Source organism: Haemorhous mexicanus, chromosome 3, assembly GCF_027477595.1.
Source record: "Haemorhous mexicanus isolate bHaeMex1 chromosome 3, bHaeMex1.pri, whole genome shotgun sequence".
In the NCBI taxonomy this organism is placed as follows: domain Eukaryota; kingdom Metazoa; phylum Chordata; class Aves; order Passeriformes; family Fringillidae; genus Haemorhous; species Haemorhous mexicanus.
In genome coordinates this window covers 8,859,696-9,062,770 of record NC_082343.1, presented here as the reverse complement: position 1 = coordinate 9,062,770, position 203,075 = coordinate 8,859,696, and the positions used below count along the sequence as shown (strand labels likewise).

The 203,075-nt window shown below is 47.6% G+C and overlaps 4 protein-coding genes across 9 annotated transcripts; 2 read left to right on the top strand and 2 right to left on the bottom strand.

The window, feature by feature from the left end:
- Positions 1-3,962: 3,962 nt before the first annotated feature.
- On the bottom strand, positions 3,963-99,125 carry GALNT14 (polypeptide N-acetylgalactosaminyltransferase 14). Its single transcript, XM_059840729.1, has 15 exons — positions 98,872-99,125; positions 65,650-65,819; positions 45,881-45,979; positions 37,202-37,269; positions 34,660-34,725; positions 32,678-32,799; positions 28,205-28,292; positions 27,489-27,573; positions 26,033-26,136; positions 21,794-21,920; positions 19,141-19,233; positions 17,296-17,379; positions 16,076-16,220; positions 8,410-8,529; positions 3,963-7,088 (listed from the first exon to the last, which is right to left on the bottom strand). Exons 1-15 carry the CDS (start codon positions 98,998-99,000, stop codon positions 6,930-6,932), a joined length of 1,659 nt encoding a protein of 552 aa, XP_059696712.1. The 5' UTR covers positions 99,001-99,125; the 3' UTR covers positions 3,963-6,929.
- Positions 99,126-103,745: 4,620 nt separating this feature from the next.
- Positions 103,746-141,680, bottom strand: CAPN14 (calpain 14). 6 transcript variants are annotated; one of them, XM_059840724.1, is made up of 23 exons: positions 141,598-141,680; positions 138,718-138,896; positions 137,578-137,934; positions 135,351-135,420; positions 134,309-134,427; positions 133,565-133,701; positions 132,270-132,444; positions 131,495-131,560; positions 130,070-130,155; positions 128,727-128,801; positions 127,919-128,082; positions 127,063-127,226; positions 126,305-126,316; positions 123,766-123,971; positions 123,188-123,224; positions 122,291-122,353; positions 120,677-120,734; positions 118,886-118,950; positions 118,377-118,445; positions 118,182-118,260; positions 116,963-117,079; positions 116,207-116,262; positions 103,746-103,836 (listed from the first exon to the last, which is right to left on the bottom strand). In XM_059840724.1, the coding sequence occupies exons 3-23, from the start codon at positions 137,806-137,808 to the stop codon at positions 103,765-103,767; spliced, it is 2,121 nt and encodes a 706-aa protein (XP_059696707.1). In that variant the 5' UTR covers positions 137,809-137,934; positions 138,718-138,896; positions 141,598-141,680; the 3' UTR covers positions 103,746-103,764. The 6 variants fall into 6 exon arrangements, 5 of the variants coding, with proteins under 5 accessions (XP_059696707.1, XP_059696706.1, XP_059696711.1 ...); XM_059840727.1 differs by lacking the exon at positions 103,746-103,836 and adding an exon at positions 115,772-115,931; XM_059840723.1 differs by lacking the exons at positions 103,746-103,836; positions 116,207-116,262 and adding an exon at positions 113,393-115,931.
- A 4,247-nt stretch (positions 141,681-145,927) lies between these two features.
- EHD3 (EH domain containing 3) lies at positions 145,928-175,935 on the top strand. Its single transcript, XM_059840722.1, has 6 exons — positions 145,928-146,441; positions 153,007-153,183; positions 157,940-158,037; positions 171,039-171,451; positions 172,449-172,613; positions 173,926-175,935. The coding sequence occupies exons 1-6, from the start codon at positions 146,215-146,217 to the stop codon at positions 174,451-174,453; spliced, it is 1,608 nt and encodes a 535-aa protein (XP_059696705.1). The 5' UTR covers positions 145,928-146,214; the 3' UTR covers positions 174,454-175,935.
- Positions 175,936-197,277: 21,342 nt separating this feature from the next.
- On the top strand, positions 197,278-200,875 carry LOC132324533 (carbohydrate sulfotransferase 8-like). Its single transcript, XM_059840721.1, has 2 exons — positions 197,278-197,434; positions 198,894-200,875. The coding sequence occupies exons 1-2, from the start codon at positions 197,335-197,337 to the stop codon at positions 199,706-199,708; spliced, it is 915 nt and encodes a 304-aa protein (XP_059696704.1). The 5' UTR covers positions 197,278-197,334; the 3' UTR covers positions 199,709-200,875.
- The last annotated feature ends 2,200 nt before the right edge of the window (positions 200,876-203,075 follow it).

Below are 203,075 nucleotides of genomic sequence, written 5' to 3'. Positions count from 1 at the left end.
CCTCAAAGGAGATAAAGCTGCCTCACTTGCCTGGGTTATATGCTCAGTCTTAACACCTCCAGGCCTCCCTAGTGTCTGTAATGTGATTGGGAAATAGGATACACCTGTCCTGAATTAGAGGCAATGGGTTTATCTCATTTCAGAGCCAGCTCACGGATGGGTGGAGATCAGATCAGCTGTGAGAAATTCCTTTTATTGTGCGACTTGTTACTCGCAGCAGGGTGAAAACGTCTTCTAAGGTGATCTCGTGCACTCTGAGGGATATCTTCTTATCTCTAATGTAGTTTATACAAACCAAATTGGTTTTTGCTTCCAACAGCTTTCCCTAGAAGAAAATCAATTTGAAGGTGCGACGACTGCGATCCTTCACGCTGAGGATCCACTGCAAACACACCAGTGCATGCTCTGGCAGCACACAGCTGCAGAGACAGCACAAGCAACGCCTCTTGTCAACACATGGGCCCTGTCCAAACCAAGGCTTCATGTCCAGAGCACTGAATAATCCACTGCCACTCCAATCACAGTTCCATTAACAGAAGTGAAAGTATGTTGTAACCAGATAAGCAAATTCCTTTTAACCCCTTCAGCGTTCTGGGGCAGCCATTTCAAGCAGTGGATCAGTTATCAGTCAAAATAAATCCCCCCTGGAAGTGCAGGGTGCTGATCTGAGATCCACCCAGACTCTCTGCACCCATAGGTGCAGCTGTTTTCATGCCCAAATCATTTGAATTGTCCTTGGTTACTCCCCAACATCCACGTCTTGTAAACCCATCCACCCCATCAGCTGCAGTGCCAGCCAGTGCTTCCCACCACTGCCAAACCTCCAGGAAACCTCTCCACCTTGCCTTCTGCACAGCCCCTCCCAGATCTACTTCCCAAGGATGAGTAAGGAGGTGATAGCAGCCTCACTATGAGGATTGGAAGTGCTTCTCCCTTGTTTTTCTGCTGCTGGTGAGATGATCCTTGCTGCACGTCCTTGCTGTCAGCGGCCTCAGGCAGCTGGAGTCCAGTAAAATTTGTAAAAGCCATCTAAATTGTGTGGGCTTAGGCCAGAAGGGCCAGAGCTGATGTTAGTAACACCCTTGGATCTCCTTGTGACCACATGTAGGCTTTGGGTCTGACCCTGCATTTAGAGAAAACAACAATCTCTGCTACATAGCACAGGCTGGGTGTCCATGGGGATAATACAGGAATTGTCAGCAGGATCAGAATTCATGAAAACTGCTCAAAGTCCTTGTAACACTGCTTCTTCTGAAAACATGTCAAATGACAGAACACCATCACAGCACCAGGATGCCAGTCTCCATTGGAAGAGGCTCACACAACTGCTCCAAAGCTGTGAAAAGGAGGCAGGGTTTTTGTCTGCCTGCTGCAGAGACACAGACACGTGGATCCATCAGGTGTGTCCGTGGCCAGAGTTAGTCAGGACCACAAAGTCCATGCTGAACCCCTGGCAGGAGCACAGTTTGGGCCACAGGAGCAGTGCAGAGTCTTGTGTTCTTTCAGAAAACTGCAGACTGGAGGGACTTTGTTCAGGGGCTGTGTTATAAACCTGTCCCCATGGTGCAACTTTGAGTCACTAGGGCTCTTCAAAATGACCCTAAATAGATTCCTACTGACTTGCAGACTCCTAAGCCTTTCACCCTGGGAACAGCCCTAATTTTGCAATGTCATTCTTTTATTACACCTATCAGGTTACATACAAACTTTCAGTGCTCCTTCTCCTTTTTTTTCACTTTGGTTGGTTGGATGGCTGGTTGGTTTTACAACTGAATTTAACCCTCTGCAGTAGCAATACCTTGCCTGGACACTTTTTCATGTAAGTCAAAGGAAAATGAGAGACATCACTTATTGTGATGGACAGCTGATAGATAATTATTACATGTGTGCTTATGCAAAACCCAGACTTGGCTTCTTTTGTACATCACACAGAACCAGTTTGGGTTTTTTTAGTGCCGAAGCAGTATCAGGGAAAACAAAGCAGCCCCCAGCTCCACAAAAGCAGCATTCTTACCTGTAAATTTATGTGTTGCTCTTTGTCAGCTTTGTGCTAAAATGCAGCTCCATTCGAAACTTAATTAGACTCAGTTGGAGAGGCAGTAGCTTGCAACAGGTTTTTATTCTTACAGGGTTCTGAAGGCACTTCCAGGGAGAAACAGAAGAGTGGACATTGGGAAAACATCCATAAATCTGGAAAAATGCCACTGGATTTCAGCATGTAAGTCTCAACATAAGCTGGACACCCATGCCACAGGCTTCCTTTAACTCTGCAGCCATGTAAAGCAGCTGCACATTAAAACTGGGGCTGGACTGATCATTCAAAATTAATTTATCCAGAACATAAATGAGCGGCAGAAGTTTCTTCTGTTGCTTGTGTGAAACCTCCTTGACTCTGCTTCCTTTATCCCTTCTACAAACAATACTAACCCCCAGCTTTTCACTGAAGCTTTTCAAATCTGAAATGTGAGCAGTGCAGATCGCACTGCAGAGCTGTGACCAGAGCCTGAGCCACAAGGAACAGCAGCCTGTCACACCACAGACCCTGGTTTGCTTAGGGCATTTGGGTGGGCTGACCTCTACTCCCTCCCTCCCTGCCCAACAGGATGGGAGAAAGACTCTGAAGAGCAAAAGGGAGAAACACTTGTGAGTCAAGATAAAGACAGTCATGAAGGGAAATGAAATGAAATGAAACATCCCCAAAAACAACCAAGTGATGCAAAGGCAGTCAGCCACCACTTGCAGCCTGATGCCCAGCCAGGAGAGACCTCCTGTGGCAGAACTCCCCCCAGTTTTACCTCTGAGTGTCACATCATATGGCATGAGACGTGTCTTTGGTCAGTCTGGGGGAGCTGTCCCAGCTGTCCCCCCTCCCACCCCCAGCCCCAGCCTGCTCACAGGGGCAGCAGAGTGAGAGATGGAGAAGACCTTGATACTGTGCAGGCACAGCAATAACTAAAACATTGTTGTGTGTTATCAACACTGTTTTGGTCACGGGACCTTACAGGCTGTTATAAAGAAAATGAACTCCATCTGAACTTTTTTACCTGTACAGGCAGATAAAAAGGGACTGGAGACTGCCAGCCCAGTACTGCTGGTCTTGCATGCAACAAAAAATAATCCTTGGCTTTTTCTCTCTTCAAGACACCTGGTCTTCACTAAACTTTTGGGGAACTGTGGCAGGGAAATGAAGTAAGCCATCCCAAGCCACTCCTAGAAGCAGAAGGGATTAGCAGTCAGGGGCTGTGCTTGTCTTGAACCACCACCAGTTCTCCAGTCTTCATCCACCAGCCCCTTTAGCTGTTGCATTGCTGGGTAAACGAAGATCTTTGAGTTCAGTTTCCACCTCTTTACCAGTAAACCCCACCTTGACATGTTGTCACCTGAGGCTCCGTGCACAGACGATTTGTGTTGTTACCTTATGGTACTGCACTGGTGCAGAGAGAAGATGAGCATGGGACACCTAGAAATCACACAAGCAGCAATGTAAGGACTGCAAGATTTCTCCAGCCCAACTAAAATCAGACAGATTTGTTCTCATGGGAACATGGATCTCCTTTGATATGGAGGGGATGTGCTTTTTTTTACCTTATCTGGTGTGTTTTGGGGTTTTTTTTCAGATAGCATTAGCTGGCTCTTTAAAAGCCAGTAGTGGTTCCAGCCTTGAGTTTCCTGCTCTGAATCTAAATTTCCCAAGGCACAAGAAGTGACTTACCTGGAGATCATAAAGGCTGTCACAAAGCTCAACAGCCAGGATTAGAATCATATTTTCTGCTTTATCTTATGTTCTTTCAAGTCAGTGCAGTGCAAAATGTTACCAAAAAGCATTACTAGCAAATGATGCTGGGGCTTAAGCAGCACTGGCCTGGGAGCCCATCTAGATCCCAATCAGTCACATTGTACCTGTTCACAGCATGGCAATCATTTGTCCAGGCATTGAAAAAACACAAAGCGAGAAAAGTTCATCTGTTTTCAGTGTATTTTAATAAATGAAAGAAACCTGAAGGTGCGAGTTGGATTTCAGCAGCAAGTTAACCTTTTCCCTGACACCATGCCAGTCTCTCTGCAGGGGTGTTAGGCAGATTTGCTAAATGCCATACTGGGGTTAACTCTGGAGACTGCCAGACCATGGCCAGCTTTATATAAAGCTCCCCAGGAGTCAGGCTGATACTCTCAGGCTTCTCTGAAAACACTGCTGATCCATAGGGATAATCTCATTTCCTGGACCATGAAATAAGCTGTAGCCTAAGGGTTACAGCTGATGGCTGTGTGAGACACAATCACCAGCTTGACAAGTGCTGCTGCTCCCCAGGTCTGTGAGGTATGTGGTGGCTTTTGGGCTTGCAAGAGACTTAGCTGCACCTGGCTGCTGCTCTCTGGTAAGGGACACCATGCCTGATGCCCCCCTCTCCACTGCCCTGGACAGGTTCACAGTGATCACTGAACACAGGTTTTGGAATAGGAGGGGTTTGCTATAGCATTTGTGTTTCCCAAAAGGCAAGAGAGCTGCAAAGCTGGTCAAACAACTCCTTCCTAGAGCACATCCCTGCAGGTCCCATGGGTCCATGTGCCCAAGCACACACATATGTGTAGTGAGGTAGCTGGTTCTGCTAAGGCAAAGAGCAGTTTAGAGAGCTTTGGCTGTCAGGAGAACAGAGATTTCCAGCTCTGGTGGAAAACAGTAAAGCTAGATAGGTCTGAGGTCCTGCTCAGAGTGTACCTGCCAGATGCTGAGCTTCAAAACCCGTGCCAAGCTGTTCAGCAATCTGAATTTTCAGAGTTGAATTGCCAGCTGCTGGGCAGTTCCAGACTTTGGGCACAGTACAGGTGTGAACGTGTTGAGCTTCAAGCTCTTGGGAGCTGCCTTCCCTTGTAAACACTAGACAGGGAATTACCACTCCCTGCCTGTCATCACCATTGTGAGAAGCACATGTGATATGTCCCTGTTCAATTAAAAAGAAGCCCAAGGTCACTGCCCTCCTTTGAGAAGCGGGTCCATTCCATTTGAAGAGCTCCCCTTTGTTTCCTGGCAGAGTGGTGGCACAGAAACAATGCCACCTCCCACCACGAAATGACAGCTTGCTCCAGCCCTCTCAGAACAGAAGCCCTTGAGGCTGGCACCAAGGGAGCCTGATGAGGTTAGTAATCACTGCAGCACATGAAAAGCATTTTGCACCTCGACCTTTTGCACATAAAGAGCTATACTAGTTTTGCTTCTAAAGCCGTGAGGATTCATACACATGGCTTTCTCCCAGCACTGAGGGAGGAGAAACTGAGGCAGTAAAATCCTGAAAGCCAGCAATTTATTCAAGAAGGGATGCTGAGAGCACTTGAAGGCTTAAAGCTTATGGTATTTCACCTGCAGTTTGCAGCACAGGAAACAAAGGATAGGATTTTCACTAAATCCTAGCATTTTCAGACAGAAATGATGTATTTTTTTTTTCAAGTCACATTGACAGTCCTGTGGAAGTTCTCTTTGAGAGTTGTTACTACACAAGAGCTGTGTGCACAGCTCTTGCTGTTACCTGTTACCTGTGGCTGTAGTGACAGCTGCCCTGAAAGACAGGCTGGAAAGGACCTTCTGTTCCTAAGACCCCTCCTGAGGTTGTCTGTCCTACTCTCCCCTCAGGCAGTCACCCCACTTCCACACAGAGGCAGCACCTGCATGATCTCTGGTAAAAGACATCTCCAAAAGCTGAGGAAATAATAATATAAATAAAGGAAATAATAATATAAATAAAGGAAATAATTTCTGCCTGGTCTGGCTATGCTAAGTGACTTGGAGACAGAGGTACATCGTGACCCAGGCTACCCTGCCCACTGGTGTGAATGGGGAATCCCAAACCTTTTCTTCAGTACTTGACATTGTGGGCTACAAGGTAACTGGGAAGCAAACCCAGGTAATTTCCCTCTTCCATTCTTGGAGCAGTCTCTAATTTTAATTAAAAATTAAACCTTCACCGTTCCATCAGCAGCAGCATTTTATGGGAGTCCCTTCATCTGTAGTTTGGAAATCGGGAAACAGAAATATGACACAATTACCTTCAATTAGAAAAATATTACTTTTATGGAAGAAAAGTGAAAATTTGATTTAGTCCAGATCTGAAGCCGAGCAGTGAGAGACACACAGCAAAATTTTAGGGGAGTTTTCAGTGTCCTATGGCCTTCAGAGAAGAGAAATAATCACGTTACTGCCTTTCCTCCCAGCTTGACAGAAATGTATATCCTTTAATCTCACGCAGTGAATCCTCTGTTTGCTTGGGCTTTGGAGATTCAACAAGCACCGTGTGCAGTTAGCACAGAGCAGGATTCCCCCATCACTGGCTGCTCTGATCCTGGCCACAGACATCAAGGACTGCTCTGCCTCTGGGTACACAACAGGGACGTGGATCAGGTACCAATTCAAGTGTGCAACACAGCTCCCCCCATGCCGTCTGCAGAAGACAGAAACATTCACAGCAAAGTGCAAAAATAATTCAGTGTCTTCCACTTGATCCATGGCGATGTTTCTGAGCATCCCTTGGCACATCCCAACTTGTGCACCCACCTCAACCCCCAAGAGCTACTGAGGTACTTGTTTTGCTCAGCCCAAGTCTCCTTTAGGCATTAAAGGCTCTTCTACCTGCATTTCCAGGGAGATTAATCAACTCTGTGGATGCTGAGGTCCTGTGCAGCCCATTGCAGGAGCCCCAGTATCCCTCTAAAACACTTCAGGCTTGTTTTTCTGCCATCCCTCCTCCTTGACCATCACCAGGCCAATACCAGCTGCACGCCTGACGGTCAACATCCGCTGTTCCACCTGGAGTGCAGTGTCCCATTTTTATTTGAATGCTTCTCCTCCTGTCCCACAGCACACAGGGTTTGGATCCGAGCCCCACCCGGTGCCGTCTCAGCCGCGCGTGGCCACGTCCCGGCGCCCGTCCTCCAGCAGGTCAAGACATCAGCATGTCCCAGCGCTGGCTCATGGCTGTGCTCTCACAGGGGTTGATGACCAGCTCTCTGACGCTCTCGTGGGTGTCCCCAAAGGTCTCAGTGTCCAAGCAGAAGCGTGAAGCTATGTGCTCGATGTGTGACCCCACCTTGCCCCAGCGCTGCGGGGAGACACGACAGGAGAAACAGGTGAACGAGCTTCCTGCCCACCGTGCTTCTAGTGCACTGTTCCAGTGTCACAACATGTTTTATGAAAAATCCTTTCCCTAGGATTTTCCTCCTGAGAAGCTGAGAGGCCTCAGGAACAAAATGTAAACAATTCTTATCTGCTGCTGTGGAATGCGACAGGTGGATCTGGGATTGGTTTCATCTGGTTGTTTCTAATTAATGGCCAATCCCAGTCCAGCTGTCCAGACTGTCTCAGTCAGAGACAAGCCTTTGTTATTGATTCCTTTTCTATTCTTAGCTAGCCTTCTGATGAAATGCTTTCTTCTATTCTTTTAGTATAGTTTTTAATATAATATATATAATAAAATAATAAATCAAGCCTTCTGAACATAGAGTCAACTTTCTCGTCTCTTCCCTCATCCTGGGACCCCTGCAGCATCAAGGGGACAGCTGGCATCAAGCCCTTGTGGCCTGAGGCTGTCAAGTACAAGGTCCCCAAACCCACACTGTCACTGTGATATTTTCTAAAAAATCCCTTTGCCAGGATTTCTTCTCCTGGGAAGATGAGAAGCCTCAGCTTCTCCATGTTGTGCTCCTCTGGAATACAATTTGGAGAACTGTTTACCCAGTATGTGAATTGTTTTTAATTAATGGTCAACCCCAGCCCAGCTGTGTCAGACTCTCTGAGTCTGTCACAGGTTTTTATTATTCATTCTTGTCTAGCCTTCTGATGTCTCCTTTCTCTTTCTTTAGTATAATTTTAGTAGATAATTTAAATATATAATTATAATATCTTAAAATAATAAATCAGCCTTCTGAGAACTTGCAGTCAGATTCTCATCTCTCACCTCGTCCTGGGGACCCTCACAACACCACAGCACACAGCAAGCAGAGCTCACGCTGAGCATTTCTCCCATCAGGAGCACACTCATTTAACTCGGCCTCTGCCTGGCTTCAGGGAGATAATATATTACTAACAGCTTTTTCCCCAGGTCACTGGTTCAAATGCCAGCTCAGTGATTAACTGCAGGGAAATGTTAGCATCTGCTGCCTGACTGGCAGCCCATGTGAACTAAATTGCCAGTTTGGGTTTGACTTCTGCATTGAAGTATCCAGATCACCACCCTCACTAATAGACATCCTTATCAACACACTCATTTAAGAGGCAAAGGGCTGAACAGGCCAGAGTCTGAACTCCCAAATTGACTGTGCTTCCCAGATGAAGTCAGAGCACAGGCCATTTAATGTGCAGTAATACTGCGATGAAAGAAAGGGAACTTCAAAGAAAATGGGGGATCAGTGAAAAGGGCTCACCTGCTTGTTGTCACCTTCTTTACAAGGTGACAGCAGCACCTGGGAACCAGGGAAGAGGGTGTACACAGACAAACAGAGCTGCTGCTGGCGGACGTGGTGGTTGTATGTGTACGTCCATTCCTGCACAGAGGAAGAAAAAGAAAGGTGGTGAGAGAGCAGTGTTGATTCTTGCTATTCTTTTACCTGGAAAACAAACACTTGGGCTTGGATCCTGCCCCTTACAAAATCAAGCACAAACCTCACTGACTTCAAGAGGCATCAGGAGAAGTCATTGGGATGTTTCAATCCCCTCAAGACCGCAGTTGTCATTGAGGGACTGCAGGTACCACAGAAAAGCTTCTGGAAGAACATGTTTCATGAGACCAAAGATTCCACATAGCCAGAACTGGGCTGTGGTTGGAGAACAAAAGCATGGGAAATAAAACAGAAGAGAGGCAGGAACACTACCAACCACACAATGTGCAATCCTATTTTTTCAGGGAAGAGCAGCAGAGACGCTTTGCAGCTGTCAGTGGGAGACAAGAAGTGGTACATAGCAAATGTCTGCAACTCCTGGGGTTCTGTTCCCAAATATCACAAAAATAAGAGGAAAAGCTCTGCTTTCTATCAAGGCGCTGGGACCGAATTTCAAAGGTTTGCTGTACTTGTTGGCTAAACCATTGCCACTCTCATTCCACTGGGCTGTCTGGGAGGTTTTTTTCTTTTGCTGCTTTTTCATGTTCACCATCGTTTTATCAGCTTGTCAGCCCCAGAAATAAACTTCGGAGGAGCAGAGACTCTTTGAGCTGTGTGATGCTTACCAAACAACAGGAGATCTCTGGGATTACCATCTTTTTCACCAGTGGATGTTTTTGGGAGAAGAAGAGGAGCAGCTGATAGACTGATGAGGATTTGCAAATGTACTGGACAAAGCACCATGGATGCAGAGACACACTGCTTAGCCCAGGAGCGTTTCACAGAAGTTTACTCCAGCTGAACATTTTCTATCACTCACCTCTGCTCATATTACCCAAGAGCCTCCTCCTGAGAGGACCCCAGCCAAGGGATGTCTGTCTCCCTGTTCTTTGTGTGTGTGCACAAGCAGACAAGAGCTGGTTTGGCTGATGGGAAACCCCACAAGCCATGCCTTTACATAACCCTGGAGAGGGACTTCTGGACCAGGTGTTCTGCTTGTAACTTTCTGTGAGCATCAACTTTGAAATTAGAAAGAGCAGGGCTGGAAGGGTTTTCTGAGGGCTCCCATCCAGGGTGCAAAGCAAGATCAGCTCCTGCTGTGTAAATGGCTCTGAGCAGCAGCAGTGGGAGCAGATGGAAAGCAGGTTTCTGAGCTGTGGCAGGGCAGGTGAGCAGAGCTGGAGGATCAACAGCAGGCTGGCTTCACTGTCAGAGTGCAAGAACCCTGCCAGAGACAGCAAGGCCAGGGAGCACAAGGGTTCCCACAAGAGACCCCAGGAGCCATGGCAGATACTTTAGCAGAGTACAGACTGTGAAAACTCCAAACCTGCTGGGAAGGAAAAGGTGCAAAGAGAAGCAGAACAGTTGGGAGCTCAGCTATGGAGAAGCCAGAGCTCCATGAGAAGTGATGTGAGCAGCAGTGTGGGCAGTGGAGGGGAAGGCAGTGCTCAAACATATGGCTGTTAGGCTGGGGCTGGAAAAATGGGGCTCCTGGGAGAATTCAAACCTTTCTGAGTGCTGGAGGGGAATGTGAAGAATGGCTGCCCTGCTCTCAGAGCTGGGATGCCTGCAGTGCCCCTGACTTTGAATGGTGGAGGTTTTGGGTTGCATTAGCATGAGTTATTAGAGCAGGGACATGCTTCTGGTCCTTTGGTATTTGTCACAGTCAGCAGCTCTAACTCCTCTCCTCAGCTTCAAAACAGACAGCTACAGGCATTTAACTCCTGGGAATATAAATCCCACTTTCATTCAGGTTCTTAGCCACCTGGAAGGCAAAACAGGCTTTTGCACAGCAGACCCAGCTCCACAAGGACTTCACACTGTGATCCTCATACTCTGTGCTTCCCAGCTCACTATTCCCCACCAGCTCATGGAAATCAAACCTGGCTTTCTGAACAGCCTGCCCACAGGCTCCTCAGCAAGAGCTGCCCAGGATCTGGGTACATAACAAGCATTCATTTTCAAAGCTGTAATCCACACCCTTCTGGCAACCACTTTTCTTTGTCACATGGAGCAGGGTATACCTGATCCCACAGGGAACACGTCCCAGACATCCCAACCACGCAGGCTGTCAGCTGCTGTGTAAACCACCAGCCTGGGAAATCAGGTGCCAAATTACTCCAGCATCTGTGAAGAACCAAACCCTACAGGGCAAGCTCCAACATCTGTTCTTGGCACCCACGCTGCTACAAGCTGCTCTGAAAACCTGCTTTACATTTTTAACCAATTGCTGGTCATTTTAGCTCAGGACAGCGCTGAAGCTGCACCCCTGAGGCTCCTCAGCAGCAGCCAGTTAATGCTGTAACTTGAGTATATGTTGAACTCTCCAACTAACCCAGGCCATGGGACTTTTTTGTTTGTTTGTTTTGACTTCTTAACCTTCTTGCTTCACTGAGGTTATCTCACGGAAGACTGCTCCTACCAGAGGTTCTCCATTATTTTTTTCCACACCAGGCTATGTTCAAACCTTCAGAATATTCACATCCTCTCAAGGGAGAGCCATCCTCTCATCCAGCAGTGGACCATGGGATAGGAAGGGTGGGGAGAACCATTTTCCCTAAGCTGTTGTTCATCATAACAAGTGAGGGCTCCAGAGCTGGATGTTCCACATCCAGCAGCAGTTCCACAGCTGACACTGGATCCTACCCTCCTGCCCCCAGGCTGTCCTTACACTGTCTTTATCTCAGCTGACAGATTTTCACACAGCTCATCTATCTCGGCAGAATGGCTTTTTATGGAAGCCAGCCCTGTTGAAAATGTTTTATCCAGCTCTAATCATGTCTTCTTCCCTTTCAGCCCTAGATGAAAGCCAAAGAAAATTATGCAGAAAATGAAGAAATGTGAAGGGGAAGGAGGAGGGAAGTCAGTTGAACAGCACAGAATCCATGAAGGACTTTGAGTTAAAATACATGCCCATGGCCACACACATTTTTATCTTACCCCTTCTCTTCCCTTATTTTTATGAGTTGGGATTATTTTTTTTTTTCCTTTTTCCATGAGGAACTGCTTTATCTCCTAATCCCTGGCACACTGACGTGGCCAGCACAGCAGAGGTTGTGGTGGATGGGGCAGCCCATGGTACTCCTAAGGAGCCCTGCAAGGAGCTAACCTGGCTTCAGAGCTGCAGACTTGCCTGAGGAGATGCCATCAGGGTTTAGAGCTGACCCAGAACCAAGGAAAAACAGACCTATGAGGTAAAACAAGATTTCCTGCCTTTTCAAAGGCAAAGATGGAGGGGTGGTGGAGCCAGGGGGAAGAGGGAGGACTTGGTGAAGAGAGCATCACCAGCTGCACAGCACAACCAGCAACCCCCTTCCTCCAAAGCCTCAGATAACACCAACCCCCCATCTGGGGCTTGTGACTGTTTCTCAAGGCTTTAGCATCATCTGAGCTGGCACCTGTCACTGTTACTCAGCGTTATTGTGATCTGAAGAAGTTATTTTCCAGAGTGACTTTTGGCTTGGCATAGCCTGGCTGGCAGATGGAGGAAGGAGCCCCTCAGCCCGGGAAGGAGCAGTGCCACAGGAGCCCCGCGTTCCGTGACAGCGAGGCCTGTGCTGCCCAGAGAGAGGTCAGCCCTGCCCTAAAGCAGGGGCAGGAGCAAGAGGAAAGTTTCTCTGAAGAAGGTGGAACAATCTAATTATCCAATTATCTTCTTAAAATCCCAGGGAAGGACTTCCCAAGGCACGTGACTGCACGAGGCACCGAAGGATACCCAAGTGCTGCCCTCATCAAAGACCCTGGGATACAACTGGCACTTCCACACATCTCAGGAGAGGGAAAGCAAAGTCCAGGTGCCCAGGACTGCTACCCTGCTCTTCTAAAGTTCTTCTAAACCTTCTGATGATTACATTTTTGTAATGGAGTTTCTCACGCACTTTACGTGTAAATAATGATTGGTTTGCATTCCTTTCTGGAAGAGGAGAGAATTGATGGACTGCTGGTTTCACCAGTGTAGTTAGAGAGGCGGCAATTTCATCCTCCAATCCACAGTCACTGTTAGAATTCTATAAATATAGAGGTGCCTTGTTTTGCCTTGGACACCTCAGCGTGCGAGTGTTCATTTCATGTTGTACTGTGGCACAGGACAAGCTGGGTGCAGAGATGACACTGCTGCCCCCCTGCTCTGCTCACTCAGCCTGGCCCCCACAGCTCCAGCCAGCCTTCAGCTGGGGCAGGTCATGCCCATGGAGGAGAGGAACGAAGGCTTTTGAGGGGAGGAGGGTCAGAAGAGAATGTTTATGGTTGAGATATCTCAGGAGGATCATAGTTTGGGCAGATGCTAAATGCTCCTCAAAAAAAGGGCGGATCTAGTCAGCACACACAGGACCTCAAGCCAACTGGGATGAGCAGCAAAGCCTCACCAGGCAGGTCATCACACTGCCTTTCCTTCCCAAGAAGAGTCAAGGTCCTGCCACTCAAATGCAATGGCAGCCACTCAGCTGCAAAGCCCAGCTATTTTGGGGTGCAGGCCCAGGAAATGGATGCTGCAGCCTTTCCTCTGCTTCCTTGCTTGTCTAAAAGAGGCCTGAGCTTTACATTCCTCTTGCAGCAACTGCTTACACATGTGTTATATCCAGGTCAAAGCATCTTCAGAGTTTTTATCTGAAGCATGTCAGGTTTCCTGAAGCTGCTAATGACTTAAATAAATCCCAGTCAGATGTCTTTTCCAAACTCTATGAACTAATACCAACTGACATTGGTTTGAAAAAAAAAAAAAACCCAACTACTCACATCTTCATTAGATAGATGAGGACAAAATTATGATCAATTATTTTCCCTCAGATGCATTTCTCACGTGAAAAACTAAATCAATCTGTTCATTTAGCAATTAAGATGCAACAAGGCATGGAGTGCTCCAGTGGGCAGGAGCTGAGGCAGAGCCTGGGGATGGGCACTGCACAAACATCTCTGCCTGTCACTAACTCAGGAGCCCCCTGACAGCCACCCTGAGCTCCTCACCCACCTCAAGACACCTCTGAGAGCCACCTCAGGGGACAGAGCCCACCCTGACAGCTGCCAAGCCTTCTGGAGAGGAAAGAAAGGGCCAGGTGGATCCCCAGGATGAGGAGACAGAGCTCTCCTACACAAAAATGAGCGTTCTTCTTGTGCCTCAGTGCCCCTTTCAGTAATTCAGGACCAACACCAGACACCACCAGGGAGGTTCTCTGACACCTGCTAAGGGTGTAAGACTGATTTCACCACTGATTTCACTGATTTCTGCATCAATTTACCCCAACTATGGATGTAGCCAGAGTTCTCAGAACACCCTTCCCCTACACTACAGTTAGGAAAACCTAAAATAAAGAGCAGTTGATTGCCATCTGACAGCTCCTGTGCCTCTCTCCTCAAACCATGACAGCCCAGATCTTCTCACACCCAGTCTCAAGACTTCATGCATATAATGTTGGTAAAGGGCTGGGGCAGCCCAGCAGGCAGACAGCTACAGAAAGGCAATCAAAGCAACCAAATTATTGCTACTATAATAGTGATAATAAAGAATTTGGACAGCCAGGATATTTTCACGGTACTTACTGAATGCCAAGGAAGCACAGCTTTGATTTAGCTAAGCCTGTTTTTCACAAAATGAAGCTTAGGGTAAACAAGACGTGACTTCAGTGTGTTAAAAGTGAAGATTATTGCTCCATTCTGGTATATCAAATGCAAAACCAAGTAGCATTCAGGACTGCTGCATAATCAATCCTACACAGCCTGGTAACTGTAACACCCACGTCATCCACAAGTTCAGGTGGTCTTGTGGCAACTGAGTCATTAAAATACAAGTTTCTATTCACAATAAAAGTTGAAATATCCTGCTTTAATCTGAACTATTCTCCATGGGTGCAAGTAACAAAGAACTATCCTAGAAAGACAGAGAAAGATAAAAAGGAAAGGCTTTTCTCTGTTCCTGCTGTGTACTGAGTGCAGTCATTCTGCAATCTGTTTGTAGTGCATTTTTCTGTTCCTTTGCAAAGTTAGTCCTGGATGTGCACAAGAAACAGAGTTGCCATCCAGTGGGAAGTGTTGACCTATTGCAAACTGCTGCAGAATCAGAACAGGAAGATGAAAAGTTCGCGGCGTGAAAAATTCTGAAAATTTACTGCACAGAAATGTCAAAACAAAATGTGTTTGGAAGGAATGAAACAATCCAACTTGTTGGCATGACATTTCTCATTTTAAAATACCACATCAAATTGGTATTTCAGAAAGACCAATACCATTTCATTTTGAAACACTAACTTGCAGCAGCATTTTTCATTCTGATTTTCCCAGAGTTTTTTTTTTTTTAGAACAGCGGATTCATTGGAAGTTGCTATTGTTAGAACACTTTTCCTTTCTTCTGCAGAGCTAGCCCTGAAAAACATGATGACCTGCTCTCATCAGCTTGCTGTTTGTGTGAAAAGTCCATGCAGCAGTGGAAGAAAAAAACCCAACAATTCTGGAACATGGAAACCAGTGAAACTGTAAGAAGTGTTACTGTATGGCACTTGCAATTATATTAACTACATTTTCTGAACTGAACTAATATTCAAGTAGTCATTGTTGATTTTGCCATGCTGTGAAGCAGATATTAATTTCCTGCCTACAGACAAGCATGCAACTGCATTTGAAAGAGATGCACATAATGACATGCTTTGTTTGCACACACAGATCAGGGGTATTTTAAGCAGTCTCCCCAAGCTGGGCTTTTTATATCCACAGCTACCTGGTTTGAATATGTAACCATGAGAGTTAAGGATGTACAGCAAAGAGGAAGCATGCATACCACACCATCTTCTACTGAATTATTTCATGGCAACCATGGAAAAGCAAGGGATTGTTATCCTCCCTGTTTTATAGAAGGGAACACAGAACTTATTGACATGCCCAAAATTGCAAAGGTGAGTTTTGAAGCTGTTTGTATCTTCAGGGTCTTGCTCCAGAAACTCTGCTGCAAGGCACATGGGCCTGCTTTTGGCTCTAAAATCTCCCAGGCTGTGCAGTTGAGAACATCAATTCATACAGCTTTTTCTCATCTCAGTGAGACTGAAAAAACTGAGATCATCCTCATTAAATCCTCGCTAGTTTAATGGGCAATCCAATACTGAGAGAATGCAGACTATGAAGTTACAAATGCCACTGCAACTCAGTCCATTCTGAGAGAAAAAGGGCTGAGAGATGAGAGGAAGTTATAATTCTCTTTGCCTTTGATCTGTGCAGATGAGCAGCACATGCTGTTCCTGGGCAGTGGGAAATGCTCAGCATAGGCTCCCATAAAGATGAGTGGGACGTGCTGTCCTGTGGCTCCTGCACCAGTCCCTGCTGCTGCCCAGGGCCTCCACCAAGGTCAGGTGGAGCTGCCAGGGCTTAATGACAGGTTGCCTAAGGAAAGACACTGGCAGAATAGGTAAATCTTCCAACAGAGCTTTAGCAACCTTAAGAATTATCATCTTGAAGCTGCCCCCACGGCTTCTTCCCATCCAGCACCACAGGGATACACAACACACCTTACCTGTGCCTTTGGCACTGTGCCCTTGGTGCTGTTACAAGGATTTAGGCTCAGGATGGGGAACTCTTGGTCTTCAGACTTGTGTGACTCCAGGCAGCTCTGCCTTTGCCTGATGATCCCAGTCTGATAGAGCGATTCCTCAGGAATCCTGTGGGAACAGCATGAAAATGACATCGTACTGCCCCATGCACAACTGCCCCACGCACAGGGAGGCTCTCTGGGGTAAGGCTGCACCATTTCACCTCCAGAAAATGAGGGGTAGCAAGGTCTACCACAACACTGAAGCACTGAGAGCAGCACATGGACAGGGACGCTGCGGAAGCAGCGCTCAGAGATGGATGGCTGACCTTTATAAGAGGAAAAAATAAATAACTGCACCAGGCAAACAGAGGAGCCAGGAGCAGGCTGTGAGCAGCCCTCAGCTTACAGGAGAAGGGAACTTTATAACAAACTGTCACAGAGCCCTGGCATTGCCTGAGAATGCTGCTGTGCAATGCCACCCATGGCAAAAAAAAAAAAAGAAAATGGCTATAAATCATAATTTTCACACAGTGATTCTGCACTCAGCTATTGCACCAGCAGGTCTCTGAAGGTATCTCTAGAACTTTACTATTCTTTCTGAGGATGGCTCCTGATAGGGACCAGGGGAATGCAATGGTTTCTGGAGTAAATTGGTAGCTAAAAGATATCTGTGCAAAAGCAACAACATTTATCAAAGCATTGGGCTAGGAGCAAGGCAGAGCCATGTGAATACAGGTCATAAAATCCTAGGGTGAATGGTTTCACAACAGAGAAGCCTTGAGTGCCACAGAACAGTGTGAAAGGACAGGAAATTAGGTGCTTGTTTAAGGAGGAGTCATTAAGTACTGAAACACCCCAGCAGAAGCTACTGTGAATCTTCTGCCTTGGGCTACTTTTGTAAGGAAAACTCTCTTATTTGCCTACACAACCTGTTCCACAGCACAGGCAGGAGGATACCTAATGAATTCCTGAGAGCAAATGGGAACAACTGATGCTTTGTCCCTCACCAGCCCTGCAGCAAAGAGCTTGGAGGAAGCAGATATCACAGAATGTCACTCTGTGAGCAAGCTGTGCCACACAAAATTCCCTCTGCCCTTCTGTGAAGCCCAAGGGAGGGGGTGCCCGTGTCTCTGGGGGGCAGGAGGGAGGGATGGAGCATCCCACTGGCCTGCTGGATGCAGGTGGAGATGGCACATCCGTACCGAAGCTCGGGATAAACGTTTTCCAGGTACCACTTGAAGCTGTGGCATTTCAACTTCTTCCTCAGCTCCACTCTGCTCTGGATGCTGTGGGAAGAAAATATCACAGAGATACAGGAAATGGTGAAGGTGAGACCCAGCACACAAGAAAGGAAGATGAGAGAAACCCATCAGAAATGCACAGACAGCACATGCAAGAGCATCAGCAGCTCTGGTTTCTCTCTGTATGAGTTTGAGCAGTTGTTTTGATCTCTGTCTCTTTGGAGGTCTCACTTGGTAAAATGGCATGATGACATATTGTCAATTTAACAAGGAGTCTGGAGCTGAGAAAGTTCATGGAAGAGCACAGTCATTTAAAAATTATTAGTAAAAAACGTATGCTACTATGCAATAACCCTTACCTGAACATATTAGGAAATTAAAATCTGCTATTTGGTATTCTAAGCTACTCTTGGTTTGCAGGACTACAGGAGGCCTTGATTTGCATGAGCACCTAAACAGGCTGGTAAGCCAGCAGAAGTTAATCACACAGTCAAACACTTTTTTTCTTTTATTAATCAGGACAAAATTTCTGCTGAGGGACCAGGCTGTACAGTGACATCTTCAAAACTCCAGCTCCTCCCTGGGCCAGCCTCTACCTGTGGAGCTGTTATGAGCTGGCTTTTATGGAATAGCCAGAAGCCTCCAGTACCTCCTTTTCACATAGGTCAACTTCTCTATACCCTAAGCAGAGGACAGAGCTGCTGCTTCATTCTGTGCTGATGGATGGGAGGAGGATATTAATTCAGAGGAAACAGGGGAGTCTCCAGGACTTCTAATTATTTGTCCTGGACATTGAAGAGTGATCACAAGGAATTCAAGTTTAGACACAGAACCCCCTGGAGTCTGAAGGAAACTTTCTAAGGCAAAGAAGAGCATGTGAAAATGAGAAATGCAACACAAATATTTACAGTCCTCCTGACAGGGAGGCATTTCTGACTCCTCACAGAATGAATGGCAAACTCCCTGCACACAAACGCTTGCTGCATTCCAATAAAGCATCAGCAGGCCAAAAACTTGATGATTTTCCTGCCTGTCAGTTGCCACCAACACTTCTGGACTCTCCCCATCAAACTCCACTCTGGGATTAGAAGTAGTTCTGATGTGTTTGGTTTTAGAGTTCTATGTAATGCCAAGGACAGGACAGAGGCAGAGGGGGTTTTCCCACCTGGGTTTGGTTCACTCACTGGAATAAACCAGCACAGCATTCAAACTGGCACTTTATCCACCTCACTGCTGCAGCATGTGCCTATCATCAGTATTTTACTGTCACTACAGAAGTGATGTGGCCACATTTCTCTTCACAGAGAAAAGCAAGGCACAATTCTTCCCAAGAATATTTCCGGGATTCACATTCTCTGAACATCAGAGAAAGGAAAAACAATTCTTATCATTTTGTGTTTGTGCAAAAGGAGAATGCAACATGGGGGCTGTTTACCCAAAGTGATGGTGTTTTGTTTCCTTGGCCTGTCAGGGCCACGTGTGTGTGTGTCTGTGTGTGTGTTGGGACTGCTGGGTGACAGTCACGAGATTCTGTGCAGTGTGAGCAGAATTGAGTGCTTGTCAGATTCAGCTGAGATGTAATGTAACACAGTGTAATATAGTATAGAATAATATAGTCTAATAAAGTAATTAATTAGCCTTCTGATATTGATGGAGTCCTCCTCATCATTCCTCCTTCGTCAGAGCCCTCTCAGCACAGCTATAAAGCAACGCAGGTGGGTTTCCACAGCAGGGACGTCTCTGTGAGCACCCACTGCAGCAGGCAGGGCACAGGCAGGGCACAGGCAGCAGAGGAAGGATCCTTACTTCCCAAAAGGCCTCCCCTGGGCTGCAGGCCGGGCAGCATAGTAGTACTGCTTGAACTCGTCCATCCACACCTCGGCCGTGCGCTTGGTGTTCCTGGGGAAGGCAAGGGGGCACGCTGAAACCAAGGGGACAACTTCCACAATGCACCAACGGATCCATCTGCCCTCCTGCCACCCTCAGCTTCACCCAAGCCCCCTCTGAGTCAGCCCATCCCTCACTACTACAGAAGGTACTCCTTCCTTCCCTTTACTCCAAACACATCAGGCCAAATGACGCTTGGATGAAGATTTCACCATTTCAAACTCAGCTGGATGCTTTGCATCCACCAGACCCAGAACTGAAGGTTGTCTCAAGCATCATCTCCAAGGCAGGAGTGCCTGGGGTTTTATTTAGTGCATGGGATGGAGCTCTGAAAAGTCTGCCAAAGATCTGCAAATATTTCCTTTGTTTCAATCCTGAATGGACTCCGCTGCTTTGCACTCCTGGATTTCACTGAGGCAAACCTCAGCATTCAAAACTTACAGAGAAAGTGGGCCCATCACAGTGCTGCAGCACGAATGCCACCCTGCCACATCAGCCAGGTGTCTGCAGAAGGTTTCTGAACCTCAGCAAATCTTCTGTTGGCTTCAGATGGCTCTAACTCCTCTTGCAAATGGATTTCCTGCTCCATGCCCATCTGCTTGTCCCTGCCCAGACCAGGGGAGTCCTCCAGTCTCCTGCTCCAAGGCAGGCCAGTGCCTCCAAGCTACTGCTGCCACACCACTAAGCTGCAGGTGCTGTGGGCAGGCTCTGGATCCAGCCAAGTCCCAGGTGCCCTGAAAAGGATTATTCTGCACATGAAGCCAGCACTGCACTGGAGCCTGAGCTGTCTCTCACACTGAAGTAGGGGCTCTGTGGAAAAGCAATCAGTATCTGGCAGAAAGGTGGAGATATTTTTTGCTAACACCTCTATTTAAACAGAAGTGCTAGAGAGCATCAGGTTGCCAGGAGCTGCTTCTCCTCTCAGTCTATACACTGTAACATTAAGGCTGATAGATACCCTAAGGTTAATAACATCCCAGCTCCTGATGCCTACAGGTACATTTCTCCAGATGGATTCTCAGTTCCTTGCTGATTCATGGGCTTCCCCTTCTCTCTCTCTAAAGCAATAGTCTAAGTGCTCTTGCTCAAGAGATGACTAAATCAGTGTCTACATCTGTACCTAACCTTGCCCAGCGTGCAGGGCTCCTTTGTTCGGCTTCCTGATCTCATTTGAGTTTACAAGAAACACGGGGATAAGTGCCAAGGCTCACACCCAGGCATGACACAGCCATCCCCCAAGTCCCCAGGGGCTGTGCCTGGCAGGGAGTCACAAGAGCTGTACCCATTCAAGCTCCCCTTGCTCCTCCTGCAGGTGATGCAATGCAGGTGCCACCTTTTCACTCAGGTTTGCAGCCACTCTGACAGGGGAGGTTTGGCCACATCCCCTCTGAAGTAGTCCTGCTTCACTACTGAAAGCAAGAGCCCTCCCAGAGATTCTCAAATTTGTGCTCTGCTCCTTGATGATGCCCTGTGCCTGTGACAGCCACCCCCTTCCTGCTCCAGCCTCTGTGTGGCTGGACATCACCTGTGATTTTCCACAGGTGTTAGTGAGAGGTGTCATTTGCACTCCCCCTTGTCTCAAGCAGAGGCTGAGGAAGCTGCAGAGAGCCTGGGTCAGCAGGAATCCTGTGGCAGATACCTGGGTCTTCACAAATGCTGCTTTTTGACAGTGGGGAGCCCACACTAAAAGGAAAGCCTGCTGTGTAAGCACTCACAGCTGCAGGTTAGCTCAGAAACAACCCTGCACTTACTGTAAGTGCCCCCAGTGCTTTTCTCTGTCATTCACTTCAGCAACAACGTTCAGCCTCACTCTCTAAAAATGGAGGAAATCCTTCCTGACCTCACTAGCTGCTCTGATCATCCTTCCCATGCCTATTCCCACTTCTGGATTTTCTCCTTCTTTGCCTGATGTTTCCAGGATCTTAGCTCATTTCAGGCAGCCCTTTCAGTACCTGATTCAGCCTGTGTTGCTGTGTGTGAGGAGAGGTACCCTTCAGCTGGTATGCCCTGGCAGTCCCTTTGGTCTGTTCCAGCCAGGTGCAGCCCACTGCTGCCTCTGCTCAGGAGAGAGCACCAGCCTGGAGTCAGAACCACCCTTTCCAGCAACATGTGTGGCTCCCATCCCAGAGAGGCACTGGGAACGAAATTTTCTGGTTCAGCTGAGCCACACTGAGCCCTCAGCTAAGGTCACTGGCTACTGACAGACGTTGCTGGCAGCCTCACTTCAGGTCATTACAAATGTGTTCTGATGACCTCGAGGTCTAAACCATTTGATGTCCCAGCAGCCAGCTCTCAGGGATGTGCTGGGGCCATCCCTGCATTTCTGTGCTGATGAAAGCTACCACATAAATGTCCTATTTCTGTCATATTCTCAACACTGGAGAAATCCTATGGGACAGTTGTATTGACTTACATTTTCTTCAGCTCAAGAAATTCCTGCCCAAGGATATTTCAAAGTTTCCCTAACAAACTTTCCTGCCTGTCTTCTCTGCTCCCCCTCTCTCTACAAGGCTAATTCACAAAAAAAAAAAACCAAAAAAAACAAAACAAAAAAAAAGTACAAACCACTTACTTGATGTATGTATTGGCATTTCCCTCTGGAAAGACATAGGGATGTTTCTTCCTAAAAACGTGCCCAACACGACTGCAGGGGATGATTTCCAGGCTCCCTCCACACATCCACACACGGAAAGAGATTTCTGTAAGAGAAGCAGCTTCAGCACTTTGTCTTTCTGTCCTAGAGCAGTCTGAATCCTGGTGTTAGCTCTTACTTCATCCTCTGCAACATTAAACTGGGGTAAATCAATTACCAGACTGGCTTTCCTAGGCACAACGGCCTTAAAAGCACATTTCAAAGCTTCTTTGGAAGCTGTTTGAAGTCAGTGCACTTGAAACCTGCCTCCAGCACAGCAGGTGCAATCACAATGGTCTCAATGTGAGACTGTAAGCAGGTCCCTTTTCACACACTGCAGAATCCTCTCACCGGTTCTGTGCCTCCCTTATTACTTCTGCACTGCCTCTTTCAGAGTCACTTCCCTCCAAAGGGCTCTCAAGTTCACCAGGAGAAGCTATGAATTCTCTCCATTAATGACTACAACTGTCATTATCTTTATGAATCCACCACTGACTCTGCAAAGCGGACAGAGAGCTGTGCATCCATTGCCCGTCCCAAAATGGACAGGAGCTCACCCTGCAATCAAGTAAGGCACACACCTTCACACAAGTGGTGGGAGGGATTATCCCAAAAATCTGGATAAGCTGTCAGTATGGGAAAGGTTTCCCAGTCATTCCAAGCCACTCTATGGCTGGCCCACAGGGTCCTTCTCAAGGAACATGAGCCTGTGGCACAATTGACACCAGAAGTTATAAAGCTCTTGGCAGGGAGCTGGACGAGGTAGGAAGGGTAAGCAGCATGGCTGATCTAATGGGTCCATCTGGTCCTGATGTTTATGAAGCTATGAATCTGTAGCTCTATTGTCAGACAGAACCGGCGTGGAAAAGAAATGAAATTAAAATGAAAAGGCTTCTGCAGTGCTCTGAATGCTATTTTATCATCTGTTGACAGTGCAGAGCTATATGTAGCATGTATCTACTGCAAAACTAGTAATTCCTTTTCACACACACCCCCCTATTTAACTAGAGAATTAAGACAGGAGAACACCCATTGCCTTTGCCAACTTGTGCTCCCAGCAGTCCCCTCACATATGCCAGCTCAAGGATGACTTGTCCCCAGGTCGGATGCTGGCAAGACAAGCACCTGTGGCAGGAACTGGGCAGTGCCAACAGGACTCCTCCTCCTCCAAGGGCAGGCACTGCTGGCTTACAAAGCTTCCATCCCTTCAAGAACAGCTGACAACTTCAGGGAGCAAAGGCCAATTGGAGCCTGAACCTCCAAAGCCCTCTGAGCACATAGGACTCAGCCCTGAGCTGCTGCAGAGGTGGGAGCCAGGTTCATGTTGCTCCCATCCCACTCCCAGCACACCCGCCTGCTCCTGAGCTGATGGAAAGGGAAGGCTGACACAGCTGCAAAGCCTTCTTGCCTGCATCCAAAATTCAAGGCTTTGATCCCATCCCCAACAGCTGGCCCTGGCAGCAGGGACAAGCAATGGCAGGGGTGGGAAAGCACAGCAGGGAGCAGTATTCCTTCCCAGAAACTCCCTCCCCTTCCCTTCACTGCCGTGTTTACATGCAAGAGCTGCCAACAGCAGCTGGAGCCCCACCACTTTCCCCAGTGCTGGGTATTAAGAGGCCAATAAAACGTGCCCTTGTGCCATGTCCTGGTGCTATATTGGGAGCAAGCTTAATCACAGCTGCAGGGAAATGAGCTTATGGCAGGATGTGCCCACTCTGAGCTGCTGCTCTCAGTTCTCCTGGCACGTGGCTGCTGCTGTCACTTGTCTGTGTGTCACAGCACTGGCCACTCTGCTGCCACTGCTGGGTCAGTCATAAGGGCACCCAGTACAAGGGGACAACCAGCTGAGCAGCTGTGGAGCACAGCGTGGTCACTGCAAGCTGCCTTCCCCTCCTCTGGCCCTTCTGCTCGGCCTGGGAGAAGAGCAGCTCCATGAAAGACTCGCACCATTCACTCCTTGCCTGGTTTTTTCAAAGCCTAGTGAAGAGGTCATCTCTGTGTATTGTGAGCTGGAATGAGGACACAGCACACAGGAGATGCTGAGGAGTCTGAGCTCTCTGCTTCAGGCTAGTTGCACCCTGCAGAGCCTGCTCCAGGTACAGCAGAAACAATAAAAGCACACATTTCCACGGGGAGGGATCACCCATGGAGCCATCCATGGCAGGTAACAAACAAGATCTCCAGACAGCGCCCCAAGGGAAGGCAAACTGAAGCACCAACTAAAGCATGGCACAGGGTCAGCTCAGAGGAGCCAGGGGAGCAAGAACCAACAGTGTGTTTCCCTTGATCCTCAAGAGATGCTGCCAGTGCACATGGCCCCTCCAAGTGACCCCCAGGAGGGGGTGTGAGCAGTACATGTTGGGGTGTGTGGACTTGGCCTTCATTCAGCAAAATACCTCAAGTCCTTCTTGCCATTGTTCATCTACAGGGAATTCAGTAAATTTGAGATGCAAAACACCTTTGGTGTCCTCCTTCAAAGGCAAACATGCTCACTTTTGCTCTGCCTGATGGGACACTCTGCCCTCGACTGCTGCACCTGCAGGAGGTGGAGCTGTGAGCCAGGCATGCTTCTGCTCCCAGGAAAATGGGCAAGATGGGATCTGCCCTGCTGCTATGCAGACCTGAACTTAGTTGTCACAATGTTAACCTTGATTTTGCTTTCCTCTGTCACACAAGGCCGTGGTACCCCTGCACCGCTGCCAGTGCATGTTTGGTCAGGACCAGCCTTCTGGGGCATAGCACCAGTAAGGGAAACCCCTGCTCTGCAGGATGGGTCATAACCAGGCATAAGGAGCACAGTGCCTGCTGTTACAGGGCATGGGACAAGCTGCCAGGATGGAGCTTCTCCCAGGAGCAGGCTGTCCTGTCACTGTTCATTTCCCAGGAGCAGCTCCTGCTGGCTGCTGTCAGAGACAAATGACGAGCACAGACAGACAGCAGGTCAGGCACAGCATGGCAGCTCCTCTCCTGCTCTTCTCCTGTCTAGTTCCCTTCTTGAATGCTTTGTTTGGGCTACTGATCCAGCAGGGGAGGTGGGAGGGCTGCCACTCCCCTCCCAGGTTTCCTCACAGCCACCCCACTCAAATACTTTGGGTCACTTCAAAGGCAAGACAGAGAAAAAGCATGAAAGAGTGAGATTCCTACTGCATAACAAGATAGAAATAAATAAAATATATCTAGAGGGACAAGGCATGTGAAGGAAACACCAGTGCCAGGCAGTGGATGGATTACTGCAAGGCAGCAGCATCTGCTCCCTTGGATGACTGACAGCATCAGTGTGTGTGTTGAGACACAAGAGCCTCCCTTCCTGGCCAGCCCCACTCCCCAGAGGTGCAAGCTATTAAAGCCAGGCTCTGATCTGTCTGCCTGACATCGAGTGCCTCCCCCTTCTTTCCTGGGTACAGCCTGTTGTTCTGAGCCACAGCATCACTGCAGCTTCAAAGGGAGAACAGCACGGCCCGATCCAGCTCTGCTGGACAAGGGGACAAGGGACAGGCTGGTACCTCTTTCATGTGCCCTCTCAAGTGTGCTTGCAGGAGATTTCTTTATGTCCATCTTGTCCCACGATAAGAGCCAGAGGTGACAGAATTTAGGTGAGCTCAACCCTTTTTTTTTTTTCTTTTGGTGCAGGAAAAGTGACAGTATCAGAGAGAGCTGGGCAGCTCCCAGCCACCCAGGGATACAGGAATGGAGAAGCAGCCCTGGTACTCTGCCACCTGTTTGCTGCATGCTGATGGAGCTACAGTTTTGTGTACTCTGCCAACTCAAGGAGGGGCTGATATCTCACTTCATAGCTTGGAAATGCTGTCATTAACGGATTAAGACAAATTCTTTGCTCTATTAAGAAGGAAATAAGACCAGGAAGGAATAGAAGGGTGCATGTAGTGTTCTCTCATCTGTTGGTAACACCAAAGCTGAAAACTGTGTGGTTGAAGGTATTTACCTACAGGAAATCAAAGCAGCATGGAAGGCAGGCAGTCCCAAGTGCCAACAATTGCTCACTTCCCATCATTCGTGGTTGCTGGATCTCACTCTCCTGAGACCACAACCTATGAATGTAAATGAGGGAAACTACCCAGAACATTCAAAGTGAAGTCTGGAATGACCTTGTATCCATCCAGCATGACTCAGAAAGGGAAGCCAATACAGCAAGGCACAGGAGGATGAAGAACAACTCACCAAAGTTCTCTCCACCCCAGATGTCCATGGCACTGTCATACTTCCCCAGGTGGTTGAACCAGGCCTTGTCAATCACAAACAGCCCCCCAGCAATGATGGGTGTCCTGAAGAATGCACAAGGAGAAGAGGACACACTCTCAAGCACTGCTGCAGCACCTGGATGCACAGAAGAAGCCCTTCCCTTTGCCTTCTCTTCCACGACCAGGACATCACCTTCTCACCAAAAAAAGGACGTAACACCCCAAAATGCATCTGAGCCTTTCTTTCAGCCACCTTGGTGTTCTGCTGCCAATCATAAATTGCCTGGCACTTAATGACTGGCTAATGCACCCGTCAGCACAACTCCTACAAGCCCAAAGTTGACAGCCCTGATTGTAGGCTTCAGCATCAAAAATGCACTTAGCACTTGGGGGTTATTCACTCAGACGGGCTTTTTTGCCTGGAGCCAGCCTATTAAGAGCATCATTCCAGCGGGGAGAGGAAGGCAGAGCCAATTCAGAAGGGCTTTTTAAAAGCCATCACTAGCTGTGTGATCTTTATTTCAAACCAGGGTTATTTTTTTTTCTTTGGATTAGCTAAGGAAACTGCACAGAGAAGGCCTGTGGAGGAGGGGAGGGCAGACCAGAAGATAGCTTGAGGAGACTTGCTGCTTGCTGGCACAAGTCCCATCTCCATTCAGTTGGAGACAGTGTGGATGCCTCAGTAGAGGCCTGGGAGGAACTGGGGTGATTGCTGTGCCCAGGCTAATCTCCACAGTGCCCTACACTGCAGAGTGATCAGGAAAGCAAGGCCAGCCTTTGGGAAGCCAGTGAGAGCTCCTGTTAACAGCAGCATCCTAAGGAGAAGCAGTGCTCTTCTCCCCTGGGAGCCTTCTGAGGCCCTGAGCTTCCCCAACTCCAAGCCTCACATCTGGCTGGGGCTGCAGACACCAGCACCAGGCTTGCTGCCAGCAGAGATTTCCAGCAGAATGAAGGACTCCTCCAACCCGTGGCATGAGGACAGATGCTCCAGTTCGGCTTTGCTCCTTCCCCTGCACATGCCCATTTCTGAGGAGTCTTCAGCGAGGTGCAGAAGAGAGGTGCTGATCTGGGAAGGCTGGACTAGACACCAAGTTTATCATGAGGACACTGCCTTATACTTATGTGGTAGCTGAACTGAGAGAAGCAGTTTGCTACAGCACTGGGCTTTTCCCCTAACCATAATCCTTAGCACTACCAAAACCCCAGAAACCACAAACACACCCCTTCCATCTTTGTGGCATTCCAAGACTCCAGCACTGGAAGGTGAAGCTGCACTGGCAAAACCCAGGCTAGCCAGGAACTTGCTAGAGGTACTAAAAGTTCAGAGCTGTCCTGGAAGAGATTGCACACTGCTATGGAGCATGGGGACACACATGAGGTCACATGAGAAGCCTGTCCTGCATTACTTGGGTGCTTCCTTCCCCCTCCTGACTTACTTGATGGGCTCGGTGGGATCAAGTCGTTTGGCTTTCTGCTCCGGGGAAAGCTGCTCCCATTTGAAATGCAGACTCCAGTCAAAACCTAAAAGCAGAGTAGAGAAGTGCCATGGGGAAATTAGAAATTGACATGGATTAGGAGGCAATGAAGGCTGCAGAAGCTGTGTTTGATGGAACACTTTCCCCACTTTCAAATGACTTCAGCCACAGAGATGCAGCTCTTGAGAGGAAAGTCCAATGCCTAACACATTTCACTACATATGAACAAGAAACAGCACATTGCATTGCAATTTCAAAGTCAAGTGCTCCAAAGGCAGGAAAAGTCAGAATTAAAGCTGCTGCTGAAACCTAGTCCCCCTGTGCACGCTCTGATGGATACTGTGTGCTCCAAATAGCACAGGCATACTAATAAGCACTACACTTGCATCCTCCAGTTGTTGCCTAGACATCTCCCATCTCCTCCTGCCACTTCCAGTGCTGCCCAGGTTGGCTTTGATGTGACCCTTCTTTCCTGCTTGACCACCTCATCCCCTGTAGCAAGCACAGTGCTCACACCACACCCACCTGTGTGTGGAGCAGCCTGAGAGCAGCAGCACTGAGCAGCGTTCAGGTGCTTTTTTGTGAGGCAGCAGCAGACAGAGGTGTGGTGCAAAGGCCAGTGCACATTGCCAGCATGGAATGGATGCCCACAGGACATGCACAAAGCTTGGACTCACCTCCTCTGAGGTCTGAGGAAGCTGCCACATAGGCAAAGGTGTCCAGGTTGATGATGTCAATAACGGGACTGACCACCCGGGTGGGATCCTGCAAAGAAGAAGCAAAAACACCCAAACACCCGTGACTTCAGATGACACCATTCAAACTGGGCAAGGGGCTCCAAACTCCTGGAGACACCAAGTGCCTGCAAACATTGGTGTCATTCAGTTTTGCCTGGGACAAGTGTCCCTCACTGCCTCCTCCTCCTCAGAGTGTGCCTGTACTTGGCAGACAGCTGGGCTGGATGCAAAGCTCCTTCTGCCTTTTACAAATTCACCAAAATATTCCCCTTTCACCTCCCTTAAATACTTTTAACTGGATTTCAGAAGTCAAGTGACAAACAGGCAATTGAAATGACAGAGGAAAAACACAGCCAAATAGCTTAAATATGGGTATTTTTTTAAATGCACCAACTATGGCAGTACAGTTAGTTTTGCCAAAGTGGTGAAAGGGTTAAAAAAGAAAGACCTGATTTATTCAAAATAGTTGGTGGTGATTTAATTAACATCTTGTTATGGGCAAAGAGATTATACAAACAGTTATGAACAAAAATATCTACAGGAGGAAGAGACTCTGACAGCTTTGACTGGTCTCTTATCTCCCTTTTTCTTTTCAAAAATCCCAAACTCCAATTATAGCTCAAACTTCAAGGTTTTACCCTCACCAGATCAAATTGTTTTTCACAGCTATACAAAGCAAAGCATCTGAGCACACTCGGGCTTGCTCTCTCACTGGGGAAAGACTTTGTTTTAGAAATTAGTCCTGACAAAGAAGTATTCAAATGCATCTGTAAGAAGAATCAACCAAAGGCCATGAGCTGGGAGCTGGACCAGAGCTGATTTTCCAGTTGAGCATGACAAACACTTGGTATTTCCATAACAGGGTCAAGCCAGGGGTCTCACCATCACTTTCTGTGAGTCAAACATCTCACTGAAAGGGCAAGGTCTGCTGCACCTTTGTACTGCACAGGGAAACACAAGCCACATCCAAGCAGGGTGAGCCTTCCAAACCCTCCAAATCTATCCTGGCTGCTGCACAGTGCCCCCCAGCCTGCCACAGCTCAGCACAGCCAAGCATCCTTTAATTGCCTGAGGCTAGGGGGAAGGTTTCAAGCAAAGCACCTGCTTTGTGTGCTGAGCAGTGCAGGGAAAGGATTGCATCCACTCATTTAAAACCTGCTCCTCAAGCATCTTACTGGGGAGCACTTCTAGCTAGCTGACACCCACCCCCAGCTTCAATTCCACTCTGCTCACTGCACTCCACAACTTCTTGTAAGAAAATCCCCTTCACATCTGGGCTGAGAGCACTACTGCAAGATGCTAACCTTGAGCAGTGCTGTCTTCTCCCTGCCTCACTTTCCCTGCCATGTCCTGGGAACATATATATTTGCTCAGCTTTCATGAAGGTCTCTCTGACCCTCAAAAGAAAAGCACGGTATGCTCAAGAGCACAGCGCTGTTGCTATGATTTATTTTGGGCTGAGCACCAGATCTTATTATAGGCAGCTTCATCCTTCTGGTTTTTTTTTTTTTTTTTTTTTTTGCTACCCACCCATACCAGGGCATGTTAATATTAACAACACCCAAACCTTCAATTCTCTCTCACAAACCTGAGAATTCATTTCTGCAATGCCCTTCTCAAACACAACAATGTATGGATCTAAACCAACAGGAAAAAACTCTGAAAATGCTCCTGAAGATAACAGATATATTTCAGCCTTGGAGAAGAGCAGAGTGGCTCTCAGCTTCTACATCCTGACCTTGTAATGGACAACATAAAGGGCCACAGTTGCTCCTCTGGCCCCATAGCAGGATTAGGCAAAGATTAGGCAGGCTGCCCTTCATGGGTCTCCTTTTTCCCAGGAAAGCACCAGACTGGGGGTATTTGAGCTGGGAGTGGGGGGGGTCACCGTTCACTGGTTCATCCCAGTGCCATGTGCAAATCCAGTTTTGGGATGAGCTTGTTGAGCCACACAGCAAAAATACCTCGGGATGGATAATTACATGTTTAGAAAAGTTACTTGGTTGAAATGCACCATTAATGACTTTAGAGATATTTGTTCCATAAGCAAAAATAAGAGCCCAGGCCCACACTCTCAGCCACGTGTTTGCAAACATGCTGGTGAGAGACACTGACCATCACTGCTGCTCCCTGAGACAGGCACCCTCCCAGGCACAGGGCTGAGATCCTCCAGACCCTCTCTCTTTCCCCCACACTCCATCACTTGCTCTTCCTGCTTGTTTCCAAATCCACATGCTGGTTATGTGCTGCCCACCCCCACCAGTGGTGGTGAGGGGAGGGAAACCATCAGCTGCCGGAAAATCTCGAGGTGGAGCTTGTGGGGCACCTCCACCTGGGTTCACAGTGGCACACGAGCTCTGGCACTTCCCACCATAGAAAGGGGCAGGAATAGCTGCTCTGGCTGAGAAAAGAAGAGAAGCAAAGAGTGGGGTGGCTGGGCTGTGGTGGCAAAAGTGATGGCTGTGCCTTGAGGCACTTACTGCTCATTTGCTTAGAACTTGAAGCACATCAGCTCAAAACAGGCTGTTCCTGGGAGCACGAGAGTGAGAAAATGCTCCTCCTAGGCAGCTGATCCTCATGGAGCAGTTGGCCAGGGAGCCCATCTCTAGGGCACAGCCTGAAGGTGGCAGCAGTAACATTTCATACACTTCACTGATCAATACCTTAACCCTGCTGGCAAGGATGCCTACGGTGGGCCTAGGAAGAAGGAGACTGAGTACTCTGCCCTTATCCTGCAGCTTTTGTGAGCAGTTAAAAAGCAGGCATGCAGGACCCCTCTGGCTTTGCAGGTTCCTCAACACTCTTTGTAGTACATCTCCCCTGCTGCCTGAGGCTGCAAGATACTGGGCAAGGTCAGGGCAGCATGAGCAGCACTGCAAGCTTACAGGCCGCCTTACTTCCAGCTGGGGAAAGATTCAATCCAGAAGAGTTTACAGAGGTGATGTGTGTGTTTGATGCTGCGTTCAGACCTCAAGGCACTGGAACCCCTATGGTGATGCTGCACATGGCACTCACATTAACCTATCCCGTGGATGCTGGACTTGGGGCACTGTCCTGGAGCTGCGTGGGAAAGCAGATCTGCCAACCCCCTTCCTGCTGCCTTCACTGCCCTTCTCCTGACAAAACACATCAAAAGCTCTGCCTGGGAAAGAGGCAATTGCTCTGGATACTCCTTACTGAAGTACAAGCAGGGCTTTGGCACAAAGCAAGGAATGCCTGCCTTTAGAAAGCCCAGAGGAACAAGTGATGCTGTAAAGCTTAGTAGTAAATCCCACCCTGGACAAGCAAGCCATGAGGCTCCAGTGGGATATCACAGCATGTGCTCTCATAACTCTACCAGAGCCAAGATCAATGATATCAACAGCCCATTTCCATCACATTTCCATCTCTCAGCAGCTCTGTGGCCCAGCTTGCAAACTGAGGCTGGGACCTCTCCAGTGCTGGCTGGGCTATGAGTGCCAGCAGCACCGACTGCCCTCGCCCACGTGCAGGGACCTGACCTGGTGCTGTGCTCCCCTGCCCCTGGTCCCATTGCTGACACACAGAGGGGATGCACAGCCCAGCCATCACAGCTGTCACATCTGCAGGTGTGAAAAGCAGGATGCCTTAGGTGAGGGGCACTGTGAACACCAGCCAGGCAGTTTTTTCCATGACCCACCACCTCAGCGTCCCCTTGCTCCTCACCTGCCCTTATGTCAATGCAAGTCAGGAGTTATAAAATTGCTGAGTAATTAACAGTGGCCACCAGGAGCCAGAGGTGTAGCAGAGGTGCAGCAAGGGTGAAGGGAAAGGATGGTGCATCCACACCCTGGCTGATGGTGCATCAATCCCTGCACTCTGCTGCCAGCAGGTCATGGGCACAGAGCTCCCCTGACTCGAGTGACAAGGCCAGCAGCCTCTGTGTGCACGTCTGGCAGGAGAGTCGCCGCCAGAGAAAGGCAAATGTCATTGTCTGCTCCGAAATCAGCAGAATTTAAATCCTATTAAATCAATTTATTAGCGCTTAATTTGCATGAAATTAAATTCGGCCCCTATTCAAGGAGCCGTCACTCCCTTAAATCATCATCACTGAGCATTTTACATGAACCTAATTAAAATCTCTGCTGGAGCACTGCCCACGTATTCCCCTATCACCACTCAACCTGTGCTTGCCAGTTAGAGTCCCACTGCCCCAGGAGACACCTTGTCCCACCCACCCACATCTCCCCGAGTCACACAGACACACCCCACCTGCCTGCTGGTGGAGGAAGACCAGAAAAGGCCACTTTGTACCCCAAAAGGCCTCTCTGTACCCCGTACTTGGATGCTTGCATGCAGCTGGTTGTGGTTGGATGGTCACACCCACTGGGAGGAAGAGGAGGGGGACATTGGGATGCATCCCCTGAAGGTGACTGGTCTCTCAGGAGCACTCACCTCCTTGATCCTCTGCAGCAGAGGGAGCAGCCAGTCCTTATTCACCTCGCAGTGACTGTCCAGGAAGGTCAGGACAGCTGCTTTTGCCACGTCTGCCCCTCGGATTCGGGATCGGATCAGACCTGTTCAGGGACACACCGTGTCAGCTGCTCCCCACAAGGCTGGGTAACATCCCAGCCTCCTCCACTCGTGCTTCTCCTGGCTTCTAACCTGCCTAAATCCCACCCAGATAAAGCGAGGCCCAGGTTCATTGTCTCCTTTCCGGTGCTGCAAGGTGATGCCAAGCATTTCCAAAGATCCCCAAAGAATTAAATGGCTCCACCAAGGTTACTGATTTATGGCATTTATGCCAATATGTAGTTTGCACAATTAATTCTGCTGTCACCTTCTGGGACAAAACATGACTCAAAATGCTCTCATGTCCCTCTGCAGGCAAAAAATCTATCACAGATGTGAGGCAGTGGGGAATGGGACAGAGAAGTTGAGGGTGGGAACACCTTGTAAGAGAATTAAGCTTTTCTCAGACTACAAATTCTTCCTGCTGCAATCCCTTCTGTGTCCCAGTGATCCCCAGATCTCTCTCCCACCCTGAGGGCACTGCTGATCTGCAGCTCAACGGGAACACATTTTCCATCAAGGAAAGAGGGTTGGCTTTTCAAGGTGCTAGACTTATCAGGGTCATGATGGTGAATTTGGAATTATTTGGAGATTGGAATGGATTGCTGCACACATCCAACAAGAGGAGAAACAGGTGACACAAGGGGAGCAGAACTTCTTTAAGAAGGAGAAACAATACAAGGGGACATATGGGAAGATAAAGAGAGATAGGATTTCAGGGAGCAGCCACACCTCAGGTTCATGCAGGAGGTCACTGACTTTCATACTAAAATTCCCTAGGGGAAAGGGGTTAAGCAACAGCCTCTGAGGTGGAGAGGGAACACATGAACAAAGCCTGGAGCATCCAGAATTTGCCAAGGTCTCCTCCTGCAATGCAGACTTGTGCCTGTGTCCCTCTCTGTGACTCCTAAGATCTTGTGCCTAGGTATGCTCTTCTTCATCCACCCCTGCTCCTCCCAAATCCTGGCAGCCCCTGGGGGATACAGTTTAAGTGATGTACTCAGCAAGGTAAGGTTAAGTTCCCACACTGTGATTGATTTATAGAGCACCAATAACTGCAGGTCCCTCAAGTGCTGGAGATGAGCACACACGTGCCCCCATAAGAGAGGGGAGAAAGGTGAGAAGGAGGTGCAGGTCTATGAAGATCTCTCTTAATCTCCTGCCAAAGCAAGAATGTCTCTTACACCCATGGGGCCTGATGTCACCCTGTCACCAGGCCTGCAGAGCTGAAACCCTCTGCAGAAAGAATCCACAGAGAAAAGAACCTTTTCCACTCCTCAGTCTCCTCAACCCAACACTGACCTAGATGCACACCTTGGATTTGAAGCACCAAAAAACTCCTTTGTTTTTAGTTATCCTAATACTGCAAACCAAGATTTGAAACACACATTCAGGCTATTGGGAATGGGGAGATGTCTCCAAAGGCTGCCAGCAGCAGTCCAGTAGGACATGCATTCATCCTCCATATAGCCCTTCTTAATCTCTCAAATATAATTAATTATAAAAAGAAAAAAAAAAAATCCCACAGAAGCAGCAGGAGCAGATCTTCTCTTTTTCATTAGAGCTAACATCTTTACAAATAAGACCCGGGGCTTTGTTTTGCCTGTTCTAATTTTCTGGCTAATAAGCTACAGCTGAGCCTCACTGGAAATCTTAACAGCCCCATCTTTTTCGGTGAGAGAGGGGAGATCCATTTCAAATCCCAGCTCTTTATCACATTTTCTTTAATCAGGGTCCCCCTTATTCCCAGGAGCCACTGACCTCCTTGCTGACCACTGTCTGGAGGAGGTTCCCCATGGCCCCATGACTGTCCCACCTCCCAGAACCTGTGTTTCCCACGTGGGCAGTGGGCAGGCAGCTCTTACCTTCCCGCCGGCCGTTCCGCAAGCACTTCACCTTGGGCAGCTGGCCCAGCAAGCGGCAGTCATCAGCTGGGGACACACAAAGGGAGGACACGTCACCCCCACAGTGGCTCTGGCAGCAGAAATGGGGACTCCTAGGAGAGACTGGGAGCAGGGAGAGGACCCTGTCCTGTTTGATGGTTTGTTAGGGCAACGGCACTGCTGGGTCACGACAGCCTTACCCCTCAGCTCCTGAAGCATAAATTTGGCCTGGCAGAGCAGCAGTTTTCATAGAACTAGTGTAAATTCAGCAGATTTACACTGAGAGCAGCTGAATTATGCTCTAAAATCAGCATAGAAAAGTTGTGGTTCAGGTCAGAATCTAAATTTCTGCACATTAATGCAAATGACTATTTTTGGTAGCTGCAAAGCAACGCGCAAGCTGTTGATGCGTGTCTGCCTGGCGGGGCAGGAGCTTCCTGTGGTGGCCTGGAGCCTTCAGCAAGGAGAAAGGGACGCTCAAAGAGAGCCCTGTGGAGCAGCTGGGGGCTCCTCACGCCCTGGGCAGGAGCTCCATGGGGCAGAAAGGCCTGACAGCCACCTACACCTGAGCTAGGGAGGTCCTGCAACCTTACACGCAACCCTAGGATCCGTCCTCACCCAGATTTCACCCAGTAAAGGGGAGGATGTCAGGTGTACCCATCACAGCCCCCTCCACCTCCACACACCCACACTATGGCCTCCACATCCCATTCATGGCTCTCAGCCCTCTGCCTCTTCTTCCTCAGCACTACAAACACAGAGGTGAGTGCCCCATCCCCTCTGCCCAACCCCTGAGCCCACACACTCCCCTGAGCACCTTCACCCCCTCCAGAAATCTCTGTCAGCAAGAGACCACTGTACCCACACCCCTAACAATTCAGGGGCAGAGCTGGAACAGGGGAGCAGAAGTGGCAGGGCTTGGCTGTGGACTCACAGTGAAAATCTGCTGGGGATAGTGGGAACTCAAGTGCTGAAGAACTGCATCCCAGTGAATAACAGGTCAGCAGGCAGAGGGAGGTGAGAAATGAGACACAACTGGGCATGAGATAAAAGCACTAATTGCTTGGGGTGGGTTGCAGGGAAAAAACTGACCATGTGTGTGTAGTGCATTATGCAAATGCATGTATTTTATGTAAATGCATGCAGAGCAGATGCCAGCAGGCTCAGACTATCACAGCAAAGATGTCAGATAGCTGAGAAGTGCTGAGTAGCTGAGGGGCTGCCCGAAGTTACACAGGAAACAGGCTCCCCTCTGGTGCCCTGGGATGAGTTAAAACCCAGCCCTGCTCCATCTCCCTTGGCATGCTGGGACGGGGGAGCTGTGCTCCTACAAACCTGCCTCCTCCCAGGAAAGCAAGTGCTTTGCCTATTTAGCCAAATACCTGCCATTTACTTCCTCCACCCTCCAAAAATCCTGCTCTGCTGTTCTGCAGGGCAGCTCCAGTCCCTGCACCTGCTCCTCTTCCCCATCACAGCCATTCTGCCAGATCCCAGACTTGCCCAGCCTGCCTGCCCCGTGTGCTGGAGCTGCTCCAGGGCTCACCATAGTCACAGCAGCTCCTTCTCCTAGCTTCAGCAACTCCCTAGGAAGGTGTCAGTGCCAAGAAGTGGGTCTTGTGTGAAATCTGTCCCTAATGCTCTCCGAGGCAGTGCCTATTTATAACATCCAAGAGCAAAGCCCAGATACGTTTCTTAAAAGAAACCTATCTGGCTTTGTTTTCACGTTTCCAAGTAAACAGCTTTATTTTGCAGCTCCTTGAAACATAAGTGCCACAGACCACTCAGCCAGTTTATCATCCTTTTTATGCCTGAGACAGTGTTTTTGAGCACTTAGATCTTCAACTTTCCCATCGAACTAGGCAAGGTCTTTAGCAGGGGTGGTTCCCTGGGAGCCCCTGGGGCTTCAGCTCTCTTCTACTGGAGACCAGAGCTATTGATTTCCCTTGAGTCACACTATTAACTGGGAGGGAACAGCAGGAGGATGTGGGCTGTTTGTGTGGTGTACAATGCTATTTATGGTGCACCTCAGAAATGGGAAAACCCATGCAGGGAGTCCTCTTTCCATGGGTGAAAAAGAAGGCAAAAAAAAAAAAAAAAAATCAAGAGTTGCTGACAGCCTACACAAATGTATGCAGAACGTACACACAGGGTCAAGAGGGTCAGACTGTCATTGTCCTGTGGAATTCCAGTGGTGCCAACCCAGAACTGCTCCTGGCTGCAGCTGAAAGCCAGATCAAACACACCACGGGATACAGCCGTGTAAGGATTGGATTCACATCTGCTGGGCATAAAAACGATTTGCCAAGCGCTTTTCTTGCATTATTTTCGTGAGAAGAGGTTGGATCATCTGGAATTTGAATTCTACACATGGCGATGCAAACCCAGCAGAGCGGGGTTTGCTCTTCACAGCTACAGAGCTTTAAATTTCCTTCCACTCCAGCAAACTCTCCCCTGTCTCAGTGCTAATCCCAGTCTCTCCCAGGCTTTTGGGCCCTTTGCTTTTAACAGGGAAAGGGTCACTTACGGTCATCACTGAAGTCATCCACGAGTATGATTTCATGGACGAGGTGCACTGGGGTGCGGTTCAGCACGCTAAGGAATGAAGAGAGAAAATCCATGACAGTGCTTGACCAACTTAACAACCCAGCAAATGGAGTGGAAAAGCCAAGGAACTGACCCCTTGCCAAAGCACAGAAGACCAGGCTTGGATTTCCAGAAAGGATATACTAGATAAGAACCCAAAACCCACCCCCCAGTCATCTACAGGGCCTGGCTATCACCTCCCTGTAGCTGATCTTGGAGCTAAGTGCTCTGTATTCCTAGGAAAAATAGCTGAGATTCACCCTTCTCACCTTTGTGAGCAAAGCAGAGCCCCAGATAAAGTCAGGAAAATCTGGCTTTTTTTTTTTTTTCCCCCCAAATTGCACCAAGATTCCTAACTGGACTAACAGCAAAGCTGCCGTCACCTCTCCACCTCCTCTGGGGCTAATGATATGGTGTCCAGCCACAGCAGGGCCAACACAGAGAAAATTACCCAGCTCAAACCCATCTTTACACAGCTCACAGCTGTGGCAGGACAACTCCTGTTTTTATCCACGAGCTGATTGTGTTGCAGAGGCTGCTGAGAGGATAAGAGCAGGGCTGGAGCCCACCCAGGTAATGAAAGAGAGGCTGGAGGATGTGGTTCACAGCTCCCTCCGTGTAGACAGACACTGAAACATGGCTCAGAGCTACTATCTTCCCTTAATTAAGCCAGCAAAGGTTATTATTGTCATTATTAAAAAATCAAGACCTGTTCTTTCCCTTTCTCTCATGGTGCAGAGGTCATGGATTGGTTGCACTGGCTCCAGCAATCTCATCTCCAAATAAACAGCAGTGCAGCAGTCACCCTGACATGTAGGACGTGGAGTTGCAGTTGCTATTACACTTGCTTAAAATCCTGCCCCAGCAAAGGGTCAAGGCTGTCTGCTTGAAGCAGAAGCCCCAGAGCATCCCAAAAGCCTCCTAAGTGCTTGAGTTGGGCTTTGATAATGCCAGTTAGATTGTACACGCTTTCACAACATTTGGACTTCTTTGCCTTCATCCTGAGCATGGTTCCTTTTCCACAAAGCATTTAAAACCCCCCAAATTTCAGATCTTCACACCTCCCACTGGCACAGGAGGGCAGTCACCCAACCACCTAACAATCTTGCAGCCCCTGACCCCCCGCCAGATCCTTATAAACAGGTTCTCTCAGCCTCTCAAGCTCCCAAAACTCTTGCAAAAAAAAGCACCTGGAAGTCTGGAAAAACCACATCCCTGGCCCAGACCACAGTAAGGAGAGCTACAAAGGGCAGAAGCCCCAGAGAACTTGGGAGCCACCCAACCAGCTGGCAAAAAATGCAGCCCACCCCACCCAGGGGGTTCCCCTTTGCCAGGTGCCTTCTGCCTGCACTGGTGCACTCCTCCCTCCCCTCCAGGTGCTGCAATTACAACCCTGCAGAGAGAAACAGTTGAATCAGTTTCTCTTTTTTTTTGGAAGGCATACAGGACATCCCAAGGCAGATGCATGACATAGAATCAGAGAATGGTTTCAGTTGGAAGGGAGATCATCCAGTTCCAATCCCAGTGCCACAGGGAAGGGACAGCTTCCACTAGACCAGGGTGCTCAATGCCCCATCCCACCTGGTCTTGAACACTTCAAGTAAATGGGCACGTACAACTTCTCTGAGCAACTCACAGGAAAGAATTTCTTCCATATGTAATCAATCCTTACTCCATGCTGTTTGGTTTTTTCCCCTGGGTGAAATCCTCTGAAAAGAAGGAGGTTTCCTATCAGACCAGAGTAGGTAAGCCTAGCACCTCCCTTGTGCAGCTCCTCAAAAATCACTTCCAAGAATTACTTCCTCTGGAAAGACAATCCCTGCCTCTTCCAGTTTCAGGATCTTGGCAAAAGCCATTCTTTCCCCCCCACTTCAGATGCCTTGCATGCCAAGGTTTGAAGGAAGAGAAAGTCACTGTCCCCTAAGCAAGAGCCTGGAGCTGCTGTGGCCACCCTGACACTTTGGCTTGTAGCAAGCAGAGTTAAACACCTCTCCAACACCCACAGCCTGAATGAAGAACTGGGAAAAAGTGGCTCAGCGCCCCTCCTCCCACTGGGGCACACAGAACAATTTAGATGTGCTGTTTCCACCTGTCAAGTGTTTTTTAATTATTGTTATTAATAGGCTTGTTATTTTTTAGAAATCCCCGTACGCCAGAGCTGAGTTCAGCAAATTACCGTAGCCGAGCATCAGTAGACAGAGACAGGAGAGCAATATCATGCTCAGTGGAATATTTAACAAGTGTTGATTGCCTGGAAACCTAACTCTGTGCAACCTGCAGGAAAGAAGCAGGCTTGTAAAAAAGCCAGCAAAATAAATAAATAACCCACCGAGAGCGGGAGGGGAGGAGGCAGCAGGAAACTTGGAACATTCAAGGCCTGCCTCTGCCTGGTCTCCCCCGTAGATCTGGCTGCCACAAATGCAGTGCAGGGCTTAACTCTGTGGGAAGGGGGCTGCTAAGAGGCTGATTCTGCTGCTTTTGCTGGTACCTGCCATTAGAACTCAACCAAAGCACTGGGCTGTGTGGGCTCAGGCCTGGGCTCTAAGCAGTACTCAGTGCCTTAGAGGATCTCCTGTCAGAGAACATCTTAGGGAAGAAAATGGACCACTTCCATTCCAATGGACCACTTCATTTCCAATGGACCACTTCATTTCCAATGGACCACTTCCATTCCAATGGACCATTTCAAAGGTCCTGGGCTGGGGAGAGGCACAGCCCAGTCCCAGCTCAGCTGCAGGTTCCCTCTATCCCCAGATTTGCTGTTAACTCTGTGCCTGGGCTTGCCACCCCATAAATCAGGGGAGATGACCCCTGAATGCCAACAGTGGCCATCTGTGGCACTGACCAGAACAAGGGGGAAAGGCCAGCACGCTGATCCATGAGGGAAGGACGTCTCCAAGGTCTCCTCCATGAACTGTCACCCTTCCATGGGGTTAGTGACAGACAGCACTGTGGGTGGCACAGCACCCCCTCACCTGTACCACCACAGCCCCCTCCCAGCAAATCCCTTGTGGGACTCACTCACCACACAACACTTTTCCCAAATTCGAGTGAACAACTCAGGCTGGTGAGGGCAGTCCAGAGGCTCTATGGGACCTGCTGTCCCCTGCTGTCAGCACACTTTCAGCTCATTTTTGCCCCTGCAAGTCAGAGCACACACCCCAGCAAGCCCCAAAACTGCGGCTAAGCCAGGGGTCACTTGATGCAGGCACAGAGAGATGCCCAGCAAAGCCAAATTTGTGTCTCCACTGCATTTTCTGCCTGGTGCTCTATTAACCACATAATACCACGTGATGCTGTGAGCACACAATATAAGCACCCCTCCTGCAGTGCTCCTCAGGGAGGATGGGAAAAAGAGGCATCAAATCCTCCACATTTTCAACATTACATTTTTGGTTTAGTTTTTTTTTTTTTTTTCAGATAGACCATAAAAGCACTTTTAAAAATTCAAAGCCTGCTTTTCTATTACTTGTGCCTCTGCTCAGCTTTGATTTTTTTTTTTAATACTTTCCCTTCTTTATGTCTGTGCATGGCTTTTTTTCTCCTTTTATATGGGAAAAATCAGAAGACAATATTACAGTGCTTTGAAGTCCCTCAGTTATTATAGATTTTCTTTCCCTGAAATCAAACATAGGTAGATATATACTGCAGTGATGGACATATTTGAACAAATCAAAACAGTTTTTAAGTTCTGCTGTGCTAAAGATCACAACATTTTCTCCCTTAAATTGCCAAAAGACCTGTTACCATCAAAATAAAAGCTCATGCCTCCAATCCAGAAAGCGTTTACTCACCCTAATAAGAACAGGTTTGCTGCTGAATTCTCTTTTGACAATGCTGAAACTTTCTTTGTTCCAATTTATTTACCTCATGCAGACACAGCCATGGAGAATTTCACCTTAAATTTTCATTGTAAGGTCCCTCTTCCATCCTCCTCAAGAATTTGTTGGGATCCTTTTCCACCTACCCAGAGATAAGCACCGGATCCAGCAATTTCATCTCCAAATAAATACCAGTGCAAAAGTCACCCAGACTTTGTAAGAAATGGAAAATGTTTCCAGGAAGGAATTTTGACCTTCTGGCCAAGTCGGGGTGGTTTTGGTCATCACCCAGTTGCTATAGGCAGGTGACTGTGGACACCCATCCTTGAGAACTCATGAACCTGTTAATTCTCTCCATGGCAACATATTAGGACTTGTTGGGAGGGGAAAAAAACACCTTTGGGAGGATAATGAAGTATGAAAAGGGCCAAGGGTCACAATTATCGAAATCAGACAGAGTATGGAGAGAAAATACCCACCAAAATGAACTGCTTCAACAACCCCAAATGGCTAATTATGTAGGAAGAAAGACATCACACCAAGAATAACCATAATGAGCTTTGATTACACTGCAGCTTTTGCATTTTATTCTTTCAAATACCCACCAAGCTCTTTGAAATTCAAGAGTTCTCTTATGTTAACATCAAAAGGTAAGAGCGCACGGAGGGCTGTGTACTCAGTCACCGCGAGAGATGATTAGCAAATTAAGAGGAAAAAAAAGTCCAGGGTTTAAGCAAAAAGCAGAAAAGAAAAGAAGAAATGAAAAAAATAGTCAGCACAAAGTGCTAATTATACAGTTTCTGTGCAACACCTGGCTTGTTTTTGCTTCTTTAATCAGGCTCATTTCAGTTATGGCACAGACTCCATATGGTGCCTAAGCAAGGAGGCTCTGTCACCTCCCTGTCTCAGATGTGTCTGGATGCAGACAAGGCAGTGGCACGAGGGGTAGGTGAGAGGTGTTGGCTGCCCAGGACACCACTTCTTTCACCTATGAACACTGGAAAATGAAAGGCATGCTATTCACTCTGCTAATTAATGATCTAAATATTTGATGTGGTATTCACAGCGCTTGCATCAGGACTCCTGCCAAAGGATGTGTTTTGGTTTGTCAGCAAGAGGTAAATAATTTAAGTTTTCTTATTCCTGCCCTGAGCTCCCCAGCTGCAAGTTTGAAGAATAAATAAATAAAAACCACTCAGCAGAGTAAATGGGACCGTCTCACCGTCTGCCCAGCAGGTCATCCACATGACAGGATTAGGATTCCCTTGCTAAATCCAGGCTAGTATAGGATGAAAAGACAGGAAAGAAGAAATTGTTGTTTTGCTGGGGTTTTACTTTTTATTTTAAATGCCTCTGTATTACTTATTTTCCTCCTTGCTCCTGCCTTCCCACCTTGGGTTTACTCACACGGTCCCATCTCATGCACTGTTGGAGACTCTCACCATTTTTAGGCACTGAGCCCTGGAGCCTGAAATACGTGGAACTGAACCACAGAGGGACAAGGAACTTGTTAAAAAGTCAGTGGTTGAAACAACCCAATGAGACTTTCTGCATAGTAAAAAAAACCTTTAAACTCTCCAGAGTTACTTTGCTATTGACTGTTTCCTCCTTTCTGTCCTCTTCTCCTCTTTTCTATTTCCCTTCTCATGACACCCATCCCCTACTCCTTGGACAGCTGTACATATTCACAAGCACAGTTGCACATGCATTTATAAATGCTAACCTCACCACTTCCAGAGATGTGAACCTTCAAAAAATTTACTTTTCCTTTTTTTTTCCCCCCCTCCACTGCTTTACTTCCAGCTGGCAAATGGTCAGAGAAAAGATCATGAAACTTTTAAGTAAATTCATTATTCAACACAATCCAGCAGCTTCTCTCAATAACTCTGACAACGCAAAATGTCCGTAAATGAATCGTCCCAAGCGCTCCCAACGTGACCTGAGCAAGGGGTGCCATGGAGGCCACGTGTTGCTGCTTCCTACCAAGAGCCTGAAACACACTGAGCCTGCAGCACAGCTCAGCCTCAGCACTCTGGGAGCACTGAGGCTCTCAAGCATCCAGGAAAACTGCAGGAATAGCAAAACCTCCCCTGCTCAGAAGGGACGTGGTGACTTCTGCAAGAGGCATTCCCTCCCCTGCTGCCTTCAGCAGCACTTCCCTCTGCCACTCCTCTGTGTTTACAAAGGGAGTGCCCCTTTTGCAGGGACAGTGCCCCATCACCCATGGCTTTGGACAAGGCAAGAAATGTCCCTCTGTCCTATTTCTTGCTCCTGACAGGGAGATTAACATTGAGAATCGCAATTAACATGAGAACATTGATTCTGCAATGAGGCTGGAAAATCCAACATACTGGAACTCAGGAAACCAGGTCTGCAACTCAGAGTCTTCCACCAGCTACAGAAAAATCACCTCTCTGTTCCTCAGCCTGTCCATCTGTCACCTGGGTTATACCACTGTAGACATGTACTAGGGAGAACAGGGTAGAAGAGGTGCCAAATTTACCCACCACAATGCTAAAAGCAGTTGGCCAAAAAAGGCACAAAGCACTCTCAGGAGGACAGAGTTTGTTTTGAATGGCCAAGGAAAATGATCCAGCCACTGTGGGATGGAGTCATCTGGAAGATCTAATTAAACTGAGTATTTGGTGAGCAAGAGAGAGAAAGCCCCAAGCAGTCAGAAGGCACAGCAAATTAACCCACAGAGGCTAAAGAGGCAGATGAGCCCTCAGATGGGTCCAAAAAGAGGCAGGGAGGTGGCAATATGTGCACAGCCACATCTAGAGAGAACAGAGCAGGAGCCACATCACCAGCCTGCCACCAAGGATTAGTATCCCTAGGCTTGGCTGCACCAAAGCAAGCCTCTAGGCACTGCCTCCAGGAGGAAATTGGTGAACCCTGATGCCAAAAGGCCACCTCCAAAAATAGGGATCAGAAAAAAGAGGGTCAGCCCAGGAGAGCTCAGGACCTTGGCCCAGGGACAAGAAGAGGAGATGGGGACCCCAGGCTGTCATCTCAGTTCCTCACTGCCTGGGCTTGCCTCTGGGGTGCAGCTCAGTGGGGCTCTGGAACTGCGGGGGGATGAAGCTACAAGAAAGAGGGCTCAGAAGGGTCCCCAGAGCTGGGAAAACCTCCCCACAGATTAAACATGAGCACTGGAATTGCGAGGGCCCATAAGAGAGAAGGAGCAGGGCAAAGGGGCAAAGCTGTGGTGAAAATCACACATGATCAGGTAAGGAAGGCAGTAAAGCCAATTAATGCAGTCAAGCAAATTGAAAAAAGAGGAACAAGGAAGAAAGTCTTTCTATGCTGGAAATAATAAACTGCAAAGGACAATCACCTTGAGGAAGAAGAAAAAATTCAATGTGCCTGTATTTCTAACCATGCCACCACTGCAATGAACAGTTCTCTATCGAAGCCCAATATGGGGGATCTAGGCCTAAGAGCTGTACCATGAGTCCAACATGTCTCATGTGACAACATCACTCATGACCACACCTGGCAGGACAGACAGGTGCTGAGTTATGGGGAGAAATGAGGTTAAAATCCATCCCTGCACTTCACATGTTATAAGCCCCCTATACCTCAGGAACTAGAGAACTGCACTTGCCACCTCTGTTACAAATACAACTGGTCCTGAGAATGGCAAACTTATGCAAGGCACTGTAAAGATGAAAGGCAAGGTCCAGGACTGAGGAGGTGGCACACAGCACCAAGCATCAGTGTCACTCAAAATCCACACACGCCAGGGAGAGAAAGCAGTGACAGATTACTGAGTGTGAAGCAGGGAGACAGGATTGGGCATGAAACCATAAAGCAGAGCAGGAATTCAATTTCAGGACTGTCAAACTCACTTGTGGCCTTGGATACGCTCACCTGAAGAAGGATGCTGAGAGAAAAGCTCAGCAAAGACATGACAGTGAACAGGGCACAGCTGAAGCCTCCCCCTAACCAGCAACCCCAGTCTGACCAGCACCAGCCAAGGGGTCCCTGGGGGTGCCAGGATGCTGTTTAAAAGCCAAGACTTGCAGCAGGGCACAGACCTTCACTAAGCACACATGAGATGCAGCTGCAAAGCAGCTGGCACAGAGCACAGCACACCCAGGCTTGCTACAGAGCAACCCACCAGCCCAGACCTGGACACAACCTTCCCACAGGAGAACCTGCAGATTCAAGGCACACATTGGGTTTAAACACAGATTTCAAAAGCCTGCAGCGAAAATGAAGCCTTCAGTCTATCCACGACAGCAAAACACAGCCAAGAACAAACTGACAAATGAAGGAATGGCCACATGCCCAGAGTGCTCCACCGTGTCGCTGCAGGAGTACAGAAACCATCCCTGAAAATCCAGTCTGCATGTGTGTCATTAGGGCTTCTCAATTAGCAAGCCCTTCTGGCACTGGATGGGGCCCTGGAGAAGCTCGTGGAGCAGCACTGGAGCAGATATCTGTAGGATGATAGCTGTCCCTAGAGAGCTGGGCCAAAATACAGCTGAGCACTCCCACCCAGCTGGATATAAAAGCTCTTAGCCCAGACTCTGTCTAATCTGCTGATGAGCCCTCAAGAGTTTCCCATGCTAGACCCTGCAAAGGGAGCATGGCTCCTCACTTTCTTGAGCATCCCACTGTAAAACCTGCTTCTCAGGGAGCAGCTTTCAGGCTAATTTCTCTCAGTCTCTATTTGAGACCACAGCTGGCACGTCTGGTCCTGTGGCTGTGGTGAGGGCAAACAGATTCTGCCTTTATTTGTGATGACCACTGGCCCAGGGACCCTCTTTTAAGAGATCCCCAGGAGCCCTTACCTGCGGATTGTCCTTAGCAGGGTGGACCTGGCCTCGTTGTGGAAGGTGATGACCACGCTGGTGGGTGGGAGGTCCTGGCTGTAGTGCAAAGTTGTACACCTGGGGAGGGAGAAAGCAGAAAAGGCTGTTCAGGTGTCTGGAATTCAAAGTCAGAGCTCACTTCACCAACACAGGCAGCACAGTCCAACAGTCAATGGTCTCCAGCCATTATTACAAAGAAATAAATAAGACTTTTTCTGTGTGAATCATTTCTAGAGGAGTCCAGGAGCTGCCAAGTAAGCCACTGAGGATTAAAGCAGCCAAGAACTGAACTGTCATTAATGGGAAGGGATGAGAAGGGAGGCACACAGCTTCTAGACCTTTCCTCTAACCAGTGCTTCCCAGCTACCCACCAGGGCTTCTCTCATCCCCCTGGCTCATGGCACCACCAGAGGTAAGAGCATCCCTGCAGTTCCATCTCCCATCCACCTCACTCTCAGCCTCCTAAGGAAGCAATTCCCACTAGCCAGACACAAGGTAAGCCAAGCCCTGTTTCTAAATTGATTGTTTCCTTATTAATTCTGCCTTAATTGCATAACCAGACTACAGGGAAGATTGGGATTTCAAACTTTCCAAGCCAGCCTTCAGAAGGTGAAAACCCACAGCTGCAGCCACAGTCCCTGCTGCCTCCTTCCCAGGAGGAAATGTCACAGACTCTGTAATTACTTTGACCTTTAGCTGATTAAATTTGTGGCTTTTATAGACTGACACCAATATATTCCCAGCTCAGAAAATCCAGATACCCCTTACATCCATGCTGCCCTTTCCAGGGCCCTGTCAGTCCCTTAAGATGGTCTTGAGATGACACAACGGTAGCTCTCCATCACAGCCATCCTGTCCCTTGCCATCCACATGCCACTTGTCTGCTCTTGTATCACTGCCCAGGTGCTACCACTACCATCCTCAAAGGCAGCAGGAAAGAGCACTGAGCAACCACTCTTCCAACAAACCATCAGCTTGCTCCCCCAAAAGTTCTGGACCACAGAACCTGCAAGGTGAAGTAAAAACAGATGGAAAAATTAATTTGGATATGGAGAGGGGAAAGCACGGAAGAGCAGCCAGATATTGCTGGTTTATGCTATTCAGAACAGCATGTTGCACCTCTCAAATGCCAAAATGCTCCAGATACTATTTTTAACGAGGTTTTCCATGTTTTAATTTTGAAATTGTATTTCTGATTATTACCAAAGTGAACAAGAGTGCACAATAGGAGAAACAATTCCAAAGATAAGGAAAAAATGGTATCTTGGGTGGGACAAAGTATTTGAAAGCTCACGCTAAATTAGTTGCTGTTTTCTCTCACTGTTTCACTCAAAACCTTCTCCAAATCCTGCTTGAACTTGACCAAAAGCAGGTTTCTCATTACTCCCCTGTACTTTCAGCACAGTCATCCACACCAGAAATTCACCTTCAAGCCAATTCTAATTCTGGGTCCATCCCCAAAGGACGCCGGAGCCGCGCAGCTATTCCATATGCAGGAGAAAGTTCAGCAACACTGCCCTGTGCGACAACACCCTCATCCATCAAAACTGCATCTCAGGGATGCTGGGAACAGAGGGTTTCTGAATTATGAAACAGCACTGGGTCATGCCCTGAGCTGCTTCTCTGGGTCACTGTGGGCCCCTGCAGCACCCAGCGTCCCGCTCCATCCCAAGCTGCTGCTGCTCAGCTCGGCCACGCTCAGGCTCAGCTCCTGTTTGCTCTGCGGAGCTGCAGGGACAGACGATGGCAGCTGCTCTCCCTGAGCTATTTATACACGGCTCCCAGATGCCTGTCCTTCCACCCACTTCCAGCAGGGCTCTGTGGAGCCAACAAGGGAAGCTATTTCTGGCAAAGAACGAGCGAGAGTGGAAAATACAAAGTCATCAATACTTTACTTACGCTATTACAACAGCCCAGGAGCTGGTAAAGAAAGCAGGAGCTGGGAGTGTCTGTGCCTCCCACGGGTGGGAGTGCTGGGGCTGCTGCAGGCTGGCTCAGGCTCCTCCTGAGCAACAACCTGCTTCTAAAACTCCAGATGTTGACACACCAGACTGGCCCAACCAGGCAATGTGCATGTGGGAGAAGCTGGAATGTCACACATGGGCACCTCCAGAGCTGCAATTCACCTCTGGCTCGTGTCTAGTGAGGCTTGTCACATCCCAAGGACAGGAATGATGCTGCTAAGGACCTTCAGCCTCGCTTTGCCTCTGTGACCAGCAGTACACCACAGCTGGGACTTGCCTCTCCAAAAACTGCCTGCAAAGGGTGAGACAGAGCTGCTGTACCTTCCTCACAGGGCTCCTCCTCCTGGGTGCTTTATGGCTCTGACTCTCTCCTTGTCCAGGATTTTACCCCTGGGTTCTTCTTTCAGGAGGCCTCCCAAAGTTTCCTCCACTTGGTCCCTTTTTCCCTGCCCCCCTCCTCCCCCAGTGTAACTGCAGCTAAACATCCTGGGTCCCCAGAAGGCAGATTTCAGTTTAAGTTGTTGACTACAAGTGTCTTTTTTTGGCACTTACTTGGGTAATAAAAACCACAGCTTGGAAAAGCATTAAATCCAGCATGTCCAGAATTATTTTGTGTGACAATTACATCTGGGGTAATTTCAATTTAATACCTCACTGCAAGTGAAAATTGCAGCATGCAGCCCTAAAATTGCTGTAATAATGAAAATAAACCTGCTAAAAGCTGTCTGTGCTACCTCAGGCTGTCACTGGATAAACGTTTTGTGCTGCTGATGGTATTTCATAGGTCACCCAATTGCCAACAAAAAAACAGAACAAAACCAAAACCAACACCCACAACACTTTCAGGAAACCAATGAAAGTTTGAGGATTTTTTTTAGATTGTTAAAAAACAAAGGAAAGAAAAAAGGGGAAAAAAAAGTAGTAACTGCACTGCCTGTATTTGCAGTGTGTTGAAACTGGCTAAAACCATTTAAAGTTTGATGCTTTGAAACCTTGCAGCAGGACTGGAGAGCAATCCTAGCAGAGCAAGTGCAAGCAGGAAAGCTGCCAGGCTGCTCTGCAGGCTCCCAGCATCTGGGTGGGGTGAAAGAAGACAGAAGCCAAGCTGGCCTGCCCTAAAAACCCCAGGGAGAGCATCCAGATGGAGAACAATTCTTATTTCCTCATGCAAGAAGCCAAACTTCATTTGATGGGAAGAGTCACTTTTTGACTGAATTTTTTTTTCCATTAAAAATGGAAATAATTTCACAACTAGGAAGTTCTGAAAGGGGTAGTCTGGCTACAAACACCTTAGGAATCACTTGGAAAACCCCAGCCTGGACTGGTTGCCTGTCATACTTCCTCCAGGTTGGCCAGAGCAGCACATCTGTCTCCACATTCCCAATGTGTTGTTAACTGCTCAGGAATAAATTATGCAGTGCCTGTTTGCGGAGACATGGAGCAGACAGTCAGAGCCCTGCACTCACTGCAGGAATAGCAAAGCTCTCCTGCAAAGTCCCAAACTCTGGACACTCCAGCATTGCCCCCAAAGTCCCTTTCTCAAGATATTTTTCTTGAGTTTCTTCAGCCCTTGTGCTGCTGGTGAGCAGAGGGGTATCACAAGCTGCTGGCCTCCACACACAGCTGCCCCTACCTCCTTAGAGATCCTCCTGACAGGGCAGCACACGCCCATTCCCAGGGAACCTGAACCCATCTTACATTTAAAAATGGCAAACTGCACTCTCAGTGCCCCTCACCAAACCAAAGCCCACCTTGCCACCACAGCTGCACAGCACAATGGTAAAGATTAACAGTGTGAACAGAGACAGACTTGATGCCATTATTTCTAACTTTCATATTTTTTAGATTCTGTACTGCCTTGGTGTGTGACTCTGAACTTCATGTAAAGTGTCAGCAAACTCTCTTCACAGTTTAGTTAGACAAAACAAACTTTTTCCAGCCTGAGAACCAAGGACACCATTGCAGCTTTAGGCTCAAGAAGTACAAACAACAGCAAACTGAGGAGAGCAATCTGGGAGGATGTGAGTTCATAACCTGAAGCTCTAATTGGACAATTGACGCCAAGATGTAAATGGGCCAAAACTTATAAAAGTGTGAAAACATGTGACCAGTCATCCATCTTGCACCCATCTTGGGTAGAGCCTCAGCCAGGCTCTTGTACTGCCCAAGGTGTATCCTTTGAAGGCCTTTTAATAAATAACTACTTTATTTCTTTAACTCTGTCTAGCCTCTGTTCCAGATCAGCCTCTGTAGGCATCAGACCCTGTTTCACAGCCTCTTCTGGTGCCCCCAGGCTCATCCAACATCACATGTCCACAGCGCAGTGCTGTGTCCCTCAAAACCCACCTCTTACATTCACCCTCTCCTGTGCCTCATTAAATTCCCTCAATAAATGATCATCCTCATCCCACTCCCCTAGATTCCCCCTGCCAGGCTTCTGCTCATTCCTCTGCTCTACTTCAACAGCCATCACTTGCCAACAGCTCTGCTCTGAATTTTTAACGTTTTCCATGAAGTCCAAACTCTCCCTCAACACAGCTCACCACTTCCAAAGCACTCTCTGCGTATTTATTTCAAACAGCAGCTGCATCAGGCAGAGCCACACCATCCTTCACCTCCCTGCTGGCTCCTCTCTTCTCCTTGGAAACACATGGGAGAACACAGTCTCGTCACCACGCATCCAAAACAAGGGTATTTGGGTTTGTCTGCATTCTGCTGCCACAGGGCTCTCACATCAGCCCAGAGCACAGGGACCTGCCATCACCAACAGGATGGGCTCACACCAGCCCTGATGGACAAACCACGCTGATTTCAGATGACATTCCCCAAGGAGTGAAAAATTACTCCCATGGAGGAAAGTGAAAATTGTGGCCGTGGTGAGAAAGGAGGCCACTACTCACCACAGGCAAGGAAAGAGTTGTCAGTGGAAAGGAAAAGATTAGAACCCCAGCTGTCCTGGCCAATAGCAAACATTGCTAAACAGGCTCTGCACACCTGCAGGGATGGATGGCAGGACATGCAGGCACCTTGGTCACACCTCTCAGGACAACCTCTCAGGGTGGCACACACAATGGTGGAAAACTTTTGTGCCTAAGCCCTGTCTTTGAGCTGAAACAAAATTCATAAATCATAAAAACATAGAATGTTTTTATGTTGGGTTGGAAGGGACCTTAGGGATCATCTAGTTGCAACTCCCTGCCTTGGGCAGGGACACCTTGCACTAGATCACGATTCTCTTAAATCCCATGCAACACTTGTACACCTCCAAGGATCTGACATTCCACAGCTTCTCCTGGCAACCTACTCCAGTGCCTCACTGCCCTCACAGTAAAGAATTTCTTCCCAATAACTAACCTAGGAGACTTCCATGAAAATACTCTAAAAATTGGAACCCTGGATATGGTTTGATATAGAGCTATAAAACAATGTATGTGCCAGCTCCTATAGAATCTAGGAAGTTCATAGAGCTTACTGCTGGGCAGGACTGTGCACCACCTCACCTGACCTCTGGGCAACACAGCCTCTGGCATTTCTCCCAGTTATTTCTGCATTTTGCAGTTATCCATGCATTAAGTCCAGTGACTTGTGCCTGACTGCAAAGTACCTTTCAAAAAATCATTACTTGACCTCCAGAGATGGAAAATCCAAGAAGTGCTGCTCACGCCACAGTCAACGCATCAGTCTCATACAAGAGTATAAATGGGACACAACAATTCAGAATTTGCTTGACCAGAGCACAGAGAGGGGTCAAGTGATCTCCATGGCATTTACCTCCCATCAATGCCCTTGCTTCTTGGCTCTCCCCAAGCCACCCCTCCTGCATGTTGCCTCAAAGTATTTTTTCATTCAGCTTTGAGAGACCTTCAAAATGCTCCTTTGCATTCCCAAGCTATGCCAGCATCTCCTGCTCCTTTCTCTGGGTATGCTTTGCCCCTCCTCAGCCAGGCAGAAGCTGCCAAACAGAGGGCTGGCCATGGTCTGTGCATCTCCAGCAGCACCACGGCACCCAGGGCCTCTCCAGGGCACAGCTGTGAGACAACTGCTGGCACATCCTGCACGTGGGGTCAGTTTTGGCACAAAGACCCACTGAGAGAGCTCTGGGATTCCTTCTGGTGCTGCCTCTAAGCTCCACCAGAACACACCACAATCTGAGCGTGGACGTGGCGGCTCAGAGCACGGGTCTGACTTTCGCTGCACAACAGGAAAAGCAGCGGCGGCAGGAATTGCCACCAGCTCCAGACCCTCTGGTCTTGGAGGTCCTCCTTGGGCTGGCCATGGCTGTGGGTAGGTTGGTGCTACTGAAACACCAGAGCAAAGGCCTAGAGCAAAGAGAGGCTGAAATCACAACTGGGAGGCTCAGCAGTCCGGAAAGCAGCCGTGCCAGAAGGAAAGAAGAAAGGACGCGGAGTCAGATGTCAGCTGGCAGTGCCACATGACTGCAGGGAATGCCAACTCAAGTTTGGCTTGCCAAAGTCAAAAAATACCCTTGAGAAAGGTCCGTAGGATTTCTCTGTGCTGGACTGGCATGTGCCTCAGGTTTGCATTCCCAAAAAGGGGCTGAAAAATCCCTAGGGAGGCATGCAACAGACACAGTCAGACTGGGAGAAACAGTGGTGATGCAAAGAGAGGAATCCCTGGTTGAGCAGATGACTTCAGGGTGCACAAGGGCTGCTGCAAGAGAAAGGAGGCACATCTGCAACAAATACTCACTGGTGGTTAGCACCAGAGCTAACAAGGAATTATTCAGCAGGCTTGAACGAGATGTAATTTGATAAAATTGTAAAGAAAGCCCTCAGGAAAAATCTGCTGGGGCTGTGAACCAGCTCTGGCTCTAGATTAGATATCCAGAGGAACCTGTCCAAGTCTGCACCTTCCCCACAAAAATACTAGAAAATGCACAAAGGAGTAGAGTCCTGCAAATTGGTGCAACTTAACCACGGGCTGACCTGAGATCAGTCTCCTTGGGTTGACCAAGAAATACATTTTTCTACACAGCTTCTGGAACCTGAGGCAGTGCTGGATTTGGCTAGCATGCAATTAATATTTCCTCTAATTCGCTGCCTCTTTCAGTCTCTTTCTTTCTTCTCCCAGCAAGATAGATATCTGAAAAATTAATCAAACGACTAAATTTGAAGAAAAGGGGAAATGCAGGAAGGCAAAAATAACCTTCTGTGCACATGATGTGCTGCTGCCTGTGAACCTCAAAACTGATGAGAAGATGCATTTATAATTCATTAAAAATTTGCTGGGGTTTTGTCTTCAGAAAAGGAGAGGGGAAAAGAAAGAGAATTTACTACGAAGGAAGGAAAGAATAGCATGGCTGCCTTTAAAAACTAGTTAAACCAGATTGTGTGTCTTGATTTTCAAAGCAGCTCATGAATAATTCAGACTTCTAGGGCCCTCCACACAGACTCAGGGTCTGTCTTGTTTCTTGACTCCTTCCACCCTTCCTTCCTCAGAACTGAGGCAAAAAGAAAAATAGAGCCAACAAAAGTAAAAAGAAGAAAGCAAAACCAGTACAATTCAATAGAATTTTAAACTGATGCCAGTTTTACTGGAATACCAGAGCTGATGGCAAAGTTTTTCACTTGGTGAAAGTAAAAGCAAAATCTGGTACCTTGCACCTTCATGGAAAACCTCCAATCCTTTATTAAAGATCTTGAGAAGCCAGGAAAACCTGAAATTACATTTCAGATGGTGGGAACCCTGGATGTAAAGATGCCTTAGGGAGGATGCATTCTGACCAGAGAGCTTCCTGGCATCGAGTGGCAAATCAAAGCAGAGAAAGTCCCCATCCTCACAACAGCTCTGTAGTCACAGCTGGGGAAGCACAAACCCCGCTCCACACTGTGACAAAAACACTTCCAACATGTAGGGATCTGCGGTGCTCAAAGCAGAAATCCACCCAAATGGCCCCAAAATAAAATGCCCTTTTGCTGCAGCTGATGGAGTAGGAATTTAAGGTGCTGGCTAGAAGAAAAAAACAAACAAGAGCTTGATGGAAGAAACTGTCTCATGGCCTAAATTATCAACAGGAGTGAGTCTTGGAGAATTAGTTCCATTATTTACTAATACTTGAGTTTGATTTCAGCCTACATAAACATATTAGGTCAATAGAAATAGCGAGACAAGCACAAGAGTTAAACAACTTCATTCTGTCAGAATTACTGGGAGCAAGTTATCAAAGTAATCGATGGCACATAATAACTATAAGACAAGTTGTCAATATGTTACAGCAGTCAAAGGCAGAGGATGGTTCTAGCAGAGGGTGATCAATGGCACCCTGGGAATGCTGACTGAAGCACTTGGTGATGAAGGGATGGCCACCACAAAATCATTACTGGGCTCTGGTGTGGTTCAGCTAAGTGCACCCACTGAAGGCCACTGAGACAGGCAAGGATTTCTCTTCCCTATAAAAACCCCAGGATCCTTTCAGTCCATTGCAGGGAAGGAGGCACCTGGAGTTTAAAAAGGAAATCCTGCGCCCCCATGGAAGGACTGATGTCACTGTCATATTTTCTGAAAGATCCCTTCATCAGGATTTCTTCTCCTGGGAAGCTGAGAAACCTCAGAGAAAAATGAAAACAATAATTATCTGATTGCTTCTCCTGTGTTTTGCTGCTTTGGAATGTGGTTTGGACATTGTTTACGAACTGGTCATTGTTTCATTGGTTTCATGTGAATTGTTTTGACTTAATGACCAATCACAGTCAGGTGGTGTCAGACTCAGAAGAGAGTCACAAATTTTTAATTATTATCTTTTAGCTTTCTGCCTGTATTCTTTCTCTATTCTTTAGTATAGTTTTAGTACAGCATTCTTTAATATAACACAGTATCATAAAATAATAAATCAGCCTTTTAAGAACATGGAGTCAGACTCATCATTTCCTCCCTATGACGGGGACTCCAGAAAATACCACAGACTGATGTTGGCACAGCCACCCCGAGGGCCAGGGCTGGGTCTGCAGTCGGTCCTGGTGTGTCAGAGACCCCCACCCCTCCCTCCATCCCCTGGGAAGAAGCCTCTCCCTGGTGCAGTGACTGCTCCCACCAGCGGTTCCTGCGCCCGCCAACGCACGTTGCAGCATCACTTCCACTCCAGCACATCGTTTGTTCCTCAGGAGCCCAATGTGTACTTTTCATCTGATACTCAAAATCACTTGCTTTTAAATACAGCTTGTCATTTTTAGATGACTAAAGTGTCAAAAACATTTGAGATCTAAATGAAATTTTTCCCTTTTCAGGATGAGAAAAACAGATCTCTTTGGCTTTAAGTTTTCCTGCCTTTTTACTTTCAGATTCACCAACAGCTTTGCTTTTGGCTTACCCTGAAATTGCCATCTCCTGGCTTTTCTTTCTCTTAAATAACCAAAGAACAGAAACACTGTTATTCACTCAGCTCTACTGAGCCCTAGCTACCCATGTAGCCCCCAAACTCAAGCTCCAGAGATGTGGCACTGACAACACAGACACAGCCCAGGTGTAGGCAGCGAGGTGGATCCCACCACCCACTCTGTCTCTGTTTCCAGCTCCAGGCTCTTGAACAAAAGCAGCAGTGCCTGTACCCAGGCATTGCTCACCTTGAAATGGAGCAGTTTGTCCTCAGGGTGCAGTGACTGGCAGGTCACTGTCTTTTATTAAATTCCCAGCTCTCACTCCTCCACTCCTCTGTGTCACCCATCGTGACAGGGACAGGCAGAAAGACCATTGCTCCACAGACAGATATCTGGGGAACGAGCTTTTATCTCTGGGTGAATGTGTCACAAAAGTGGAGCTAATTAACTGGGGCTCTGTTTTTGAAAAAGGTTAATATTTTATCAAATGTCTTCTGTCTTGAGGAATAATTAGCTCTGGCAGTAGTAGCTCTGCCATTTCCCAAGGGAATGAGCAAGAGGCTGGAGAGAGACACATGGTATTGATGGATAGACAGCAGCTCAACTCTGGGCTAACAGTGCATCTCACCAGCAGTTACTCCTCAACACAAACCAACCTGCCACAGGATATTAACAGAGGCAAACCTTCAAAGGCTGTACACATTTTTCTGGTCCATTCCATGCCCTCTGGTGCAGGGATGCTTAAAAAAAACGAAGGCACTGTGTCTCAGCCAAGAGCACTGACACTGAAGCACCAGCCCTAGTCCCTTCTCCCCAGGCACTCTCTTCCCTTATTGCTCCAGCACCCCAGTCTGCACAACAAAAGGGAAATCCCATGGGCTCTCCTGATCCTTCCATCCCAAAACCAAACCTGTTCTCATAGGGGAACTAGCAGCTGAAGTAAATTCCCATAGGGACTGCACAGAAGGAGGCTCCCCCAGTGCCTGCACAGAAGTCCTCAGTACAGTGCACAACATCTCTCCACAGGGCTGGGATGCAGGCAGGGAAAATGGAGGGACTGAAAAAGGAGGAGGGAAGGGTCATTTCAAATTGACCCAGAACTGGTTTGAGCGTGCATTTTTCTTGACAAAATGCAGTGGACGGGTGAGTGGGGAATTTCCAAAATGAAATCAAAACTGTCTCATAGGGGAACAAAGCCAAAACGACTTAGGGGAAAGAAATACATCACTTTGTGGAGGGGGGAGGGAGGGGAGAGGGAAGTTCTCAGCTTTTTTTCCCCTCTCTGAAACCGCAATTTTTGGCAAGGAGCACAAAATAAAGGTATTCTTCAGGGAAGGAACAGCTGGGATGGAAGCTGTGCATGCTCCCCTGTGAGCTCCTCGGATTCTCTCTGGGAGGATGCCTGTCCTGTGCAGATGCTTTTCCCACCCAGCAAGGCACCGAGGGGCTGGGAGGAAGGACAACTTGGATAAACAAAACTCAGCAGTAAGAAATTTAGTATTGTACCAGGATATTTGCTGGAACAGTCCAGTCATCCCCACTGCCTGCAGCCAGACTCGAAGACACCGAGTCCCTAGAGACTCCCCCAGTACCCACCCTGACAATCCCCTTTGGCCTGCAGACATCTTTTAGCCAAGAATACAGCTCAGGAATAGTTTCTGCTCGCTGTGCAGACAAGTGCCATAACTCACACTCCTTGCACTGCCCATTCAGATGGAAGTAGCTTTGCCCTCCAGAAAAAAAATGAGTAACACAACCACTTAACTGGCACATCCTCCTGCATCCCAAACACCTGCCTATACACTTCCATCAGCTCCTCAGAGAGACCAGCTCACTCCCAGCTCAGCTGTTTCTCAAGTTACCCTCATCCTTCTCATGCAAGAAAAAGAGGGGATGAATAGCACTGAAAATCCACCACTGCAGAATAAGTGTTGTCACATCTGCCACCTCCCTACAGCAGACACAATCAAAACACAACCAACCCTGCTCCTGGAGAAACACCAGCCACCCCCAGGCCCAGCATTCCTTCCCAGAACCATTTTTAATGAAAGCTCCTCAGCCTGCCTTTTCTCTAGGCAGCCCCTCAAGATACAAAACTGCAGCATCTCACCTCACCTCAGCTCCTGCCCCTTGGTGACAGCCAACATCCAGAGCCCATGACTCCAGGGCACGATTCCCAACCTGGGATCAGTTGAGCTGTGCTCCAAAAGCCTGAGGGGAGCCACCATACAGCCAGGGTGAGGAAGACACAGCACCTCTGAAACCAAGAGGGTGGCAGGAGCTTGTTTTCCTGGGATGCAGTTAGGCTGGTGGTGACAATGACCCTGTGTCCCTGCCAAGGAGGCAATGCTGAGTGACCCAAGCCAGCATCTCTAGCTCCAGGGATTAGGCAGGGCTTGGAGGGCACAGAGCAGTACCACAGGCTGCCTCAGGCACCTGGGTTTGGATTGGGATCTCAGTGCCTGAAAGTCTCTCTCCTTTCCATGGAACTTTGTGCAAGTCCCACAGGGTGGTTTGGGTGTCCATGATGCCCAGGAAGCACACCAACTCCCTGGAGAGGCACAGGAGGATCCAACGTGGGCAATGGCAAAAGCCCTGTCACATCCAAGGAGGGAAGAACAGGCTCTTCAGGACAAGTGAATGTTGGGATGATGTTCTAGCCAGGAATGCTGAACAAGGAGAGATCCCAGCTCAGACATGGGCAGCCATCCCCAGGGAATGTAACTTCTCTCAGTGCTCAAACCCACAATAATCCCATTTCACGCAGACCCTACTCTTTCTTCTCCTACCACATTCGAAAAAACCCCAAACCCAGAAGGCTTCAAAAGAAGACAGTATGTAGAAAGATATTTGAAAAAAGATCACTGCATTCATCTGTTTTTGTCCCCTGAAACCACCAGTCCCTGCCTCAGAACCCATCAGGTCAGCTGAGCCCTCCACCTCCACCAGAAAAAACGTGGGGCAGCAAATGTCACAGACACTGGGGTGGCCACAGGTACTCCCAGTGTGGGGACTTGGACACTCCCCAGCTATTTCCCAGGATTGTGCATGTCCAGCTCAGTTTGCAGTTGGTGAATCCCGAGAGAGACCCATCACACTTCAGCAGAAGGTGCAGCTATCAGGAAGAGGCACCTCAGTGCAGGTACTCCCACACCTGTACCTGACACCAACTCCAGCAGAAGCAGGAAAACACAAAACACTGGATTTCTGCAGGCCTAAAACAGTCCAGTGAATATTTTTGTCCACTTTCAAGCAACATAATGGAATGGAGACTCCATGGGATTTTTGTCTTTGAACAAGTTTTCCCAAGCCTGTCTCAACCCCACTGTTGGCAAAGGCTTGCAATGTTAATCCAGAGAAGATCCATGAGCGTGGTAGTTAAGTGAATCACCCCAAAGTGATGAACACCAAAAGAGGAGATGACAGCACCTCAAGCAACTTCAAAGTTGTTTCACAAACACAGGTAGCTGGGGGAAAGAACTACAAATTCCATGTGCTGCAAGCAGGGTCTTCAAATTACATCAGCTTTTACAAAATGCTGGGGCAAGCCTGAGAGGCAGGAGTCTCAGTGGGCTCATTGCTTTTTGCATTGAGACAAACCTGGGCTGATTACAGAGCCGACTCAACTTGGAGCAGGAGGCTGGATCAGAGACCTCCTGTGGTCTCTTCCAGCCCAAATTATTCAATGATTTTATGAAATGCCAGTTTCTGATTAATAGCTGTCTTGCTTTCCTTGCTTAGCTGCCAAGAATTGCCAGTCTCAATACTCCTTGTTCTCTGTGCTACCTGAAAACAATTTCTCTGTGTTTTGATCACACAATGGTTCCTCAAACCCCGCTGCAGTTTCAAGTCCAAATTCACCCACAAGACCAAGTGCAAATGCCACCATGTGAGGTGAGCACTCCACACAAGCATGAAAGTTTCAAATTTAGGCCACGAAAGCCATCTGATCAAGGGCAGAACCAAGACTTTGACCAATGCAGGCAGTTCTAGTTTATCCCAAAGGGAAAAGCCAGCCCCTACTCTACTTAAAGGATGGTTCTCATATATTCATCCTGAGAGATCTCAGCCTAGGGAGATGATGGAAAAACACAGTGCTGAGAGCTAGCCTCTTGGGGTCTGGTGTCCAAGGGAAAAAAGTAATAATGTAGTTTCTTAATGGAAATACTTTTGTGTAAAATGTGTTTTCTACCACTGATTTGTGTACCTGCTCACCTGCAGGGTTGTGCTCTGCTCTTGCTGTCACTAGAAATAAGGAGACCAAGACTAAAGGCAGGGGTATCCCAGATCTTCTCTTACCCAGCTCTTTCAGCCCCAAAATGCTTTGCAGGCAAAAGATCTGGACAGACCTCACACATACAGGATTTTGCCTAAATGTGATAAATCTTATTTTGCAATGAAATGACAAATATCCTGGCTCTGCCCAGAAAACAGAGTAACAGCTGGAATAATAAATCAAACGACAGAAAAGCTCCTCAGGACACTGCTGACAGCCACCCAGCAGCTGATAAAGAGCCCCAAAGGCAAGAAGAAACCAGGACCCTCTCACACCCAGCCACCCCAAGCTCACACAAGGTGCTGCCACCCTTCTCACCTCAGGGCATCAGGCAGTTCTCATGGGGGAGCCCCCACACAAGAGGGTACAGGACAGAGCAAAGCCAGCAGCACAGACACCTGGCCACACCAGGACACCTGCAGCTTTCACCACTGCCACAACCAGAGATGTGGCAGCATCTGAGCACTCCCTCTCCCCATCCTCCTCACCTGGCTCCCTCCTTCAGCCAACCTCATGGGAAGGGGTCCATCCATCTGCCCTGCACTCAAGGCTCCTCTGCTCACACCTGCCCCACCACCCCTCTGCCCCAAGCAGATGCACCCAGCAGCACCAGGCACAGGGAGACCACAAGCACATGCACCCCTGCCCACACCACCTCTTGCCCTGCTCCACCACACAGCACACCCCGAGCCAGCAACTCACGAGACACTGCTTGAATAAGCACATTTTAAAAATAATAATCCCTCAGGACTTAGTCTGCTTTACACAGGAAAGTGGATTAGCCCAGCTACAGTCCACAGGCCAAAGTAAGAAACGTATGGAGTCAGCAAAGTGAAAGATAACAGGAGACCTCAAAAATCTGTAGGTTTGGTTTTGCTCTCAACTGTGCAAGGTTCCTACAAACCCTCCCTCAAATTCAAAGTGGGTTTGGTCACCTGCTAGGGACCCTAGGGACTTACCTGCTTCTGCAGGTCTAATGTTCAGGTACCACTGAGGCCAGCAGAGCAGAGCCCCACTCTGTCCTGCCTGGGCTCTTCCATAGGTGTTGGTCTCCAGACATTAGGCTCCTCCTTTGGGGACTCTCAAGAAACCAGGCAAAAAAAGGTAAAATGCTTAAAATTCCTATGTGAGGCAAAACCCACATTTCTGGCTGCTGAGACCCAGTATCCACCTCAAGGACAACCTCAAAGTGGTTTTGGTCTGGTGGGAGTTGAAGCTGGAAGAAGACAAGGCAATGTGAGAAGTCCAAGGGCATCATAAACATGCCAAACCAAAGGCAATGCTGCCAGCTTTTCTCCCCTTCAACTCCTCATTCCCAAGAAGACATCACCACATTCTCAGTGCTCGCCACCCCTGGGTGGCAATCATCAACTCACCCCAAAACAGAGCCACTCCTGGGTGGCAATCATCAACTCACCCCAAAACAGAGCCACTCCTGGGTGGCAATCATCAACTCACCCCAAAACAGAGCTACTCCAGGGTGGCAATCATCAACTCACCCCAAAACAGAGCCACTCCAAAGCCTGCACCTGCCACAGCTGCCCTCTTGCCATCTGCACAGGGATGCCAACATGCGCTCCCATGGGCCAGCCGTGTCCAAGAGGGACACAGGGAAGGGCAGAGAGCCATGCTTAGCCCCAGCATGGGGGTATACAGGTACCACAGCCAGCAGAGGTGACCCTCAGGAATACCTGTTCTTCCCAGTCACCCCCACACTCAGCACAGCCAGGTATTTTTGCCTACCCCAACCACAGCTGCTCCACCACAACGTGAAATGTGCAAGCTCTGCACCCTTGGGATGCAAGCTGAAATTAATGGGTCAAAACAGCACTGCAGTGTGTAATGCTCCTGCTTGAGGGCTGAAATCCTGGCATTTCTGGACCTTGAGAATACAAGACAGCAGCTCTCTGTCTTAGGGAAACTTCACAGGCATCACACATCCCTCCAAAAACAGACCATATGAGCAGAGCAACCAGTGCTAAGCTGCCTTCCTACCCAGGGGACTCTCTCCAGCTGGCTTAGCACAGGGATTTCAGAGAAGAAACCTGGAAGAAATCATAAGAGTGTGCTGTTGTCCTCAAAGAGAATAGGACTATAACACTATAACAGCAGAGCTCTTCTAGGGGGCACAAGACGGCAGGACCTGTCTTCTGGGCTGCCAGGATGCTCTCACCTTCAGCAGGCAAGGCAACACCTGATCTTCATGCCTGCTGCATCCCTCGTGTTTCAATCACAACTTGATCTTAGCAGCTGCTTTCTCTATCTCAGACATACACAAACACACCCCTAAGCAGCTGTAAAATTAAACTTCAGTTGGATAGGTAGGACCTCTTGTAAAGCACTTGAGACTCAGGGAAGGAGGGAATTTCAAAAATGCAGTCTCGTACTAGAATTTGAATCCATCCTTGGCCTTCTTGTTTTATCAGCTCTTGAGACAGCACTACTAAACATGTATCAGCACTGCTGAAGTGAGAAGCAAAACAAACAGGAAAACAGACACTGGGAGATGCCTGAAGCTGGCTGACGTGATTTCCAATAGCTGGAGAAGTCAGCTGGAGGCTCTCACCTCTCCTCCAGCCTCTCATCTCCTCTCCTTATCCCCGATTTCCACCCTCAGCCAGCACAAACCCCGCCCAGGCCGGTGCCGGGTCCCAGCCGAGCCTGGCAGCCACAACAGCATCTGCGCATCCATCAAACCCCGGGGAGCACGGCGAGGCGGAGGTCAGCCCAAGCAGCATATGGAGCACTGGCGTGGTGAGTACCAGCCTCCCCAGGAGCTGTCTGCCACAGATGGAAAAAGCCCAGGAGCCATCACAACGAAATCTTCTGGCTGGGGGTGACACGTCCTCGCTGTCGGCTTTCCGAGCCGCTGAGCAATACTGGAAAGCTCAGCTCCTCGCCCGGCACTGACTCATTCGCTGCCGCTTCGGTCCCGCAGTTTGCCAGTGGGAGTAGTGGGAGGTGGGGATGAGGTAATTCCCAGTGCATGTGGCTACCGTGGTGGAGGGAGACTAGCCACCCACTCCAGAGGAATGAGCTGGCTGTGCACAGTCTGGATAACCACCAAGCTCCAGGTCCGGTCTGCTAATGCAATCACAGGGATGTTTTAACCTTGACTTTTGGGGAAGATGGGATGTACCACCACAGGACCATCCAGGGTCTTCTCCTTGGAGAAAGGCAGCCTTTATGTGGTCCAAGGGCTTAGTCAATGTGCACTCAGGAATGGAGTTAATGGCAGGGAAACACAAGAAGGTCACCAGGAGCAAGGCTTCAGCTGTGAGATCTCCCAGGCCAAGTGACACAAAGTAGTCCACAGAAAGCATGACAGCTCCCTGGCTGAAATCACCCACAAACCAAGCTGAAGTTCATAGCCCTGCACTAGCCAGAGGCAGACAAAGAGAGCCACCATGGTTCCTCCTGCTCTCATTTCTTGGAACACTGCAATTCCTCTCCATCTGAAACTATTCCACTGGCTGCAATTTCAAAACAAAATCAATCCAGCAAACATTGCTAAGCAACTGGCTGTCAGTGCCACATCCCATCCCATTGAAAGTATTTGCCCTCTCCATGACCTCCTGGCAAGGAGCTTGCTGCTCAGCCCTTGCCAGATTTTGTATATTCAGCTATCGCTGGCAAGTCCAGATGCTTGGCTGAATTAGCAGAGAAAACACCAGGAAACTTTCTGCAACCCTCCTAATGAAAAACACCCCACAGAGAAGCTGCTGTAAGGAGCAGCATTCCCACATCCCAGTCCCTAGGATTAGGATCCAACGCGTGGGTCTCTGGGCATTAACATGGTCTGAAGTTCCATCTCAGCGTGCCACACGTCACACAGGCAAGAAGGCTGGAGAGCCAACACACTGGAAACCTTGTCACAAAGCCGAGCACAACATTTCACCAAGAGGCTGAAGGAGAAGTTGCTTATCAATGGCAAGGAGCTGAAATGATGGATGAGACCCTCTCCAAAGCCTCCTAAACCTTCGCACAGGCTGGGCAGGAGCCTCTTGGCACAGTGGTACCTCCTTAGTGTGGGGTCCTGAAATGCCCCAAAGTCAGCTGGAGTAGAATTGAGGTCCGACTCTCTGGGTTCACTCTAAGCAGCTTAATCCAAGTTCTCCATTGAAACCAAGCCTCTAAACACAGCCTCCAGTAGGACATGCAGCAGGAGCACTGCAGGTGTCCCTTCTCCCACAACAGCCTGGTCCACGCAACACTGCTCTCCCCTTCACAGGAGGGCATCCAGTCAACCCCATGGTGGATTCCCTTAATATGCTCTTGCACAGCCACCAGCAACTTCTCCCTGCTCCGAGAGCAGGCCATGCTTATCCATGCTCTCCCACACATTTCTGCTGCACAGTTCAAGACCAGCTTCCAGGCTGCATGGCAGGACCTGACCATCACCTGCAGCAGCTCCCAGGATACCTGTGCTGTAAGTAAGGATTATTTTTCCAGAGGGGGCTCAGCTCTGCACTTTCCTCTCTCCCTCAACCACCAATCCTAGATCCTTCTCCCTCCTCCATCCTCTCCATCAGCGCCTGCCTCCCCCAGATCTGCCAGCAGCTCCATTTCCTCCGTGGCTACTCTAATGCTTGGCTAATGGTGCATCATCCGCAGCATTCCTCAGGCATATTCAATAAATCAGAATCCAATTACCGGGTTAAGGAAATTGGAAACAAATTAAATTAGCCCCAGCCCCTCCCACGTGCTGTGCCCTCTCTTCCTCCTTAATGAGAACTTTTCTTTCACAGGAGCACTCAGTGCCACATCTGCTTGCCCAGGAACAAGGTGGCTGCCACTGCACACTGAGGGTAGGCAAGGGGCAACCGAGGCAATCTTCCCTTTTAATAGGGCAGATGGTTAATATCCCTGGCATTAATTCTCTCCAGGAATAGCACACGCTCTCTGCTCAGCTATAACAGGCGTCCGTCAGGGCTGACAGCTCCTCTCCGGAGAAAGGAGCATCTGGTCCTTACAACAAAAAGAAGCTAAATAAATAAATAAGCACATGGCTTGCTACAGGGCTGGGGAGCTGGTGCTGTTTCAGCATTTCAGCCTAAGTGCTGCATTTGAACTGGAATAGGGGAAGTTCAGAGCTGGGTGAGATGCCAGGAGTGGAGTCACTCTGATCTGGGAGCAAGGTGCAGCACGGGCAGCAGGGTGCTATGGCTGGGTCCAGCACAGAGCTCCTCCCACCAGAGCAGGACTTCCCCAAAAGGGCTCCCAGGACAAGGCAGTAGAGACAGCTGCTGCCAGCAAGATGGGACATAATGCCAGGCACAGCTCCACGGAAAGAGCTTGCACTGGCTGTGGACTGGTGACTGACAGCAGGGGCCAGGCATACGCTGTGTCCTCAGGTGACAAGGAGGAAAACTGCATTGAGGTCCGGGGCCTTGGGAGCTCTCCCTTCACCACCGGGACATCCTTGCATCACCTCATCCAGCAAACTAACAATTAACCCCACTGACTTTCAGGAGGAAGGGCAGCTCTTCCCTAGTGAGTTTGGAAAGACAACCAGAGGGAGACTACAGCTGAGGCCTCAGCAAGCAAGGGTGCACCAAAACTCCCACCCCACCCTACTCACACTGACAGGGGAGTGCAGCTCCATCTACAAGGCAACTGGTGCTGCAATCCTCCCTGCTTTCCCAAGAGCTCCTCTGGGCACCAAAGGATATTTCTGACCTCAGTGGCACTGGAGCAGCTAGTAACCCAACAAGTTCTTACCCTTCTCTCCTCCTCACTCAGCAATTACCCCTTACTCCCCACTCTTCTCTCTGCAGAGCAATTTCAACACTCAACAGTTATTTTAGCCCACTTACATCACCTCACTGCACCTGCAGAGTAAGAGTTCCCAGCACCCGTGAAGACTTTGCCCAACAGTGAGACTTGCTCTTGCAAACCTATTACTTTTTGGAAGGGAAAATAAAGGCCTTTCTTTTCTTTCCCTATAGTCCCAGAGTAATTTATACAGTTTCAATTAACAGGTTTAAGACTTCCAGACATGCCAAGAAATCAAATAAAGGGAAACACTCAATCCCAGAAATACAACCCAGGCAGACCCAATCCCAAGAGCACCCAGTGGCAGCCCGAAACCACATCCCTGAAAAGGGGAAGGGGACTAGGCCCCCATGCTGTGAAGTTTGGTGAGGAAGAGGAGGAGGCAGGGGGAGGCAGAACCTGTGGTGGCGGGTGTCGCGGACAGCGCGGTCACTGGGGATCCTCTCGCTCTCCCGCTGGTTAAAGGCATGCAGCCGGTACGGGTCCTCGCCGCCCTTCCACCTCCGGGCACTCAGGTACCTCCGCTCTTCAAACTGATCCCAAAGGTCGTCCCAGTCCGCCTCCGATTCCTGCGCGCACAAAGTCAGCCCCGTTAGACACAGCAGAGACTGGAGCACGCCTGACCCCGCTCCAGAGCTCCTCCCAAGCCCCGCTGGAGCTCTGTCAGCCCTGCAACTCGGGCAAGCGCTGCAGGAGCGGCCAACGAGGAGTCCTGTCATAGCAGCCTCTTCGAGCCAGGTCTCATAAGCTCTCGGAGGTCTCTAACACACCCAAGATAGCTCAGCTACCTTTGGAGGCATGCAAATCAGCAGGATGGCTTCTGCTGCAGTGTTGGAAACAACAAAAAGATTTAATAAAAGGCACAATAACAAACTGAGCCAGGTGCTCCTGGTAAAACACCTTACAAAAGCAGTTAGTTTCTTTGTTCACTTCTTTTTCTAGCAAATTGCCCAGGCTGGACTTTTTGGCTTCTGTCCAATTAGCCATCCTTAAGTTTGAGGGGAAGTCCCCTAGGCCTATGAGTTGGCTTTTTCACCTAATCGAGAAGAGAAACTTCTGGGCTTCTTTACTTTTTTGAGGGGACAAAGGATAATTCTGTCACTCTGTCAACAAGAGGCACACTCCTATACAGTCCCATGAGGTCTTCAGGGTTTATTTTTTGTCCTTACATCCCAAAACAATATGTCAAAGAGAGCCTGCCAATTTGAATTAAAATGACTAATATGAACCCAAATTCAGGTCTCTGGTGGATTCCCCTCTCAAGCAGCACAAACATTTTGTAAGGGTTTTAATTTCTCTCCAGGCAAAAAACAATGGTATTTTGCAGCACATGACCCCATTGCCCCCGTAACCTTTCAGGTAGGAAAGGAGTAATCCCACATTTCCACAGCCACAGCCCCAGCAACAGGACCCAGGAAGAAGGGGGCCATCATGCTCCCAGCCCAATTTCAGTCCATCTTTGCCACCACATGTCTCCCACTGAGGACTTCAGCCCCGCCGCAGGGAGAAGAGCAGGGAAGCACGTGCCTGTGTAGTCCCCCCCGCTCCAGAAGGATGGAAGAGCTGCATTTCAGGGTTACCCAGCAGCTTTAACAACCTAGGGGGGTTCAAGCATTTCTTGGTGGCTCGGTGCTGTTGGGGTTGAAGCATCCCTGAGCAGCAGAAGCTGTCGGGGGTTTAAGCATCCTTTGGCAGTGTCTGAGGCAGCCAGCACAAAACAGCGCCGATAAGATCTCATCGCTACAGCAGCACAACCTCTTTGATCTCAGCCTACCTGTAACACTGAGAGATGCAAACATTTACACACATCTCAGCCCTAAGGAAAATTGTGATCTTATCCAATAATTGATCTTTTCTTCTGCTTTTCTTTTTTTCCCCCCTCCTCAGTTCACACCATCTCAAAGCCGATTTTGCCTGCTAATAGCGCAAAATGAAGCTTTTGAAAAGGGCGATTTTTATCCCATAATTGATTTTACTCGCATCTGGCAGTGCATTTTTTGTAGTCACAGGAAGGGGAGGAGGGAGCACTGGCTCCTGCAAGTGAACCACCACAGGAGCAAGCCAGGCACCTCCAGCCAGAAGATGCCCCACATCACCCCGGGTTACGGTGACATGAGCACTCCCAAAGAGCCAACAAATTCCAGGGATGCAGGGGTTTCCAGATACAGGGTTGTATTCATCCTCCACTGGTGTGACCCCACGGCATTCTCAGGACCTCCTCCAGCACCTTCCACAGTGCAAGGAGATCAGAAGAAACCCCTGAGTCACCAGCCACACTGAGAGGAAGTCATTCAGGACGGGAATTAAGTTATTCAAAGCTGGGAGAAAGTTATGAAACCAGTAAGGTCCCTGCAGGAGTTTTACGAGGAGGACGCAGATAACCCAGCCGCGGACTTTTGGGAGGGCCGACGTGCACAGGGTGATAAATGCTGTTTATGTTGGGTTTTTTCTCAGGCATCTTGCAAAACATGATTTAGCACGGCAGTAAAAGATCAGGGAAAAGTGAGGCGATTGCATCGCGGAGCCAGCGACAGCCTGATGTTTATAAGATTTCACGATGACCCCAGGAGGCCTGGCACTGCTGAAACAACCACTCGAGCTGCAGTCCCTAAATTTTAATGCTGTGAAGAAAAATAAAAGTTGGTTTTATCAAACTTAATAAGAAGAGAAATGGCTTTCAAAAGTGGCCACACAGCACTTAAGGCCATAAGGTGTATGTGTGTATATGTTGTTTTGGGTTTTGTGACGTCAGTTACATCCCATAGCCTTGGATCAGGTAGAAGGGGGCAGCTGGGCCCTTCTGATGGCTCAGGTGGAGTCCCTCAAGAAAACTGGAGCTTCTGCACCTGCTACAAGCACAGCAATGCTCTGGTCAGGCAGCAGAAGGAGGGTTTGGCATGTGGCAGGGTCCTGCACAATCTGGGATGGCATTTTCCATCTAACTCCACTAATGTGCTGTTACCAGGGCTGGGGTCCCAGCAGGAAATGGATACGTGGACAAATACCAGCGCCTTACCCCACAGTATTTACCTCTCATCCTGCTCTGGATACACCTTGCATTCCAGGGTTGCATTCCTGGTTCACTCTGTAGTGACTAATTAATACTCCTGTGCAATCTCCACCTGAAAGACACCAGCCCACCTTGATTCACCCAAGTTCTCCTTTTTGGGCTGAGGAAAGCTATCAGTGGGATGGATAATAAATATTGGGTAATTAAACACACATCTGAGATCTACAGTAAGTAGATGCCAGAGATTAAACAGTTATTTTAATCCCTATCTGGTCACAAAACAAGGCCAGGGATTGGGTTCACTTTCTCAGCCAGAGGTAGATACTGGGGGTTGGTCATTTGCTTTTGATCTGCATCACCTGCCCAAATCTTCTGGGTGTTCTTTCCATCCCAAGGCTCCCTAAAAGGGTAACTGAAATTAGAGCAGAATGCTCAGCTCAGACACAGGTGCACACTGACCTCTGCAAAACACAGCTGCTCAAAGCAGGAGAGGAAAACATGAAAAGCTCCCAGCTGTGCAAGCAGCAGGAGGCAGGAGACATCACCAACCTGCACACAGGGACTCGCCTGTTTCTCACCTGCACCTGATCAGAGACAGGGAAGGAGAGTTAAAGCACCAGGAGAAATCCCCTTTGCTTACCCAGGGACAGCACATTGGTTACAGGTTACCAGATAAGGTCTTCATTATAATATTTCCACAATGTATTATCACCTCTTCCTCACACCAGAATTCTGTCTTGGGAGTTATTTAACTGATGTGCAGAAATCTAAATTTAATTTATTATGATCTAACTCACTTTAGAGGCCAAATTACCCTGCACTAGAAAAGGATCGAGTCAATACTCCACTTGCCTTTCTATTTATCTTCTACAGGGCTCATCTCTCCAAGTTTCCTATTAATTTTCTCACACGTACTAGTCATAAATTTTCATTTTTTTTTTCTTGGAATTAGGTAATTTCTCTTTCAACACTGCAGTTTAATGACTGGTATTAATTATAGGAAACATAGTCAACGCTTAAAAGAGTTCGAGAGACTCAATGAGCAGAAGGAAAGAGAAGAAAAATATATCCAAGGAGGGGCTGTCTGCTCTTGGCAAACAAGTGTTGCCTCTTCCAACACCCCACTGGGGAGTCCCCCAGGGGTGGTCAAGGAGAGGGACACCCACAAAAAGACACTGACAAAACTTACTGTGGAGAGAAGCTTCCATCTCACACCAGCACCCAGCCAAGAGCAGGGGTCACCAAGCGCCTTCTCTGCCATTTCAGTAAAGCATCCTCTAAAAATTGACCCACTAAAGGCACCTCCTCCAAAACCACCCATCACCCTCGTTGGCTAAGGGCACACAGCCCAGAGCGGGCACAGAGGCAGCTTTTCACTGTAACTGTACATTAAAGATTAAAAGCCTCTCAGTGCAAAGATGTAATTCGTCATCTGCCTCTTAAATCACAGCTCAGAAACAAAACAAAACAAAAAACCCCAAAGAAACAAAGAAGGGAAAAAAAATAATATTTAAGAAAAAAACAAGCGGTGCTGCGGGGGGAAAATGGGTCATTAGCAGTAAAACTACAATTTCCTGGCAACTGCTAATGCCTTGTTTATGTGGATTTCTGTGAATATGACATTTTAACGGCATAATAATTGTGTGATTACAGTACAGCAGGGATTGCTGGAGCGGGAAGGAGGAACAAGCAGCCCAGCCGGCGGCTGCTGCTGCTGCTGCGGGCCCACGGTGTCCCTCGGCAGGGAAGGGAGGCCAGGCCAGGCTGCACACTGGGCAAAGAAAGGGCAGCTGTGGCAGCACTTTGGCCACCCAGAGGCAGCCCAGTACTGAAAGGGCATGTCAGGTGAAAAGTCTCCCAAGGGGAGCCAGCAGGGACTGGGGACGCTCCCCAGGGCCAGCCTCCACTGCCCAGCAAGACAAGGAGTGGGCAGTGCGAGCCAAAGGGAGGTTCTGATTCACTTTCCTCTTTTGTGGCACTGTTTTAACATAGAGAACTTAAGCCTTTGCTAAAATAAAAGCTGTTTTCCTTTTGGGGCTGCTGAGTTCTGCCTTCAGACCAGAGTGAATAGGACCAGGGCCATGAGCATGCCTATTTTAAATGCAGGGCCACTGACGAGGGGAGAGAATGATGCATATGACTCCATCTTATCAGAAGGCTAATGTATTATCTTCTTATACTATATTATATTAAAGAATACTATACTAAACTATACTAAAGAATACAGAAAAGATACTTACAGAAGGTTAAAAAGATAATAATGAAATCTCGTGACTCTATGAAGAGTCCCAACACAGCCTGGCCCCGACTGGCCAAAGAGTCAAAATAACTCACAGCAGCATCCAATGGAACAATCACCTGTGGGTAAACAATCTCCAAACACATTCCACATGAGCACAACACAGGAGAAGCAAATGAGATAAGAATTGTTTTTCTTTTCTCTGAAGCCTCTTGCTGCCTTTCAGCTTCCCAGGGAAAAAACCCTGGGCGAAGGAATTTGTTTAGAGAATGTGAATGCCACACATGCTTTCAGGAGGCAGCTGAGAAGGTTTTCCAGGGAAACCATTTGGCCACAAAAAGGGTTCTGCTTGTGCAGGTGCAAAGATGACCCCAAAGGAGTCTGGCAGCAGCCAAACATGCCTCTACCTCGATTCCCCTCAAACCCAGCTTTCCCTGGAAAATCTCATCCCTACAAAATACCTGACTCAGCAATTGCCACTGAGCCCATTCCCAGGACTCAGGCATTAAAAAACAGGAGGGGGGGGGGAAATTAAAAATTGCATCAGCCTATCACAAGGTCCAATAAACACGTGAAAGCTCTGGAAAATCAGATGCCATGCAGGACACTGCTGCTGCCCAGTCACGCTCTGTCACTCCTCTGCCAGCGAGGACATCCTTGTGCTCAGCAGGCTCAGGGGCACTGGAGGCAGAGGGCAATCTTTCAGCAAGAACTGCAACCAGGCATTATACAAATGAGATTTAGAAGTCTCACTGAAGCGCAGGGCTCCTGCAAACAGGAGGTTCAATTATAGAGCTGCTGCTGGCCCAGGCACTAATGCCATCTGAAAGGATTATAATACTTCAAACAGGATAGGGCTCATCCCTCCTCGTCCCCCGGTGCCAGCACGTGCACTTAAGAGGGTCAGCAGCATCAGAGGGAAAAGAAGTGGGACAGTGTCAGACTGCCTTTGTCCTCATCCTTGAATAACCCAGATGGAGCACTGAGGTACAGGATCCTTCAGTCAAGTGTTGGTGTAGTTTTCTTGACCCCAGAGCCCAGTGCCTCGGCTTTGCCCTGAACAAGCAGCGCTGTGCATCCCGATGGTCTCAGCCCCAGGATACAAGGGGGAGACAGGCAGCACCACAGCCAGCCTCTGTCCCATCCAAAGAGGATATGGTGGTGCCAAAAGCAGGCTCTGGGTCTTTGGAAAACAGGCTTTGTACTCATCTTGCATCACATCCTCCCATGCATCAGGTACCATTCAGCCACAAATTCACACCAACCCTGGAAGTCACCTCTTTCCTCTTACCCTCCTTCCCCAAACTGCACAATCCCTAAGTCAATCAAGCACTTAAATACAAACTTAAATGACTCCAGGCATTTGTAGGAACCGACAGAAACCCCTGTTTAAATGCTTGAAGTTAAGTACTTGCTTAAGTGCTTCACTGGCTCAGTGCCCTGCTTTGTGCTGACACAAACCACACACTGGGAATGGAGGCAGCTCCAGCCCTGACCATGATCTGCCCTAATTCGTTTTCTGACCCATGGAGATTTTAGCTCCAGTTCATTTATTTGAGGGCTGTGGAACTCTTCCTCCTGCACTGGTACCTGGGCACAACATGCATGAGCACCTTGGTGGCAGCTCCTCTGTGACCCCATGGGGACATGCAGCAGATCCAGGATCCCACCCTGCTCCAAAGAGGACCAGCACCTCCCTTGGCAGGAGGCGATTTTTTTTGTCTCTCAAGGAAAAGCTTCTGATCTCAGTCTGTTCTGACCCCACTTTGGAGGAAGTAAGAACAAAACAAAAGAAAAATCAAATAAAATATTAATACAGATACCTAATTAAAGCAAAGCACTTCTCCAGCAAAGCCTGCCCTCCAGCTGAGGTCCCTGGAGAAGCTCTGAACATTCACCATCAAGCTTCTCATTGCCACTGACCCTTTCCTGCTCATGTACATCCACAGGCATTCTCCTCTATCCTCAAAGGATGGAGCATCTCCTCCTCTTCTGCTGGCTCAGCAGGGAGCACAAGTCCTTGAGGGCCTTTCAGTGTCCCACTTTCTCACTTGGCCCTGAGGCCAAGACCACATTGTCCTCACCTTTTCTGCCCTTGCTGCTCACCACCTCCTGTGTGGGCAGAGCCTGGATCTCTCCTGTGGTGCACACACACACATTTACACAACCAAGGCACCTGCAACATCAGGCAACAGGAGTGACAAAGGCTGGAAAGGGGCCATGGAAGAAGATGTGACCTTCAAGAACCGGAAGAAGACTTGACCCTCACAAAGTACAGCTGCAACTTCAGCCTGAATGAAAGCATTCCCCTGAAGGTCTTGGAGAAGTAACTTCCTCCTGTCGTCCCCACACTCAGCTGGCATCAGCTCAGGTTGTTGGCCACTGAGTCAGTGCAAGCAGCTGACCCAGGGCTAAGGAATCTTGACCACCATTAAGTCAGTCACAGATAGAACCAGCAATTTGTTTATCTTCTTGCCTGTATCTGTGGTAAACAATACACATGGTCTGAAACACCCTCCAGAGGCTTAAATCTATTGAAGTCTCCAGCCAAATATGACTGCATGAAAAGCCACTGGAGAATTACTGATGCTTTTTACAGTAAGGGCACCAAAGCTTTAATTTTAAAATGGATGGCCAGGGCAGCCACCAAAATGGGGAGTTTATTTGCAAATCAGGAGCAGGGGACTCTGAGCTGCACAGAGGGAAAGATGACAGATTCATTGCTTTGATGAAAAGCCAAATTTTGTTTCAAGGGCTTCCCTTAGGAGAAAACAAGTCAGCTCAGAGTTCACACCACACTTATCAGCAAGCAACTGCTGCACTGGCAGTGGTGCCAGGTTAAAATATATCCACATCTCCCACAGGCAGCTAGAGCCAGAGCTCCATACGTGGACAATGCTCCTACCTGCTGGCTGTAGCACCTGGCCACCATCCTGCCTCTACAGAGGGACAGGCAATGCATGCTAGCAGCCAGCATCACACACCCCAGAGAGACCCCAGGAATTCCCATGGTGACCCTCACCATCACCAGCATAGTGAAGAACCTCATACTACTCTGTGACAAAGGAAAGGAATGCAGGATGATCCAGGCCACTGACCTCTAGAAACAACATCCAGCAACAAAATTCCTTGCATTTCCACCTAGTAAGAAGCTCTTTCATCTTGGTCCCCCAAAATCAGGTGTGTTCATAAGAGTCTCACTACATAAAAAACAAAGATCTTAACTCTTTAGAATTATAAATTAGCCCATAGGATAGCCTGACACATGGAGACAAATCCTGTGTAATTAAAAAGGAAAGGAAGCCAATTATATCCTCCTGGAGAATATTGCTGCCTGCTTCTGTTTTATTTATACGTTAGAGTGTATAATGAGCTGAATATTTAGGAGGTCAGCACAAACCAAGCTGCTGACTGGACAAAAGAGAAGACCCAGCTCAGTCTGTACTGAGAGTCAAGGAGAAGGATGGAGAGGATTTTTGGTCACTTCCTCCTACGCCTGCCCACAGCTCTCCTGGGATGCTGCAGGACTTCTCAGTTCAGCTGCTTGTGTTTGTGCTGCATCAGTCTTCCCAAGTTCCTATTCAAAAATGGTCTTCTGGGTTTCCCCACAGCCCCAAGAAAAGGATGAGCAATGCCAGTCCAAGACCACTGGCACCTGTGAACCACTCTAATGGGTTTACAAATGGTAATTCTAGATGGCAAACCAGACAAAATACAATTTAAGAGTCTTTGCTTTCACTGAGATTTTTAAGATTTCAGAGTTTAAAGACCCAAAATAAGTGGAAAACATCTGGACTGGCAGCAGCCCCACAATGAGTTGAGCATCAATTCCCATCAGTGACTGATGGGAGCAGTCCCCCAGCAATACTCCCACTGCCACTCCCATCAGCAGTGAGATACCCACAGCGCCCTTGGGCTCTCTCCATCATTCTCCACCTAATTCCCAAAAATGCCTTTTCCCCCTGCCAAAGGGCCTCCCCTCAGCAACTCTCTCTGGGCTCACCAGAATGCCAGGAGATGCCAAAGAGCATCTTTGGGGCCAGGGTGCCACATTAACTGGTGCCCCACAGGCAGCCTCTCCCCAGCCCACTGCCCCCACTCAGTGCCATCCTCTGCTGGCTGCATGCCCAGTGTGTGGGTGAGTGCAAGAGCTGCTCCCCAAAAGTCATCACCAATTACAAAGGGCACTGATTGGGAAAGAAATTAAGGCACCATCCCATGTGTGCCCCCACACCAGCCAGGTTCAGCACATTCCCAGGATCACCAGAGGTCAAATACATTGAGAAGAGCCCAGAGTGATGGTGGGTAAATGAAGTGGCAAAAGGGAGTTCCCGCATGGACAGACAGTGTTTTGTTTTCCTTCTGTGCCTTTCAGGACAGACATGAGCTGCTTCCCAGCCATGAAGGTCGAAGCAGCCTTCCCAGGCTTCAGCAGGAGCAGCAGATGATTTAGTAGTTAGGAGCCCATAGCTGTACTCAGTCTCCAGCTGAGCTTTGCTCCACCTCCTGCATAACAGCCAAAACTCCTACCAAACCATAGAGCTGGAGCATCTCAGAGGTCAGGGAAGGTCTGACCCTTCCCCATGGAGCTGTGGTTCCCACGTGCCAGAGGACAGCCTGGGATGGGGCACATCAGGGGAAAGGAAAGGGAAAAGGAAACAGGGAGGGAAGAATAAGAGAGCCAGCCAGGCAGATCCCTGCTCTGAATGTCCTGCTTTGAACCCAGCCCTTTAAAAATCAGGAGGTTAATCCCAACCACTCCTCCCAAGAAGGAAGGGATCGTGCTGTTAATATAGTCAGCATCCTCGACCCAACATGGCCTTTTCACAGCAGCAAAGCCAGGGGTAATCCATCTGGTAATTGCTTCCATGAGGATCTTTACACAGCTTTAGATACTAATGCTACTACCCTTCCCTGAGCAGCCACCCTTCCAAGGCAGGCAGCAACCAGGGGTGATGGTAACAGCAGCATATGAATGTGAAGTGTCTCCAAGGGAGGGAAAGGTTATAAAAAACCACATATATCATAAAAATAGGTATTAAACAAAAATACAATAATTGAAATCACACAGGACAGTTACATGCATGGCTTTAGCTGCCTTTAAGAAGCCACCAGCTTCACCCTTCCCCCTCCCTCTGACAACTAACTGCTTTGGGGAGCAGAGATGTACCAAGACACAACCTGCTCCAAGGAAGGAGCTCAGCAAGGACAAGAAATGTTGCCAGACCAAACTCCCCACTTCTGCACTTGATTTCTGGTTGTGGAAAAGCCCTGGACTCGCTCCAGCCATGCCTCAGCTTTCCTGCTCCTACAGTTAAGTCACAAGGCTCCCACTGGGTGGGAGCATGGCCTGTGCTGAGAAGCTCCAGTACAAGGGCTTTTTTTCCCTTTCCCCACCTCTCACCTCTAGCAGAGTGGGAAAAGCAGTGGAAAACCCTTGCTGGTGACTAACCAAAATGCCCCAAGCCCTTGCAGAGAGCCTTCCTGCCATATGCCCACTGTGCAGTGATGTGCTGCAGCTCAGCCCAGTCCAAACCATACCAAGCAGCTATCGTGGCAGCAGTGAAGAAATTCCTGGCCAAAGCTTGACTTCCCCTATAGATTTAAAAGCATAATTGGGAAACATGAGAGCTGCTCTAACACACTTGATGCAGGAGGAGCAGAGGCTGTGGGGTAGTGACCTATGGGGCAAACTCTCAGGGCTCAGCTGGAGCTCAGGACCTGCCAGTGCCCACCTGTCAGACACCATCCCCCTGTGAAAAAGCACTGGTGACCCATGTCCTCATCTCAACACACACATTCTGCAGAGGAAGGTGTTTCTGTAGCCCAGAGCTGGTCCTCAACACACAGGCGCAGGGAGATGAAGCTCAGGTCACAGCAACAATGCTCCAGGGTGTGTGTACTGGTACTCCTCAGATGTACCAGCCCATCCTCCCCCCCAACTCCCCTCAAGGAGAAACCAGATATAAAACATTTGTGACAGCAAGAATGGATCTAAACCTTTGATCCTCAGGTACCTGCTGCTGGAGTGTCTGCAAGATCCTCGGCCTGGGTACACCATGACTGACAGCACCGGAGATACAGCCGCATAATTTAGAGCATATGTGTCAGCCCAGCCTTCCTCTATCTCAGCTCAGTAATAGAAATAAAAAAACCAGTGCTGGCTAGTGAGAAATGCACCCTAGGAAGGGATGGCAAGTTTGAAAATAATCAAGCCTGCTGGGGAAGGACTGCGGGTCCTGGCCAGCCGTGAGCACAGGCGCTGCGGGAGCTCAAGTGCTGTGCCTTGGATTGATGCAGGCTTGGCTGGGGATGGGGAAAAACAGAAGCAGGACATGGCTGGTGTGGCCTGGCCAGGCAGAGCACAGGCAGATCTCCAGGCTCTGGCCATCCTCCAGCAGCACAGCCCTGCTGCTTGCATGGGAAAACCCTGAGCAGAGCCACGTCTAGGCACAGAAGCTGCAGCATGGGCATCACAGAAACCAAACCCATGCTAAGTCTCCTGATGCAGAAAACCCAAAACATCCAAGAGCATGGGGATCTGGATGGAAACCAGGAACCAGCATTGAGCTTTGCTGTTTTTATCATAAAAAAACCCAATCTGCATTTGGCACTGATTCTCTCTGTCACATACAAACACACATTTCACTGCAGTAAGGAAAAGAGCATTTTAGAAGTCCTCAGTCACGAAAACACAGTATGGAAGTCTTAGTGAGCATCTCCTGCTTGGGCTTGGACCAGTCCCCTTGTCTGATACAGGAAGAGATTTCCTCCACCCAGGCAGTATGGCTCATGGCATGCACTCATTAAGCTCCACAATTCCACACACTGTGGGGGCAGCAAGCCCTGCCACATATCTCAGTGTCACAAACCCTCAAACCTCATCCCCTTCCATGCAGACAGCAGGGTAGTCCTGTAGACGACATTTTGTTAAAAGATGCATGTGGGCAAGCAGAGCAATCACAATACAAACCAGCAGCAAAGCTCAAATCCAGGCAGAAATAAGCTGCCCTAAATCTCTTGGGTCTTCATGCTTTGGCAACACCAGGCTTGGACAGTGGCAATGGTTGTGGGAACAGTTCAGCTCCCTGCAGCATGGCTAGGTGGCAAGATAACACATGTTCCACTTAGTGGCCTAGGCAGCACAGAGGCGTCACCACACAAGGCTTGTCCACCCAACCACCAGAAACAAGCTGATAGCAACACCTCCAGGACCTCTGAACCCAAAGAGTCAGCTCTGGAACAGCCCCATGCTCACTTCGATGGGGAGCATTTCATGCTGGGTGGACACATCAGCTCCACCAGCAGCTGTGCGCTACCTGCTGAAGGCAAAGCTCCCTGCCCTCAGAAAGCCATGGGAAGGGAGGGAAGTCCCCCATGTGACACAAGGAGTGGAGAGCAGAGGCTGGACCCACATTTAGGCAGTCCCATCACCCGTCTGGACTACATCCCAGCCCACATGCCTTTGATCCCTCTTGCTCCAGCAGCAACACGCTGCCCTTGCCTGCAGAGCTGCATTAAGGATTAGGTGGGATCAGACACGGGATAATACAAATCAGGTCGTGTTTGCTGCTGGCTGTAGCTGCAAGGAAATGAGGAGCCAGTCTTTCCAGCCAGAAGGAAACAAGATGCTGGCAAACTCTGGTCAGGCAGGCAGGAAAGGAGGGATATGGCTGAGACCTGGTTAATGCATGCAGGTTCAGATATACAGTGCCTGATGGGCCACAGCTACATGGGAAGGGAATCTCCTTGCTGAGGAGCCATGCCTCCTTAGCTGAGCTTCCTGGTGGAAACCAGAGGAGTAGAAATTGCAAAGGAGGTTCATGCTGGTGGAGGGAAGTGTCTCATACCACCCCTGCTGGGCCTGTGTAATCAGAGACAAAGCACAACCTTCTATTGTCTGGATGGTCCTGAAAGCATTAGGCAAGTCCCAAGTTGGTGATGCTGCTTCTCTTAATGTTAGGCATCCACTGGGCTTGTTTTTTCTCATCGATCTTTTTCCATCCTTACCCTCTCCCACACACTCCAGCAGCTCTTCTCTTCCAGCTCCAGGCCTGTCTCTATCTCCCCTCACTACCCCAACCCTTGGTACCAGTCACAGTGTGTCTTCAAACATAAGGGAGAAGATACCTGGGGGTACATTCAGGCTTTGAGAGGCATGCTGGAGCAAGCAAAAGCCATACCACCTCAGGGAAGAGCAGAAACCACGTGGATAGAGAAGATGTGCCAAGCAGCAGACATGCTACTCCATGATCTTGCCCAAAACCACAGCAGCCAGTGCAGCGGTCCTATCAGCTGTGCATAAGGCATCTCAACCAGCACTGGTCCTGATGGCTGTAAAAAACCCTACCTGACTGCTCTTACATTTGATTTACTGTTGTAAAGGCACCTTCAGAGCACAAGCTCCAGCTGAGAGCCTTCATAACCTTTATACCCTCGCTAGAGCCCGAAGAAGAAAAAACTCTCATGAGATGTGAAGAGCTCTGGACATAGCACCACAGGCTCCCAGCTCTGAGCTGGATGACCTGCCCCTGGCTCATGCACAGCCCTGGGAAAGGCAGGGGCACAGAGCCCCAGCAGCAATGCCTGCCACTGCCCCAGCAAGCCTGCACACAGATGGTGACAGCACCGGTCCCTCCGCAGCCAGCAGCATATGCTGCTGCTGCTGCTGCCCACATCAAGGCAGATGCCTGGAGAGATGCACCAGAAATAACTGGTTACACAAGCCAAGACTTTTCATCTATGCAGTCAAAGAGAGTTTTAATCCCAAACTACTGGGTACAGCTCGGCATCTGAATTCATCCCCCATTTTTTTTTTTTGCAGCAATACGAACGATATCTCAAGGGCAACAAAATGGACCTAAAAAAGTGCTGAGACAAAAGAAGGCCAGTGGGATGTACTAGTGGCTGCAGACAGCCAGGCTGCTGAACATCTGTATGGCAGAGAGTTTCTGCTCCTGCTCTGCCAGCAACCTTTATGTCTGCTTTAACACGGGGCAATAATGCTCACTTAAGAGTTTCATGCTGAATTAATCATTGCAAAGTGCTCTATGGTTCAGCCAGGAGAGATAGGAAGGCAGTGCTAAGCACAATCATAGCTGTACTCAGCAAGACTAATGGTCTGTGCTGTGCTCTGGCCCTGGGAAGCACTGCTTTAAGCTCCTGAGTAGGATGCACAGCAGCCCCAGCAGGGATGCAGCCTCCTCTTTGTCCTAGATAGGCACAGTAACATCTGCCCAGCTGCCTGCCCAGGCAGGGGGCTCAGCTGGATCCAGCTAGACCACCCAGCTCTAGAACTGCTGAGCTCAGGAAGGTGGTGTTCAGGGGAGCAGGGAAAAAAGAACATCTCATTTAACACTTGTCCAGACCTTTTCTCCATGCATCTTGTCCAGTCACTGCTGAACCCAGACAGACTTTTCAGCATCCAGAAAATGCAGTTGTTTGGGGCTCCACAAGCAGCTTGTGTCCCAGCACATTGAATCTGCCCCTGCCAGCTTTCTTTGACAATCCAGATTTTGTCCAGGAAGAGATGGGAGCTATTTCCTATCCACCACTTGTCTGCCATTAATGACTCTATGGACCTGCAGCACAGTCCCTGTCCTCCATCCCAGACTGAGCAGTCTAAGGCCACTTCTTACAGAGAAGCCATCACCTTGTGTCCCCCCTCTGCACCATTTCCAGCTCTCCAAGATGGCAGGGAGCAAAAGCAGGCAGGATTTGCTGTCAATTCACATGGCAGCACCCTGCTTGTCCTCACAAGTCACCCAGGAAAGGCTGTTCAACATTCCTGTCCTCTGCCTCCCTACTTAAATGTGACTACAAAAAGAAAAGCAGCAAAAGCCTCCTCATTCTAAAATATGAATCCAGGCTGTTAAAAGGCACCAGGATCCTGGTACACCAGGACAAGATGGTTTTCCCCTCCACAGGGCATTTGGCAAGGGCTCTGCTATTTCACATGTCACAGCTGAGCTCCAGCAGGCTCACTGTGGCTTATCCCTCACTCCTGCCCAGCTTCAGCAGTGCCAAACAGGAATGGGCAGCCAGCACTATTGGAGCAGGGCTCAGCTGCCAGCACCAGGCTAAGCCCACCAGCCTTTTATTTCCCAAGTGGTGAAGATGAGGAATAAAATTAAAATTCTTCGTTGTGTTTTGATTTAACATTTTATCTGCACTGGAAGCAGCAGGGAAAATGTGGGAAATGTGGAGCAAGTAACCACTCCATAGCAGAAGCAGCCAGAAGAAACACTAGGGCATCTAGGGCAAGTTCTGAGAAGCTCATTTTAAAATGTTCCCTCCGCCAACACAGATAAATATTTGAGAAAAAAAAAAAAAAAACACCATGAAAATTCAGTTGACTCACGAAGAGCAAGCACGTTAAATATAGAAAATAAATTAAATAATTAAAGGGCAAAAGAAATGGGATTTTAGCCCTGCTTTGAGCACAACCTTCATTACAGCCTTACCTAGGGAACTGCTTTTCACCATCAGACTGGGTGAAGTAAGTGGCAAAGTGAGCTTTTGCCATGCTTCTAGGCCACATTCCCAGGCCTTCCACTGGGAAGCACTGAGCAGTGACCTGAGTGCAGGGTGTCCTGCTCTGTACCCCCAGAGCACAGCACAGCCTCAACCAGGCCTCCCCATCCTTTCTCCAGGTCCTGATGGGACAGCTGAAGTGTGGAACAGCGACTGCTTGGCCCACAGAGACCCTGAAATTCTCCATGGGATGTAAACCCACTGGGAATATGCTATAAGCTGTTAGCCCAGATGCTGGGCTATCCCAGAGCTGCAGGTGTATGTGGCAGCTCTTTGGGTACAGTCCAATTCAAGCATAAAAGAATAAAATTAAATTAAATTTTAAAACTCTAGCTCCAGCTAGTCTCAGATGCCTTGGGACAGGATGAAATTTAGGCTACAGATGTTACAGCCAAATCCTATTATTGCCAGGAACTCAGCCCTGCAATTTAAAGGTGCCCTGGCACAAACCCACACCAAACACAACTCCCAGCATCTGCTGCTCTCAGAAATCACACATCTCAAAAGGGGCAAGCTTTTGCAGCACTTTTGAAGCATCTGCAGCACTTTTGGGAGCTCAGAGCTGAGCTGGCTACCCACGAGTCTCAGCAGCCCCCTGGCAGAACAGGTGAGCTCCGCTGGGGAAGCTCAAGGCTGCCCAGGGAGGAAAGAGCCACGTGCTCCTCCAACCCTAGAAACCACTGCCCAACACTGAGGCAGGAAAACTCTCCTGGCAAGGCTGTGCTGGCAGGTGCCTGCCACGGGCAGGGGGGCAGGGATTTGGGGCACCAGCATCCATCCTGACAGCTCTCTACTTCCACAGCCTGCAAGATACAGTGGACAAAGGATGTGAGCAGCAGCCTAATGGCCAGGGAGAGGATAAGCTCAGGGTCAGACTCTTTTATTAACATCCTTCTCTTTTTTTCTGACCCTCAAAAAGGTCCTTCTCTCTTTCTGAAGTGACATCCTCCAAGTCTCCACTGCAACAACAGCACCAGCGCAGGGGTGACCTGGTCAGCCCACAGAGGTAAAACAGCAGAAACAACTCCAAAGCACATTTTTGTGCCTGTGATGAGATGGCTGAGAACCAGCAGCACCAACTCCCTAAATAGCACATGGCATCTGAGGCTACACCACTGATCTTGGCAACAACCCCTTCCCTCAGCTACAGAAAACCTATATATAGGAAAATACACATATGGATATATACATGTATGAGTTCCACATTACTTTGCCTTTTCCCAACAGTCCAGTAAGGCATCACAGATTTGCTTTGCCCAGGCAAGAGACTGGCATGGCCATGGCTAAGCAATGTCCCCCACTGGCTGTGCCACACTCAAAGTGTCAGTCTCTTGCTTTTCCTGCCTTGCTACAATGTGTGAAGCTCAGTTTTGGTGTTAATTGCAAAGTCCCCACATTCTGCAAACCAAATGCAGCTGGAATTGAAATCAAAGAGTAAAACCACCCACCAACAAAAATCAAAGCATCACACCGCCAAAAATCAAGTGGGATGCACAAAGCAGAGAGCTTAAACAGGGAGGGGGGAAATGGAAATTACACTAATAGCATGTTTTCATTTGTAATAATCTGAGAGCTGGGTAATGACACTGGAAGGTGAGCTACCCTTGGCCCAAAGAGAGGTGGCTGTTTATGAAACCATCTGGCTGTCAGCAGCTCAAACATCACGTGAAGGAAGAGTGTAAAATGGGCAGGTAGAGCTGGGCTGTCAGCAGCCTCTGGGCTTGGAGAGAATGTTCTGTCCTCTACCTGACAGAGGGGGAGGGAAAAAAAAAATAATCCAAGAATTGTCTGCATTTTGGGGCAGAGTCGTAGTCTGTGGTTTATGGGGTTGGGGGTCTTTTTCATTGTATCTAACTTGTTTAATTAAGAGGAGCATTATAAATGATTCTTTTCTCAAAAGCAGCACCACGAACAGCAACAGGAGAGTATTCATTCCTTTGCTTTTAAAAAAGCCTTGCACAAAAATGATCAGATCTATATAATGGGCTGTTGAACCAGTGTAATGCCAGCCTCTTACGTTATCGTGGCTCCTAATGATTTTACAAAGCAGAGAGCTGGAAGAGATCGACTTGGCAATCCTGGCCTCTGCCACTACATTCTGCTCAGACACAAGCAGCATAGCTGAACAGCAACAGGTGGGATGATATTTAATGCCCACCTCTATATCTTGACATTGTCTGGTTTGAAATAGAGTCCTCATGCCATTTACTGGCAGTGAAACTAATAGGATTCTGTAAAAATCAATCCATAAATGCACAGACGCTAAAATGAATGGTTTCCTCTCTGTTCCATTTACGGGAGGGCTCTTTTATGGATATCTATATGCCAGCGTAAAAATTGCAGGAACAACTTTCTAAGTCTTCATTAAATTCAAGGGGACTTTGGTAAAGAAGATTGCTTTAAAAGAAACTGTTATTTCCCATGGCAGCTCATTATTACCCACAAACCCAAAAAAACGAGCTGTCCCAGCTGCCCCACATTCTGCTGGGCACACTGGAGCTGCAGGAGGAAAACTGAGATCAAGGTTAGGCTGGGACACAAGCCCACCCTGCCCAGTACAGTGCTTTGAACAGAGACTGTGTGTCACATTCACCCACATGCTGCACACTGCCAGCACTGCCAAACCCTCTGCTAGGGTCTGCCCAGCCAGCACAGGTTTCCAGAGAGGAGAAATAAATCCAAACTAAACAATGCTTCCTGATAACATATTTGATGGAAGTGAAGAAAACAGAGAGATGTATTTATTCCTTCCTTGCCCTACCCACCACGTAAAATGGGTGTTGGTTTTTGGGATTTAGGGGTCCCTCCTGATCCATAAGCTTTCTACCTAATGGAGAAGGAGATAGGGACCCCATGGGCTGGCTTCAGCACTGCTGGCCAGAAACACTGACCCCCTTGGCTGGTCGACTGGAATTGTCTCTGGGAAAAGCCAAAAGCCAGAAAGCCACTAGCACATCACCAGATCCTCTACCAGGGAGAATTTTCCATGGGGCTTACAACTATCTCAAACATAAATTGGGATAAAGGGAAAAACGTACATCCAAGCCCTTTGTACTTCTGCAACAATCCATCTTGTTTCTGTCAACTTAACATCTGCAGAAAGATGTAGCTCTGCTGGAGGAAAAATAGCTCCTAAGTGCTCCTGGTCGTGACAGATCCTGAGGCACACAGCAGAAGTTCACCACATCCTCCTGGCCAACAGCCAGGCTCACAGAATTGGATTTCATCTTACTCTCTTTCACCTCCTCCTTCAGCCACTTCAGAGGCTTTTCTTCAGCTCTCCTTCCTCGTATTTCACTTCCAAGGGCACAAGACTACAAAAGCCCCGTTTTTTTCTCCACACCCAGCCTCAGAAAATGAATTATTTCTGACCCATCCTACCAGGCACCTTGCCTCCAACACAGGGCAGGAAGATGCAGATCTCTCTGCACTGACAGCTACACACAGCTCCCCTAGGAGTGATGCTTTGCCCCATTTTTCTGCCCTCAAAATACCATCCTGAGTCACAAGACACTTTTTTCCCCCATCTCTTTTTCTTCTTACAAAAGCTGTGGCTGAGGGTGACCATGAAGGCATCAAATCCTCCTGCTGCCAGCCATCAAGTGCTTCAAGCCACAAAAGCCTGGCAGCAGTGAGGTGCACAAGACAATTACTCTCATCTCCTTGCAAATAACTTCCCATCATCCACCTTAATTTCTTCCAACCCAGGATCCATCCCAATGAGACACCCAACACTCAGCAGCATACCCAAGGCAGGGGCATGTTCCTGAACTACCAAATGGTGTTACAACTTCATCAGCACTACTAAGGCCTCACTTTCCCCTTCAATTTCTGCTTTTCCTCCATCCAGACTGACAATTCTCCAATGATTTTCGCTGAATTTAGCTCATTTTTAGTTAATTTGGCTAAGATTTTGCTAAAGTTAGCTAAGTAGCTAATTTTACAGAGCGTCTGCCATTAAATCTTCCCGTGCCTCAAAGTCCCTCTCTATAAAAAGAGACTCATTATCACTGATTTGTCTCTAAATGACAGAGATTTAAATCACTGCCACACAACATCTGGTTTGTGGCCCATGGGGAGCTGCCAGGCTCTGTTCAGCTGGATAACAACCCACGGGTGGAGATGCCACTGACTCAGCTCCAAACCTCCTTCTACATCCCCAAAGCTCAGGGACAGAGCACAGCCAGCTCAAAGACCTAGAAACTGCTGAAACCAGTAGAAGGCTTAAGCCCTGGGGGCTTTCAGCCTTTCACCAGCAGGAAAGCGTTTTAAAACTCAAAAAAAAAAGGAAACCCAGCTAAGGGAGAAAGCAAATGAAGGGGCTGCAACCTTAAGAGCAGCAGAGACATTCAAACAATAGTATCTCAAACCTTCCCTGCAGCTGTAGCCAGCAAGACTATAAATTGGCCTCTGATTTAGCTCCATTTGGTGCCCTCTATCCAGCCCTGTGGCGCAGCCCACGCAGCGGATACCAACTTCCATCCTTATCTCCACCATCCATTAGCTGCTGTCAGCAAGTGTGGGGGCAAGGTGGGGTGCCAGCACAGCTCTGCATGCACAGGAACCCCCTTTTCCTCCCCTAGCAGGTCCTCCTGCAGCACCTCCAGACACTGCTCTGCTGAGGGACCTTGGCTGAGGTAGATATTTCATCTCATAGCCCATCCATTGTTGAGTGTGCTGTTTTCTTCCCATTTTTTCCTTCTGTTTCCCCCTCTTTTTTTTTTCCTCCTCTTCTCCCCCTTGGCTCATTACATCCATCATTTATATCCACGGCACCAGCCAGCTGATTTACTGCCTCGATCAATGCAGCTCCAGCATGAAAAAGAGACACAGCAAGCTCAGCACGCAACAGGGACCCAGCTGTGGGAACCTGGAAGGACAAGAGGGAGGGACAGGGAACAAAATCATCCCACAAGCAAAAGCACCAGCAGCACAACTTGCTGTACTGAGAGGGAGTGCAGAAAGTCTGCAAGGACAGGGCAGTGCCGGGGCGATCCTGCCGGACACTCCTGGAAGACAGGAGGTTTGAGGCTGAACACTCTACGAGCAGAAGAGACTTGGGCAAGAATTTTTTTTTTTTTTTTTTTTTGCCCCTAACCAGGCAGTGGAGAAACCTACTCCATCAGGATCGACTTGGAGCACTTCTGCTAAGCACCTCGTTTGCTCTCCCTCTCCTAATGAACAGTGTGACAAGCTCAGAAATCAATGGAGGCTCGGAGCGCAGCTCCTGCCGGCGCCCAGCCAGGCGTCCCCGGCGCCTGCTCTCCCTAACTCGAACCGACGGGAGCGATTGCCCGACAGCTCCGCTAATGGCCACGCTGTCAGGGCTCCTCACCCGCACCCTGCAGGGCAGGCCATGCAAACAAGGCATTTGTGGAGGTGCCAGCCTCCTCCCCGGCAATACCTGTGCACAAAAGGGGGGCTGCTGCAGTGCTGCCGGGAGCCGGCCTCGGGGAAAGTCCCCAGCATTTCCCTGCAGCTGAGGATGCTCGGCTCGGTACTTCTGTCCCAAACAATCACTGAAGTTTCTAGGTCCCCGGCCCCATAAGGAAAATCCAAATCTTTATGGCTGGATGGACACTGCACGTTTTGGGCCAAATAGGAAGTGTGGGGACGCCTCCAAGACAAGCCACCTGCTGGAGATACCTGCGGCTGGAGATACCTCCTGAGCAGGAGGGCACACAAGGAAGTGCCACAGCTCCGGGGGACAGAGAGGGGTGCAGAGCAGAACAGCGGAACCGGGTGCCAAAAATCTGCTTTTGGCTCTTTTCCCTTAAATACCTGGCATACTGAAGATTGTCTGAGGCAGCTGAGGCTGCACATGAGGGACACGGCTTTGCTGGAGAAATAGCTGCATCCCAGTGCCAGACACGGAAACACGGGAGCTGTGGCAGTGGCTCAGGCGTGATGAGCCACTCCAAACACTCCCCAAACCCAACACCAAGTGGGAGCAGCTCCCCACCCAGAAGAGGTTAGGATACAACAGGGCTCTCTCACAAAAAACAGCCCCTAGCTTCAGTTCCAAAAGCCTCCCCACACCACAATCACAGCTGCTTCTCCCGTCTATTCCTGAAAAGAGGATGAGGAGAAGAAGCATGCAAAGCACTGCTGCATCAAGCATGGGCTGCCCTGAGCCCTCCAGCTCCTTCCCCTCACAGTTCCCACGCCCCGTTCTCTTAACCTCTCTGCAAGGGGCTCATTTCCCATCTTGTTTCATGGCTCCAAACTGTTCTGCTGTGCTTTGTTTGCTTAAAAAAATGCTGTTAAGAGACAGCAAAAAAAACCAAAAACAAACAAACAAACAAAAAAAAAAAAAAAGAAGTGGACAAACAGGAGGGATTTAACTCTGGCTTTGCATCTCCTGGCTGGAGGGGCTTCACACACTACTCGCTGTGGCATTGGTGATTCAATCATCAATGCTCTGCTACTGCAAACAGCAGCAGACAGCAGAGCCGGCAGGAGTAATGCTCCCTCCAACAGCGTGAATATTAAGGGCGTTTAACAGCCCTTGTAATCACACTGTGGCTCCTTGCAAGAACACAGCCAGGCAGCACGAGGGAAGGCACTGAACCGTGCTGCTGGGTTATCAAACTTCCCCGTGCTCCTCACGGCACTGAAATCAGCCCTGCTTACAGAAAAGCAAGCGCTGCCTTCCCCGAACGTTCTCTCCAAACCAAGTCCATGTGGCAAAAGCCCTTAAGCACACACTGGGACGAACTGGGTGGCTTGAGAGCGTCCCTCAGTGAAAGCCAGCCTCTTGTGGAATTTAGGTCCTTGTATCATGGAGCAAACATTAAGAGCTTGAGTAAATCAATCTCCTGTACCTGTCTGATGGACTGGGAAAGGATTCCTGGGGGAGGAGAAGAAATCCTGAGTGTGGCATGAGTTTAGCTGCGCCTCAGGACTTGAGATATATCATACTTTTTAGGTCAAGCACTAGTTTGTTCCCAAAGAAGAAACGTCCCCAGCTTTTACACTTTGAAAGTTTTTACTCTTTCATTGGATTAATACAATTCTGAAAATTTTCCTGTGATTTTGAGGCAAAAATAGCCAGATATCAATGGCATCCTACTGTAATAAAACACCTGTGAAACACAACCACTCCTGGCCTACAGACTTGAAACACAGCTTCTGGAAACAAGGAATAAAAGTGCAAATTTATCTGCTTTATCTCTCAGATGCAGTAATGGCTGCTGGTTCTGCCTGAAGATGGGGAGAACATCCTTAGAGGCAAGCCTGCATTCAGACAGAGAAATGCTGGGCTGCCCAAAGCCACACACACACAGCTGGTGCCAATGCACAAACCAAGATCAATACGAGGAGATCAGCATCAAAGAATAGTTGATCCCAGTTGATATTTACATATAGAAACTCAGGAGTGTTTGGCTCTTTTGGCTGGACTAACATCTGCATTGCCAGGAGCTCCCTCTTTCAGGTTACCTCAGTGCAGCCTGTGCACCAGAGGGAAGGGAATTAGCTACCTGGCCTTCCATTCACACCTTTAATTATTCAGCTTATATTGATATAAAATTAATTGAAGCAGAATAAGCTCTTCTCCTAAATACAGGTGCCCACACACAGGAATCACTGAGATTAAAAGGTGCAAATTACTTTATTTAATGAGTTAATTTCCAGCTATCACGTGGGCAAATCCCCATGCTGAGCCTGTTCCTGCTGCTGCACCAGCTCTGCCCCAGTGCCACAGCTGCTGTCCCAGCACGATGCCCTGGGTAAACAGAAGATGTGCAAAGGTTTGGTTACACAGCAGAGATGTGCTTCTCTTCTGTGAATGAAACTTCTCTTTCATTCACAGAGCCAAGATTTGGCCATGATGATGGCAGCAGGAGCTGTGGTCCCAAGGATGCAGAAAGGCACCAAGAGCAAGGAAATGCCATTTTCCAGAACACCCCTTGTGCCTGTTGGGGAAGGCTGATTGCCTCCAGCTCCCAACAGCTGGTGCCCTAAAGCACCAACACCATTTCCTGATGCTCCTCCCATGGGAGCAGAGCTTCTGCCTGCAAAGGCCAAACTGAAACTGCCTTTCCTTTGCTGACATTGCCTTCAGGAGGGAAGGTGTCCTCACCCTGCTGAATACCACAGTGCCTCAGGTGAAGAACAACATCTGAATGACCCTCCCCAGCACTCAGATGCCTGCTGGAGCTCTCTCTCACCTCTCAAGGTAGATTGTGTTTATATTTTATGTCTGATTTTTGCTTCCTGAGTGCACAGGTGCACCCAGGAGGTCCCTGCTGAAGAGACACATCCATGCCCAGGTGCAGTAACAAAGGCCATGTCACCAGGCAACATAACACTTTTCTCATAATTCGATTCCCTTTCTCACCACTTGCAAATCTAATTTCAATTTTCAGATATTTCACTTTCTCACCGTTTCTAATGCTCCTGACCAAACCCTTCACACATCACCTCTGGAAGAGGTCTCCACCCCAAAATCAGCTCCTCTCATGCCATGGCCAGCAGACACGGCTGCCAGCACACTGCTGGGCTGAGGGCACATCTCCAAGGGCTGCACAGGGGTTGGTTCTTTTTTCTTTGAAGAGACTTGAAGCAGAGATCTTCCTGCAGGGTGGGAGGGCAGGACAGGAGGTTCTTCTTCACAAAGTGTTTTGCTGTACCACCGAGAGCAAACCATATGCAGCCTACACATCGTACACGGTTTAACTCCGAGCACTATGTGTATATTCATCCATTTGGATCCCAGTGGCAACAGCAGATGGCTGGGTAATGCATGTTTGAGTCTGCCTCTCTCCAAGTTACACTGTATTATGGCACCAGGAAAATGCAACGGGCATTGTGAATGTCACGATTCCTCTCTGCTTCATTCCCGTGGAAGGCAGGACCATGTTACACAAGCCTCCTTCCCAGCTTGGCTCCCACAGTGCCAGAGCTCCAGCAGCTCCCAGTGTCTTCCCACTGCCCACCTCCCCAGAAAAACCATGTGCCTACCACCCTAACCTGACCCTGAGTTTTTCATTTCATCTTGGCGAGGTCAAAGTGCAAAGGGCTGCATTCCAAACATCCCCCCAAGACAGATCCCAAAGGATATCAGAGGATATGATTCCATCCTGAATGATCCTGAATCAACCCACTGGGTAAAGCAGATTACCTAGACCCAGATGAAAAAAACGTCATTTAAATAAAAATATATTCTTTTTAAATCATCGTTTTGTAAGAAGAACTAAGCCAGCCATTGAAAGCAACTCTGCTCACACCTGCAACTCCTCCCTCCCATCTTTTCTCCATCTCACCTAACAACAAGCAACTAAAAATTCAATGCAGAAGCAAGAAAAGATGTGCATGAACTCCATCCAGCCTGGGGGGGCTGCAGCCAAGGCACCACTGAACATATTCATGTCTTATTTGTGAGCCGTGTGTCTCCATAATGGGTTATGAGGTGTGGTTGTAACTGGCGGATGCCGACGGTGGTCCTTGAGGAGGAAATGGTGTGTGTCTAAATGCAGGCAAAGCTATTTGGAAAGCCAGGACAAAGCAGCCTTTCTCTCCTGGCATGGGCCAAATCACATCCTTTGGACTTACTCCTTCAGTGGCTTCAAAAGAAAAAGAATCATCCGTCTCAATTTTCCTGGCTCTGTGAATAATGTTTGGAGAATAGAGGGTGATTTCATAGCTCATTTGTTTTTGCACTGCATGAACCCTGCTCTCCTCATATCACTTTCCAATCAGGTTTATTGCTGATGTTTCCACAAGAAAACCAAAGAGGGAAAGGCTAAGACCCTCAGTCTCATTTGAGATTGAGGGGGAAAAAACAAAAGTAAAAAAAAAAAAAAAAAAAGGAAAAAAAAATGAAGGAGAATCTCTCTTTCCCTTGTCTTTCAGCCTGATCTGAAAATGAACCTGTTTTGCTTCTGAATCAATTCTCTCCTGGCACTGCACTTCCCGCAGTACTTTCTGAGATGAGATGCAATCATTAGCTCACTTGCTCCTCCAAATAATATCACAAAGCTGGAGCTCGAGCTGCTGTGCAGTAAATCATCACTAATTTCTGCCTATGTGTGGCAAGGCAGGGTTTGGCTGGGGACACAAGCCCTGTCACACCCTCCCAGTGCCACCACCCATTTGCTCACTTGCTGTCTGGGGAAAGTACAGCATTCAGCATGTCACCTTGTCCCCCTATGGAGAAGTGACACTAGCACATTGCCCCTTATTCAAACACCTCTTCAGTGACCCACAAAGGACCACCACACCTCTCACTCCCTCGGGCTGCACGAAGGGTTAACCCAGGTGCTTAAGGGGTTTCCAAACAGCGGGACTGAGGCAAACTATTAGTACAACTAATGTTACCTCCATGAACAAAAGGGTGAACTCCTGCTGAACCTCTCACCGCTGATCATTTTCACCAAAGGCACATGTTAAGGATAAGAAATCCTCCTCCTGCTCCTCCCAGCAACTCTGCGCCACTGGCACCCAGAGCCCCAGGCACTCCCAGGACACCCAATGCCCATCCCACAGCAGGAGGCCTTTCAGGTACCCCACAGACTGATCCAGCCTGATCTAGAACTGCCCTTCCCACCCCAGCAGCAGCTATATGGGAAACCCTATACCTAAGCAGTCTCACCTTCCCAGCTCCTCTGGAAATACATTTGAAGAGTGGAGTAATAATGACTTAGATGAGCAGAAGATGGGGCACAAGATCTCCTCCTTGGCTTACTCTTCCTGTAACACTGATTCCTGCTGAGATTCTGGAACCAAAAAGAGTAAAGAGGGTGGGAAATCAATTTAATTGCAGCTTAGTAAGCAACTGCACTAAGCGTCGCTGGCAAAATCTGAACATTTTGCTGTGAGAGAAAGGGGGAGAAATGGCTTTTTCATTGCAGGGGAAACTGGATTGAGAGCAAACTCCCCCCCATCATCTGCTCCTCACCCCTTCCTTCTTTAAACAGGAGGAAGCCAGCAAGAAACACACAGCTAATGCCAGCCATCTCCCGCTCCTGCTACTCCAATTAACAGTCAATCCGCTGCACCCTTTGTCGTTAGGCTGCACGTAATTACTCCTTCACGCAAACGTCTTCCTTAAGCAGATCCTACTTCTGCTTTCTCGCAGATACATTCCCCTTAATTGGTTTTATTGCACCAAATGCTGGCCTGCCCTCGCAGATGAGACTCTCCCAGGCGGAGTACGCTGCTTTTGCATTTCCACAACTTCTTCCAAGCTTGCTTTTCCCACTGGCAAAAAGATTACGGCACAGAGAAGCACAGCCAGAGGTACCAAAGTGGCATCCCGTGAGCTGTGCATACAGAACACACACATCCACGGACCCAAGAGAAACACTGGGCACACAAAACCCCCAATATTCAGCTTCCCAGGGATTTGTCAGCTTGGGACAATAACGCTGCACCTGCATTCCTGAGGGATCACAAGACAGTTTTATTTGCAAGGCTGAATCTCCTGGCAGTGCCCTTCCCACGCTGGAGCTCGCCCAGCTCCCACCTGCGGGGCCACAGCAGCTCAGCAGAATGTGCCCTCCACGCTCCACCCTGCTATCTACACGTACAACCAACCTCTCAGCTTCAGGAGGCACAAAAAATCTCTAGTCACAGCACCATAAAATGCTCCCTGGACCTGCTTTCCCCAGGCACAGCATTCCCATTTATAGCTCTCACCCTGCAGCCATCCCGTGAGCAGAGTCCCCTGCCTGTGGGGAGGCACGGGTCACATTGCAGAGCCAGGGACAAGAGATGTCTCAGCAGAGCAAGCAGTAAACCCAGCCAAGACAGGCCCTGGGCCATGAGCCCATCAAAATAAATCAGGATGATGCCTTCTTATCAAGGAAAGGAAGAGCGAGGAGAAAACACTGAGTTTTTGAGTAAACAATCCAACTCTGTGCATATCTGAGGTGGTGAAAGGATAAATAGGACAAAACATCTTCCCTCATAGTCAACATCTTTCTCAAGCATAGAGACTCTTCAACATATGTGCTGTGTCTCTGAAGCCTTGGCATCCAGACACACAGCTCATTTTGGAGACTTCCCTGCTCAAAAGTAAGACTTTTGTCAAGCCTACCCCTAAAGGTCACCAAGGGCTCCCAGCTGTGAGCCAGAGCTGAGTCCTGCTAAAAACCCAGCATCACGGGCTTGAGCCCTTTCCTGTTACCTAGGAAAGGATGATGACACACCATGTCACACCAGCTGAAGAGGGATGCTGCAGCCTGCAGCAATTCCACGTGCAGGGTGCTCTACAGGGACCTTGACAGGAGAAGAAATTTACAAGGGAAACCATGACACTCCTGAGCCCAACCCACCCTCAGAGCATCACCACCTCCAACACTCCTTCAGAGTGAAGCAGCAGGACTCTTCCAACTCTTTTTATCCTTTCAGAGCACAATAAAAAGTATTTTTCTTCTGCTGGTGCTCAACAGTTCTTGTCAACAAAACATGTACCACCTGCACAGAAATTTATTTATACTCTTACCAGAAGAGAAGCAGAATCCTTGCCTCCGTTCCTTCCCTCTCTGATACTTCTTTTAAAAGCACCAAGCTAAGAAAGGCACCTGTACATTCCAATGCTCACTGTTTTGCAAAGCAAACAGGTCTTGTTCAATCAATATTTATGCCCCCATCAGTCACAGCTGCAACACAGAGCTCCACCACAACGTAATGGAGGCAAAATTCATTCATTGCAATTACCAGTGAAAAATTAGGAGGGTTTTCATTGACTGGTTTTTGTTCTACAGGTATCCCAGGGAGTGCTGTAATGCACAGAGGGCAGGTTAATTAATCAAGGTGCACCAAGCAGGCTGCTCACCATTTGTCCACAGCTGGTTTAGCCACCGAGGTGACTTCCTCACCTCACCCCTGCTCCACCAGACCTGTCCTGCCTGATCCCACAGATGAGAGCTGCTTGGGCATGCCTTTCTGTTTTATCCAGCACTAAACACACAAGCAAGAGAGAGAGGAACTGGGTTCCATCACAGCTCCTTCACAAGCAAAACTCTGCACATCCTAGAAAGCCTGGTTTTGCTCCTAGAGATTTCAGAGTGGGATTTTACCAACAAAGCATGAAATAAGTTTCCCCTTCTCTCACATTCTAGACCTATCCATGCTCCCAGCCAAGTCCCAAGTCCCAGTCAATACAAGCTTCCTGGGTATTAAACACTCTGCCGGGTTTTTTTTTGGCTTTTTTTTGTTCCCAGCAGCCTTGCCACTTCAATCCCTTAATTGTCAAGATCTGAATTTTTGCAGGATACACAGTTATTTTAATCTGTTAAGTGGCTCTGCTGCTATAAAACTGACAGGAATTTAATATCTGGAGACTGTCAGCTGAGCTCCAGGTGCTGAGGCTTTCTAGATGGCGATGATGCAGAAGGAAGCACAGGCTGGTGTGAGGCACATAAGCACAAAGCTGGCAAGGCTCCCTTTGCACTGAGGTCTGACCCTGCAGGGTGCTGAGCAGTGGGGCAGGCAGTGAGGCTGCTGAGCTTCTCCACATCTCCCAGGAGCCATTCCCCAGCTGCATTTGAGCACACTCAGAAAGGAGATGTTGCATTGCAAACACTACTACAAGTCAAGTAGAACAGGTCATTCTTTTTAATAAAGGAAACTTTTCCTCTGTAGCTTTTCTCCCGCAGTCAAGCCCGTCACAGACCTGCTTTCCCTCCAGAGGCTGTCAGCTGTGCTTCAGCCATTCATCAGAGGGAGCAAGCTAGCATGCAGGAAGGAATGAAGGGAAATAAAATCCCAAACCAAACAAAAACTATCTTCCTGCCCCTCCTGCACACACTGCTGGCCCTGAGTGTGGGATTCCAGACCCCCAAAAACCCCTCCCTGCTGCAGGGCTCTGCCACACAGCCACTGTGGTCTGATACAGTGCAGGAAATGAGATGACCGAGGGCTTATCACCCACCTACTCATCTCCTGCTCCCTCACAAGCATCCCCAGCCACAGCCTGGCACAGGACACAGGAGCCAGCACACCAGCAAAGCACTGCTGCAGAGCCAGCTACAAGTACTCCTCACAATTAATTTGGGATTTTGCTTGTAATTAATCCCACGTATCAGTTCCCCTCATTATTCCTCAATGTAATTAAGTTATTAGTTTATAAGTCCCCCCCCAAAAGCAGAGCAGGGGGATGGATCAGAGGGAGGCAGGGGAGATGCCAGGCAGCAGCATGGGGCCATGAGCCTGGGATTACTAGAGCACATGCCAAGCCCCACCACTGCCTCCCTGGGTGACTTCAGGTGGGTCATTGGCAGCCTGATATTCCAAGAGGATAAAATTATTCCAATTTCTCTGGAGTCCACCAGAGACAGAAGGATACAAAGTTCAATTAGGCTCTCTGGGTCCTGGTTTATCCAGCTGGAAAACTGCTGGGACAAGGAGACAGGCTGGAACTAATTAAAGCTTCCAAAGCGCTTGGAAACCCTCCGCCAAAAGGCAGGGAAGGAAGGAGGCTCAACGAGTCCCAGCTGATCCATGACCCCGGGCAGCCCCGTGTCCTCACACCCCCATCCATCAGGCTGGGCTTCCCTGCAGGCTCAGCCCATGGCTGGGCTGGGTAAAGCTCCCTGGCAGGAGCAGGCACCCTGCTACAGCTCCTCTTCCCAGCCGAGTCACAGGACTGCACAAAGGGCAGTGAAAGGGCGAGTGTTACTCACAGCACTAACAGGGCTTGATCTGCCCCTTGGAAAAGAGAAAAAACAACCCCCAAATCCCAAGTAACAACAGTAAAAACAGCACTGGAGGGACTGGTGAAGTTATCCCAGGAACAACTTCATGGTCCTAAACACGGCCAATTTTGTTCTTCCATACCCTACCAGCCCTGCAAGGTTGCTACACCTCATGGCCAGGAGGGAGTCCCACACCCTAAAATCCAGCCTCAACCTGCTGCTGCTGCCCTGGCATGTACCACCAGCAGCTGCAGGCAGCAGGGAGGAGGAGGGAAATGAGGTGCCAGGGATTGAGGGAAAAAAAGGCTGGCAAGAAGGGGGGCCCTCTGCCTGCCTACCTGCCACTGGGCAGCAGCAAGAGATCCATAGAGATGGACTGCAGGGGAATACAGGAGAAAAATTACAGGGGAAGGTGAAACTAAGTTAATTACAGCAGACTGCTGCACCCACCTCGTTGAGCATGAGTAGCTTGGGAAAGCTCAGCTACTGTTGCAAGACCTTCCCTGAACGCCTGCCTTTTCCAGGTCCTTAAGACGCCAAGCCAGGAGCATGTTTTGGGCAAAGGAAGGACTCAAACACTGCGGAGCACCCCTCACACCCAGGTCCTGCCCCTTGGAGACCCTGCCCACCCCAGCACAGGACTGCAAGAAAAACATCACAAGCCTTCCTTTGGGAAGCTGACGCCTGGAGCTGGCTCAGGATTCGGAGTGAAGCAGGGGGGAGGCTGCAGACCAAAATAACAGTGACTGGTGGGCATCCATGGAGCCAAGGGCAGCAGCTCTGTGAGCTCTCAGCAAACCACCAACGTGCCACAGCCAGCCAGGGAGCTCGGGCACTGTGGCCATCCAGCATGGATGTGTGCTGGGAGCCCTGGACAGGCACGGGCAGGAGGCAGCAATACCAGCTGGAGCCTAACTGGAAAGGTCTAAAGGTTAAACCTACACAAGGCATGATACACAGTGTGCCCACATCCACAGAATACAGCTCAACTGGGAGAGAAGGGGGGAGGAACAGCTTGGAAAATGCTGCCAGGAAAGTTTATGTGGATTTGCTCCATTTCCCCTCTGTAGCTGTCTTACAATGTTTGAGCTGCTGTTAGCAATCCATCACCTCACCTCCTCTGGTTTCCCGAGGAATTTGGGAGGACAACCCTTAACTGCTCAAGTTCTCATCAGTAGAAGCCAGTTCCACTGGCCAGGGCAACAGGACACAGCAGCAGGCTCCTCTCTGGACCAGAGCATTCCTGTCTCTGGCAGCCCAGTCAGCTCTGCAGCCGTTCAGAAGTGTTAACTGAAGGGACACCACATCCCCATGCTCATAAGCAGCTTATAAGTCATACTGCTCCAAAGCAGCTTCCAAAGCCAAAAAATCCAATGCATTAAAAAATAAAAAAACAATCTGCACTTTATGAATCTCAAGGGGATGCAACTGTTTGGATGGAAAATTCAGAAGAAATGAAGGAGAGGCAATTTAAGCAGTCAAATTGCTGGAGTTATGGCAACTTGGCAGTGGCAGCTTCAAAACATGGGGACAGATCCTGTGTGGCAGAAGTTCCCTTCACCTGCTGCGGGAGCCAAGACCAGCCTGTCACAACATCAGCAACCTACACCCTGAGGTGGGAGAGCCTTGAATGGGAGCAGAAAGTCAAAATGGACTGCAAAATGGCAGTGATTCAGCGGCAGCTGGTGCTAAGCCAGAAGCAAGGTTCATTTCAAGATTACAGTAGCCCCCGTCAAACAAGGGAGGTCTTTTTTTGCAATCTTTACGAATACAGTTCCAACACCAAAGCACAGTTCTGGTTAAGAAAGCCCTTGTCTCCTAACTCTGCTTTCAGTGACTTATTTATTGCCTTTCCTAGCTTAAATAAATAAATAAATGTATAGATAATTATGTCTTTTTGGGGCCTGAAGTCACATAGATTCATTCCCTTCTTCTAGGATTGAAAGATTTACAAAAGCCTGAAGAAACCTCCTCAATCATTTTTATTTTAAAAAACATGGAAAACCAATAATTCCTCAAGATGAAAAAATCAAAGTAAGCTTTATGAGTTCTGACTTTTTTTTTCCAATCAGGTCGTTAATTCAGTTGCTGAGGTGACAGACACATATATGAGACTCTCCAAAGATGCAGCAAACACTTAAAGCTATCACATATTGTGGGCCAAACACTGGTGCAAAAGAAGAGGGTGAGGACTCACACCCTTCTACTGCCACAATAACCCCAATCTCGGTGTATTTTCAGGAGCTGGGCTTCTAACCCGGATTAATTAATTCAAGATTTACAACAGTACAACTAAGCAGCATCTAATCCATGTCCTTTGGAAAGTTAACCCTCAGCTAAGCCGCAGCCGTTCGCAGCCGAGGAGGAGAGGACACGGGACCCGGAGAAGACCCGGGACCTCCTTCAGCCGAAGCTGCTCGCAGCTCCCCTGCTTTTCGTTTGGGCAGTGAAACTCCTCCGATTCACTCCCTGTGTGCAGCGAGATGCTCCTCGCATCTCTGCCGTGCTGTCACTCCGGGACTCAAACACGACACGGAAAGGCGCGATTGATTGCACGGGCACCCTCGTCCCAGCCCGGCCGGGGCTCCCAGGGCAGCAGCGCTGCCCGATCCTGCTCTTCCACCACAGCCAGCCCCGAAAGCTCCGCGTTTTAACCGGGCTCGCCCAGCCCGCGTACGCCAAACACGGACCATGCAAGTGTAGCTCCCCTCCGGTCCTGTCAGCCCGGACAGGACCGAGCCCTTCTCCTTCGGGGCAGAGCTCGGGAGCACGGCGTGACCCACGGGAGAAAGGAGCCGCCGGTCCCCCAGCCGTGACACGAACCACGCATTTCGTTCCCTTGGGGAGCAGCGCTCCCCCCGCTCCCCGGAGCCTGGGATGCTCCAAGTTGGCGGCGGGACAAAGGGCCGGTACCGCCGGCAGCACCCGCGGCCGGGGCACTCCCGGTGAAGCGGGGCGGGGGGGGCGGCTGGGGCGTCCGGGGCGTCCGCTGTCCGAGACCGAGCGGAGGGAGGGGACAGGGAAAACCAAGCCCGGGGGGTACGGAGAGGCAAAGGCACAGGTCCGGTACCAAACTTGAAGGGGAACGCGGTGGGGGTCCCGAAAACCGCCGGGAACTTCTTCCCCGGGCGGCGGCGGCGGCGGCATCGCGCCCAAGTCCCGCCGGAGCAGCCGCGGCCCCGCCGCCCCTTCCTTACCTCCGGCGTGTGTCCCTCGGGCTCCGGCGCCTCCAACTTCCTCCGCGCCCCGAAGAAGAAGAGCAGGAGGGCGGCGAGCCAGAGCACCCCCAGCAGAGACAGCGCCAGCCGTCGCGTCGGCCGCCTCATCCTCGGGAGGAGGGAAAAGTCCGGCGGGGGCACCGGGAGGCGCTGAGGGGGAGCCGCGGGCGGCTCGGGGGGCAGCAGCAGCGGGGCTGGCGAGGAGGACGGTCTCGCCCGCCCGCCTCGGAGCCGGCGATGCGAGTCCCGGGCTGTGCATGCTCTGCAGGGGAGGGGAGGGGAGGAGGAACGGGAGGAGGAGGCGCCGGGAGGAGGGGGGCTGGAGCCGGAGCCGCTCGCCGGGAAAGGTGCAGCGCGCAGGCAGCCGGGGTAGTGCCCGGGGAGCTGCTGCTCTGCTCGCTTCGCTCCGGAGGGGAGGCAGCCCCGGGGACGGGGACACCGAGGGGTGCGGGGGTGTCTGCGTGTAACCGGGGACGCCGATCCCTCTGCCCTGCCTTCTTGAGTGAGTCCGGGCCACTTGCACGCCAAGGGATGCGCGGGGTTGGGCAGCGCCGCTGCGAGTTTGGCCCGGGTCGGTCCCGGTCCCGGTCCCCGCCCGACTCCGGGGCGAGAGGAGGCCACCGTTCAACAACACACAGAGGAGGCTCAGACATGATGGGAAGATTAATTTAACCAATTGAAACAGCAGGGGGAATTCAGGTAGGTGGAATTTAATTACTGGATTTGGAAGAGAAGATGTGTGTCTCCAGAGCTGTCAAGAACACTTAAAAAATAAAATCATAATCATCAGTTGTTGGTATTCCGGCAGCAGCTTAGTGCAGGGCCGTGGTCCTGCAAGGACGGCCCTCAGCCGTCATCCCTGTCCCATGGGGTGTTCCTTGCTGGCTCCATACACAGCCCCAGCACAGCAGGCCTGCCCACACAGGGCAGCCAAAGTGGGAATTACAGGCATTGCTGAGGGGAAAATACCACCTAAGACAACTACAGAGTAGGACTCCAGAAAAGAGCTGTCTCACCCAGCTATCTCTGCTCACCTGCCTGAAGCTGCTCTTCCGATCTTGCCACTGACAAGTATTACATGAGCTGAGCAAACCTTTGCAGAAGACATTAGAGAATAAATTAGGTATTGGAGCAGATGTGAGTCATTCATGTTAGTACAAAAACTACAGAACAAACCCCATAAAAACAGGAATCCATGCATAAAGTAACATATGGAATGAAATAGAGATAAGATGTCAAATGCTGGAAAGTCCAATGCACATGTTGCAAACAACCTCTCCTATGCATTTCCCACACGCTTCTCCTGGCTTTATTATTTCCTGCAGTTGTTTTCTGTCACTTGCTAATTTATCATTTGCGATCTTCATCCTCTGTCCTCCTCTGATTTATTTCCAGGGCTCAATAAGCCCTTCTCCCTTACATAATCCATGCCTCTCAGGCCCAACATTCACAGAAAGATGCCCAGATAAAAATTTCATTAGCATCCACAAAAAGGGACATTTCTCTTTCTTTGTTTTAAAGCTGTGTGACTTTGAAACACCTTTACCAGAAGGAGGAAATCCAGGTCCAGCAGGCAGTGAATTTGAACTTTGTTTTACAGCCAAGCAAGAGAAGAACTAACCAGGTGAGAAGAGGGCAGAAAGCTCTCATGCCCTGGTGAGCCACCAACCTGATGTCATATGGGAAGCCCACACCAACCTGAAAATGCAAGCTGTTCCCATGGTGTGCATCATTTCTCATGCCAATTAACCTTCCTCAGCCCCGTGTTCAGGGTAGCTGGATTGTCACACTTCACCTCTGCCACCATGAGACATCTCTGCCCAACCTAGCTGGGACCTACAGGTGCTGCTCTCTCCCCAAACTGTTGCCTTATGCTTTTTTCTGATAGCCAAGGAAAAACACCTGAGCAGCTTTCAGCAGCTGAGGCACACCAGTGATAGCTTTTACATGGCTTATAGTTCTTTTTGTGCCTTTCTGTGGCTGGGACAGGCTGGTTGCTACCTCTCACATACCTCCTTTGGATCAGGAATGGCTTTCTGACCAAAAATATCACCTTGTCACAAGTAGAAAATAGCCACAAGTGTTTTCCTTCCTGGGACAAAGTGACCTTGGCTGCTGGTAAACAGTGTTCCCCCAACACATTTTCAGAGGGTGCTGAGTTTTTCCTACCAGACCTCCCTCTGTGCAAGGAGAGTTTTTCCAGATAAAGGCACCTGGAGGGTGTTATCATTCAAAGCTGGATTAAAAACCTTGTCTTTTTTGTAGGTCAGACTTTCAGGAGAAGCTATTACAAAATACAGAGGGGAAGTATAGAAAATATCAAGGAAATACATTACAAATTAGATTACAGGTAAGGTAATAAATAGGACATACCTGACAAAAATGCAATCAGATAATGCTTTCTTATTACCTTGAGAAACAACTCCCTCTGCTGAGGGAAAGCTTCACTGGCAGGGCTCTGTGCCCTGATGGATAACTCGCTGTTATCCCGCAGAGAACGGGGAAAGGGCCGATGCTTCCCAGCTGGCACTGCCACCGCTCCAGCCAGGGGGGGATGCTCTACAAATCCCAGCTCTGGGCAGCTGTCCCTGTGGAGGCAGGAGACCCCAGGAGCTCTGGCAATGCGTCATTCTCAAGGGAGTATATTCCTCCTGACGGTGTGCCTGTGTGCTGGGACAGATAATCTGTCAAGCAGATGATGGTTGCAGCTATTTAAACAAGAATACAAATCTGGAGGTTCAGAGTTATTTGAGGTTGTAGACTTTCAGAGACTTGTATAAAAAATAATAATAGAAAAGAAAATCTTCTGTTTATTATTGACCCATATCTTTCCCGTTTCTCTAATTTTTTTATCTGCCAATCTCAGCTGCTTCACAAGTGAGGTCCATAACATATTACCTGTTTCCAACACAATGAAATTTATAGGCAGTACAGCCAGAGACAGAAAAACAATCTAGGAAATGGGTGGCTGGCATTTGTTGGTATCAGCGTTGAAAAGCTGATGAAAATGATTGTTTTGTGAAAGGAAAAATAGGACATTTCTAGTGGGAGGGGGACTCTTCACAATCACAGCTCAGACAATGTCCTTTCAGCTCCTTTGAGGAATGGGTGGAAGGGGAAAGTAGCTTTCCTTGCTGTTTCAAGGACATCTGTAAAGCACATTTCAAGGGAATCTAATCTCACTGGGTCTACAAACCAGCTGGACACTGCTTCAGTGCACTTTTTACTAGGAATAATCTTGGGTTTGAGTTCAGTTCACATCTGAGATTCCACTGACAGACTGTTTCTTTTCCAAAAGGATCACAAATACTTTGCAATTTTTTCCTCAGAAACTTGAAAGGGGCTCAAATAGATACAGTCAAGAAGTGATCAGAGGAAAGGATCAAAATCCACCCCCAGCTTGGGGATACTGAGGAGTCTCAACTGAACATGGGAGGCTATTGTAAGGTGGAGGAGCCCCACTGAGCTCTGGATTGAAAGGGGCTTCTAGGACAGAGCTCCACTGCCAGTGGAGGATCTGGTTCAGACAGGGGTAGCCTTAACCAGGAGTCTGGTTCAGCTTGCTGTAGCCCAGCACTCAGTGCTGTTCATGGCAGTGCACCATCCCCATGAAGAAGTGCTGCTTGCAGTAGCACATATATCAGAAAGACTCTGTTAGTTTGCAGAAAAATCAGAGATCAGCATTTGAAAGGGTCAGCATGGTTAATAGGTGGTTATCCAGGGGGCTGGCTTTCATTCAGTGGTGCCTCTGTGGTGCATCCTCCAGGCTCAGGGGCAGACAGTCATTCAGAGGTTTCTCTCCCACCTCTGGTAGAGGGGGTGTCCTACTGTGCTCCCAAATAGCTGTTTTGGCAAGTGCTGAGCACTGGCCTGTTTGAGCAGGAGCCCAGCTGTCCCTCGTCACCAGCAGCAGAGGTGCCAGCCTGTGTGCAGAAGCTCCAGGACAGCAAGCCAGCACATGTCCTGGCCCAGCACCACCCCACAGCCCCAGCCTGCTCCCAGAGATGACTCAGAACCATTTGATACCCCTCTGTGGGTGGAGCTATGCTTCAAATGTGAACAGTCATGTCAGGGACTTCCAGGTTTATATTTAACATGACCTGTAGCTGTTCAAAAAGCCTCCAGGTCACTTGGTCAGTGCGAGGAGAGGAAGGGCAGAAGTCCTTTGCACAGGAGCAAGGAGGTTGTTGCTTTGCCATGGGGGTCCCCAGCTCTGCAGCACTTGACACCACCGTGCTGTGGCCCTGTGGAAAGCTGCTGCAGGGGTGCAAGTGTGTGCTGAGCTGATGGTGCCTACCCACAGCTGCCATCCCACACAGCCCTCAGCGTTGTGAGGGCACCAAGGGCTCTCTGCCACCTCAGGCAGTACCCTGCCATCTCAAAAAGCAGCTTTCATGATGGCTGTTTAAGATAATGTGAACAGTATTCCTCATTTTTGTGGCAGGAAAGATCTGCCTTTGTTTTTGTGCTATAACAGAAGCCAAAAAAAATCAGACCAGTGCTTATATGAAAAATGTTCTCTCTGTGTGCCCTTGGAGAACACCAAAAATGTTAGAGAGAGCTCTGGCCTAATACCAGGAGAATTGTAAGTTAAAGTATTAAAAAACAAAACCAAAACTTTTTATTTGCTGTCTTCTCTCCCTTGCTGAGGTAACAGAACTGTAGCTTGTCCTACATCTGCAGCTTAAATGGGAGGGTCAAACGTGAAGCTGTGAAGCACTCACCTTCTCCTCTCGGGTGATGATATTGCTGTGCACCTCCTCACCTAGTGCTGCACTCAGAAGGGAAATGCAGGAGTTCCTGCAGGCTTTTTGCCACTATCACTGTTGCAAGCAGATCTCTTCCAGAACCTCTGAAGGATTTTTTTTCCTTTTAATTAAACCGCAAGCATTCTTCTCTAGCAAACTTTCCACGGTGGCATCTCCAGTTAATTAAACGTTTAAGCTGTCAGGAAATGTTATGCATTAAAAAAAAATAAAATAAAGAGGAGAGCTACTTTAATAGCATTTGTTAATTGAAACTCTCATCAAGTCAGCTGCAGCAACAGAAGCTGCTTCCCAAGTCAATAGGCAAGAGGACACACCCAGACATTTGCCTGCAGTTTCTACAAGTCAGACTCCCACCTCCAGGCTAGTGTCTGTGGCACTGATGGATGAGGCAGCACTGAGCTCCCTCTCCATTGGAACAACTGCAAACACTTCTCTGTAGTGAAACTGGAAGAAGACTGGGGGGAATTCTTGCTTACCTCAAGGTATTTTCCATTTCCAGCAACTGCAATCAAATGGGCTCCCACTTGTAATTGTGTTTCACTCCCATGCTCCCCCATCCTTATCTCCTTTTGCTGGAGCACAGGTTTTCTGGACTAGATGCAGCCTTTACTCACAGCATTTCCAGGTGCCCAATGATGCCAATTCAAGCAGGTGTGGGAACAAGGGGAAGAGCAACGGGAGATTTGAAGGGAGACACATTGACTTCAGTGTCTGACTGAGGGACATTTTTGCAAAGAACAGTTCCCTCGACCAGCCCTGCCTCTGGGCTTTATTGCTACAGTAAAGCTTTCTGGATCCTGTCTGTCCCCAAATGTCTCTGGTGCTTGTTAGTCTCTCCTGATGCTCCTATTTTCTGGAAAAAGCCCTTAGATAAGTGATGGCTGCTGATCCCACAACCTGTTTTTTCCTTGTTTTGGTGGGGTAAGCTGCCTACCTCCAGGTCACTGCACCAGCCACCAGTGGCAGGCACTGCAAATGGCCACAAAGGAGTATTTGAGACCCAAGGCAGCAGAGGGTTTTATGGGCCAAGTTGCAGTACACAATAAATAGAGCACAGGGCAGGTGAATCTTTACCAGCAGCAGCTGAACCTGTGAGGTCCTGGGCACCCTGCAGCTCTCAGCACAGCTCTGGGTAAAACACATGCTCCCAATGCTGCTGGGACTTCCAGGGGAAGCAAAACTGCTCACCTGGCTCCCAAGGAGCTGTGCTCCTGTGTGCATTCACACACATGCATACCCCCCCACCCCCACATCCATCTCCAAAAGCAGAGCACCCCGCCAGAATTCAGACCAAGCCCTTTTGTTGCTTTGAATGTGCTAAATCAGTCCCTTTTAGCCAGCTGCAGGACTGTGTCTCTCAGACACATTGAAGCCCATAATTGTGGTTTGGACAGGTGACACTCAACAGAATAAAGAACACGTCATGTGATGGGTGAGAGAACACATTAGCTAAAATAAAGCTTTGTCCTTAAAGCACCTTTAATGCCTCTGTCCTTTTGTGTGCAGGTGTTGAGCAGACTTCAGAATTAAATCTCTATTTCTGGGATATGTAAGTATGGCCCAATGCCAACTGGGATCTAGGCATCTATTAACACAGCTGGCAATATGCAATATTGCACCAGGCACTTCTGGGGAAGGAGGGTTCTCACAGCTGGGTGGAAAGTTTTACCTTCATCTTCCTCCTATAAAATTTTTCACAGAAAAAAACCCTGACTGTTTATCTGTCCCTTCTCCTGAAGGATACAAAAACTGGAGACAGTGAGCCACACATCACTTTACTTCCTAAAATTTTAATCCCATTGTTTAGGTGAGGTGTCTAGGAACAGACGTTTCTTCATACACAATCCAATGCTTTAAGCATAAAGACAGTGATTTCTATTTGATCAGGAAACCTCCCTCACTCACAGCACAAAAGTTCCTAAGGGCTAACAACTACCAACCCCACAGCTCCCTGGGAAATAGTTAACAAGCAGTTACTCTGTACAAAAAAGAGTGAGTAATGTCAATGGCTGTGCTTGCTCCACATTGATCTTTTCATAGGATCCACTGTGATCTCCTACATAAAAATACACATGGTGCTAGAAATCCTGCCTACCCACAAGGGAATGGTATTCTACCCTGAACGTGCTCAGGGTGGATTACCATCTCCTTTCCCATCACCAAATCATTGCTGTTGGTCAGACAGCAAAGCAGCAGCCTGATTCCCCCCACTAGCAGGACAAAATTTCAAGGCTGCTGTTTAGAAAACAAAGTAATGTTTAATTGCCCACATTTGTTTTGCTGTTATTGAGCAAGAACAAGTCAGAAGCCCAACAGCATTATTTTTCTTTCCCTGCATAGAACCTCATGAATGCATTCAAACCTGTTAGCGTTTGTTAGTCCCAGAGGGTCTTGTTGAACCAGAACGATCAATAGATGCAAACAGAGCAGGTAAAGAGGCAATCAGGGCCCTAGAAACTTGAAATATTTTCCATTAGGGCACCTTAATAACTTCCCCTGAACAAGTATTTCAATGGCTAGTGCTACAAGCAAGGAGACATCCCAGGTAGGAGCAGCCTGGGTGAGACACATGAGGGATGAAACCCATCTTGATTTTACCACCCGAAGCAAGGTGGTAAATCATCTTGCTCTGGACAGCAAGATGTTCTCCGAATAGCTTGGGCCATCCCATGCAGGAGAGGTATTTCACAGGAACTTCTGCATATGGGAGATAATTGGAGGGAACTGCTCCAATGTTCGAGGTTCTGATCTCCTCACAGTAATGAGCACACAAGCAGGGGATGCATATGCATGAGAACATAATTAGGAGTGGTAAAACCTGGAAGATTTTCAAACTCTGTGGCAATTACCAACTTAAACACACAAAAAATTAAGATAGCCTTATACCCAAAGGAAAGTTATTATTCAAAGTGCCTTGCCTCATTATAGTTAGCTGGAGCTCAAACAGCAGGCTGGTGAGCAGGGGAGAGCTGCCTTCCATTAGCAGCAGGTGCTCTCCCTGGGATGGAGGCAGGATGCTGGCATCCTTCTGCTCTTGCCCAGACATCTCAAACGGTCCCAGAATGCTTCATGGGAACAAAAATAGAAAGCACAGGGCACACATGACTGGCAGCCTGGCCTCCCCTGTTGCTCTTTGGGCCTCTCTGGTGAAGAGCGTTCGTGGACAGAGAGCTATCCTGTGTAAATAGATTCACTAAATAAATGTGGTAATTATACTGAATATTATTCTCAGTAGAAATAGCAGCAGGCAAATGATTTGCATAAGAAATGCGGATTATTCATGTAAATGAATGTGTTATTTGTTTATAGAAAAGATTAAGTCTTGTCTAAAGACCTAGAACTCAGCTATACATAAAAGCAAACACTTAACCAGCCTTTCATGCCTCTACTGTGCTCTGCCCACCTTTATCAAATTCATCTTTGCAGTACTACCTATGTTTTCCTCATCAGTCCATTTTGCTAAAGCTCAAGCTCAAACAGTGCAGGGGATAGTTAATCTTCTCTAGAGAGCTTGTTTGGGCTGCCACTGAAGAATCTTTAGTGGAATCCAGGCTTTTAATCTTTGTTTCAGCAAGCTGAGCCTAGTGCCAGGAGAAAAAGGAGTGGTTTCTCAGTTTGAAGAGCTGTACAAAAAGCCTGACTTGGAAGGATGACTCCTTTAATTACCCTCCTCCATGTGCTGAATGCAGGGAGGGGGTTGGGTCCCAGGCTGGCTGTTCCTGCACAGTCCAGAAGCAGCCAGGAGTAGCCTCAGTTTGGGAGCAATAGGGCAGGTGAGCATATCCTTGGCAGCCCCCAAGAGCTGGGCTACTGATGGAGACACTCTGTGCCCTCACCCCAGCCCACAGCCTGCCACCCAAGCCAAGCAGAAGGGGTTGATCCCACTGCAACCACCTCCTGTTAACATCAGAGCAGCCTCATCCCTCACTGCAGTAATCCCCAGGGTTATTCACCAAAGGAAAAACACTGACTTCACACAAAGAGCAGACAGACAGCCTCAGCTGATGCTGCAGGACCTTCACCCTGCCATTCAGCCCTGCAAAACAGTCAGCTCAGCTCCTGGACCCAGCCTGGGAAGGGCACCAGCACCCAGAACAGCCTCTGAGGAAAGCAGCTTTACCAGCCATCAGGACACCTCTCTGGGCTTTGTTAACTAAAGACAGCTCTTCATATATTGCCACATCCTGGGCTGCATCAAAGGAGGCAAAGCCACCAAGTCCAGGGAGAGGATTCTCTCCCTCTACTTGTGAGACTCCGCTCTCATGAGACTCCGCCTGGAGTACTGAACCAGCTCTAGGACTCCCAACAAAAGAAGGATGTGGACCTGTCAGAGTGAGTCCAGAGGAGGCCATGAAGATGCTCAGAGAGCTGGAGCCCCTCTCCTACGAAGACAGGCTGGGAGAGCTGGGGTTGTTCAGTCTGGTCCATGGAGACCTTAGAGAACCTTCCAGTACCTTAAGGGGGCACATAAGAAATATGGAGAGGGATTTTTTATGTGAGCAGGTAGTGGTAAGACAAGGGGGAATGGCTTTAAACTGAATGAGGGTAAGATTTAGACTAGATATAATGAAGACTTTTTTTTCCAATGAAGATGGTGAATCACTAGAACGTGTTGCCCAGAGAGGTGGCAGGTGACTTGTCCCTGGAAATATTCAAAACCAGGTTGGATGAGGCTCTGAGTAATCTGGTCTAGTTGAAGATATCCCTGCTTGCTGCAGAAGGGTTGGGCTGGATGACCTTTGAAAGTCCTTTCCAACACAAGTTATTCTATGATTCTCTATGCCAGGTCATTGAGGAGAAACATTTTCAGCTGATCTTAACTTTCAGGCATATGTAGCAGCATGGGCCACCAGAGGGTCTGTTGCCTCTGGTTGTTTTAAATAATTTGAGAAAGGAAGAATGTCTGCCTTGCAGCAGGAGGGGCTTATTTCCTGTCACAGTAAGCTCTCCAGTGACTGCTGTGTCTATCTAGCTCAGGTTCTGGCACCTTAATTCAGCAAAGTAATGTGGACTTTTCAGCTTCCTTCAGCTGCATCGGGTGGTCAGAACTGACAGAAGTTGTTTGATGTTCTACAGACTTAAAGCAACATTTTTCATGATTTAAAAAGTAGTGTTGAGGAATGGCACCTCCACACGGCCTTCCCACCAAATTTCTCTTGCCATTTTGTATTTCCAAGTACTTGTAAACCATAAAAATAAAAATAAAAACAAAGATTAAATGGGAGTTCCTTCTACTGGACTCAGCAGTTTTTTCTTGCAGCATATGAATTATTTTCTGTTAATTCATCCCCTAAATTCTTTATGTGCTTAGCTATGTGTTGGTTTGATAGAGTATCCCTTTCTTTTTTTGCATTTGATACAATTAAAGTTCTGCAAAACTCAGCGGTTTAAACTCTTGGAAACTTGCACACATTGGAAAATATTGATCCATACGGAGGAGGCTGTGAAGTGCCCAAGCCTTGCTCCCACGCTCTGCCCTGCACAAGTAGAAAAGCAAGCTGAAATGAAAATTGAGTTCTCAGTAATGTTCAACTCAGCTGTTCAAAAATAATGAGCCCTTCAGATCAAAATACTTTGGAAATGCTCAGGGTTATTTCTCTTGTCCGGATTTGCCTGGTGAGTGTTGGGAGGCCAGCAGTCAGAGTCCCTGAGGATGAGCATCTTAACATCAGGCTGACATTTCCCCAGCCTCACTGAAAGGGAGGAATTGTGTACAAGGGATGCATCCAGCATGGACACTACCTGGGCTTCAGAAAAGGGCTCTGAGACAAGCATGGCTCCAAGTTAAAATAAGACCATCCCATGTTCTGTGCCACACCTCTCCTGGGTACAGTCACACCCTGGTTCTGGTCCCACATGAGCCAGTTCCTGCAGGACTTCAGACATCAGTTTGCAGAGCTGGAGCTGATGAACAGCTGGAGTTAATGTTGGCCAGAGGACCAGGGAAACACCTCAGCCATCTGTGTTAGTCTTTTGCTATGTGCAAACCTATGCTCTAAGAGTAGGAAGCTTTAGGAGGAGACAGTTTTTAAGACTAGGGTTATGACTCTGCTGAGATCTGAGATCAAGGAGCAGCTAGGAAGAGTAGGTGATGTTGATATTGTTTTCTTTCATTTTAAAAGGAAACACAGTAAGTTACAATAAACACCCAAGCTGCAGAGAAGGGTCAACAAGGGTGGGTGCTCCAAAGGAGCACAGAAACCACCTGCTCCATTAATGGGGAGCTGTACCCAAAGACTTGCAAAGCAAGCATGGCCCCAGTTTATGGAGCAGTATTCCAAACTAACTCTATGGAAAAGGAGAGGCAGTGGTAATGGGCCAATCACAGACATATTCCCACTCCTGCATCCTCTGGAAGCTCAGCATTGAGCTGCAGAGGCAGGAGCTCTCAGCAGCCTCAGCCCAGGCAAAAAGCAACATTGCTGCTCCCAGCAGCCAGGCTGAAAGCACCCACTCAGGCTAGCTTAAGACCAAATTTCTCACTCTCATGCTCCAGCTTTTCAGCAGTGCAGAGCTGCTTTCAAGCAATAAGTCATTTATGTCTAGCTGCAGCATATTTATGAGAAAGAAATCCTGCTTTTACCTGAAGAAAAAAAAGCTACTTTAGAGCAACTACCTTTTTCATTTCACCTTGCTTAATGAGCACCAGCTATAGACATCCTTCTTGTAGCCACATTTCCAGGAGCATGAAGTGCTCTGCATGGTTCTGCAGGGTGCTTAGCTCTTAACCCTTCCCTCCACATTTGATGTGTGCATGACAAGTTAGGGGAAAATAAAAAAAAGGGTCTTTTAAAATTGTAACCCTTCATAGCAATCACATGTTGGGTCTTTTGAATCTGAAAACACAATTCCCACATTTGTATGTGGTTCATTGCAAATATTCCATCAAAATGTGCTGCAAGAGAAAACTGGATTTACAATTGCTGCTCTCTTAATGGAGATCCCCTGTGCGAGATTAGGAGTGAAAATTTTCCTCCTCAGCAGCAGTAGCAAAGTCCATTTTTCTTGTCTCACACAGCTGAAAATTTGTACAAAAACCAAGTTCATTTTCAACCTGACTCTTACTGTGAATTTGAGTTCCAAGGATCAACAGAATGGTCCAGCTATAACATTCATAGTGATAATGGGGACATGTTATTCATCCAAGAATAATTTTCTAGGACACTTATGGCATTAAACACTTATTCAGTAACAAAAAAGTAGCAGATAAGCCCAGGTAGAGAGCACTTCTGCCTCGTATCTGCAGCCACCACAATGCCAAGTGTGTCCTTCACAAGTGGCATCACTCTCTGGCACTGCCAGGCTGGGTAGAATTAGTCAGGATTTTGTAGGTTTTTTCCTTTATCTGTGGAATGTCAGCTTCCTACATTACATGGCTGATGTGAGCAAAACAAAGGTCTGCCTGCACTGGAAGGGAGCGCGATGGAGACATTCATTTCCCCAGAATAGGTAGTGTAACAAATCAATCCTGACTGCACTGATAAATTGAACTTCAAGCTTGGTGATACTGCTTTTCAGGTCTAATTCAGTGTAAGACACAGCAGGAAGGAAAGGCAAAGGCACTCGTTAGCATTTCATTCTGCTAGGAGCTGCTCCCTGAGCAGGGAAGGGGGAAAAAAAAAATTTTTTTTCGTCTTCGTTTACACCACAGCATTGCAACAGTTTTTAAGGAAGGTGACATGAGGTTCACAGGAATATGTGGGGGTGTATGTGCAGAGAGAGGTGCAAAAGAACTACTCAGACATCACTGGCTTCTTGCCGAGCCCCAAACCTTGGGGATGGGGTCACAATTTGAGCTCCTGGATGCCAACAAGAATGAAGCATTGCTTATGGGAAAAATCCAGTTCCCAGCAGTAGGAGGATTACAGAGCAGCCATGCTGGGGTATGCAAAGGGAGGAGGACCTCAGGAGGCTGAGGTCGGGTCAAATCTTATCTCTTAACAGAGCCCCAGGCTGAATACAGATCACTCCCACGGGGAACTGCAGAAGTACCTATTTTCTAAGTAAATAGCAAGTCCTGCTCTTGTGTCACATAGCAGCCAGGGGACCTGATATTTCTCCCTTTGGCACTGCAAATATTAACAACGGGGAATTTTGCCCTTCAATTTTCCGAATAATGATGAAAACATGATTCCTCTGTATCACACTCCAGCTTTTCACCCTCTTCCACACTGGAGCACAGGTTTGCATTCAACCAGAGTCTAGCAGGACTAACTTTAGGAGAAAAAGCTCCACAAACTTCCATGAAACACTGACCTGAACAGCTCACAGAGGAAATAAAAGAAGACTTCAGGTTTGCAAATTTTGAAATCCCATTGTCAGAATTGAGTCTCCTGGTGGGGTTGTAGAACTGGAGAGTGGGTGACTGAGGACTGGTGGACGCTTGGATTTAGCAGCGGCTTTGACTCCATGTCCCCATGTTGTCTCTTCATCCCATCACTGCTCCATACAAAGGTCTGCACTCGTGGGACACTTTGCACCCACTCTGCTCAGTGGACAGTTTTCAGGCACCATCTGCCCCCGGAAACAGGCTTTTCCTTCCAAAAGCTTCAAAAGTTCTCATTTTTATGGTGCCAGTCCAATGACAACCTGCCCTTCAGAGGTCCATTTGTGGGTCATGGAGTTAGGATTACATGTACTGCTTAATAATCAAAACCAAAGCAACATTATTCATTCCACACAGAGCATCTTGTGGTGTGATCAAAGCCTGCTGACACAGCTTGGACAGCTTTGATAGTGCAGTAGCCATTTGCATGAAGAGAGTACCTCTTAGCAAAGGATTGCCATGTGCTTTTAGGTAAGGCAGAAGTCCTGTGGCCCCACTGAAAAACGGGTAAAAGGCAAGGTGTGACCTCAGACAGAGAATGACACTGCAGTGTCCCAACAGAATTTAATGGATTACCCAGAAAGAAACTCATAGATTGAGTATTTCTGCCTATCTCAAACCTGGGCCAGCTTGGTATCTCTAGGGTGGTCATCCCTACCTGCCTAAGGGCAAGAGCCCATGATCTTGGGGTGATGTGCCTTGTGGTTACTCGTCCCCAGAGGACAGCTCTTCCCCCTTTTGGCTAAAACTGCCACAGCTCTTGACTGTAGCCACGACCTCTCCAGCTCTGCTTGTCATTCCTGTAAGTCTCAGATCTTTTGGAGTCCTGTTAGGCTTGAGAGCAGAGCCTGTCCTATTGCCATCTAGACAGAAGCCCTGATCATGCAGAATGCATGTGAGCAGTGAGGCTGACCCATATCTGCTGTACCCCAAGTGCACCCTCAACATGCACACCAGCTATAGCCAGGAAACATGAAATACTTAAGGTGTGCATATTTGCAGCAATAAGCTCTAGCTGAAGACTTTGTTTGCAAAGGGTTGATTAGTTCCTTTCAATTTCATCTCAGCCTTATTGTTACAATATACCTCACCATCCATCTCCTCTTCCCACTCCAGACATTATTTGCTATTCTTGCACCTGCCTTTTTCAAAAAGGACTTTTATTAGCAATACTAGTCTCAAGCCATAGTCCCACTTTTCTTTCATTTCTGCTAGAGCAATACCACCCACTGCAAAGCTCAGCATCCCTGTAAATGCTGTGGTTACAAACGAATGCATCTTTCAGCAGCATTTCAGATCATTTTTTTCACAATGCACATTGTAAATGAGGAGTAATATATCTTCAGAATTGCCCAGAAAACATTATTCTGTTAGCAATATAAAAGCTTCACAGTGTCCGAGTAGGTGCCCTTGCCAAAAACATTTTATTGTGAGCCAGATAATTCAGTTTGAATTGTACATGGTTTGGTATAATCATTCCAGTAAAGGATTCTTTACAATTCTGTAACAGCAAGTCACATGGCTCAATAAAGTTTATTGCTGCAAATGCTTAGTGATTCATGGCATGGATGAATTCTGTTTCTTTCCTGGATCAAGTAATCAATAGCAAAATAATCTCCCTGCAATTACATCGCTCTGCATTAAAGAGGTGTGAAGTAAATAAGTACAAAAACTGATAGAAAAAACAATGTGTACAACATTAAAATGAACTGCAACTTGAAACTGGGTGTCCTGCACCAGTTTTGCACACAGCCTGCGGCGGAGCTACGTCCAGCACACTCCCAGCCCTGAATGTGCAACAAGCCCAGTTGGGACTGAGATATTTCCCTCCCATCATGTCCAACAGAGCCTGCTGTGAACCCTCTGCACTCACACAGTTCCCCCTGGACACTCCCACGGGTGACAGGGACCATCCTTTCCAAAACATGCTGAGAAAAGCAGGACCTATGCTCCCTCAACCAATGCTTTTGGTTCTTCCAACGCTGCTCCAGCACACAGTAAATCAGTGTTTATAACATCCCCTGCTGAGTTGAGTGCAAATTAAATCAGGCTAATTTAGTTTGCACCATCATGTTCAGCTGCTAGTCACAAAAGGAAACAGAGCTGTGCATGAGTGGGGAGCTGCTGATGGAGCCTCCTCAGGAGCCCAGCGGGACACGGAGCCTCTTTGGGAGCCCAGTGGGACATGGAGCCCTCATCTGCTCCAGGGGCCCTGGGTGTCCCTGCTCCCTCCAACCTGCTCTGTTCCACAGACTGAACCCTGTGACTCCACAGTAGGTCGCTCCCAATAGATGATAGATATATCATCTGTAATAAACAAGTACCAACACAGCCATCTATTTATCTGGTTCTAACAGTTTTCTCATAAAAACAGGATGAAAATTATATTGCTTAGAAACAGACTGTTCTGGGGAATAAAGTGCATGCTGTTGTTTTTACTGCTTAATGCCTCCTGACTGGGAACACTTATATGCAAAGGAGTTCCTCTATAAATATGCTTATGCTATTGCTCAAGCCTCAGTGCAGTGGTAAGCACATCCCTGAGCTCAGTCAGGCCCAAGTTTACTTTCTTATCCACAGTCCACCTCATTCCTGAATATCACATGCACTCTGAAATATATTTATGAGATTAAGCACCTAAAAAGTCACCAAAAGCCAGAGGGAAGGCTGCCTAGGCAAGCTTAATATAACTCCTTCCTACAAAGGTATTAGAGTGTGATCTTTCATTATATGTTCATTCCCATTGGAGCTCTGTTCCATTTAGCACCCAGACTCAGACTAGGCTGTGCACTGTAAAAGAGCCTCAATTGAGCTGTCTGCAGGAATGAAAAAAAAAGAAAAAAAAAGAAAAAAAAAAAATCAAAGCAGCAACCTGTAACAGTCACTTAGCATGGAAATTTCCAGCCCAAATAAATGAATGGTAAGAAAGTAGAAAAGGATCCTACAGACAGATGCATCAAGTAACTCTCTCATGGATTTTGATGTGAATAGTCCCACTTACACCATGCTCTCTGACACTGCTCACAGCCACACACCTGGGTTGTACTATTTAATTAGCTACAGCCTACATTTACCTGCATCCTTTAGAAGTATACACACACACATGCTCACCCTATAGAAAATAAATATCCAAATATTTTATCAGACAGCCCCTGTACCACCCTACTGAGAACATTCATTTCCTGCCAGTCTCTTAATATGGGATCAGTTCCCTTTTCACTGTACTGTACTTATCAATCTGCAGAGAAAACTCACTGCCTTTCTGAAATAAAAACACAATCAACATACAACAAATAGCTGGAGGCTCAGCTCATCACTTGGTCAAATCAGATTAGGGCCACTTCAATAGGGCTATGTTAACTGATAAAAGCAAAAGAGATGGTTTGAATGCTTGCAAACCACCTTTCAAAGTCAGGACTCACTCATTCTGTGAGTCTCCACCCCTTCTTTCTCAGAAGCCTACAGATTCTAGCTCTCTATCAAGAGCCCAGCAGCTACAGAACTGTGATCCCTCTATCAGGTGACAAGTTACTCAGGACAGGGCCTTTTCCCTCCCAGACTCAAGAGCCCCACCACCAAGCACAGCCTCTGGGCACTGCCACAATGTTTGCCTATAATAGCAGCATTACATCAGCATGAAGTAGTTGACCCCCAAAAACTCAGCCACCATGCTCCAGGGTGTCACACTGTGCACTTGTGGTAATTGGCCTCCAATGGTCTCTCCTCAGTAGGGTTGTCTGAAGTGAAATAGGACTCAAAATAAATACATTAATTAGTAAAACTTCAGTTCACCAAGTCTGTGGTTATCATGTTAAGTCTGCTTGAGGAAGACTTTTCATTTGAAGTAAAAAGTTGGAATAAGGCAGCCTTCCTCATCCTGGTACAGGTCTGGTTGTCTCCTCCTCTACAGCATTGCTTCAGGAATAAAGTGTCATCATCATCCACTGAAAATAATATGGAAAGGGGGTTGAAATAATCCATCCCTGTGAAAGCTCTGCCATATTCACACCTAAACTGAACTATGGGGCACTGAAGATATTCTGCCTCCAGAAGAAATAGAAGCCATAATAAAGTAGAACACTTAGAAGCCTGAGCCTCCTTGCTGTTTGTAACCTGCCCTGGTCAGTTAAAGATACCTTTTCTAAGGCTACAGAATAAACCATGCAGTGCCACATGCAGCAAAGGGGCCTGCAGCTGCCAGGCAGGGGCTGGGCTTTACCTCAGATTCCCGGAGGTAAATCCCTTTGCCATCTTGGGTTAAGTTGCGAAAGGCCTCTGCAAAAGAAGCAAATGAGGAGTATTAACTTGACAGCCAAGAGATCACCACAGCCAAGGCACTGTCTCAGGAAAAACCCCAAAGGCAGAGTTTGTAGGCTATTCTCAAGTGCAGTGCTTCTCTGTTCTGACCCTGGGAGATCCCTGAAGGCTGGAACATTGGGAGCAGCTGAATAAAGTCAGGCATGTTACTGTCTGCCCATCCATCTGTAAAACCCCAAAGTGCTGGTGGTCTCAACCTTAGCACATGTCTCATAATTGTAGTGGGTAAGTGTCTGCAGCGTGGTCTGACTATCAGCTATCTCATCATCAAACTGCAGTCCATCAAAGACATACTTCAAAGCTTTCTTCTTCCTGGAAAAGGTGTATTTCAAGGTTGTCTTCTTCATGGAAAACAAGTAGTTTTTATCTGTAATTTGCCTACCTCTTCCTACAGAAGGCTGGTGCTAATGTGCAGAGAGCTTAATCACTCTGATATGTACAGCTTGGACGTCTGTAGGAAGGGATTGGTGGGGAGGTAAAGAGAGAGCTTGGCTTCCTCTGTATCTGTCCCTTGCTTTAAACTGATTACTCTTGCTTTATTCAGAAATCCAGTCCTGAAATTTTCCCACTTGCCACTGCCAGTGGGAACAGCATCAGAGGGGCCATGGCTCAGCTGGCAGCCCAGCTTGCCTGGCCAGACACGGAACACCAGCCTCACCTCCCATGATCTCCACTCGAAGCATGAAGCAAACAAAACTCTCAAAACTGATCTGTAAGTCAGGGTCACCATATCTGATTGCCATCAAATTACAGACTTCATTGCTGAGTGAAATGCCTGCATAAAATGGGGGGGAAAAAGGAACACAGAATGAGATGGCACAAGTGAGTGGTTTTCATCCCTTCTCCAAGCCTTGTTTTTCAAGCCTGGATAATCAAATATTAGCCAGCCCAAATGAGATCTCCACACAAATCTCTCCAAATTTAAAAGGGTTCGGCTCTGCTCCCCTATACTTACAGTCCTTCCAGAGTTGAAATAAAATACAAACAGGCCTCTTTTGCTCATGGGATATGAGGGTAATAGCAGCAGCTGGGTTTAAGAGCAATATTCCCAAGAGGGTAGGAAAGGAGATGAAAAAGAAAATTCAGAGGAAGCTCATACTGAAAGCATCAGTCCCAATGTCAAGCAGCAGTAGCATTTGCAAGGAACAAAAGCATTTTCTATTCATGGCCTGGGATTTTAGTCTGCTTTAGCAGAGGTCTGCCTGGGTTTCTCACTGTGCTTTCACTGACTCAGATGAACTGGGTGAACATGCACCAAAAAGAGGAATGATATTTAAGGTGTAAACATGCAAAGGAAGCTACAAGACTGAGCTCCAGCCCCCACACAACACCCAGTAATAGCAGCAGAGCTCAGTCCGGTATTTGGACCCATATGGATCATCTTCCATTTCTAGATCAAGCCTCAGACACTGCATTAGTGAAGTCTAGCAACAATAGAGCCTCTGTGCAAGTCCCACACTTCCAGTTTTGGTCCCTGAGCTGTCATTTTCAGCAGAGACAGCAATTTAATAGGAGCTAGATCTGGCCTCCTGCATCCCCACAACCTCAGAAAATCTTTTAAAATTCAATTAGCAACACACAGGAAGGGATTTAAAAATTGGACCTGAAATAGGCAGACACTTCTGCTTCAGACAACTCTGAGTGTGAGACCACACTGAGAAAAGAGTGGGCAGCCTGTCCCATGGCAAAATAATTTTCAGACGTGTTGACCCAGCTAAAGAAGGAAGCAGACATTGCCAAGGCCATGCAAACTATAATGTTTTCCACTCCTCCTGAGCTCTACACACAGTTATAAAGATGTTTCCCAGCCCTGTGCTTTTTCTTCAGCTTTCATGAGCAAGAAGATGAGACTTAGCCAAAATATGCTGTGGGCTCACCTGTCTCCTGTACAGCTGCATGCAGTTCCACAAGGTCAAGCTTTCCTGATCTTTTGGTGTCTCTCTTCTGGAAAACTTCCTGTGGGGTGAGGCAGTATTTTTAAACAAACCAAACCACCCAGAATCCAGCAGGTGACACCAAAGGGATTGTGAGCAGGGAGATATTGAAAGGGAGCATAGAAATCACTGTCGTACCAAATAGAAAAGCAGCCTCTTCCACAGGACTCTGAATTCCTGGATACTCAGTGTGCCAGTGGCATTCAGCTTAGTGGGAGCATTAAGGTCAAAACATCTCAAACATAAGAAAGCACCCATTACACATATTAAAAAATGAAAAAAGGAAAAAAAAAAAGCCAAACCAAAAACCCAAACAATCCAAAAACTTGCAGCCACTCTAACATCCACGCAATTATAATATGAGGATAATGATTTCTTAGCCCACGTGCCTATTTATAGACTTGATCCTCATCCCACTAAAGTCAAAGGAAACCTGGATTCTGATTTTAGAAGCAGCAGGAATCAACCCTTTCCCAAAGTAGCTCCATTCTATCACAGCTGAACTGTTATTATGGAGGGTGAGAAGTTCAATAAGCAGGGCCATGTCCTGGTGGTAAAGAAATCACAGTAACACCCAGTCTGGACTAAGAAATAATGCTCTGGTAAAGTATTATGTGAGTCAGAAGTATCACTCATGACAAGGATACATCCAGGAGTGCCAAGATACCCTGGCAGGAATCCAGACTGAAATTCAGGCGAAAACTCTGGAAATCTGGAGAGGAAAAAAAATTGGTTTGAGGAGTCATTGGACATCTCTCAGAAAAATGGACTTACAAAATCCCCCCTTACTTGAGAGGGCTCAGGCCCCAAAGCCTTTGTGAAACTTTACACCCACTTGAGAAGAAGTATCATTTATGATGATAAAAATATGAGGCAACAGGATGGATTCTACTAGTCTCTGAAAATCCAATATGAGCTCCCTGCAGGCATGTAATATAGAATGAAATATGGTACACTATCTCCAGCTATTAGAGAAAAAGGAAGGAAAAGGACATCCAAAGCTCTAATCCCAAACAGAATTTACTGCATGACCTTGAGCAAAGTCACTTGACCTGAAGAGCTTTGGGGAACAGCACTGCAGATTAATTGAAACCCTTGTACTAAGCATCTCTCTCTCCCCTCTCTTTCACAGACACGCTGCCAGCTCTGTTAATATAATTAAAAGTACAGGCACTGCTGAAAACATGATGCTGCCTCAAAGCTTAGCATTCCTGGTTCATATATAACTAACATGAAGAATAACAGAAATTGGCTCTAATCTCATTGCAAATCATGATTACAGTTGGTCTGCACCTTCCTGAGTAAGGGACAGAATCATAACTCACCAATCCCTTCTCTGCAGGAAGTCAAAATGCTTTAATAATTTTAATATTGTAATAGCCCTGCTTAGTAAATATGAACCAAGTACTGTAAAGATTTGAAAATAATTCTTAAAATCAATAATTTATTAAAAGTAAAGACTCCCTGTTCAATATTGTTTTCTCACAGATAAGACAGTGCCTGATGGGTCAGTTTACAAAGACAGAAGAACTATCCTTGCCCACTTTTGCAGAAAAGAGAGTAATATCAAATACAGTTTAAGTGAAAAAGGCATCACATCACTCTTTTGATCATCTTTGTTGCCTGTAATGGCTGGACAGAGCATTTTCTATGTTGCATATTGATTGTAACTAGTGAAAAAAGCAGGAGAAATCTGGATTCATCATTATATCTGTAATTTCATTGTCATTGTCCAGAGAGAACAGCCACTGCAATGCCTCACTGCTGCCCAGGTAGTGTTATCTGTTCCCAAGGTCCAAACTAAAAACCTGTGGAGTGCTTTGGTCTGCCCCCAGCAGAGTGATGCCACACCTCAGAGAGACAAGCTCAGGGCTCACCTGGCTCTCAGAGGCATGGGTTCCAGAGGCCACCTGCACCTCATCCTGTCCCCCAAACACAGGGCAAGGGGCAGCCCTATGCATGCACAGCAGGGAAGAGTAAATAGCAACAGCAGCATGGACCAAGCACATGAAAGGAAAGGCAAGACCCTCCTCCACCACACCAACTCCTACAGACCAGGATTTCCACATCTTCTAGTTTGGTGCTGCTGAGACTGAGGCAGTGGCACAGGCTGAAATGAGATACAGTTTCAGAATCAAAGCTGAGGTCAAGTTGGGTTTGGAGGCCAAATTAAGAATCTGCATCCATGCTTGCTCTCCTCCCTCATTATTTCAGTTGTTGAAATTCAAACTAGATTAGCTCTGCTTATAACATTTCTGCCATATTGATTCACACCCCAGCAAATCCTTTTGCTCTGGAAATCTAACATGGCATCAGAAGAGTCAGTTCAGTCAGATTGAAGCCAGTTTCTCTTCCCAGAATTCAAGAAATAGATACAAGAGCTGAGGCTTTTCTCTGAGAGGGCTTATTTTACAGAAACATTATTTCTCAGCACTTACTTCTCCAAGATATATTATTCAAGATCCTCTGGAGCTGAACAGCATTTATTTCAGGATTCTGTGATATGGAAGAGAATTTTAGGTCTTTTTTTTCCTAAGTATTAAATCACTTTTCTCCCTCTTTTGTTTTCCCAGCATGCCCCATCTTCATTCTCTGCTTCTCTGGCCCCACTCCAGCCACTGTGAAAATCGATAGAAAAGACTCCCTTTGAATATGACAAGATTCTGAGCCTGCAGGAGCTGCAGTGTGCTCTGGGCTAAGTTCTCAGGGCTCCACACAGATCAGTGCATTAGTGCAGATTTCCACTGAGTGAGGATGCAGGCCTTTCAGCTCTGGTGCCATCTGTCCCATCAAGCACACTGTCAAGAGATCTGCTTCAAATATTAAAAAAAAAAAAAAAAAAAAAAAAAAAAAAAAAAAAGGAAACTTTGGAATACTTCTCCCCAAACTTTTCAAAGCAGAGACTCCCCCTTGCCATACTAAAGTTTATAAATCTTTTAGAAGCTGTGACAATTGTTTGGAGGATTTTTTAAAATGTCACTCTTCAAAAATAAAAGCCTGCTTTCAGATCATTGAGAGATGCCAGGGTAAAGCCTTCAGAAATGGCAGTAGGTGCCTCTGTGTGTACTTGGACATCCTGACAGCAAAGGACCAGCACCTCACAGTATGTGGCAATTTCTAGCACATCAAAGCCACACCATTCTCAAAATCTTAAACAAGGGGCAAAAAGTGAAAGCAATCCTTGTTTTTAGTATTCCTTCAAAATATTCCTATTAAAAGTGCAAATTTGTTTTTGTGAATTTGTGTTTGCCAAATACAGGGGATGATGCTAAATAAATGCAGTGACCTTTTCTGAAAGGTGAAACACTTGCATCCCTCACCACAGTCAGTGGGATCCCTGATGGTCAGCTCCATCCCAAATCAGGCCAGAGAAATCACTAAAAAGAATCTTTCACAGGAAAGATCATATTTTTCATAGGAAAATTAGGGGGAAAAGATGATGGGATACCCACTATCCATTTCACATCTCAAAGCAGGTTATTTGCCATCCAACTGTGATGAAATATGTGTGAGACAAGGTTCAATATTTCAGGGATGTTCTCTAATAGACAGCTTTCCCCAATGAATGCCCCAAAGGATAGGATGGAGCCACACAGGCCATCACTTTGTCCCCAGTACAGGCAACAGGAATGAATGTTTAAGGAGAGCATGTGAGCCTGGTCAGCTTCTGTAGTCCATTCTGCTGTTTCCCTGTTGGAAAAGTGATCTTAGAGGGTACATCCCTGCTTAGTCCTTTAGCATTTGTTTATGGACTTTGTGCCCATCAGTTTCCTAATGCCTTTTGAGCCTCCTGATACTGTCACACTCACATTAAGTTCCAGGTACTGACACCCTGTTGTGCAGAAAAGTGTGCCTGTCTCAATGCTATCACATTGCTAAGCTTCATAGGCAAATTTGCTATCTGGAGTCATCACTGCACAGAGGGTCCAACCTCCTCTCCATAGCCCCTCTCTGCTCCCCACACATCCACAGACCTCCCTTGAACATCCACGTGCTTTTACTTTCACAGAGCTACATAATAGCTCTGGAGGAGCTATCATGCAAGCACTTACCTGTTCAAAATGCTTTGTGAAGAAATCCTCCCAAATCTTGCCTTCATACCTATCAACAATTTCCTTTTAGGCATCAAAAAAATCATTAACTTGCAGAAGAAAAATATTGTCAACCAAATAATTAAAGATGCTTTCCCAGCATGGCATTCCATTCCCTGCCCCTTCCACCCTCTGCCCACCACTGCAATCAGTGTTACATCACTAATACAGCCCACTGCTAAGATACCTCCCTACATCACAAAACTGCTGTTTCTTGGAGAGAAGTACTCAGATAACATTTAGTGGGGAAAAACATTTCTCTCACCCCACCCCAAGCTGTGCAAAGCACAGGGCTCACTCTGTGCCAAGAAGAGAGAAGGGTCTCTGTTCTCCTTTAGACAGCCCAACAGAGGAGATGAAAGCAGGAAAGGCCCTGGTTATGCCAGGGGAACAGACATGCCATAAATTTCTTAGCACAAGCTGCAGATGTGCATGCACTGTCACTGAGACCAGTCCTTTTGAAAATAACCTTTAGGCCATTGCATGGGAATGATAGAGCTAAGGTCCCATAATGTCTTCAAAATGTTTAAGGCCTGAAAGGGATGGGGAGAAGTGCAAGAATGGACCATGAGTCTCCAAAAAGCCATGAACAGGAAAGACTTCAGAGCAAGCAAGATGGTATCATTAAAAGATGTTTACAAAAAGGGCCACTAAGCTGTCTAAAGTCTTGCCTGTCCCCCACATTTGACTGCATCTGTCCCCTTGGTCCAAAAGATTCTGTCTGTGCTTTCAAGTGCTAAAACACAAGCACTGACATTCTCTCTCAGCCTCTCCTCTAGGACAGAGCAACAGTAAAAACCCAACATTCAGGGCTGTAGATTGAACCACAGAGCCCCCACTCCCCTCACACCCACTCACCTTAGAGAGGGTGAAGCTCGTGTTCCCACCCATTTCCCTGGAGATGTAAAAAAGCAGACACATTAAGGACAGATCTCAGAGTTGTGTGTCTCATCCACAGGTGTCATTCCTCTTTCCCATATGGGGCCCCAACCTGCTCTTGCCATGTGTTTTATTTTCTGGTGTTACAGCTGCAGTACGGCAAGGCCTCATATCCATACAGGACCCCAAAAGCTGCTGGCATTTGAAGTATCCAAAGCACCCATTTCTGTACTAGCAACCATCCTAGCATTGCCAGCAGGGAGTTCCTGGCAAACTAATGGAGCTAAAAAGCTAAAGAGCTCTTATCCTTCTCACAGTCTCAAACATATGCATGCTGCAAGGATTGCGTGGGCCTATCTCAGCCTTTTTTGAAAGGATAAGGCCAAAACCAGTGCTTCAACCACTAAGAATCCTATGCCAGGAGAAATCCAGAGCCAGCTTCTCTGAAACAGACTGTGCTGCTTTTTGCAGAGTTAAGTTTTGCTGGCCCCATTAGAGTAGAAAGACCACACTTTCCCAGGGAATGAGGTGCTGGCAGAGGGGCAGCAGCATCTCACCGAAGGACGTGCTTCCTGGAGAAGACCCGCAGGATGAACTCAGACTCCTGCTGAGGCTCCAGGGTGGATGGGACAATGACATAGACACAAGGCTCCAGATGGAAGTCATGAGTCACTTCCCGCTCATCAAGGAAAACCTGGTGCTTGTTCACAGGCTGATGTTGGGTGAAGAAACCTGGGGGCAGCTTTCTGGTGCTCTCCTGGTACTGCTCAGGGAAGAAAGGTAAGAGAATTGTGTTCTGCCACAGCTGAACACGTGGACAAAAGGCATGGAGGATTCACAGGCAGGGCACAGCCAGCCTGCCTTCACATCTCAGCCTGTTTTACAGCACAAGCAGGGAACAGAGCCCAAAGAACTCAGTCTCTTCCCAGGACATAGTGGTTCTCACTATGCAGCACTCTTGCCTATTGTATTCACAGGGAATGCCCCAACGAAGGCAGGAATGATGCATCTGACTCCATGTTCTCAGAAGGCTAATTTATTACTCTATTAAACTATATTATATTAAAGAATACTATACTATACTAAAGAATACAGGAAAGATACTTACTGAATGCTAAAAAGATAATAATGAAAACTCGTGGCTCTTTCCAGAGCCCCGACACAGCTTGGCCCCAATTGGCCAAAGAGTCAAAACAACTCACACCAGAATCCAATGGAACAATCACCTGTGGGTAAACAATCCCCAACCACATTCCACATGAGCACAACACAAGAGAAGCAAATGAGATGAGAATTATTTTCCTTTTCCTCCGAGGCCTCTCAGCTTCCCAGGAGAAAATCCTGGGCAGAGGGATTTTTTCAGAGAATGTGAATGCCACACTTGCCCAATACTAATATGGCAAAAGACTGGGCTCCCTGCAACTTACAAAAAAACCCTCACACTACTTGTAAGGAACAGCAGCAAGAACTGGGGACAAGGAGCTGTTGCTGTCAATGTGGCTTCTGCAAAAGTCTTTGCCATATGGTCTAAAATGACTGCAGGCAGGAACTGCTCTAGAGACTGCCCTTCACTAGCCAGAACACCTTTTTTTTCCCCACAGGGACCATGTATTTTGTCCCCAGCTTGTCCTTTGCACAAGGGATCTGGTAGCAGAGGATTTTTTAGAACACCTGTGATCTGAGCATACTGTATGAGCAACCTAAGCCCTCATCCTGACTTCATGCAAGTGTCCTTGATCTGTCTGGCACTCTTTGCTCTTCAGACCCTTTTCTGCCACAGGATGATGGATAAAGTGTTGATCCAGGCAACATGAAACTAATTTTAATGCCACTGAGTGCCCAGTACACAAGCCCAATAAATAATCCTGCTAGCTAAAACTACTGTCACCTTCTGATCTTGGCTGTTCCTCAAAACATTTAGCCATTTTACTCTGCAGCCTCCTGGGGAGATGCTATTCCTCTTCCTTAGCCAGTATTTTTCTTACTAATAGGGCAATCTTTCTTATGAAGGGTTCAGGGTTACTCCTCCTCATGCCCCTTATGTTAAATTCAAAGTTTTTATATTCCAGTCAATACTCTGTTGACAGCAGTTCCAATACCTCAGATGCTCTCAGCTTGCCATCTCTCCGTATTGATCTTGGCAACCACTACAAACCTGAAATTGAAGTCCTGGCTGCCACCATTCCCACTCAGGTGTGGCAGAGCACTGTGCTAGGGCCACACACAGACCCCCTCTGCCAGAAATTTTACCTTGAAGGTAACCCTGATAAGTGCCCAAGATATTTAAGTCAGGAAGAAGTGGCATCTTACCTCATGGTTACCATGCTGGGTCTACAGAAACTAGGAGCACAATTGTGCTGCCCCTTTAATGCACCCAAACTAGTTCTTTGCCAGCCCAAGTTCTCATTTAAGAGGTGTGCTCTCATTTGAGGAGTAACAGAGTGGAAGATATGCCATCTAAAGACAATATGAACTAAATCTTTCCCTGTTTGAAATATCCCTCTGAGGTCAGGACCAAAATTGGGACTTAATCAGGATTTAAGTTCCAGGGCCCTTTCTCAGGTCCCAAAGGCTCTTGGATAAAGAAAATGCTAGAAATGCAGCTGACCTGAAGAAGATGAAAACACCTGTACCATCACCCAGCCAGCAACCTGAGTTGCCCAGGAGATCTTTGACTTGCATGGGGCACAGGCTCTTTTCCCACCTCATGCCAAGACTGGAACGCAGCAGAAAGGCAGTTCTGACTCCCAGAACACAGCCAAGAATTAGGGCACCACCCCACAGGTGCAGGGCTGAAGTGCTCATCAGGTAAAGATTGATGCTACTTCCAAAACCTTTGAGGACCCAGGACAGAAGCTGAACAACTAATGCCCAGTCTCAAGGCCAATAAGCTCTCCTGATATGGCTGCTTTTCAGTAGAGTCAGAGGATGGTTCTGCATTAGTAGTGCCTTGCTGTGGTGCCTCACTGAATTCCAATACTGGCACTCACTGTCAGCCAAGGAACAAAGGCAAACACACCACATTCAGCATTGTCTTAACAGCTGTGCCAGCCAGGTCCCCCAGACAACAGCCAGCAGTGGCGACAAGGGACTCACCTGTAGGTCCACCTGCAGGAAGAAAAGAAACAGCATCTGTCAGTCAGGACCTCTGTGCCTCACCAAACACAGCCAAGTCATTCCTGGGAAGCAGAGCAGCTACAAACATCTATATGGGGTCTTTGCCTTCAGAAACCTCAGTTCTCTCCACCCAAAACCCGTTCCCCACAGTCACCTCTTCATAACTGTGCAAGTTTACAGCAGCAATAAGACCTGTGGCTCTGTTCAAGGGAGAAGAGTGGCCCTCAAGGTACTCAGATAAGCAGAGAATTGAAGGTAGGAAACTCTCAGTCCTAGTGATATCCACTCACTTCTGGGCACATGGGGAGCTAGCAGTATGAACACATGAGCAGCTGCCACATCATACTAGGAACACTTTTTAGGCACAATTTTACCATGGTTGGAAATAACCTGAGGGCAGAGCTCTTCCTACCCCAAAGTAAGGGGACTCCTGGCACCCTCTTCCACCTATTGCACATACCCTCAGAGGCAGCAAAATAAATCCCAATGTGCTTTGAAGCAAAAGGCACTTCTCACTGCTCTGCAGGGTGACACACAGCATGCTGGAGAGGCAGCAAGCAGGGCACAGAGCCCGAGGGAGCCTGGCCCTGATGTGTGAGGAGACTGGGCACAGGAGGAAAGAGCAGAGATCACCCTGCACACAACAAAAACTCGTGGCCTGCAGAGCACTGCAATCTACAGGGGCTGGAAGTTCTCCTGTTTGGTGAGAGCAAGAAAAGCAAAGCAATTATTTGCACCTTATAGAGTAAAAATCCAATGAAAAGGTGAGGGGCTCGGTTCCGGTGTTTGGAGCTGTGTTTCTGCATGAGGGATATAACCACACTGCATGTACTTGGGCTTTTCTGACTGTCTTCAGCTGGCAACACATTCAGCCAGTACTGAGGGTTCATCCAAAAGTTGCCTAAGTAAAACAAGAAAAACATTTTGATGTCATTTTCCATCACAAAATTGACTGCCAGCCTCCCACATGATGCCTGGCACTGGACTGAACAGCTCACAGGTTGTCTGGATCTTCAGACTCCACAGGAATTTGATTTTAAGGTGCAGTTTACAAGTTTAGTAGTGCAACTACTGTCTAAGATAGGAGAAAGACCCACGAACAAGGAACTACACTTCTGCTTACATGCAACTAAGAGCTCATTTTGTTTATAAATGTATCCACTATTCCTCTCTCACCCCTGGTGTACAGGCTAGCTGACTTTAGACTCCACCTGCTCTGCTTCCAGAAGAGCTGAGCCTCTGACTATTTTATTCACTTCACTTAAAACACACTTCCTGGAGGTGCTGAGGGTGCAAATTTTAACACACAAGTTTAATGCCCTAGAGCAGATCAGTGCTGGCAATTGATCCTGGGATCCTAAAGCTTATTTCAGGCAATAATCAGCCCACTGCCCTATGTTTGCAAGCAGTGCATCTTCTGTGATAGCAGAAGCCAGTCAAAGTCCTTCAGCTGCTTATTTCTGATGTCTGTGGAGGCATAAACAGGAAGTGTATGTTTCTGTTACCAATTTTGTGTTAAGAGGTTATAAGGAGCTGGTAACTGAGTCAGCAGAGCATCCAAAAGTCAGAGTTATCCAAAAGAGCACCCCTCACCGTTAGAGAATTCCAGACTTCCTCCTGCTGTACTTCCTTTAACCCATCTCCCACTCTTCAAGGAGTACATCCACTTTTTACCATCTTCCTGGCTCATCAGGTCTGGAGTTAACTTACAGATCACCAGATCTACAAAATGAATCTTAAAATCTTGCAGAGACATCCTGGGAAAAGAGTGCCAAGAGACATTTTGTCAGCAGTTTAGTTTAGTCCATATGGCTCATAAAATGGAAAGAAAAGGGAGCGGGGAACTTCGAAGCCACACCATTCTGTGTTACATATGGTAATGCTCATATTTTATTAGGCAGTAAAGAAGAGAGCGTCTGCTTCCACAGCAGCCTCTAGGAGTAGCTAATGCACGACTAAAACTTCAGCAAAGGATAGCAGATACAGAGAATGAAATAATCTCGTCAGTAAAGGGAAGTGCAATGAAATTACACGGGCGGCAACATTGCCACCTCGTGGTAAAAGCTGTGGAGAAACCGCAGACAAATACGCAAAGAAGAGCTTCCTGAAGCAATGTTAAAAAAAAAATAAAGGCAGGACAAAAGCTCCTGAGGCTGCCCTTTATCTCCAGCAGCCCCAGGTGACCTAGCAATGCCCTGCTTCTCCCTCACTCCTGCAATGAAGAACAGTACATTCCATGTCAGCACAGCCTCTGCTTCTCACAGCATCAAGCTGAGAGGAGCACTTGCTGCTCTAAAGCTCATCACCTATGCCTTGGCCTAAGTGGCAATGTGCTGCTTCAGCTCCAGGTGCAGCCCCAGGGCTGCTGGCAGAGAGGGGAGAAGCAAGACTGTGCCATTACCAGAATTCTCCATCATCCTTCTTTTTCCTCAGTAAAATCTTCTCCTTTGGGCTCAGCAGCTCCCACTTGTAAGAGCTAAGGGGAAAAACATGAGGTGACTAACCAAATGTGGCCACAAATTCAAGGCAGAGGACATGACCTTCCTCTATAAAAAGAGGCCAAATCCCTGTATTTTCATATCTCCATGCTTATCCCCACTACACCTTCAGCCACATGAGACTCTCCACAACCACCCTGGGTCCCATGAGATGTAGTTGAATGAGTCCAGTTTTCTGCAGTAGAAGCCAGAATTGTTCCATTTCCATCAGCCACTCCCTTCACTTGAACACACAGCTTCCAAGTACTTCAAATATAAAAATCTAGACCTGCTTTGTTGGTTAATTTTCTGTTAAAGGAGACATAATAGGAAGAGTGTTTGGCATAATGAATGAATGACTAGGACAGCACAAGAGGCAGCTGGGAGTCATTTCAAAGGCAGGCCTGCAGTATGTTGCTCATTATGCTCTTCAACAGAACAGCTGGTGTGTTGTCATTATGTGACAGACATGCATCAGAAAAGTTACTGCTCTGCAGACAAGGTGAAAGCCATTCACATTCCCAATGACCTCTCTACTCTTCCTCCTTTCTATGTCCTGAGCCTCAGCAAACAGCCTGTGCAGGGAATGAAGTGAAGCTTGGAAGCACGAAACATGCTCCACTTCAAAGAGGAACAGGACACAGGTTCACAGTTGCCCATGGTCTAGAATGCAAACCACTGTCTTTCATGGGTCCCAGTTAAAAAAAAAAAAAAATCAGGTAGATGCAATTATGGAGCCCATTTACCTCACTACCTCCTCTGATCTCATGCCCAACTGTATTTACCCAAACAGCCAGGACAGAGAACTCCTTCCTAGTTATCCAATTTTAACACCTTGCAGCCTGTGGAAGATTTTTCCTGGGCCCTCCCATGATAAACAACTGTGTTCTGAAACATGTGGGGGGTGGTTTTAGAGCCTCCTGCACAGCTATCTTTCCCTTTGCACACTCTCCACATCACAGCAAGGTGGTCAAAGTCTCATGCTCATATTATGTTTCCTCTGGCATTAGTGAAAGGAGAAGTAGAACTGATCTGATTGAGGCTGCATGTGCGAAGTGAGGCCAGCTACAGCAGCACTGTCTGTTGGAGACACATAAATCTATGGAGTCATTGCTTTGTCAGAAGGTCTGTGCTTTGCACAGAAGGTCTGTGCAAGCATTATCTTACTGCTGCCCTCAACATTAATTCATGCCTGAAGATGGCAGCATCTTTCCTCCAAGAAACCTTTCCTTTGCTCAGTGTCACACCTTTCTTTTTGTAAACTCACCTGTCACTCCAGTCTCCTTTCCACTCAATTTTTCCCCATGGATTTCTCAGTCTCACTAGGTTTTCTGGTCCATATTGACAGGTCACCTACAGAAAACAGTAACATTGTGCTTACCAAGGTCTCAGCAGGTCTCATCTGGTTTACATCATTGTACTATGTCAGATATTAACAACAATTTTGTTTGTTCTCATAGATGCCAGTATGTATGATGATAAAAATCTTTGAACATGCAACTCTAAAAGCCAGCAACAAAGAGATTAAGGTGCTTTATCCTAAATTCTAAACTGAAACCAGAGACATGACAGATTCCTAATCCAAAGGCTTGACTGTAAATTCCTCTTCCTTTCCAACATCTGCTCATTTTGTACTCGTGTGAAAACCAAGTGCTACCCCAGTGCAATGGCACAGCACAATGCAGCCCCCATGGGTGACCACACAGATTAATGCCTCCTGAACTGGGATACCATGGTGGGAGGAGAGGCCAGTTAGGGGCTTTGCTGACAGCACGCTGCAGAACAGCTGACTTCACACTGTTTCCACATGCTTGCTCAGTCCCTTAAGGTTGCCTGGCTTTTCATCTCATCAGAAGAGCCAGACTGACAGACACATTGTTGAAAACCTCCACACATAAACTCCTCCTGCTCCTCCTATGGGAGACACAGATGTGCCTCATCCAGCTCATCTCTCCCGCCCTTCCTAGTATCTCTTGCTACAGGCACTGAACATGCTTTCACCAAAATGTCCAAAGCCCCCCACAGTCTTTCCCATCCTTGTCAACCTCCTCTTGAGGCTGGTCAAGACAGTCATCCACCAATTCAGGAGGAAGAAGCTCCTACTCTTTGGGATGTATTATTTCAAGTCCCTTACCTCTAGACAAATATCCTAAGGGGACTCCAACAGTACTTCTGCAGATGAGTGGGGTCCCCCTGCACTGTGTGCACAGGACCACAAGTCAGTTCCCTTACTCTACACCCCTGACTCACATTTCTATCTGCAGTTTTTCGTATTTTGGCCTTTATATCCTTACTTCTCTATGGCCTCTCCACTGGCTTCAGAGGAAGACTTTCTACCCCAAGTAAAAAGCACATCCCCAAGTTTCAGCATATCCTCCCAGCAGCCCCAGGGGCCAGTCCCTTCATTCTTAACAGCTGAGGTGCATTTCTAGGTGTCAGCAGAGCCCTATGAATCATTCTCACCTTCAGAGATACTGATTCATAACAACTGTCCTTTACATCAAGGCCTCCAAATTAAAATGGACACACTTAAAATGTGAATCTTAACAAAGCCCACAGTCTCTTGTAGCCTTAGACTAAGAAAAGAGGTTTAGGGAGGAGACATTATAGTTGCTCTGATCAATGGTTGAAGGCAATAAAAATTGCTAATATCCAAATTAACCTGGGCCCAGGACATTTGGGCTGGTCTTACCTTTCTGATACCAGTTACTGTGTAGGCATGGCCAGCAACAAGCCCATTCTTCAGGACCTTTGTTGTCTGTGTACAAGAAAGAGAAACAGAAGGAAAAGAAAACTTTTATTCTATTTCTACTCATACAGTAGACTTATACCAATACCAGAGACCTGTACCCGTGTAAACATTGACTTTCAAAGTATTAGAAGAACTGAAAATAAATAAATAAATGGAACTTCCTAAGAATCAGATTTTTCAGTATGCTTGGAATTGTAAGGTTGATTGTTAATGGCCCTTCCTAAATTGTGGGTCTTCAGCTAGAGACCATGTCACTTTAAGGAAGTCCAGGAGGTTAGGTTTTGATTTTCAGAAAAGCAGAGTTTCCCAACAGCTGAGGTGGCAGCATAAAGCTTGCAATTCAAGACTTTAATTCATGCTCTGAATGATCTACATCTCTACCTTAGCTATAACTTTATTCCATATGCATCTGTACCTCACTGCACCATCTCTATAAATGGAAAGTTTATTTAACAAAAATGGGAAAATGCAGTAGGTCCCTATTGAATAGAATTTCTTTGATAGATAAACCAGTTCCTAAACATAACAACAGGGAGCTGAGAGCATAATGGAATCTATCCATGAGCAAAGTTTAACGTAAAGAATGTGACTTCTACAGAAAGCCACATAGGGCAGATTTGATACATTTTGAGTCACAATGACCAGCTGAGCAGAGGGAAAGGGGTATGGAATGCTTTTTAGCTGTCAAATAATTTGATGTCACTGCAAGACTCACCCCTAATTGTGTCTGACAGCCCATGAGAGATCTGCTGTAGGTGGCTCTTGTAAGTATATCCCACAGACCAGGAGGAGCTTCTGCAAGCTTGATCCTTGTATTGACACCCCCTGTGAAATCCACCAAGGCTTCTGAAACTTGCCCAATCTGCAGATCTTCATAGGAGCCATAGAGTCTAGGAAAAAAAGACATCAATATATTCTTTGGGTTATCATCACAGATGACAGGTTGAGAACAGGTTGCCAATGAAAATATTAAAAAAACAACTGTGCAAAAAGCAAAAGAAAGGCTGTAACTCATGTTTCATTTTAAGGGAATTTTTGGCATTTGGGAAGAGGAGAATCTACAAAATTGCCTCCAAGACTGGCCACAGTCTGAAAGGGACTCTTCACTAACTGTCATCCCTGGCTGCACTGTAATGAGAACATGCCCATCATAATTCTTTGGTAACTCTTCCTCAGAGAATGTTGCCTGAATTTATCACCAGGCTCTGAGCTGTATCTAAGATAGAGTGCCTTGAGAGATACTGTCCTGAGAACTCAGTCTCTAATCTGATTTTCTTTATCACTCCAGTGCAACTTGGCCCAGTCTTTTCATTCTAACACTAACACCAAATGAAAATAACTGAACTTTCTCACTTTTGTGTGATCTTTCTCTCAATGTTAACTAGAGCATTTTTCCCTGCTCTGCAAAGATTATTTCAGCCAAATATTAACAAACTCCATCAGTTAGGCCTTGCTGCTTTCTTCTTTGTGCTGACACTACCACTGTAGGCAAAACACCCTGGAGGGAAGCCACGGCTCTCATCATGCCATATGACTTGCAACACGCCTCAGCTTTGAGGACCTGAGAGCAAAAAAAATCTGCCAAGACAAAGGGCAGCGCTTCAGCAGACCTCCAAAATGAAAATCCTTGGAGGTTTCTCACAATGATAATAAATTAAAGGAGGCTTTGGAAATCATTCACATTTGAAAATTTCTATCGATGGTGTTCCACTCCTCTGTGATATTTACAAGGAAGGCATCAGCCAAGACACTGCAAACAATGATAACATTCAGAGGACAACCCCCCACAATAGGGCTGTTTTCTCACCTAAACCCTTGGATTTAAACTCAAGGGCCTGGTTTGATAACAGCTACTGCAATGGCAGCTTTTATGTGTAATAATAGGTAGATTACTACATTCCAAATGTAACAAGGCCTTGGAGATGCATTTATAAACAAGAACAAACTGCGTAGGCACCAACCAACATATTTTAGACAGACTATTTGCATAACTTGAAATGAGTCACTTACTTAGCATATGCCTTCTCCAGAAGGGCTCCCCAAAACACGTTCTTATAGACTGAGGAAACAAAGAGCAGCTCCCCGGCCTCATTCACCGGCAGGAGATCATCAACCACCACGTCAACCCATTCCCCGAAGTGCCAGAACTGTCAGGGGAAAGGAATGAGCTGATGTTTCCCTTGGAAGGGACCTCCCCTTGAAACAACAGGAAAGGCAAGATAGCCTAGCTGTGGGTACAGAGCATGCTGCTGTGGGTCAGTGGGGTGTGCTGACTCACTCACAGAGCCAGTTCCTCAGCCCCACCCAGCCAGAGGAGTAAACAAAGCATCTATCAGGTGTAAAACAAGTCAGCAGGGAAATTAGCCACAGGTGGACTTCTGGGGAAGGAATTCCTAACTGCAAGGTAGCAGAGTTGTACCAAGAGATGGGCAAAGGGGTAGAAGATTGGAGCTGATGTGCTCAGGTCCTGCTGACTGTTGCCATCCTTGAAAAAGGGTTTTGTTTGCATTAAAATATGGGTAGGACACAGCTGAAGAGAGCAGCCAAGCAGAGGTGTTTCCTCAGTGGCTCTGCAGTTGATTCACTGCCTTTGCTACTTTGTGGGAGGGGTGATGGGCTCCTCTCCAGCCTGGGATACCCTCTGGCCACTTGCCCCTGGCTAAAGGGAACCACATACAAATTATCTAAGGGTGTGACACAAAACATAGCAGAGGATATCTGAGGAGCTCCTGCAATCTGGGGGAGCAGCTGTACCCGGAAGTGGAAAATGCCCGCATATTTCCTCTCAAAGCTCTGGTTTTGTGGCACAACTGCAGCCAAGATGTCCTGGTGGAATGTCAGGGCTTCCAGGGCCGCCAGGAACCAGCAGTTCTCTGCGCCAAGACAAACGGACACATGCAGTTGGCTGAAAAGTGAGAGCTCTCAGCCAAGTTCAGCAACACCACCAAGATCCTAGCAGAAGAGCTGTTGTGTCTTTACAGTTATAACAAATCATACACACAAAATTAGATGATCCAGACATGTTCTTTACTTAACCAAACCGTGACTGGATTATAATTGCTCTCTCATGATCTTTTCATTTGGGCACTGTTTAGTTAAATAAGAAATTTAGCAAGCAATAACTGTCAATGGAAACATTCTGTGTTTTACTGACATTGCGTGGGGTTTTTTTCTGTTCTCTATAAAGGCACACTATTAAAAAAAAACTTTTCCATTTTTCTTGTAAACATTAGCTTTTCAGAAAGGAAAATAATTTCCAGTGGATCTCACATGCCAGACTATACTTGGCAAACTTTGGTTATAAGGACATAAAGCACTTAAAAACTAATTTAGTCCCATCTCTACCTGTTTTTCAGATGGCAATATAGTCTTTTATTTTAGACAACACAGGCATAAAATTATTTTTCTAACAGCAAGGCTGAGAAGAGAACACACTCATGCTGAGCATTAGGTACAAATATAAAGTCCTTCTGTGGTCTCTGTTCAATTGTCAAGCAGCAACACCACAGACCAGTAAGAGCACAGGAACACTTCCTATTAGCATGGACAGAAACAACACACAGTGGTGATCTCAGCTTGTGGAGACACCTCTCATGCCTCAAATCCCACCTCGAAGCTTGCCAGCCTATTTATTGAGCCTATGCCAGTAAATGAATGCTTCATCCACACTATGCCAAGTGGAGAGAGGAGATGGATACCTTCTATTTCCATGCCAAGTTTTATACATTCAAACTTCCATGCAAAATGTTATCTTGTGTAAGAATACTTAGATATTTGTACAAAGGAGTTTCCTTACCCACCAATCCCTGGCAGAGATCAAGCTGCTTTCTGTGTGCAGCATAAAATATGGGACTTTTGTGCAATGCCTGGGAAGCACAAAATGAAAAGGAAAGGAAAAAGAAGAAGGAGAGAGTTAAGCCAGTAACATGAGCTGATTTAACTTGAAAGTTAAAGCTTTTAAAATACTGAGAGTCCTTTGTCCCAGCAGATATTGTTCTGGCTCAGGTATAAATCTATTGTTATGTGCTCTGGCTAACCTGACACCAGCCTAGGCACACATTTGTGCTCGGTCTGTGTTGAATTTGGTCTCCAGCAAAAGTCTCTGGTGCTCAGATGCATCACCATGGCTTTCCATGGTCACCATGCTGAGAAGACAACCCTTCAAAGCTGCCAGTCCTGCTTCTCCACACAAGTGCCAGCCAAAAGAGGTTATGAGGGCAGAGCATCAAACTTTCACCCAACCTGGCTGACATCTCCACAGCTTGACTGACAATTGAGCTACAGACGGATGGCTGCTGCTGCTGCTGCTGTGACCTGAATAGGTCTGTGAATAATTGTACAGAGAGAAATAATGCGGTGATTTTATTTTCCCTTCACAAGTGCCTCTGGGGTTAAATTAATAACCTAAATGTCAAAATTATATTTTACTTGAATGATCCAGAAATTGCTCAAGCTAAGTTTCACACTGTTGGCTTCCCCTGCAGGCAGTAGCAAAGAAACAGCTTCCCTCAGAAGGCAGTCACAGTAATTATACACTAAGTCCTGCCAATGGTTGGTGAGTTTGGGTGTTCAGTTTGCAGGCCATCACTCATAGATGCAGTAAGCTACAAGCCTGCAGGCTGAATGGCAGAATCTCAGCATCTCCTCTGCAGCACAGGGACTGAAGGATGCACAGCATCCATTCTCAGAGAGTCTTTGCTCAGAAAGTTTGGCACCCAGAGCAAACAGCAGCCTTCTTCACAAGGTAGTTTTAGACTCATAGAATCACAGAATATGCTGAGTTGGAAGGGACCCATCAGGATCATCAAGTCCAACTCCTGGACCTACACAGGACACCCCAACAATCATAGCAGAGCAGCAAAATAGTCCACATAGAGACAGAGGAGGTTCCAAGTCCATTCCAGTATCTGAGGGATGAAGAGACACTTGAAGGGCTTTGCAGAGGCCATGACTCATTTTTTTTTGAACTTTTTTTTTTTTTTCTTTTTTGCAGAAACTTGATCCTTCTGGGAAACTGTTTAAACCTCACAAAATATGACAGCTAGAAAATAATTTAGCTGGGAGATGCTATCTGGGATTACCTGACAGAATTCCCTACAGACAAAAGTATTCTGAAATTCTCACATAATTTTGTACATTGCTTTCAGGAGGATCTGATTGTCAACACTTTGCTCAGTGGCTCAGTAAGAGCAGAACTGGCATTGCTAGTAACAGGCCTTATCTAACTGTGCCAGGCCCCTGTCCTGGCCTTCCACACTTGTTATCTACCCTTTTGTTATGAGAATGTGCTCTGCGACCAGCCTTTGCACCTGGGTGTCTCCTGTTGTGATGTTCAGTTTCAGCCTGGAATGCTGGCAAAGGCCTTGGAAATGCGGGCACAAGTAGAAAACAAAGGCCCCAAAACCAACTCACAGACTGATGCTCAGTCACTGGTTGTGATAGAAGCTCAGCCTTGAGAGCTGAGGAAAGATTACTCCAAATACAATAGACTAAACAGTTAAGCAGGGAAAAAAAGCCAGCCCAACAAGAGGATAAGGCACCTGCCCTATCTGGGAAAGCAGCAGCCTCCAGCATCATAGCAGTATGAGGTCCATGGGAGAGAGGGGTCATGGCTAAGAACTGTCTAGAAACTCAGAAATCTTCTAGAAGGTCATGATCTTGAACTGTGGGGAGAAGGAGCTCATCTGCCACCACAGAATCACAGTGAGATCACTGTAGCTGTGAGCTCCAAGGAAACCAACTCTCCCTGCTGCCTTTGCCTCCTCTCCCTTCCTGCTCCAAGTGTTACTGGATATAAACTGAATAAGGCTGGTTATGATTTTGGGCAACAAATGCTTCAAAGGCAATTATGAGACTCCATGTACCCCAGCTTCCAAAATGACACCTGATGCAATAAATGTAATCCCCAGAGACACTAAAGTCGAAATTAAAGTCTAAGATGAGTCTGTTCAATGCTAAAACCATTTGCTGGCTATCATCTGTAATCATCCTCTTACACACAGTACTCACTGAAAGTCACTTACGTGTGGCCTCTTCCACTGTAAATTTCGGGGCAGTTTCTTTAGAAGTGCTCCTGTTCCAATGGAGCTGATGTGAGCAGGGAAGGTGTCATCTGTGAACAAGCATTTGTTCTTCAAGCACGACTCCAGCAAAGCCTGGTAGTTCTGCTGGATGGGAGGGGTATGTTTTTGAAAGATACTCCTGCCTAAAGGCACAGGTGACTTCTTTTTTTTCAAGCACAGTAGAAAAGGCATGCTGATGTCTCCAATAACACCAGGATAATTTTTTTCCACTGAGGATTCTGGAGGGATCTCACACTGCACAGTTCTGCTGGAAACGCTTGGTTTTCTCGGATGAGGCGTGTCTTTTCAGAAGAATTCCTGACAGTTAAAGTAATTATAAAAAGTAAATTTAATCCTGACTTTTAAAATTTTCTTCTTAGTCAGCAGGGGTGGGTAGGAACAGTGGCATTCCCAGGAGAAGTGTGGGCTCACCCAATTCTAGAAGATCACTTATCACTGCATTTTCAAGGCTTTAACATCACTGCAGATCTGAGTGAAATCAAAACAAGTGACCCCACTGACTTTTATCAGAGCTTTGAAGCCACACACAGGGCTATTTTATGTCTCTCTCTGGACTATTTTAGGCTCTCCAGGATATTTTCATAACGTGTTGCAACATGAATGACAGTCTTAATTCAATCACATTCACATTCTGGCATGAAATTATTTCCCCTTCCCCCCACCCCCCCCAAAAAAGCAAGAAAAGACAAAGGCTAACAGAAAAATGGAATACATTAGGTTTTAGAAAGCCACGACTCACACTACTATGATAGTTATTTTGCCCTTTTTGCCTCATTTTGGAGAATGATATGATCTTCCCCAAGAGTTCACATTCCATCTTGCTGAACACCACAGATTCACAAATGAAATTGCCTGCTGAGGTATTTTTTCCTTGTAATATTCAAGACAGATGTTTCTCATCCCCCCACTAAAAACACCAGAGAGTGATGTCCTAGGTCTTTTTTTTAATATTAGCAGCTATGTTAAAGATTTGCACCCCCCCTTGCTGGGAGAAATCATTACTAAAATCTCAGTAGGCAAATCACTTCTATCAGTGCTAACAAGGTGATCACAGTCAGTTAGTACAGTGAAAAAACTAACCAGGATTCAAAGTTAAAGAAATGGTTCACATGCCATAATGATACAGTATCTGGAAGGCTCCCCCACACAGGAAGCTCTTTGGAACTCAAAATCCCTGCCCCAGGCACCCGAGGATGCTGGTCTCAGTTAGGCACCAGTTGATTGTTACTCCCATCAAAGCTGAAGGTCAGCAGCAGTCCCTGTGAGAAAACAAAAAACCACACATTGTACTGTTCAACCACACAGAGCCCTCATTTGTTATAAACCCACTCTACAAGTGATCCACAAAACTTGACCCTCAAGGGCAACCAAGAGAAAAATCTTCAGAAGATAACGCTGGAAATGAAAATTCAATTTTCTGTTGTACTGTAGACATTTCAGAACTGAAAAAGAATTTAAGTGCCTAACAACTTGCTTACTTTTTGTCCAGATGAAAAATGCTGTCTCTCCCTCCAAACCCTCCCTTTTTACAGCCATTGGCCTTCACGGCTGCAATAACACGAGCAACAGACAGAGATAGATTTAAGAGAAAAACAAAGGAAGAAAACAGCCTGGAGACCAGCTGCACTTTACATAGGGAGACAAAACATGTATTAAGAAAAATTCCTCATTCTGCTGCTCCCCAGGAAAAGAAGTAGAGAGCAATTGGCACACTTAGAGCTACAGTGAAGAACAAATATTCGAGACTTGGTTTTTGGGTGTGTAGAGTATTCACAGTGCCTGATAAAACTATTTTAACTTTTCACCAGCTCTCACCTCACTCTAGCATTTATTTGAAAAAGAATTGAATCTTATATACAGGTCTTGAAACCCAAAGATAGTATGAAAAAAACAATGCTTTCAAAAATGAAGGTTTAAATCAATTAATATTTTCAAGAAATTTAGCCAGCACCCCTGAATGTAGCAGTGTGTGTTGAGTCAATTATGCCAATTTGTATGTTTTGAAAACCTCCCAGCTGAACCTGACTGTGTGTTGCTTTAAACTCTTTTCCAAATTACCAGGAAATCTTTAAACAAAAGATGCAATGAAGCATTTTACGTGTCATGAACAGTCACTTCTCAGACAGCAAGTGTTCCACCTTGTGTTTGACCTTCTGCCTAGCCACAGTCCTGTTTCTGAGCAGGCACCAGATACAGCTCTATATTCCTGTACTCCACTCAGCAATGGTACTGAGCCAGACTCAATCAGTTCTCCTGCACAGGTGGAGCAGAGTATGTGCATGTCTCTTCCAGCAATTAAAATTTCTAAGGGAAAGCAGCCAAGTGTAGCAGACAGAGGTTAAAAGCTTTAGAGGGAAGCCATGAGCCAGTAGGTTAAATGGATTTGATTCTCTATTCTTTGCACATTCCCCTAGTTAGCATATTTACCATCTGATCTAAGTCCTTCCACTGCATTAGCATCCTATGATCTCCCTTGAGCTTTCTCAAGATCTTAAATGCCTCATCCCTAAGTCTTGAAATGAGAAGCTGAAGAATCCGTGGAAAATCCTTCACTTTTTGTAAAAGTAACTGGACCATAAATTAATTCTCTGAGAGCCTGTTACTCATTCTATGAGAGGATTTACCTCAGGCAACACTTGGACAGTGGGCAATTTGAGGACTAAACCTGGGGATGACAGAGGTCAGCTCTTCTGATTTAACAAAGACAATCCAAATCTGGGCTGAGGAGCTGCTCCTGCTTGTGCAGAACAGAGTAGTACATGTTTGCATGCAAAATAATAAATTTTAGGGTGAGCAGAACAAACGAGGCAGGGCCATTTTTTATGACCATTCATGTAATACAGCAGAATGCTAGCCACAGAAATTAGTAGTCATTAGTCAAAATGATAGTGTGAGTCTATTAGGCTTTGTTAATCTTTATTAGTCTCTAAACAAACAGTATAAAAACATCACTTGCAGGTACAGCCTCTAGTCTTTGATTAAACAGAGTGCTGTATTTCAGAAAAAAAAACCCTCAAAGTGGACTCCTGCTCTTCCTGTGGGCTTTTAAAGCAAACAGAAATATCCTGAAAAGAAGCACTGAACTATGTTTTCTCACTAAATGAATGAACATAGAGACAGGTGGATGACCTTTTCCTGCATTTCCTGTGCTTAGATTGTTGGCCCACAAATTGATGAGCACCTTCTGGTGCTGAGATTTTCAAGGTCAAGCAGTGAACCTGCTGCCACTGATCTTAACAAAAAGTCTGTATCAAAAATGCCTGGATGGCTTTCAGAACTTTAAGTAATACCTCTCTGACCAAAGATACACTTTTAAAGACTCTGGAAGGGATTTAAAAATACCTGTCCTTTGCTGTGGAAATTGTCCTAGCTACATCAAAATCAGTGGAAATATAAAAATCCCATTTACTCAAGATCTGTGCTTTAGCACTTAAGGTTACAACAGCCTATTCATAAGCATCCCAATCATTAGATATTCTGACTACCCAGAACTCCTTCTAATGACAGATGAAATTTCTGATCTCTGCAGAATACTTGGTGATCGAGTATGAGCCAAACCAACTCTAAACAGCAAAAGTGAGAGAACAAGGGTGCACAAAATCTGGGTTAGCTAAAACACCAGCCTATGCTGCCAACCACTTGGCAGGCAGAAGAGTTGGAGCTGTGACATGCAGGGCAGCTGATGTGGCTCATCTAGCTGCTTTACATCACACCCATCCTTCCCACGTTTGCTGATACAAACTTTTCGCCTTTCCCTTCAACACCTCCAGAGAACAGCACAGCAGCAGCTGCTGCATTGTGTAACTAATACCCCCATCTGATCCCACAGGACAGCTTCATCTTAACATGGTTACACTCCCTTCAAACCCTGGGAAAATCCTAATTCTGTGCTAGCCAGAGATAACTGCTAAATGCCAGCACCAAATCCCTCTACATAGCACTTGGCATTTGATGTCCTACCTTCTCCAGGTGTGTTCTCACAGCAAAGGATCACTGGCAGGGATGCCTGCTGCTCATAAGAAGTGTATTTGTTATCTCTCCCTGTGTGTGTATTTATGTGCATGTATATATATGCCTTGCATACGTAACCCCAAGAGCCTGTCCTAACCTATCAAACGCTGTGGTAGAAGCAGGAGGTGGGAAAAAAAAAACATATTGAGCAATGACAGAAAACTCTGGAGATCTCAATGCAAAATACTCCACGGAAGACATGAAAGAACAGGTCAGCCCGTCATGCAGGCTACCTTTGACTCACCCATTGCTTCAGTGGACAGCAGTTTCCTTGTTTAGTTTGTCACTCGATTATTCAAAGCACAAAACTCCACGTCTCCCCATAAATCACTGGCAAAGTAGAACAGGAAGATGTGTCCAACTGTGTCCAACTGTGTCTTAATACATTTTAACAGGATTTCTGCTTTCAGGTAAGAAAATGTTCAGAGAGGAAATAATCTCAAAGCCCCCATATTTTCTCAGAACAAACGGGGACATGACATTTTGTCAATCAGTTAATCATTTATTTTTTACAAAGAACATTTATGTAAGTTTGATGGAGGTGTATGTCCGATGGCAGAGACAGACAAAATCATTCAAGAGTTATAGACCAAGCTTCTGCACTGCAAGGATGGCTAAGGGCTCAGAGGATTTTTCTTTCCAGCACTATTACAGACATCCCATCAGTCAGGTCCCCTGTGTGCAATACAAGCAGCTTTCTTTGCCAAACAGATCTAAGGAGGGAGCTCTCTGGAAGCAAGAATGATTCCCACTCACTGGATATACATTTTCCAGCCCCACATTCCCCATTTTTGGTGGTACTTCTGGGTACCAGCACCTTGTTCCTCCTCAGGCAATGAGGGGCTAAGAGCAGTATAGGGAGGGTAGGGAAAAGGACTGTGTCTGTGTGAGTGTGTAGCAAGACACCTGAAAAATGGTAGGAGAAAGGTAATGGGAAATATTTCAGAGAAATATGAAGGAGCAGTGAGGGCAGGAGAGGAAGGCAGCAGTTTTCTGAGTTGCAAAGGCAAAGCAATGAGTGAGGAAAGGAACAGGCTATGCTGGAGACAATTTTGTCTCCACACAGGCAATATGGCACCAGCAGGCAGCTGAGAATTTTGATTCACTTGAACCAGAGGAAACTCTCCCTCCCTTATTTATCAAATTAGTACATTTGGTTTAATTCTGGGGGCCTGCTGTGCCTTCCTCTCACTTCTTTCCTTTCCCTCGACCCTGGTTATTCCCTGTTGAACCCATCAGCACCTGAACTTTTGACACTGTCTCCTCAGGTTTCACACTTGGTAATGGACAAACAGTGGCAGTTAACTGCACTGGCAGGAAGTTAATTTTACTGAGCTACACTGCTCCCACAAGCTTCTTGAAACTGTCTGAGTCACCACATCTTTTCAGATTCTGTGACTTTAATATCCCCATCCTCAGATGATCTTTTGTCGGAAGTAAACCTGTCCAACCTAAGGCTGCAGATAAGCAAACACATTTGTCACCATTTCACAAGTTTCCGTTTTACAACATTGTGCTTTCCCCCCAAAACCCCAGGTTTCATTTTGTGTGCAAATACTGCATGACTTAGTTCAACCTCACTGACTTTCATCAAAGTGGAAGTGAAGCCTTTCCAGCAAGCCCCTCTCTCCTGGTCAAGGCAAGCATCCAGCTAAGTGACTGCAAGCCCTGTTACCAAAAGCAGGGACACGACTGAGAAATTACAGAACTAAAAGTTAAATCCATCATATCTTTAAAGATAAAGACAAATTCTGTCATAGAGGACTGTAGCAGACTCCCACCAATATGTTCTGAGCACTGCAGTAGAGTGGCTTCTGTGCAGGGTAGTCAAGGGAGAGTTTCTACATTTAAAAAATGTAAATTACTAAAAAAAAAACCAACTTACTAAAGATTGCACCATTAAGACCAATCTGTCCAAATGAAAGCCATCTATTAAAACACCTCTGTTTAAGAAATGAAAAGGAATAAATAATAAAACAGATTAAAACTTTCAGTTTGATTCTGGCAGAAAGAAAAACCTAATTACACTGTAAATTTCCTTTCCTAATTTTACTTCCCTTTGTTTTTGGCAAGCTCTGTACCTTAAGGTAAAGACAGTTGTTGAGGAAGTCAGTCTCAAATGGCTAAGAAAACAGACTGAAAAATAAACAAAAATGTGCAATGTTTGTGAGACACCTACAGAAAGTCTATAAAGACTGTCAAGTTTCGTTGAGATATGCCCCAGAGATAATGAATCCACAGGAAAGGGACTCCCTTCAGCCAAGGCAAAGAATTTTATTTTTTTTTAAGTCATTTAGCCATCAGATGTGCATATTTATGACTTGTGAAGTGTAATGATTAAATCCTCACCTTGTAAATGGGGAACAATTGTGTTTCTGCCATACCTGTGGCAGTCAGCTCCCGCAGCCTGCACAACAGAAACCTTGTTTTGCTCCCCATTTGCTGCATTCAGGAAGGGCACCAAGGTGGCCTGGGGAGATTTACCATCAAAGGCTTCCTGGCCTGGCCTTTACTCAGCTCTGAGGATAACACAAGCAAGCACCAAAGAGACTCCATATATAGCTGTAGAAATGCCAGAGCACCATCAGAGGAGCACAGCCCTTAAATGGCAGAACTATCTAGAAGATGAAAGCGAGTCTTTTCCTACAAAATGAGTAATTCTTGCCAAAACATGTTGAATTCTATGGGGCCTTTGATTTTCAGGAGTTTTCACTGGAAAGGAGTCATCCAGTTCTTAAAGCCAAAAGCCTCTATTTATAAAGCTAAAGAAATGAGGGAAATTTGTCTTAAGGAGGTTTCAAAACATCAGTTCCACTTTCAGCTCTAGGCATTGGCAGGAAAGCAGAAAAGTCTGATCTTCAGAAAATACAGTCAGCCTGCTATGTTCTTCCAGAAAAAGAAAACTGGTCCCTGGAGTCATTGCTTGCACCTCCTGTGTCAGCATACCAGTGCCTAGGATCACACAGTGAGAACAAGGAAAGTGTCTTCTCCTCCAGTCCAAGGTATAGAGATGGATCTGGAGCATTGTTCAAGCACACAGGACCACACAGTCTCCATGTGTCCCCCTTCCAGAGGGAGGAAAAAAAAAAAAAGAAAAAAAAAGGGGTTTTAATGCAGAACTGCCTCTGCTTATGCAAGGTCTGGGCTCCTCCCGGCTGAAATGGCTGGGAAAGGGCAGGAACTGCCACACGGAAGGACTGCTTCCAAAACTGCCTCTTGCCACATTCTTCGGACCCGTGGGATCGACTAAAGTGAAAAAGCCTTTAGGAGATATTTTAGAAAAAAAAAATGCTGCTTTATCCCAGCTGTGTAGTGGAGATGAGGAGAGCCTGGCAGCAGAGCTGATGGCCAGCCCCAAGGACATGCTGATCCCCAGGCTACTCCAGTAAAACCTATGTGGCTGTCCTGTCATCCCTCATTGCTGGAGAAAAAAAGAATTTGGGACAGTAGATAATTTGCCTGTCTCATCTGCTTAGATGAGAACTTTTCCAAGCACTGCCAGAGCCGTGAGCCCTACAAAGTGAGGGGCAGCAGTGCAGCCCGATCCCTGGGCTGGGGAAAGAATAGTCCAAGAGACAACTGAGAGCATCCCATGAACGTGTGTAAATATCTAAAGTGGACCTTTAGATAACAAGATATTCTTGATCTCTATTTAGATATCAAGATTTCCCCTTTAGATATCTCAAGTGGATGGAGACAGGCTCTTCACAGTGCTGCCCAGCAAAAGGACAAGAGGCAACGGGCAGAAACTGAAGCACTGGAAATTCTACCTGAGTAAAAGGAAGAACTTCTTTATTGTGCTGATGACCACACATGAAACATACTGCCCAAAAGGGCAGCAGAGTGTCCCTCACTGGAGTATTCCACAACCATCTTATGGCAATCTTGTGCCATCGCTCTGGGATGACCCTGCTTGAGCAAGGAGGTTGGACCACCCCTGTGGTCTCTTCCAACCTGACCCGTTCTGTGATAGGCTGGAGACCCAGATGAGGCTGGCAGTGCTCAGGAACAGCCGTCTCCCTCTCAGATTTGCACTCGCACGGTTCATTTCAGCAGATGTTTTAAGGTCCTATTTCTCAGCGAGGCGAGAAAGGAAATAAAATGGCGGCCGGGCTGAAACTCCCTTCAACGGCCCCCAGGGGGCGCGGCGGGACCCGGCCCCTCCCGCTGCCCAACATGGCGGCGCCCGGCGCGGCTTCACCCGCCGGGGAGAACGGGCGGCGCCCGCCAGGAACGGCCAGCTTCCGGCGCCCGCCCCCTTCCTGGAGGGCCGGGCCTCCGCGCCATGCCCACGCCGGGAGCCGGCGGCGTGAAGGGAGGCGGCGCCCGCCGGTGCCGCTGGGCCGGGGCTGCGCGGACGAGCCGCTCCTTCAGCTTCCCGCGGGGATCGCTTTCTGGCTGAAATCGCCGGCGCAGGTGGCGTGAGGGTGGACGGCCCTTGCGGGTGGGCGCCGGAGCGGAGTGAGGCCCGCCCGGCCTGAGGGGGATGCGCGGCTAGCCCGCGCTCTCAGCCAGCCCAGCCCAGCCCCGGTGGTCGTCGCGGAGCTGGCGTCAGGAGGCCACAAGATGTTCAGCTGGCTGGGCACCGACGACCGTCGGCGGAAGGACCCGGAGGTGTTCCAAACGGTCAGCGACGGCTTGAAGAAGCTTTACAAGACCAAGCTGCTGCCGCTGGAAGAACACTACAAGTTCCACGAGTTCCACTCGCCCGCCCTGGAGGATGCCGACTTCGATAACAAGCCCATGGTGCTGCTCGTGGGGCAGTACTCCACCGGGAAGACCACCTTCATCAGGTAAAACCCGCTGCCCCCCTCCCAGCCATGCCTGCACCCTCGCCCGGGCACTGGGGTGGGGCAGAACGTGTCTCTGCTACCCGTGCTACGGCTCGATCCCCCTTCTGTTACCCCCTTCGCGTCCCCTCAACAGCTTTTCATTTTCATTTTCACTCCACTCAAAAGCAGAGCATCCCTTCGCAAGCACAGGGTGGTGTAAGATGTCCCATGAAACACCGACGTGGCAAAAAGTAGCCCAGGGCAGGGCTGAGGAGTGCAGGCAGGGCAGGAGTGCGGAGATGTGTGTGAGTCACCGGCGCCCTCCTGGCCGTTCAAAGTGCAAAGGCTTTGGGAAGCCTCGCGCGGGGCATTCCGTGCCTGCACTGCCCGGGTTGACCCTTGTGATAGCGATTCTTTTCCATTTGCTGCAGCTTGCGAGTGGTGAGGCAGCTTTAAAGGGGATGCTTCGGTTTGCAGGCGTTGCTGTTACGCGCTTGCGTGTGTCTGTCTTTTTCTGCACTGTCCCAGAGACAGCACTCAGAACCCACTGAGAGAAGTGTGTGTGCCTGTGCGCAGAGAGACCTGCCCCTCTTCGGGGCTCCAGAAGGAGAGCCCTCTTTTAACTGCGTCCTGCTCGGCCGAGATGCTGGGAGCAGCGAGTTCCTTTCGAACTGTAAAGAAAGAGCAGCTGCCCGCGGCTCTCTCATTTCGATGATGTGAAACTGTCGCAGAGAGGGTTAAACTTTTCAGGCTGGACTTGGTTGCAGGGATCTCTGTTCAGCCATGCTGCTAGTTCAACTTGCAGCAGCCTTTCCCTTGGGATCATGGCTGAAGCTGCGCTGTCCGTGTTTCCTATGTGATTCATAAGCTAAGCTTAAATTCCAGCCTTTTTCTGGTGTGGCTGTGTTGAAATCTGTGGAATTACCCCAGTGTTAATCTGGACGCTAGCCACAGGCAGCCAGCCCTTTGTTCTACCAGTATTTCTTGGTGAAGGAGGGAACTGCAGAGAGTAGAGAGAGGTGAATCAAATTGGCTGTACCTCTAGAGGAATGACCTTGAGAAATGCAGGGGCTTTTTTTTCAATGTGCTGTAATATTCCTGCTGCTAAATTTCCTGGTCAGGAGCCAAGAACAGAATGCATTTCTGCTACCTTGGCATGTACCTGGCAAACAAAGTTTAAGAGTTAAAAGGCTTTTCTCATATGGGCAGGTCAGGTGGATGGTGAAGTGGTGCAAAAAGAAGCATTTTGCACATGTTTGCAAAGGGAGTTACTCTTCTGAAAAATAGAGAGGATAGCACAAATGCCTGGTTCCACCCCAGATCTTTGTTCTGTGACTTGATACCAAACCTGTTTGGAAAGCTTGTTCTGTCCTCTGTGTTATAGACACTCAGAGCCTGAACAGGAGGAATTGCTGAATTCCTGATAAGGCTGTCTAACTAATTCTTTTCTCTGGGTTGTCAGCATCACTGTTTCCCTGCAGTCTCACCGAGATGCTGTTAGCAGAGGCTTCCTGCCTTTGCCCCTCTCTGCTCAGTGAAGTCCTTCTTCTGTAAGCCTCAGCTCCTTTTGCAGGAAGTTTGGGTGCCTAGAGCACGTTCCAGGTGAAAGAAGATTGAGTCTTTGCTCATGTGGGATGCCAGCAACAACCTTTCTTCTGCCAGCAAGTGGTTCTGAGCCTCTGACAACTGCTTTTCACTCATGCTTGTGTCCTCTTCTCCCAGTTTTCTCTGGGCACAGGGCTGGCATGAGCCTACAGAGATGATGGTCAAGCAAAAGTGACCAGGAGCTTTGGCAGCTTCTGCTTCATTGGGGTGCCAAATGGGCCTTCCAGAAAGGCAGAGCCCTCTGTTTAAAATAGTGCCTAAGAAGGTGAAAGTTGAGAACTGGTAGAACCCCAGGCTCTCTAACAGTAAGAGAAGTGTGAGAGTCTGTTACTTCAGTGTGTTCCCAGACAAAGGCCAGAAAACCTCGTGTTGCTCGTGACAGGCTTCCAGCGTGAGCTTGCAAGGCACTGCTCATTAAAGAGCTGGGATAAGCACCAGATTAGCATCCAGAGTTATTGTGGGAAGGCAAGTGGGAGCTAAAGCTGAGAGCAGGGAGGAGTTAAAGGGGGCTGGGGGGAGGAAGCGGGAGGGTTGACAACCATTATGTCTTAGCAGTAGAGTGGAGCAAGAAACAGCCTCTGGACATTCCGTCCACAATCTTGGATGGGGGATAATTAGGGTTATCCTTATGTATCTATTCCACTCTTAAATTGCACCCTGCTTGTACTGCCATGCAATTTAGGGAGATGACTTAATGCTAGTAAACAATCATGTGGGATGAACTCAGTCCCACTTTACCTGGATCCTAGGACACCTAACCAAAAAAAAAAAAAAAAAGACCCTTAGTCACCTACCTAAGGAATGTCTGTCTTCCAAACCTCTTTCCTTGTTTTGAAAAATCTGAGGTGAAACAAGGAAGAAATGCAAGGCTCTGAAGCACCTGAGCTGCAGCATCTTGCAGTGAGGCTGCTCTCTTGTCAGGACCTGATGGCAGAAAAAAGGCAGTCAAGGTCAGCAGTGAGAAACATTCCTAGAGGCTGAGCCAGGGAAGAGGGAGGTGAGTTGTGTGGGTCAAAGCCAGTGAAGCGAGACCAGAGCATGGCTTGTTTCCAGTGGAACCAGGCTGTTCCCTCTTCTCCTTGCAGGGACACAGAACTGAGCCTTTTTGTGCTACGTGAAAGGTGTTGCATTGCTTTGCAATGCAGCTTTTCCATTCCTGTTTCCTGCTGTATCACCTCTTTGTGTTCACTCCCATTTCACTCCTCAGCATACATGTGGCTGATGCTTTTCCATAGGGTTGGGCGCTGAAAGTCGGTGCTGGTTGGGGCAAGGCAACACCTCTACCTGGGAATATGTGACAGCCACTACAGGATCTCACTGGAGCCTGCCTTTATAACGTTATTGCTTTTTATGTTTCCTGTAAGAGAGTGGGAGTAGAGGACAGAACATTACTCTCCTAATTAACTTAGATTCCTTGGTCATTTCTAAAAATAATCCTGGCTCGAGTCCAGCCATCCTGCTAATAAAATAAACAAGCCTGCTAGAGCCCTACTAACTGTCAACATAGCTTGCTTTTCTGGTGTAGCCACCCCTTCCTCCTACAGCTAATCATTTACATGTCCTGGCCTCTCCACGCCGTTTGTCACAGGCTACACACGGAGCTCTGGTGTGACCTCCTCCTGCAGCCCTGAACCTTTCATCTGTGCCTGCATGGGGCAGTTGTCACCATTTCCTCCTGCTCTGCCCTTCTTCCCGTTCTGCTCAGCATCACCTCTGCTGCCACGCTCAGCAGCATCCTGCAGGGCTCCTGCATGACTCATCACGGGCAGGCAGCCCCTTCCCCCACATCCTGCGGCACTCCTGCCCGGGGAGCCCGGCCTCTCCTTCCTTACCCATCCCCAAATCCACCTGGGAAACGCAACCCCCAACTGGGCTGGCACTAGCGCAGCTTTCCTGCCCTGGCCCTTCCCAGGAACAGGCCTGAAATAGGCAAACAGCATGATGCTTCCAGCCACGTACTGACTCCAGACACTTCTCTAAAAAGCAGATTGGTCATGAAAAACCTATTCCCTTACTCCACAGACTTCCCTAACCTGGCTGGGAGTCACTCCCCCAGGCCTTTGAAGGTGTTCAGCAGCTCAGCTTAAGGCGTGCAGCACTGGCAGAGGAAATTGCTTGCTGGTGGTTGGTGTTTTCCACAGCTGTTGTTTGCTCTTCTCTCCCCGAAATCTCCACAAATGTGACAACTGCATGTGTTCTCTATCTTGTCTCTGGTAGCCTGGGCAGGCTGTGTCACTGCTGAGCAGAAGTGCCTTCCCCCCATCAGGCAGTGTCAATACAGCCCCTTGTATTTGTCCTTTGCACAATGAGATTCTTATGCTGCTGACACCCTGCTGCACAATGTACCCAAATCTCCCAGAGAGGCCTCACTTAAAATAGATGCTGTAATAGGGGGCAGTACAAATCTTCATCTCTCTGGTTTCCTACCACTTGTTGCACATAAGTCAGTAACATTGGTGTGTGGCTACTTCTTTTGTGCTTTTGTTGGGATTTTTTGTTTTGTGGTTTTTTTTTTTTTTTTTTTAAGTCTTACACAAGAAATAAACACAGAAATGCTTTGAAATGTTAGCTGAGTGGAGCTGTAATAAAATTCTTTCAAACAGTCTGTCTGGAGGAGTTGCTGTTCCACACAGGACTTTTGGTTAGTTTTTCTGGAAAGCTTTGTCTATAAATAACAAACAATTCCCCCCCTCAACTAATTTTCACTTCTGCTCAAAAGCTGTCATATTACACGTGCGTTTCAAGCCTGTAAAAAAGAAGAAAGGTGGTTGTTACAGCAAGGCTGCAACCTGACATCAGGAGTAAGGGGCCTTTCTCAAAAGCCCTTCACTTGTTATATTTGGCAGCTGTTAATGCTGCTTATTTCTTTTCTCTCTAGTATTTGCATGGGGAGAATGCAAAGATTTATTTCTATGGATTCAGTGAATTTCCTTCTGTATAAAGCCACTGGCTTGACAGCAGTGTCCATCAGGGACTACTGAATTGCCATCTAGGAGGCACAAGCTGAGTTGCCAAAGTCTGACTAAGTGGCTTCTAACCTAGCAAATAGTGTAAAGAGTTTCCCAGGGAATTGAACCAAGAACATTCAGATGATAGCCTACAGAGCCCCAGGTGGGTGAGAAGTAACCCCTCCTTGTTCCCAGGTGCTTCAAGCCTAGAGAGGAGTTGCTGTGGCTGCCAGGAAGGGATATTGTGATCACCAGTCACAGAGGGGACACACACCAGGGCTACCTGCAGTCTGCTTTTCTTAAGTAGTGATCCACTTTTATAGGAAAGTTTGAGAAAACCCTTCATTAGGTTTAGATAAATGGGATATATCCAGCCTAGTTTAGGAGGTCAGAGGGATGCTCTCTTCCTGGATTATTTCAGGTCTTTTAAGAGCTGCTCAACAGCTGCTGTTGCATCTCAAGAGTTCTGCAGTTAAGAAGAGTCACTTCTGGTGGCCTTCTGGTGAGCATGGGACTTGGAAATCAGTTTGGACAAAAGATACAAGAAAATACATGATAGTACACCAGTAAAGAAGGTGTGGTCATCTCCTAAGGGAATTATGGATATCATTAGTGGAGGTATTCTTGTTGCAGTTTGAGTGTGTACCAAGCCAGATAAGTATCAGTGATTTGTCCTGAGTGTACATTTAGTTGTTTTACCTCTAGATCCAGTTGATTTGGCCTTGCCTGTTGGGAACTGAAGACACATTTGCTGACATGGTATCAATTAATAGCCTGCAGATTTTTTTGTTGTTGTTGTTGCTCCTTAAACACTGGATAGTGATTACCTATGTTAAAATGACAGTGAAAGCAGGAACCACTAAAAAGTTATTACAAGCCTTCATGCCAATGGTCCTATGGTCCCTCATACAGGGACTTCCCTCTCTAAGACTCACCTGAGAGAACCAATTCTGGTGCTTAGACTCACTTGAGATATCAGTCTCAATCATGAAAAAAATCTCCAGTCCTTCTCTAATTTCCTTTTCCACATCCCCATAATCTAGTTTTAACATCACAGCAATTCTGAAATAATCTTTCTACCTTCTGAGGATTAGGTCAAAGCAACAGAAGAGGGAGGGCCAGCTACCCTCTGGCAACAAGCAACACATTATTATACTAACTTCCATAGTCTGGTAGTCATTTTATTCATGTAACTAGCCAGAGCTTATTCCTTGTCACTTCTGACACCATCCCATACTGAGGGCTAGACCAGTTCTAGCTTCCTTCTGCAAGCCACATGCACATAATGGTCTTAGTTTTCAGCACAGCATCAGCAGGTGGTTTTCTGCACCCTGAAATTTGCCAAACTACCTTCAGGAATTGATAAGGGATGCTGTACTTGGTGTGCTATCTAGTTTGATATACAGCTTGGAATACACTCCCCCACCCACATGTGTGGTGCTCAATATGCTTGAGCAGTTTGTAGTGCAGGCCTGTGGCTGCATTTCAGAAGCACACAAGGACAGAGACTGAGACTTCAGTCAAGTGCAGGGGAAGTTGGCATTTAAGCAACTGATTTGGACTGGTGGCTAAGCACATTAGTTGTTAGAGTCTGCTGAAACAAGCAGCAGCCAAGCAATTGATATTGGCACCAAGAGCCAGTAGGGTTTCAGGGGTGTAGTGGTTTAACAGTAGTGTGTAGTAGGATTAACTCTGTGATTGCAGTGAACTGCTGTTTTTACTTTGCTGTGCTAAGTCTGCTCCAAATGTCTTGAGGATTGAAGTACACAAAATGATGCAACATTATGAGAATCTCTTCCTAGCAGCTATAATCATCTTAATTTCTTAATCCACCTTAAATGAGCTTTCAGTGTTGAGATCCTAAGTAGAAAAGCTACCAAGACATTTATCAAATGATTGAGTGACAGTGCTAAAAATAGTCTCGGAAGGATCCATGCTCTTGAGCTTCATAATTGCACTGCAATCTTCAGTACAACTCATTTAGGACTTAGCAGCTCATGGCTCCTGCCCACACCCTGTTTTTTCACTTACAGGTACCTGCTGGAGCAGGATTTCCCAGGGATGAGGATTGGACCAGAGCCTACAACTGACTCCTTTATAGCAGTTATGCAAGGAGATGTGGAAGGAATCGTTCCTGGAAACGCGTTGGTGGTGGATCCCAAAAAACCCTTCAGGAAACTCAACGCCTTTGGCAATGCCTTTTTGAACAGGTCAGTACTCAAGAACTCTCTTGTTCTGCAGAGTGAAGTTAGAACCTAATGAGCAGCATAGTAAGTAATGTAAAGGGATGAGGACTTCTTTTCCTCCCATCTACATGGCTAATGCAAAGCCAGTCCAGTCCTACCAGGTGCACATAAGTCAGTTGCTGAAGGGCTGATAAATTCAAGTGTGACAGACCTTCATTTTACTTGAACAGACAAACCAAAATGACATCACAGCCTAAGCTTATCCTATAGGAGACTAGAGGTAAATATCTTTGTTACATTTGTTGTCCCCTGCTTCAGTATTTCTAGCTTCTTCCATTTGTAATCCAAACAAGGCTCTTTCCATTCCCGTGCCTTGTACATACAACCTCAGGTGTAAATTGATGACCACGCTAATGTGTTTCCTGTAAAAAAGAGTAGCAGGGTGTTTGGACAGTGCCTCTGTGACATGAGGAATTTAACCTTTCCATCCCCTAGACCCAGCCCAACCATATGGAGGGTTTTGGATCTAGGCCTCACAGGAAGCCAGCAGCACACACCCATATCCTAGATGAGCACAAACTGTGCTGCAGAAGGCAACAAACTGACTACACCCATCATCGACGCCTTCCCCTAACACTGTGGGAGATACTGGAAACATGGCAGCTGCTCAGCCAAACAGCCAGGAAAGCTGGGCTGGCTTCTGGCTCCTGTTCAGTCTCCCAAGCTTAGAGAATGACTGTCCAGAGGGTGCAGCATCTCCTACCAGCACTGACTACAGGAGTGCTGGTGTAGGCTGCAGTGAGGCAGGGAAAGCCTGCAGAGAAGCCTGGGGAGAAACTTGCTGTCAGGAGAGGGACCTAGCTGGAGTCAACTGCTGTGTGGAAAACCTCTCAGTGCCTCAGGATGACAGGAAGCAGCATCTGATCACTGCACAGGAGCATCATTCAAATACGTCAACATGGTCCTGCACCAGAGAGACTTGGAGAAGTTTTTGTTGTTTCGTAGGGCCCAGAACATCTGCATCTGACCAACAGTTAGGTCAGGTGACTTCCCACTCCCTACATCAGGGCAGAACAGTCATTTTCCCTAAGAGAATAGCAGGCCTCTTGCCTGGAGTGCAGAGATTGTGGATAAAGAGGACGTAATTCAGAACAGCTCAGCTGATAGCCAAGAACAGCCACAGCTGGCAGACAGTTCACTGCAGAGAAGGAACATTAGGCCAGGCATGGGGGGGCAAAAAAGCAAACACTTCTGAACTAGCCTGGATGTGTCCTGAATGCAATTTGCTCCTGATACAGCAAGGAATCTCTGCATGCATTAACCCAGTTCACTGTATCATGCTGTGCTCTTGTTATGCTTCTTTACTCTTCCTTCTCCTGAGGAAAGAGTCAAGCCTGTGCCTGTGCAGGCAGCAGGCCAGAGGGACACAGCAGTGGCTCAGCAGCAGCATAAGTGCAGTCCTTCTAGCAATGCAGGGAGTAGCCACAGCAGCTAATGACACCTTTCTCTTGCTGACATGAAAAAAGAGGGGGTAATGATTTCTAAACTGACAGAGGAGACACGCTAAGGGGGACTGGCTCAGCTGTGTGAGCATCACATGCTGAAAATGCAGATGCCAATGCCCAGCTAATTAGGAAATTAAACACATGCAAGAGTTGACTCAGAGGGCCAGAAATTTAGCAAATGTAAGTCCTGGTGCACCCACCGGACCAGATCAAGCCACCCACACTTACTTTTACAGTGGGCCTGGCTTCTGGGCTAGGGACAAGCAGAACTATCTCTGCCTTGCACATACCTCACTGCTGCTGTATATATGCCTATGCCCTGACCTCAGCTAGGAGGCTGTGAGCAAGAAATTTGCAGAAGGGAGCTAATCTGCAAGGGCCACACCTCTAAGCTGAGATAAGATTGGCCATGGGGGAGTCTGCTTTGCCCAGGGATGGTTAAAGGTAACACTTGACTGTGAGCATCAGTGGAAAGGAGCAGAGCAGCATGAGACAGTAGCATTCACACAGGCCAAGCTGGTCTTGGCTGAGAGGTGGCAGCTCACAGCACTGTGTCATGTGGGGTGCAGAGCCTGCTGCTCCAGGAGTGAGCATCCACCCTTAGCTGGGACTCCCTCCCCAGCAGAGACTGGGATCTGCCACTTTCCAAGAAGCAAGGGAAGACTAGTACAGTCAGGTTTGGCTGGGAGACAAGCAAATTGTGCTGCTCAGAGCCTGTATCCTCCCTCCCTTCATTCCCAGGAGATGGAGCACCTGCCTATACCTGGGACATAGGGCTGCCCAGGGCTGAAATGAGGATAGCAGGTCTGCACAATCCTGTCTCTTGTCTGCTCTTCTTGCCCCAGGTTGTTCCTGGGCATTGAGAGAAAGGAAAACAAACCCTTCTCTAGTTCTGCTGGCCAACCCCCACCTCTGGGAAGATTCCAGAGGGATGAGAAGTTGCACCTTGTTATCAGGAAGACTTGTTTGGCACCATGGGCCTGGAGCAAATTCAGGAATCTCACCCATTACTTTTGTATCACATTGGCTAGGTTGCAAGAATTCCCCCATCCCCAAAGTCTGTTTTGGGAAACTGAGGTGGACTCAGTCCTGATTTTGTGTTGTGAACAGCTGGAGAGGTAGATAACATGTTGTTCCTTCAGCCCTATGCTCTGCTCTGCCTGTAGAGGTGGTGAAACTCCGGTTTGGCACAGCATTCTTCCCTTCATATGGCCCCAACCAGAATTAGGTCAAGCTCCCTGAGGTCCTGCAGTTCTGCTGAGACACCAGGAGGGCAGCAGCCTTAACTCTGCCAAAAGAGCCAGAATGCACTCACTCATGCTGGCCTCTGACCTTATATCTGAAATCTCCCGTGGGATACTTTTCCTAGAGAAACTGGTGGAAAATCCCCCTGCCCCATTTAATGTTACAGCACAAGGAGTACTCAGGGCTGCAACAATGAAGAGCAAACCTGGGTTGGCAGGACAAGGGAATAACATGACCTCCTGAGCCTTTTGTTCTCTGCTGCTGTGCCTGGCACTCAACAGGATAATCAAGCCAGTCCCCCTGTTTGATATGAGTTATTACACATTCAGAAATGCTCCCTGTTGCCACCTGCCAAGCTGGGGATGTGGGAAGCTGTAATATGTGTTTGAAATAGCTGACAGCTTAGGGGTGGAGACACTCTTTAACCCATGAGGATTCACTCTTTACAGAATCTTCTTGGGGTCATACAAGTGGAACAATTGCGTTGTGACATAGCCTGGAGGAATTCAGAGGTGCAGGGGCTTCTGCAGAGCCAGACACTCATCAGAGCACTGCAGGGCTGCATCTGCCCTGACTGCACTGAGTGGTCCTTGTACCAACCCCCATCCTCTGTGGTTCTGCCTCCTCCCACAGTAACATGTTTTTTGTGCCTGGGTGTCACACCACCCTATTAATATGCATATGAACACACACAGACACACACACACACACAGAGCTGCCTGGAATGCCATCCCAAAAAGGCTATCCATGAAATGCTACCAGGAAGCAGATAGGCTTTTAGTGTCCTTTGCTGTTACTAGCAACTGAAATAGATGAGCTACAGCCCACAAAGCACAAGTGACTCTTCTTAGGCAGTGATTTGCATAGATACAGGATGGGGAACAACTAGCTAAAGAGCAATTACACATAAATGGAGCTGCAGAGGGGGGAGCAGTGAATTACAAAGTGAATGTGAGCTAACAGTGTCATAGTGCTGTTAAAAAAGCAAACATGTCACTGAGATGTATAAACAGACTGTCAAGTCTAAGAGATAAGGAGCAATCCATCCACTGTGCTCACCACAGGGCTGTGGCTGGAGTATGTCAGCCTGTGGCATCGTGCCTGAAGAAGAAATATGTGGAGCAGTTTGAGAAGACCCAAAGGAAGGCTGCAAGAGTCTTTAGGGATTTAGAAATGAGCTGGAAAGGCAGCTAGAGAGAACTGGAAGAGATAGAAAAAAGAAATAAATAACCACCAAACTGATTTCTGTAGGGGAAAGACTGAGGGGAGCAGGGTAGCAATAGTGTGAATTGTGACAAGAGGGGAAAAATAAGTAATTTTCCACATCAATTGTGTTTTTGACTGAGGAGCATTATAGCATATGAAATTTAGATTAGACATTAAAAAAGAGGATTTACTGTAAAGGTTATTAAGTAATGGAGTAGACTCACAGCAAATGTTGGTGAGTCTGCATTGTTACGGATTTGAAGAACACTTTAGACAAATAACCTGACTGATCCTGCCTTGAGGCAAGAGGATAGACTGAGCAACCTCTTGAGATCTCATGCTGCCTATGCTTTACTACTTCCATGCTGCAATAATAGCACACTTTTTGTCTTTTTAAGACAGATTTGAAAGAGAACAGAAGTCCTACAGAATTGCTGATTTTTTTTTAAAGCAAGTTATTTCAGTTCACTTGAGTTCAGAAGTTTTCAGGGGAATGCTTAACCAAGGAAAAACAAATACCACTTCTTGTTAAAATCTAAACAGCACATAAATGAAAACCCAAATATTTTCATAATTCACAACTTGGGGGCCCATATAAAAATCCTGTCATAGGTCATGACTGAGACCCATGTTCCAGAGGCAGCAAAGCAAAGTGTTTAGTTCTAGTTTCTTTCTCATTTCTTTAAGTAACAGTAGCTTCAAGCTCCAGCCAAAGACTTGAGAGATCAGAGTCTGACTTGTCCCATGCTGCCTGTGATGTGCAGCACATCATGACTGTGTTTTGCATTTTTTATTTTTTTAAACACATTTATTTTTCCACACAGGTTTGTCTGTGCCCAGCTACCTAATCCTGTATTAGAGAGCATCAGTGTCATTGATACTCCAGGAATCCTTTCTGGAGAAAAGCAGAGAATTAGCAGAGGTAAGTCCCAAGTTCAGTTCTCTTCTAAATGACAGTAATGAAAACCAAAGGAACTCCATATGATTTTCACTTCAAACTAGACAAGCTGTGGATCAAAGCAGTGGTGGGAGTCTCTCACAGCTGCAGCATTTCTTTGGAAATGGAGACCAAAGGGACATGGTTAATCTCCTGCAGAGAATTTAGGTGTTTTCAGGGAAGGCTGCTGACAAGGTCAGCAGTACTTGTGTCACAGTCCAGTGTTACCCCACGGAAGAGATTTCTATCAGAGTCAAGTGATGCCTATCTGCTTTGCAGAACCAGTTCCTTTCAGTGGCTTACTGATAACCATAGCCAAGGCCCCCATTGTAATCTACCTGGTTTCTTGCACTGGCCAGGCTCCCTAAATCTAGTGCAGGACTGGATTGGGTTTAAGAACCATTGGCACTCAAGTTCTTCATTGCAGTAGGGAATCTAGAAAGCCTGTGGACACCAAATCATAAAATCCTAGAGTAATTTGGGTTTGAGGGGATATTAAAGATCCTCTAGTTCCAACTCCTGCCATAGAAAGGTGCACCTTTCATTAGACCAGGTTGCTTGAAGCCTTGTCCAACCTGGCCTTGAACACTTCCAGGGATGGGGCATCCACATCTTCTTGGGACAAGCTGTGCCAGTGCCTCACCCCCCTCACAGTAAAGAATTTCTCCTCAATATCCAATATAAGCCTACCCTTTTTCAGTTTAAAGCCATTCCCCCTTGTCCTGTCACTACAGACCCTTGTAACTGGAGCTGATGAATAGTATAGAGTCTCTTAGTGAACTTCTGAGGTCACTCTCAGACTCACCATGGCAACATCTTTATACTTTAAACCTCTGTGGTCACCTTCTTGCTCCGTAAGGTGATGGTGGCATAGCTTGCATTTCTGGAAGGTTCCTTAGATAAAGCTGGGAGCTATGCACCATTTCACTGGAAGAAAGCCAATAGCAGTAATCTCTGCATTCAGGTTTGAGATCAGTTCTCGTGCACACTGCCCATTAACAGTGCACAGTTGAGTTTCAGCAGCACAGGCTCCACCCCAAAGTGCTGAGGCCTTTCCCATATTTCCATGTTCTGCCCCATAAGATTCCAGATGACTCATGACTTTCCAAGTGCTATAACACTTTTGCTTTGAAATTTTTCTTGGAAACTTCCTTTTTTCTTTTAATCAAGCAGTCACCTTGCACGGAGCCAGGTCTTGTTTGTCTTGCTGGGATTTTCCACCACAGGAACCTTAGCTAGTAAAGAAGTGTCAATAAAGCACAGCTACAGTTCACAAAAAAAACCCTCATATTAACCTTTTTCATTGTGGGCCTCTGCACTGCTAGAGGATCAGAAATTCCAAGGTGTGCCAGCCTTCATGAGAAGGTTGAAAAATATGCTGTGCAAGCATTCCTTCCCTCAGCAGAAAGTGTTATGGAGATTAAAAAAAAATTGTATTATGTGGTATAGACATTTTCCAATCAAAAAATGCCACTGAAAGCAACCACTTCTCCTGTGGAACTATCACAGTGAAAGAAACTTGTTTAGGAGGAAGTATTTTTGTTATTAAAAAAAACTAAAAAGAAGGTATAGGTGAGTCAAAAAGGACCCATTTCAAGCCCCTTTTCCAAATCTCCTCACTAATTCAAATGCTGACACGTATTGCAAGATTTTCCTACTTTTCAGCTGTTTACAGAACTAAAAATACTCTCCTGCAGAATACACTGGCACCTCTTGCTGCTCCTTCTGCAAAAATTTCTGTGTCAGCTTTCCAGTGGGTCTTGGTGTCCCATTCTAGATCCTGTCAGTGTGACCTTGGGGCTGGCAAAGGTTGTGGAACTGATCATCATCATGGATCAGGCCAGGCAACACAAGCTTATGAAAGGCAACCAACCTGATCTCCTGCTGTGACAAGGTGACCCATTTCCTGGATGGGGGAAGGCTGAGGATATCGCCTCCCTAAACTTTAGTAAAGCCTATGACTCTGCTTCCCTCACATTCTCCTGGAGAAACTGGCTGCTCATGGCTTGGATGGGTGCACCCTTCCCTGGGTGAAAAACTGGCTGGATGGCCAGGCCAGGAGTGGTGGTGAGAAGAGTTAAATCCAGCTGGAAGGCAGTCACAGGTGGTGCTGCCCAGGGCTCAGCACTGGGGCCAGTCATGTTTAATATCTTAATCAGTGATCTGGACAAGAGGAGTGAGAGCACCCTCAGCCAGTCTGAAGATGACACCATTCTGGGCTGGAGTGTTGGTGTGCTGGAAGGTAGGAAGAGGAATCTCTAGAGGGATCTGAATGCATGGGACAGATCAGTGGGCTGAGGCCAGTGCTGGGTTTATGGTTGGATTCAATGATCTTAAAGATCTTTTTTAACCTAAACAATTCTATACTTTGCAGCTACTCTAGTAAATGCCAGCAATGCCAGAACATGCTTATAACACAGCTGTGCACTGTTACAAAAGTCACTGGTGTACATTAACCCAAGCCAATAATGCCTCTGCAAACATTGGGAAACAGCTGAGGAGGCTAAAGGGGAGTCCCAGTTCTGTACATTTCTGCATGCTGCACATGTTTGCAGAACTGGAGGCCTGTCTCAGCATGTGGATCAGGTTCTTCCTGGACAGCTTCTCTGCCCCCAGTGCAATTAAGTGCACTTAGGGCAGAAAATTGGCACATTGGCCCTGTGACTACAGTGTGTGGTCATTCAACCCTTTTGCCAGGAGGCAACTCCAGATGGATCAGCCATCTCCTGATCATCCTGCCATCCCCGGAATTTGCTCTGCTGTATCTTCAGCCAGAGAAGGGGGCTGTCACTGATCTCATCACAACAGTTAAAAGTACAGTGTAACTGGGGCCTTGCTTTGTCACTGTTTACATCTGGGAGAGACTGGAGTGGTCACGTGGGCCAGGTCAGATGACCTTGCAATAGATACAGGACAAGATCTTCACCTGGTTTAGGTCAATATGGCTTTGTTGAGGCTGGGACAACTCCAGCAATTTCTGTCTACAGGGAGCAGGAAAAGTCCAGAGAGTGCTGAGGTGCCTGTGTTTAGGAAGGGCTGCTGCCAGGCATTGGCTTGAGCTTATCTCAAGGTGTTTGAAAGGGAGTAGTCACCTCCCAGCTCCCATGGAAGAGGAATAGGAAAAAGTGGTGAGGCTGACACCTTTGCCACCAAGCTTACAAGCCAAGCTGACCTCAGAGCAAGTTGGTTTTGGAGGCAGATAGAGCAATAACATGGTCTAGGCAGAAAACAAGACAGGGCTTAAAAATGCTGACACAACAAAATTCTTCTGCTCCTTCTATACCTTCCCAGCCTGCTCAGATTTCACTTGGGAATGAAGCAATACCTGAGGGAGTCTGTTACAGAGGTTTTCCAAGAGACTTTGAAGTTTCTTAACTGCTTGGAACTGGAATGCTTTTCTTACCCCCAGTGCTAGTAGTAGGTTCTAAGACCCTCAGACTGGGGTACCTGGGATGCAGTGTCAGGGAAGAGAGTAGATAGTGAAGCAGCATTCTGTCATAAATTTGAGGGAGAAAGTAAAGATGTAAAAGATGTGGCAGGCTTTCCCAGCCTGTCCATCCCATGAGAACCAGCAGCATTTCTAAAAATAGGAAATTCCTCTCAGTGGGAACATCACAAGTCCATCTCCCTCCCCATTAGACGTCAGGAGGATTAGTTAATCTATACAGTGTCAGCTTAGCAGAATACCAGGCTGTCAAAGTTTAGCAATCCATGAGAGCCACCTTATACCCCTGAATTTCAAAGCAGTAGCTGTTCCTGTTACTGCATCCATGTTTTAAAGAGCAGGAGCAAGGGAACAGGGTTTAAAGGATTGATTCAGGGGCCAGGTCCAGGTTTGGAACTTGTCTGAACACAACTCTGAATTAAATTCACTGCCTTGTTGCTGTTAAAGGTGACAGATCTGACAGTCCCCTTACAGCCAGTGTGTGCAGGAGCACAGGGTGCTGCTGTTAGTGCTAGCAGCACTCAGCCTCCTACAGCCAGCAGCAGGGCTTTGCAAATGGCTACCAAGCTTTGCTGCAAGGAATGCTGTATAATCCCAGGAAACAAAGCTCTGCACTGGCTCTCTCCCAGGACTGCAGACCATAAAGACCCCCCTTCCCCCACAGAGCAGCCCAGGAAGTTTCCCCATAGCAGAGCTGCAGGTTTAGGCTATTAAGCAGTTGAGGGTGATGCAGTTTGTCATAGCTGAAGTGCACATCCCTTTGACATGCAGAGACATCACCAGCACTGACACAGCAGCTGCTGCTGCTCTCAGGCCCTCCTAACAAGTGTAGCCAAGGAGCTGCCTGCACTGATTTGACCTACTGAGCTCCTGACTCATGCACTGCTTTGTGGTGGGCACCCACAGTGTCACAGGTGTGGTAGCCAGACTCCCTAGGATGCACAGGTGTCATTTACAGGCTTTGTGGGAAATGTTTCCAGGATGTCCTGGCCCAAAGCATCCTGTCCTTCACTGCTTCTGTATTATCCTTGCCTGGAAGGCACCCATTTCTCTTCTGATCATTTTTACAGACTGAGGCATTTATGTTCACATTTAAAGAACTAATGATTGCATTGCCTTGCCCCTTGCTCTGTGTCCTTTTTGTTATTTATTGTTTCTAGGGGAGCATGAGGCTGCAGAGATGCCCCTGGGGGAGGTGTTGGGACCAAAGCAGCACAGTCTTGTCTGTTTTGACAATTTGATAATGATACAAATGCCAAAGCACTGTTCTGGTGTCACATAATGAGCTCAGGCCAGCCTGCTGGGAGGGAAAATGAGGAGGGGATGACTGAAATAAATGAGGACAGAGGGGAGGACCACAGATCAGGTCATGCAGAGCCAGGACAGGAGCGAGGACTTCCTCATAATTCATCACCCTGTGAGTCTGCCCTGCTAATGGAGCCACCTGGCAACAAGAACTCGTGTGCTTCAGTGGCAGTGCCATCCCTGGGGGCTGAGCCTTGCACGCTCTGCTGCCCAGCTGTCTCAGCCTACATCTGCCCTGAGCTGAGCAGATCCATGTCTGCCAGGTTCAGTGGCACCTTGGCCAAGCTGTGTTTGGTCCCTCTTTTGGGGTAGTAGTTCCTGGATATATCCTGAACACTTACTTCATGTTCACTCTCTGTATGCTGCCTTCTCCCTTTCCTGTGTTAGCAGTGACCACAAGGTCCTAGCCAGGAGGTAAGGACTGGCAGTGTCATTCCTCGTTGGCTTGCTTTCCAGTATTCACTATTCCAGTATTTTCCCAGCCTTCCACTCAGTTCCATTCTGCTGGCTTCATAGCTAAGGGAAAAAAACCCTACCCACCAGCCTCACCCTTCTCCTGAGAAAGCAAAGTTCCCAAATGACCAGCAGCTTCAGCACCAGGGACACTTAATCACTCACCAATCTGACAGCAAGAAGAAACATGGTAATAGCAACAGTCTTGGGCAGTGAAGAGCTCTCAGCCTGGCTGTGTCTCAAATAGCCATGCTTGGAAGGGAAAGGCAAACACCAAGGGAATTGATGTTCTCCCACTTCATGCAATGCTGTTTAGGGTACAATGGCAACAAAAAAATATTTTTTCTGAGGAGCTTTGTCACGTGTGCTAGCAACAGCATGATACAAACTAAAGGCATCCACCCTGAAAGCCTCTAAAAGGGAGGCATTTCAAATATTTGCTATAATACTCCCCACTGGTGATGTTTGCTTATATTCTGTATTTCACCCTGCCTGGGAGGGTGAAAGTGCACTGCTTAGTTTTGACTTTCCAGTTCACCTCCATTACAGCTGCTCTGCCAACCTGCCTGATTTTATCACAGTCTCACTTAACACACACTGTTCCACTGAAATGCTCAGCTCTTACAGGCACACTGTTCTGCACTTCCTCTTAGAAAACAACACAAAAATGAGCAGAAAATCTGCACAGTTCTCATTTTTAGATCTAGAAATACGTGAAGCCATGAGCCTAACTCTACTGACCTGAAAGCAGTATGCAAACAGAAGGTTAAGATTATACTTGGGGTTTGAGAAAGCCAAACCAATATTTTGTTTGGTAGTGGGGGGAGAGGGACTCCATTATTAGGGTTGGAAATACTGATATATTTTGCAGTTCCAGAACTGGAAGAGCAAAAAAAAAAAAGCAGCACCAAAGATTAAATGGCTGCACATATGGAAAGGGCTGTGCTTTTTTCTCTTCCTATTAACATACAGCAAGCATTTCATTTGTGTTACTAAACAAGTCTGAGTTTTTGAACAGCTGTGCAGCTTGTCCATTTGTTGTGCACTGTGCACTCCAGAAATATTCTGTTGCATAGAGGGAAGATGGTCATGCCATCAGCATCTCATCAATTTGCATTATTTATGCCCATCATGCATTCTTTCAGCATCCTGAGTAACAATGGAGAAGGAATGTGTTTCCTGGTCCCTGGGAGCTGTCAGTCACTGGTGGCCATTTCAGACCAGCTTTTCAAACATGATTTCTCCTGAAATTTAAAGTATGAATACAGGAGAATTCAGTTTGTGTTTGGATGCCATAGTAAAAAAAAAGGTTCCTTGGAATCCCAGCTACGCATCAATGCTGCTATACACTGACTTCTTTGGAAAGCCTGGCCTTCTTTGGAAAGCCTATTCAGGTGCCTTCTGAGGTCTCAAAATCTGTCTGGAAACTGTTTTAGAATTTAGTTTTTAGAATTGGCCCAAATACCAGGTAATGCTCAGGCCCATCTGTCACAAGTGGCAAAGATAAAAACTTGTAGATGGGACAAGTTCTGGCTGTGTGTACACAGAAGCTCTGGACAATGCTCTCCTCAGTTCTGCTCCACCTGATTTGAATGTGCCTAGTGAGGTTTCATTGACTTTCCAGTGACAAAGCCAGAGCCCCATCAGGCTCCCAGTCTCTTCCCCACCCTGAAGCCCCTGCAGTAAACAACATGAAAGCAAAAAGCCACACAGTCTGGCACTCCAGGTACTGGTTCATGTTAATGTTAGCATTGTTGCTAGCTGAGAACAGAGACCTGCTGTGCTTTGAGTCTTTTTCCTTTCCTTTGGAAACCTTAAAGCCTCCAAAACGTATTTAATGTTTCCATTAGTTCTTGGTATGGAAGAGGAGGAAATGGGGAGCACTGGCAGGAGGATGTAGCTCCCAGTGCTCTGAATCAGCAGCTCCAGGACAGATTATTTCTTTGAGTATAGGCACAGGCAGAAGTGATTGGCAAGCTGGGGCCTGCTCTAGAAATTAGGGTATGCGACATTCAAAGAAATCTTTTCATCCCAAAGGCCTTCTGAGTACTTCCCAGCACACCCACAGATATGCATTACAGGAATCTCTTTATATTCCCTTGGGAGGCAGCCACTTCCAGAGAGGAGCATGGCAGCATTTTACAAAGGTGTTTTAGGATGAGCTGCAGTGAGGTGTATCCAGTACCAATCCCTTGCTTTTTATCATCCTTTCTGCCCTCTCCTTGCTGGCACCACCAGCTCCTCACCTTGAGAAAAACTTGCTCAAATCACTCTTCTTCCACCCAGTCCCAGCTGTTTCCTCTCTGATACTCTTACCCAGCACCCTTCTCTCTCTAGGACACCACAACTGCCACCCAACCCAGCTTCCCACTCACTTTGTATGTCCTCACAGGGATGTGTAACTTCCCCCTCCCTCCCCTCATTTTCTTCCTCTGACCATCGTGTGACCTTCCTTCTCCTTTGCTCACAGCCATCTGTCACATTTGGGTAACACCTGCCCCTCCTGGCACATTCTCCCCCGCCAGCGTGGGCTGCTTGTTTTGCAATGACACAAGTCTTCTTCCCTGGACTCTGAAGGGCTTTCGGGGAGGACATCTCTGTGACCAGTTAGACTAAGCCTCAGAGCTCTCTTACTCAATTACAAACATTTAAGTCATAAGCTCCCTGGAATCAGCATTCATTTAATTTCATCTCCCCAGAGCTGTTCCCTCTCTAGGCAGTCAGTGTTCAGAGTGTCATCTTGGGATGTTGTTCTCAGACAATCAGAGCCAGTTTCCCACTTGACAAATAGGGACACTGCCATAAAACTCTGCCTTATAGAGTGGCACAATGTGGTAAACCTTTCATCTCTAAATAACACCAGCTTTAGAAATATGAAAAGGAAGCTCACAGTGACTAAAATTCAGCAGGAAAGAAGTAAATTGATAAAAGCAGCAGCACAGTTTACAGCAGTAATAACAGCAAGCTGTGAAATATCTGGTGCAGAGCTGCAGCTTTGGGGTTTTCTGCACTTCTTGATCTCACTGTTTCCATTCAACCCCACCTGAACTCCACTACCACAGGACCTGTGGCTACGGTTCCACAATAAAGGAAATCACTAGTATGCTTGCTACCAGTAAAAATAAAAAAAATAGCACAAACTAAACAAACCTAAACCAACAACCACTGTAGCTGCATGGTGAGAAATGCTGAACCAGTGCATGCCCACTCCTTGCTGGTACAAATTGGCTTTAGAATCTTTTAGCCAGGCAGATTTTGTGCTGGGTCAGGTATCATCCATCTTCTCACAGTCAGCATAAAGACTGTATCATGCCTGATCTGACTTGACAGAATGTAATTGCATAATCCTGTCAGATCTTGGTGAAATGCGTGCTGCCAGGTATTCCAGTGCTGCACAGACAAGAATTCATTAGGCCAGCCTGCCTTATGGAGTCTAGGTGGCAAGGTGTCTGCAAGAATATAATTTTCTCTGCAGGCTGAACCCACTGACAGTCCTGCTGACTTGTCAGCTTTGTGTTAAGTCTGTTGAGTCCTTTTCATGCTGTCAGAAGGAAACCTGTCCCATTGAAAAAAAAAAAAATCTGATGGAATAAAATTGTTATCATGTTCATCTTGTCCTCCCACTGCTGTATGATTTGGATTCATTTTCTCTTCACGTTCACCTTATCTGGAGGTTGTGAAAGAAGCTGCATCAGTGATGTTAGAGAATGTTTAAATATGCAGCATATTTTTCAACAGGGATGCAAGCACAACAGGCAGGAATTACTGAACAGCAAATTCTTCGCTTTACAGTTCTGTCTGAACATCCCTGTAATAATGGTTTTGCATTAATGCAGCTTTGGCAAGCAGATGGCTTCCCAGCCACCCTGTAAGTTCACAGTAAAACCGTGCTGAGTTCCATGGACAGCATCATCCACCCCTGAAACACTGCCAAAGCTGAGATAGTGCCTGCCTGCTTTGTGAGAGGCCTTAGCAACACCCTACAACACAGGGAGGCACAGGGAGACATAATGCATTTGCAGTGGAACGAGCAAGGGACACCAGGAAAACTCTTAATTTGACTGCAGATGAAGATCAGTTCTTGGTCTAAGCTCACACAGTAATAAACTGCCAGAAGAGAGAGGCAGGCCCAGTGCATCTGTGAAATTAAAAAGGGGCAGGAGGGGAGAAAGCAAAGTGAGGCTATAATGATTAAGTTTAGTTACAGAATGAGCCTCATGTTTTCAGGTTTTGAACCCCTCCAGCTCTGGCTAGAGCCGGGCAAAATGCCCTGAGTTCTCTGTGGCATTGAAGAGCCCTCCAAAAATGGAAGCTCCAAACTCAATGGTAAAATATTAATCTAAGACCTTCTTTTTAAACACCTTTATTAATAGCTTGCCCTTAGCCATTTACATTGTCATCCAACTATCCAAATGCTTTAGTAACAATCTATTATACACTAAAAGCAAGACTACAAAGTCAACCCCATGAATCACATCTGTAGCAATTCTCTAGGCACTGTGTGAGAAAACACCACCACAGTCAGTGACTCCGAGTAGAAAGTTGTAAACAGAGCTCTGTCCCACGTCATGCTGTTTGTTAAGGAACTTTACAGCACTCAGGGTAATCTTCCCTCTATAGTGTTCCATCACCTAAGAACAGAATACTTGCACTTACACCTCATTTTTCCTGCCAAGTACCCCCGTACAGGGGAATGCAGCTGTGATCAGTAGAACTGCACACACCAGACTTGCTTCTTGCTCAGCTGGGCACCAACAGGAGAGGTTCCCCAGTGCCAGAGGGACATACAAGGGGAGGCTGTGGGTTGGGCTTTTCTCCCAGCAAGGGATGTAAAGGAGTCCATGGTGATGTTTCAGCAGTCAACAGCAAGTGTTACTCGCCAGGGCTTTGTTCTCTCTTTAATGGAGATATGCAGGACAGCTGTCAGGAGAATATTTCTGAGCCGTCAAAGAAGCTAGGAAAGAAAGTCTGCTAATCAATCTGGACATTTAATGAAGTCCACAGAGACATTCAGGACTCATTGTATGTTAGTGTAGCAGCTGAGAATACACAAAGGGTCTGAGCAGATATTAATTTCCTTTTCTTGCTAGGTAAAGCAACATTTATTTTTGTTAATGGGAAAGAGAGGCTTAGTAAATAGATACCCTCTAAGTGCCACTGTGGATGCAGGCTTGATACAGGATAAAAACCATGAGAGCTAAGCACCTAAAGATACTTTTGGACAAACCTTGAAACCCAGGCTAAGGTCAGTCTCCCAAGTTAATACCAAAACTACAGTTACACATTTTTTTCTATACCTCCATTCTTTTAAATAATCAGTTCCCACTTTTACTAAATCCCTGCAAGGTGGACTGAGTGTCAGGTGCAGACACTTTCCCTAACTCATCCCAGCACCTATTAACACAACAGAGAGTGTAACAATGACTGTTCCTCTACTGTCAGAGGGAAACTATCCACAAGATCTGTGACAGGACATCACTGTAGCATTACAAGGTAGCCTAGAGAGCATGACTGTTTTCCATCTGATTCTCCCAAGAAAAAGACTGGACAAAGTAGCTATGGTACAATTCAAGCATGTGGCAGCTTGACAAGAAAACATCCCAGTCCATGAGATTTTACAAGGTTAAATGCACAAACATCTCCAAATAAAGTCACCCTGACTCACTGCTCCCATGATGAAAAAGCAAGCTGTGTAGCTCTGCGTATGAAGAATAAACTGTCCTGCCTTGCCAGATGACTTCCAGCCTTGGCAGAAGTGAACATAAAGTCTGTACATGTGTTTAGTAAAGTTTGAGGGGGCATGGGAGGTCCCTGTTTGCACACTCTTTGATCAGCTTGCAGAGGGACAGCTGACAGCCTGAAGCCAGGCCGAGTGAAGTGAGCTATCAGCATCGACTTTGTCCTGCTGCCACTGCCCCCAGCACGGGTTAGGAAGGAGTCAGCACACTGATCTTTGCACCATTAGAGCAGTGGGGCAGAGCTCCCTGCAGCCAGAACAGCTGAGGTTAAAAAGCTGAGGTTAGCACCTAAGGTTAAAAAAGGCTGTTAACATCTGAAAGCGAGCAGGATCAAGTTTATTTCAATTTTAAAAAACTGACTTGTGACGTGTTTGAGGTCAGACACACAGACTGAGCAAGATATGCAGCTATCAGTATAACATATTGAATGCTCTGCAGGTCTTTGTCAAAGCTAATACTGATTCTGAATTCTCTGAAGTTCTCAGTATCAAACATAGCTGAGCAAAGAGCCAGGGCCCAGCATTGCTCTTGTGAGAGGAGACACTTGTGTCCTCGTGAGCAGAAAGACACTGGTGGGATAAAGATCTGCCTTTCATTTGAGATTTCTGTAGATCCCACGGAAGAGACCAGGGCAAAGTGTCCACATCCAAGAACACACACCTCACATGCCCACACTCTGCCACCCCTTTTTCCTGTAAGGAGCACACTGTAATTGACCAAAGCAGAACACTGCCTAGGAATAAGACTTTGAAGTTTTATAAAAGTTCTCAGTGGCAAAATGTTAATACCAATTTATCCAGCTGAAGAGAAAGTTCACGCAGGCTTTACTCCTGACATGAGAGCCAGGATTTCACTCCAGTTTGCTTAGTCATATGGAAGAAAAGGCCAGCATGAAAAAGCAAGATCAGAGCTCAGCTATCCTCTCTTCTGTAGTTCCAGTCTAATGACTGGGATGCACTGGATGCCCTCTAGGTTTTAGAGGGGACAGAAGTAAAAAAGGAAGAAAAAGAAAGGGGAGCAGGAGGAAAAAGCACCAAACTAATTATCATGTATTTATTCATGAAAGCCAAGATTAAAATAGTATATTAAAGGAATTGAATGCAAATAGCATTTGCTCTGTCCTGATTTCCCTTAACAAAGTGCAGCACTCTGATGACTCAGATAATCCCAAATATTGCACAGCATTGGGGAGCCTGACAGAGCAGGGGGACAGAACCAACCAGTCTCTCACTAAGACTTTAAAGCACGATAAAAAACCACCACAGAGCTAGGAAAAAAGGTAATTTTGTTGCTCTCATTACTATTGTTTCAGGGACTTCTCCACACACTATTTATCATGCCCTGGACTGCTTAGAGGTGGACCCAGTCTGACACTGAATCCATTATGTTTAGTCCTGAGGCACATGAAATTTGAGCCCACTGTTCCTGGCCTGTGCCTGCCTCTGGTGTTCACAGCAGTGCTGTCTGCTGAGCATCAGGCTCTTGGCTAAGTGAGCACAAATCATTTGGCTTTGTGCACATGCAGCAGGTATGGCAGGATGGTTACTCTGCTAGGGAAGGTTATTTGCATACTGGGTTTTGAATTGGATGGGATAAAGTTAGTCTTGCACAACAAGACCTGAGATTCATTAAGCAGTGGAGATAGGCATCTCAAACCAGTCTGGCTACAAGTATTGCAATGACCCAGCTTTCTGTATAGGCTATGCTGATGGCCAGTCATTCACAAATTAGACCTCTTGTTGCCACATACAAGACTTCTGCAGTAAGTGTTTGAATACAGCTGTTGCTCCTTGATGTGCATTTGAATGAAGATCTGGAGCACAAGTTCAAGACTTCTTTGGGTGATCTCTTAATGTGAAGAGGACAAGACCTGACTTAACTGTATGGACAGTGCCTCATCTCCTTATCAAGCTACCTGCTCTACTGGGAAAGCCACTTCCTTGCAAGCTTACCCTCCGTTAGGTGCAGATGTAGTTTGAGTACAGCAGGGGAGGCTCTCAGCTCCCACATTTGCTGCATCTCTGCTCTTCCTCTCCATCTTGCAGGTTATGACTTCGCTGCTGTGCTGGAGTGGTTCGCAGAGCGGGTCGACCGCATCATTCTCCTCTTTGATGCTCACAAGCTGGACATCTCTGATGAATTCTCTGAGGTCATCAAGGCCCTGAAGAACCACGAGGACAAGATGAGAGTTGTTCTCAACAAGGCCGACCAGATAGAGACTCAGCAGCTGATGCGGGTGTACGGTGCCCTCATGTGGTCCCTGGGGAAGATCGTCAACACTCCCGAGGTCATCAGAGTCTACATCGGCTCCTTCTGGTCCCACCCCCTGCTCATCCCCGACAACCGCAAGCTGTTTGAGGCAGAGGAGCAGGACCTGTTCAGGGACATCCAGAGCCTGCCCCGCAATGCAGCCCTCAGGAAGCTGAATGATCTCATCAAGCGAGCGCGGCTGGCCAAGGTAGGTGTTGGCGTAGAAGCCCCGAGCATTTGGTGTAGGCTGTCTGCAGCAGGCAGCCGATGGAGAAGTGGTTTTGGCCAGTTCAGCTTGTAGAGCTGGTGGATCCTACTCTTTTTTCCATCACATTTAACTCAGGCCCAGCATATGAGCCCTGTGCCAATATGGGAAGAAAACAATTCCTTTGTTTGGTGTGTCAGTCATGGCGGGCCAGAGTGAGGAAGGTAACTACAGATCAAAGCAGGTAGCACTTGAAGGGATCTGGAAAGCAGTTGCTCTGTGGTAGCAACTTGAGAATTAGGACCAATTCAGTATATCAGAATCATACACCAAGGGAATTGATAAGCTCTAGGTCTTTTGCTTAAAACTTTCTTAGCCAAGAGAGATACCTGACTAAGATGGATGCACAGGAGGTGGAGACTCAAACAATAAATAAGCCTGTAGTATCCCTGAGTATTTTAAATAAACTGAAAGAAGCCCCTAAAAATACAGGAAAAAACCCACATCAATTGAGAAAAGAGATCAAAAGATCCTTCAAAAACTTTCAGTGCAAGGTCATTCATTTCAAGAAAAAATGCTTGGTTCACCATTAAAAAAAAACCAAAACCCACAATGTTGCGTAAGTTAAGGACTGGTATTCATACTAAAACACTGAACCTGTATGTTTGGACTGGGAAGGGACTGTTCCCTTGAAGGCCATGCCCAGTGAAAGAAAAAAAATCCCCACCACTCCCCTCCAGAAGGTGCATATGGATGTCACTGTGTGTATGCTCAGGGCTACACCTTGTTTTTGCCTTGTCTCAACACAGACAGAGCACACAGCTGAGCACTGAGCACTGGAATAACAATCCATAGGTTCAGGCAAGCTGAGGAGCTGATCTTGCTCTTCAGGGTGGGATAAGGTGGAGGCAAGTCCTGGGCACAGATACTCCGCTGAGAAGAATTTTCTGATGTGCTATTTAACAGTTGCCTTCATTCCATGTAATTTAATTCCCTTCAGGTCCATGCCTACATCATCAGTTCCCTAAAGAAGGAAATGCCCTCAATGTTTGGGAAAGACAATAAAAAGAAGGAGCTTGTTAACAACTTGGGAGATATTTATGCCCGGATTGAACGGGAGCATCAGATCTCACCAGGAGACTTCCCGAATCTGAGAAAGATGCAGGTAAGCAGTGGCATCCTGGCAAACATCCAAGGAAAGAGCATTAGAGTAACTGCAGGGAATACAACAGAGCCATGCAAACACTGATTGTTGCCACCTGTGGGAAAAGCCTGCTGTAATGTTGAAATGTGCCTTAAAATATGTGCAGGCTATATTTGGGCATGAGCACTTCTTACACAGAGAGCTCATGTGAGGCATTACAGCTTCACATTCATTTCTCATCTCTTTGCCTGAATAGCACTTTACAGCGAATTATTTCTTCTGTTTTTCTTTATTTTTAATTCCAGGTTCCATTTGCAGATTTTTCAGGCCTAAGCAATTTATAATAAAAGGAAAGCTGTGTCCTGAAAAGGCTACATATGCCACATTCCTCAAGAGCTGTATTTGTCTTCTACTTCACTCTTTGTTTCTAGAAAGAGAGAAAGGAAGGTGTAAAAACTTAAAGCCCCTTTTCCATTTTAAGCAGAGAAGCAGGCTTTTAGTTCCGCAGACCAGAGACCTGGCCCAGTGCTCACTCAAGTCAAAAACTTCAAAGGACCTTGGATCAGAGCCTTGTATTGTACATTCAAGCAGTGCTGGACACTGCTGCACTGCTGTGTGGCTTCAGTCCAAGCAAAAACCTGTTCTGAGTTCTAGCTCTTGAGGTTGCTACTAGTTACCTATGGAAAACAGCATTTGCCTATTTTTGTAAATGTAGTCTTCCTAAATTGTTGGGAATGAAATCTATGGGGTGTAACCAATAGGAGATCTCCTTCACTGTGTGTTAAAATGTGTTTAAAAAAAAATACCTGTATGAATCCAGTTGGAGTGAATAGTGTGGATTTAATGAGTAGAGGGTGAAAGATAAAGCTGTAGTTCTCTGCAGGCCCTACTCAAAGCCCTTTTGCTTAGCTGTGAAATTACAGAATTTGAGCCATGCTGTAAAGACATGCTCACCACTGATGGCATCTGAAAGATGCACTGCATGGCGATGAGTACAATGGTCTTTTGCCAGGCGGCATCTCCTTCCCAGAGTGCAGAACGGGGAGGGAACGTAGAGCACTGGCAGGAGGATGTAGCAAGAGCACACAACCTGTTTGCCTTGAACTATTTGGTCATTTTCTGTAGGACTTAAGAGAAGATTAAAGAGCAAGGCCAGCCAGGGAGATCCCATGCTGAAAGCAGGGCAGTCAGAGGAAGGAATGCCAAACTCCCCACTCCTCTGCAGTAGCAGTGTTTTGTGAGCCGAGCAGCAGGCAGGCACTGCACTGTACACTATTACTCCACCACACACAGCCATGTCTCTCACCTCTTGCTGTGTTGTCCCATTTTCAAGGATCAATTGCAAGCCCAGGATTTTAGCAAGTTCCAACCCCTGAAGAGCAAGCTGCTAGAGACCGTGGAAGACATGCTGGCCAACGACATCGCCCAGCTGATGGTGCTGGTCCGCCAGGAAGAGTCCCAGCGGCCAACCCAGATGGTGAAGGGAGGAGCCTTCGAGGGCACCTTGCACGGCCCCTTCGGCCACGGCTACGGAGAAGGCGCCGGCGAGGGCATCGACGACGCCGAGTGGGTGGTGGCCAGGGACAAGCCCATGTACGACGAGATCTTCTACACGCTCTCGCCCGTCGACGGCAAAATAACTGGTGCCAACGCCAAGAAGGAGATGGTAAGGTCTAAGCTGCCCAACACTGTGCTGGGCAAGATCTGGAAACTGGCTGACATCGACAAAGATGGCATGCTGGATGATGAGGAGTTTGCCTTGGCGAATCATCTCATTAAAGTCAAGTTGGAGGGTCATGAGCTGCCAAATGAGCTCCCTTCCCATCTCCTCCCTCCGTCCAAAAGGAAAATAACAGAGTGAAAGGAAGGTTACAGGGGAGAGGGAAAGGGAAGGGGAAAACGAAAGATCTAGAACAACATGTTTACTTAAATTATACCTTTAGATGTGAGATCACGTTTGGATTTGTACCTACTTTGCTGTATGAAGAACAAAATCTAAAGCCGAACAAAAAAGTCCAATCCTTCATGATATGCAATTAACTCTTCCAGTGTACTGTCCCTGCTTTCTAATGTGTAGTCTGTAAATATGAAGGTAAAGAAAGGATGTTGCAAACTAGGAGACTCTGTTAAGCGAGAGTAGAAGAAAACCTGAACAGGGCTGCATTTTTGGAGAGTGGAATAGGCACTAATAGAAGTCTGCTAACTGCCAGTATCACTCCTGAGCTTTGGCTGCACCTTCTGCCTTTTAATGGGTCTTGCAAAATTCAGGAGACTAAGAGAAACCACAAGGTCTTCAAGCTATTGGCCAAAATAAAGAGCATTTCCTAATTAACATAAGCCCACACTAAAATACTAGATACTAAACCCCAGAGTTAAGAACTTTAGGAACTTTGATTCACCGTTGAGATGCAAGTTTTACAAACGTTCCCCTGTCCTTAAAGAAAAATACATCAATAAAATCTGAAAGAGCTCTGAACTGGGCAGCTGGAGTTCCTCATTGTTCACTGTGGGGCAGACACTGAGAGTTCCCAGTCATCACTACCTCCCATTGAGTCCCCAGGGGAGATTTGTTCTGCAGGCCCAGCCAAGAGAACCACACTCCAAGGGAAGCAGAGGGAGGGGGCCCTAGAGGTGGACATGAGGTGGGTTGGAAGGGAGGAGCACCGCTTCCAGGCTCACCCAGCATTTCACAGCCAGTGGGTCGTGTTTGCTCTTTGAACAGTGCTGGTGTCTGTGATTCCTGTGAAGTGACGTGTTTGCTCTCATTGTGCACAGTGACAGCCGTGAGGCCCCATTCTCACTGTACAGACACAAACCCCACACTGGATCCATCACAAGGGCAGAACACACTGGGGCACCAGGCAGAGCTTGCTCTGCTCTGTGCCTCCACAAACCTAGCCAAGATGTCAGTCTTCACACACACTCCTCACCACACACTTGATCCCCTCCAGAACTTCCACCCTGAGCCAAGAGACCTTCCCCACTTTTCATGCTCTCTGAAATTTTTGTTTTCAAGACCTGATTTTAGCAGAAATCCCTCCATTTACTGTTTCACTGCCTCAACACACATGTGCGTGCGCACTCTTCTGGTTTTTGTTGTTGCTTTGGAGCAGCGTGTTGTTCCAATCCTGTTGTCACTTTATATAAGCTGAGCTCCTACTGTGATGAAAAACCAAGATAAGTATAACTTATTTTATATCTCTTGTGTTCATATTATATAGAGAAATATATTCTGTGTATGTAGGATGTGCTTATTGCAGTACATTTATCACTTGTCTTAAAAATTAATGCATTAACCTTTTTTGTACCCTGGTCCTAAGACATTATTAAAAAAGAAAGGCCAGATCTGTCTACTTCTTTATACAGCGAAATGAAATGCAGCTGAAAAAAAAAAAAAAAAAAAGCTTATTTGTAAGTGCAACAAAGGGAGGAGATTATGCTTATGCACAAAGGTGCATGTTCAGATCAGCCCAGCTGGACTCAGGTGTGCACTGCTGAATGACTGGTTGACATCTGCAACATCTTTCTCTCTTGGCAGTCTAATCACAACCTCCATACTTGCCAAAGCAAGAGGGGTTGTACCCAGGTTCACCTTGTTCAGTACAAGGGAGAGGTAACCACCACATTTCAGTAGAAGAATATATTGAAGGAGTTCCTTCCTGGCAGTCACAGATGAGAAACCTGTGAATGGGTGCAAAAACCCTCAGTCTTAAATCTTACTGACTAATGCTATTTCTGTCTTTATTCTTTCTTTTCTGTAGATGTTCATGACAGTGATAGCTATCCCCCGAGTGGGACAGCAAGAGGCATGGAGTAAGACAGGGATAGCAGTTAGGATAGTCCTGGGGAAGCATTTGGAGAGAGGGTATGAGCTGTAGTAGTTGGCAGAGTTTCCATTTAGCATCTGTGCAGGATGAGAGAGGGGTGAGAGGAAATCATAGGGTGGAGAGCAAAAGCAATAAATGCAAATTGAGGGAAAAGCCAGCAAACTGTGTCATTCCAGTTCAGCTACCCAGTAACCCCCAGCTTAACTGCCATCACAGGACACATCTGCTCAGGCTGTCCAGGTCTTCCTGAATTTGCATCCATTGGACTCCAGCTGAGGCTGAGCAGAGCACTGTGAATCAACCCTTCCTGTGTGGGCACAACTGTCTGATGGCCACTCATTGCTTGTGCCAGTCATGTCATGCTGAAATTTAACTCCTTAAAAAGCAGAACATTACTGGTTCTCTCAAAGGGGATGGGAGAAGGTGAGATCTTGGCAGTCTTGTCTTCCCTGTACACTCCAGCAAGGTGCTCAGGTAGGCAAAAATTCATTGTGGCAGCAATTAAACAACTTTCAGAGCACATTTGTGCCTGATTGTGCATACAAGCTCAGAAGCCAAGGCACTGGTCTGTTGTTGTGGGTGGTAGGTTAGTTACCAATGCCTGACTGCAGCTGTGCTTTAGACCAATCTCAAAGAAGGGCTCACTGTCACAGAGGAAACATTCCCTGTGTTGCTGGCAGCAACACAGGGAATATACCATGGCAAATGGTATATTCCACAGGGAAAATACCATCCATGGCTGGGGTATGCCAGCACATTCCATGCTCCTGCCTGCTCCGTACACTGCTCTTCTCATCCCTGAGCCAGCCTCTCCAGGATGTTCCTGCAGGATTCACCCAGAGGGGCCAGCAGGACAGCAGCGCAGAGCTCTGCCCACACAGGTCAAGTGCAGAGGGGTTTGATTTCAACACCCCTCAGGAGCCGCCTGGCACTGTCAGAGCACAGCTTCCCCACTCTGGGTGGGGAGAGAGGAAAAAAAAACCAGCACTGCACTGACAAACAGCATTACTTAATGGGATTGCACCAGGGACACTGCTACAGAGGGAATGGGACAGCTGCAGGGGGACTGTTCACAGAGAGAATAAAGAGACTATCTCTTTAGTCAGATGACTTCATCCAGCACATTTCACTTTTGCTAGGCTCTTCAGGAAATTTAAAATAAAACAACAATCAAACAAAAACCCACCAAAACACCAAAGACCCACATCAAACCTTAAACACCCTGTTCTCTATGTAGAAATACATGGAATCCTGTGTCTCCACCATGGCCATGAGAAGGTGCATGTATTTCTCCATCCCCTTCCCAGATAGCTGCAAATGCACACACCCCCTTTTATTTCCTTTTCTCTTCTGAGTTAGGACTCCCTGGGCAATCCCAGCCACCTGTATTGTTTCCCACATCTGTGGAAGGATGTGATTTCCCAAGCCCACCAGGACTCCAGGCACTGCAGGCAGGCCTCCAGCCAGTGCATGTTCCTGCCAGCGCACAGAGCCACACTCCAGAGGCAGTTATCTGTGTCCAACAGTGCTTCCTTTTTCCCAGAGCACTTCTCAATTACCTAACAAGATTTCCCCAGGAGGTTATACAGAGGAACCAATTCATTTGCTGCCTGTTGGTGGGGGGTTTTATCATGTGAACATACCACTACCACTCACTTCTCTGATCCTCTCACATCCTTCTCTACCCATCCTCACACAGAAGAGCTTTCACAAGGTCAGAAGAACAAAAAGGCCTTTTTTTGGTTTGGTTTTTTTTTTTTTTTTTTACCTTTCTAAGTAGGAACTGCATTTGGTCTTCTTTCTGGGAAGGATCTAGAGCAGAAACATCTGTACCTACATGCTTTATGGGCTAATATATGAGTTTTTTGAAAATTAAATTCTCTCTACTGTGGAACATGACAGGCAGATTAAATCAACAGTGCTACACAACCATTTATTTGAAGGGAAGGATAATAATTACACCAAGTTCCCTGAATAAGGTTTCACAGGAGGTGAGTAGCTTAGCAAAAGGCAATTACTTCTGGGAGCTGGAATTTAGCCAGCATGCTGAAGTTCAGAGAGATTTTTAATCAAACAGAAAAGGTCAGAATCAGTTTTTCCATCACCATAAGTTCCAGATTTAAGTCTGGAAACTGTTCTTTTAAGTTGCTCCCTTTAATCCTTTGCTCACTAACCAAAGGCTGCTGTCACATGGACAAAAGTTATGGGTTGTTTGACCTTACAGAGAGGGACAGTGTTCCTACAAGCACAGCTGGAACCATAGACAAGCTCCTCTAGAAGATCACCTCAGATTATGCTACACCTCTTACATCATTGATAGCTTCCACCTCTGCTATTGTTTATCTCATATTTCTTTTATTATAGAGTTTATTACACAGAGAAGCTGTGGCTCCACATTCAGGCTTTGGTAAATCAGGGGACACAAAAGACTATTTAAGCCTTTCCTAGATACAGAATTCCTCAAGTCCTTCAAAGCCTGACACATGGGCAGGAACACATGGAGAACAGCACTGAATTACTCCAGAGGAGCAGCTTGACTGGTAACATCCAAGTTATTTTTGTGGAGTTTTCATAACATAGCATCTATTATTTTCTGCTCTCTCCCTTTCCTTCCTTGTGCTTATGAGCCTTTCCCTCCTCTTCCTAGTCTGTGCAAGAGTGAGGGAAAAACAAGGCTTAGAATCTCAACATGTGAAGAAGTTCAAGGCTAGTGCAGGCAAGTCAATCGCTGCGTAGCTTTCCAGCTCCTCTAGGCACTGCTGATAGAGTATTTAAATCCAGTATTTAAAGCAGGCCTTGGAAACAATCCCTGGGTGCCTGAAGGGAGAGAAATCCCTGCTGAGTACAGCACACGTCCTCCACGGCGTGCCCGTTCCGTGAGCCCTCGCTGTCAAACACCGCACGAGTTGCTGGGTTTGAACTGGGCTCCCCTCCAGCTGCTGACGTGTGCTGTAAACAGCCGTCAGTGAGGCCTCGTTAGTGCCTGCAGAGGCCTCATTAATGCCTGCAGAAGATGTGAACTGGGAGATATTTATAGGCCTTGGGTTGGCTTGGCTTGGACCGCCCTCCTCGCCTGGGCCGTTGCGCAAACCAAGGGCGTGCGCGTGGAATTCCTCTCCTTACGCCGCGCGAGTTCCCTGCAGGCAAATGCCAACTGCTGCTCTCTGAACAGCTCTCACCCAGCACCCCACACATTTATCAGCAAGATGAGGCTCACGGGAGCTCCTTATAAGGTGATGGCAGAGCAGAGGCCAGTAGGAAGCACAGCTCCCAGGAAAGCTCTCTGGCCATTTTCTGACCTCCTTCAACCATCAGTTTTCAAGGCAGAGTTTCCACTTCCACTAAAGACAGTAAAAAGGTATCAAAATGAAGTTTGCTGCCTGTCTGCCCACCAAATTTAAGCCATTCACAACAGACTAGAAGGGATTCCCTGCATCCTACCAACTTGAAAGCTTCCACGTCCCACAGCACAGGCATCTCCAGTTGTACTGGAGGACTGCAGTGCAGCTGCAGTCCAAGCTGGCAGCTCACAGTTAAGTTCCCAGAAGCAGAATTGTTCCCCAGTTAGAATTTCAATATCCAGTCCCTCAGTAAAGAGTTCCTTCATCTGCCCAGTTGGGAATTTCAATTCTCCTGCATGCACAGAAAGGTGACAAGCAGCTTAAGCTTCCATACCAACTAACTAGCACCCCTCAATCCAGTTCTAGCATGGAACAAACCTTTGGCAAACTAGAGAACTTGCACCATTTGCCACCAAGGGAGATTAGTTCTTTAATTAATATCATCATTGATGACTCGTCATGCCAAAGGAATAAAAACAGACAAATGATCATCTTCTCTGCCAAGAAATACAGCTTGCAAACTAAACTATGAAAAGAACTGGTGGCATTTTTCCCAGGTCCCACCAGCAGCCACCAACACAAGATTGCCAAGCACACCTAAAGCTCCTCTTCCTGCTCAGCTGAGCAAGGCTTCACTCTTCCTCCTGAAATTAAGCAGCCTTGGAAAGGGAAAGGAGGTGATCTACTGGTTGCCATTTAATGCTAGTCTAGTGCTTTATAGGCTGCTCAGGGGCAATAGAAAATCCAGTGACTGGGAGAACAATCAGGAAAGAAGTTTTACTGCCCAGGTAAGTCTTGCATCTCTGCAAGGAGTAGAGATCTTTAAAAAAAAAAGTCATGCAAGCAGTGAACATCAACCCCAAGTCTCACATGTTTTAATCAAAAAGCATTAATCAAAAAACCCATGTGGTTCAAAGTTGTGATGACACACTGGGACCTGGTTTTTAAGGCCTGGCTGCAGCCCAAGGCAGGCAGTACATGGCATACCCAGCAATCAGCTCTCTAACAAGTGCTCTGCTTACCAGCTGCAGCCATCAGGTACAGCAATGCTGTGCAACACAAGGGACTGAACACCTCCAGCACCCAGGCCCACAGCAACCAAACCATGGCCCATGGATCTGACAGTGCCACAGCTGTCTGTGCAACCATGGGACCTTCATGGGGCTGGGGTCTTGGCAGGGGTTTGGGGTCTTGCCCCCTGTAAACACTTCACAGGAGTGGAGACTGATGGGGCACTGAGGTATGGTAGCAATAGTTTCCTTTAAGCTCTGCTGGTTGAATTGCTCCACCCCTTTCCCTGCAGTATTTTCCCAGCCTCTGTTCCCCATATCTGCGAGGACAGAGGACTCTGCCAAGCTTCAAGCACAGCCCTTCAGCAGAACAGCACAGAAGAGAGACCACATGCTGCCTATGAAGTGGCAAAGCTTATGCCTGAACAGCTTTTTCCTCCGCCTCCATCCTCTACACAGCTGAGTCAAACCCCAGAAGCACAACATCATCTCAGGCTTGGTAGTATTTCAGTACAGACCCAGGGGCAGAGTTTCCCATCTCTCTTGAGAACCTGGAAGGAGCAGTTTTGGGCTTTGGTTGTGGCTTTTCTCAGACATTGTGGTTCTCAAGGCCACTCTCTGTCCTTCCTCTCCCACATGGGGTTTGGGGAAGTGCAAATCTTCATCCAGCCTGCACCGTGGGATGGGGGAAGAAAAGTGCTTATGATGACATCCCCAAAGCCTTGCTAGACAGGCAAGAGTGCTGTTGCTTGTTCTCTGGAAAAAACCTGTCCATGCAAGATCTCAGCAAGAGGTGACTTCCCAGCACAGCCCTCAACAGAAGCTGACAAAGGTGCAAAGAGGGTCCCAAGGGTTGAGAGGTGGGACTTGAAAACATGGGAAACCTGCTAGAAGTTGGCCAAGGTGCGGTGTCTATGCAGCCAGGGTGGGCTAGTGCAACTAGAGCTTGCTGAAATCTGGCTGTGCCTCTGTGGAGGGCCTGTCCAACCCTTCTGGAGAAGCTGCTCTCCCACAGCAGGAAACATGGATGTCTCCTTCTCAAGGGAGACAAACATGCCCTGCAGAGCACTGATGATAAACCATGAACGTGACAAACAAGGACACGATGTCCTTCCCGCCTGCTCCTCTCCCAGCCCTGGAGAGATCACGTAAGGTCACTAATATTCCTAATGATCTGCTTCCGATGGGTCGCCTCACTCCTTTCACTCCATTTCACAGAAATAAAGGCAGCCTGGCTGCCTTTCACCACTTCCTTTCAGGAGGACAGAGGGGAACAAAAGCTGGTGCAGCGCTGCCGAGAGCTGTGGGCCATGGTTACAGCCCGAGAGGCACACGCCACTCCAGCCCTCTCCCTTGTTCCCACAGGGAATTTACTCAGCCAGCTTCTCACTGCCATGGGAATGTCAGAACTGTGATGGAAAGGCTGCCAAAGTTGGGACAATACAGGGCTGGTGGGCTCACCTGGGCTGCTGGGAGAGCCCCTGGGAAGAGAGGAAGTTCAGACCATCTTCCTACCTGGCTTCCCACCATCTCCAGAGCTGGCTGGAAGCAGCTCATTTTCCCCCCTCTAGCTAAGGAAATGTCTTTCAAGGACCCTACCACGCTGGTTGGAGGTTTGCAATTCTGCCACCAAACATGTCAGTGAGCTTACAGCATTAATTATTCTTGGGGAACCTCAAGGAATCAGCTGCAACTCATTGCCTGCTCCAAAGTCCTTCACTGGAAGGGTGAGGGAGGTGAGTACCTCCTGGCCCTGCAGGAAGCTGCTGACTCCAGCAGGAGTGAGCAGCCAAGAGGCTGAGGCTTCCAGAGAGATGGGCTGCTGTTATCAGCTCCCCAGAGATGAGTGTGCAAAATACCTGGCATATCATACTCCTTGGATCATTTGTATTCAATTGTATACCCAAGAGGGAAGGGTGCGAGGGGAAAGAGGCTCTTGACTTTTGTCCAGGAAGAGGAGATAAGGTACAAGGAGAGGAAAAGTGATTTTTTACAGCCCCAGCAAATAACTATCTATTTCCTAATGAAGTGCTAGTGCAAACACTGAATGTAGTCCAACGAGTAAGAAAGGCCACTGGTTACTGGGTTTCAGAGGAATGTTTTCCAATGCCCTATTATAAAGATAAGTGCATATCAAAGGAGAAAAATGGGTTCACACACCAGTGCAGTCAGGATGCTGTACTTTTGTGTATCAACAATGCCTGGCCAAAAACTTCAAGCCATCATGGAACAACCCCATTTCCCAGAACACAAAGTCCTCTGTCTTTAACACCATCATTTAAAAAGCAGAGAGAGAAAAAACAAAAAGGGCTAATCTTTGTATTTAAAAGATCTGTTTAAGAGAGAGATGTCAGCTCAAAAGCCAATGGGCACAGCCAGGTTTCAAAGTAATGAGATGGAAGCATGGAGATGATTCACCTCCCTGATGTTGGTTTCACAGGGGCTCCTCCAACCACAAGGCAGCCCAAGACACGCCAAGAAATGCATTGCTCCCCCAAAAAAGCATCATCCCCACACTCCCAAAGCCTGGTCACACCATGATGTGTTTCTAAATGCAAGGCCAGAGCCCATGGAAATGAGCTCTGCATCAGTGGGGTTGCACAGTGAACTTACCCAGGACATATCCCAGCTCCCCTGCACAGGCCTGCTGCCAAAATGCCTTTAAGAATCTGGTCATGGGTTATGCACTCAGAAATCATCTTTTCTCTTCATGGCCCAGAAGCCCAGCTTTCCAGACAAAAGTTTAATGCTTACTTTTAAGCAAAAGAGATTTGCCAGCACAAACTAAGAGATAAACAAGCACTTTAGCCAGCAGTCAATGTGACGAACACGATAACCTGGCAGCAGCATTGCACTTCCTTCTCCACATCATGCCTGCTCCATACAGCTTGGGGGATGCAAAATGCCTCTGGTGGAAAGATCCTCATTGTGTTGGGTGACTACAGGAGTGGCAGCAATCCATAATGCACTAGAATAGACACACCAGGGCACAAAAGGGCAAAACAAAAATAAACACTGGGCCAGGAGCCAGATCTGTTCAATACTGCTACCTGGCAGGTTTGGGATAGGAGCTCCTGATCTCTCTGCATACACACAGAGTTTTCAGATACATTGCCTAACACTGTTTCTTTTATTTTTAAATCTAAAGACACTTTGCAGGAACACCATTTTCAAATAAATGATTCTGGACACAAACAAGTGCTCTGTGTTGGAGATGGGCACACCAAAACTGGGACACAGAGGAGAACCAAACAACCCCCTCTGACAGGTTTTAATATTATATGATTTACACAAAGACACCTGCACACATTGGGAATTCAAGCACACAACTCCATAAGACAATAATTTAGAAATTCCCCTGCCAAGAAGTTACGTATTATCCCAAGTCCCTCGATTACTTCTGCTGAATAACAGGCACTGAACACTAAGCCCGAGCATTTTTTGAAGACACGGGGTTTGCTTTTTCCTGATCCAAATACAGAACAAAAACAGGATCATAATTTACCATTGAAGACAATGAAAATCTTATCGTTGTAAATATATGTAGTGAGATAATACAAATCCTGTTCCTTGGTATTTCCCCTCCACCCTCTATTCCTACCACTACTCCTTCCAGCTTTAGGGCCTCTCCCCTGCTTGCATGGAAGATTGACGCCCATCTCAAAGCCATAAATTACTCACAAACAGCTACTGAAAGTAGCAATGACCGTAGGGTAACACTTCCACAAAGCAATAGAGCTTCCTGGCAAGCTGATAAGAGTTTCCTGTTTTGAGTCTTGGGTTGGGTTTTTTTCCCTCTGATAAAAATTTGACTCTCAAAACATCTCAGAAAGGAAGGACTGACAGTTCCCCCCCTTAAACATGTTCTGTTGCAAAATTTGTTCTTTTTTGCTGAATGTGAAATGGGGACCAGGTTCAAGAAACTCAAGTGCACCAGCTGAGACAGCAGGTGAGAGAAGCCCATGGAATCCTTCCCTGCCTCAGGATGATGGACTGGCCTTGGAGCCCACCTTAAGTCCTGCCCCACACTCTCGCCTCTCAAGTTCTGCATTTTGCACTCTGGCAACACTCACAGTTTCTGTCACAGGCAAAAAAACCCCCAAAATCTTCAGAGACACAAGCTCTGCATTTACCCCTCTTACTGTGGTGGCATGACCCCTGTCACCTCTGGCACCTGTGCATGCCTGAGGAGAGTGACCAGAAGGGCAGCTCGTTCTGCTAAGGGCCAGCCTGCCCTGTGTCACCTCAGGGACCCTGGACACAGGTGTGCATCTGGAACCCCAAAGTCCCCAGCGAGCTCTCCTGACACCTTGTGCTGGCAGCAGCCTGTGCTTGCAGCAGCCCAGGGGTCCTGGAGGCCTCCATGGGCTGCCCACTCCTTTCCTCACTTCAGGGCACCTCCTGCACCTGCTGTTCCCAATTTCTGGGGTCAGACCATAAGTTCAATATCTGGGACAAACAGACTGTATCAAACTAAGGAATACCTCTCTTTTACCCCTTCCTGGTAGGTGCTGTCCTTACTCAGGAAGCCTCCCATCCAAGGGGTTTTGGCAGAGGATTCACACACATCCCCCTCCCCACACCAATCCAAAAGTGTTCACACATAACTTTATTCTCACTGGCTCTACATGCCTCTCTTCTTCAGAGATAAAAGCATTGCACAGGCTTGCTACAACACCAAATATGGATACAAGATATCCCCCAGGAGCACCACAGTACACACAGGATTTTAACATTTAATCCCCCAACATCACCTCTCGTTGAAAGAGGAACAGAAAATTTAGTGTACTGCAGAAAATGAAATAAAAATGACTTCAAATGCTCTATTTGTCCTCTGCTATGCAGCCCCTAACTCCAGGAAGGACAAGGGCCAGGCTGGAGCCCCCCCAGCCTTCTCCATAACAGGAGCAGCCTGTTATGGGCAGTTTTTACAGTGATTGCAGAGGGGCAAAACAGCAAGGTAATGTTTTACAGCACAAAACCTTCTAAGAACAAGCAAGATAATTTCACATGGTGAAGTTCAAACTAGATTACACCCTGTGGAGGAAGAGAAGCCACTGTTTACTTCCAAATCAGACTGGGCACCATTTCACATCACTTCTCCTTGAAGCCAAATTTCACCACTTCATCTTACAGTAAACAGCAGAAGTGTTAAATAGCACTTACACAACGGAGCAGAGCTCACAGACCTGCATTTCTGGGGCCTTTCAGACATTCACTTCCCACTGCATGCAAGCCACATGCATTCATTCACACGCAGGGCTGCCCTAAACAATTTAACTTCTTGCCCACATTAGCTGGCAAGGCTGAGAAGGGCTCTCCACATAAACCCCTTTCAGCACATGAGAAGAAAAGCAAACAATGCTGCAACATTAAATTTCAAGACATGCAACTGTCCAGGCCAGTCACAAACAGGAGCAGGGGTGAATGCTGCAACTCTACCTTCTCCCAAAAGCAAAAAGCCATCATCTAAAAATGACACCACAGCTGAGAGAACCCAGGCAGCTCCCTCGAGCTCCAGGTACTCCTGGGTATCCAAAACCATCACCAAATAATTTCTCTTCATTCACTCCCCTTCTTCCCCAATTTTCCTCCTTGTTCTCCAGGGGCTGTTCCTCCTAGACAACCTGGCTCTCAACAGCAACCCAGCACCACCACCCTCTATCCACCCTTTCAAACCCTCCTGTAATTTCACTAATTAGGAGAGACCAGCTCAGGTGAAAGAAATTCTGCTCTCAAAGTCCTATGCACCTGAGAAGCCAACACCCTGCTAAAGCACCTGCAGCTGTCTGGCTAACTCAGGCTGTTCTGCTCAATATTTACTGGGATTTACTTTGCTGAAGGAGATTGAAGATGCCCTCAAACACTTATTCCAAGCAAACAACCTTTTACAATATATTTTGTAGCCAAAGGCTTAGAGTGAACCTTTGCTGCAGAAAAAAAAGCAGACAGGAGGTAGTTTGAACACATACACACACACATATATATACATATATATATATAAATGTATATGTATATGTATATGCATATATACACACACACACATACATAAAAGGTCAGTGTGGCCAGCCAAGAGGTCTGCACCTCATGATGCATTTTACCCAGTGACTTTTCTGGATCCAGTTTAATTGCTCTTTGGAATTCAAGTAAAAAGCCTTTTGGTCTGAGGTCCAAGACAGGAAACTCTGAAATGAGCTGCCTTACAGAAATGCTGACCAAGTGCCACCAGGGCCACCTTCACAGTCCCTTTGGGATTTGTATCAGTGCCACCCTGTGCCACAGAGCTGGTGAAGCTGGTGCAGCCCAGAGGAAAGCCCTGAGCATGGCTTCAGCTGGCAAAGGCCTGAGATGTCGAAGAACAAAAGTGTGGCTGCACATGGGCTGCATTTGTTGTACAAATCACTGAGGTAATGAAAACACACAGCCACAGTGCTGTTTTTGGCAGTCACTCTTCTGTGTTGGGCTGCAGGAAAGGATGAGGTTTGGGGATTGTGGCTTAGGGATTGTTTCATTACTACAGATCCCAGAGAACTTCGTAAAGCAATGCTCAAATCCAGACCAGATGTGCCAGTTCATCCTCTCTGGAGGAGCAGACCCAAAGCTGGAAACTTGGTCAAGACAGAGTCTCATGATGCATCAGTACATCTTGTGGTACCACTTGGATGCAGAAATCTTGGTCAGAGAAAGGGCTGGGCACAGGGCAGTGAAGCTGACAGGGCAGTCAGGAACTGAAGGATTTGGCTCAGAAATGTTAAGGAGCCACATGAAGAAGAGGCAAAGGAACTCTTCCCACTTGCCCACAGCACAGGCCTTGGCCACAGCACTGATCCAAGGTGAGTGATTCATTTAAGCCACACTCACAGAGCTCACTGAGAAGAGAAAAGCCCCACAGCAGAGCAGATCCCACTGAGAGCAGCCAGGGACAGCAGGATCCTTCTTGTTCACCACCAGACCCTCAGTCCAGGGAGTGGCAGGAGCCAACCATCAGAGCAGAAGCTCCAGGTTTAATTTTAGCCTGCATACCCACAGAGCATATATTTCCCTTTTATTTTTATTCTGAACTTCATGTAAAAATAGGATTTCCTGCTGTCCGATAAGGGATTCCTGTTTTTGCGGCAGGAATTTTGCCTTCTTGGGAAGCCGGTGCCTACCGGGCTGTGGATGGGCGCTTCAAAGCGCAGCAGCCCAGCTGAGGGGGCGGCTCGGATAACATTCGGCATTTACATTGTTCCTGCTCGCCTTCAGGGGAAAAAAAAAAATAAAGCGGCTGTGGCCCCCTCCTTCCATGAATCACCACCAAGTTTAGCATTCCGGAACTCTGTTTTGGAAAATCTCTATTTGCCTGCATATTTTTAGTAGGGGGGGTTTGGGTTTGCATCCTTCCCAGGTAGATTTTTGTCAGTTTGCCGGGCTCAGGGGAGGCGTATCCTGCTTTGTGAGCCTGGTCATCAACCGGCAGATAAATATAAGCACGGAACAGTCATTCCTCCCACCCTTCCCACTCCCTCATGCCACAGCTCCCACATTCCCCAGCACACCCACGCTCCCCAGCAGCCCCTGGAGCTGCAGGGAGGAGCAGCACGCGTGGACCTGCCCCGAGGGGCTGCTCCCCACCTCCGCAGCACACGGGAGCTTGGCGATGTCGGGACAGGCTGTTTCGAGCCCCAACGCCAACAATTGCCTCTCTCCTCTAAAGCAAGGGCATCGCTCTTCTCAGCTATGTCTGCCCTGGGGGGATACTCACACACCAAAAACTTTTTCCGAAGCCACCAGGTCACTCGGAAAGCAAGAGCACTGGCGAGGGCTCTGCTGCCCACCGGCTCTTATTTTCTCCTTGCCTGCTTTTCTCTGTGACCAGGGAAAAAGTCCTCAAGTGCTAAAAGGAGATGTGCCAAGAGGAACATGGAAAGGAATTCATGCATTTGCCTGGTGCTGAGCAGAAGTTTCCCTCAACCCCCAGCAAGCCGTTCCTGTTGGCAAGAGAGCAAAAGGGAGTGAGAGTTTTCCTTGCAAAGAAGAAAAGTGCATGTTTTTTTCCTTTTAAGAATAAATCTTGATTCTCAGTGGGGCGGTGGATGTCAAAAATGTGGCTGCTGTCAGGACTGAAAGCAGCTCTGGCTGCAGCCCATCCCCAAGACACCCTTTAATGTTGCAGGAGCTGTCAGAGAGGCACAGGCTAGAGAGTCTTCCCTCCTCCTCCCAGGGGTTTGGATCCAATGGGGATCTTCCCAGGGCACCTCACCATGTAAAATCTGGAAAGATTCAGAAAATCAGTCTGGGCAAGGAGAGCCCAGTAATGTCCCCTTAGGTCAGCCTGAGAAATAGCACTGCTGCTATTGCCTGGGGCAGGGGGCAAGAGCTGTCTGACGTGTGTTCTGCAACCATGGGAAGCTTCATGCTGACTCCTCCATGAAACAGGGAAAGTGCAGCCATAGGTCTGACCCACACATGGACGTCTCAGTCCAGCTCCCAGGCTCATTGCCATGGAGCTGCAGCACTTTGGCATGCACACAGGCTTAGTTGGCTTTCTAAAAATGATTTGTCCTGGTACAAAAGTTGAAATATTTGACTTATATAAGACCAAGGGAATGGAAATGTTGAAGCAGCAGAGAACCACTACTGCATCACTTTTATTAATCAATGGAAAAGGGAAATGTAAGCTTTCTAACAGGGCATTAAGAGCTGTTTCTCTTGTGGCAGGGCTCTACAGCCTGTGAGTTTCCAGCCCAGCACCCTACAATGCTGTGATGAGAGGCAGGACTGAGCCTGCCAGGGACAGAGCTCTGAATTTATACCAGGGGTATTTATAGAGGCAGCTGGCACTGGCAGCTCTCCGGGGACACCAGCATGGTCTTCTGCAAAGGGGCTGCTGGAGATGCAGTAAGAGAGTGGGAATGTGCTGGAGCAACACCAAACCACCAGCCAAGACTCCAAAAAAAGCCTCAGGAGTACCCAAGAGCCAGGTCTCAGGGGCATTTCACTGCTCTGCTCCAGTTAAACCCCGTGGGCTGCAGCACCACTCCCACACTGATCCCAGCATTCAGCAGCTGGTGAAAGTATTGCTGAATCATCTATGTTGAAAAAGACCTCTAAGATCACTGAGTCCAACAATTAATCTGCCACTGCACAAGCCACCACTAAGCTGTGTCCCTATGGGTCACATCCACATGGCATGGATTCTACAGAACCTTCCCATCTCTTCCCTGCTGGCTTGCCTTCCCTCAGAGGCTGAAGCAAGTGGTGGATGCCTGCCTGAGGGGTGTTTTACCCAAGGGAGCCACCTCTCCATCATTCATCTTTGTCTCCTTCTTCATCTTCATCAGAAGAATGAGCAGAGGAGGCTCAACCAGGGTGCAACAACCAGCTGGGGTCAGAAGCTCCCAAAGGCAAAATCTGCTGCCAGGTCTTAGGTAAGAGTTAGCAATGGTGCATCTGAAATCTGTTTCCAAAGGGCTCCCAAAATGCAATTTGTTCCCACCCCTTGCATTCCCAGGAAATAGATGTAGGGGAAGATGAAGGCTCGTAGAGTCAGAAGGCTGCTGGGGTGAAAGAGGTGTTCACCCCTCCTGGGTCCTTCCTTCAGGCACAGAGGTCCCTGGCCTGTCAGCTCAGGGTTTCATTGCCTGCTTTTGAATTCAGCACTCAGGGCAGGTGGAGCACCAGAGCATGACTTCTAACAGCTGCTGCATTTTAAGCCTTGGACAAGGAAGTAGAGCTGAAATCCTTTGGGCTTTCTCAGACCAAAACCCCCAGATCTGCTGCTTCTTTAATTGGGGCTGTGTGTGAAATGATGGCGATTTGCTCATTTGCAATTTTTTCTTCTTGAGTGGTTTTTCAGTGTTTTCAGGCCTTTTCATTCATTACATCATGTTTTTGTTCTGCAGAAACATGGTGCTGCAGGTGACAAAAAGCTGTTTCTCTTGTCTCCAGCCTATTTGGAAATCTTTAAATCAAATGAACCTCAGCATGTATGAGGAGAAAAACACCAGAGAGGAGAGGCTGAGGACTGGTTCTTTCCACAGAATGAAAATTAATGCAGAAATGTCCAATTTACAGACAGGCAAGATTTACTAATAGAAGTGAAATAATTGGAGAAGAAGAATGCAAGTTTTGGCTGCATTTACCAACTTTGAATGAAGGAGAAAAGTCACTTCCCCTCTTACTTCTTCCAAAAGCTCTGGGGAAAAAAAAATAGTAAGAAAAGTTTCTCTTTTCTTCACTTTTAGGTAAAAAATAACCCTGAGGAAATGAAAAAAAAAATTGTGACCAATTTTGACATCAAGAAAGGGAATGTTGGACCCAGCTGGAGTTACAGACTGCAGTGGAGCTGTGAGTTCCTGGCACTTACTCATAGCACCTGCCCCAGGGTGAAGCCAGCAGAGCCACCCCAGGAGCTGCCAAGGCTCTGTGAGCCAAGAAAATTCCTCTTCCCTGACCTGACCTGTTGCAGGGCCATAGTGCCTCGAGTTCACTTATGCTTCCCGCTGCCTGACCTCTCCCTGTGGGACAAGCAGGTGGTGCTTTCTGCAAGGGAGTGGTTTAGCAAATAAAAAAGAGAAAACTGTTACGGGGTAGTTTTTGGAACCTTCATGTTGTGATTTGCCATGGTGGGCTGCTCAGCTCCTGTGAAAACACCTCAGGTATGCATATGGTTTATAGGAGAGGGTTGGAATAGAGGAGATGAGGGCAGAGCATCCCTCAGCTCCTTGCAGATGGACAATAGCAAGAGGCTCCAAAATCCATAAGGCCCAACCTCAGGACAAGGGGGATGCTGTGTGTGGTGTACCCCAAATGAATCCTGTGCTCACTTGTGCTCAGACAAGGGTTATGGTGAGGCAGGGGGCTCTGCCAGTCCCAGGATAGGGCTGCACACTGATCCTCACTGGCTCTGTCCAGGAGTTGCTGTCAGTCCTGTTTGCAGCTGCTAAATCCCATTCATTGCAGGAAGCTGTGAGAGAGCCAGAACAGATAGGGGGACACAGGCACAACCAGCTGGGTGTCCTAGGGGGTCAGGCACCTGATGTCCTGGTTAGGGGTGCTGGGAGCTGAGCAGAGCCAGCCCAAAGCCCTGCAGCCAAACCTGGATGCCTGGTGTCTTTCCCCCATGCAGTACCAGGCCAGGAGGGGCTGAGCTTCTGGGAAAAACAGGAAAGCAGAATTTCAGTTTGTGGTTCACATCCCACAGACTCCAAAACAATTTGTTGGATGGGAGGTCTGGTGAGGCTACCTGCCAGTGTCCACAGCCCCACATCCCAATGGGAGAGAAGGAGACAGCAATGTGGGGCTGGCACTGGGGACCAAGCTCTGCCCTTTTGTGCATCTGGCCCCAAACTAATGCCACCAACAGAGAAAAAACAGGCATTTGTGCCCCTGCCATGCTCTCCCCATCTGGACCACAGTGCCAATGCCATCCCACACATCCCAGAAGTGGCATCAAGAGGCTTCTGGCAGCCACACCAGGAGTCCATTTGTCCCACACCATTTCTCCCCAGAAGAAGTAGTAGATGTGTCATTTTCCTTTCACAGGACACGAGCGGCCTTATCCAAATATAAACAATCTGGGAGTATTTGCTGGCTTATTGTCTGGACAAAAAAGTAAAACAAACAGACCTTAAATCCTTTTCCCCCTGCCACTTCTGGTCTGGAGTCAGGGCCGTAGGCTCCAGAGTTCCCGAAAACATCGCTCATCAGAAATAGCATCCTACTAAACCAGGTGTGGAGGTGGCCCCAGCGAGCCATGCTGCCACCTCCTCCTCCACAAGTCACTGAAAAGCCAGTCAAGAGATCTCTGAATATTTAAAGAGTTGCTGCATGAATAATGGAAACAACCAGCAACCAAGAAAATGTGATAGCCTGCAGTATCATGGGGCAGCATTCCCTTGGGAGAGGCCAGGAACAGTGGGCAGATATCTGGGTGCACTCAGACAAATTCAGCTTTCAGCAGCATCAGCAGAAACCAGTCCCTGGGTCAAAAGCTGCCTGAGAATCCATTCCCCCAGCAACAGACACGGGTGAGAACTTTCCTCACCTGATCAGGCAGCAGCACAAAAAATGACACAAAAAGGGAAAAATGCTGCTGTAAACAAAGCAAAAGTGCTTCTCTCCCCCCAAAAAAACAGGGCAGGCACAGGATGTGAAGCCTGGGGAAGCCATTTTGCAGTGAGAGGGTTGTGGCTCAGGAAAAGAGGACACATTGGAGACACAAACCCAAATCCCATGAGATCCCCTCTTCCTTTGCCCATCCCCTCCCAGCCCACACCTCCCCTTCCCATCAGGGACCACAGCAGGAGATCAAAGTCTGGTTTCAGTGAGTGATGTTTTACAACAGAGCTTTTCTTCCCACCATCCTCTTTTTCACCACCACCAGCTCTTTTTCAGGAGATTTTGAGATGTTTCAGACCCCAATCTCCTCTGTGCTGCCCCCAGCAATGTGGCTGAGGCCACCCAAGTAAAAACTCTCCCACCTCTGTGAAGTTGGGGGCCAAGCAGAGGCTTTGTCCCCATGAAACAAAACTCACATTAAAAAACAAATGAGAAAGAGAAGCTGAAGGACTATATTTTCCAAACTACCACACATGCATGGGCACTGCATGGTTTGTCCTGGAGCACTTTGGGTTTATCCCATGCAGCACTAAAGAGAGAAGTAGGCCAGGAGGAGCTTGGGACAAAAAGCAAGGCTGAGATCTGGTTGAAGAAACACTCAGTGGTAAAAGATCCTGCACTGTTCAGGTGGAACCACAAAGCTCCATGAGGAGATGCTGGGACAGGGGAGATGGCTGCTGGTCCCATGGCAGGTGATGGGATGGAGGCAATGGGATGGATGGCTGCTGGTCCCATGGCAGGTGATGGGATGGAGGCAATGGGATGGATGGCTGCTGGTCCCATGGCAGGTGATGGGATGGAGGCAATGGGATGGATGGCTGCTGGTCCCATGGCAGGTGATGGGATGGATGTGATGGCCACTAGTGCCATGAGCATTCTTCCCCTGCATACATAGATCCAGACACAGGCTACTTTTTCCCAGGGGATTCCCATCTGCTGCTGCAGAGAGATAATGGCTGCTATCCCCATATTTTTTTAAATATTGGTCCCTCTTGGTCCCTCCTTCCAGGAAAATGCCCTTATCCTTAATAAAGCAGGGAGAGAGGGCTGCTCTGGATTGGCACATGGCAGAGGCTGCATGGCTGCCTCATCCTCTCCCCACCACCGTTAGGAGCTCTGGTTGATGTGGGCCTGGCTGAGACAATGCAAAGTTTAACAGCTCATGTAGTAATTAAGCAAAGCCTCTCAATACAGCATCACTAATTAGACGAATCCTCCCTAAATTACCAGTAGTTCATGGCACCCTGTAAAATCCTTGTGTAATAGACTTAGAAAACAATGACAGCTGGCATTCGGCCACACAGCTCGATGGCAATTGCAAAGCACTTTGGATGTTCATGAGCCTTTTAAAAAAAAAGAAAAAAAAAGAAGGAATCTAAAATATATGTTTCCCCCAATGACTCTGCTCTGGGGTGTATTAAAAGCAGCACCTTGACTCAGCCTGCCACATAAACATCCTGCTGCCCCTGGACAGCCTGATGCTGTCTTCCTCCCAGGATGAGGAGCTGAATAAGAAGTGACAATCACAGCTCCTGCCCGCAGGAAAACAGGAAGCGCCAGAGTTGTACAACCACTCCAAACATTGTCCTACCTGCTCCACTCCTTGGATGCAATGGGAACTTGCTTTCCCTTCCTTTCCACATTGCATAACTATTTCTGGTCCAGTGCTGCTCAGTCCCAGGATGCTGCTGCGTGGGGCAGTCCCTGCGGCCTTTGGCGTCTCCCTGCCTGCCCAAAGCCAGCCTGGTGCTCCCTGTCCAATGCACAAGGGCAAATGTCCACCTTCCAAATCCACTGCTAACAGTGGCAGTGCTGAATGCAAGCACTGGAGGAGATGGAGGTGGACTCAGGGTGCTGGGCAGATTGGCTCACCCACATCTGGCAGGAGTTATAGTGAAGAAAATCCCAAATCCCACCAGAAGGCAGCTGAGTTGGCCAAATTTGGAAATGACCATAAGACTGAAGGAGCTGATCCTTACACATGGGCTCCTGAAGTGCTAAACCTCATTCCTGAGAGTAAGATAGCCCTGTGGGTGGGTGATGGGGTGTGTGCCGCACCCTCAAAGCAAGCTGGGCAGCCAAGGTTCTCCACAGGCACAGAGAGGAGCTCTGGGAACCCAGAGATATGACGGAGAAGAGGCCACTTGAAGAAACCCCAGTTTATCCACAAATACGCACTCCCACCCTTGACTTTTTGGGTTGATTTCAAGAAATCCTTGTCCACTCAGTGCAATGCATCCCCAGCCAACAGCCCTGCTCTCAGGACCATCCCTCCCAAAGACCAGAGAATTTCCATGTTACACGATGCTCTGGGAGCAGGGAACTTTATTCCTTCTCCAACTGCTCCCACATTTCTGCTGAGAGATGGGCATGAATTTGCTTGCAAAACACAGATGTCAAATGCAACTTTCCAAACAAGAAGAGGGATAAGAAGGTTTCCTCTCCGCTCTTCCTTTCCTTGCAGTGTAAAAACATCCCTTGCCAAATGAGGTAGTGTTTGCCATCACTTTGCAAAGTTCACATTCCCACAAGGCAGGCATGAGGAGGAACAAGGGGGGGAACCCTCACATCAGTGCCCACAGGTCATGGTCACACAAGACAATACTTTGCAAAATTTGGAAGCGGGAGGAATGTGGGAAGGCTGAAGAGGAGGATGTTTATTAACCTATATCTCCAAAGGGTTTGCGTCCTGTGAGGAGAAACAGGGAGCCCAAGGCAATGTTGTCCAAGATACTGGTGGGAAAAAATCTGGAAATCCTTATTCAGGCAATCCTACTGCTGGTGCAAAGAAAAAGAGAATGGCTTTTTCTCACATTGATGGCAGTGAGGGTTTTCCTAAATTACGGGAAACTTCACATGAATTTCCCAACTAATTCCCTTGTGCAATTGTATTAAATAGTAGGATGTGAATGCATTTCCACACCTGACTCAGCCTCTGTGACCAGAAAGGCTGCTGGCTCCCTACAAGCATACAGTAGGAAGCCTTTCAGTACAAGAACTGCAGTCTCAGCCTTGCTGGCTGTTGATAAGTGGTGAATGGAAGGCAAACAGGGGAAGCCCAGCAGAGAGTTTCAGTGTCTACAGACACTTGAGAAACCTTAAAAAAAAAAAAAATTCAAAAGAAATCCCAGGGGGCAAGAAAAAAAAATTAAAAATCACCATTTAAATGGCAGATAAAAGTTAGAGCAAGGAGAGATGAAACCCTGATGTAACTTGCGAAGGTCAGTTTCCTCGCAATGGAAAGTAAAGGGGGTTTTCCACTATTTCTTCCTGCCTCCCCGACAGAGAATGCCTCTTTGCTTTCACTTTATGACTGTAAAATAAAAATCAGCTGCATTTCTCCCTACCCATTGCAGCTGCTCGCTGGGGCTGTGGTTGGGACAGTTCCTGCCGAAATGTATAAGCAAATTACGACCATTCATACCTGCCCCGAACATCCCCAGCTCTGGCTGTACCAGGATTCTCCCAGATGTAGTTGCAGGGACACCTGCAGAAGCGTCTGGCCACAAGACCTGGAGGAAACATCTCCTCCTGGCTGTAGAAAGGCACTAAAAGGCACAAATGTGGTCAGAGCAGCTGCGAGGTTGATCCGCGAAGCTGCAGCGGGGACGGGCAGGCAGAGCCCGCGTCCCTCGCCTCCCCCAGCGGCGGGCAGGGCAGGGCAGGGCAGGGCAGGGCTTCGTCGGACACAGAGCACCCTCTGCTGGGCAAGCCTCGGAGGAGAACAAGTTCTCCGTGGCACAGCCCTTAAGAACTCCTGGCAGGAGGGTTTCCATCCCACAGGGTGGCTCCTGGGCGAAAGGAAGGAGCAGCGCGTCTCGCTGCCGGCATGGGAGCTCACGCCCTTGTTTCGTACCGTGAGGCCCCTGCACTGCCCGCTGTAAACAGCTGAAGGACACAAACAGTTCAGCACTTCCAGTCCGTGGCACATCGTGGACCTGCCACATGACGCTGGCTGTGCCCTGTCACCTCCCCTACCACAGCTGCTAGCTTCAAAGAGCCCCAGCAGCACCGAGGCAGGAGCCGTGGCCCAGCACTTGCTTGCTCAGCCCCATGGCCAGTCCACATCCCGGCTGCTCCCCACAGCACCGTTCCCGAGTAGTGCCTCCCTCCCTCCCTCGGTGCCAAAAGTAGCGGAGAATAGGCAGTGTCAGGGGACCCGGGACATCTTTGCCTGCACAGAGTGGGGATGCAGGGCCTGTTCCTCACAGCACTGCCACCTGGCATGGCACAGACTGGATAACAAGGCAGATTCTGCCTCAAAATCTCACGCTGTGCGCGCAGGCAGGCGGCACCTGCTGTGCCTCAGGCCATTTCCCTGCGCCGAGCCGAGCCGCTGCCCAAACAGTACTTTAACCCAGCTCCGGCTGGGTGTGTTTAAATAAACACACGAGGTTCCCCGACACCCTTCCGTCGGGTCCCGAGCTGCTCAGCAGCGCTCGGCACCCAGCACACCCCAGAAATGCGCTTCCTTCCCCGCCTCGGCCTCTCGGCCGCGCTGGCCATCGCCGCCTTCCTCGGCTGGAGGCTGCTGCTGCAGAGCCCGGCCCGCAGGCACGGAGGTAAGGCCTGGCCACCCGGGTTCTGCATGTCCGGCAGCCTTTCTGTGCCGTGGGGGAAGTGCCCTGGAGCTTATTCCAGAGGGTCTCGCTGGGCAAACGCCTACAGGACAGAAAACACCCTTGGCATGGTGTTCAAGGACCTTCCCATCCCCCTTGCTGTGCGGCCCTGCAGCTTTATGTTCTTAGTGGGGTCATTGATTTCAGGTGTGGTGGGGAAAACAGGTGTCAGGCTGCTGGAGGTAACTCCCAAAACTTTTGTTAGGAAAGCTTTGATTGTTTTGTTGTGAAATGCTGTTGGGAAGGCAGGAGGGAGCAGGGGCGTTGGTGATTATTGCATTTCTTGCCTAAAAAAATGCATCCTTCCCCTCCCGTTCCCATCATTCCAGGGCAAAGTTATCACTAGATTTTGCAGACATTGTCATTCTGGGGCTGGGTGAGTCAAAGACCAGCTCGGGATAGCTTCAGGCATCACTGTGTTCCTGATGTTCTCTGCCTAATTTTAACTGTGCTTCTCTGCTTTTAACTGTGCTGCTCTGTACAAGAGCCTCCTCAAATATTTAACTTCCCAAGAACCCAGAACAAACCATCAAACTGCCTCCCCCGGGCTGCCAGATGCTTACACTGAGCAGATGAGGCAGGTGTGCTGCTGCTAAAGAAAATAAACTAACAAGTCAGGCATTAATCTTCCACATTCAAACCCACTCTGGCCATTTCACTTCAAAAATAAGAAGACAAAAAACCAAAGCTGAAATTTGAGAAATTAAACTCACTCTCATAGAGTCTTTGTATTTGCTTTTGCTTTTTATATTTGCTTTGTTGTCATCTCACTTCTCTTTGCTTTTTGCCTTTTATTTGCTTTTGCCTTTTTATCTACAAGAGAAAAAAATTACATATGGGAGTGATGAAAGAAATGATGTCATTTGGGTCCCTAATTCACCCCAAGCCATTCAGAATAATCCCTTACTCACTTATACTTGGTAGCTGATCTTAACCTATTAACAGATGCAAAAAGGTTTGCAAGACATCATGTATTTGTAGCTACAAACCAATTTACTACTACCTGGTCTCTCAAAATATTTTTGACTCTTCGGTAAACTCACCTCTGTGATGTTCAGCTGCATGCAAGGAGTTAAAAGCAAAAATTATGATTTAGTGGAGAACTGGGCCCGCAGAATAAATCTGTGGTTTAGCTCAGTCCTTAGGCATGGTGATTTGGGGAAAAGGGGGGTCTGGGTGTCCATAATCTCACATGTTCATGGGGACACAAACCCATTTCCCAGCAAAGCCAAGCTCTTTGCTAGACAAGGCTGATCTCCCCTCTCCTACCTATTTAATCCACCCTGAATCCTTTCCACACTGGAATACCTGGAAAAGAGCTTGCAACAGCACTGTGTGCTTGGGGTCTGACTCAGGGCACTGTGTTCTTTCCTCACCCCCATCTCCAAATGCTGTTTGCCAGATGACCTGGCCCCCAGGGCAGAGGAGGGCTTCACTTTGACACTGGACACCTTCCTTCACGTCCAGCAGCTCAGGAAGAGGAGACTGAGAGCTTTCTGCAGCCGAGCAGGCAAAGTCACCGCACTGCCGAGCAGCCAGGATGAGAGAGCCTCCCTGCTCCCGAGCCTGAGGGTGAACACCAAGCTGGACCTCCTGTACTGCCAAGTGCCATCAGCAGGGGTGGAGGAATGGCATCAGCTTTTGGAGAAGCTAGAGGAGGAAAATGTGACACTGCCAGTGCCGCTCCCCTACCACCGGCTGCACTCTAAGGAGACACGGCTGAGCGAGTTCAACCAGACGGAGAGAAAGGCCATGCTGGGGTCTTACACCAAAGTGCTCTTTGTCAGGGACCCTTTCCACAGGCTGATCGCCACGTTCCTGCAAGGCATGGGCATCAGCCCATCCTTCAGCAGCTTCGTCCAGGAGGTCCTGGACAGCGGAATGCACAACGGCAGTGCAGCATGGAAACCACTGGTCAGCCTGTGCCGGCCCTGCCTCGTGCAGTACGACTACGTGGTGATGTTTGGCTTCCTCAGGCAGGAGCTGGGCCACCTGCTGCGCCGGGCTGGGCTGCCTGTGGGCAGCCTCCTCCCCGAGCTCACCGACAGCCAGGTGCAGTGGACCTACAGGTGGTTGTCAGAGCAGATGTTCAGTGAGCTGTCTGCCCAACAGAAGCGGCGGCTGTCTCGTTTCTACCGCTGGGACCTTGCTGCTTTCCCATTTTCTAGCAGTTTCCTGTCAGACCATCCCAGTACCACAGAGACCTGGCAGAAATAGCCCACATGGAGGAACTGTTTCAGGGAGCACTAATCCATAGGCAAGTGCTTCAAGATACTGACAGGTCTTTGCTTCACAGCTGCTTGCAGTAAGGTTTTCCATGTCCTAGTCCAAAAGACTTGTCAGAGAGCTGAGACACACCACTGCCAGGGATAGGGGACCCACGTGGTTGAATTGTGTTTAAACTCAACAAGAGCAGGCACTAGGGAAACTTGTGGCACTGGACTTAGAAAACTGGATGAACTGAATTGTGAAGGGATAAATCCAGCAGTTTGGGGTAAGGTGGGTTGGACCTTCTGCAAACCACTGTAGCATCACACATGCTGTGCCTGCACTGGTATTTCCTTTTCTGGGCTCCACGTTGGGCTAAGAGGTTTGGCAATGGCTTCTTCCTGACAAATCTTCCCACTCAGATACAAGAAGTGCTTCCAGAGAATCATGTCACCTGGAGGCTGAGATATGACACACAGTAGCACATCCTGCTGGGGAACCACTGGCAATATTCCCGATCTTTTCATGCTCAGGGAAGGTCAAGCCCAGCCCATTATTTGGACTGTTCTGTTCTGTGTGAATTGTTCCTGTTTTACAGCCTCATCTCCTAGGTGTGTGCACTCAAGTGGGCCCTGGGGATGGGACCCCATGATTGCTCCATTCACAGGTTTTGAGTTTGGCTCCCCTCCTTCCAGGGCTGACTCCAATGGGCCAAGGCCAGTGTTCAGCTCGATGCACAAGCTCTGAGACAAGAAAGTTTCAGTGTTGACCAGGTACACAGCACCAGACAGACTGCCTCCTACCAGTGTCAGCAACTGGTGGGCCCTGTGGAAGTGGCTAGAAGCATCAGAATGCATCACTGTGCTGCTATGGAAAACAGTATGTGGCTACTACAGGCTGCTGCTGGCAGAGAAGCACAAGGACTGACTTTGCTTTCTTTTGGACACGGCTGCCAGCGTGGCCAGACAGAGGCCCAGTCTTTCCAGCTGGCTCACAGCTTCATCCAGCTGGGCAGCCCAGAGCAATCACCCGCCCTCTCCCTGCTTTGGTCACCGAGCTGATCTGACTCACAATCCCTGGGGAAAGGTCCATTTTTGTCAAGCAAACACCAAGGATGAGTTGTCTAGATTTCAAATCCTGCCAGATTTTGACAATAGAATATTTTTTTCCAGAGTATTTATCAGCTTTATTTTGCAATGTTGTGACATGCAGAGAGAATTCCACGTACATTCATGGTACCGTTTTGACAGTGCTCATTAAAGAATGTTAGTGAAAACTGTTGATTAGAACTGACCTAAAACAATTACCAAAATCTTGGCCTCCCTCTCTCACAGAAGGCCATGCAATTCATAGCATTAAAACATCAGATCAGCTGGGCTCCTTTCACAGTCCCACACACTCTTCAGCTGCAGTAATTACTATTTAAGTGCCATTATTGTACGCAGTACTTTACAGTCTAGCAAGATGGCATAGTTCCTCTTCTGAGATAGACTTCTGGAAGAAGAAAAGTAGCAAATTTCCAATTATATGCCATTAAATTAGAGTCTTACATCCATGCTTTATTTCACTGGAAAGTACTAGCAAAGGAACATTTTTCTCTTCATGAGTAGCTTTCCCTCCAGGGACAGAGAGCTCAGACCCCACACAGTGAGACTTAGTGCGAGGAGATTGGACACAGCACCTGGCAGGGGACAGTGGTATGCACTTCGGGCAAGATAACTGCTCACCCACAGCTTTGTAGTGCAGAGCACACCTCAGGTCAGGGATCTTTTCCTGTCAGCCCTCCCCAGTGGGTCCCAGTCCTTTCCTAAGTTGCCAAGCACTTAGTTCCATGAAAACAATGTATGAAATGTTCAGACATTGAAAGGTGACATGAAAAGCTCAGCTTCATGTTCCTTAGAGTCCCACAGCAAAGGCAGGGAGTACAATGATCTTTCTGTAAATTCCTGTTAGCCTCCAAGCTTCCCTTTTCCCTACACCCTCAGTGTATGACAGCAACAAATCAGTTGCTGTCATTACTTTGCAACCCTGATTTTATACCATTGCCATCCCCAGGTGTTTGATTTAATTTACATTCAATCCCATGCACCCCAAAAGGCAAGTGTTTCCTCTCTCCATCATCTGGGTGAGGGTATCAGGAGGGCCAGGGCTGCTGCCTGGGAAAGAGTGGCTCACTGATGCTGCAGCAAAACTGGCTCCACAGGTCTGCTCTGAACAGCGTGCTGTGACCACTGCATGTACACAGAACTTGCCAAATGCACTTCCAATTAACTCACAAAGCAAATAGCAAAACAGAGACTTGATACATCTAATTTAAAAAACATTTCACCTGACCAAGCAGTCACTGTGACTGTGTGAGACACTCACAAACCCATCCTGAAAGGATGAAAACTCCAAAAGCAGGGAGAGAAAGAGTACTTATTCATCCTGCTAGTGACATGCCAACATCTCCCAGGACCTTCACAAGCAGCAGGCCTATTGTGAGCACTGGCAGCTTTCCCCTGGGATGACACTGGGAGCTCCTTGATATCCCACTCTGCCTGTGTCTCCATGCTTTAACACACAGTACCTTTGTATTTCTTCTCATCCTGGTCTGAATGAGCCTGTCCAGCAATCCCACAGGGTGGAATTCACAGAAACAGCTGATACCAATCTACCTTTCAGACTTAGTATTTTGCATCCCTCCCTGGACACCCAGGAATGTGGACACACAGGCTCAAAAAGCTGTTCTTGCACATGAATAATCACCTTTTCTTCTCTAAGAGGTTTTTTACATATTACCAACTTTCAGGAGAAAACAAAAATGTGTTCTTGCCCAGTACCTCAGAGCTTAAGAAACACCAATTATCATATTTCAATTAGTAAAATAATTACATAGCAAGCCCAACAGGCACAAAATACTTCCTGCAACTCACATATACAAATTCCCTTCTTCTAGATGGCAGATCCATAATATTTCAGGTTGAGAAATAAATCTACACCTTTCCAAGCAATATCCCCTGGAGTGCTTAAAAAAATATTTCACACTGAGCATACATTGTCCAGTCCTAAGATGAAGGCCAATTTTAAGAAGTTTGTATGTGAGCAAAATTTTATATAAGGAGTTACATCCTCTTGCACCATGCTTTTTTGATGGCCCTGGGAGTGGAAAAAGAGAAAAAGGACATTTTCATAAAGCAGTAAGCCAGAAAAACAGAAGTTTGCAAATGATAAGCAGGCACAGTTGTGGCTGACACCATCTAGAGATAATATGGTGCTCCAGTGTTGAATTTGACAGTGACAAAACCTGTCAGGAGGGACGCCCAGCACTAAATCCAACATGGAAAATATATTCAATCCAGATGATAACAGGTCATCACACAGCCAGCACAGTTTT

What these genes read in the sequence shown, in the direction of transcription:
- GALNT14 (XM_059840729.1), bottom strand. Translation starts at nt 99,000, where the DNA reads ATGAGGCGGCCGACGCGACGGCTGGCGCTGTCTCTGCTGGGGGTGCTC. An exon ending in GGATGACTTCAGTGATGACC is followed by an intron (nt 34,726 to 37,201) that starts GTAAGTGACCCT and finishes GTGTGTCCCCAG; the next exon opens with CTGATGACTGCCGCTTGCTG. An exon ending in TTCCTCAGACCTCAGAGGAG is followed by an intron (nt 27,574 to 28,204) that starts GTGAGTCCAAGC and finishes CTCTGCTTTTAG; the next exon opens with GTTTTGACTGGAGTCTGCAT.
- LOC132324533 (XM_059840721.1), top strand. Translation starts at nt 197,335, where the DNA reads ATGCGCTTCCTTCCCCGCCTCGGCCTCTCGGCCGCGCTGGCCATCGCC. An exon ending in CCCGGCCCGCAGGCACGGAG is followed by an intron (nt 197,435 to 198,893) that starts GTAAGGCCTGGC and finishes GCTGTTTGCCAG; the next exon opens with ATGACCTGGCCCCCAGGGCA.
- EHD3 (XM_059840722.1), top strand. Translation starts at nt 146,215, where the DNA reads ATGTTCAGCTGGCTGGGCACCGACGACCGTCGGCGGAAGGACCCGGAG. An exon ending in GGCAATGCCTTTTTGAACAG is followed by an intron (nt 153,184 to 157,939) that starts GTCAGTACTCAA and finishes TTTTCCACACAG; the next exon opens with GTTTGTCTGTGCCCAGCTAC. An exon ending in AAAGCAGAGAATTAGCAGAG is followed by an intron (nt 158,038 to 171,038) that starts GTAAGTCCCAAG and finishes TCCATCTTGCAG; the next exon opens with GTTATGACTTCGCTGCTGTG.
- CAPN14 (XM_059840723.1), bottom strand. Translation starts at nt 137,808, where the DNA reads ATGCCTTTTCTACTGTGCTTGAAAAAAAAGAAGTCACCTGTGCCTTTA. An exon ending in TACAGTGGAAGAGGCCACAC is followed by an intron (nt 135,421 to 137,577) that starts GTAAGTGACTTT and finishes TGTGCTTCCCAG; the next exon opens with GCATTGCACAAAAGTCCCAT. An exon ending in TCACAAAGCATTTTGAACAG is followed by an intron (nt 120,735 to 122,290) that starts GTAAGTGCTTGC and finishes TCCATATCACAG; the next exon opens with AATCCTGAAATAAATGCTGT.